This window comes from Crotalus tigris, unplaced genomic scaffold (genome assembly GCF_016545835.1).
Source record: "Crotalus tigris isolate CLP2741 ecotype Arizona unplaced genomic scaffold, ASM1654583v1 scf7180000021260.452406, whole genome shotgun sequence".
Lineage (NCBI taxonomy): Eukaryota > Metazoa > Chordata > Lepidosauria > Squamata > Viperidae > Crotalus > Crotalus tigris.
In genome coordinates this window covers 167505-452406 of record NW_024098422.1, presented here as the reverse complement: position 1 = coordinate 452406, position 284902 = coordinate 167505, and the positions used below count along the sequence as shown (strand labels likewise).

Genomic DNA, 284902 nt, shown 5'->3' with positions numbered 1-284902 from the left:
TTGTAACTCACAAGGGGGCCTCCACGGTCAGAAGACTGCAATTTGGGGTAAATGTAGCCTCTGGCATATTCCAAAATGTCATGGAGAGCACACTTTGAGGTATTCCTGGGGTCTGTCCTTACTTCAATGACGTCCTCATTGCTGGGGAGTCATCTCAAAATTTCACAGAAAGGCTAAGGGCTGTCTTGCTTCATTTTCAAAAAGCAGGCCTTAAATTAAAGCAGGATAAATGCAAGATAGGAGTCACTTCCACTGACTTCTTAGGATTCAGGATAGATGCTCAAGGCATTCACTCTGCTGAATCTAAATTGCAAGCTATTCAGCAGGCCCCAAGCCCCAAATCCAAAAGTGAGCTGCAAGCCTTTTTGGGACTCTTAAATTTTTACCATGCATTTCTCCCACATAAGGCTGCGGTGGCAGAGCTGTTACAAAGGCTCTTAGACAAGCAGGCTCCATGGCAGTGGACAAAAGTCCATGACAGGAGTTTCAATGAGGTTAAGGCCTTGCTCACTTCAAATGCTGTTTTAGCGCATTTCAATGAGCAATTGCCTGTTTGCATTGCATGTGATGCATCTCTTTATGGGGTGGGAGCAGTACTTAGCCATCTGAAGGCTGATGGGACACAAGTCCCTGTGGCCTATTACTCAAGGACTCTGTCATCTGCAGAGCGAAATTACGCACAGATTGACAGAGAAGCCTTGGCCATAGTGGTTGGCATAAAGAAATTCCATGATTTCTTATATGGCCACCACTTCACGGTCTATACAGACCATAAGCCTCTGCTGGATTTGTTTACCACTAACAAACAGACACCACATATCATTTCTCCTCATATGCTGAAATGGTCCATTTTTCTGTCAGCATATGACTACACTCTAGTTCACAAACCTGGAAAAGAGATGGGTCATGCAGATGGCCTAAGCAGATTACCTCTGAAACAGGTAGAGGCAGACCCTGCTCCTGCTATTAATATTCTTTCCATTCAGGAGTTGTCTGAATTTCCCATAAATGCTAGGGACGTGGCTGCAGAAATTGCCACTGATCACACACTTACACGCGTGCTGACTTGGGTGTTGTCAGAATGGCCTGACAAGTGCCCAGATACTGAGTTCCAAAGCTTCTGGCACAAGAAGCATGAGTTTTCCACTTTCAAGGGTTGCCTGTTATGGAATAGCAGGGTAGTAATCCCAGCCTCATTGTGGTCTAGAATCTTGCTCTCTCTGCATGAGGGACATCCTGGTATAGTAAGGATGAAAGCGCTTGCACACAGCCATCTTTGGTGGCCTGGGCTCGATAAACCTATCGAGGATCAGGTGCATGGGTGCCAACTGTGCCAACAGTCACGGCCTGAAATGCCTCAGGCCCCAATACATAGGTGGGAGGAAACTCAAACCTCATGGTCACGGGTGCATATAGATTATGCTGGGCCCTTTCAGGGGCAATCCCTCCTGGTTGTTGTTGATAGCCATTCTAAGTGGCTAGAGGTTGTTCCTGTTTCCTCCACTACTACTGCCACGACCATCCAGGTATTGAGAGGAATGTTTGCATCACACGGACTTCTAGACGTCCTGGTTTCAGATAATGGCCTTCAATTTACCTCTTTTGAGTTCCAGGCTTTTCTTCAGGCCAACTTGATCTGGCACGCGACTTGTGCTCCCTTCCATCCATCATCCAACGGACTGGCAGAAAGAATGGTGTGCATCACCAAAGATGCTCTCAAGAAACTGACTTACAGTAACTGGTATCACAGGTTAGCAGATTTTCTTCTTGCACACCACACCACACCTTGCACTGACACTGGGAAGAGCCCAGCGGAACTCCACTGGGGCCGCTGCCTCATCACGAAGTTAGACACACTGCACCCGACCGGGTGTCTTCTCAGGTGTCACAGCCACGGGCTCCTCGAAGACTTCAGGTGGGCGATCTGATCTGGGCTAGGAACTATGGTCCTTGACATCTCTGAGTTCCTGCTGTCATCTGTAAGATTTCTGGACCTCTATCATACGAATTGACCTTGGAAGAGGGCAGTGTCCTGCGGCGCCATATCGATCAACTGCACTGGCGGTGGTTCTCTGTAGATTCCGCCCCTGCCTCCGCTCTTGGGGGAAGGGGGCCTAGGAACTACGTCACACTTCAGGTCACCATTTTGAGACCCAGCTTCACTGTTCCTGGGAAGTACTGCAGGTCGCTAGGAATTTCCCAAGAGAGGTGCAAGGGCATCCTCACAGTTCAGCTATTGTGCCAAACAGGGAGTCATGCATATCTGCAAGAGCTCCAGACAGGAATTCTCCTGAGGAGAGGTTTGCCATAGAGACAGCTCCTGACTCTGGCACCTTGGCCACAGGGCACTATTGGGGCACTCTTGCAACGCAGGTCACGTCCGAGACTGGTCGCGGGCTTCAGGGACTAAGTTCCGTGGAGCCATCCAGGGTAGTTGGGGAATCCTCAGCCACTTCAAAGGGTTGGGGAATTTCAGCTGCTCTAACAGAGCCTGGGAAGAGCCCTGGCAACTTTGCCAGCATGCCTCACCAGGGGTCACCTGCAAAATCTATGCATAAAAGTCCTGGTCTAGCGAGCCCACCAGACATTCCGGTAGGCCAGGCACCCTTAAGTACAAGTCTTGGTCCCCCTAGCTGGGCGGGTGAGCTGACAGGCCAGGCACCCTCCCTGACCTTGCGTAGGTCATAAAGGGCTAAGGCCCCTCCTAAGCACCTAGGTGAATATGTGAGGTTCCTGTCAGCACAAGGAAACCTTACCAGTCTAGGTTAGGAGTTGGACCTATGTGGGGTAGAAGATAGACACAGGAAGTCCACATTAAAGGGTGGGTTGTTTAGAGAACCTTATTATTTTATAAGAATGTTGCCTGCGTGTGAGCACGAATATTTTATATATATATATAAAATAAAATGAGCATCAGGGTAGTTAAAACTATAAAAAGTTTAATTAAAAAACGCCAAGCTTTCACCGTCACCTGCCAGCATCATCAGGTCTTAAAATGCTAGGAAGTAAGGAAGTCCCTTATAAGCAAGCCAAGGTTTGCACTCGGCTCCTTGATCTTGTTATCGGACCTAATTGAGTGGATTGCACTCCGGTGATCCGTTTCTTCCTGCACCACTTATCTACGTGTATGTCATCACTTGTCTTCTTTTCCTTGGATTCCAGGACAGGTGGAACGCCCTCCCTATCTCCCTGGTTGTTCTCACCCCCTCTTCCACTTTCCTGCTCGGGCTTGTGTAATGATTTGCATTTCTCCTTTTTCTTTTTTCCCCAATCCACATCCATGCAGCTGTTCTCTCTACGAGTGTTTTTTCTTTTTTCTCCAATACCTCCCCCTTGTGCACAGTTGTTACTAGGGTAGTCTTGTGTGACATTCTGAGCTATCTGGGTTACAGCGGTGAATTGGGGTGATTCAGTAAGCCATTTGTCCGCATGATAAACCTCGTAAGTATGCCCATGCCCAGTCATCATGTCTCTCCCCCCTTCTACTGCTGTCTTCTGCATCCCTCCTCCACACGCTACCATCAATACCATCGGTGCGGGGGGAGGTGGGATTTTGGTCCCCTCAGGCGTCATCGCGCTCCTCTTCCACCCCCCTCCTCCCTCTGATGTTTCTTGTTCTTGCATGAGTATGGTGTGGATCGTTAAAGTCAATGGATGTTACCGGTGTGAGATGCAGCAGGCTGGTTTCACAACCCCCCCCCACATCCTCCCATTGGGGTTCGCTCTTCTGCCTTCTCTTCAGGCTATCCATCCACACGTCGTTACTCTGAACGTCATCCCACGTTCCATACTCTCCTAATTCGGTTGGCGTCGCTGGGCGGGGGAGCCGTCTTGTCCTCTTCGGATTGATCGCCTTCCTTCTCCCAAGCTGCAAGTGGGGTGTCAATCTTAATTGTCTCTTTGCCTCTCCGTCTGCGATGTTTTCCTGCATTCCAATTGGGATATCCCCAATGTTCATAACATGGAGATTCTGGGCTTCGATTTTTGCCGCCTCCCTAGTCTTTTGGAGGCGTGTCTGTACTATAGGGGTGGTGGGGGCTTTTGGATGTTGCTCCTTCCCCTCTAAATTGTCCACAATTTGTCGGGGGGTTGGCATATCCACCTTGATTTCTCTGCTGAATATGCCATCAAGCTGCCGTTAATGGGGTGGGTGATTGGTCGCACTCCATGATCTTAATTCCAAGTGTGCCGAGCAGAGGTCAATATGCCGGTTAATGGAGTCCCTATTGGAGAGCCATGCTTCTTTGAGCAGCCGGCCCCCCTTTGTATTGTCACTTACCAAGACGCATACCTCATTAAAGTTAAAGCGGTGGCCAAATTCCGCCATGTGTGCCCATATCTGGGAGTGCTGCTCGCCCCTTTTTACTGCCAGTTTGTGTTCATGGACCCTGGTCTTCACTCGTTTAGAGGTCTCCCCAACATAGTTACATGGGCAGTCCATACAATCAATCTTGTATATGACTGCCGATCTCTCCATGTTGGGGAGCGGGTCCTTGGGGTGCATAATAGCAGCATGTAGCATTTGGTTAGGTCTATGTGCTACTTTTATATTATATGGCACTAGAATTCTTGCTGTTGCCTCTGAAACGTTGCAGATATAGGGGAGGGCACTGGTGGGTTACCCTGGGATTCAGATGCTGTACTATAACAATTAATGAATCTTACTGGGTACCCATTGCACTTGCAATCTGGAAGAGATGGTTTCTTTCCTCTTTCTTTGCTCTAGCAATACTGCAGTGTGACTCCACTCGTTTAAATAAGGTTTTAACACAACTGACTTTATGGGCTATAGGATGGCTACTCTCGTAATGGAGAATCCTATCCGTACAAGTTGCTTTTCGGTATACCCTGGTGTTCAAAGAACCATCCAGTTGGCATTGAATTAGTACATCCAAAAATGCTAATGAGCCCTGATTTTCTTCTTCCATTGTGAACTGGATGTCTGGGTATACCGAATTCAAAATGCCCATAAAGTCAGTCTTGTGCTGCTTCTTGATGACTACAAATGTGTCGTCCACATAGCAGGCCCAAAACTTTGGTTGGTACTGGGCCATCGCTATGTGTTCTAACTGTTGGAGTACCACCTCTGCTATTATACTGGAGATCGGAGACCCCATGGGTGTTCCTTTGGTTTGTTCGAATATCATGCCCTGAAAGGTGAAGTAAGTCTTTAAACAGACTCCCACCAGTTTTATAAGATTTTCAGTCTGGAGGGAGTCCTGTTGTTGGTCCGGGTTTCTTTGATTCAATCGGTCCCTTAGGACCATGACCGCAAGGTCATGTGGGAGGGAAGTAAAAAGGGAAACCACATCAAAAGAAACCATGAGTTCATCTTCCTCCACCCTCAGGGCTCTAATTTTGTTTAAGAATTCGTCTGCCGATCTCACAGTGGTGTTGCTATTATTGGCCAAGTGGCTGATGCATATGCTCAGCCACTTGGCCAATTCAGAGGTAGGGGTGCCCCTAAACGCAACGATAGGATGGAGGGGGACGTTAGGCTTATGTATCTTGGGTAGTCCATAGAACCTGGCAAGAGCCGAGTCACTAGGACGCACCCTTCTCAACACATCATCATCCATTCTCCTATTCCGTTTTAAGCCATCAAGAAGCTTGTTGGTATAGTTTTTGATGTGTTGAGAAGGGTGCCAATCAAAGAAGCCTTGACAGCTATCCAAAACAAATATAACCCCCCAAAACATATCCTAGATCTGACCAACCATTGTCTATCCAACACATACTTCATCTAAAATACAAACAAATAGAAGGAGCACCCATGGGATCACCCCTCTCACCTGTCATTGCAAACCTCTACATGGAACACTTTGAAACCCAAGCTCTAGAAAAATCTGAACACAAACCCAAACTCTGGCTCAGATACGTAGACGACACCTTCATAATCTGGCCACATGGGAAAGAAAAACTGGACAACTTCCTCACACACCTCAACAGCCTACACCCCAAAATACAGTTCACCATGGAAACAGAAGCTAACAACCAACTTCCCTTCCTAGATGTCTTAGTCTACAAGAAATCCAATGGCTCCCTAGGACACACCATCTACCAGAAGAAAACACACACAAACCGCTATCTGCATGCTCTCTCACACCACCACCCAGCACAGATCAACTCCCTAGCCAAGACACTCATCTCTAGAACAAAACGCTTAGCTGATGAACAACACCTAAAAACCAAACTACATACTCTCACTAATGTACTTACATCCAATGGATTCCAACGAAATAAGATTACCAAACTAATCCAAAAAGAAACCCCCACTAAAACCCAAGACAGAGAACAAGAAAACGGCAAAGCCCTCCTCCCTTACATAAAAGGCACCACAGACAGAATCAGTAAGATCCTCCACAAACACAACATTAAGACAGCATTCTGCCCAAGTGCACGCATTGAAGAACATAAGAACTCAGTCAAAAAAGAGGAACCAACTTCTTCCCTGGTCCAACACCTTAAAATCACAGGACATGAAATTGACTTTAAAAAGACCAGAACTGTCGTCAAAACTGAACACTTTAATAACAGAATAATCAGAGAAGCCATCGAGATAGAAAAACGCCCACACAGCATGAACAAATGAGATGATACCTCCTGCCTACCAGCCATTTGGAAACCCACTCTGATTGACAAACGACTCCCTAACACAAAAAATGACACCAGACCCACACTCACAAAAACCACACAGGATGTCACCACCACACATCCACACAAAAAGCAAATCCAAAGCCACACCGATGATGAGACATGACCACAAACCAGAAGCCAGACTACAGCTGCATCATTAGCCACTCTAAACCCCTCCAATCCATATATGAAGCAAACTGACACCCACCATGAAGATGAGGCACGACCACGAACGCGAAGCCAAAAAATAGCAATGCAGCTCACCATTTTAAATCCCCCTGCAACTCAGACTAACCTGAGCACAACAAAGCCCCCACCCAAACAGAACACTCCCCCAGCCAATCAGAGGACAGCCAACCCCCCAGCCAATCAGAGGACAGCCAACTCCCCAGCCAATCAGAGCACAGCCAAGCTCCAAACCAATCAGAACACACCTCCATCCAATCAGAACACAGCCAAGCTCTCATCCAATCAGTTCATACCCCCACTAGCAGTTAAAACGAGGAAACAGCTACAACCACACATTGCTCCTAGAAGCACGAAGTCGAAAGCACCAGCCTGAAGATGACGAATGAGACTTCATTGAAACATTGCCAAGACACTTCCAATTTTACGTGGGAGAAAACCCGAATAACCAAAGACCTACATATATATATATATATATATATATATATATATATATATATATACACACACACACACACACACACATATATATACACATACACATACACATACACATACATACACATACATACATACATACATACATACATATATATATATATATATATATATATATATATATATATACATACATATATAATTTTATTATTCTGATTGTAAAAAGAATTGGAAGTGTGTGTGTTCTATCTAGGGGGGAGGGGTGTTTTGTCCTGGGCCTGATGAGGAAACTCAGCAGGCCCAGAAATTTTGCAATTGCTCCCGGGCATTCCAAAAGCTGCCCGGGACCAGACAGAGCAGTACCAGCCTTGTTTGCATGCACAAGGTGTGAACAGGCTAAATTCCTATTGGTTAACACTGTCTGGGTCTCTGGCCCTATAAAAGGCCTGGGTGACTTTTGTTCCTTTGCTTAGATTTGGAGAAAGAGAATAAAGTGTTTGTTACTTGTCACCATGTGTCTTCATCATTCGCACGCGAACCAAGAACACAACAGTTTCTATAGAATCATAGGGCTGGAAGAGACCTTGGAGGTTTTGTAGTCCAACCTCCAATTTTAAACTGGCTCAAGGTAATGAATTACACCACCCCACACATACACGCAATTGTCTACTACTGCGTTGGCAGTAAATCTGCAAAAGACATTTTTCATATTTTTCTTTAATATGTCCGTTTCTGAGGAAATCTTTAATGGTAAGAAACCAAGATGAGTGACATTCAGCAAAGTTTCCTGGCTAGCTAGTAAGATTGATATCCAAATGTGAATTTATACTGTATACCCTTTTCTGAGGTTCCATATGCTAAAACAGTGGTGGTGAACCTATGACACGGGTGCCAGAAGCGGTACTCAGAGCGCCGTCACCCCAGTCATAGGCCTTCAGCTGGGTTTTATAAAACCTTTTCACTTTAGGCCTCCACCTCCATGTGCAAAAAAAAAAGAAAAGAAAAAAAGGTTCAATCAGTCAATTTCAACTTCTTGCTGGGAAAAAAAGATCTTGCAAAGTTGGAATTGATTGATTGAACTTTTTAGTCCCACCCAGTCTGCCATTACCACTGCCATGCCCTCCCAATGGACCATGCCCACCCAGTTGGCCACACCCAGCCAATGGGCCACACCCACCTGGCACTCGACGATGCATAAGTGGGTTTTGGGTTGCAGTTTGGGCACTCAGTCTCTAAAAGGTTCGCCATCACTGCCCTATACCATCTCAGACAAATGGCTGTCCAGTCTCTTAAAAGCCTCCAGTGATGAAGCACCCACAACTTCTGAAGGCAAGCAGTTCCACTGGTTAATTGTTCTCACCATTAGGAAGTTTCTCCTTAGTTCTTGGTTGCTTCTCTCTTTGTTCAGTTTCCCTCAATTGTTTCTTGTCTTGCCTTCTGGTGCTTTGGAAAATAGGTTGACCTCCTCTTCTTTGTGGCAGCCCCTCAAATATTGGAACACTATCATGTCACCCCTAATCAGGGCTTTTTTTGTCATAGAACGCCCAGAACGGAGTTCCAGCACCTTTTTTGGATGGAACCTTGTAGGGTAGGCAAGGCGGGTTGTATAACGTGTGTGAGTTCCGGCACCTTTTTTTTCTTTTTTTTTTACAAAAAAAGCACCGCCCCTAATCATTTTTCACTAGATTAGACAAACCAATTCTTATTCTTCCAGCATTCTGGTTCCCAAATAATTAATCAGGTACCTTTGGAACCCTTCAGCAGAATATAAAGGCAAGAGCTTTCCCTTTTAGCTCCTGGCAATGCATTAAAAGGTTATATTAGCTCCGCTAGGTACATCAGACTGGGAAATCAACTCCACAGGAAGGCTGAAACCATTTTTGTTCTTTCGAAGGAGAAATGAGACTGTCCACAAGTACTGCAGATGGTTGCTTCTTGTTTATCGTATGGAGGTTTATTGTGTGCAGGTTTATTGCTCTGTGAGATGATGGAATAGCCTACTTTCTGCTCAAAATGCAGTCAGCACTTTTGAAAAGACATTTAAATTCACATACTTCACAATTTGCAATGGATTATAGATAGGGATTCATTTTGGACACACTTAACTAGATTCATCATATTCTTAGATTTAGGGATATGACAGTGTGGGCCTTGCTCGTATTCTCATTTCCTAACTATAAGTTATTTACATAAATTTCAATATCAGATTGCCCTCAGTTACCATACTCTCAAAGCTGCACGAACACCTTTGTGCATTTTTATATTGAGTTCTTATCACAAACAATTTTGTAGGTCTGTATCCTACTGTGCATATTTTAGCAAATGATGTGTGTTTTTGCTTTTACATTCCCAAAATTTATGCATCTTTTCTAGATTTCTTTATTGTATCTTTTTGTGCTCATGTTTGAAATTACATTGTAATTTGCTTTGCATGTGTGTTTTGCTTCTTATACAGAACATCCTTTTGAGCTTTAAAGCAGGGCTTTTCAACCTTTTCACCCATTGTACCACTTTTTGGATATGGCAATATCTGAGTACCACCCGTTGCCTAGCAAGGTGTCAAAAACTTGATGACCAAAAAAAAAAAAAAAGGAAAAAAGTGATAAAGTACAGGTAGTCCTTGACTTACAACAGTTCGCTTAGTGACTGTTCAAAGTTCAATGGCACTGAAAAAAGTGCCCCCAAGCCACAGCTGAGCAAGACACCTGCCTGCCCACCTGTCGGCGCTCTTCCTCCTGCCCGAGGTTTTCATTGTGAGCATTTCTGTTGAGGATTGGCAGCAGGGATGGAGGGTGTTTGGTTTTTATTCCCCCCATATGCTGGGTGGTTGCAGCAGGTTTTGGTCACTTTACATGACCCTGGGACACTGTGACCGTCATAAATATGAATCAGTTGTCAAGCATCTGAATGTAAATCACAAGACCCTGGAGATGCTGCAACATTCCAGCTGATCGGCGCTTCTTCTGGGCTCAGCAGAAGCACCAGGATCAGTGCCCAGCTCCAGCTGGAGCCTGGCGCTGATCCTGGCACTTCTGCTGAACCCTGACAGCCCTGCAGCTCCAGCCATCTCTCACTCAGGCTTGTGCGGTGCTGCCACCGGTTCAGCTCATTCCCGTCCCCCACTACCACTTTTGTAGGATGGTCGCGTACCACCTGCCAGGTGCCAATGTACCACAGGTGGTACCCGTACCACTGGTTGAAAAGCCCTGCTTTAAAGATATGTGTGAAATGTTGAATGTAGTTCAGCATTAGTTTTTCCCATTCCCCAGGGGAAAAACAAGTCAAAAGTCTCTTCTGATACTGTACTGAAAGGTGCTATGACTTCCTTCCTTCCTTCCTTCCTTCCTTCCTTCCTTCCTTCCTTCCTTCCTTCCTTCCTTCCTTCGTTTCATTTTTTTTTCAGCTTTGCTAACAAACACTCTCCTCTGTTTCCCTGGCTTTTATAAATCAAAGACTGTGCAAAGATCACCATCTAGTGGCAAAATAACAAGATTGCCTTATTTTCTGCTGGGTAAATTAAGTATTAAATCAGCTCAACCAATAATAAATGCCAACTCTTAAAAGCCAAGAATTGATTTTTGGATATTTCTCAAGTTGTAAACTGTATATGACTAACAAAATCTGGATGAGAATGCTTTGAAAAATTCTTTCTTTCATAGTCAAAGTCATCTCAAATGTTCCCACTGTACCCTTTGTGGGAATTACCATGGACATTTGTTTATTTTCTTGTTTTCTGAATAATTCATCAACTAAAATGAACAACAAAATACAATAATAAATAGCAGTTATGAAGAAAAGCACGTCAATGTAAAATGTGCCTGTTACCATTTTAAAACTTACTAAACTGACTCTTATTGTCAGATATAGAGGCAGTCTTCAACTTATAACAGTTTGTTTAGTGACTGTTCAAAGTTACAACGGCATTGAAAAAAAGTGACTTATACCACTGTTTTTCACACGATTGTTGCAGTATCCCCATAGTCATGTGATCAAAATTCAGACGCTTGGCAACTGACTCATATTTACACCAGTTTCAGTGTCCCTTTTGTGACTTTCTGACAAGCAAAGTCAACGGGGAAGCCACGGTTAAGTTAGTAACTGTGTTACTAACTTAACAGCTGTAATGATTCACTTAATAACTGGCAGGAAAACCTGTAAAATGGGGCAAAAATCACTTAACAACTGTCTTGCTTAGCAACATAAAATTTGAGCTCAATCATGTCCATAAGATGAGGACTACCTGTACTTGTGGAAAACTGAACATTTTCATCTAGTGCCAGAAGATAATGTTGCACCTTCAGGTGAGCTATCCTGCGTTTCTCCTAGTCTGTACCAAATGGGCACTTTAATTCATGTACCGGTTACTATTTGCAATTGTTATGTATTCTTTGACGAAAGATACATTTTTCTATAATAAGAACCAAATATTTTAAAGAATTGCTCCTTCAAATAAAACTCCTCCAAAAAGGTTTCACATCTGTTATTAAGATGCCATCAACAAGATGATGACATGTTCAAAGGTGGAAATCATTTTTTTGCCTGTTAAGGTTTTCCAAGCAATGTATAGTGTTAAACTGAGAATCAGTTGATCTAGTGCAGGGGTCAGCAACCTTAAAACACTCAAAGAGCCACTTGGACTAGTTTCCCAGAGAAAAGAAAACACTGGGAAGCACAAAACTTGTGCGTGCGTGCATGCGTGTGTGCGCACAAGAGGGGGAAGCTTGATTGAAGAGTTTAATTAAAAAGAAATAGAGGCTACTGTGCATGAGTTCTCTATTTCTCTCTCTCTCTCCCTTCCTCCCTCCCTCCCTCCCTCTCTCCCTCCCTCCCTCTCTCTCCCTCTCTTTGTCTCCCTCCCTCTCTCTCTCTGTCTCCCCCCTCTCTGTCCCTCTCTCCGATCTTCTGCTCACCTGGCAAGCTGCCTTCACACTGTTCTCTGACAAGCTGACACACATTCTTATTGGGCTGGCTCTCTCCTGCCCAAGAGAGAGAGGGGGGGGAAGCGCAAGTGCCTCTCTCTGTCTTTGTCTCTCTCTCTGCAAATGGCGGAGGAGGTTGGGAGCCACAGGAGAAGTCTCAAAGAGCCACATGCAGCTCTGGAACTGTGGGTTCCTGACCCGTGATCTAGTGTTTAAGGCACCAGGTACAAAACCGTGGGACCCTGAGTTATAGTCCCACCTTAACCATGAAAGCCAGCTGGGTGACTTTGGATCAATTGCTCTCTCTCAACCCAACCCACCTCACAAGATTGTTGTTGTTGGGAAAATAGGACAGACGAGGAAGTTGTATTAGGTAAGTTCGCCATCTTGAGTCATTTATAGAAATGATAAAGGCAGGATAAAAACAACAACAACAAATAATATGCTGTAAAATACAATAACATCATAACAGACTGTGATGTTGGCATCAGCATTAAGCAGATGAAAGAAACATTGACTCTAGCTATCTTGGCTTTTTAAAAAAAGTGGGTCCATTTTATTTATTAATTTATTTTTCCAATATTAAAGCATCTCTAATCCTAACAGAGACTGGCTAGAGTATACAGTAAAAAGATCAACTCCTGGCCTCTAAAAGCACTCAAAAGATATATACATAGACAAATAATAGAAGTCAACTATTGAACACAGTGTGACTTTTCTGGCTGTTATTTTACCATACATACTATACCATATATCTTCCTAGTCATTGATCTTTTATACCATTTACATATTGCATTTTATACTATTTACATATTTACATACACATTTACGTCTATTTATAACATAACTTATTTCATATTCTGATCTCTATCTTACGCTCACTTTGAGGTTGAAAATCTACACTTTCTCTCTTCTAGACGAGCTTTCTCTGTTCTGACCTTTTCTCCTCGAGTCTAACCAATAGTACATCTTATCCCAAACTTCGTAATACTCTGTTTCATCCTTGTCTTTAATTTCTAAGGATAATCTATCCATCTCTGCACATATCAAACCAGGGAATTTCCGTTTTTCCAGTTCTGGGCATACACCAATCTTGCTGCTGTTATGATATGCAACACTAGATATGTCTCTCCTTTGTTAAACTTCCCATCTATCATTCCCAGTAAAAACAATTCTGGTCTGGAATCTATCTGTTTTTAAATGTTTACTTAATAAAAATTAAAAAAAAAAGAAGCCAACTATTAAAAAAAAACCAAGCATGTCAAATATGCAATTCATGTAAACTAAGGGCCAAACACCTGCTGCAGCCATGGTTCTTAAAAATAGAAAAAGGCACTTCCTTTTTTAATACTGCAATTGTGATCAATTCACAACCTTTGTGAGTGCGAGAGAGATATTTATAGTCTCCGTTTACGCAGCCTGTTTAGGCTTTAACTAGATGGAACTCTGAGGTTCTATAATCCATATAATTGTCTGTGGAGCTGTGAGCAATTGCTTCCCTGTAGGAACTTGCTGAAGGAAACAGCCACGTGCCATCGATCAACAGGAAGACCCAATGTCATGATGATTCTGGGAACAGAAGCAATGAAGTCAGCATTCTTCTGGTAAAGTGCTAATGAAGTGAATGTGCAAGAATTTCTCTGGTGATGCATTTCTGGATTTGCTATGCAGGTAGTCCCAATTTAGGGGTCCTTGGTGCTCTCTGAGCTGGGTTGTTTTCTTGCAGATGTTTCATTATCCAAACTAGGTGACATCATGAGTGCTAGCACTAGCATTGATGATGTTACCTAGTTTGGGCAATGAAATGTCTGCAAGAAAATAACCCAGCTCAGAGAGCACCAAGGACCCCTCATTTCAACCCTGAACTACAAATATTCTCCTTTATTAGTCTTCATTTAGCGGCCACATTTGGGACTGTCAGCTTGGTCATTAAGCGAAGTGGACATTAAGTGAAACCACAACTGTGCTTGTGATCTTATTTCAGCTTTCCTTTGAAAGGAAAGATTGTGAAGGTCATAAATAGCAAGGATTGGTTGTAAAAATATTTTTTTATCATCCTTGTAACTCAGTGGTTGCTAAAAGGTGGTCACTAAACAAGCACTACCTGCGTGTGAAACAATGGACATGCTAAGAGATATTCCTAAACCTATATCAAGAATAGGTAACCTAGTACTCTCCAGATGTTTTGTACTACAATTTGTTGCTATTGGCTACGAAATCGGGCTGCTGGAGATTAAACGTCTATAGGGGACCAGGTTGCCAATCTCTGCTTCTAGTAGCACAGTGGTGCTGTGATGGGCAGAACAGACAAATTAAGGTTATAATCCTATAGATACATTTGGGAATAAATGTAGAGATAGAGTTTATTTCTGATTAAACATACATAGGATTGGCCTGAAGAAATGTGTGTACTCCATTCCTGAAAAACAATTATATTTAACAGCAACAATGAAAATCCTATGTTAAGTCTCTCTCCTATAGTGCCAACGCAGAAGACCGCTGTATTTCAAAGAGTTTAGTGACATATTGTGATTTCTCCTTTTTATTATAAAAATTCTAGAAGTTTAGAGTTCATGCTGAGCTATGTTTAACCTGCTTGTTTCCACTCTTTTTGATGAATAAGGGAAGGAGCGGGGGGGGGGGGAATCTTCACATGTAGATTGTTTAGGTTAGCACTGGCTTATCTGTAAAGTCTTCAGAACCTATCCCAGGCTCCTATCCCAGGATTATGTACTAGTGGTAGGTAGTCAAGATCAGGTCTTGCAGTCTTATAACCACAAAAGTAGGACAATGAAGTCTTGTGCCAGGTTTTAATAAAAGCCCTGAAACTGCCCATTAAGCTTTGAGTCTCTGCACAGGCTCAGCTGAAGGCAGAGCATCTTGCCTAGTATGTGATGCTTTTTTGTGTTTCTGTTGAATTTCCCTGCTATGATTTAACAATAGAGCTTGAAGTCTCCTTGTTCAGCGGTATGCTTATTGATTGTGAATCCAAAAGAACCAGTAGCCTGGGCACCTAATTGCTGCTCTGGTACTTGGCAAAACATCTTCTCATTCATTCATTCATTCATTCATTCATTCATTCATTCATCCATCCATTCATTCATTCAATTTCTATGTCACTAATCTCCCCTGCAAGGTGACTCTGGGTGGCTTACAAATGATAGAAACAAGTAAAAAACAGTTAAAAGATTAAAACAAACCAACATTAAACTATTATTAAAAACTGCGCTAAAACCATGCCTACAAGATGTCAACTCTACAATGAGCATGGCTGCAGCCATTTTTTCTTCTCATTCTAGGTTGCCACATAGAATGGAGGGGGGATTGCCAAGGTGCTTCGTTGGTCAAAATAATTTTTTGTCTTGTGGGAACCAAGATCATCTGCTGCTCCCAAGACTAGGGACTGGGCGTTGCATAAAAATGCCTGCCAAATGAGAATAATTGGGAAACATAGTTCCTTGCATAGTTTTGTGGGTGGGACATTAAACTTTGTAATTGGGCAATTGTTACTTGTGTATTCAGACTTGGTTTCACTTTTGACCATGCCAATACTTTGTAACTAATAAACATGTTCTTTGAGGAATTTTGAAGTCTTGGAGTTCTGCTTTATTCGTCTCTTGTCTGTCAGAACCATGACATTAAACTAAGTCTGAATACTGCCCTCTCTGTTTTGGCTTTTCAAATGGGGTATCAAAACTTGGCTTTCCCAATTGGCCTGAGGCCCTCATCCCCATCCCATCCGTCTCTTGGATCTTGTGTCAAGGTTCCGAAACAAGACCCAAGAGACTGATGGGATGTGGATGAGATCTTCTTAACCCATCAGCCATCTCCAGCAGCTAGCGCCACCCTTGAACCTGCCTGCTTTAATTCCTTAGCAAATGGTATCCGTAGCAGGCCTCTTCCACTGTCATGAGTGGGATGAGCTTGCCCTCTCAGGGGGAGATGGCTCCTTAGATACCCAGGTAGGACTTTAAAGTAGTGACCAATACCTTGAAATGGACCCAGAAGCGAACTGGGAACCAATGCAGCTAGTGCAGTAATGGGGTTATATGTGCAGCCCTAGGAACTCCTAGGAATATGCTGGCATTCCGTAACAGCTGCAGCTTCCGAATACTTTTCAAGGGTAGAGTGCATTGCAGTAATCCTGCAGAGAGATGACTAAGGCATGTGTGACCATGAGCAGGGCCTCAGGATCCAGGTAAGGGCACAACTGGTGCACAATGTGACTCAACGTTCTGTAGCATACTAAAGAGTAGTAGATGTGTTATGACATATAGGCTTTTATAAAACACTTTCTATTTAATCAGATGCTATGATGAGATGACTTGTGTAGTTTGTGAAAGCTTATGTGATAATACATTAATTTTTAAGGTGGCCTGAGATTTTATTGTTTTTTTTGGCTTCAGACTAACATGACTCCTTCTCAGAAAATATTAACATATGATTAACCTTAACCTCATGAAATGTTATTATTACCTGAGGAATGTCCTGCCTTCTGCATCAGTGGAAAAGGTCATAACTATTAAGTTAATTCAAAACAACCTGAGGCTGAGTATCTGTTTACACTGCCTGCTTCCCACAACCCCAATATTTCATTCTGGAAACAATTGATCTAGCTTGGCTATTCTAAATCCCAAAGTGCACGCTTAGCTCTTTGGATGGTTTAGTGAGCATTTATATTTGAACTACTCCTTTGCTTGGATTGATCTTGAGAGAAACAAGTTATCTGTAGGACCTCCTCTCCCTGAGGCTATCCGTCTGTCCCAATAGGTTAGGGTGGGTGTGTTCCAGATCCCCTCCTCTAAACACTGCCATTTGATAGAGCCTTGGAGCATGCCTTCTCAAAGTCCACCCCTAGCCCTTTGGAACAGTGTCCCACAGGGATCACTACCCTTTTAGCCATGACAACCTGGCTCTTCCCCAAAACATTGGGCTGGGGTGAGGGTTGAGCTAAGACACGAATGTCAAGCTCGATCATGTCACGTGATGTATTGTGATGTATCGTAATGTTTTTTTGCCTTTACGGAGCTGGGGTGGGTGTGGCCTGTGCATGATGCATCTGGCCTAAGGTCCACCAGTTTGACACCCCTGAGCTAGGAGAATCTGGGCTGGTGGGAGGGAGAGCACTTTTGTTTTTATCTATGTCAGTGTTTCTCAACATGGCTGCTTTAAGCTATGTAGACTTCAGTTCCCAGAATTCCTCAGCCAGCCATGCTAGTTGGGGAATTCTGGGAGTTGAAGTCCTCAGAGCTTAAAGCAGCCAAGGTTGAGAAACACCGATCTATCTTTCGATGGATTGTTATGAGCCACTTACTGTAGAGCCATATAAGTCCAGTAAACAAACAAAGAAATGTCCTCAACTACATGACCCCTTTAAGCTTATGATTTTAAAGATAGCCCTAGCCTCCCTAACACAGTTTGTAGGTTTCCACTTGATAGCAACATCAACCTCTTTCAATGGTAGATTGTCTCATGGGTATCATTTGCCAAGTGGAATGGCTTTCTCTTTACAGTAAAAAGAAAGACCCAACATTAATGTGTAAAATTTCTTACAGCTTTGCCTTTTAAATTTGGCCCTCTTTAACCATTTCCTTTCTTTAAGCTTTCTCTTAAACTGGTGATTTCTACCCTGCTTTTATTCTAAAACATTTTAGGATGAGAGGATTCTACTCAGCTGTTCTTCTACAGTTCAGTGTCTGACTGGCTCATTCTGAAGATAATATACTGTATATACACAATGACAAAAGCAGGCATTACAATTTGTGGAAATGTATCCTGTGCTCAGATTTGGAGGCAAAACATCCCAATCTCCCTTTGTTGATAGTTAGTAACTATAGAACTATTGCTCATGGGACTCTCCTAGGTGGTCCTAGGGCAGGGGTAGGCAACCTTGGCTCTTTTATGACTTCAACTCCCAGAATTCCTGAGGCATAAAAAAGCCAAGGTTACCTACCCCTGTCCTAGGGGATCCTCTAAGAGTTGCTAAACTAGTACATTTCATCATTAATCATGCAGGCTACAGTTATAATTTAGCCACTTTAGAGCAGAGGTCCCCAACCTTTTGAGCACCAGGGACCGGTTCCATGGAGAAAGGTTTTTCCGCGGACCGGAGGGGGCGTGGTTTTGTGTCCTGCCTGCATCTCGCAGATGGGGCTTTGCTTGTTTGTGCGGACCAGTTGCTGGCATTACGTGGTCCAGTACTGGTCCACGGACTGGGGGTTGGGGACCCCTGTTTTAGAGGATCATAGGTTCCTCACAATGGCCTTTCAACAACTTCACCATATTGTCAGTATTATTATGACTGTGTTAATTTTCTATCACCCCAGGGTAGACTTATGGATGAAAAATAATGTTTTCTTAGAAGTAAAATAATTTTTTTATCATGCCATTGATCATCTGGAAGCATTTCTAGTTTTGGGCAATTTGTTATATTATCTGCTTATGCCTAGATGCCAGGCTTAATCTCTCAAATCAGTTTGCTTGGTAATATAATGTCAGCTGGTTTAGACAGACCTTTGGTCTAATTCAATGACAGTGATTTAAGATGCAGCAGCCCTGAATTGTTTTGCATTTGTCCCAAAAGATTTGAGATATTGTTTTACATCAGCCCGGTATTCAAAATAGAGCATCTAGCATCATGCATATTATTAACCAGTAGCACAATTTAAAAACATCTTATGTATCTGAGAAGCATTGAAGTGTACAGGCCTTGGCTGTCTTGCTCTTAGGAACTATAGAATTGTGATGTGTTTCCACTGACATTAGTAAATATTCTATCTGCATGTCTTTAAGAAGACATTATGAAGCATTCCCATTCAAAGCAACATGTTGACTGAAACCTGGCTTTCTAAGTATTCTGGAAGAAGTCCATCCTTGAAAACTTTTTCACAGGCTGGTTCTGTGACAAAACATTTAGCATACTTCTGCCATGCAGAGAATTGGATAGTGTTAGGATGGTGGATCAGTGTCAGTTCCTTCTTCTATGGAATTCCGATTAAGCGATTATGGGATAAATGACAGGAGAGATTTGTCTTTATTGGAGAGCTGCCAATGTTGGATTAGATGTTATGATTTGGAATGAGTATGGGCAAATTATTTTACATGTAACATTGTTTCATGAAACTTAGGGTTTCCTGTGTTTTGTTTTTGCCCAGCATATGGTGACCCTGCCCATTAAGGCTTAGCATTAACTGAAGATTTGGCCATCATAGCTTGTTCATACAACCACTGTTCAAACAAATTCACTCTTACTGTAGAATTTAGGGAAATGACTTTTTCATTTGTGTTGAATGTTTTAAATTGGAACCCATAAGAATTTTTGATGAAGCTGTTTAAAGATGTCTTGCTGTGATTTGTCTGTCTCATTTTATTCTTCATGATTCAGCTGTATGGGGTGCATTTCCCCCCTTCCTGCCAGTGTATATTAGTTAAATTGTTGATAAACAGTTTTTGGCAGGTGTCTTGAAAATGCCTAGATGCTTGCACAACTGATAAAAAAACATATATAGGGGTTCTAAGAATTTTAAAGACAGATTTTATCTATCTGCATTACAATCTTGAATAAGATCTTTGCCTTGTATTATAAGGCACCTATTTTTTTAGTCAATGAATTTTATTTTCTCAGTTTCTTCTACCGGTCCTTCTGTTTCTTGAGTCACACTGCTGTCTAGTGGTGCTCACTGAATGTTAACAATACAATTCTGGGATAAGCTGGTCCTATGACTGGCTCTTGTTCCAGTCAAGGGAGTTTGCATCATAAATCTTACCCACTGATGCTGCAAAGGGCTGTCAAAAGGTATCTATCCTTTCCCAGAAAGAGAAGATAATATAGCAAATGAAATCAAATCAAATCTTCATTATGGTCCTAGAGCAGCATAAGGAGATAGTGGGATACTAGTCAATTTAAAATGGTAGAAGATACATCAATGCCTAAAAATTATGAAAAGCTAAAAGATGTAAGAGATATGTATTAAAGCAAAGCATATGTGAAAAACAAGTCTAAAGAATCTAACAAAAGGGAGGTAGGAGCATTTGATGGGCATAGGTGATCACAAAAGGTTAGTATGTGAAAGCTATATTAAATTATAGAGCATTCTAATATGGTGATTTGGGTGCTCATTAACTCTAGTTTAGGGCACAGGTTATCATCTGACAAATTGCAACACTGCTAGGGAGAACCTGGCAATATTATATGTTGTAGCAAGGTTGGGATCTGAAAGTAGCAGGGTGCTGTAAAATTGTCCTGTGCACTCTGGGTATTTATGCAGTAATGGTGAAATGAGGCTAGTATGAATGTTTCTGTATAGAGAAAAGCACATACTCTGTTTCTGTGTCTCCAGAGCCACAGGGCACTATCACTTCAGGTGAGGAATCTTCCTTTATCAGTTTTCAAGGACAGCTGAGGGGAGGGCATGACATGGTGCCTGTAATGGGATGTGTGGACGATCTTGGGGGAAGAAGGGAAGAAAAGCTGCCCAGGAAATAGTCAGACAAGAGAGGCAGAAGTCTACAGTCCCTTAATAGTCAGAGAAAGAAACTTAGAAAGGACTTGCTCTAATGAAATCAAACAGTTAAGATTGCAAGATTCTGTTAATGTAGCCTTACAATAAAGTAGAATTCATTCATTTAGTTGTGTTTTCTGTCTGGTTTACTTGGGAGGGCTGACAGTGACAGTGACAGAATAGAGCAGGGGTGTCAAACTTGCAACTTCACGTGACGTGTTGTGACATATCGTGATTTCGCCATGACACATTCGGTCTGCGGGCTGGCAGTTTAACACCCCTGGAATAGAGAGACAATACAGTTGAAAGAAAAGTTTGCTAAATTTGATTACTCCACATTTTTCCCTTGAATGGGAAATGCATATTCTTCTACTGAATCTCTTTCTCACTTGGTCCCCTGCTCTCCTCTCCCCCTTCACAAGACGGCTAAAGGCTGTTTTGAAAGTGACGCTATCTGTGTAACTTCATTGTTTAAAGGTTATATTCACATGTACTGGCTCTGCTTGAAATCAATTTTTCATTTCCATTTTACTTCTCAGTGCATAACATTTGACATACCAGATGCATATCAATGCAGATAGCAGAATAGCTACAAGATTTCTCAATAAAAGATTTAAAATAGACGGCAATACTTATTTGATTGATTGAATACCTTTCTATGCTGCTTCATATGCCAAAGTATCTCAAGATAGTTTTTAAAAAGTAATATAATGCATAATAAAACAATAGTTAAAAACAAAATCAATACAATAGTCAATAAAACATTAATTAAAAACTGAGGGAGAGATTGAAAAAAAAATCTTCTAATGTTTGTATTGCGTATGTATGAGTTGGCCAGCCTCTTGCTTAGGGTAAACATCCACTAAACCATAATAATCCTGAAAATATGTAGCAGGAGAGATGTTTATTATAAATTATATAATATGCATTATATAAATAATATAACTATATATATAATAATAATGAAGATATGTGTTTGTGTATGTCCTCAGTTTAGGAAAGAATAGGTCTCCCCAAACATACAATAGACTTGCAGATGCCTTTGTCATACCTTCTGCTTTATTGATTTGTTCCTTTTATTATTTTTTAAAAAAATATCTATTGAATTACTTCTTTCAACCTAATATTCTGTATTTCCCAGAATTCTCCAGTTAACCCAGGGAATTCTGGGAATATAAGAGAAGGATTTCAGGATTTAGAAAGGTGGATTGTTTACTCAAACTTGAGAAAACAATTGAAGGCATGTTAAAGTAAACAGAGAAGCTATTTTAGTGGACCCAAAGAAGCAGAATTTTTTTGGCAGGGGAGGGGGAAAATGCCTTCAAATCAGACTTGATTTTTGGTGACTGTCTGGAAATGTCTCTGTAGTTCTCTGGGCAACATTTTCAAAACTGATCTGCCATTATCTTCTTCTGCCCTAAATTACCCAGGTGGCTTTTGAATAAGGCAGTACCAGAAGTCATTCTCTCTCAATTGCTAAAAAGATGTCTTTGACCATTATATTAATCTGGCTCTCAAAACAAAATATAGTAGTCTATATACAAGTTGCCAAGAATGTTTAGGAATAGGCCTAGCGTTTACAGTCAACAAGCGCCTGCATTGGGCCAAATCTATATGGGATCTGCAAATAAGCAAGCAAGGTTGGACCTAGTTCTGATGGGACACCACTCAGAAATAACATAACTGTAGGCCAGAAGATGGCAATACATAATAAACCACTTCCATACTGTTGACATGGAATTGAATTCAGTTCCAGAGCATCTTTATCTCTTTAACTCAGGGATCTTCAAACTTGGTCCTTTTATGACTTGTGGACCTCAACTCCCAGAATTCCTCAGCCAGCATGCCTGGCTGTCAGCCAGATGTCAGATGTCAGCCAGATGTTCAGACTGGATTTGGCATTTTGTCTACCTATCGAGTCCTTACCCAGGACCTGGGATAGGCAGATGTAGATGTTTGATGATATTACAGATATCGTCGCAGGATGGAAGCAGTTCTTAGTAAGGCCGCCTTTGCAATTGACTAATAGCGAATTTGTCAATGCCAATGGTGTTCAAGTGGTGCTCCAGTTGTTTTGGGATTGCACCCAAGGAGCCTATGACTATTGGTACTACCCTTGCTTGCTTTTGCCACAGTCTTTCTATTTCTATTTGTAGGTCTTTGTATTTTGTTATCTTCTCCAGTTCTTTCTCGTCTATTCTGCTGTCTCCAGGCACTGCCACGTCCACTATCCAGACTTTTTTGTCTTTCTTATCGACAATTGTTAAGTCTGGGGTGTTATGTTGCAGGTGCTTGTCTGTTTGAATTCTGAAGTCCCAGAGCAGTTTAATTGTATCATTTTCTATGACTTTCTCTATTTTATGATCCCACCAGTTTTTGCTTACAGGCAAATGATATTTTTTGCAGATCTTCCAATGCACCATTGTTGCTACTTTGTCATGCCGCTGCTTGTAGTCAGTCTGTACAATCTTCTTGCAACAGCTTACCAGGTGGTCCACTGTTTCTTCAGCTTCTTTGCATAGGCGGCACTTACTGTCTGTTGCTGTCTTCTCAATTTTGACTTTATATGCATTTGTCCTTAAGGCTTGGTCTTGTGCAGCCAGAATTAGTCCCTCGGTCTCTTTCTTCAATTTTCCTGCTCTTAGCCATTGCCAGGTTTGTTATTATCTGCTTTCCCAGCTATTTTTTTCATGTATTGGCCATGTAGTGCTTTGTCTTCCCATGCCTCTATTCTGTTCTTCATTTGGTCTTTCTTGTAGGCCAGTTTGGTCTCTCCAGTAGTCAGTAAGCCTTCCTGATATACTAATTTCAGTGCATCTTCATCATTGTTCTTCAGATATTCTTCCAAAGCCATTTTTTCTTCTTCAACCATCTGATGTACTTGTAGCATTCCACTCCCACCTATTTGCCTTGATATATAAAGTCTGTCAATGTCACTACGTGGGTGAAGGGCATGATTCATTGTCATTATTTTTCTGGTCTTCCTATCCATTGCTTTTAGTTCTGCTTGAGTCCAGTCCACTATTCCAGCTGTGTATCTAATGACTGGGATTGCCCAGGTGTTGATTGCCTTTATGGTATTTCCTCCATTGAGTTTGGACTTTAAGATCTTCTTCACTCTCTTGATGTATTCACCTCTAATCTTTTTCTTGACTTCAGTGTGCTTGATATTGTCAGCTTGAAGGATACCCAAGTATTTGTAGTACTCTTCCTCATCCAGACTCTTAATGTTATTTTCGTGGGGCATCTTGATTCCTTCAGTTTTCACTACTTTTCCTTGTTTGATAGTAAGTGTGGCACATTTGTCCAAGCCAAACTCCATACAATATCTTGGCTATATATACGGACAGTGTTGAGCAGCGATTCTATTTCAGATGATGTTTTTCCATACAGCTTCAGATCATCCATGTAAAGGAGATGGGATAGTCTGGCAGATGTTTTTGATGTTTGATAGCCATGTCCTGAGTTATTCAGTATTGTTGACAGAGGAAACAGTGCAATAACAAATAGTAATGGTGATAATGAATCTCCTTGAAATATTCCTCTCTTGATATTAACCTCTCCCAGTCTCTCACCATTGATCTGCAACTGTGTCTTCCATTGTGCCATCGATCTTTGCACAAATTTTCTGATGTTTCTACTGACTCCTGTTATTTCTAGGCACTTGATTATCCAATCATGTGGCAGAGAGTCAAATGCCTTTTTGTAGTCAATCCATGCCACATTCAGGTTGGTCTTCCTTCTCTTGCAGTTTTCCAAGATCATTTTGTCTATTAGGAGTTGATCTTTTGTTCCTCTGCTATTGGGGCGGTTTCCTTTCTGCTCAGGTGGAAAGAGATTGTTTTCAACTAGATGCTGTTGTACTGCATCAGCTACCACACCAGTTAGTAATTTGAAAGTTGTTGGTAAGCAGGTAATTGGCCTGTAGTTACCTGGTGTTGCCCCTTTTGCTAGATTTTTCATTATTAGGTAGGTTTTCCCAGTTGTTAGCCACTTTTCAATTTCTCCTCCTTGTAGTATATTGTTGAACTGCTTGGCAATGAGTGGGTGTATAACAGTTAGATGTTTCAACCAAAACCCATGCAGTTCATCTTCACCTGGTGCTGACCAATTTTTGATTTTCTTTGCTCTTTTTTCTACCATTTTTGTTGTTATTACTAGTTCTTTCATTTCAACTTCTGTTGAGAGAGAGACACTCTTTGTCTGACTCCTCTGATGAGACCTGTCCAGTATGGTTGAACCTCTGGCATAGCTCTCATCTTCCTCAGAGTACACAAGCCCCACAACCACGTCAAGGTAGTGCCTCACTGGGGGTATTATTATTATTATTATTATTCAGGTCAGTATAATTTTGAAGGGCTGCTAAGTTACGGACCCTAAGTCAAGGGCTATCTGTAATATTCTGTTCATTCTTTTACCTTGTGTTTTATATCCATCCTTTTATTTCTAAACAGTTTGTTTTTTTCTGTATAAGTCTTTGACTGTAATAAATTTAAAAAATGAAAAAAGCACTAGGCTGAGGGCATATAAATCTATGATTTTGGAATTCTGGAATCTCCCAGGGGCCATCAACAGGGAAGATCCTCTGTGCTGCACCACTACTTTTCGTTAATTGGCCACAAAGTGAGTCCCTGCTGATCTGGGACCTTTTGTAAATGACAGATAAAAATGAGATGGGGTGGAGCTGAACAAATGAGCCAAATTATTTTCCAAAAATGTTTCTACAAACATGTAAATATCAGGTTAAAGTTTAACAACACATCTCTTCTCAGTCCCCACTTAAAGTGATTATTTATGGCTAGGCTTTTCCATGGATCAGTTACACAATTCACAATATACCCCAGAACCAGGGGATCCAATATTTGCATTTGCCCATACTCAGAAAAAGTCATGAGACAAGGTTCACCAGAGGGGAAAAAAAAACCCAAACCCTTTTTTATTGAAAATGAAAAGTATGATAAGTAAAACTAAGAAATAATACATAATTCAGCAGTTAGCAAGCTTTGATACAACATTATCAGTTTCTAAATGCTAAGCCTTAGCTTTCAGTCTAATTCCATGTCAATATATGCAGTTTTATCCACTCTATAAGTACAGGCAGTAAGAAGCTGAGAAAGGTAAGAGAGATCTTCAGGAATTATGTTAGTGTAACCTTCTACCCAGTGGTGGGATTCAAATATGTGAACAACCGCTTCACTGTGTGGATGCCACTTCCGGCAGTCCATTCTCGGCCTGGGCAACAAACAATTAACTACCTGTTCTGCTGAACTGGCTGAATCCCACCACTGCCTAAAGGCCATCAAAGCTTCTGCCTGAAGTACTATTTAAGCAAGAGTCTCTGCTCCACTTCTGCTTAAGTTAGAGCAGGGGTATCAAACTGCCAGCCCACGGGCCAGATGTGTCACATGGAAGCTGTGCCTACCCCAGCTCCAGCAAGGGGGAAAAAGTCGTTGCATGTCACGTGATGCAGCGAGTTTGACACCCCTGAGTGAGAGCTTTGGCCATTACCACTTTGTTATTAGAGAACTCCACACAGGTTGTGAGTAATATCCCAAAACAGACTCCTCTTGCTTCGCTTCCTGAGCAGCTGATATGGTGGACTGAGTGATGCCACAGCAATATGGTGTGGGCTTCCCCCCCCAAATAGTCTTTGGATTGATTTTTTCTTTTATATTAATTTTTATCTTTATTATTTGCCCTCCCTCCAAACCTGATCCAAGGTACCATTTAGGCTTAGTGCAGCCTGAACTTTTAGGAACCTTTCTCCATTCTGAATCATATAGAATAGAGGAAACCCTTTTCTTATAGCAGTATATGCATTGTGAGTGTTAATTCCTTAAACTCAGAAATCTGAAAGACGCTTTTCTCCAGATTGAACAATTACTTCACACCGTATCCATAAATATGGGGTCGAACCAAACTTATGAACAATGGGCCTATGATGTGTTGCAAGTTCAGTTTAGAAAACCCCGCGTTCTCCAAATCTTTCCAGGTCTCTCTCAACAAGGAGCACCCATCTCCCACATATTTCCAGGTAGGGTTACAGACTTGTTGCCAGAAGTAGGTCCAGGTTGATCTGTCAGCTGCTACATGTTCCATGAAATAGAATGCACCACCCTGGAAAAATTAAAATAATACAAAAAAGAAAGAATTTGAAGCAGAACACTTTGATATTACATAAATAATTCACACTGTAATCAAATTTGTTGTTATATAACTTCCTGGGGATCTGAAGCAATAATTAAGATACAAAATGAAATTGAAATATAATTTAGCCATTAATGATTTACAGGAAATTCAACTGCAGAATTGGCCTTTTTCATTTAAGGACAGTGACAAAGTAGCTGAACCAGTTCAATATATTTCCGCATATCAAACTCAAAATTTTAATAATTTATTCTTTTATTTATATCCTTTATTATATTTACAAATAACTCAAGGCGGAGAGCACATCCAGCACACTTTCCTCCTCCTATGTTCTCCACAACAATTGTGTGAGGTGAATTGGCTGAGGAGAATGACTGGCCCAAAGTCACCCAGGTGGCTTTCATGGCCAAGACAGGACTAGAACTCAATACATCAAGATACGATGAAGGAAGCTGATTTATCTATTGCTAAATGAATAAAGAGATACACTTGACCCAAAAGTCAAACAAGTCCTATTAAAGGACAAACAAGCTGTAATGTATGTACAGTAACAACTTATATTTGGATAACAGTCTCCTAACTCATTTGTTATCTCAAGTCTTTCCACTATAAAAGGGCTACTTTATCACAAATATCCAGTGAGGCTGCATTCGCTCTAGATACCATTATTATGAGAAAAGATAAATCCCTTTCTAATAACTACTTATACAGATTCACAAGTTTAATTGCTGAACTGTTTTCCTTTTCTTCTATACTAAAAAGTATCAAATGTTGGAGCTTCTCTTTTTAAGGGAGTGGTTCATTTTATTTGCCCTTCATTGCTTCTTCCTCATTTTATAATATCCTTTTAAGATGCAGTCACCAAAATTTCAAAGGAATGATGGGGAGAATAAAATAAGTCTCGTATCTTGACAAGCAGAAATGGTAGAAGGATAATTGTGAGGATCCAGGGCACAGCACAGAGGCAACATAGTCAGCTGACAGTTCCAACTGCCCCTTTATTGCTCCAATTGTTCCCCAAATGCTCTCACATTTGTGGCAAGTCCCAGAGCAAGTGACAACACAGAGACAAACACCCCTTCAGCAACCTCTGGCTGCAAGTAGTTTCAAAAGTTTTTCACTCTCTCAGGCAGGAAACGTTTGTATATGGAACAAGCAGTCCTCTTTCAGGTTTCAATTTACACACAGTTGCTAGATTAGAACTGTAATTTACTCAAGGCCAAGTGGATAACAAAGAAAGGAACATACATCAAAATCTAAATAGTCTGTGGAAGTACAAGCTTGTCTGACTAGTTTCATAAGAGAAGCCAAATTCAATCTGAGGTTTGGAGCACCAAACCTTACTGATTAGATTTGTTGTTACAGAAATGGATAGTTTATACTATTATGAAAAAGTAAAAAGTTGAGGTTTGATATTAATGCTTTATTCTGCTGCAATAGAGGAAGTCGGAAGTCAATTACTTTTTCCTCCCTTCCCTTTCCCTTTTCTCTCCCCATTGTGTCCTAGTATTTGCTTTATATTTTGTATTTTACTCTATAATTCAATAAAATGTAAAAAACAAAAGCCAGATGAACTATAGCTATAAACACAACAATAAAGTTTAATAAACACTATGTTTCTTTGGAGACAAACTAGCTAGTTGGACAAATGAAGAATAACATCTAAATTTTAGTTATGTTCCAGGGTGCTAGGAACAACCCTACATTTCCTATCTGGAAGATTACATTGGCTTTACTGGCGATTATTATTTGATTACAGAGGGCAGCACAGAGTAACTATTCCACCCATGGAAATGGCTGCTAATTTTCTCTGTACGGCACGTAGATCATTTCTCAAATTGCATACAATATCAATAAATATATACAGTATATAGTATCCAAAAGCCACTGAACTCTTTGTGCTTCTTAGTCACTACACGAACATAGCTTTGAAATTCTGCAGGGAAATGGCTGATTTGGGGCACCATTTTAAACTTTTATTTAAAGGTGAAGAGCAACCTTTAGTTTATTTACTTAAGAAACAGAGGCTTCCGCAGAATGAAAGACTAGCCAAAAAACTCCCAAAGTAGTTTGTGCCCCAGCAGACATAGCTGTGCTGTAACAACATAATGTTCTTTTCCCTATGTTTTCCTCATGTAAGCCTCTTTGTCCTCCTGCTACAATGTTAGCTTGATCTATTCGGGTTCCTACTCAAGTCTCCTCCAAATCAAACTTGATCCCTGGTGATTTCATGCAGACGTCCCCATTTGGGGGGGAATATTTTTGGAAACAATTCAAAAGTGGCTTGTCGTTGCTCAGAGAAGTTGTTTTAACTTTCCAGTTTAGCTTCAAGCTAGTATTTTCTGGAGATCTCTCACTGAAGTACCAAGCAGGCTCCTCTCTCAGGACAGAAGCTTGCTGCCATTTACTAACATTAAAGCTGTGCATATATTCATTAAAGTTGTACACCGTCTGAAAATGATCCAGAAACACAGGCAGGCGGGAAAAGTGCGGTTGCTTTAAGAAGGAATCCCATTTACGTTAAGCCTGAGAATAATCAGCGTAAAGCGCAACAGAGAGGTGCTGTTTTGGGGGATCTAAAGCTCCCCATTATTTTCAAAGCATGCACAGCATAGTGCTCATTATTCGGTGGTCTGGACAGACCAGACTGAATTCACCTCTTTGTCCTTTGACTTACCGGTCTGAGCACTCGCAGAACCTCCTTCAGGACAGCCTGGGTGTTCTTGACAGAGCAAAGGAGCAGCGTGCACACCACCACGTCCACAGAGCCGTCCGGTACCGAAGAGATGTTCTCGGCAGAGCCGACCACAAAATTCTCGAACTGCAGGTGCGTATTCTGAGCCATGCTCTCCAGGAGGACGTTTTGAAAGTTGGGATTGTAGTCCACGCAGGTAACGCGCGAGTTGGGTGGATAAAACTGAAAGTTGGTGCCGGTGCCGACGCCGATCTCTAGCAGGTGGAGCTTTCCCGAGTCGTCGGCGAAGTCCCGCAGGTTCTTGAACAGCGTCTCCTTTTCCTTGTGCATTCTTGCGTTGTAGTCTTTGCTCAACTTCTTCATGAAAAATGGGAAAGTTTTTTTACAAATAGGGTCCCATAATCCAAAATAGGCAAGCACGTGGATGGGCAGGGTGAGGATTTTCATGCATTGTTGGAAAATGAGAAGCAGCATAGTCGCCGGACTGGGAAGAGAAGCCCTCCCTGCAGCAAAAAAGGTTGATTCCCTCAGTGGTTTGCTTTAAATATAGGCCGCTCCTCCCCGTTCCCTTAATGAAGTTGCGCAAGCAAACCGGTCACATCCGTTCCCCCGTTTGGGATCTGTTCCAGTTTTTCCTTAGAGCGACAGCGACTCTTTCGGTCAGTTGTTGAAAAAAAATACCCAGTGGATATTGTAATTTACAACATTTGAAATTGATTTAAAATGCAGATTGTTTATATAGAATCGTAGGGCTGGAAGAGACCTTGGAGGTCTTGTAGTCCAACCTCCAATTTTAAACTGGTTCAAGGTAATGAATTACACCCCCCCCCACACACACTTTTCTACTGCTTTGGCAGGTGTTTAAAGACATTTTCATATTTTTCTTTAATATGTCTGTTCCTGAGAAAGTCTTTAATGACAAGAAACCAAGATGAGTGACATACAGCAAAGTTTCCTGGCTAGCTAGGAAGATTGATATCCAAATGTGAGTTTATACTGTATACCCTTTTCTGAGGTTCCAGTCTAACATATGCTAAATTTAAAACCTGTATAATCCTATGCCTATTGATGGGATATTTTTCCTCTTTGGCTTTATTTGGAGGAAAATGGGCTAATCCCTGTTCTTAAAAGAAGTGGGGTTGGCAAATCTGATTAGTTCCTGTATCTGTTTGTCTTGCTAATTGGTTTAACAAGTGTCTTGTTACATTTTGTTACATTCTTGTGCTAGACTGCATTCTTTCTGGTTTTGCAGTATTCTTAAGTATTTGCACTTTGCCTGAGGTTGTAAGCTCTGAGTCAGATAAGGTTTGTGTGCTATTTTTAAAAGGATTAAACTGTTGTGATTTAATTATTTTGTGATTTACACGAAAATATTGGAATGTGCAGAGATGGACAGACTATGAGGCTGAAAGACAAAGAAGATACGGACTATTATAAAATTTGGAATTTATTTTATTCTTGGTTAGAGAAAAGAATGAAGGATTAGGAAGTGAACATGTATTAGCTTAGCAAATGTGGGTTTTCACGCGCCCAGCGGGTCTCCCATGAGTGTAGAAGAACAGACACGAACACGTGGTTTCCTCGGGATGGGAGCCTCGAACAAAGCCGAAGCATCCCTTTTATTGTGTTACCAGAAGGCAGGTTTATATGCACCTGGTGACCACCTTACACCAACCACATTTGTTATAACACAGCATATTAGCATATTACACGTGCTACAGCTTTGTTTTGCTCACGCTCCTATACAGCTGTTACACCCGGCACCAACAAAGCACCAAACACCTTCCCTTGCACCGCACTGCACTTCTTCTTGGGTTTCTCCCAACCTTTTTTACTTCCGACTTCCTTATACCTTGGCCTACTGCAGCTGATGACTCAGCCTAGCAGGCCAGATAATCCAATAACTCCAACAAGCAAATACCAGACAACTTGTTGATTGGAAAAATTAACATATGTTGATGAAAAAAAAATTAATAAAAAAGATTGTTAATTATTTTGTGATTTAATTATTTTTTCTGCCTCAAGGTTTCTTCTTCTATCTGGGGAGGGGGGGGTCTTCCTTCAATCCCCCATTTTGTACTATTACTGGTGATTCAGTAATTAGTACAACAGGTGGAGTGTAAACTTAATAGTGGCTGTCAATTTGGTTTATCATTAGGGAAACCTTGTTGGCTGTTTGCTGATTTTTGTAATGCAGTTTCTTTGATATTTAAAACATGGCCATATGCACTGGCAAAAACAGCAAATAATGATTGTGACTGTGACTATAGTTCTAGTGAGGATTTTTAGCCAATGAAAGTCTGGGAGCCATGAAAAAAGCCATGATAAGTCCCAGGAAGGTTGGTTATCCCCAATGTCTTGTGTTAGTTCTTTTAGGTGTTTGATATCTGGCTCAATTAGGCCGGATTCGTCTGTCAAGTTGAAACAACAAAGTCCTTGGAACTCTTTGCAGCCATGATTATGTCTCAGCAAGAGGTAATCTATAGCTGTCCTGTTCTCAAGTATTGCTTCTCCTCCTTGCCTTAGTTCTTTATTTAAAGCATCCAGGACGTGGCAGGTGGTATTTAGATTTTTAGCTAGAGCAGGGCTTTTCAACCTTTTCACCCACTGTACCACTTTTAGGATATGGCACTATCCGAGTACCACCAGTCGCCTAACAAGGTGTCAAAAACTTGATGACAAAAAAAAGGGGGGGGGAAGTGATAAAGTACAGGTAGTCCTCGACTTACAACAGTTCGCTTAATGACTGTTTGAAGTACAATGGCACTGAAAAAAGTGCCCCCCAACCCACAGCCGAGCAAGACACCTGCCTGCCCTCCTGGTGGCGCTCTTCCTCCTGTCTGAGGTTTTCATTATTGTGAGCATTTCTGTTGAGGATTGGCAGTGGGGGTGGGGTGAAAGTGTGTTTGGTTTTTATTCCCCCCCCCCCCGTCTGCTGGATGGTTGCAGCAAGTTTTGGTAACTTTACATGACCCTGGGACACTGTGACCGTCATAAATATGAATCAGTTGCCAAGCATCTGAATGTAAATCACAAGACCCTGGAGATGCTGCAACATTCCAGCTGATTGGCACTTTGTCTGGCTGCACCAGGATCAGTGCTGCTTTCCAGCTGATTGGTGCTTCTTCAGGGCTCAGCAGAAGCACCAGGATCAGTGCCAAGCTCCAGCTGGAGCATGGTGCTGATCCTGGTGCTTCCACTGAGCCTGGCGTCGCAAAGAAGTGCTGATCCTGACACTTCCTCTGAGCCCTGACAGCCCTGCAGCTCCAGCCATCTCTCGTTCAGCCTTGTGCGCTGCTGCCGCCGGTTCAGCTCATTCCCCTCCCCCGCTACCACTTTTCTAGGATGGTTGCGTACCATCTGCCAGGTGCCAATGTACCACTGGTTGAAAAGCCCTGAGCTAGAGTACATGCCAGGCTGTTTATGTTCCTAGAATTTCATGCTGCAAGCCCTGGCACTCCCACTAGAGAAACAGCCAATGCAAGGTATTCAGCCTTGGTGAGGAGGGGGACTTTTGAGTCACAGTCAGGAGTCAATGTATGAAGCTCCTTTTTTGTCCCCTCTGCAAGGAGGGCATTAGCATGGTTAATTGTCCTAATGTACAAGGGCCACCTGTGGAGTTTGCCGTAGGTAGGAGTAAGCCTTCAAGCCATACAGCCAAAACCATCCTGAAAGAAGCTTCATATGGCTGTATGAAAAGGTGATGGCACCAGTGTTATTGCAGGCTAGTTCAGTGTTAGTGAGGTTGTGGCATTCTGAGACCTTAGGCACGTGACATCCTGTCAGTGTGAAGCAGCTGCTTGAGTTATAGCTGCCACTTGCAATATACTGTTGTCTTTCATGTCTACGCTGGTGTCTCAATTGAAAATATTGGAATATGAGGCTGTGAGTGGAAACTCTCTTAACTTAGTATCATTGGTGATGGCTTGTGGCGCTATTGCTACTCCCATTAAGCATGTAGTTAAAATATCCTTCACTGATCTACCCTTGCAAGGCAAAAATCTGTGGTATTCAATATCTCCCGCACTCAATATTCCCATACATTCCCTTTGTCTGGAAGCAATTTTGGTTCCATGAACCCCGAAGTACAATTTAAATAGAAAAATATACAACAAATGTTAAAAAAAATTAACAATGGTAAACTTATTTCCCATCTTCATTCCCTCCCCCATTTGATTCAGTTTCAAAAGGGTTTTCAGCGTCCACTCCTCAGTTTCTGGATCTTTCCTGAGTTTCAGGGGTGCAATCTTTGGTGTTGCTTCAGGTGTGATGCTGTGGTCCACAACTGCTGGTTTTGTGTGGGTCCAGTGGATCCAGGCGTTCCTTTCTGCTACCTTGATTGCTGTCTGAGTGGTTAGCAGAACTTGAAAGAGTCCGTTCCACTTTGGTTGTAATGGTGATTTGCAAATGTATGATTTTATCCAGATCCAGTCTCCTGGTTCAAAGGGATGTAGGTTCTCTTCTAATGATAAGGTTTGCATCAGGGCACTTTGCTTCCACAGTTTCTTGAGCTGTCATTGTAGAGCTATAAGATAGGATGATAAGACCCCCCCTCCCCTTTTTCTAAGCAAAGGGACTGAGGGTGTCAGGTGGGCGACCAAACAATAATTCAAAGGGGGAGAGACCTATGTCTCGCCTTGGCTGGGTTCTAAGGTGGAACAAGGCTATGGGTAATACTTGGGGCCAGGATAGGTGGGTGGTCCTGGTAGACTTTATCTAGGAGGGTCTTTAATTCCCTATTCTGTCTCTCTACCCCCCCCCCCCGAAGAACTAGGGTGTCCTGGCGTGTGTAGGTCTTGTTTAACACGCAATGCCTGGAGGACATGCGTGATAACCTGTGACACAAAGTGTGTGCCTCTGTCCATGTCTAAAATGTTTGGGACTCCAAACCTGGGCACAAGATCCTTTAATAGGTGTCTTGCTGTCTCTAAAGCAGTGGCATGGTGGCATCAGTATGCTTCCACCCAGTGGATGATTTGATCCCTACAGACTAATACATGCTGGTAACCATTGGCTCTGGGGAGTTGAATGTAGTCCAGTTGGACTTTTTCAAAGGGGCATTGGGTCCATGGTCTCCCCCCTGTGTGTGTTGCTTTTCTTGAGGAGGCATTGTTTGCTTGACATATTTGGCATGTCTTGGCTATGTGAGTGGCTTCACTCCTGGGGCATACCATACTCTCCTTATAGCATCCACGATTGCCTGGGTCTCACAATGCCCTTTGGAGTGTAACTGCTGACAGATTAGCCGTAGCAGGCATCTGGGAGCTATGGGCCTCCCATCTGAGACCCCAAATCCTTCTTTATAAACTGCCTCACATTTCTCTTCTCAAGTTTTTATTTTCCCAGGTTTCAGTAGATCTTGATATTGTACTGTTGGTCCTAATTGTAAGGTAGGGAGGGTGGTCGATGCCTTCAGGGGTTGAGTGGCAGCCCACTTGGCTGTGGCATCAACAAATTGATTTCCTTTTGTGAACCTTGAGTCATCCTTTTGGTGTGCTCTACAGTGGAGGACTGCTAGGGATGAAGGCAATTTCAGTAGGTCAGATATGAGGCCAGCGTGGGCAATCGGTTGGCCATTAGATGTTAAAAAGCCTCTCTGCTTCCACAGAGCACCGGTTGCATGACAGACTCCAAAGGCGTATCTGGAGTCAGTATATATATTGGTAGACCAGTTCTCAGCTATTTCACACGCTTTTCTCAATGTGATAAGCTCAGCCGCTTCAGTGCTGTAGCGCGACGGCAAAGGGGAAGCCCAGGCTGTTTTGGGCAGACAGGCAACTGCGGCTCCTGTTACATGGCAGATAGGAGGAACCATAGTGAATAATTCTAGATCTAGGTTTGAAAGGGGATCATCTATTAAGTCGGGATGCGGTAATTCAACGTCCTGGACTAGATGTAAGCAATCATGTAATACTTCGTCTGACAGATTAGTAGGCAGAAGTATTGTTGGGTTGAGTGTGTTACAGTGTTCAAAGGTGATGTTTTCTGAAGTGAATAGTTCTGCTTTGTATTGGGCTAGGCGCTGTTGGGTGAGTGCCTGAGTTTGTGACTTTAAGAGTATGGCAAACACGTCGTGGGGGACTCTTAAAATGAGAGGGTGTCCTAAAACCAGGTCCTTTGATCATTTAACTAATTCTATAGTGGCAGCCATGGCTCTTAAGCATGGAACAGTTCCTCTGGCTACTGGGTCCAGCTGAATAGAATAATAAGCCACAGGTCTAAGTGTGGGTCCAAAGTTCTGTGCTAATATTCCTGAGCCCACACCCTTATTTTTGTGAACGAATAGGAAAAAAGGTTTCTGATAATCAGGGAGACCTAGGGCTGGAGCAGAGGTTAGAGTTTGTTTTATTTTCTGAAATTGTCTGTCAAGGGCTTGGTCCATTCAATGGGGTCTGGCTGATCTTTGGCAGTTAATTGCAAGGGCGGCAAAACCCCAAGACCCCCAGTAAGGTTCAAACTTGGTGTTTTGTTTGTGGGTGTTTCATTCCTAAAATAGTTTTAATTCTTTCTGGTACTAATTTTCTAATCCCAGGAGCAATAATGTATTCTAAGTAAGTCACTTCCTATAGTTTTAAGGGCGAGGCTTTGTGTCCCCTTTCACTCAAACATTCCAGCAGGTGGTAGGTGTCAGCCCTGCAGCTTTCCTCTGATTCAGAAGCTAATAATATATCATACACATACTGGATTAGGGTGGAATTGTGTGGCAGGGAGATAGAGCAAGGATTTGGGAAAACAGGGTGGGTGACTCTTTGTGAGGTAGCTGAGTCCAGGTGTATTGCTGTTTGTCCCACATAAAAGTGAAGAGGTATTGTGATGCAGGGTCTATAGGGATACTAAAGAAGGCTGTACAAAGATCCGCTACTATAAAGTGAGTGGCTGACACTGGCACCTCTGTAATTATGGTGGCTGGGATAGGTATCACAGGTGCTCTTGGTACCGTGTGACTATTGATGGCTCTCATATCATGCACAAAATGGTAAATAGGTTTTCCTTCGCTATCTAGTTTGGATTTTTGGACCGGGAAGAATGGAGTGTTACACAGGGAGATGCATTTGAGCAATACCCCCTGTTCTAGGTATGCTTTTATTAACTTCTGAATGGGCTCTATTGCTTCTGGCTGTATTCTGTATTGGGGAATGCAGGGTGGTGGTCTTGCCTTTACTTGAATTGTAATTGGGGTGGCCCTTTTAACACTCCTACTTCGGTGGGATCCCACCCCCATAGAGAGGCCGCTAGACTTCTGAGATCTATGGGCAGCTGGGTTTCTCTCTCAATTGGACATATAATGGTAAAGTGTGTGTGTTTGACTGGGATGTCTAAATGGAGTCCTTCTGTAGTGCATTTAATGGTTGCCCCCGGCTTACAAAGCAAGTCCCTGCCCATGAGAGACAGGGGAGATTGGGACAGATGGTGAATGAGTGCTCTAGGGAAAAGGGGCCAACTTTTACCTTTAGGTCACTGGTGAATTTTCCCTCGCATTCCTACTATGTTATCCTTGGCCCCAGGCACTATTGACTCTTTAAATGTTGCCTTAGTGATGAGCGAGGAAGTGGCTCTGGTGTTAACGAGACATTCATATGCCTTTCCTCCTATAGTTACTGTTAAAAGGGGCTCTCCATTGGGGCTGTCCTTTAAGGGAATAGCCAGCCCATGAAATGTTGCTTTGAATTCATCATAATCATTTTCTAGTCAGGACATTTGAAATTTTTGCTGTCTCTACTGTGATCCTGTGAGGCTTTCCCTTCTGGCATATGGGGGAGATGATTCCCTGAGGAATGGGGCTCTTGATGGGTAGTGGGCTTTAGGCTGGAAGGAATTTGTCCTACAATCTTGCATTGGAGGCAGTGTCTGCAAAGAGCTCCCGGCTCTGGGTGGTTGAGGGGCCAGGTGACTCTTAACAGGGGCTACTTGTCCAGGTGTGATTATTATGTGTCACCAGTCTTATCTCCTGAGTCTTTTCGAAAAGCTTCATTAGCTCATCTTTCATTAAAAATACATGTAGTAGCTGGGTCATGTTTCCCCAGGACGGATTGTGGGTTTCCACAATCGATTTGATGGTAGTTATGACTGCTTGGGGGTCTGACCGGAAGGTGGGAGTATCCCTCTTCCAAGTAAGCAAGTCAGACGGGGAGAAGAGGGTATGGGTAGGACATATTCAGGCTGGCCCATCTGTCGCCCGGGTACAGACTTGCTCAGCAGAGGGGCCATGATTTTTGGTTCTGGGTCATTTGAGGATTTCTGGGTTTCAGGTTCCTTTTTGGTTTTATTTATATCTGGGTCCTTAGGCCTGGAAAGTTCAGCCCAGCAATACCAGTAGGGTATGTGGGTCGGCTTCAGTCTCATCCTAAGTGCCTTTAGAGTCTGATATTTAAAAGTACCCCTCTCTAGCCAAATCTGGTTCCTGTGCTCATCTCTAAGCAAAGCCCATCTCTTACACAAATTTTTCACATTTTTCTTTTTCATACCTGCCTGGACAGGCAATTGCCTCCTGTCCCAGGCGTCAAGTAAGTCTTCCAGTGGGGAGCCTACTATGACCCTCAAGCTAGAGCTTGCCATGCTTCCCTATTTCCGATGTAAGGATTCACTTTGTCTCCGCTGGGTCCTGGTGAATTTTGGGCTTCCTAGTGAAGCCCCTCACCCCATCTCAGTTTTCAGACCAAAAAGGGTCTGGGAGGACTCTGCTTCCCTTTACAGAGTACGGACCCCTCCTCCAAGGGAACTTAGCCATCAATTTTCAGACCAAAAAGGGGTCCAGGAGGACTCCAGCTGCTCCCTGCAGTGAGTATGGGCACCTCCTTCCCTGGTCTTTTCCTTTTCCTTTTCCTGCCTCAGTTTTCGGACTCACTAAAGTCCAGGAGCACCTCCGCTTGCTTCCCAGAGGTATAGACTCCTCCTTTTCAGGGCTTTGCTTATTAATTTCTGACGAGAGGTCCTAGTCTACCAGTAAAAAGAAACCTATTTTTTTTTTTTTAAAAAAAATTCCTTTGACACTTTCACTGCCCTCTGGGCTCCTTTCCCTATTCACAGGTCTGACACTCCAGTTCTCCCCCTCCTTGCTTTTCTGGGTCCTGTCGGTCACGGCTTTGATAAGCTAGCAGCAGACCGGGGGGGGGGGCAGCTAGAGAAAACACGGAGGGAGTGGGATCCAGCTGTTGCCAGAGATGGATCACACACACACACACACACACACACACACACACACTTGACAATTCTCATTTTCTAATCCCTAAAAACGTAATTTAGGTGGTACTTACCCTCTTTCCAGGCAGCCGTTGAGTGCAAGACTCAAAAATTCCCTTTAATACCCATTGCTTACCGGGCAGGGTCTGTGGAGTCCTTTCCTACAGACAAAAGCATCTATCGCCAGCTGTTCGGGCCCGGTCTGGTCACTGGGTTATCTGGGGGTCTCTTCATGGTCGCCAGATTGTGGAGAGGAAAATTGCCCCCCCCCGCGGTGAGGATTCTTCCAGCCGGGATGCAACGATCAGCGCTTTGAAGAATAATTGAATTGAAGCAGAGCTGCCGGAAAGAAGTCTTTAATGGCAAGAAACCAAGATGAGTGACATTCAGCAAAGTTTCCTGGCTAGTTAAGAAGATTGATATCCAAATGTGAGTTTATATAACCTTTTCCGAGGTTCCAGTCTAACATATGCTAAAACCTGTATTTAGTGACATATAATCCTATGCCTATTGATGGGATAATTTTCCTATTTGGCTTTATTTGGAAGGAAACGGTCTAATCCCTGTTCCTAAAAGAAGCGGGGTTGGCAAATCTGGTTAGTTCCTGTATCTGTTTGTCTTACTAATGGGTTTAACAAGTGTCAGCTACCATGTTACCTGTCTTGTTACATTTTGTTACATTCTTGTGCTAGACTGCATTCTTTGCAGTTTTGCGGTATTCTTAAGTGTTTGCACTTGGGCTCGCCTGAGGTTGTAAGCTCTGGAAATGAGTCAGATAAGGTTTGTGTGCTATTTTTAAAAGGATTAAACTGTTGTGTTTTAATTATTTTGTGATTTAATTATTTTTCTTGCCTCAAGGTTTCTTCTTCTATCTGGGGAGGGGGGGTCTTCCTTCAATGGAATCGGAGAAGCTGTTTGATAAAGCCAGAGAGGCTCTCTAGTTTCAGAACAGAACAGAATAATGGAGCTGGAAGGGGCCTTTGAGGTCTTCTAGTCCAACCCCCTGCTCAAGCAGGAAACCCTATACCATTTCAGACAAATGATTGTCCAATCTCTTCTTAAAAGAGATGCTCCATTGTTGGAGCATTCACAACCTTTGGAGGAAAGCCATTCCACTGATTTATTGTTCTAACTGTCAGGAAATTTCTCCTTAGTTTTAGGTTAGATCTTACATTGGTAAGTTTCCACTTGTTACTTCTTGTCCTGCCTTCTGGTGCTTTGGAAAATAGGTTGACCCCCCCCTCGTCTTTGTGGCAGCCCCTTGGACATTGGTTTCCTTGGTACCTCTTATCATCCTTCAGATGTTCCATGTTATCCTATAGACTGCTGATTAAAGGGGTTTCAAGGCCTGCAGAAGAAGATCTGGTACCACATATAGTCCCAACCTCAATACACAGATCAGACTGTCAATGTGTTCTTCAGCCAGTCACTATTTAATCAATGCCAATGGATGTTGGGTAAATAAAATAGGATAGAAGGGAACCCAATGATCATCTAGGCCAGGGGTGGGGAATTATGGCCCTTTTACAATCTGTGAACTTCAACTCCCAGAATTCCTGAGCATGGCTGGCTCAGAAATTCTAGGAGTTGAAGTTCATAGATTGTAAAAGGACGCCTGATTGGCAAGCTGCCACCCTAGGCAGGATTGCTATTCTATTCCTGCTATTCCATTCCTGACAGAGAGCCCTTTAGTCAGTTCAGTAAAGCAGAATCCTCCATGTCCCTAGACTGTTTCTTTCATTATTGAACAGCTTTTTAACAATAGGATGTTTTTCCTAATGTGAACCCCAAATCACCTGCCTTATAAATCAAACCTATAGTTTCCAATACCGTTTCTGTTCCTTCTGAGACAATTCTGAACATTTCTATCCTACTATGTGGCAGCTCTTTGGAGACTAGGGGACAGCATCAATATCCCTTTGACTATTTTAGGACATCCGTGACATAGCTGTATTTATTTATATATATTTTCTGATTAATCAATGGATGGTTCACAGGCCATAGCTTCCAAAATTACTTAAAACTGGATATTATTTTCCTGGATTAAAATTCACACACAAACACGCACATACACACATACACACACATATATGTCTATGTATGTATATTTTAGGAGAGTGGTTAAGATGCTGGACCAGGACTATGGAGTCTAATCCTCCATTGGGCAAAGAAGCTGGGGGGGTATCTTTGGGCCAATCATACTCTCAGAGTCCTAACAAATATCTGTCAACCTATTTTATCTATTAGATTTTTATCCTGCCTTTATTATTTTGTTATAAATAACTCAAGGTTGTGAACATAAATAAAGCTCCTTTCTTCTCCCATTTTCCCAAGAATAACAATCCTGTGAGGTGGGTTGGGCTGAGAAAGACTGGCAGGCCCCCTTTCATGGCTAAGGTGGGACTAAAAGTCACCATCTCCTGGCTTCTAGGCCAGCACCTTAATCACTTCACCAACTGGATAAGCATAGTAGATTATGGCTTAAAATTTTTAATAAAGAGGTGTTCATCCTGAAGTGGATTTACTTAACAGTATTTCATTTTGGCTGCTGCTGCTATTGCTGCTGGCATATGTCTAATATTAATGGACATAGCTTGGAAATCATTACCAGAAGAGAAAGGAAGCTCTATTTTCTTAATCACACAGACTAGTATTCTTCTTGTCATCAGGCCACCTTATTATAAAAAATGTTTTGGTTTTTTGAAATTAGCTCCAGTTGCCTTAAAGTAATAAAGTTTAGAGTAAATCTTAATTGAGTTAATTGTAACTAAAACCCACTGGAATAAATGTGAACACAATTTTTAAAAAAACTTAAACATTTTCTTTGATCTGGCTTATAAATCAGTTAGAGAACCACATAGGCAGTCTGGAACAATACCAAATATAGGGAAGGGAAGTGAGAATTTGCAGTGCAACTAGTGCTGTGTCTAGTGACTAGAATATAATTCTTTATTTTTTTGATCAATTATTTTCCTTTCAAGTTTCTCTTCTCATGGGAATCAATAGGAAGAAAAGGAATAAGGCACATTTTTTTAAAATTTAGGAGTTACGTATATGTTATCCTCAGATTCCCAAAGTGTGCTTTTAACATGCATGCAGAGGTCTAGTCAGAGAAGGTCTGTGGCTAGAGTGGGATCTGTTCAGACAGTGAGCTGCTTCAGATCAGAGACCCCCAGATCTGTTCCAGTCCTCTCTTTCAGACAAGTCCTCCCAGACTCATTTGCCTGTAAAGCTTTCTGGGAATGCATCAGCTTCCTTTCCCATAGAGCAGCTTAAGACTTGTGGACTTCAACTCCCATAATTCTTCAGCCAGCATGGCTGGCTGAAGAATTCTAGTAGTTGAAGTCCACAAGTTGTAAAGTTGTCAAGGTTGCAACCCCTGCTGTAGAAGAGCAATTTCCCCTGCTTTCTAAGTTGGCTAAGCTGCCCTTGGGCGGAGTTTAATTTTATTTGTTATCCTTCACTTCATTTCCATGGAAACCAGTGACCCGAAGTGGAAGTACTGAAATGAGACTCTGCAAATCTGCCCTGTTAACTTTTCAGCCTTCAGTCATGGAATAACATTTAATCCAAGAGAAGAGGGTAAAACAATATGGACATACCTTTTTATTGCAAATTCCAAAGTAAAAAGATGTACAGTACAAAGGAAATCGGAGAAGTCAGATGCTATTCTTTCAACCTGTTTTGTTACTTTTAAAATGCATGTTATTTTTTTCTCCCTTCCCCCAAAACACCTTTCTCCCATTTGCTGTTGTTACCTTAAACCAAGCAAACCTACTGGCTGGGGTTTAAAGATGTGGACAATAAACACATTCATGAGATGGCATAACAAGCAGAATGCAGGAGGAAAAAAAAGTATTTGCCCTGATATCTATGGGGAGGGGGGGAAGCTTTCATGGAGATTTTAGCAGCATTAACAACACCATCTTATTATATTTTTCCTTTAGTCCATGGTTCTATCACATACATGTCTAGAACACACTGTTCATGTGAACCTCAGAAAAGCATTTGAACAGATGTGAATTAAGTTGAGCCTCACAACACCCCTGTGAGGTAGGTAATTACCCATTATACAGATGGGTAAAACTGAGGCACGCACAGAGAGGTTAGATAATTTGCCCGAGGTCAATCTGCCATTCTGTCACTCATTCACACAAAACTGAAAACAGAAATCACTAGAGTTCTGTTAGAGAATTATCAAATTCTAATACCTGAAAAAGACATTTTCCCATTCTTTTACAAAATCAGTCTCTCATCATGCCCTCTAATTCTCTCATTTTCTCTTCCCTACACACTCCCACAAAAACATACACACAAGTATACCTCCCTATATAAATGCAACATGCAACAAATGAGAAATTTTTATATGGATGTATATTTAATATGACACAATTTAATGTGGCACAATTCTAGTAGACATTGAAATCTGTCTTGAATTTCTCTCCATCAAAATTTTCCAATTTAGTTTATCACTAGCCTTAAATTGAAAATCTCTCCTTTTCATTGATAAATAGAAACTTTAAAAATAATACTTTGCATTCTGGAGTGGCTGAGTGGACTGTTAATATTAACTGCCCTTTTAAAAAGATTCCACATGTGCTATTTATCCTAACTGGGATCACGATAGTCCTGCTGAATTTTAAAACAGTGAATGCTTAGTGCTTCTACTGTATGGTCCAAAATATACTGATTCTTTGTAAAGGGTATTGACAAAACATCTACTCAGATGTTTTCATAAACACAATACTTGTATTCTGTGGCCGTGAAATTCTAAAATGGTGAACTTTGGAAAGAAGACTACGATAGAAAAAAATAGAAAATAAATCATAGTATGAAAGGGAGATCTGCAGACAGTGTACCACACATTCATTCAAAACAGGCTTGTTTCAAAGCAAATGTCAGTTCTCAGCAATATCACAAACAGATGCACAAAAGTAATTATATGCGGAAAAAGTTATTGCATGGTTGTATTCCTCTCAGAAGGACAACTTGCATAAGTCTCATGCAATTGTTCCCAATCATAGTTTGATTCCCAATTAAAGTATTGATGACAAAATAGGCACCGCAGCAACACAGCATACATTTGTTTGTTGACACAGATGATCTCCACATAGGAGAAGTAGCACAGAACAATTTTCTTTTCTGGCCACGTATCACTGTACAAGTGTTCAAAGAGAGCAAGTGGACTGTGAACTGTCTCCCTTGAGAGACTTATTAAAAACATAACACCTGGTCTTCTTTTGCTCTTAACTCCTAGCAAAGCAAGTGCATAAAGCAAGGATGTCTCATCTCAGCCCTTCAAATAGAAAGCTTTAAAGAAAAAGCCTAGTGGAACAAAGAATTTAAGAATAAGACATTGGCACACTGCTGCTACAGTATTCACTGGACGGATACAGAACTGCACAAGCCGAGGTCTGGATGTCCATTGACAAACCACACAGCTAACGCCCTAGCACATAACTGTTTCTGGAGAGAGTGTCACTAGTACATAAATATTAGGGAAAGAGGAAAAAAGGCATGAAACAGAGTGCTGCAAAACTACCCATTTCCTGTGCCAAGGTAAATGCAGCCTCCACCTGAGAACCTATATGTGAAAGAGTGATTGTTATGCTGCAAAAGAATACTGGCTTTTCTCAAGAGCTTACCTGTCTTAGCAGATAAGGGTGTTTACACACTAGTGCATGAAGCTGAGGTTCTTAATGTCATAAGAGGACAGATAGTCCTTCAAGCTGATTTTCTTTTATCATTTTTGTCAACATAGTATTTAAGCCCTTTCTGTTTATAACCGTCTAAACAAAAATCAGCTTGATCCAATTCTCTTCATTCCCTCCCTCCACAAGAGGTGACTGTGAATTTTCAGATGTTTTAACAGTTTTTCCGTTACTGATTATGCGGAATGCTTCAAAGCCTCATAATCACCAAAGCATTTGAAGAGAAAATATACGCAAAACCAGGAACCATGTATATCACTTTTTCAAAAGGAGGTATGTACACATAGAAAACACCTTGTATCATGAAATATAACGTGACTTCCCTAGTTGCATGTAGGAGGCTGCATTTTCTTGATCTATCTATCTATCTATCTATCTATCTATCTATCTATCTATCTATCTATCTATCTATCTATCTATCTATATCTAATTACTCTGTTGCCAAATACTGGTTGCCAAGAGACAATATTATACACCCAAAACTCAGCCCAAGGAAATATTCTCATTGGACCAAGTCTGGCCCAGTTCATTATACCTGAATGTACCCTGTATGACAGGGAATGTTGTAGCTGAATAACAATGCTCAACATTTGCTTTCCAATTTGTCCCAGTCTTTCTGGTCCTTACTTTTTCCCTCTCTTGGATTTTGAAGCATCAAAACCATAAAGGTTTGTAAGATAAGAGTAATTTAGCAATATTAACTTAGCAATAGTTTCCAACAGTTTTTCAACAAAGCATTATAGTCAAAAACTACACTCAATCTGAAACTGGCCATTTCTATATGCCCATAATATCTATTGGGGGAAAAAAAAGATAACTCAGTACAGTATAAATTGTTAGTCTTACTGGCTTATTCCTAACATCTGTTCCTACATTGTTATTTATTATTTTTACAGTTAACATCAAATAACCTTTTTAAACCTTACAACGTGAACTATCCAAAAGATCAAACCGATACCTTGGTAAAATAAAACCAAGAATGTTTATTTTGGGCTCTTTGGTGCATGGGACTACATAGCTTTCCAAGTATGTGATTCTTTGTTGGTTAACAATTGGAATAACTTTCTAAACCAGGAAATAATTAGGAAGATCCTAATTTGTCCATCTAAACTATTATTGTTCAATTTGGTGGGCAGCGTCTTTCCCAAGGTCTCAGGCAGAAAAGGGTCGTTCCCATTATCTGCTATACATCCTCTTTAATTGAACCAAGACTGAACCAAGATCATCTGCATACATACAGCTCATTTGCATGATTATGGACCTTTCCCAAGAATAATAATATTCAGATATTCTCCAATGGTTGGTTACGTGCTCTTATACTACTTGAAACAAATTAAAAACCCAGACAGATTTGTGGAAACTCCAATAACTGTCTCCAGGATTAATTCAGTGTATGATTCTTTTTCTTTCTGATTACTCTTTATCAGAAGGTTTAAAAAGAAGACCAAGTGCAAAATGATACAGGCTGCATTATTTTATGAAACAAAATATAAAAAAGAGAGCAGTACTGTAAATTAAAAACATTTCAGTGTAATTTCTCATAGATAGAATATTGACCCCCCTCTTTTTTTGCTATCTAAGCTAAAGAAAATTGATTCATTGGGAAATTGCTATGTGACGAGTGGTACAATTATTTGCAATGGAGTAAGATTTTTTTACTGATGCCTAGTAACCAGAGAACTTGGCTAAGGGCTGTTCTGGCTGATTGTGTTGTGTTTTAACAATGTGCCCAATTCTTAACTACCAAAAATAGATGATTTGCCAGCTGTGCCACTTACCAAAGAAGCCTGCAAGCAAGAATAGGCACATTTTTCCTTTCATTGTCAACCTAGACAATTGTGAAATGTGGACTCAGTCTATTATTGCATCCTCCTCTTCAATACTCAAATATCAAAAATCCATTATTATTGAGCAAAATTGACTGATTACTATGGGAACACATTACACCATTGTTCAGCCCTCACCTGTCAGATATTTTATATTTGAGAATTCTCTTTTGTACAAAAATTTGCTTTAATTTTGCTTTGTTTGGTTTCATTGATAATTTATCCATACCAAAGTCAGCTGCAGATAATCCAGTTTTACTGAATTGTCGGTGTCATCACATAAACAATCCAAACATTCATCGCTCTTAAATGACTACGACTCTTATAAAATACTTTTTTGAATATTTTAGATATAGGATTCTTTATTTTAAAGAACATTATCAGAATGATAGATTTGGAAAAAAAATGTTTTCTCCTTAGATTTACACTAAGTGGGAAGCATATTGTATTTTTTTTTTAGCCATAGAGTGGAAAATCTCATTGTAAGATTTATGTCAAATGATAGTCCATTTCCTGCTCATGTTAGCCTTACCACTACCATCACTAAAGATGCTAGGTTTCTATCTACAATGATTTCCATAAGAAGACATAAATGGCCTAATCTTGGAGTCATGATGTTATGAAGGGTTTCCACCCCCCCACTTTTAATCTGTTATATTCCAGTTTCATTCCACGTCTATGTTATCTTATGTTTTATAGTATTTTACTGCATTTTATTCAAATTTTCCTTTCTCTAGTTTTGGCATTATGACTATTGTATTTGGCCTCTTATTGTGCTGGTCATTGACAATAATTAAAGAAATCAAAGGGATGACAAATTATTTAATTATGAATGCTTATTCATTTCAGTTTATATTGATTATTTCCCATAAATGTTGTTTTCAGCTCTTTTCTATACATCATTCATTCACTAGGAAGATATTAACTTTCACTTCCAAAGAGATTATTATTATTTCAATTTTTAAAAAGAAAAGGAATTTATAAACAAATGAACTAAATGTAATGTTATTTTTATTAAAATTAATTTTTAGCAAACTGTTTTGATCGGGGGAAGGTAGGTGGAGTGAAACAGTGGGATTTAAAAACAAATGGTATTAAAATTAAATTTACATTTTCAAATGTTTCTCAATAAGTTTGAAATTTCTTTGACTGATTCCTAGTTTAAACCATGTTTTTCTAAAAAGCACTGGTTGTTTTTGATGAAATAATAAATTCCTTTCTCTTTCATCTCTTTAAAACAAAGTTCATTATAATGGTTCAGACCATTATAAGATGATTCATTTTTAAAGAAGATTTCCAAAATATAATGCTGATATATAAAAATACCAGAGTGAGGCTCCTAATCTCAGTGGATTCTGGTTAATTGGGATAACTGGTTAAAGAAATTTAAAATGAAAGAAACTTGAAGAAACATTGTGCAGAAACTAGAAAAAATATTAATTTTAGTAGGACATAGTTCACAGTTTTGAAGCATTTTCTTAACAGTTTTTTTCTTAAGCGAAGCTAGAGTAATGTAAGAAAATTCAAGTATTCTTAAATAATAAGCAAATATAAATATAGATTGCAGGGTATTTTTTACTAAAATTTGCTTAATAAAATTTGACAGCACAAACACTATATGTGCCAAGCTTTTCATTTGGAACACTAGTCCTGCTGAAGAATAAGTATGACATTTAGCCAAATCTTGCATAGAGTGGTCAAAATGTATTGCACCACAGAACCAAAATACAATCTAAATAGTTTTGTTGTAAATATATATTTGCAATAAAACTTTTGAGAGGATATTTTTCCTCTGAAGGGATGTACTTAAATTGACATCATCTGAAAAGTGGAAAAGAAAAAAAATATCTTTAGAGAGATAGAAAATTAAATATGGACAGTGGCATTAAGCCAGAAGCCACTCTATTTAATTTTTTGTAGTCCTTTGTCATGTACAAAAAGGCATGCCAGTAAAATAAAATGATATATTACAGTATTTATATTATTGTCTTAAAAAGTTCAGTCACACTTTTCAGCTCTTGTTGTTGTTGTGCTGTTTACAATGTTGCCTGTACAAGTGCATGTAATTTTATCATACATATTTTATGATTAGTTGGAATAAAACCTAACAAGAAAGAAATGTTTTGCTCCTTGTGGTATCTGGAACAGCAGAATTATTCCACTGATGTCGTGGTAGCTTGATTATGCATTTTAAAAAGCTCAACTTGGCACAGATCTCTATCAAATGACTTACTTTCTGATTAACCTTGTAATTGGTATCTAAGTTGCAAAATTCTAAATGTCAAGTGTTTGCCTCTAAACTAAAAGGCATTGCTAACTTTCTTAGGTTTCTTTTGATTTTGGAATATTTTAAATCTTTTTTTAAAAAACATGTTTTGCCCTTTTATAGATAAAATGGTTTTGGTCCACATTCAAACAGCCTCTTTCATTATGTTGCAGAAATTCAACATATTTCTTTACAGCCTTTTGCAAAGTTTAATTTTTAAAGCTGTATGGTTGAACAATCTTGACTGTAGTGCAATGCTGACATTGACCCAAGAACGATTCCATAAATCTGTGCCCTTAGAAGATGAATTATTATGAGGATCGATTTATTAAAAGGGGTCATAATGGACAGTTTAAAAAAATGAAACATGCCAAAGAAGTACTTAGAAACATAAATGTTAGTTCCTCTCCCTTTAGAATGGTCATCAATTTAGAGTTAAGACTGGTTGAGAGGTAGCTCCTCATCCCTCCCTGAATATGCAGGACCATTAGAATTACCATCATACAACAATATGGGATGAAATGTGGAACTGGTGAAGGCACATGTCAAATATGACACTTTTCCTCTCAGTGCTGCATCCATGTCACACTGCTACTTTGCTCACCAAGAGTAGGATGTTGCATTCACAGATATTTAAACTATTTTCCTAATCATTAAAAAAGTTTTTGGTTTGCTTTCCTTAGGGGAAAATGCAGCTCAAAGAATTGGATAAAACCATGTAGCTGCAGAAAATTGTCAATGAAAAAACAAACCCACTTGTGCCGTGTACGTTTCTCACATCAACAACACTCCAAAAGAGTGCAATATTTTGCCAGTAAATATGGCACACAATGCTGTAAACTCTTCTATCATAAGCCTGCCTGCAATTAAGATTGCTTTATATAACTGCTAAAAATGTGTCTTTGAAAGACAATATGTTGTTTTCTACAGTGCTTATTTCCAATAGAAAAAAAAGTGCATATGGCAGAATGGATACTTAACTCTAACTATCGCAGGATACAGAACTACTTGGTGAGTTTTCTAAATACTGAGATTGTACTACAACCACTTCTTGAACTGGAAGGGTTTTAGAGCAGCGTTTTGGTGCTGATTTGGGAAGTTACTTTTAAAAAGTACAAAAGAAGTTGACTGCATGAAGCTTATTAAAAATACACATAAACTCCTTGATTGGTTTCACTTTTCTCCTCTTGTGGGAGGGTACATGGAAAGATTAACACTTGGGAATTAGGCGAAAAGCATAATCATAGCTAAGAGTAACTCTCCAAATACAGTGTGCCATAGTCAGTGGATTGCCTCAAACATATGGCTTAACACATGGCCTGGACAGCATATTGAGTGTCTTGTGGTTTTATGATTCCTCATGCATGATTCCTGATCACAGCATGCCATCATGCAAATCATTTCTATGCATTGAAACGAGCACAATTTTATTTAATTTATTTTTGGAATCAGCCTGAGCGAGTTTGGCAAACTGAAAATACCTGATTACCCCCAACTCTCACAAACCATGGTGGAGCCCATAGAATAAAAAGTATGCAGATCATAAGTACTAAAGAATGATGATGATTAAATGATATGGGCTAAATACGTGTCATTTCATTTCAGCTCTTTGTTGTTGCTCTACTTGTTTTTTTCCTTCTTTTTTGTTTTTTGCTGCTTAAACTAAATGTCAGGTATGAAAATCTAGTTTTGCATGAATTAATCAACCCTTTAAGTGATATTTTTCCAGATTTTCTTTCAATAAAATGAAAAAAAAATCAATTTTTGCTGCTTTGGAAAAAAATATGAATCCTCAAGCAGCAGTTTTTGTCCCCTTGTTTGTGTGTTTTATTTTGCTTTTTTGTCCTAAGTTGCATTGACTGATGTGGAACATGCAGTATCCACCTGCCCAGACTGTATAAAATCCTTTTTCTCCTTTGCATTGTTTCCTGGTTGTTGTTTTTTAATATATTGGTCTAGATGGGTCCATTAAACAGGTGGTAGATCACTGCTTTGAGATGCAACATGGTCACACAATAAGCAGACTATGTTTGGTATAAGATCTTTAAAGTTTCTCCACAGCTGTTTGCTATTGATATATATTTTATCAGGAAGTTTGTAAACAATCTTTTCTGCTCATGGGTTTTCTACAGTTAATATTATTATTATTATAGATCATCTCAGCATTTGGATTCCCTGACGTCTTTTTGCCTTTTTGCTCTTTCGCGTCTCCCTTCTTCGGCCCGCTGTTTCTCTTTTTCTGGCTTAGTTACGCTGTCGTACGATGGGAGGGAAGCCGTGGATGGAGTGCCTTCTTTTTTCTCCCTATTTGTCCCTCCATTTTCTATTCTGTTGGAGACGTTTTTTCGGTAGATAAATCCCCTCCTTGCTAAACGGACCCTGTAAGCCCTCTGGATCACCACTGCAGAGACTTCCTCCTGTTTGCGCCGTAATGTGGTTGTGATGGGCTCATAAGACACTTTGGAAGGGTTAGAAGCCACAAATCTTTCTTCCATCTGTTGCCTCAAGATGTCTAGTTCACCACTGTCACCCAATACACGCTTGGTAAAGGCAAAGAGGATGTCCAGGCAATGGATTCTGTCCCCACTGACCATTGGCAAATCCATGGCAATGAGTTCAATGGTGTTGGGCTTAGGAACACGAAGAGGGTGCTCCAAAGCATCTGCAAAGTCTGCCAACTTGCAGTATTCAATGAACTGGGTAGCATCAGGGTCAAACTTCTCCCAGATCTCATAGAAGGTTTCAAAGTCATCTTCACTCAGTGGATCAGCACTTTCCTCTGTAGCCACACTGAAGTTCTCTAGAATGATGGCAATGTACATATTTACCACAATCAGAAAGGAGATGATGATATAGCTAACAAAGAAAAAGATCCCTACGGAAGGATTCCCACAGTCACCTTTGAAGCCACTCCCAGGATGTTCCTTTTCCAAATCACAGTCTGGAGGACGGTTGAGGATGGGTAAGAGCAACCCATCCCATCCAGCTGAGGTAGTGACCTGGAATAAGCATATCATGCTGTTGCCAAAAGTCTCAAAGTTGAACATGTCATCAATACCTGCCTCATGCTTGACATAAGCGAAGTTTGACATTCCAAAGATGGAAAAGATGAACATCACTAAAAAGAGAAGGAGGCCAATGTTGAACAAGGCAGGCAAAGACATCATTAAGGCAAAAAGCAAGGTGCGGATCCCTTTAGCTCCTTTGATCAGGCGCAGGATTCGACCAATACGGGCCAGGCGGATGACTCTGAAGAGAGTTGGTGACACAAAATATTTCTCTATGATTTCTGCCAAAAACATACCTTTAAAAATATTGAGGGGAGAAAAGAGAGTTACAATCGTGTCAAGTCATCTCACATTCTTTCTTCAGAAGTATGGAAATAATGGGCAAATTTAAAAGACAATTCATAAGACTAAGAAAATCACAGCTTGCTTTAAAAGTGACCATCTCTTGACCATTAGGTCCTTTTAGTAATAACTACAGGTAGTCCTCAACTTACAACCGGTTGCTTGGTGACCATTCAGCCTGAAAAAATGGGACCCAGATCTTAAGTTCTCACAGTCATAAGTCATAGCTACCTGACTGTGCTTCAGGTGCTCAGCAACATGCCTGCAGTTACAGCTGGCACATGACTACATTTTAGGACAGTTTGCTGAAAACTGGTGCTTCCGGTTTTCTTCAAAATCATGCCCATAGCAAACAATGGATTTCACACTTATAACTACGGTGTTTCAAGTAGAAAGTAGAAAAGTAGAACTCCTTAAAAATGACCCATGGTTAGTTAAACTGTTAAGCCTGCATAAAAGAAAAGAGTAAGAGAGGAGGCCTGCACCACTTTGGCAACCACTGCTGAAATAGCCTCTCTGCGTGACCGCTTACTTTATTAGACACAGAAAGCAGATGCAGAGGGCTGCCAAGGAAAATCTCAGTGTATCAAGCTAGTTCATATAAAAAGTTGTCCTTTGAACTGAGATGAGATGAGTAACGAGATGAGAGTCAATGGAATTTAATATATTCCAGGAATATCTCCATTGCTCCTCAATTAATTTTAATAGAAAACATTCTATATAAGTATCAATTTTAAGAGGCAATCTCAAATTACGTTGTAAAGTAATATAATCCAAAACAGATTAGTGACTATAAATGTAAAGGTTTTCTCGTCCAATCGTGTCTGACTCCAGGAGGCAGTGCTTATCTCAGTTTCTTAGCTGAGGGAGCCAGCATTGCCCTAAGACAAGGGTAGGGAACCTTGGCTCTTTTATGACTTGTGGACTTCAATACCCAGAATTCCTGAAGCAGCCATGCTGACTCAGGAATTCTGGGAGTTGAAGTCCACAAGTCATAAAAGAGCCAAGGTTCCCTACCCCTGCCCTAAGACGTTTCTGTGGTTATGTGGCCAGCATGACTTTGTGCATGTAATGCTGTTACTTTCCCACTGAAGTGGTATTTATTTATCTACTTGTATTTTGCATGGTTTCGACCTGCTAGGTGGGCAGGAGCTGGGGTGAGTAACAAGAGCTCACCCTGTCACGCAGTGCTCGGGTCTTGAACTTTCTGGTTGACAAGCTTTAACCGCCCCCTTAGTGGCTATAAAAGAACTGATTAATGATAGAAAGATCCAAAATTCCAGCTCTTAATAAGTCTCAGTTTCAGTATTACAAGTTCACATTTTCATTTCGATGTTCGCAACTTTACATTAGAATTTTCCATTTCTCCAGGCACTTTGATTACTGTGCTAGATATATGCAGTATCATGAAAATATTTCTATATACTTACCCACAACGGAGAGTATCACAACCACAAAATCAAAAATATTCCATCCAATAGTGAAATAATAGTGACGTAAGGCAAACATTTTCAGCACACACTCGCAAGTGAAAAAGATAACAAAGACAAAATTGATCCAGTAGAGGATCTCCTCCATCTCTTTGCTCTGTGTGTCAGTTTCAACCATCATAGTCACCATGTTGAGACAGATGAGCAGCATTATTAGTATATCAAAGGCTTGCTGAGTGACAAAGTCGAAGACAGTGCCTTGGATTTTGTTCTGTTATACACAGAAAACATGCATATGAATATTGTGAAATAACTAGTGTACCTTTGGTACTATCCAATTAAAGAAGATTTTAATAAGACAGTAATAGAGATTTTTTTCTTCCATTTTGAAGGGGCGCTTAAAGGCAGATTGAAAAAATGTTCAGTTAGCATGGTATTTAATGAAGCTTCACTGCATGTAAGTACATATAAGATTATAGTATGATTAGCTTCATCTGGCATTAATTTTTCTCCTCAGGCATAAATTTTACTAGAACTCTGAAAGATAGTATAGTAGTCCCAGGAGTGGGAGGATGAAATGGAGGCTAAAGATTTGTGGCTTTCTCAAGGCTCTCTAATATGGAAATTTGAATCAGAAATCTCTCAATTGATATTTTTACACATTAGCAATTATAATAGTTTTCCTTTTCATTCCTGAATAATCTCAATATACTTGGGGGTGAGGGGAGGGATGAAAGAGTACACTTGAGTATATAATAATAACAATAACAATACTACTACTACTACTACTACTACTACTACTACTACTACTACTACTACAGTTGGAAGGGACCTTGGGGGTCTTCTAGTCCATCCCCTTGCTCAGGCAGGAAACCCTAAACCATTTCAGACAAATGGTTGTCCGGTCTCTTCTTAAAAATTTCCAGTGTTGGAGCATTTACCGCTTCTAGAGGCAGGTTGTTCCACTGATTAATTGTTCTCACTGTCAGGAAGTTTCTCCTTAATTCTAGGTTGCTTCTCTCCTTGATTAGTTTCCACCCGTTGCTTCTTGTCCTGCCTTCAGGCGCTTTGGAAAATAGCTTGACTTCCTCTTCTTTGTGGCAGCCCCTGAGATATTGGAATACTGCTATCATGTCCCCCCTCGTCCTTCTTTTCGTTAAACTAGACATATCCAATTCCAGCAACTGTTCTTTATATATTTCAGCCTTCAGTTCCCTAATCATCTTAGTTGCTCTTCTCTGTACTCTTTCAAGAGTGTCAACATCTTTTTTACATTGTGGTGACCAAAACTATATACCAAAGTGTTCCAAGTATGGCCTTATCAAGGCATTGTAAAGTGGTATTAATACTTCACGTGATCTTAATTCTATCCCTCTGTTAATGCAGCCTAGCACTGTGTTGGCTTTTTTGGCAGCTGCAGCACACTGCTGGCTTATATTTAAGTGGTTGTCCACTAGGACTCTGAGATCCCTCTCACAGTTGCTACTATTTAGCAAGGTACCACCTATACTATACCTGTGCATTTGGTTTTTCCTTGCCTAAATGTAGAACCTTACTTTTTTCACCATTGAATTTCATTTTGTTAGATAGCGCCCAATGTTCAACTCTGTTAAGATCCTTCTGTATCTTAAGCCTATCTTCTGGAGTGTTGGCTATTCTTGCCAGCTTGGTGTTGTCTGCAAATTTGATGAGTTCCCCATCTATCCCCTCATCCAAATCATTGATGAAGATGTTGAAGAGCACTGGGCCCAGAACAGAGCCCTGGGGCACCCCACTACACACTTCCCTCCATGCAGATGCAGTTCCATATAAGGAATGGCATGCTAGAAAAAAATTGAAAAACTTACTAGAGGCCTGGGAATTGGCTTTTGAGGTTTTTTGGAGCCTAATTTTTTCATGGCATTGTAGTATTTCTTCTGTTCTTCTGTCATAAAGATATCTTGACCTCCAAAGTAAAGGGGAAGAGGGGAAGAAAAGGAAGTTGGTTACAATCCATTCAACCATGCTTGAGGATTATGGTGCATATTCAATGAGCAGGCTTTTCTTATTACTTTGTGTGGCAAAGAAATTGTGCCATTTCTGGAAGTAATTGTCTCACAGAGTTGGGTTCTATTTAGTTCTTTATGGATTACTGCCTTGTCGTGGCGAAGGGGCTTGCGTAACTCAATGAAGCTATAAGCTATGCCGTGCAGGGCCACCCAAGACGGACAGGTTATAGCAGAGAGTTCTGACAAAATGTGATCCACTGGAGAAGGAAATGGCAAACCACTCCAGTATCTTTGCCATGAAAACCCCATGGACAGTACTAAAAGGAAAAAAGATATGACGCTGGAAGATGAGCCCCTCAGGTCGGAAGGTGTCCAATATGCTACTGGGGAAGAGCAGAGGGCTAGTACTAGTAGCGCCAGAAAGAATGAAGCGACTGGGCCAAAGCCGAAAGGACGCTCAGCTGTGGATATATCTGGTGGTGAAAGGAAAGTCCGATGCTGTAAAGATTTTTTCTCCATAGGAACCTGGAATGTAAGATCCATGAATCAAGGCAAGCTAGACATAGTCAAAAAAGAGATGACAAGACTGAACATCGACATCTTAGGAATCAGCGAACTAAAATGGATAGGAATGGGTGAATTTAACTCAGATGACCATCAGGTATACTACTGTGGGCAAGAATCCCTCAGAAGAAATGGAGTAGCCTTCATAGTCAATAAAAGAATAGGAAAAGCAATACTGGGATACAATCCCCAAAATGACAGAATGATCTCAATTCGAATCCAAGGCAAACCATTCAATATCACAGTAGTCCAAATCTATGCCCCAACCACTGGTGCTGAAGAGGATGAAATTGACCGGTTCTATGAAGCCCTACAGCACCTTATAGAATTAACACCAAAAAATGATTCCTTATCATCATGGGGGATTGGAATGCTAAGGTAGGAAGCCAAAAGATAACTGGAATAACAGGCAAGTTTGGCCTTGGAGTACAAAATGAAGCAGGGAACAGGCTGATAGAATTTTGTCAAGAGAATATGATGGTCATAACAAACACTCTTTTCCAACAACCCAAGAGACGGCTCTACACGTGGACATCACCAGACGGTCAACATAGAAATCAGATTGACTATGTGCTCTGCAGCCAAAGATGGAGAAGCTGTATACAGTCAGTAAAAACAAGACCAGGAGCTGACTGTGGCTCAGATCATGAGCTTCTTGTTGCAAAATTTAGGCTTAAATTAAAAAAAAGTAGGGAAAAGCACTAGGCCACTCAGGTATGAACTAAATCATATTCCTGATGAATATACAGTAGAGGTGACAAATAGATTTAAGGAACTGGATCTGATAGATAGAGTGCCTGAAGAACTATGGATGGAAGTTCGCAACATTGTACAAGAGGTAGCAACTAAAACCATCCCAAAGAAAAAGAAATGCAAGAAAGCAAAATGGTTGTCCGAGGAAGCTTTGCAAATAGCTGAGGAAAGAAGGGAAGCGAAAGGCAAAGGAGAAAGAGAAAGATACACCCAATTGAATACAGAATTCCAGAGAATAGCTAGAAGAGATAAGAATACCTTCTTAAATGAACAGTGCAAAGAAATGGAAGAAAACAACAGAATAGGGAGGACCAGAGATCTCTTCAAGAAAATTGGAGATATGAAGGGAACGTTTCATTCAAAGATGGGCATGATAAAGGACCAAAATGGCAGAGACCTAACAGAGGCAGAAGAGATTAAGAAGAGATGGCAAAACTACACAGAAGAACTGTACAAGAATGAGCTTAACGTCCCAGATAACCACAATGAGATGGTCACTGACCTCAAACCAGACATCCTAGAATGTGAAGTGAAATGGGCCTTAGAAAATCTGAGCAACAACAAAGCTAGTGGAGGTGACAGTATTCCAGCTGAGCTATTCAAAATCTTAAAAGATGATGCAGTAAAAGTGCTACACTCAATTTGCCAGCAAATTTGGAAAACTCAACATGGCCACAGGATTGGAAAAGGTCAGTTTACATTCCAATTCCAAAGAAAGGCAATGCCAAAGAATGTTCAAACTATCGCACCATTGCACTCATTTCACATGCTAGTAAAGTTATTCTTAAAATCCTACAAGCTAGACTCCAGCAGTATGTGGATCGAGAACTACCAGAAGTACAGGCAAGATTTCGAAGAGGCAGAGGAACTAGAGATCAAATTGCCAACATACGCTGGATCATGGAGAAAGCTAGGGAGTTCCAGAAAAACATCTACTTCTGCTTCCTTGACTATGCAAAAGCCTTTGATTGTGTGGATCACAACAAATTGTGGCAAGTTCTTAAAGAGATGGGAGTACCAGACCATCTCATTTGTCTCCTGAGAAACCTATATGCGGGTCAAGAAGCAACAGTGAGAACCGAACACGGAACCACTGATTGGTTCAAAATTGGAAAGGAGTCCGGCAAGGCTGTATACTGTCGCCCTGCCTATTTAACTTATATGCAGAGCACATCATGAGAAAGGCAGGGCTAGATGAATCAAAAGTTGTAATTAAGATTGCCGGGAGAAATATCAACAACCTAAGATATGCAGATGATACCACTCTAATGGCAGAAAGTGAAGAGTAACTAAAGAGCCTCTTGATGCGGGTGAAGAAGGAAGAGTGCAAAAGTTGGCTTGAAACTCAACATTAAGAAAACCAAAATCATGGCATCCGGCCCTCTCAATTCCTGGCAAATAGATGGGGAAGAAATGGGGGTAGTGACAGATTTTATTTTTCTGGGCTCCAAGATCACCTCAGATGGGGACTGCAGCCAAGAAATTAAAAGACGCTTGCTCCTGGGGAGGAAAGCTATGGCAAATCTAGACAGCATACTAAAAAGCAGAGACATCACCCTGCCAACAAAAGTGCGTATAGTCCAGGCCATGGTTTTCCCAGTTGCAATGTATGGCTGTGAAAGTTGGACCATAAGAAAGGCTGAGCGTCAAAGAATTGAGGCCTTTGAACTATGGTGCTGGAGAAGACTCCTGCGAGTCCATTGGACTGCAAGGCATTCAAACAGGTCAGTCCTAGAAGAGATCAATCCCGACTGCTCTTTAGAAGGCCAGATCCTGAAGTTGAAACTCAAATACTTTGGCCACCTAATGAGAAGGAAGGACTCACTGGAGAAGGGCCTAATGCTGGGAAAGATTGAGGGCAATAGAAGAAGGGGACTACAGAGAATGAGATGGCTGGATGGAGTCACTGAAGCAGTAGGTGTGAATTTAAATGGACTCCAGAAGATGGTAGAGGACAGGAAGACCTGGAGGAATATTGTCCATGGGGTCGCGACGGGTCGGACACGACTTCGCAAGTAACAACAACAAGTGTCCACCCGATCTCAGACTACAATGCCCATCAGCCACAGGCCTAATGGCTCTGACGCCTGGGAATGTATTATCCATTGCATCGGCTTAGGGAAGCCTGATGTAGAGCAAAGGTTCAATTTAGTATTAAAAATTGTAATGCTTTGTTTGAAATGGAAAGACACAAGAAACTTGTAAAAGAGGTAATTATTTATCTGAAATACAGCTGTTCTGCATTTACTAGTTAACTTTCTTTGGGTCATAGTTGAAGAGGTCAAAATGGAACCAATTATACAAAAGGATACTAAGCTTTTCCTTTATATTTGCTCCATACAGGTAGTCCTCAACTTACAACTACAATTGAGCCCAAAATTTCCATAGATAAGCAAGGCAGTTGTTAAGTGAGTCATGTCCCATTTTACAACCTTTTTGCCACGGTTCTTAAACAAATCACTGCAGTTAAGTAAATCATGTGGTCAATAAGTGAATCTGACTTTGCCCCATTGACTTTGCTAGCCAGGAGCTCCCTAGAAAGATTGCAGATGACAATCCCAGGAACCTGGGATGCTGCAACCCTCATAAATACATGCCATTTGCCGAATTTTGATCACGTGATGGTGGGGATACTGCAATGGTCATAAGTGTGAGAAGCATCGTAAATCATCTTTTTCAGAGCAAACAGTCGCTAAATGAAAGGTTGTAAGTCGAGAACCACCTGTAATGCCCCTTTCATCATTTAATCTCATCTTATGATAACTACAGTTGTAATAGCTGACTTGCAATAGCTCGGCTTTTAATTATTTACATTTTGGATCAACAGCAGCAAGATTTGAGAGAGTCCAAAGTTTATTAGTTGATAATTAAACAGGCATTCTAGGGGGTATCTTTCTCTCTTCTCTTCCTTCCACTTGTGTGCTAGAAAATATGAAAAGTTGACCTATCTTTTTCTTTTGCTGATTGAAGTTGTCAATAATAACACCAATGAAGAGATTCAAAGTGAAGAAGGATCCAAAGATGATGAAGATGACGAAGTAGATATACATGTAGATGTTGTCCTCATACTTGGGCTGCTCTTCTTGCTATAAGCAGAGAAAAAATAATTATACATTGGGGAGAGGGAAGGAGAGAGCGAGCAAGAGCGTGAAAGAAAGAAACCCCAATCTCTATTTAATCGATTAATCTAACAAATCACAGTGTATTCTGTTTTAAATAATACAACATTGTGCAGAAAAATAATAAAATACTGGTCAAAAGGTGCAGGCAAAGGTAAAAGAAAAAGGAAATCTAACTAAAACTTATTTATATCAATAGCATCTATTATACTACTGCAAACCTTCCTATTGTTGCAAACCACCCTCATTGGTACTATATCCTTTCTTCACTTTATACACTGACTTTTTTATTCTTTAAACATTACTTTTGAGGAACTCCTTATATCCGCCCCCCTACAAATTTTCTCATACCCTTATCTTTGCCCTTTGATATTTTTTCCCTTTGTTTGTTCTGAGTTTTGATCTTTATTCATTCTCTCTCTATAATCCATGTAGCTCTCATGTATTTATTTTGTACTATTCACTTTTGTACTTCATTTAGATTCCTTTGACATTTAATCTTGATTATATCTTGTGTTATGTCATACATATTTTTTGCATAACCATTCTCACTGCATTCAAATTATTTTTAAATTGTTGCTATTTTATCTCAAACTCACATGCATCTAATAAACAGGGTAGTTTAAATATTTTGCTTTTGGTTAAATTTACACATTTAATAAAGAATGAAATGATTAAATGATGTCCTCTTCTGGGAAATCATTGTAATTTATGCATTATGCAAAATCTAATGATTAGAAAAGTTGCCCTTTGATTCAGAGGCTCATAGCAATCCATTAGGTACATAAATCTCTTTTAATTTCACTCTGAAATTAATTCTGGCCATTGCTGAATATTCTGTGGACAAAAGAGATCAGGACCTGTACACAGAAGGTGCAACTAGCATCTGACAATTGGATATTTTTTTTTCCCTTGAGATGATAATTAGCATTCTTTCTTATATAAAATAATAAAGTCACTCTTGCTTCTAAATCCCAGCAAGTAGTAGCAGCTGACTTGCCTTGTTTGGGCTCAGAAGCTGAATCAAACCTGGTTAGCCATGGCTGAGAAAATTATCAGAGAAATCAGAGCTATGGATTTGACCAAGAAGCTGAGAAACATCCTAGACTAGGGCAATAGCAAATCACTTCTGTATTGTTGCCAAGCAAAGTAAATGGTTCTGTCTGTGCAAAAATCAAGGACAATCTACTCTTTGTTTTAAAAGCAGTGCTAGGATCATAGCAATATTACCTTTCTAGAATCTACTGCTGCATACATTATATCCATCCAGCCTTTGAAGGTAGCCTATGGAAAAAAAACACACTTCTTTTAAAGAGGAGGAAAAAAACAAAGCAAGATAACCATAGCACAGAGCAACATGAATAACCAACATTTATTTTTTTGCTTACTTACAAACAAGATCTGAAATACTGTATTCGCTTTTAATTAGGCCTAGGAATTTTCATTTGTTAACATTTTTATCTCATTCTAAATACCCAAGAGGTATATATCTACCTTTCCACTTTGTGATTTAATATCAGATGCCTGAGTTTCATCCCCCCAAACTTTTTTCCTTCTTGCCACATCTTTTAAATTATAAACTCAGAACATGAAATATTATAGTTTCCAACTTTTGTAAGCTGCTTGAAAGGGTTTTAAAGCAAAGTCCAATTACTTTGCATACATAATAGAATGCATAATATTATATATACACCATTAGCATACTAACTTCTGCAAATATTGGTCCTTATGTAGTCAAAATGATACAATCCCTCCGTAAGAAGGAGATGTCAGCTGCCCTGAGCAAACCTGAGGTTTTGCAGAAGTAAAGAAACCAATAAACAATCTTTTCCTCAGCCACTCTGAAAATATTTATTTCTATTTAGGGAATAGTTTAAAACATTTACATTGTGCGTACTGATTTTGTTAAAGGGATGGCTGTGCTGATTACATGTTATTAACTGCTTTTATTACCGTATTTTACAGTGTATAAGATGATTTTCTAAACCATGCAAATCTTCTCCGAAGTCGGGGGTCGTCTTATACGCCGGAAAATATCGTATTTTCCAGCGTATAAGACAACTTTCTAACCATGCAAATCTTCTCCGAAGTCGGGGGTTGTCTTATACGCTGAGTCGTCTTATACGGCAGAAAATACGGTATTTTCCAGTGCATAAGACGACTTTCTAATCATGCAAAACTTCTCCGAAGTCGGGGGTCATCTTATACGCCGAGTCATCTTATACGCCGGAAAATACGGTATATTATTTTCAAGAAAAATAACTTTGGTGGAATTTCTTACCCATCCTAAACATACAAGGGGTATACTGTAAGTGCATTTATTTTGGTAAATGGTACATCCATTTGTTCTCTGGCTTGTATATGGAATGTGCACTAGGATAGTCTGCAAATCCTTAACAAAACATTTGCATGTTGTTATTATGATTTGGGGCAAATTGTGAAATAATTTAATCCTAATATTCCTGTTTAGTTAAAAATATTTCACAAAATAATACATTATAACATCCAATGTAATAAAATGTAATTTTAGAGTCATTTGTTGAGCTGGGCGGCTACAGAAATCAAATAAATAAAATAACATTAAAATAATATCACTTTTTAAATTAAAATAATGAAAAGAATCTTCATCTAGTTTTTTTAAACTTCCAGATTAATGGATTTTTTTTTAGGATACAATCAGCCTTTTTTTTTATATAGCACCACAATTTCTGAAATCCTCAAATACATTTGCAGGAAAACTTGAAACTATAAAATGATAGACATACCATACCTTTTTGAATCTCAAAAAAAAAAAAAAAATCCTCAATGAAGTTGCTCTATAATTCATTTCCAAGTGATTTATTCTACTACCCCACCTCTGCTTCTCATGAATATACAAAGTCTAATTGCTTTTGGAAGAACAGATGGACTTATGAAATAAGATCGTTTGGATCACAGCCTATCTTCAAGATGACCACTATTAAACGTCAGTTGGTAAAATCCAAAAACAAAAGTGAAAAGAGACTATATTGCTTAGAATATATTCAAACTAGAAACACCCCCCCCCCACACACACATTTTCCAGCAGCAACATGGAATTAAGAATTCTTTAGAATTCTTCAGGAAGCTATATACCACTCCTCTTCTAGCTTCTAGCTTCTAGCTTCTGTTCTGTTCTGTTCTATTCTATTTCCATCTTCAGTGCTTAAAAAAAATACACTGCTCTTAAATCCTCACTAATAAAGGGGATGCAAGTGAAGATAATTAAGATTCTTTCCCATGTTCATTATTTCAAAAATGGAAATAACTTCTTGATTGGCCCCTGATAATTGCTGCAAAGCACAATTTAAAAAAAAAAGCCAAAAATGTTTGGCTGATCCATCTGAATACGGGAAAAGATACATGGGATTACACAAAAGGAAAACATTTTTAAGATCTCAACATTTTGGCAGTTACACACTAGCCGTCAAGGAACAAAAAATAAAATAAAATAAAACTTACGATTTGTAAAAGGGCCAGGTACCCTGCACCGACATTGTCAAAATTAATCTTTACATTCTTCCACCGGATATCGGTTTCATTGGGATTCATCAGCTTCTCACACTCTGTCTTGTTGTTGACTTCTTCTGTGTTAAATTGATACTCAGACGTCTCATTAAAGCAGTAATGATACTTCCCAGCAAAGAGATTAACCCCCATAATGCTGAAAATCAACCAGAAGATAAGGCAGACCAACAGCACGTTCATAATGGAGGGTATGGCACCCACTAAGGCATTCACAACCACCTGTGTTGGGAGGAGAGGGACGGGAGAGAGAGCTTCAGTACAGAAAATAGGATGGCTTGAATTTTTTTTTTACAAGCAAAACGTCCATCTGTCTAGTTTTAGCAAGGGGAACAGAAGCAAGTCTAGTCCCACAATACTCATCTTAATTCAAAAATAATCATGTGTCTTCAAGCGTTTTGTTTTTCAAAAACCTTTTATTAAATAACTCATCCAAACAAATATTAGGAATTTGTTTTATTTCTTTTGCTATTCAATAGGTGGTTGATTTAAAAAATAAAAAGAAAAATTAAGATTGTGGATAGGAGGGGGTACCTTGCCTTGATAATGTTATGAGTCCAGGGGAGTCTAATATCTAAGTCTTAATCATATTTTTGGAATTCAGACACATGTAAATTAACTTAGCCAACAATCTTTCCCCGTTTTAAAACCAGATTCATAAACCTGTTGGCCCTGTTACTCCTACTCCCATGAAGCCACATATTTCAAATGGGAGTAGGAAAGGGTGCCAAACTTGTTCTAAGACTTAGTGGTAGCTTAGTATAAAATTAATCAGGACTATATATTCTTTAGTAAGCAAGACCAGAAATGTCCTAAGAGCTGAGCATGCATACTTGCAAGCTCAAAAACAAAAGCCATATTCCCTGCTCTGCTTCACAACAAATGAAACTCATGTTTTATAGTTTCCTTCCTTCCTTCCTTCCTTCCTTCCTTCCTTCCTTCCTTCCTTCCTTCCTTCCTTCCTTCCTTCCTTCCTTCCTCCCTCCCTCCCTCCCTCCCTCCCTCCCTTCCTCTTAGAGCCTTTCCCATTGACTTGACATCAGGAAAGTATTTCTAGTGCAAGGTCAAAATGTATGTCTAGAATAGAATAGAATAGAATAGAATAGAATAGAATAGAATAGAATAGAACAGAGCTGGAAGGACCTTGGAGGTCTTCTAGTTCAGTCCCCTGCTCAAGCAGGAGATCCTATATCAGTGATGGCGAATCTTTTAGAGACTGAATGCCCAAACTGCAACCCCAAACCCACTTATGCATCGTCGAATGCCGGGTGGGTGTGGCCCATTGGGTGGGTGTGGCTGCGGTGGTAACAGCAGACTGGGTGGGACTAAAAAGTTCAATCAATCAATTCCAACTTTGCAAAATCTTTTTTTTCCCGTGAGAAGTTGAAATTGACTGATTGAAACTTATTTTTTTTTTTGCACCTGGCGGCGGAAGCCTAAAGCGAAAAGGTTTTATAAAACCCAGCTAAAGGCCTAGGACTGGGGCAACAGCGTGCGTGCCCACAGAGAGGACTCTGAGTGCCACCTCTGGCACCCATGCCATAAGTTCGCCACCACTGTCCTACATCATCTCAGACATGTGACTATCCAGTCTCTGCTTAAAAACCTCCAGTGATGGAGTACCCACAATTTCTGAATGCAAGCTGTTCCATTGGTTAATTGTCCTCACTGTTGGGAAGTGTCTCCTTAATTCCAGGTTGCTTCTCTCTTTTATCAGTTTCCAACCATTGTTTCTTGTCCTGCCCTCTAGTGCTTTGGAGAATAATTTGACCCCCTCTTCTGTGTGGCAGCCCCTCAAATACTGGAATACTGCAATCATGTCGCCCCTATTTCTTCTTGTCTTTAGACTAGCCAGTAGGAATTAGCTCTCAGAACTCTGTAATCTCCCTGACTTCTGTTAGCTCTACCCCCTGTGGTGGAGGCAAATATCACATGAAGTTCCTCCAGTCAAAAACCCTCATCTACTTTCTGCTGATTACTGTATTTTTTTAAGTGTCAACAGATGGCACTATTATTTTACATTAAGTTTCACAATGATGACATAGCATAATTTGTGTTTAGATGCATAATCTGCAAAAGTTAGGCACTATATGAAGCAGAAAAATCATTGCAATCAACAGCCCATTGACTTCCGAATAGAGGCCTATCAAAAATAACAGAAACTATTAAACTCAACATTATCAGCCTATATTTCAGATACCCACTGAAAACTCAAAGATCTCATTCTTTATTTTTGACATGAAATAATGAGGGAAATAAAAACCAAGTAAATTTATTGGTCATATTATTGTAACTTGACACAATGTTTCATTTTTATTTGCTCTTTATTTGTCTTGCATAACAGGACCAAATGTATCTTTTACTTTTCTATTCTTTCACTTATAAAGTAATCATTATGCACATAGATTAAACAAATTATCAAAACCATTGCATTGCATGAGAAAGGGAACATGGCTTTTGTGTGACAACTATATATTAGAAATAGTAAAGGTCATGCATATTTCATAACAATATTTTAATTCCCTTCCCCCAAATATAAAGAGCGGAAGATATTTTTTAAATATTAAGTTGTTAGGCCACAGAGGAAAAACAAAGAACAATATTTAATGGTCTTTAGAAAAAATACTTTGGTTTTTGTTTCATTCTCATGAAGTCAGTTTATACTGATGGCAAAAAGATAAGGCTTGAATTATATATGGATTTAAATAACTTCTAACTGGGTTTAAAATTCCTACTAGAAAGAGCCATTCTCTATTAGAAAGATGCTGGGAAACAACTTTTCAAATCAAGTTAGCTAAAATGCCTGATAATTTATGTTACATTGCTTTCATTAGAAACTCTAGTTTCTTTTGAAAGTAACTATAATAAAAGCAGCTGTCGAGATTTTTTTTTTTTTTTGTAAAAGTAACATTTGTACAGGTCAGAACAAATGTCAATCCACATTCATATCTGAAGTACATTCCATTGAATTTGGGTCAAGGTCTAACACTATACTGCAGTCCTAAACATATTTATTATTAACCAGAGTAAGCGCACTAAAACTAGTGGTGCTGATTTCAGTATAAACATGAATAAAACTGTCCTGTTAATTTAGTTCTACTTGGTGTCTAGAACTAATGAACTCAAATCTGAAATGATAACTGAACACGATCATTTTGAAATCCCATTGAAAAGAATGGTTGTTCTATAACCATCATTTTCTTAGAATTGGCCACAATTTATTATACAATTATATACCCAGGGCTCAAAATGTTGCATATTGTTTCTCCATGTGAATAATTCCCCCATCCCTGCACATTTGTCCTTAGTATGTGGAGAAAGTTAAATAAGGATTATCTTTTTACCATTATACAGCACAGGAAGATATTAATATAAGAGATAACATCCAATCTCCGTGTAAAACCAAACTGATGGAACAGGAAACGGAAAAGAGGGAGAAAAGCTATCAGTCAAGGCTGCCAGTCACGAGTGGACTGGACTGAGAACAACGAGGTGCAAATGAGAGGAATTAAACCAGAAATCTTTTCTCGAGGGGAGCACTAGATTCCCTCCAATATCCAGCCCTTTTCTGCAATCCTGAATATTTCCCCAAACAAGGCAGGAACAACTTGAAAACCAACCATTGTATTTTGATCTCATTTTTGATCCATCTTGGGTCATAACTTTGGGGGAGGGGGAGAAGAAAAACTTGGGGTGGTTCAAATTCTGATTCTTTGCACCTGGTGATTCTCCCTATCCCAGATTTACAGCCAGAAATGCCCCCTTGAATACTACAGGTATTAAAAGCCAGGCCAAAAAAGAACAGCCAAGTGCCAACAGAGAATCTACAAATGACATGTAGTTTGGGCCAATAATGAGGCAGCTTAATATATCTCCCTTTTTTCTATTAGTATGTTGTTGTTGTTGTTGTTATGGCAATCACCAAATAAAAAAAGGGAGAACTGTGCAGCAGGGTGATGGAGAATCATAAACAGAGGGAAGTGATCACGTCAGCAGCTGCATCATGATTCTGTTTGTTACGTCTTTCTACCAATTTGATCGGTTCTAGCATGCTTTAAAAAAAAAAAACCATAATCCACAGGCATGCAGAAGGATCAGCTCACTAATGGCATCTTACCCTCATCCCCTCAAATCGGGACAACGCTCTTAAAGGCCTCAAGGCTCTGAGTGTCCTAAGGGATTTAATGGCACCTAGTTCCGAGTAGCCCAGGGCATTAGCTATAAGGCTGACTAAAGAGACCTACACAGAAAACAGGAAAAGAAAGGAAAAAGAAAAAGAAAAAAGAAGAGGTTCCAGACTGTTAGCATAAATCCCCTAGCACTGGCAGTATATTCATTCCCCAAATTGGACTGCAGGCCCAAGCCACCCCCATTTACAGTGACACCGAAGAAGGCATGGCCATCAGCTGCTGCCTACAGCACTTCACTGAAAGGACCTGGAAGGAAATAATGCAGTTGAGAGAGGCATAAATATAAAACACAAGGGGACAAATAAGTGAGAGAGAGAAAGAGAGGCACAGACACACACAGACGGAAACAGGGTCTGTTGGAGATTAGGAGCCCAAACGGATGACAAGAACCTTACCCTCGCCCTCTTAACAGTCTGCAGGATCCCAGCAGCTCCCATTAAATTAAGCCAGACAAATTTTTAAAGGACCTATGAAAAAGAATACAGATAAATACACACACTGCACAAAGCTCCTTAATTCTCTCATTTGGGTGGGGATGGGGAAATGGGGATGACCCACCGACATAGCATCACAAAATTAAGAGAAAAACAAATATCTAGCTTTCCATGTTTCTCTTCTGAAAAAGCAGTTCATCTCTTAAGAGTTTACAACCTTTGTGTCAGAGCAAAGCCTTTCTGAAGGTTTCGTATCACCAGCTTTCTGTTTCCTGGTGTAGGGAATGGGTGGCATGGAATAGCTGTTGCAATCCAAAGAATCTGGAAGCCATTTAGTGGAGAAGGTTATTGTTTTCTCTTATTCTAAGTAATAACAGGACTGTATTGTACTACTGGTGAGGACTAAGATCCTTTCCTCACATTAGGATGTTAATAAGATATAGTGGATGCATCACATATGAATTCTTTATCTCAGGCTTCCAAATTCTGGTACCATCTATATGTGCTCAGCTACAAGCCTATTACCCCTGCCAGAATAATAGATAATTGGGCCCAGATGGAGGATGTTGAACTCTTTATTAAATAAAGGTGCTCTTTCAATAGGCAACTGGAGTGTTTTTCAAAAAGCAACTGGACTCGGAAAAAACAGCACCTTTGAGACAACTATAACCTGGATGACTGAGAATCTCCACAGATATTCTTTATTGCAAAGTGTGCATCATGTTGGAATGCAATATGTTAGCTTCCTGTCAGTGTTCATACATGATAGGACTAATGAGAATTGGGGTTCTACAACATTTGAAGTTGGAGTTCAGGATATGAAGCCCATTCCTGTTCTAATGTCAGAATGCATTCTGGGAGCCAGTTCACAAATTACCATTAGCAGTATCGCTGCTGCTTCCAGGATTGGCTCCCATTTTGCACTGGTAGCTCTGGAATAAAGACAAATGATGTAACCAGGCTCAACATATGTCTGCTTCTGATTTTAGACTATACAGGTAGTCCTTGACTTACAACAGTTCATTTAGTGATCATTCAAAGTTACAACAGTACTGAAAAAAATGACTTATTGCCATTTTTCACACTTATGAACGTTGCAGCATCCGCATGGTTACGTGATCACAATCCAGATGCTTGGCAACTGACTCATATTTATGATGGTTGCAGTGTCCCAGGATCATGTGATCCCCTTTTGCAACCTTCTGACAAGCAAAGTCAATGGAGAAGCCATGTTTACTTAACAACCCTGTCACTAAATTTACATCTGAAGTGATTCATTTAACAAATGTGGCAAGAAAGGTTGTAAAATGGAGCAAAATTCACTTAACAAATGTCTCGCTTTGCAACATAAATTTTGGGCTTAATTGTGGCCATAGGTCAAGGACTACCCTGTATATTCTATCCACTGACCTGCACTGGAGCAACAGAATTACAGGTCCATAATCTTCAGTGTAGAGCCATTCAGTCTGCACTGGATTTGGGAAAATAATAAAAATAACATCTGCCTATCCAAAGTCCTTGGGAGAGACTCAGTATGTGGTTCAAAATGCCAAATCCAGTCTAAACATCTGGCTAACTGTAATAATAACAATGTGGTGTCCTGATAGCATTTAAGATTTACAGTAATATAAAGAGGAAGTATGGAGAAACTAGAACTCTCTATCTCTCTTTCATTCTCTCTTTTGATATATGTTATGGGATGTACTGTAGATATGTACATATGAAGGTACTATATTTATGTCTCCTTAAAACATCTTGTTTATCATTCTGAAACTTAACCTTCTATAAGTAAGAGTGTTATTAGAGAGTGTTTTAAAATATTAATTTTAGTTAACACTTATGTTAATTAAATGAAATATAATAGTACTGTCTGGAATGCTCCAAAAAAGAGGGCAATACTTTTAAGCAACTGCCAAAGAACTAAAGTTAAGGACACTGTTTTTTTCAGGGATGACAGCCAGATTGGAGAATAATATGCTGAAGTTTTGAAATATAGTAATATATATTTGATCTGGCTGGGAGAAGCAACTGATTGTCTCAAAGGTGCTCTTCAAAAGACAACCAAACTTTCTTGGTTGGTCAACCAAAAAAATCCAGTTGCCTTTTGAAAAGCACTTTTGGGACAATGATGATCTGGATTACTGAGAATCTCCATAGACAACTGATCTCTCATTTGGGGAGATCAGCTCCAGAGACAGTTTGTCCATTGTAGGGTTGGCCTTCTGGAATGGCTTCCACAAGGTGTGTTTGGCCCCAATCTTGGTCCCCTTCCAGAAGCATTTCAGTTCCAGAGTGCATTGGGGGACTGACACCAAATGTTCTTCAGAGTTTAGGTTTGTCTGTTTTGACTTCTGGTTTTATGTTATGACATTTTCAATGTTATTGCTATTTTTCTTTTATTCTATGAGCCTCAGAGAGTCTGTGTAGGATAGTGGCAGAGCATAAATGTGAAAAAATAAATAATTATGAGGTGGGCAGCATGGATCTGTCTTCAGATCATTTCATTGTTGTTCACCTTAATCTTCTCCAAGTGGATTTCCAATTGCCGTGTCCAATATGAAACTATTTTTGAATAAGCAAAACTCCTATGACAATTATTTTGTCATTATTGCCATTGCATGTTTTCAAAATACCAAATGTTTCCCTGGCCCAATAGGTTATCTATTCTGTGTTGGTTAAAAACATGATAGATGGACTCTATAAGTTGATCAAGGAGCACTAGAATACCTGGACTAAAGGGAAGGTGGATAAAAGAAAGTTTGAGGATCTAGTAATTGAAAAGTGGAAATAAGTCAATAAATAAAAAACGAGATTGTAAACTTACAAAGACATAAGCTTACAATCAATGAAACCAGAAATGTATTTGAAAATGTATCAGTGTTGGGATAAAAATTGTAAAATATCTAATTTTAAAAATGTAATTCTATTTTTGGGAGCTTCCGGTGGTCAGCGACGATGATGGCGGCTACTTTGTAGCCGTCCTCCTGGGACGGCGTTAGATCTGCGGAGCACAGCGCGCATCAGCTGGCCCGCGGCTCAAAATCCCCTTCCCGGGCGAAGGGAAGGGGTAGAGACCACACGAATAGAGGTAGAGCCTCTTAACCCCCCCTGGATCTTTTTTTTGGGGGGGGTTAGAAAGAGTGTTCCCTCAGAGTTCGTGCTTTCTCTGCCTCCCAGCTGTCTTTGTTTCTTTGGAAACAAAGTGAAACGCCGCTACCATCTCCGCACTTAAAGTTTCTGGGTGAGTGATTTTTAAAGCGGACAGAATTGTTTAAAGGATTTTATTTAGAGTTAGAGTTTTATTTCTTTTTATTTTTCTGTGGTGGAGAGTGAGAGTGAAAGTAAGATGGCGTTTTGAAAGTGCTTTTTTTTTTCCTTTCCGGAAAGAAAGAACGGATTTAAATGAAACGCATGGATAGCACAGTTCCTTTTTCTTTCAAGTTTTTTTTTCTTTTTTAAAGTGTTTTGGAGGTTCTGAAGTTTCTTTTTTTTGCACTCTCCCTGTTCTTTTTTTTAACTTTAAGGATTTTAGTATTTTTCTTTTTTTAAGAAGAAAGAGAGAATAAGATTTTTAAAAAATGGCTTCAAAGAGACAACCAGCTTCTATAGTTTCTAAGGTGATTTCTTCTCCTGCAATTGCAACTGTACAACAACAACTTAAAGTTACACCACCAGTGCTGCAACCTAAGGTTACACCTCCATCTTCTCCTCCTTTGCCAGGCTTGTCTGCACAAGACATTAAAGATATAATGGAAGATGCTGTATCTCAAATCAGGGAGGAAATGAAGCAACTTCTTGAACAGAGCAAGTCTGAAAGTAAAGAGGAAATGAAGGACCTTTTTAAACAGAATAAAGATCTTCTTGAACAGAATAAATCTGAAACTAAAGAGGAAATGAAGGAGCTTTTAGTGGAGAATAATATTATTTTGAGGCAAGACATAGTTACAGCTTTATCAGGATTGGCTTCTGTGGTTGTGAAGTTGGATTCCAGACTGGAAGAAGTTGCAGAGAAAGTAGATTTCCTTGAGGACAAATTTCAAGATATGGAAAAAAAGATGGAAACTTCACAAGAGGATATTCTTATGTCTCAGTATAGGCAAATGGAATATGCTTTGAGAATTAGGGGTCTTAAAGAAGACATGAATCAAGACCTGATGGAGATGGTGATTAATGACCTAGCTGTTGTTCTGAATAGGGATAAAGATGGATTACGTAGAGAAGTGGAAAAAATCTACAGAGTTAACTCCTGGATTGCGAAACAAAAGAATTTGCCAAGAGATGTGGTGATTTACTTCGCAAAAAGATCTCTGCGTAACGAGATCATACAAGCTTTTTACAATAAGAGGTTCCAGATTGCTGCCCAAGATGTTATCATTTTAAAGGAAATCCCATCTAAAATTCTAAGAAATAGAAAAGACTTTGCTTTTTTAGCTAATGAGCTTAAAACAAGATTGATGCCATTCAGATGGGAGATTCCGATGGGTATTGCTTTGAGCCATGCGGGGACACGTTACAGACTTAATACGGTTGCCAAAGCCAAAGAGTTTTACAACACGGTCCTGGGAGCAGGCTCATCTCCATCTATGATTCAGAAAGCTCTGGGCGGCAAAGAGGCGGAACAGCAGTCAGAAGGATTAGGTTTGATGGCTGCTGGAAAATCACAAGTGGAATGGCTGCGCCAAACAGAGGTCAAAGAGCAGAGAATGACCCGTGCAGCACACAGACGTAAGGAAAAGGAACAACAGAAGAAAGAAGTTAAAGAATCTTCTCATGAAAGTGTTTCAATGCCGGTGGGAGGAGCAAGACCCAAGAGTTCTGCAACACATTCCTCAGTGGCAGATCTTCAGGCAGTTTTCTCCAGGCTCCTGGTCAAGGGAGATGGCAAAGTTCCTGACCTGGAATGTTAACAGCCTTAATTCCCCGCAGAAAAGAAAGAAAATTTTTTACTATCTAAAGCAACATAATAATGATATTATCTGCTTGCAGGAAACTCATATCTTACTTAAAGATCAAAAATATTTAGCTAATGCTCGCTTGGGATCTCATTTTGTATCTCCTGCTCCTGGGAAAAAAGGGGGTGTGGTTATTTATGTTAAGCAAAGTCTACCAGCTTGTCTGGTAGAATCAGATCCTCAAGGAAGATATGTTATGATTGAACTTGGTCTATATGGTAAGAAAATACTTATAGTGGGACTGTATGCACCAAACCAGCAACAAGAACAATTTTATAGATTGCTACATCAGAAAATAACCTCGCTGGACTATAGGTCTGTGATATTAATGGGTGATTGGAATGGTGTTTTTGATACACAAAAGGACAAAAAAGGTTCTTCTATTTTCTTTAAACAGGCTAAATTACCTAAAGCCTTCTTTGATCTGAAAGAGGACTGGGAGCTGAGGGATTATTGGCGTGAACGTAATCAAGAGGAGAGAGATTTTACTTTCTTCTCAGATAGACATCAATCTTTCTCAAGAATTGACTTTTTCTTGATTACAACTGACTTATATAATAGGGTAAAGAATGTAAAAATTTTTCCTAGGTCACTGACGGATCACAGTCCAGTTTGGATGGAATTGGCTGTTGAAAAAGAAGAGAGGAGATCCTGGAGGGTGAATGAGAACTTATTTAAACAAGAAAAGAATGTTCAAAAATTAAAGGAGTGCTTAAAGGACTATTTTGCTTTAAATATGTATAAGGGAACATCAATGTCAATGGTATGGGATGCAGGTAAAGCCTTCATGCGTGGGATTTTGATAAAAATCAATAATGTTTATAGACAAAAGCAGACTCAGAAACGTAAGGAATTGGAAGATGAGATTAAACTAAAAGAGAAGTCTTTGATTTTAAATCCTTCAGATGAAAAGGTTAAAGAAGCTATAAAGGTGCTAAAAACACAATTTAATATGTTGATGGCTGATCAAGCTGCAACTAATTTAATGTTTATGAAACAAAATACATTTTGTAATGCTAATAAACCAGGGAGATGGTTGGCCTATCAACTAAGAAAGAAACAGAGACAGAGAGTTATAGATAAAATAAATTATAATGGTAAATTAGTCTACCAGAAGGAGCTGATCAAGAAATCTTTTTTAGATTACTATCAGAAATTATATAAGAGTACTAATGTACAAACTTTAGATATAAATAATTATTTAAGTGAGGCTAACTTTCCTAAATTAACAGAAGATCAGAAACAAGAAATTAATGGTTTAATTACCAATGAGGAAATTGTGACAGCTATTAAGCAATTAAAATTAGGTAAAGCGCCAGGTACGGATGGTTTGACATCTATTTATTATAAAACCTTAGCAGAAGAGATGACTCAATCTTTATGTGAGCTTTTTAATAATATATTACAGGGTTCAGAGATTCCTCCATCATGGCGCAGTGCTTTCATATCCTTGATTCCAAAAGAGGACCAAGATTTTACCTTACCAAAGAATTATAGGCCTATATCTCTCTTAAATGTAGATTATAAGATTTTTGCAAAAATTTTAGTTAATAGGTTTATGAGGGTTTTGCATCAGCTTATACATAAGGACCAATCGGGTTTCATAACCGGAAGGTATATGAAAAATAATGTTAGACAAATTACTAACTTATTAGAATACTTAGATAAGAACAACCAAATTTCTGCAGGGCTGATATTTTTAGATGCTGAAAAAGCTTTTGACCAAGTGAATTGGCAGTTTATGTTAAGATTAATTGAGGAGATGAATTTTGGTGAAAAAATACCACAAGCTCTAGGTGCTATATATCAAAAACAAACGGCACAACTTATTGTTAACGGGGGTTTGTCAGAGGTTTTTACAATAGAAAAAGGTACAAGACAGGGATGTCCATTGTCACCGTTACTGTTTGTTTTAACCTTGGAAATTTTGTTGATTAAAATTCGAGAGTCGCAGGAAATAAAAGGAATAGAAGTTAACAAAAAAGAATACAAGTTAAGAGCTTTTGCAGATGATTTGGTGGTTACTCTGTCTCAACCTATCTATTCTGTAGTAAAGTTACTACAACTGATTCATCAATACGGATGTATTTCGGGTTTTAAAATCAATAATAATAAGACCAAAATATTACCTAAAACATGACTAATCGGGATAAGCAGATTTTGGTTAATCTAACTGATTTTGAAGTTGTTGATAAGGTAAAATATCTGGGGGTTATTTTATCTGTTTCTAATGCAAAATTGTATAAGAATAATTATGAAAGGTTGTGGATCAGGGTACAGAAAGACTTGAAGAATTGGGATAAGTTACAGTTATCTCTTATGGGTAGAATTGCAGTGATTAAAATGAATGTCCTACCAAAATTTCTCTTTTTGTTTCAAATGCTACCTATTTTAAAGAATGAGGTTAGCTTAAATGAATGGCAGAAAGGCATTAACAAATTTATTTGGGCAGGGAAAAAACCAAGGGTGAAGTTTAAAATTATGCAAGACTTCCGGGAGAGAGGGGGACTCAAGGTACCAAATTTGAAATTATATTATGATGCTGTGGTTTTAACATTGATTAGTGATTGGGTGAATTTAACAAATGTAGAAATACTCCATCTGGAGGGTTGGGATTTACTTTTTGGATGGCATGCCTACTTAATTTTTAACAAAAAAGTGGATCGAGTTTTTAAATCACATATTATAAGGATTTCTTTACTTCGGGTTTGGAGGAAATATTACAAGAGTGATTTTAAAATACCTCTATGGGCCATACCTTGGCATGCGATAGAGGGGATAAGGAGAGGAGTTAAAATGGATAGGGTTTCTTATACACAATTACTTAGATGGGATGGTCAAAATTGGCAGTTAAAATCGATGGAAGATTTAGCACATGAAAATATTACCTATTCATGGTTTCAATATAGACAATTAGTGGATAGATGGAAGATGGATTGTAACATGGGCTGGCTTAGAGAAGATGAAAATCTCTTTAAACAAGTAAAGGATCAAAGACAAACTCACATTAAGAGGGTTTACGGGGCTCTAGTGGAATTGGATTCAGAATCTGAATTAATTAAAGATTGTATGATTAAATGGGCACAAAATTTTGGTGAGCCAATCCCACTGGACACCTGGGAAATTATTTGGGTGAGGAATGTTAAATTTACACAAGCCCAGAACTTAAGGGAGAACTTTTACAAAATGTTTTATAGATGGCACCTTGATCCACAAAAAATGTCTCTTATGTACCCTGATTTACAGCCTAAATGTTGGAGATGTGGTTGTTTGGATGCCACTTATTATCACATTTGGTGGTCGTGCAAAAACATAAAAGCTTTTTGGATTAAGATATGGTGGAATATTCAAAGAATTTTTAGAAAGAGGGTAAAATTTACTCCGCAATTATTTTTGTTAGGTATTGTTATTGATTGTGATGCTAAGGAGGTTATATTGATGCTAAATTTGATTACAGCCGCAAGGCTGTTAGTAGGGCAATATTGGAAGAAGGAATCTTTGCCTACCATGCAAGAGTGGTTTTTTAAAGTTTCATACCTGGCGGAAATGGCAAAGATTTCGGCTTTTTTAAAGGAGCAATCGCAAGAGAAATTTTTTGTTGTATGGGAAAAATGGATAAATTTTATACAACATAAATTGGATATAAAAAATATCATTTAGCTTTTTTATAATTTGTATATAACTTTTGATATTTTGTGGATTGTACTTTTTCCTTTTTTTCCTTTTTCTTCTTTTTTTCTCTATTTCTTTTCTTTTTTCTCCTTTCTTTTTTCTTTTTTCCTTTTTAAGTATTTTTTTTAATGTTTACGTCATATATATTTTATTATTAACTATTTTATAAGTTGTTAAAATTTGTTTAGGTTTTTAAAATTTTAATTAAGCCTATATTCAGTTCTAGGAAGCTCGGGGGGGGGATGGGGGGTTGGTTTGGGAGGGGTTGGGTGAGGGTTGTTTTGGTTTTTTTTTGTTGTTGTTCTTTTTTGTTATTTGTAAAAACTTTTAAAAACTTTCAATAAAAAAAAATGTAATTCTATTTTTAAAATGCCAGACAATTCACAATTGTACTTCAACAACATTTTGTCCATCCATGCAAAAGCACTGAAAGATAAAATATCTTAATAGACAATTGTAAGTATGGAAATATTCCTTTAATATGATACAATTACCCCCAAAATATGAGCCAGTAAACACAAGCTTACTTCTTAGCAGACATGAATATGATTGTATTTTAAATTTCATTGATTTCAATGAAAGAATAATAGATGTGCCTAATCACTTCCACTGGAATCTGTCAGATGGAACTGACTTTCAGACTTTGAAAACTTGTCTTTTAGCCAATCTTGCATCAATGCTAGGGATTTGGAACAGAACTGCTCTCTTAAGCAAGGAAAAATTGATGGAAAAATATTATTTTCTAGGATAGTCTCTTCTATAGGGTCCTATAAGTGACAATGTTTCCTATCTCAGCGATTATAGATCTCATCAGGAAGAAGCTTCTCCTATTTTTTGAAGGAGGCTAACTGGGCAATGCTGTTTTAGAAGAAGCTCTTTCCATCTCAGTTGCTCTCTGAAATTCATTAAAGTGACTGGATGTTTTTCACACATCTCCAACACACTGAAACAAAATGATGTGGATGTTTTATGAGTTGCAGGAACTTAAATAAGTGAAGTAATGCCTTTTTTTCCCCAGGATGATGGCCCTGATTGCATGCTCAAAGCCCCAGTGCTTTGTTTGCGCGTGAGAGACACTGACACATGTGCAAGAGGGTGAGGTTTCAATCATGTGGTCATGACCATATCTCGACTTCTTTGCCTCCTCTACAGAAATCGCTCTGAATATTAGCAGTTATCGGTAAATAACTGTTAACGAAGAACAAGTATTGGGGTGAATGTAGATAGATTGTACTTTGAAAATACTATTCATTCAAAATTAGGGGTAAACATCAACATCTTGTCTAAAAGAACAAACCCATGTATGTTTACTCAACAGAAAGTCCCACTGTGTCCAATGTGCCTGATTCTCTAGCAAAAGTGCTGAGGACCACTATTTTAGAACAATACTGATTGACAGGAATTTGCATGATTTTTCATTGCATTTATGGTTTGCATTTATAGATAAGTAATATAGGAATGAAAAGGAAAATTTTTATAAAAATCTAAATTTTGGAGCTTAAAGGTCCCCTTAGAGAAAAAAAATACACTAGGGGAATGACAGTTAAGGAGATGATTCTTTCTCAACACAAACAGACATTGAACATTAATTTTTTAAAAAAAGATCTAGAATATATTTCTCTGAACCTTGAAATGCAACTCTAGACTAATTAGAAACATATTGATTATTTATACAGGGATAAAATGTTATTTTTCAGATGAAAAATTCAAATATATATTTGATATTTTGATACTGGACTAACAGTAATCACATTTTTCCAAAGAATGAAACAAAAAGTAAAACAGTACAGGGCAGTACAGCAGTAACAAGCTATATTGAAGATGTATGTGGGGAAACAAACACACAAAGATACTTAATGTCTTTCGAAATCTGAAGAGAACAAGAACAGAAAATTGTTCCCAAATCTCAGAAATATCATTGATCACAGTATTTCCCATTAATAATGCAGTGTCAAATCATGCACACCTCTAATGCCTTTTTATCTAAGAGTAGGGTGGAGTTTTGTTTTAAAAGATCCAGGTCAACTTCATTTTGCTTCTGTTCAAAATTTAAAAACATTTAATGCACTCTTTTGTAAATTCCATTTAAACAGCAGCAATAACAATAATACTATATACCAAGAAGGCCCAGAAAATAAAGGCGCTATCAAAAATATTACATCACTTTCAGGTCTTCTATTCCACAAAAATAGCATGCTAATAAATAACACAGGCAGTCAGTGGAAAGTCCCATTGCTTCAAGAAAACAAGTACTTTGAGACCCAAAATATATCAAATTAGCATGTAAAAATTAGGTATATAAATGTAAGATACATGCATGAGTGCAAGTATGTGTTCGGTTTGCTTTTTTGATCTCAGTCTTTTGAAGAGTAAATTGTGACAAAAAAAGACAACAGTTCTCTAAAGTGCCTTTTGGAATATTATTTATCTAATGTTTATAATTATTCAAAATTTGCTCCCCCCCATCATATCTTGTGCTTTATGACTGGTGAAGATTTTGAAGGAAAGGCCAAATTGTTCAAGAGAAGCTGAAAGAAACATGGGGGGAGAAGAACTGAACAGGCAATTATTTAAACCTTCTCTAGTGGAATTGAAAGAGATTGCATTTTTCACCAAACATCTTATCTCTTAAGGAGAAGCAAACATTATACTCTTGCAGTGGTGCAAGCCTGTCTTTCACTCTTGACCAAGATTGATCAAGATTAATTTTGAATTTGAATTTTCCCAATTTGTTTTCTTGTATTTTATTTTAGGAGTAAGATAGCCCTATTGCGTTCTCATTATTTCAGTCCATTTGTACAACTCACTGATTCATTTCTTTGTTTGAGATTTTTAACACAAGGAGAATTTGTGCATCTTAACAGAGTAATAGAAATAAGTTTGCTTTGCACTTCTATTTGTTTCTATGTGTTTTGTACTATCTCTGTGGCATTTTCTGAAGTTCATTCACCATTCAAATCTCAGTGAAAAAGTGGACCTGAAAGTGAAATATGGGAAACGGGAAACCTCCTCAACCAATTAACATTTTGGGTTGTGGCAAACAAGAATGAAAACAACAGAATGTTTTGCCTTAGAAAAGAAACGAGTAACAATGCTAGGTCTTATTTATTTAGATAAAGGTACAATCTCAGATTTTCAGGAAAACAGTGCACTGAAAAAAGCAAAAAGATACCTACTGCTACAATGAGGAAATCCAACCAACACCAGGCATTCGTGAAGAATTTCACAAATCCATAGGCACACCACTTCAACAACATTTCAAGGATAAAGATGTAGGTGAAGACTTTGTCAGCATACTCCAAGACAGTGCGTATTGTCTTTCTCTGTTCTATATAAATATCCTCAAAGGCCTAAGTAACAGAAGAACAGTAATTTTTGTCATATCTTAATCTTGGCATTACTGAGCTACAAAGGTGTTTTGTTTTGATGCAGGTACTTCTGGAGGAAGCTGTAGTAGCTGAACTCAGTTTACACATGTATTTTGAACCGTGGCGGCGCAGTGGTTAGAATGCAGTATTGCAGACTAACTCACTGCTCATTGCCAGGAGTTTGATCCTGACAGGCTCAAGGTTGACTCAGCTTTCCACCTTTCTGAGGTTGGTAAAATGAGGACCCAGATTGTTGTGGGGGGCAATAAGTTGACTCTGTAAACTGCTTAGAGAGGGCTATAAAGCACTATGAAGCAGTATATAAGTCTAAGTGTTATTGCTATTGCTACTTATTTGTGATCTCTCAGCATTTAACTGCAGGTTGTCCTCAACTTACAACTAGTTGCTTAATGACCATTTAAAATCATGATGAGCCTGAATGAGATGCCTTATCACCCATAAAACATTTCTGACCTTGTGTCACCCCTCCCCGTGACTGCACTTTGGGTGCTTGGCAATGAATTGGCCTTTATGACTGGTTGTGGTGTCCTATGGTCACATGACAGTAATTTGTGACATTTTTTTTGCTGGTTTAAGGCAACACCCTCCCATTTAGAAAATGACTGTTGCAAAAAAAAGTTGTAAAATTGGGGTCACTTATGTGGTTGACTTGACTTATGACCATAAATCTGGTCCTAATTGTCACAAGTTGAGGACTACTGTATTAACTCAAAGGCTGCATAAAGAGGCAAAGGAGCTAAGTTCACACCTTTGCAGCCCAATTACCAACCCCTTTTCCCTTCCTAAAATCAAACATTACCATATTCTTCCGTTTGACCTGTGTGAGCAGCTCTTTTCTTTGTTTTCACACTGCCTAGACTTAAGGAGAGACCAGCACTAGCAGAGGAAAGAACACTGTGTTGTTTTCAGATAGGGATTTAGAGTGTGTAATTCTCACGCTTTGCTGGCTATGCACAAATGGCCATTTACTATTTATTACACTTACACAATGCATCTGAGACAAACCTTGTCATGAATATGAAATACTGCTGCAAGGGGAGAACAAGTCTAAAGGCCCCCTCAATGTCAGTGTAAGGTCCTGCTGAAATATCTGGGATATCCTAAAAATCCATCAAATGTACTAGTACAAAATCCTTCTGCAGTAGCTTTAGTAAAGGATGGTGTTTCATTGTGAATATGCCAAGGAGGAATAATTTCCTATCGTACATCTATGGCACCTCTGGCTGCTGCTACCTAATATTTTTTTCCAAAAAGGAGAAGGCATTTGCACCTGATTCATGAATTTCAAATATTGTTCAGTTTGACTAGCAAACTAAAATGTTGCTCACCAAAGCTCCACTGCTGAGCAAGATCATGAAGATAATGAAGGTTTCAAACCAGTTATGTTCCACAATGAGAAAACATGTCTTTCTTAAATTCCACCAAGACTTGCCCAGTCCTTCTTCTATGCTGACTTGACAGCATTTGAACCGTTGAACACAGCCTGCAAAGGTAGAATTAACTTCGTAATTAATTTTGTTACAGAAAACCACTCCAAGAGTCATATGTTATCCAGCTGTAAGGTATTTTCCCATTATCCATTCATTCCAAAATGCTGTCAATTAAAATGAACACGGAGTACAAATCTTATAGCTAAATCTCACGCCTCTAACGCTATGCCATCAAAAGGAAACAAGTTAGTGATTCAATAAAATAATATGGTAAAATATTGCTATAAACATAAGAGGCATCATGAGTTTCAGATCACTTGGCTAAAAGGCGTCCTTGCACCTTCTTCATAATGGCATTTTAGAGATTGGTGAAAATTTACATTAGTATAATTTCAGGTTCCATTCCATTTATTGCAAGAGTCTCCAATTTGCAGCCATGGGCTACATATGGCCCTGGACAGCTAGTAATGTGGCCTCACAAGATCGTAAACTTTTAACATTATTATGTGACTTTATATTATAAAAGTACATGTTTTATATGAGGCCCAAGAAAATTCTTCTTCACGGAATGCAGCCCAGGCAAGCATAAAGGTTGGATTTATTACATTCATTCTTCCCTCCAAATGGGATTAATCAGGCCTCCAGCCATTGAACAACTGAAAGTAGAAGGAATACATAAGCCAAATTGAAAGGCCAAGAATAGAAATGTAAATCTGATTCTCTGTTGTGGTTTCTGTGCATCACCCATATGAGTGATGCATCTATGCAAAACCCTTGTCCTGTTCTTTCAGAGCTGAAGTACATTGTGAGAAACACACTGTCAGATGTGCATGATCTTTATTCCAGAAGGACTCACAGCTCAGTCATTTTGTGCAGTTCCTCTGCTCCAACAATTACCACAAACTCCAATTTTTGAGGTTCTCTAAGCATGCTACGTGACCCCAGCCTTTGACCTTTACTCATCAGAACTGTCATGATACAATATTCAGTCTTGAGCAAATAAATCTTTCAGTCAGGCATTTTGGGAAGCCATTCTTCACCAAGTCTGTCATAGAAGGTGTACCTTCCCCCCACCATGTGATAAACTTGCCACCTAGCTCTATGTTCCATATATAGAAGCCATAGAGAAAAAAAAAGTTCCTTGCTCATAACTGTTACCCTTTGAACAGTTTTCTGTACATTTCCACCTTCCCCTTTTTAGTTGTTTGCCTTGGTAAGTTTGTCTTGAAATTCCTATACTACCTTGAGAAAATTAGAGCAAAAAGCAGAAACTGCACCTAAGAGAATTGTTGTATGAGCTGCCATGTAAATGTCCATCAACAACCCCAAACTGTATTATATTATGTTGTGGGCTTTGTAGGAAATGAAAAATGATGGATGAATTCTTCCCATTGTCTTGAGGATTTTTACATATATCCCGTATTTAGTATCACCTTCAGTGAAACATGCGTCAGGATCCAAGTATTCTTCTGGTGCTTCCACAGGTACCTCTTCTACCTCTGGTTTTATATCTATAGTGCTCCCCTCTGATGAGCTTGTATCATCCAGCTTCTGGAATAAAAATGATAGATTCTTTATAGAAACAAAACAAAACAAGGATGTTCTGGCAACTTAAAACGAAATTCTAAAAGAAGAACTGAGGGAACAAGAATGATTAGCCTTCAGAAAATTGAGAGGAAAAGCCAAGAGAGGGATGGTAAAATAAGCCCTAGCTGAACCTGTATTAAACAAATTAATAAAACATTCATTTTTCTGGAGCAGTATGCCACTTAATATTAACTGCAGTTGATCGACAATATTTTCTTGTCCTACAAAACAAGTGGTTTGCAGATTGAGGAAACTGATTCTGACGTGAACAGATAGGTAGGAAAAGATGCAAACAGGAACTTAATTATCTACGAGTTTCTGCATTTCCCAAATGTATCTTTGATTTGCTCCAGCTGGCCTTTCCTTTTGTTCTTATGAGTGACATATCAATACTATACAAAATACTTCATTATTTTAAGATGCATTTTTCCAAATACGGCTAACAGCACCAAATCTATGGGCATCTATGCTATAGCTATCAACCCCCATATGCTTCACAACAACCTAGTGCTCTGATCAAAACATCACTCTGCTTCATTGTAAAGCTTTGTTCTTTAGTCACAAGTCTTCCTTTGTTACCCCTGTAATACAAATGGCTATCCAAAACGATGGCATGACAACATGGTTTGAGTGAGCATCGGGTCATACCTCTTTGCTGCCGTCAGTATCACTGCTGAAATCTTCTGTGTTGAGGTTCTCAAAGTCAGACTCACCCACAGCAATGGGAACACGAACAGTGAGGTGAGGGTTGTTGATGAATGACATGTGGTCTTCATCAATGATGTACTTCTCTACGCTGCTGCCAATGCCACTGGTGGTGCCGTTCCCATTCTTCTGATAATCAATCTCCCGATTGATATCTACCCCTGTATGGTTAGCAATGCAGTTCATCTTCTTATCGTACAGCTCATCCAGTGGCTTAACTTCATCTGCCTCTCTCTGCTTGAAGTGCGTCTGCACAAATTCATGCACTTTAATCTTTGTCCAAGCAATGCCCTTCTTGATCCGGATGACAGAGATCTGCAAGTTGTTCATCTCACCATCATCATCACTGGCTGCAAGGTTGTCTGCACTAAAAGAGCTCAGCAACAAGGCCAAGAACAGATTCAGCACCTGAATGAGCAGAAAAGGCAGATCAGGGCGATGCTTCTTAACCAGCAATTGGTGCATTTCCCCCACAAAGGCACTATTTCACCTGGCAGTAGTAGGAGACGTAAGACAGTTTTGCTGGGACCAAATTGCCAGTAGGATCCTCCAATAACAACAGTCATTCTCTGATAACAAGTAAAAATGAATTTGCTTATTGATTCTTCTCTCCCTTTTTCTTTTTGTAATTCTGTGCCACACATACGTATGGTATGTGTGAACATGTGTATGTGTGTATATAAGCACTCCTATAGTACAATACATTTTTAATTACATATTCACACACACACACACACACACACACACACACACACACACATTATATACATAATACATCTCTCTATGTATTTAATTCACTCACTCATTCATTTATATATTCATTCATTCTTATAATTAGAAAGCAGTAGTAAAAAATCCCTTTATGGATTACTGCCTTGTCATGGCGAAGGGGCTTGCGTAACTCAATGAAGCTATAAGCTATGCCGTGCAGGGCCACCCAAGACGGACAGGTTATAGCAGAGAGTTCTGACAAAATGTGATCCACTGGAGAAGGAAATGGCAAACCACTCCAGTATCTTTGCCATGAAAACCCCATGGACAGTACTAAAAGGAAAAAAGATATGACGCTGGAAGATGAGCCCCTCAGGTCGGAAGGTGTCCAATATGCTACTGGGGAAGAGCAGAGGGCTAGTACTAGTAGCGCCAGAAAGAATGAAGCGACTGGGCCAAAGCCGAAAGGACGCTCAGCTGTGGATATATCTGGTGGTGAAAGGAAAGTCCGATGCTGTAAAGATTTTTTCTCCATAGGAACCTGGAATGTAAGATCCATGAATCAAGGCAAGCTAGACGTAGTCAAAAAAGAGATGACAAGACTGAACATCGACATCTTAGGAATCAGCGAACTAAAATGGACAGGAATGGGTGAATTTAACTCAGATGACCATCAGGTATACTACTGTGGGCAAGAATCCCTCAGAAGAAATGGAGTAGCCTTCATAGTCAATAAAAGAATAGGAAAAGCAATACTGGGATACAATCCCCAAAATGACAGAATGATCTCAATTCGAATCCAAGGCAAACCATTCAATATCACAGTAGTCCAAATCTATGCCCCAACCACTGGTGCTGAAGAGGATGAAATTGACCGGTTCTATGAAGCCCTACAGCACCTTATAGAATTAACACCAAAAAATGATGTCCTTATCATCATGGGGGATTGGAATGCTAAGGTAGGAAGCCAAAAGATAACCGGAATAACAGGCAAGTTTGGCCTTGGAGAACAAAATGAAGCAGGGCACAGGCTAATAGAATTTTGTCAAGAGAATACGATGGTCATAACAAACACTCTTTTCCAACAACCCAAGAGACTGCTCTACACATGGACATCACCAGACAGTCAACATAGAAATCAGATTGACTATGTACTCTGCAGCCAAAGATGGAGAAGCTCTATACAGTCAGTAAAAACAAGACCAGGAGCTGACTGTGGCTCAGATCATGAGCTTCTCGTTGCAAAATTTAGGCTTAAATTGAAAAAAGTAGGGAAAAGCACTAGGCCACTCAGGTATGAACTAAATCATATTCCTGATGAATATACAGTAGAGGTGACAAATAGATTTAAGGAACTGGATCTGATAGACAGAGTGCCTGAAGAACTATGGATGGAAGTTCGCAACATTGTACAAGAGGTAGCAACTAAAACCATCCCAAAGAAAAAGAAATGCAAGAAAGCAAAATGGCTGTCTGAGGAAGCTTTGCAAATAGCTGAGGAAAGAAGGGAAGCGAAAGGCAAAGGAGAAAGAGAAAGATACACCCAATTGAATGCAGAATTCCAGAGAGTAGCTAGAAGAGATAAGAATGCCTTCTTAAATGAACAGTGCAAAGAAATAGAAGAAAACAACAGAACAGGGAGGACCAGAGATCTCTTCAAGAAAATTGGAGATATGAAGGGAACGTTTCATGCAAAGATGGGCATGATAAAGGACCAAAATGGCAGAGACCTAACAGAGGCAGAAGAGATTAAGAAGAGATGGCAAAACTACACAGAAGAACTATACAAGAATGAGCTTAACATCCCAGATAACCACAATGAGATGGTCACTGACCTCGAACCAGACATCCTAGAATGTGAAGTGAAATGGGCCTTAGAAAATCTGAGCAACAACAAAGCTAGTGGAGGTGACAGTATTCCAGCTGAGCTATTCAAAATCTTAAAAGACGATGCAGTAAAAGTGCTACACTCAATTTGCCAGCAAATTTGGAAAACTCAACAGTGGCCACAGGATTGGAAAAGGTCAGTTTACATTCCAATTCCAAAGAAAGGCAATGCCAAAGAATGTTCAAACTATCGCACCATTGCACTCATTTCACATGCTAGTAAAGTTATGCTTAAAATCCTACAAGCTAGACTCCAGCAGTATGTGGATCGAGAACTACCAGAAGTACAGGCAGGATTTCGAAGAGGCAGAGGAACTAGAGATCAAATTGCCAACATACGCTGGATCATGGAGAAAGCTAGGGAGTTCCAGAAAAACATCTACTTCTGCTTCATTGACTATGCAAAAGCCTTTGATTGTGTGGATCACAACAAATTGTGGCAAGTTCTTAAAGAGATGGGAGTACCAGACCATCTCATTTGTCTCTTGAGAAACCTATATGCGGGTCAAGAAGCAACAGTGAGAACTGGACACGGAACCACTGATTGGTTCAAAATTGGAAAAGGAGTCCGGCAAGGCTGTATACTGTCGCCCTGCCTATTTAACTTATATGCAGAGCACATCATGAGAAAGGCAGGGCTAGATAAATCAAAAGTTGGAATTAAGATTGCCGGGAGAAATATCAACAACCTAAGATATGCAGATGATACCACTCTAATGGCAGAAAGTGAAGAGGAACTAAAGAGCCTCTTGATGCGGGTGAAGAAGGAGAGTGCAAAAGCTGGCTTGAAACTCAACATTAAGAAAACCAAAATCATGGCATCCGGCCCTCTCAATTCCTGGCAAATAGATGGGGAAGAAATGGAGGTAGTGACAGATTTTATTTTTCTGGGCTCCAAGATCACCTCAGATGGGGACTGCAGCCAAGAAATTAAAAGACGCTTGCTCCTGGGGAGGAAAGCTATGGCAAATCTAGACAACATTCTAAAAAGCAGAGACATCACCCTGCCAACAAAAGTGCGTATAGTCCAGGCCATGGTTTTCCCAGTTGCAATGTATGGCTGTGAAAGTTGGACCATAAGAAAGGCTGAGCGCAAAAGAATTGAGGCCTTTGAACTATGGTGCTGGAGAAGACTCCTGCGAGTCCCTTGGACTGCAAGGCGTTCAAACCGGTCAGTCCTAGAAGAGATCAACCCCGACTGCTCTTTAGAAGGCCAGATCCTGAAGTTGAAACTCAAGTACTTTGGCCACCTAATGAGAAGGAAGGATTCACTGGAGAAGAGCCTAATGCTGGGAAAGATTGAGGGCAATAGAAGAAGGGGACGACAGAGAATGAGATGGCTGGATGGAGTCACTGAAGCAGTAGGTGTGAATTTAAATGGACTCCAGAAGATGGTAGAGGACAGGAAGACCTGGAGGAATGTTGTCCATGGGGTCGTGATGGGTCGGACACGACTTCGCAATTAACAACAACAACAACAAGTAAAAAATACCCCTGTCGGGTTAATAGAAGCTGTATGGGTGCCACATACAATCTTATGAATTACAGACAGCAACTGCATCACAAACCCCAACATTTGGAAGTATATATTTTCTCTGTTTTTTTCTGCCTCCCTTGCAAGACTGCCATACTGAATTTCCATTTTGATTACAGGATGAATGTGACTAAATTTTTTAATTAATTTGCTCTCCCCACCACCACACTTTTGCATGCACATGTAGAAAATTGTGAAACATTTTGAATTCAAGGGCAAAAAGATGCTTCTGATTATGCAGGATACAAACATGGCATCTATCTGCAACTCCTTGAAACAACTGACTCTTTCCTAGAATAGGAAAGTCTTCCCTTTGAATCTGAAGAATGGCACAGCTATAATTCGTACATATTGCTTTTTTCTATTTTCAATTCTGGAAGATAATGATGCTAGTAAAAGCATCTCAAGAAGCCATGCAGAAAGAAAGCAAATTTTGGGATGATTGAAGAGAGGGCGATTATCACAGATATTCAATGCAGTTTGCAGAAGGATCTCCAAATGTATTCTATTCAACATTTGAGCTGTTGGGCGATCCAGCTTGTTTCTCCTAATAATACTGAAAAATTAGCACTGGAACTATTCTTAAATGTAACATATTTAACATGGAATTAAGCAGGCTATTTCATTTCCCATTTTAAACTGTAGTACATAATCATTTCTCCTCAAGTGAAGAGATCTGCCTCATCACAGTTGTGTGTGTGTTCCTAGGAAGGTTGAGTAAGAAACATTGGGTGTGTACTCCAAAAGTACATAATCCAGCAGGGTAATCTAAGGCTGAATATCATCGTAGCTGCTAGCTAAAACAAACATGACTCTATATTGAATAGCAGTGAGGTAGGAGGATGTGAGGCAGATGATCAGTTTTGTGACAACAGCAAAGACATAAATTCATACTGCATAAAAGAAGGCAATGGTAAACCACTCCTCTATTTTTACCACGAAAACATATGGATAGACAATATCCCAAAGGTGCACCTTTTTCAAGCACCTTTGGAACAACCATGACCTGGATGACTGAGAATCTCCATAGACATGGACAGACAATATAAAATTATTGAAAATATAGTGTTGGGGCATAGGCTCTTCAGTTCAGATGGCAGTCAATCTGCTACTGAGGAAAAAATTGAGGATCTTTCAGAGATTAATTATGTTTATAATGGGACCACATAATGTAAGCTTGAACATGTAAACTCAACATAATGAATGATAGAATCAATGGACTACACATTGAAATATAGGCATCAGTCAATTGAAGTGAACTAGAATTGGAGTCTTTTCAGTCAGAAAATAATATGGTTTATTATTAAGGACACAAAAAATTTAAAAGGAACAACTTTGATTTCATACCCAGGATGGGTAGTATTTGGCTATGCAGTCAATAGCTGAATAATACCACATAGACTTCGTAGACAACCCATTAATATGATGATTATCCAAGTTCATGCTCCAACCACTTATGCATAAGATGGCTAATGTGTTTTATGATCAAATTTAATCTGAAATCAACAGATCAGGCAAACAAGAGACTGGACTACCAAAGTTGGAAATGTTAAGAAAGAAAATATAATTGGATTGTAAGACTTAGGAAACAGAAATGAAGCAGGAGAATGTCAACATTCAAACAACCAAAATAATGCTTATGAATATGGTCATCACCAGATATCACATAAACACAAATTTATATTATTGGTACAAGGAGGTGGAAAAGCTCAGCTGTAACAGTAAAAACATGGCTAGGATCTGATTGTGGAACAAGTTATCATGTGCAAGTTCAAAGTCAAGCTACAGTGGGAGAAGAAAGTCAACCAGTATCCACAAAATAATCTTGAACATCTATTCACAATTTTCAAGCAGAATATCAGCAATCACATCAGAATCTTGAACCTCATTAATACAGAATAAGGAGAACTATGAATGAAAGGATGACTGTGAACACAGATTGCCAAAGATGAAACAGAAGAAAGAAAACTGGATGTCAGAACAAACAGTGGAAAATATCAAGAAGAGAAGCCAAAGTAAACAAATACAAGATCTCAAAGGAAGAATTTAACACATATAGAAAAATAAGGAAAGTCTTCCAAATGATATCCAAATTTAGAAGGAGGTCCCTACTTTGAGGTAGTATGCTATGGGATACTAGTGGATAAATAGTCAACTTCCAAGATACCTTCCAAGATATTCTCTATTTACAAAACCTCTAATAGTAGATAAAGTTAGACCAGTACTTCAATCATACTGGGTTAATATTGTATCCACAAAAATATGGCAAGCAACAGATGAACAATCAATAAAGATTTTAATCACACTATACCAGCAAATCTGGAGAATGACATATTGGCCAACAGACTGGAAGAGGTCAGGCTCAGGGCTTTTCAACCTTTTCACCAATTGTACCACTTTTAGAATATGGCAACATTTGAGTACCACCAGTCACCTAGCAAGGTGTCAAAAACTTGATGACAGGTAGTCCTTGACTTACAACAGTTTGCTTAGTGACTGTTCAAAGTTACAATGGCACTGAAAAAAGTGACTTATGACCATTTTTCATACTTGTCCGTTGTAGCATTCTCCAGGGTCAGGTGATTTACATTTGGATGCTTGGCAACCGATTCATATTTATGATGGTCACATTGTTCCAGGGTCATGTGATTGCTTTTTGCAACCTTCTGACAAGCAAAGTTAGTGGGGAAACCAGATTCACTTAACAACCATGTTACTAATTTAACAACTGCAGGGATTCACTTAACAACTGTGGAAAGAAAAGTCATAAAATGGAGCAAAGCTCATTTAACAAATTTCTCTCCCCCCCTTTTATATCCAAGTTCCCTCCCTTCCTCTTTCCTTCCTTCCTTCCTTCCTTCCTTCCTTCCTTCCTTCCTTCCTTCCTTCCTTCCTTCCTTCCTTCCTTCCTCCCTCCCTCCCATTCTCCCTCCCATTCTCCTTCCTTCCTTCCTTCCTTCCTTCCTTCCTTCCTTCCTCCCTCCCTCCCTCTCTCCCTCCCTCCCTCCCTCCCTCCCTCCCCTGCTTTTTTTTAAACTGCCAGAGGCTCCGGGAAGAGGTGGCAACAGGCAGGCAGTAGTGGGCAAAGGCTTCCCCTCCCCCGTCATTGCCTCTGCTTGGCTTGGCTCAGCTCAGCTCACCTCTCCCAGACCTGTGCACGTGTTTGTGTGTGTGCGAGTGTGCATACCAGGATCAGTGCTGCTTTCCAGGTGATCGGCACTTCTTCTGGGCTCAGCTGATGCACTGGGATCAGCGCCGAGCTCCAGCTGGAGCCTGGCACTGATCCTGGCGCTTCCACTGAGCTCTGACAGCCCCGAAGAAGCGCCAATTAGCTGGAAAGCAGCGCTGATCCTGGCGCTTCCGCTGAGCCCTGACAGCCCTGCAGCTCCAGCTGTCTCTCTCTCAGGCTTGTGTGGTGCTGCGCCGGTTCAGCTCATTCCCCTCCTCCACTACCACTTTTCGAGGATGGTCGTGTACCACGTGGCAGGTGCTAATGTACCACAGGTGGTACCCCTACCACCGGTTGAAAAGCCCTGGTCTAGATAACCTGTACCCAAGAAAGGAGTCTTAATAGAGTGTGCAAAAATAGGATTAAGACTAAATATAAAGAAGAAAAGAAGTCAAGAGGCACAGCATCCAGCCTTATATTTAATAATGAAGATACTAAGGTGGTAAATATCTTCTGCTGTTTAAGATCATTTACCACAGTCAAGGAATCAGTCAAGAAATATGCCACATGGGTGGAATAACAAGGAAGGCCTTGAAAAAAGATAGTTAGGTGCTCTGATGTCTTTAGCCACAAAAATCAGAATTGTGCAGGGAATGTTTTTTACTAACATTCGATAGAAAATTTGAAATTAGAAGCAGTGCAGAAATAATTTTAACATTATGAAACTTTACTGTTGGAAAAGACTCCTGATAACAGCATGGATAGCTAATAAAATACACAAATGAATCATAGAACAAATAAATCCAGAATTCTCTCTGAGAATGACCAGACTTGAATTATATTTTGGATACATTACACAAAGACCTAGCTGTCTTGTGAAATCTAAAATGCCAAGAAAGGTGGAAGGGAAAAGAAAAAGAGAACAACCAGCAGCAAGGTAAAAGGACTGGATTACAGTGGCAATGGATGCAGCATAAGAAGATCTGAAGAACCAGATTGGGGACAGATTGTCCTGCAGAAAATCTATTTATATGGTTGCTAAGAATCAACACCTACTTGATAGAACATAATCAGTTAATCAGTCAGTCAATCTAAACTTATTAGTTTATTCTCAATGGTACCCATTTCTGTCGTTTTAGGTATGGCTCATCTTGAAGAGTAAAAAAATTAAAAAAGGCAAAAACAAATTCAAGAGAAAAGATAAAACAAGTAATTGAAAGACAGCCAGATAAAATGAATTTTTATGTGAAAGTTAGATTTCAAGCACCAAATACTTTATTTGTCATCTTTCCTGAAAAATAGTTCTGGAGAATGTGAAAGTTTACACATTGTTTGTGAATGGGCCGGCTTAATTAAAATATTTAATATAGGAACAAATTTGTACAACTTGGAGGGGAAGAACAAAACAGATAGAATAGTAAAATGCTCATTTTTTTAAAAAGACATGAACATTTAAAAAGTTGTATGCAGTTTGAAAAGATGGAACTCTTTTCAACATTCATATTTTTAAAATATGAATCACACTGTGGGACCAATGTTATGGCAGAAGCATTCTGCTTGACATAAATAATACAAGTTTTTTTCCTGCCCTTATGTTCTGCATTCCATACCATTTTATTAAGTAATATCACACACACACACACACACACACACACACACACACACACATATTTGGGCAACATTGCTAAGTCCATTATTACCCAAAACATCTTGTTAGTACAGATTCAGCATTGGATTTAGCATTCATGTGCAGTAAGGACTCCAGTATCATAATAGTTTTTCTCTTCTGATGCCTTCTTTAGAAGCTTTTTTAAAAGTGGTTTAATCTGGGAGCTGTAATTTAAATTTCTCACAATATCCCAGAATAATGCTATTTTTGAGAAATGAATACCTACGTGAGTAGCTCAGTATCATTATATAGGACCCCCAGACATCTATCTTTAACAACAAATTGGATTATTACAAGATAGCCATTCACTTCCCACTTAAAAAGAACCATAGATATTTACTGACCACCAGATTTCCAATGACCATCACCATCATGAAGACAATAAGGCACATTGCCTGTCCTGCCACTTCCATACAGTCCCACATAGTTTCAATCCATTCTCCACATAGTACACGGAAGACGATAAGAAAAGAGTGGAAGAAGTCATGCATATGCCATCGTGGAAGATCACACTCAGGGTTGATTTTGCAGACACATTCCTTGTAGTTCTTGCCAAAAAGCTGCATCCCCACTACAGCAAATATGAAAACAATGATGGCCAGCACCAAGGTCAGGTTCCCCAAGGCACCCACTGAATTACCAATGATTTTTATCAGCATGTTCAGAGTTGGCCAGGATTTTGCCAGCTTGAAGACTCTCAGCTGCAAGATGAAGGAGAAAACACACATACTTAATGAAAGTGGGGGGAGGGGGGGAAACGACACGATAAAACAATACTTATAGAAACAGGATCAGTTTCAAGAGACGTTAACTGATCGTCATTAATTAAACACTGGACAGGAATCTCTAGAGATAAAGAATTATAACGATGAATTTTTATCTGGAAAGGCTCATCATGAAGCCTTTCGATCAGCCATTATCACTGTACATCGTGCCAAACATGAAAACATAATTTTGCAGGTTGGGAATATTTAATCCAGTCTTGAGATCCATTTGACTTTAAGGCCTGGGAATATTTTTACTCTTCCGGGAATATACTTCTATATATTACATATTACCGTATAATACTATAAAAGCAATTTTAACAGGCTGTAAAATTATTTTTTCTGTCAATTAATTCATCTCATTTTGATAAACAATATGGTTCTTTTTAATTATCCTTCTGAAATGTACACAATGCTGATAAATATAACAATAACACTCAAGAGACAATCTGTTTTTTCACCACATTGTTTCTTTCCACTTCACTTTACTTTTCTGCTCCTATTCTCTGCATAATAGATAGAATTTTCTCCGATGGACACTCCTTTTCTATTAGTTTCAATTGCATGAATATTTATAGTGGCCCTCAGTTCATCCTCATAGGTGCTACTTGAGAAAGATCAGATACACTGATGTAAATGATGAAGACACATAATTTGGGGAATCTTCAGTATCATAGCTGTACTATCTAAAGGCCTGAACTGGTTAGGGAGAATCATAACTGTTGAGTCCTCAAGTCAACGGCGAATGAATAGAGCACATTCTGTAATTCTAACAGCCTTTTATTTCAGTAGTTCTTTCTCCGTCACAGCTCTGAGGCTCGCAGGCCTCTCTGACTCCTTTAATAGAATCCCTGGGCAAAAAGGTAACATTCTGGTGCGCTTCTGCGCCTTGCGCATGCGCCCGAAGCCGGCGCCACTCAATCTGGTCCCGGGCAGCTTGCAACTGCCCGGGACCATTGCAATGTCTCGAGCCTGCCTTTGCAGGCTCAGGACACAACACCCCTTCCCCCCCGGATGAGACTTATTAACTATATAGGTAGATATACGCGACCTCAACACGAGTGTGGTGTGCCAACCCAAGAACCTGCACATCTGTTGCAGCTGTTCACTAGCCACACCACAGAATGGTACCAGGCTATTGTTTTGTAATTAATTGCCCAATACTCACACTCCCAGTTTTCCAACAACAGCAGGCACCCTCTCACTTTCCCTGCTTTGACAGCAGGGTTACAAAGTCCTCAAGGTACTTGGGAGATCTTTTTACTCTCTGTGACCTCCTCAGGTTCTGAGAACCCTCTGCTTCCTCTTGTGCAGAGGATAGAGTGGAGTTTCCCCCTCTTTTAAATCCTGGTGGTCCCCGTGAACTGTGTCCTGTTGCCTGGTCTGCTTGCTTGCCCACCGGGCTTGTCAGACCAGTACTTTGCTCCCCACTGAACCTGGTTGACCTGCCTAACTGTAGGCTCTCGGGCCCCTCTATATGCCCGCCAATGTTTGGCATTTCTGTAGAACTCTCCAAGTCCACAATGGACCTATCAAGGAAACGCATCCCTTCACTCCCAAGCCCCATAACGGGATTGTCTGGGGTTTCTGCAGTGCCCCAATACTCAGTTGCCCCCCATTCTATGCTGGAGGTGCCAGAATCAGGATTTGCCTCTCTGACTACCTCCCTGTGTGAAGACTTCTTTTTGGAAGCAGTAGCAGTGCTGGGCCAGCTTGACTGTTTGTGTGCCAGTTCTCTTGCAATGTTTGGGTTATTTGGATGCTCCCGGTTATTCTCCCTGACTGGAGTGCTGAATGGTAGTTGTTAATGATGAGTATGCCCCCTGGGTGACTCCCTGGCTGGAGTAGGCACTGGTGCCTGTATTATTTCTTGTTCCCCTGAATTCCTGTTTGGAACACTTGCGGAACCCTGGAACAGACCTTCTTCGGCCTCTCCGTTTGGCCCTGGCTGCTGCCAACACCCTTCCCTTTGCCCATAGTGGTCCCCCTCCCCCCCTGGAGAAAACCCAGGAGTTGCAGAGGGTAAGTCCAGTCTTGTACGCAGCTGATCGATATGCCACCGAAGAACACGACCGTCATCCAAGGAGACCTCGTAGGACAATGGACCAGTGACCTTGCATACTATGGCAGGAACCCACAAGTGACCGGGCTCATAGTTCCAGGTCCATACTGGGGCACCCACTTGCAGACACCGCGGTGCCCTGGGTTGAGTGACCTTAGGAGGCAGTCTGTCCGGGTGCAACCTGTCAAGTTTGGTGATCAGTTTGCGCCCCCAACGAAGTTCAACTGGGCTCTTCCCAGTGGAAGTTGAAGGTGTGGTGCGGTAAGTAAGAAGAAAGTCTGCCAACCTGTGGTGCCAGTCTCCGTAGGTCAGTTTCTTTAAAGCATCCTTGGTGATGCAGACCATCCGCTCAGCCATACCGTTGGTGGAATGGTGCAGAGGTGGCATGACAAATCATGTTGGCCTGCAAGAAAGCCTGAAACTTGAAAGAAGTGAATTGAGGACCATTGTCAGAAACCAGGACATCTGGGAGCCCATGTGCAGCAAAAATCCCTCTCAGTACTTGAATGGTCTTGGCAGCAGTGGTGGAAGAGACACGTACAACCTCAAGCCACTTTGAATGGCTGTCAACCAAGAAGAATTGACCCTGAAAGGGCCCAGCGTAATCTACATGCACCCTAGACCAAGGTGACTGTGTCTCCTCCCATCTATGCACAGGAGCCTGAGGCATTTCAGGGCGTGAGCGTTGACACAACTGGTATCCATGCACTTGAGCCTCTATTTCCCTGTCTAACCCTGGCCACCATAAATGGCTACGCGCAAGCGCCTTCATCCTGACAATGCCAGGATGACCCTCATGAAGGGAAGCCAAGACCCTAGGCCTCATTGAGGAAGGAATAATAACTCTGCTGCCCCCCAACAGACAACCCTGAAAAGTGGATAACTCATGCTTCTTGAGCCTGAAACTCTGAAATTTGGTACCTGGACAATTCTCAGGCCATCCAGACAAAACCCAGGACAATACACGAGTGAGTGTGAGATCCGTGGCTGATTCAGCAGCCACATCCCTGGCATTTAAGGGAGACTCAGGCAATGTCTGAATGGAAAGAATGTTGATGGCAGGGACAGGGTCAGCCTCTACCATTTGTAAAGGTAATCTACTAAGGCCATCAGCGTGGCCCATTTCCTTGGCAGGTTTGTGAACCAATGAAAAGTCATAGGCTGACAGAAAGATGGACCAAATCAGCATTCTAGGGGAAATGATATGGGGAGTTTGTTTGTTTGTAGTAAACAACCCTAACAGAGGCTTATGGTCAGTATAGACCGTGAAGTGTCTGCCATATAGAAAATCATGGAATTTTTTAATTCCAGCAACAATGGCCAAGGCTTCTCTGTCTATCTGACCATAGTTTCACTCAGCAGAGGAGAAAGTTCTGGAGTAATATGCAACAGGAACCTGAGTTCCATTGGTTCTTAAATGGCTAAGTACAGCTCCCACCCCATAAGGGGAAGCATCACAAGCAATACACACAGGAAGAGTTTCATTAAAATGTGCAAGCACATCATTTGATGTAAGTAAGGCCTAGACCTCATTGAAGCTTTCTTCATGTGCTTGTGACCACTGCCAAACTGCCTGTTTGTCTAAAAGTCTATGAAGTGGCTCTGCTACATTAGCTTTGTTAGGTATGAATGCATTGTAAAAATTCAAGAGGCCCAGAAAAGCTTGTAACTCAGCTTTAGACTTAGGCCTAGGGGCTTGCAGTATAGCTTTTAATTTAGACTCAGCAAGGTGAATACCCCTGGCATCTATTCTGAATCCCAGGAAATCTGTAGAAGACACTCCAATTTTGCATTTGTCTTTTTTAAGCTTGAGACCTGTTTTCCTGAAATGCAGCAGAACAGCCCTCAATCTCTCAGCTAAATTTTGAGTGGATTCTCCTGCTATTAGGACATCATCAAAATAGGGGCAAACCCCTGGTATACCTCTCAGGGTGTTTTCCATTACACTTTGGAAAATTCCAGGAGCTACATTCACTCTAAATTGTAGTCTTTTGACTTTGAATGCCCCCCTATGAGTTACAATAGTCTGTGCTTCAGCAGCAGCTTCATCAACAGGTAACTGTTGATAAGCCTGTGCTAAATCCAGCTTTGCAAAAACACGCCCCCCTTTGAAGGAGGCCAAAATGTGGCTGACTACAGGTACGGGATATGCATGCTGTTGCAATGCCTTGTTTAGTGTGCATTTGTAATCTGCACAGATGCAACTGTTCCCATTAGCCTAAATTGTGACTGTCCCCATTAGCCTAGTTCTAAAACACCTTACTGAATCAATTTGTCCAATTCAGCATCAATTTTTCCTTTCAAAGCAAAGGGTACTCTCCTTGCTTTCACCCTAATGGAAGTGACAGTGGGGTCCAGTTTCAAGGGGCCTTTGTATGCTCCCAGCTGGGGGCTGAAGACATCTGCAAATTCTTTGCAGACTTCTTGTAAACCTAATGTTTGCAAATTGTGTAGCCCTGCAACTTGTATTCCCAAGGCCTCAAACCAATCGAGTCCAATGAGACTCGTTCGTTCACCCCCAACTACCAATACATCTAATGGACCTTCAAAATCCTTGTATTGTACTTTAAGGGTGGCCTCCCCCTTAACACACAACTTGGAATTTTGGAAGTCTGTCAAGACTATATTGGATGGCCTAAGCTTGGCCTGGAACCCACTGCTAGAGCAAATCTTTCTGAAAGTGTGAATAGAAATGATTGAAAGGGCAGACCCAGTGTCCAGTTCCATAACCAATGGAACTCCTTGCAACTTCACCTTAAGTGACAATTTCTTTTTAAGTGGCCTCTGTGTGCCTGTCCTATAAATGCTTCTACATGATGCACAGAAACCCATCCTGTTTTAGCTGGGGACCCTGGTACCTTTCAGGCATAATTCTTCTCGGGGTTGTACTTTCTGACGGCCCAGACACACAGCTGCTATGTGGCCTTGCTTTCCACATGCTCTACAGATTGCAGAACGGAACCTGCAGTCGGTCCTCTTGTGGCGACTTCCACACCCGAAGCACTTGGGTACAGCTGAAGACTTTTCTTTGCCTTCCTTCTGCTTCCTTTCTCTGGCTGGGTAGAGATGATCCACCTCATCTTCAGGATCTTCTTCCGAGCTCTCCTGGATTCCCTCATGGTGCACAGAGATGGCTTCTGGGCTGTTCCTGATAGGCCTCATATTCTTGACTGCCCCCCCCCCTGCGGTGACCTCTCTCAAGGCATCTTGGAATGAAATTTCCTCTTTTGCAAAGAGTCTCTGTTGCAAGTCTCTGTTCCTACGCCCACATACAAATCAGTCTCTCAACCTTTCTTCTAAATCTTTAAAATCACAAGGCTTAGCTGCTCTTCTCAAGGCTGCAATGTATTCTTTAGCTGATTCACCAGCTCTTTGATCCCTCTGTTCAAAAGTGTGTCTCCATGCAATAACAGACAACTTGGGCTGAAAATGTTCCTTTAATAACTTTTTTAAATCTGTGTATGTGACAGATTCAAGAGGAGCAGGGGCTGCCAAATTTTCTGCAATTTCAAATGCATCTTGACCACAGACACACAGCAAAGTAGCGGCCTTCAAGCCATCTTCTCTTACTTGATTTACTCTAAAGTAATTTTCTACTCTGGCAACATAAGACTCCCATCTTTCTGGGTGAGTAACATCGAATTCAGACAGTCTCCCTATCTTCGCCATTCTTGCTTCTTACACTAGGAAGGGGTCTATCAGCCAGCTTACCTCCAGTGACGCTGTACTGGCAGGCCAGGTGCTGAGTTTAACGCCGTCTTCCTCTCTCCAGGACTCTTGGGGTAAGCTTACAATTCTTCCTTTTTGTTTTTGTAAGCTATCCCATCCTCGTCGCCAGTGTTGAGTTCTCGAGTCAACGGCGAATGAATAGAGCACATTCTGTAATTCCAACAGCCTTTTATTTCAGTAGTTCTTTCTCCGTCACAGCTCTGAGGCTCGCAGGCCTCTCTGACTCCTTTAATAGAATCCCCGGGCAAAAAGGTAACATTCTGGCGCGCTTGCGTGCCAAGCTGGCACCACTCAGTCTGGTCCCGGGCAGCTTGCAACTGCCCGGGACCATTGCAATGTCCCGAGCCTGCCTTTGCAGGCTCAGGACACAACAATAACATTTATGTATTTCTTCATTATTCCACTGGATGAAAAAGACTTTCATCAGTTGGAAAGAGGACACCGCTGAAAGGAACCATGTTTATTTCATTCAACTATGAAAGATTTGAAATGGAGCAATATAGTTACAGAAACCATAGACAGAAATCACAGAGACCCCAAGGAACTTTTTCTTGTTGCTGGATTAAAGCATTTCACAAATTTCAAACTCTCAAGCATCATTAGCACATGGTAATTTGTTTGCATGGAACCCAACAGCATTTTCTTATATTTATATCCAGATAAACATACATTTATAGCCAATGTTCAATGTGTAAAATAAATAAGGAATACCAATCGGAAAGATCGCAGCACTGAAAGCCCCTCCACATCTGCTAGCATCAGTTCTAGTAAACTGAGTGAGACAATAAATCCATCAAAAATGTTCCACCCTTCTTGAAAATAGTAGTAGGGATCCATCGCTATGAGCTTCAGGAACATTTCAGCTGTAAAAATTCCAGTAAAAACCTGAAAAGAAAGAGAACATTTAAACTGAATTAATGTAGGTTTGTGAACTGCGAAGGGAAGAGTAAAAAAAATTCTAGCTGCAGTTTGATAACAATTATTTTTTTTCTAGAATTTGAATGCTTGTTTCACCGCAAGAAATGTAGAAGAAATCTTCCAACTTTTCTCCTGGGAGCCGACTTGAGGTTTTAGGGATGAAGAAGAGAAGCACAGCTGATATTCAACCATCTCTCAGAAGTAAAATAAAATAATAAAAATAAAAGTAAAATAAACAGCAATACTGGGGACATTGATTTTTTTTTTTTAAAAAAATCATGTAGGGTTATTCCAGGAGCAGGATGGACCCTCTCCACCAAAAAAGCTGTAAATGATTTTGCTATAAATGTGCTTCTTAACGGCAAAACAAACTGGAAGAAATCCCTTGGTCATCTCGTATATTAAAAAAATAAAATAAGTACAATCCTGGCCTACCTCTATCTGATTTGATGAGTATTTAAAAATCACACAATGCTCTCATTTAAAGCTGTGATGGTCCCAAAATAGCCCTGTGGGCAATAGTATGAAATGATTTTTGTGGAGCCACACATATCTTAATTTTCTGAATTTGTCTAACAAAATTCAACAGCTCTCTTCAGTCTGATGAAAAGGTTGTGAATAATTCAATCACTCTTCTACAATTACAAAATACTAATCAGATATCCTGGATTTGTGGTGGTAGTGGTGAAGGCGTTGGCCTAGAAACTAGAAGACCAATCCTATCTTAGGCATGAAAGCCAGATTGGACCAGTTACTCTCTCTCAGTCCACAACCCACCTCACATGGTTGTTGTTGTGGGGAAAATAGGGGTTGGAAGGAGTATTAGTATATTTGCCGCCTTTAATTACTTATAAAGTAATAAATGTAATAAAATCTAGTAAAGAAATACTGTTCTTTAATAATTCCACCTGCCATTGGGAAACTTTTAATGCAAAAACTGCTTACCAGATTTCCTACAGCCAAGACATGCTCAAATTGTGGGGTCATGGGATGATGTTCCATTGCCATGAAAAGAGTATTTAGAACAATACAGATAGTAATGGCTAAATCCACAAAAGGATCCATGACAATCAAGTTGACAATCTCTTTTAACTTCACCCAGTGTGGGTGGCACTCCCAAATGAGGAAGGTGTTAGCAAATCTGTACCAGCAAGGGGGACATTTTCTTTGGGATTCTTCCAGTTCTGTATCATTACAACAAAATGAGGAAGAAGTTAACATGAATGAACACATAGTTTATTCACAAATTCAAATTACTCAAAGAAACTTAATGCCAGAACTGAGTCATTCTTAATTTGTTGGCTCTGCTACCCCTAATTCAGATCTGTAGATTTATTCTTTTTGGATATTGAAAAAAAGCCAAAACATCATGTTAAAAATGGGGCACAAAATACATATGCCTGATAAATAAAAAAAATGTATATAAACTGAGACTTGGATGTCATTTAAACTTTGTAACTTCGTAAGGCCTGCATACTTTTAACGTTCATGTATTTATCATGATGTTTTGCTCTGGTTGATTAAATAACAGAAAAGGAAATAAACTTTGGAAATGTAGTGACCTTATGAACTTGTTGAAATGGATACATTCCTATTACACATACCTTCTACAAGAGTATTTGTTATGACTGTCATTATACTATTGGTTCTATCCTTTCTTCCATATGAAGCATTCAGTTGGTCCATTGACACCAGAAGTGATCCAGTGGCTTTCTTCTTAATCTCTACTTCTGTGGTTGCCTGCAAAATCCATTAATGTTCTTTAAAATGTTTTTCTTTAAATAGGCTTTTGACTGAAAAGAGAGAATTTGTTTTCTACTCCTCTATCAGATCTGGATTATATAGCAGATGTGACTTCCACTGTCAAAATTATCCTCCTGCTTCTTTTCTTGCTGCAGGGAAATCTTTTCCCCTGCAAGAATAAAAGCAATTAATGGGAAAACTTGGTTCATAAAAAATTATCCATGAGGAAAGGTTAAAAAATCTTCCTCTTTAGTTTTAGTCAAATTCAGACTCAGCAGTAACAAAAAAAAATTAGAAGAATTTTTCAAATTGTACATACCTAGCTTAATCCTAAACATCACTAGATCATCATTTAGAGTACAGTTTTGTATCTATGAAATTAAAGAAAATTAAATGGGCATAAACAGAAACATAGAGTGATTGTATTGTTTGTGTTTGTCTACGGTTGATTCTAGTAGCAACTTAATTTCGACTGTTCCTTTCATGTTTCTCTGTAATTAGAGACAAACACAACTATATTATATTACAAATAATTTGATTCACTATAGCTTTAGGACAAACAAATTCATTATCTGTTGCTTATGATCTACATATGTTGCTATTGGGAAGCCACTATTTATCTGGTGAGTAGTCAATATTCCCTAAATGGTTTCGCATATGTAGTGACTGGTTGAACAAAAGCACTGCTTGGGAAATCCCTGTGCAAGGAAAATATCAGGAAACTGGTATGTAACATAGCAATATATCTCATAATGTTTTTCCATGCATCATGCTGTTGTTAGCAACTTATAATTTTTGCATGCTGTTAGAGAAATAAATTCTAGAACAACACAGTATAGTAACATGCTAACTAGGGGAAAGGGTGGGGACTAAACTGAAATTAATTAGGAAAGGCTTCAAACATTCTCAGGGAGAAATGATTTAATTTTGCTTGCAGGAATTAAAGTTGTTTGGGATTTCATTTTTTGTGTTTTGGAAAAAAAGAGCTTGGAGTTCACAGACGAGAAGCAAGACTGAAGTTATGTACCTCATCCAAAGACAAAAGAAAGTTTTCTTAGTGTTTCAAAATAAATCCCCTTCTTTCACTTTTCTAGTCCAAGTTGGGATTCCTGACTCATGTGCCTTTTGTCAGCCTAAATTGCATCTGGATATTAATAACGGTATTTATACCATTGATATAGGGATAATAACCCTATAAATTTGTATTAAAAGTTTATACCATTAAGGTTTACTTTGTGACGGTGATGGATACAGTATATCTGATCTTTTACCTCTCCTTTACTCTTTTTTATTTTTAAACATATATGTCAATAGGTTATAATTTCATGACTGTAGCAGAAACATACATTAAATAAATCTCCTAATATTTTCCCTATTCCACCGTTGTTAATATTAATATGTTTTGAATTCTTATTCTTTCTATTCACGAAGGAATGTGGTTTTTTAAATTAAGAATGAATAAATAATAAATAAGAGGGTTTTTTTTAAAAATGGAGAATTCTGCCATTTTTTCCTCTTTAAACCAGCTATCTTAGGCAAAGCTTTCTTTCTTTTTAATAGCCAACATAATTTTGTGCCCTAGAAAAAACTATATTGATCATCTTTTAGAGGAAATTCTACAGTGTTCCAAATTACAAGAGCTACTATTATGTGGTGGAATGTGCACCTGTGCAGCAGCAGAGGAGGAATATTTTGCAAACTCAGAGAGCTGTCCCAAAAAGTGGCCCAGATTAAGAGACTGCATAGTTCCGAGCTGGAAGGGGGAAGAGGTTCAGGGTAGCCCCACCCTAGAACCTCTCAAGTTATAGCTAGTAGGAGAGAAGGTTATAATTTTAGCTTGGAAAGATTCTGTCCACTAGGTCAGTGATGGCAAACCTTTTAGAGACCGAGTGCCCAAACTGCAACCCAAAACCCATTTATGCATCGTCGGGTGCCTGGTGGGTGTGGCCCATTGGGTGGGCGTGGCTGCAGTGGTAATGGCAGACTGGGTAGGACTAAAAAGTTCAGTCAATCAATTCCCACTTTGCAAGATCTTTTTTTTCCCCGCAAGAAGTTGAAATTGACTGATTGATTGAACCTTTTTTTTTTTGCACACGGCGGCAGAGGCCTAAAGCGAAAAGGTTTTAGGACTGGGGGGACGGTGAAGGCCTGAAGGCCTAGGACTGGGGCGATGGTGCGCGTGCCCACAGAGAGGGCTCTGTGTGCCGCTTCTGGTCCCTGTGCCATAGGTTCGCCACCACTGCACTAGGTGAAAACCAGTAAAGAATTAAACTGGATTGGATCTTACTGGGATTCAGCCTGACATATTATGAGTGAAGAGCAACCTGCAGTCTCTTTATTTTCACTATGAGAAAATCATCTTTTTTTCTCGATAACCTGAAAATTCTGAAATAATGCTGTTATTGATGGATTACAGAGCAGTGAAGGGAAGTTTTATTACATTTTATTTCAACCATCTTGCTTTTTAAAACTATAAACTAAAGTTTCTTGAAAAAGGAAAGAAATAATTTGTGAGAAAAATATTACACAGAATTAATTCTATTTATACATGTGGGATTTAAAAATATCTCCTCTACCTCATTCATACCCAGATCTTTTTCTAGGTAATTTTCAGATAATTTCACATTTTTGATGTAACAAATAGCACATTTATCAGTATTATATTCTTTTTTTTTTTAAAAAAAAAATCTTCCAAGCCATCATTTTCTTAGTGGTCCAAAGGAATAGGAAGAAGAAAATGGGAATAGGTAGAAGGAAAAATAAGAATTAAAAGCAGAATAATTTGGAAAGAGGGTTCAGACGATCATATGTCAAACCAATTTCTAGTCATTCCATCAGGGATCCATTTGGCGGCATACAGGAATGCAGAAAGAAGGGCAGACCGCCATGCCTAGACTGTCTACTCACTGACTTCCTTACATTGTCATCAGTAGCTGCCTTATCTATTTTCACCTCAGGCAGAAGACGCCCGCTGGGGATGTTGGAAGTTGGGCCACCGATCAGGGAGACCACACCATTACAGTCCACAGTGCTATTCCGCTTCACGTTCCGACGAATGCTGGGAAAAATGCGTGATGACCGGCTTCCTTGGCTATAACCACTGTAACCACTGTAGCTGCTTTTCCTGTCATAGCCTCGGATTGGGATGAAGAGTGAATCCCTCCTGCCCTCGCTCTCTTCCACTGTGCTGTGCTCATCATCGGCAAATTCATTCTCTGATCCAGGATCCCGGAACCCTCTCTTGAAGCTGAAAAGGCTGCTTTTACTGTTGTGTCGAGAGAGATATGGGGATCCTGGAATGCTAAGCAGTGACTGAAAGGGAAAACAAAGAAGAAGACAAAATTGGAATTGGGCAACAGAGGCAAGAATCCATAGAGTACCACTACTGAAGGAACTGACATCCTGGATTTAAAAAAAAAAACTGGAAAGGAAATAAATCCTTCATGAAAATACTTCACAAATATACTAGAGGTCTGTCATCAAGCAATTGGGCAATTATTTCAAATCAAATACATAATTTACATTTCACTTCTCTTGTCGTAGCTTGGTAGTCCCATTTACTCCTTGGACTTGGCAGATTACAGGTAGTCCTCAATTTATGATCACAATTGAGCCCAAATTTCTTGTTGTTAAGTGAGAGTTGTCAAGTGAATTTTGCCCAATTTTACAACCTTTCTTGCCACAGTTGTTAAGTGAATAACTGCAGTTGTTAAGTTAGTAAAGTGATTGTTAAGTGAATCTGGCTTCCTCATTGACTTTGCTTGTCAGAAGATCACAAAAGGTAATCACATGACTCCAGGACACTGCAACTGTCATAAATATGAGTCAGTTGGCAAGCAGTTGTCTGAATTTTGATCACATGACCATGGGGATGCTGCAATGGTCATAAGTGTGAAAATGGTCTTTTGTTCAAAGCCACTGTAACTTTGAACAGTCACTAAATGTAAGTCGAGGACTACCTGTAGTAGCCGCGAAGCTTAAGCAAGGTGGTGAAGGAACAGAAGCAAGGCCTTCATTGTATCAAAGACTGCTGCATATACAGAATCAAATTAAAATACTGATTATAAAAGGGGAACATGTTGCACAGCTATCTGAAAAGGTGGATAAAGACTCCAGTCCATCCTTCTTTCACACAGCTCTGGCACAATATAAAGTTTAGATTTGGAAGTTTTGTTTATGGAACTGAGATTTTACCTGGTTCATAATGGAGAGTTTCCGACCAAGTCTGTTGTCCGGCAAGCGGAAGATCTTCCTCCTCATTCCATCTTCTGATTCTGACTTAAACACTTTCTCAAGATCTCCCTTCTCCTCTCCTTCAGAGAGCTCCTTTTGCTTCCGCTTTTTCCTTCTGTTTCGTCTCTCCTTGGCACTCTTAGAGCTGAGCTTGGAGAATTCGGAAGAGGTGTGGGACATCCTTCCCCCACCATCTTCTTCTACACCATCTTCAGACACGGTCCCTGCTGAGGTAGCCATAGCTGCAGCCTTCGGAAAAAGAGAAATGTGAAGATTTTAAAATATATATCTGTTTCACTTTGAGAGTGGGCAACTAAATTTCATTTTTGATGTGTGCCGTTGTGCCCACAGTAAAAAAATGATAATAAAGGTTATCTTATCTTATCTTATCTTATCTTATCTTATCTTATCTTATCTTATCTTATCTTATCATCTATATGAATTTCTAAAGGTCAGGAAAGTGATCAACTAACACAGGATCAAGCAAGGAGTAGCATTCAGGAGAATGAATCTGTTGGTAGATACATGGTATATTCAGCAGATCAGCAAAAATCATGTCTCTTTCCAGTTTTTTAACCATAGTAATACAACACCCAAATAATGCTCCTATCACCATACATTATAATGCTGACATTAAAACAATGAGGTCACCAGGCATGGAGTATGTGTGAAAAAGAGGGGAAAAAAAGAGAATTTTTTTTCCCTGCAAGGTAGAAGCCACCCTCCATATTTTTTTCTCAGGGATAGGCCTACCCAGTCTAGCCACAAGGAGGCCATTTGAGATAATCTCACAGCTGACAAAGTTCACAGTGATTTACCTAATGTAAATAGGCCTATCTGAACTTGGGAGAAAACACTTTCCAGTCTTCAGACTTTGAGTGTGTCCACATATAATACTAACTTCTATATAGGACACATCACAGATTATTTAGTTGACGGCAATTTTACATCACCTCCCCTTCTAACTAATATGCCAACCAACTATGTGATCTGTGGATAACCATTCCTTCACAACAAGAATACAGGAGTATGGTGGCTTGATAAGAGTCAGGCTTTTCAGATAAAGTCTAGATCTTCTATAAGCACTGTAGTATTGGCCCAGCCCAAAGTTGGATGGTTTGTTTCATTGGTGTGAGTTAGCTAATAATCACACAAATGTGAGTGGGAACATATTCAAACTTTATTTCTATTCTGTGGAGCTCACACCTGGGACCAGAGCAGTAATGGCAAACTTTGGGTTCTGTGTATCAAAAATTTAGAAAACCCCTAACTTGATTCCGCTGGCCTGTCGCACACAAACACAAGGGGAAAATATATATTCATTTATTTTAAACCATACAGTCCAGTCATGCGTGCTAATGTATAAAAAAATGTCAAATAATTACAAAAATAAAACACGAGTAAACAAATTCCTTTCTAAAGAGTCTGGAGGCTGCACAAAAAGTACACCTTATTCTTTTTAAGAATAGTTGTTGTCGGATGTTGACGAACACTGCTATGTCACTCAAAATGTTAAGGTATGTCGCCTTTGACACATGTGTCATAGATTTGCCATCGTTGGACTAGAGCAGTGTTTCTCAACCTTGACAATTTTAAGGCATGTGGAATTCTGGGAGTTGAAGTCCACATGCCTTAAAATTGTCAAGGTTGAGAAACACTGGACTAGAGTGACAAAGCAAATGACCCCTACATACCCTCACAACAGGTGTATATGCCTTACAGATTACATCAGTGGTTTTGATTGGTTGAAGACATTTACCTCATAATGTATCTTAACTTTTGGTGGGCTCTTCTGTGTCTCTGGGCAGATTTCCTAAAATCCTCGTGGAGGTGCCTAGTAACTATTCTAACTTTTCCCTAGGAATTTCCAGCAGTTCTTTAGTGTGGTGTCATCAGTAGGATGGAGCTTGTGAAAAGCAGAGCAATAGCTATGTTACCACAGAAATTGTCTACTTTTGCAGGCCATAATTCAAATGGCGGTTAAGACTTTTTGTCTTAATTTCAGTTACAGACACAGTCTAGGTTCAGGCCATATTCCTAACCAAATTTTGCACAGCATGTCATGTGAACAACATCACTGTGTTTTATCAGAGTCCGACTATGAACTGAATACTCTTCAACTTCCAATTCTGCATTGGTAAGGATAATGCTTCAGCATCATTTTTCTGTATTATTAGGATTACAGGTAGTCCTCAACTTACAACAGTTTGTTTAGTGACTGTTCAAAGTAACAACAGCACTGAAAAAAGTGATTTATGACCATTTTTCACACTTATGACTGTTGCAGCATCCATATGGTCACATGATAAACATTCAGATGTTTGGCAACTGACTCGTATTTATAACGGTCGTAGTGTCCCAGAGTCATGTGATCACCTTTTGTGACTTTCTGACAAGCAAAGTCAATGGGAAAGCCAGATTCACTTAACAACCGTGTTACTAACTTAACAACTGCAGTTGGCAAGAAAGATTGTAAAATGGAGCAAAACTCACTTAACAAATGTCTCAATTAGCAACAGAAATTTTGGGCTCAGTCATGGTCATAAGCTGAGGACTACCTGTTGAGGAAACTTTCTGTATTAATGGGATTAGGGGCAAGAAATAACAAGTAACATCATTATGAAATAATGGGTGGAATTAAATGGTTCAGAATATTTGCATAGGTTTTAGATGGAAGCAAAATTTTGGTATTCATAGTTAACACCATTTTTTATATAATGGGGTAAAAGAAAGAAAGAAACAAACCTGGGCTTCCTCCTGTTGTTTTTTCAGTTGTTCCAACATGGCCTTGAATTCTGCTTCCTTCTGCTCTGCCTCTTCCAATGTAGCCTGGTTTTGTTCTTCATAGGCCATAGCCACTACAGCCAAAATCAAGTTCACCAGGTAGAATGACCCAACAAAAATAACGAGGACAAAAAAGATCATGTAGGTTTTTCCTGCTGCTCGCAATGTCTGTAAAGAAGGGAGAGCAATTGTAAGTAAAAAAGAATTTATAGTGCACTGCTTCTTCCTCATTGCATAGATATCCCTAGTATTCCTGGTACATGGAATTAATGTTTTGCTTTGTCTACAAGTGACTTATAAGATGTTGCATTTCAGTTTTACATATATCCTGCTTCTCCTCTAATGCATTCTGCTGCCCTGCCTCCATAAGTTTTATTTCTCACCGACCTTTCTGTTGGAAAAACCATTCATGATCTCTACCCACCAGAACTGATAATCTTTTCAAGAATGAAGCAGTCATACTGTATATGACTCTATACCTCTCTCTACCAGAGCTGAAGTTTTGCAGCAGCTAGTTCAAGTCACCATCATCACATCGATCTAATACGAACATTATTTTGTTGCCAATAACAGCAAGTGTCCTCTTCACTAACACCTGGCTAATACCATTTAATGTTAATATTTCCAACATTAGAAGTTCCTTTTGTCAAGCATCCATAAGCATTACATACAATTGCTTTACATTCTTCAAATTGTAAGTGATACATAGGGCAGCGCAGGGCAGGGCAAAGCAGGGCAGAGGTGTATAAAACTTAAAACCCTGATTGTGAACCAAGGAGCTCTTCTTGCTGGAAAAATGGCCAGTTTCTTGCGATTTTGAGAGAAGAATCTCTGAACTTAAACTGCAAGCCTTGGATTTATATCTAGCCAAATCCCAAAACAGGGCCAAGAAAAATTCTGAAACTTCCCTCCTGCAATAGAGAAAAAACAGTTCTGGCTCCCACCTTCTTTACATTGTAAATCTAACTTTTGCAGACTCTGGACACTCAGTTCTAGCCATTAAATCATTGCCCATCCCCTGTTTTAAGGCAAGAAATCATGGATAGACATACTTACTAACTGATACAAGTTTTCCCAAAAGTCCTGAGTCATGAGGCGAAATAAGGCCAGGAAGGCCCAACTAAAAGTATCAAAACTGGTATAGCCATAGTTTGGATTCCTCCCTGCTTTCATACACGTGAATCCCTCTGGGCATTGGCTGCAGACAAGATGGAAGGAGATGTTTCAGATTTGGGAGAGTAGAAAATATCCAGTTCCAAAGGCAAAGAGTAACCATAGTCATTTTCACAGTTTCTCTTTTGACTATCAGTTTTGTGCTAAACTGATTGATATTACCAAATATCATTGGTAATATCAACATTATTTTTACTGACTCAACATTATTAGAATGATTTTTTTCATCTAGGACAACCTCTCCCACTTGGGTTGTTTTTAATAAGTCCCAGATGTTGGGGTTCAACCCAACTGCAATTAATCAAATAAGAAAAGATAGTATATCTTGTATAGGCGAATATGCAAAAGTCATATTGTAGGGAACCACAGAGATGACCTTGGGGAAATTATTCATAGAAGATTATAGTGGCATGTCCAAATTGGAAACAGGGAAAATATTAAGAGACTCATTTCTCCTGACTTCCTGGAGCAGGCATGTCAGACTCACGATGTCACGTGATGTATCGTGACATTTTCCCCATTGCTGGCAATGGGATAGGTGCGGTTTCGGCGTGATGTATCTGACCCATGGGCCAGCAGTTTGACATGCCTGCCCTGAAGTATAAGAGCAAATGAAGGGAAAACGCAACCAGACTTACAACAGGGAGCCACTTTGGCCTAATGATTAAGACACCAGGTTAGAAACTAGGAGACTGAATTCTAGCCCTGCCTTAGGGATGGAAATAATCTGGGTGATTTGGACCATTCACATTCTCTCACCTCACAGGATTGTTGTTGCGGGGAAAATAGGAGGAGGAAGGAATATTAAGTATACTTGCTGCCTTGAGTTTTGTATAAAAATAATAAAGGTGGGATTAAAAAAATCTACAATAAATTCTGTTTATTTTAGCCTAACGCAAAAAACTATAGCTTTAATAATCTTGTGAATTCTGATCTGGTCAACGTCAAAAGGCTGACACGTACAGTATATACTCATTGGTCATGACAATCTTAATTCCTTCTGTACCAAGCCAATATGCCACCTCAGAGAAACAAGTAAATGCAACTTTAGAACAAAAAACAAAATATAATACCAATTGGACGGTGCTCATCTCTGCATCAATATTTCACAAATATTCAAGAAAGAGCTAATTTGCAAAGCACCCCATTTAAGCAAAGTCTGGCAATTGGGAAGATTGCAACATAAGATGACAGTGTAATTACCAACAGTTATAGTACTCCATTTCTTTTGACTTGAGGCAATGAGTAATTAAGATTGAGTGAGCTTCCTATTCACATATGAGGTCACAAATAAATGTAGGTGAAGAGAACAAGTGCAATTCCAATCCCAATCCTCTACTTTAGCAAGGTGGAGTTCATGCCTTACAAAGCTAATGGTGACAGATAGCAATAGCCATAGCACATAGACTTATATACCACTTCACAGTGCTTTACAGCCCTCTCTAAGCGGTTTACAGAGTCAGCGTATCATCCCCAACAATCGGGTCCTCATTTTACCGACCTGGGAAGGATGGAAGGCTGAGTCAACCTTGACTCAGTAAGACTGCATTCTAACCACTGTGCCACCACGGGTCTCAGATAGTTTATTATTAATAAGCTTCCTATTAAAAAAGAGGTTATTTTTTCAAACAGCCTAAGGTCTCTTAGCACTGGGTAGACAGATTGCTTTATAAATAAATCCATGTAAGTCTATATATGGATTAATCTATGTATGCTGACTTTTATTTTCCCATTAGTGAAGAAAGACTGGCTATGGGGAAGAGCAAATAAAGCTCAATTGAGCTGAAAACTTACCCAGCATCAGAACTATTACCACATAACAATGGATCAAGAAACCCAGGTATTGTGTAAAAATTTGCTGGAGGAGATAAAGAAAAGCACATAAGAATAAGCATATTGAGGAAGAACACAGACATTTAGACCAAGTATACTTTTGATCTAAAGCTTCTTTAATTGGAATATTAGAAAGGATGCTACCTGATGCTTGTACTGTTATCTTTTAGCACCTGGCAAAGATCATTTTTTTTCTTGTACATTTTAGGAATTAAACCCTAGAGATTAGATACAATCCGCAAATTTAATTGGATGGAACTGGAGAATGGAGGGACAGAATCCTCCGAGCATTGCTTGCAGTTGGCTGTATATTTTATCCTTGATTTTTCTTAGCATTTTATTTTCACATAATTTCCCTGGAAAACATTTACTATTAAAAGGATTTAAATCACACCAAATAAATTTTAAAAAGTGCTAGCTTTTCAGATACCACAGTGTCAAGAATTATTTGGAGTCTATGCCATTTCATAAAGCAAGTGTGATTAGGAAGGGCACATGTCCACGATCATCTATGGCTGGCTGAATTATCCCGTTACCACCCTGTAAATACAAAGCACTATTCTGACAGGAGATTTGTAATTTTATTTTCTAATGCCAGTTAAAATGTGTTCTGCCATTTTTTAAACCAGTCTAGAAATCCCAAGTATAAAGCCATTCCCAAAATCATTTATAAAGGCATTATTTGGTTTAAATCATTTTTAATAAACACATACACTTTGCCAAACCAAGGGAACAATGATTATAAAAGTAATACCCATAGTCAGTATGTTTAAAGGGATTAAGACTAATGGAACATCAAAGGAATTTTAACAATGGTAAGAAGACAATATGCAAATATAGCTTGTTAAGGAAAAGATATGCAAGTAGAGATCAAGATGTGTACTTGCCATTCAAAGTACAGTAATTGTTGGCCTTAATCAAAGTGTGCATGGGGTAGTCCAGTAAATATTACAGTTAATAAAGACAGAGAAAATGATGGCAGCAAAAGGTTGCACCTACACACATTGTTGATGTATTCTTCCCAATTAAATCCCTTGGTGCCATTTTCTAGGTAGGTCTCATTGAGATCGATGGGCCAGACGACACATTTGTTTCTTAGATTCCCCATGAACAGCTGTAGCCCAATTAAAGCAAATACACTGAGGCAAAACACAGTCAAAATCATCACATCAGAGAGTTTCTTCACAGACTGGACCAGGGCTCCCACAATAGTCTTCAGACCTGAAAATAGGAAACAAACCAGTAATGATATTTATGTGGAAACATAGACCTAAGCACAAAACAACCTTATAGGATGCTCGGATTAGAAGTAAAGACAAACAGAATGATCTGTAAGGACTGGCAAGATAAAAAGCAATCAATAAAAACAAATGAATGGCATGGAAAAGAAAACGTAAGTTTGCCTAACTTTTAATAAGTGGTGATGGATATACCTATCAGCACAATGGAATAATACACCAAAATTTCCTGATTCTTTGGAAAGTTGTTTTATTGTCCAAAGAAATCTATATTAATAGGGAGCAGGATGTTAAACAGGGAAGATGGATGGATTTATTAGAAGCTGCTACCAGATAAAAGATTCCCATCTTAATAAGTTGGTCAGATCAATGGTTAAAAAGGAAGCTAGGAAAGGAAGTTTCCCCCACCAAAAGGATTTCTCTGGATAATAAAGCAGCATTGCCAGGAGTGAGAACTTTCTTACACAGTACGGTATTCAATTGTGCTGGTATGTACTTCCCCAGTCATTCACAGAAAATTATATGAATATCACCTTCACTTTCTTTTTTTCCAAGAAATCAGTGTCATGAATGCCAAGCATAGTGTTAATTTGCTTAAACAATGAAAAATAAGGGTGAAAGAAGTTAACAAAGCATTCAGAGCTTACCTGCCCCCCCAATCAATTTTCAGATGTCATAGTCTTTTACTCGTAAGCATGTATTCAGGATTCCAAATGAGGCAAATTTCATCTCATTTTGAACTGAGATACTGTGTAATGGCTCAGAGAGCAAATTTTGGACAGATAAATAAGAACTGAAAATACCCTGCGTAAGAAGCCATCCTTTCACATTTATCTTTCTTAAACTATATGCAGAAGTTAAAGTCTCTGCATATAAACAGAAGCTAGTTATGTTATTTAGGAGAATTTGGCTTAAAAGCTCTTGGAGGAGTTTTTATTAGAACCACTATGAAGAAAGAAAGATTTCCAAAAAAAAAAAAAAAGCCTTTGTTATCCTTTAATCACAGCAAATCAATGAATCAAAAAGACTTTTGATACAGCTGATGCTCTTTTGGAAACCAGATCTTAAGTTGAGGCGGGGGTGGGGAGGTGGGGTTGGAAAAGGGTTTTTAGAGTTTTAAGCATCTACAGTACAAGGCTTCAGGCATACATGCTCCTTACCCACTCAACCCCACTGCACAAAAATAATCTAAGAATAGGCCCAATGTTTGGTTCTAGGGTTGCCTTAAGAATGTACATCAAAAAAAATGATGCTATGCTACACTTTTGGCATGCCCAATGTGATGAAACATCTGATTTTAACTGAATGAACAGCATCATCTTGCAGAATGACAAAATTAATTGAGAGCTTATACAGATTTTTTTTTTGACATGCTCCCAGCTACTGCTCCTCTTTCTGAAAGTTTAAGCAAGATTTGCAAGATACAGGAAAGTATATTGAAAATGTCAGAACAAATAAATTTCACATGCATGGAATAGCTAAGGTGATATATAATTTAAATAGGGAAGAGGCGGAGGGGGGAAAAAAGAAGGGAAAACTAGGGCAGTTAGATAGGTGTGAGATAGATTACAAGAACCTAATCAATTAACAACTGTAATCTGTTAAAAACTGGGAGTAGGTTATATGCTTTATCAGCACTCCTACTGCACTGTATTTTCAATTACTGTCTTGCAATCTTCTGCCCTCCAAATCTGTTGGGTTATAACAGATAACCTACCATATAGATTATTGTGGTTATAGCCATGTGTCTTCCACAAGTGCATATTGCAAAGATGAAGGGGTTGTGCCTGGCTTTGAAGCTTACTGTGCCCTTTAACATGATTACAATATAAGACATGACTATCAAGATCTCTACCTGTAAACATATTCAGGAGAAATGATGATCTCACAGTAACAACCATATACTCAAGCACTGCTTGGGGTACTCCAGAACTGCATTTGTGGACCAGCACACTGCTATGCACTTTCTGGATTATTTGGTAATAGTTTTAGACACATTTATTTTTAAAAGGCTGCACCGATTTTTGCATTTCTATATTTAATAATGGATAATTTACTTGACTAAGTAAATCAGGCATGTTACTACTAAATTTATTGTCCAAAATGCACTTTTTTTGCATTTTTAGTTGTGTTTTTATGTTTTTATATTTGGTGAGGATAGGATTTAAAAGCAAATCACCCATCTTGAGGGTTTATTAAGGTTCTTTGACAATTCCAAGTGTTCCAGGATGAATTCAGATTCTCTCTCTCTCTCTCTCTCTCTGTGTGTGTGTGTGTATGTGTGTTTGAGTGTTCACGCACATGCTTGTACATGTATCTATGCAGGCACAAACAGGGAGGCTAGCACGGAGCTGGTTTCTGCAGCTGTTTGTGCATGTTCCGCTAGCCCAGGTGGTTTGTGTGGCCTGTTTGCGCATGCACATGGGACCAGCACATGCAGCATGCACGAACGGGGCTGCTAGTGCTGCGCCAGTGTGCATGGCCCTGTGCGCGCGCACACGCACACCAATTTTGAAGCTGTTCTCCTTCCTTCTGGTCCACGAGCCTGGAAAGGTTGGAGACCTCTGCTATAAGCCATGTCTTTTAATTTATTTGATTTAATTTATTTGCACATTTAATTCATATACACATTTATTTTAATTTATGGACATTAACATTTATTCTAACTTATAATTTACTATGCATGAATTATGCACAGTAATGAGCCTAATTTATTAACTTCTCACTTTATTTCAAGCATTTTTGGACATGTTTATTATTCCCAGTTCTTCATTTCATTCATTTCCTGAGTCAAAGTCTATTTTCACAATTTCCCTCAGCTGTAATTGATATTAATATTTCCAGACTGTTGCTTTCAACAATTCCCAAAGCTCTCCACTTTAGAAGGATTTGGGAGGGTGCTGCTCATTCTGATGTATTCTGTTTTAAGCTTGTAATTACTTTTTTTGCAAGTGTTCCTTTGATAAGTAACAACAAACAACCCTTCCAGAGCCCAATGCTGCTTTGACATAGGGAGCTGCATTCTGCATGCATTCCTTTCATAACTGTTGAGACCAACAGTATCCCACTATGCCTGTTGTTGGAATTTTTAAAATCACATATTCCTTATTATATCTTGTTTGGGCTACAGTGACAAACCCAAAGTAAATGTAAGGGATGCCTTTGAAACTGCAGCTGCAAGCATATGGACTACTGCCACTTTTTTTTACATTTGTTGGGAAGGCAATCATTTGTACTCACCGTTTTGCTTTTCTTAAGTTAGTTTTGTTCCAGTAGATGTTCTTCTCCCTGCTTTACTGATGCAATTTTAATTATTGTGCTTTTACTATGCACCTTTATAATTTAATTAAAATATGTATTTTACACATATTTACACCGTTACCTGCTTTGGGAACTTTATTTTCACTAGGAAAATTGGAGTAGATAATTTTAACAAAATGAATAACGAATAGCCATATGTGACTGCACCATCATTCGTGAAATGGATCTAAGAACTTAATTGCAAAAATGGCTTTACTATTACGAATATATATGTGAGATAAGATGCAGTGGAGCCATTTAAATGTTGTAGTATCAGACTAGAAACCCAGAAACTGTGAGTTTTAGCACCTTCTTCATCACAAAGCCAGCTGGACAGTGGTGGGATTCAGCCGGTTTGCACCACTTCGGCAGACCCGGTAGCTAATTTTTTGTTGCCCAGGCCCAGAATGGACTTCTGGAAGCAGCATCCACATAGAGAACAGTTGTTCACATATTTGAATCCCACCACTGCAGCTGGGTGACTTCAGGCCTGTCACTTGTGCAAGCAAGACAGGGATAAGCAATTCACTTATCCCTCTCTTGAGTTATCCTGTGTTGAATTATCCCATGGCCCATTTCAGCCCCCAGAAAGCAGGCACTTCCAAAATCTTGCCAAGAAAACTGCAGGGACTTGTCCAGGCAGTCACCAGCAGTCAAAAACTGACTTGTGACTTGAAGGCACAATTTTAAAAAAATTGCAGGGGAGAACTCTCTCTTGTGCTTCCTTTCTCAGAGATGTTTCTCCAGATACTGTATCAGATATCAGTTTCTCCAGCTGTGATAACATTATATTTCCTGCTATTTGCTTGAAGTTAATCAACTGCATAATGGGTAAAAGTGGGTGGGGTGAAGTAAGCTTAGTACATTGGCCACTGATTTTGAACCTTGGGCTTGTGTCAAAACTTCAGAAAATACCTAGTTGGTCTCTACTGGTGTATCACCACTTCCACTGAACAAAAGAGAAGCAATTCTCTATCTCCCCCTTATCTAGCCCTTGCCCCTAAACACGGCTGCGGCCACACAAAGTTTGGGCCTGAAGTAGAGACTTCAGCATCAGGCCTAGCACTACCACCATCATCAAAAAGGCCAAACACCACTTATCTTCAGGAGGTGTTCTCTCGACAGACCTCTACCCAGGGATGCTGTGGGTAACACGAGGCCTTCATTTTTGAAGTGGCTTTGGAGAAAGTTCTTTCACAACCTCTGCAGCTTTTGAAAATTGCACAAAAGTACACTCCATTGTCATGTGATTTTTTTGGAGGTTCTGGATGTCCCATGAGAGCATGGCTCTTGCATGGAACTTCTGGTGGGTCCAGAGACCGCACAAGAGCACGCCCCACTTTCATGCAGTCTCCGCAGCCTCCAAAAATTGCATGAAAAAAGTCCATACTGCTGAGAATTGTGATCAGGTGTTGATGAATGCTAATGTATCACCCAAAACATCATAGTGTGTCACTTTTGACACATAAGTCATAGGTTTGCCATCAATGAGCTTGGCCAGTGGTGGCGAACCTATGGCACACGTGCCAGAGGTGGCATTCGGAGCTCTTTCTGTGGGCACACCCATCATGTCACAACTTTCTCATGGCCCCCTCCTCACCAGCAGCCCCCCCAGAGGAGAGTCGCCCCCAGGCATGGCCTGTACGGAGCAGCGCAGCCAAGCACATGGAAGCAGGGACAAGACTCCAACCTCGTGCCCCGTCGCGCGTAGATAATGCTGTGAGGTGTGGGCAGAGGGCATGGCCGCCATGATGCTGCTGGGCCGCCTGGGCGATCTGCTACGGTGGGCCGTGTAGATGGGTGGTCCTGCAGGCAGGTGGGTGGGAGCATAGCGGGGCAGGGCGGGGGGATAGAACAGGGGCAGGAACAGAGTGGGCAGAGATGCAGGGCGATTTTTGGGCACTCGGTCTCTAAAAGGTTCGTCATCACTGAGCTAGGCAATGTTTCAATTATTCTGCTACCCATCAGATCATTTAAAAAGATGGGCAGGCAAAATAGAATATGTGGCTCAATTTTAAGTGACAAGCGTAAGAGATACTTACTTATTTGGGCTCACATTTCATTTTCAATCATTTATGATTTTGAATAGCAATACACAGTCTCCGCATTAGATCTAAAATCTGAAATTATAAGCTCATTCAAATCGACAGCCTATGTATTGTATCACTGCCTTCCTTGAGGATTGCTTCACCCATTAGAGGTGAAGGCATCCTAAGAAAATGTCTTGTTTATCATGAATAAAGTTGTGACATGATGGGTTTTAATACCTAATGGAAATTTTAATTAAGAAGCCAATTTATGTATTTATGGAGTAATAAATACTCATGCCAAAGTTTCACTGTATATGTATATGTATATGTAATAATAATAATAAAGTTGGAAGGGACCTTGGAGGTCATTGAGTCCAACCCCCTGCTCAGGCAGGAAACCCTATACCAATTTGGACAAATGACTATCCAGTCTCTTCTTAAAAACTTCCAGTGTTGGAGCATTCACCGCTTTTGGAGGCAGGTTGTTTCATTGGTTAATTGTTCTAACTGTCAAGAAGTTTCTCCTTAGTTCCAGGTTGCTTCTCTCCTTGATTAGTTTCTACCCGTTGCTTCTTGTCCTGCCTTCAGGCGCTTTGGAGAACAGCTTGACTCCCTCTTCTTTGTGGCAGCCCCTGAGATATTGGAACACTGCTATCATGTCCCCCCTCATCCTTCTCTTCATTAAACTAGACATTCCAATTCCATCAACCTTTCCTTATATGTTTTAGCCTCCAGTATATGTATATGTATATGTATATGTATATGTTTATGTATATGTCACGGCCCTGTTGGAGCCCAAGTGTGAGAAGGAGGAGATGGAGCAGGGGCTGGTGCAGGGGAATGGAGCAGTCTCTATGGCTCAGGAGGAATGACCTGAAAATGAGGACGAAGCAGTCCTTGGTCCATTGGGCCTTGGAAGAGTAGGCAGGGAGGAAGAGAGGGCTCAGGCTGAGCAAGGAAGGGGGGAGGAGACAGAAAGGGCAGGCAGCAGAGCAGAGGAACTCAGGAACTCTGGAGACAAGCAAAAGCCTCCCCTGCCCGATCCCTGAGTGTGAAGATTGGAAAGAAGGCAGAGTCAGTGAAGGGCGATGTGACTACTTGGGAGGAAGGCGCCTCTCCCCTCCCCACACGTTCACCTGGGAAATAATATTTAAGGAGACACCATGTTTGTTTTAGGATTACACTCCCTCAGCTTTGCCTGCTTTTGCCTTGCTTTAAGAACTGCTTTTGCCCTGTGTATCAAAGACTGCTTTTGCCTTGCTGTGAGGACTGCTCGTGGCTTGCTTTAGCCCTGAAGATTCTCCCTTCAGACCTGCCTCGCCTTGGACCCCTTCTTGTTTTGAGAAATGCTCTTTGCCTTTTGGTTTGAACTGTGCCCTTGTTTGTGAACTGCATTTGTCTTTTGTTTCACTGGGCCCCTTTCGGAAAACTGCTCCTTGTCGTGGACCTTTGCCTCGCTCTGAGAACTGCCCTGGCTTTCTGTCCGGACTTTTGCCTTGTGGACTTGCTAAGTAATTAAGGGCTGTTGTTTGGGGGACTGAGGGTGGAGCCTGACTGGTCAGTGGAGGGTCATTCGTTAACCCTTTCCAGGAGCAATAAAGAACTCTCTGGAGGCCTGCCCAGTGTGGCGTATCAGGGTGATAACGGTATATTTATATATGTATATGTATGGGCTGTTGGTTTGATGTCCGGGCTTGGTAATTAGGCTGCAAACATTTCATCTCCGTTCGGGGGGACATCTTCAATGCGAAATACCAGACGCAACATTCGAAACAAACCAAACACAATTCAAACCGTACTGAAGATGTTCCCCCGAACTAGACAAAACATTTGCAGCCTAATTACCCAGCCCAGAGATCAAACAAATAGCCTGAACTACTAATATTCAAACACATCTCATGTGTGTGTGTGTGTGTGTCTGTGTGTGTGTATATGTTTGTGTGTGTGTTCATTTATTTGCTCATTTATATTATTTGCTTTTAACCTACCCTACTACATTGTCATTGCATTTTATTTGTCTTATCTTTGAATTAACCTTGTGAACTCTCAAGCTTCCTCCTTCCATTATATATTCAAGATGGACAGTATTTAATATTTATTTGTTATGTATAGGTAGGGGTGTGGGTCTATACATATGTTGTATATAGTATGTTTAGGTGTGTATCATGTATGTGTTTCACTTTGAGAGCGGGCAACTAAATTTCATTTTTGATGTGTGCCATTGTGCCCACAGTAAAAAAATGACAATAAAGGTTATCTTATGTTATCTTTTATGTTATCTTATGTTATCTTTTATGTTATCTTATGTTATCTTACGTTACCTTATGTTACCTTACCTAATTGTAATAAAAAGATAATAGGAAAGCATAACTGTTAAGATGAATGCGTCCAAACCCTTGAAACTATAAAGTTATTCTATTAGTGGAATTATAATCCTTTGTTTTGCAGCAGTGCTTTGAGTGGATTGGTTGAGGATCAATCATACTATATTTTATGCTCATGCAAACCACAAGGCCTATCAGAAATGTGCCACAGCCATTTTTGAAATGTGACAAGGAAGGCAAAGGGAAGCGAAGGCAAGTGTAAGACACGGTCATTCTTAGAGCATTTCTCACCTGGAATGACAGAGATAGTTTTCAAAGCTCGGAGAACTCTGAAAGTTCTCAAGGCTGACACATTCCCAAGGTCCACAAACTCTGTGACATATCTGCAATGAGGGAGGTCACACACAAAAAAAGACACAGTGACAATAACACACACCAAAAGGGGAACGAGGAATAAAACAACAACTACAAACAGCGGTACATCACTCACAGGGAGCTGCAACCCAACACCTAACACCAAACTGCCTTACCTGGAATTACAGAAATAGTTTTCAAAGCTCTCAGTACCCTGAAGGTGCGCAGAGCTGAAACATTGCCTAGGTTTACAAACTCTGTTATATACCTGCAGAATTAAACCAGAGTTAATGGCACCATTGGGGTCACCTGCCTTGAAAAGAAGAGCGTAATCTTCAGTTGCAGAGAAACAACTTTCAAATGTAAAATGCTTTGAAGTGTTTAAAAAAAAGAGAGGAAACAAAGATGTAAATAAGACAATTTTCAGTGTTTCAGTTATCACAGGTCAGCTAATTTAATAAGGATAATTTGACAAGGACATCTCTAATATGGGCTCAAATATGAACAGCTGACTATCTTCATCAGCTGTAAGAATCTGGCTGTGGGGAGAAATAGAAGATAGAAAAAGAGGTGATCTAGCATCACAAAAATAATGAGGGAAACTAACCAGGATAATAGCAATTAGAACATGAATTAAAAAAAAAAACCCACCCATTTTCAATGAGCAGTGTGGAAAAAACAAAGTTCTAAACAGATTAGGGTGAGCACAATGTAACGAACATTGCTTCCAACTCTAGAGAAAATTGAGGTGAGGTAAGGACCAATTATCCAGGACACGTGGACCCCAAAAGCAGCCATAGTCATCTGTTGTATAAAAAAAATGACGAAGTATCTAACTATTTCTTTTTGTGGGATAAAAGAAATGGCATAAAAATGCGTTAGTCTTTCAGATGATATGAGGTTATTATTATTATTTATTTGAAATCATATGGTTGTCCTTTATTTCTTGAAAGAGAACTGTAATGCAATAGATCAGCTTTACTAACAGCCTGTTCCTGTAACAACACTTGCTCAGCACACCAGCAATATGTGCCATATAGAAACTGAAGTACAATGTAATAGTCTGCAAAGTTCTTGTTTGGTTGTGCTGGCCCTCTCATTATAGAGGGTGGGGGTTACAGGCAAATTTTGGAATACGTTAAGTGGCTAAGGGATGTCAGCTGCAGACATGACATTTCTCTGATTCAGGGTTTTTTTTTAGGTCATCTTTCTAAAGTGGGAAAAGTGCCACTGTGGCATTCCATAGGAGTTATGATTTACCTTCTCTGACTGCTTTTCTCCATTCTCTTTCCTCACCTACGAGCATCACCTCAGCTCCACAGGAAAAAAGTAACAAGACTGTCTCATGTTTTAAAGTCAAAGTCACCGTATACAGCTGCGAGGGCTAGGCTGATATTTGCTATCTCAGACTCCTCCTCCCCTGGTCCAAGAATTGGTAGAAAATTTAAGAGATGCCTGAATCTGAGCATTAGAACAGTTGACTATATAGGAGTCCTTGCTTAGTGACTGTCTCATTTAATTCACAGTTACAGCAGTGGTGGAAAAAGTAACTTTGTGTCCTATCCTCCCATTTACAACCTACCCAGATCTGTAACACAAAGGAAAGCCGAAATCAGATAGGCACTGTTGTGATTTCATTTAGCAACCATTTCACTTCACTACTGAGTTGCCAGTCCCAATTGTGGTTGCTAAACTAGGTGTATCTGTATACATCTGAGAAAATATTGGACTTTAAAGGGACATCACAAATTCCTGTACTGTGGGGAACGGGGGAGTGCCACTGAACCAAGGAGACTTATTTCTGATCAACCCTATAGTGGATTTTACTGTACAAGCTAAAATTAAGGCATCTATTCTTAAACATGATGTAAAGCATTAATTTCAGAAAAACCACAAATTAGTAGATTTAAAAAAAAAAAACATTTCCACTACTGGCTAAATACTGGGGTTCTCTAACATTAAAAAAGACTTTTACTTTAAAAAAATCCTGAAAGTTTGAATTTTCTCTTTGTGAATGCTGTATATACTTCAGTTAGAGTTAGTTCACCTAACCAAAAGTTAGCAATCTCATGGTCTGCATATATTTTGGAGTACAACTCCCACACAAACCTGCTTAAGTATCGAAGATTATTGGAGTTGCTGACCAGAATATCTGGACAACATAGATTTTGATTCCTCATTTAATTAAGAGATACCCATATACAGTAAGTTGATCAAAATGAATCAACTAAATTATATTTATACATTATATAACATTTTAGCTATAACAGAATTCTTTCCTTTTTGCTTACTTCTTATATACTACAAAATTATATATATTCACTTATAGTTATATATGACTTCTGACAAGAATAACCCTAATTGTGGCACTTACGCCATCATGATGACACTGAAGTCTAGCCAGTTCCATGCGTCACGAAGAAAAGTGAAACTATCTATGCAGAAGCCTCTTGCAATAATTTTCACAAGGGATTCAAATGTGTATATACCAGTGAATGTGTACCTGTTGAAAGTAAAGAATAATGATGAATAGTATTTATAATGAAGGAAGGTGAAATATATTTTACATCTTAAAAGGCAAGATTCTGAATACTTATTGACTTAATGATTTCATAATTCTTTTTCAGATTTCTAGATGGCACTGCAAAATGTTGTTGATTGAAGTGGATATGTTAAGGAACATTTTAACAGAATAGGCTTGCACTAGACTGCTACACAGCTGTCATGTGTTACACAAGCAGTGAAGGGGAGGAGAGAATGTTCTGCTGACTTAACTTAATAAAAGTATATAGATCTGGGCTGGTATAATATTAGGACTGCAATCTTGTTTGCCGCATTCAGGAAGTGATGCTATTTAAAATCTAATTAAAATCTGCAAGAAGTCATGCAAAACTGTATGCATATGTGTGTGTGTGTGTGTGTGTATGTATGTATGTATGTATGTATGTATGTATGTATGTATGTAAATAGTTGTGTGTAAATATATGCACACAAATCACATGCATTGGAATGGCATTAGTACCAACAATAAACTACATTTTTTTTAGAATTCTGACTTTAGGCATCTTGTTGAAAATATTTGTTTGTGCTTTCTGGCAACAGAAATGGGTAAAAAAAATTTAAAAATCCTGGATCGCTTCATCAGTATCTTCTTTAGCATTACAGTGCAACCCAAGATCCTGGTTCCTCTCTCCACCACCTCCAAAAAGTTATAAGTCAAGATTTACAACACTGGCAATCCACCCAGAGATGGGCAGGTATATAGATCAATAAATACAATAAAATATATTTTTGCCTTAAGATTGAGGCTTAAGACAGAAATACATGATATATCCTGTTCATACAAAAGCTAAACAAATCACAGATGGAACCACTCAGGTTGTTTTTTTAGCTGTTCCCACTGTCAGGAAGAATTAAGACAGAGTGATCACACTGCATAATGAACATGGTTGCTCATTCATAATAAATAGAAATTTAAAGAATGTTTTCCTTGTTGATGCATGCAAACATAAGTCATTAATTATTTTGTTTAAACATATATAGGCTACCAATTAACAAGGATAAAGCATGCAAATAATACTATTCAACTTATCTTAATCCCTAGTTAAAAATCCTTTGAGTTTTTAAAGGATTAAAAACAATCCTTTACAGATTTCAAAAATGAATGCATTCCAGTGCATTCCAGACCTCAGAAAATCAGTGAAGAAGGCATTGCTAGGTGGACACAATCTATTACAGTGTTTCTCAACTTTGGCAACTTTAAGATGAATGAACTTCAACGGCCAGAATTCTTCAGCCAGCATACCAGCTGGAGAATTCTGAGAGTTGGAGTCTACACATCTTGAAGTTGCCAAGGTTGATCTAGAACAGTGTTTCTCAACCTTGACAATTTTAAGGCATGTGGACTTCAACTCCCAGAATTCCACAGCCAGCAATGCTGGCTGTGGAATTTTGGGAGTTGAAGTCCACATGCCTTAAAATTGTCAAGGTTGAGAAACACTGATCTAGAAGTTAGCATTCCCTTAGGTCACAGGTCGGCAACCTGCGGCTCCAGAGCCGCATGCAGCTCTTTGAGCCTTCCCCTGTGGCTCCCAGCCTCCTCTGCCATTTGCAGAGAGAGCCAGAGACAGACAGAGGCAATAGCGCTTCCCTAGAGCCGAGGTTGCCTACCCCTGAGCTTGTTGAGAACAGATTGAAGCCAGCTTGCCAGGTGAGCAGCAGATAGGAGAGAGGGAGAGAGGGGGGAGAGAAAGAGAGAGAAAGAGAGAGAGAGAGGGAGGGGGAGAGAGAGACACACAGAGAGAGAGACCCTTTTGACATCTAAAATGAAGATAACACTGCATATATCCTTTTTTATCTTTGTGTGTATGTATACCATAAATGCCGGCATATAAGGCGACTTCTGCAAGTGTTAAAATCGGCACCAAAGACGGGGGTCGTCTTATACGCCGAGTTGTCTTATATGTTGGAAATACTGGTAGTTTCCGGCATATAAGATGACATTCTAGGAATGTGACTTGGTGACAAAGACGGGGGTCGTCTTATATGCCGGGTCGCCTTGTACGCCGGCATATACGGTATATACATACATACACACACACACACACACACACACACACACACACACACACCTATAATAAAAGTAAAAAAGGATATATGCAGTGTTATCTTCATTTTAGATATCAAAAGGGTTTTGCGGCTCCCGGTGTTTTGTTTTCGGTGGGAAACGGGTCCAAGTGGCTCTTTGAGTGTTTTGGGTTGCCTACCCCTGCCTTAGGTAATCCAGGCCTAAGACATTTGAGATAAGGTCTCAGTTTTAATTTATTATCTCTCCTTCAATCAATGAATGCCTGAAGGTAGGCATTTGGAGAGGTTTTGTCATTTCCCAATCAGGTGGTAAAAAAAAATGCATATCAACACCATCATGGATCAGCTTTCCTGGTGATCTTCTATAAAGTGGAAAATCTTTGGAGGGTGGATGCATTGTAAGAACTCCATATCCCCAGCAAACTCCAGGCACCATAATCTAAGATTCAAATAACAATACCTATTATGATCTGCTTGGCACCATTGTTACTGAAAGCCATTTCTGACCCCCAAAAAATAAACAGCCCCATTATCAGATTCTAATCTAGACAAAAAGCCATCAAGCCTATTCATGTCATCTCAACCTATTAATCTTGTTTGAAAGGAGATCTAGTTAATATATTTGTACAAGAGGTATCTGAAGCTGAGCAGTCAAAACCCTCTCAATTATGTTGCCTAACCAAGCAACATTAAAGACTTTCTAAAATTATCCATCCTGGAGAGATTCAATGCAGACTAAAAAAAAAAGTAAATCTAATAATTATCTATTTTAAACAGAAGGCATCCTGTCTTTCTTTTGAGAGACATTTATGACAAGAGTGAGAACATGTTCAATTAATTCCCAGCTTGATATTATAAACCATATTGGGCCAGGAGTTTATATATGGCACATTTTTCCGTCAAAAATTGGCAACTATTACTTTAAAGAATTGTTAGACATTGTAAACAATCAAAGTGAAACAAACAAAAATATTATTACTTACTCCACCTGTTTCGACCATTCTGGTGGGTTACTAAAAGTCATGAACACACAGTTCGTCAAAATAGTGCACATAATGATCATGCTAAATACTGTAAAACAAAGTCAAGGAAGCAGAAAAGATAAGAAATTTCTTACTGACATTAACAAACAAACATCAAGCTGATGGTACATCTCACTTGTTTAAATCTGGGTAGAAAAATCAAACATTTTTCCAAATAATAGTTAGCAAAAATAAAGTGTAGATTTGAAACTTTCCTGATTACAAATATGGCAATAGGTCTAGTTTTGACTTTGGCTTGAGAAGGATTTACACCTTTTTGCAGTTTAGATTATATTGGACCCATCCACATGAGAACAGAGGAGTGCTTTGGGAACCTTCATTGGAATTCAATTCATTTGTACTGCAATTGCATTGAATTATGCTCAGTTTACTGAGGACACATAGGTTTCTCATAATTAGATGCAGAATATGGACATCCAGAAATGACCAATCATAATGGTTTTCAGTCCATGGAGGGCCATAACATTACTTCATTAATTATTTAGGCTCCATTAAATTCCATTAATTCATTTATCAGTTAATTTATCAATTCATTAATTCGTTCATTTATCAAGAACCTCCAACTTTTTTGAAAATGATCCAGTGTAAGCCTTTAGAAAAAACTTGTCATTCCTGTCACTGCTTAGCTATAACTCCAACCATTCCTAGAAATCTCTGCCAATGGGTCCAATATTTTAGCAACATCAGGAGTGCAACTGTTGCCTACCCTGGTTGCATACATACATGTGTATACATACACATTTAGGACATTTCCTTGCTTAAGGAATAAATAAAAAAGAATCCCTTTCACATATGAATGTTAAAAAAGAAGCCTATCTGATCTGGACTACTGCATATGCTACCCAGTGATGGTTTCATATTCATATTTCAAACTGATACCACCTCAAATGAGAAAATGTTCTGGTCTTCTGTTGAGGATTTATTGTAGACTAGATGTCCCTGAAGGAACAGGGATAGCATTGCAGTGGTGATTGGTGGCAGGTTGCTGAATTCTACCTGGTGCAGTCTTTCTGGATAAAGGAGAGATTGTGAGATCACCCACTTGCATTTTGGACAGCTACTCCTCATGAGAAAACTGCAGGAACTGAGGTTTTTATAGTTGGCTTGTAAATTGAGCTGCTGGAAGTCAAGGAGTTGCAACCTAACTCACAACTGTAATGCAGCCTGTATAGACACAAGATTTGACAAACCTCATTTCTTCAACACTTTTAAATGTAATCATTTATAGCTAAACAAAGACTTTCTGAGTAGAAGGATAAGAAATTTCTACTTAGTGAGTCAACCTTTTTTTCTGGATTAAAAAGGGGAAAAAAAGAGTTTCAACCATTTAAAAAACTTTTGGCAAAAAGCTTAACAAGAAGTGGAGGTAAGAAAGTTTCAAACGGATAAAGGGGATAGAAAATGTCCTGAAAAACCCCCCACCACCATTTTCAACACATTATTTAGCATTTAATGTTAAAATGCTCAAACTATAACATATAAAGATCTGGATCTATAAGTAAAAATGATTCCAAACAAATCACTAATAATTTTGCAAACAACCAAAATAATCCTGGTTTTATTTGACCAATTCCTGTTTTGTTTTCCCTCATGCTTTTTAAAAATGCTTTTGCTTTGCACCTTTTTGGGTTGGACAGAGGCTTGGCTGGAACCCAAAACAAATCAGGAAACTCCAAATCATGTGATTATAGAACCACATTTTATTTAGTAGCCTCATTCATGCCTCATGCTAAGCTAGAAACAAATCAATCACATTGTGATTTAGTATAAAGGGTGAAACCTATTCCATGTGCTTTAAATTGAATTGGTTTGGGGTTTCTTATATGGTTGCAAAAGTGAAAATAAGGACAATTGAGCATCCAGGTCTATTTAGGGCAGGGGTGTCAAAACTGCCGGCCTGTGGGCCGGATGCGTCATGGCGAAACTGTGCTCACCCCATTGCCGGCAATGGAAAAAAAAGTCACGACATGACGTTGCGAGTTTGACACCCCTGATTTAGGGCAATTGTATGCTCCTATTAATTTCTCAGGCAGTTGCTGCAGGCAGATGAGAAGATCTAAAAAGAGGTCTGCCAGTTCACTGGGAAGAAAAAGAGGAAGTGATAAAAACTGAATTAGACCCAGAAAAACTATCACAATCAAGGCCCAGTCAGTAAAATAGGCAAAATGAATGACTTTGAATAAATGACATCATATGCATAATCAGACAACATCCCAAATCTTAAGGGTGCATTTCTCTACATACGTAGAAACAGTACAGTTGGAAAAGATGAACTCTAACTAGTCAGCTTTTAGATTTGAGATATATACCTTAATTGCAAGATTGTTGTATGGACTGTTTATGGACTCACACAGAAAGGCAATATCACTCATTTAGAATTAATATGCATCTATCTTTTGAAATTAATAATTTGATTCATTTTATATTTAGATTCCATGTTCCCCATCTCTCTCTCTCTCTCTCTCTCCCTCCCTCCCTCCCTCCCTCCCTCCCTCTCTCTCTCTCTCTCTCTCTTTCCCAGCCTCCCTCTCTAGTTCCTGTGGCATCTGAATATGGAGATATATAGAATGCACTGGGATGTATTTAATCCATGGGCTGAGCAGATACACTGGCTGACATAGAGAACAGGAGAAAACAGTAGCATTTTTATGTTTTCTCTAGTGTGAATTCTGCTTGATTTTATGACCTTTTTTGTCCCAGTCATTAAGTGAATCACAACCATAATTAAGTAAACCTGGGTTCTTCTATTGCTTGTCAGAAATTCTCTGGGAAGGTGGCAAATGGCAATCATGTGACCCCGGGATGCTGCAACTATCATAAACCATGTTGATTGCCAAATGTACAAATTTTGATCAATGACCATGATGACGTTGTGACAGTTGTAAGTATAAGGACCGATGGTAAGTCACCTTTTTCAGTACTCCAAACAGTTGTTAAATGAATGGTCATAAGTCAAAGACTGCCTGTATTCAAATCTATCTTGTACATACATTCTCTAACATCATCCCTAATAAATACACTTTCGTTCACCTACTCTTACAGTTGCTTAGGGAAACTTAATCTCTCCAAGTCCAGGCTATTTCTATAAAATTTGTTTTAAAACACAAATAATGCTTTTTTAAGGCAGCACATCAATCCTGCAAAACAGGAAGTAATGATTTCAGAATAAATGGTATGCATTACAATGAAAAGGATATGAATGTATCAAAATTTTAATAGCTATTCTCCTAAGCAGGTTCGTAGGACTTAAAATGTACAAGGCAGGCGTGGCACTAAATCGGAAGAGTGTTTTGCCTCTGTTTAGTACTACAAAGGTCTGCAGAGAAAGAGAAAAAGAAGGAAAAGTTACACATTCGTACACCTAGGCAGAAAACATAGATATTCAATCCAAAGACCATGAATATACATTTTTTATAAAGAATCTTGTTAACTGGGTGATTCTCTGTATATTCCACAATATACTTTTACTTTAATTGATCTGACAGCTTTTTTAAAATATATATACAGCACACAAAAACAGCAGCAACAGCAACAATAATATTATCCTCAACAGTAGCTTACATCCTTAAAGCAAATGTATACATTAGGCTTCATTTGCCTGAGAATAGGTCCCACTGTGAAATGTGTATAAATGTTATTACAAGATATTTCATAGCCTTTACTCTACAAAAGGAGGAATGAAGTAGCACATGGAGAGTGAAAGAATAGAGTAGATGTAATGGGCTGTGGGAATAACTTTGAGGAAGAAGAGACACAGCCAAGGCAACAGTCAGATAAGAGAAATCTCAATCCAAAGCAGGAATGGAGTTAGACAAAACCTCTCAGATTGGACCCCATCCCACTTCTCTTAAGGATAAAGGGAGGGAGGGGAGAGACACATTCAGGGTTGCAAAGTTATATTACTACAACTCTGTAATAAAAGTAGCTTTGTCATTCATGACTTTGGTGTTAAAGCCTGATCTGTCTCTGAGGGCTGACATTATAGCACTTCAGACTGCAAGACAAGCTGCCATCTTGTTTTGAGAGTTACTCTCTGCACATAAAACTTACATGTTGTACACTATGAAACATTTTTCTTCTATCTGGAGGGGAGATTCCAAGATTGGTCCAAACACTTTCCCTGGGGTTTAATTGGAACAGACTAGAATTCTGCAAATACTGCTCCTGTTTCTTTCTATACTGTGTATAGAATGGCTTTCAAAAACAGGATCACGTTTGTTATTTAACTATTTAAAACATTTCAGTATGTAGCTCAGTGAAAGAGATATGACAGCAACAACAGCAAAGCCCTAGAAAGACAATCAGTCAAGTAACATGGTTTTTCTTAATAAATATAACGAGAACATTTTAGTTTCTTCTCCAGCCAGTGAGTCATATTGCTTTGAATGCGTTTTTACTGAGTTTGTACTCCTCCTCTATTTCTGTAGCATATGGGCTTGTATTAGATGCCATTTTATAAATTATAATAAAGAATGTACTGTACCTGCCCAATCACAGAAAAGAAGCAACCTTGGTTCTCTGCAAAGCCCTTTCTGCTCTGCTTTGGAAAACAATGCAAATACAAAACTTCTACTCCTGGAGCCAAGACACATGGATAGTCTATACTTCCCATCCCTAAACACTCCTTCACCCATACATACCCACACACCCCATACTACATTATGGATGACTTCCCTTATTACCAATCTCCTTTCCTTACTGTACAGTAGTAAAGAAAACGAAAAAGAAAGAAAAAAGAAGAAGGAAGCAATAGGAAAAACACTGAAAGGTTACAAATGGAAAAAAACCCCACTGCATTTAGGATCACTAGATAAAATTCTGCAAGTTACTCAGGGCTATTGCACAACCAAAGCCTAGTACGTAAGGTTGCACACTTGAGATCTTCCTTTGGTGTATCCCTGACTGTAGACCAAAGAACTGCTCAGTTTTGATCCCAAACAGGACTAACGTGCGCAATAAATGTACCACTTGGTCCGAAGTTAGTAACGGATGCTTCAAGTGCATCTACAAGGTTTATCGCCATATGGAGAAGAAAAGACAACTGAAAGAAGTGGAACAACCACTGCTTTTGTGAAGTTCTGGAAGAACATTGCAACCAATGAATTAGAAAATATTTATCTAATGTGTAATGTGTAAACAGGCAACTAACTAACTAAATATTTAAAAAATACTCCAATTTATCCAATTTATAAATGGTGCAACAGGTATGATAAATTTGAGTTGAATGAAGATAGAGTATATTTTCACTCTCCAGAGTCTTAGAAATTATTTCAAATTGACCTGTGGTCATCTTCACCACCATTTTCAAAATGCTAAGAAAACCACATCAACCACTTTGCCTTTCAGCTGATAAATAAGAGAGTGCAAAAAGTGAAACTCAACCGCACCCTTATGCGTTTTTATTATGGCAGTGATGGTGAATCTTTTCAGCTTGGTGTAGGGTTTCCTGCCTGAGCAGGGGGTTGGACTCAATGACCTCCAAGGTCCCTTCCAACTTTTATTATTATTATTATGGATCATTGCACAGTCAGCCAGATGTTCAGACTGGATTTGGCATTTTGTCTACCTATCGAGTCCTTACCCAGGACCTGGGATAGGCAGATGTGGATGTTTGCTGGTGTTGTGTCCTTAGCCTACAAAGGCAGGCTCAGGACGTTGCAATGGTCCCGGGCAGTTGCAAGCTGCCCGGGACCAGACTGGCTGGCACCAGCGCTCGCGCGCATGCGGGAGGCGCGCCGCGCGCCTAAATGTTGCTTTTTGGCCCGGGGATCATCTTTAAGAGAGGCTGAGAGGTTTGTTCTGCTCAGAGTTGTAACGGAGGCTACTGAAGACCAATAAAGAGTTCCTGAAACCACAGAATGTCTCGCGCCGTCATTGCCATTAACCGAGGACTCAACACTGGCAACGAAGGTGGGATAGCCTTACAATTACACAAAGAATTGTAAGCTTACCCTGGAGGCCTGAGACAGCGAGGAAATGGCGTTAAATTCAGCAACTGCCTGCCAATACAGCTTCGTTGTAGCTAAGCTGGCTGATAGACCCTTCCTGCTTTACTGAAGATGGTAAAGATAGGGAAACTTTCTGAGTTTGATGTTACACATCCAGAAAGATGGGAATCTTATGTGGCCCGAACAGAAAATTATTTCAGAGTTAATCAAGTAAGAGAAGATGGCTTAAAGGCCGCCACCCTACTGTGTGTTTGTGGTCAAGATGCATTTGAAATTGCTGAAAATTTAGTAGCCCCTGCACCTCTTGAATCTGTTACCTACACAGATTTAAAGAAATTATTAAAAGAGCATTTTCAGCCCAAGTTATCTGTTACTGCTTGGAGACATACTTTTGAACAGAGGGACCAACGGGATGGCTGAACGGATGGTCCACATCACCAAGGATGCTTTAAAGAAACTGACCTATTGGGACTGGCATCACAGGTTGGCTGACTTCTTCCTTGCTTACGGCACTACACCTTCCACTTCTACGGGGAGAAGCCCAGCTGAACTTCACTGGGGGCGCAAGCTGACTACTAAACTTGACCGGTTTCACCCGAACAGACTGCCTCCTAGGGGTACACAACCCAGGGCACCGAGGCAATTGCAAGTGGGTGCCCCAGTATGGACCCGCAACTATGGGCCAGGTCACTTGTGGGTTCCTGCTCTAGTTTGCAAGGTTACAGGTCCTTTGTCCTACGAGGTCTCCTTGGATGACGGTCGTATCCTGCGACAGCATATCGACCAGCTGCGTACAAGACTGGACTTACCTTCAGAGACTCCTGGTTCTTTTCCAGGGAGGGAGGGGGACCCCTACGGGCAAAGGGAGGGGTGTTGGCAGCAACCAAGCCCCAACAGAGAGGCCACAGACAGCCTATCATAAGATTCCGTGAGTGTTCCGAACAGGAATTCAGGGGAACCAGCTAGCGCACAGGCTACAGTGCATACTCCAGCCAGGGAGTCACCCCGGGGGCATAATCATTACACACTTACACCTTTCAGCACTCCAGTCAGGGAGAAGAACCGGGAGCATCCTAATAACTCAAACATTGCAAGAGAGTTGGCACACAATCAACGCAATTGGCCCAACATCGCCACCGTCCCCAGAAAAGGACACTTCCACAGGGAAGTGATAGAAGGGCCAAATCCAGATCCTGAACCCTCTGGTTCAACGGAGGGGACAACTGAGTCTTGGAACAGTACTGAAATTACAGACAGTCCTACTATGGAACTGGGGAGTGGAGAAAGGCAGCCTCATGCTAGGTCCAGTGTGGGCTCGAGAGGCTCTTCAGAGTTGCCCAACAGTGGCAGCCTTCTAGAGGGGACAGAATGCCTGCAACTAGGCAGGTCAACCAGGTTAGAGAGAGAGCAAAGTCCTGGTCTGACGAGCCCGTTGGGCAAGCAAGCAGGCCAGGCAACGGGGCATGGTCCACGGGGGCCACCAGGGTCTGAGAAAGGGGGTGAACCTATAGCCTCCTCTGGACAAGGTGTACCTGGGAATTATCAGGGTCTACGCAGATCACAGAGAGATAAGAGGTCTCCCAAATATCTTGAAGATTTTATAACTCTGTTGGCCAAGCAGAAACAGTAAGAGGGTGTTTCTGTGGAAGCCGGAAAAGGGGACACTGGGGAATTAATCCCCAGAACAATAGCATGGTACCATTGAGCAAGGTGGACACACCACGCTTGTATTGAGGTCGCGTGTAATTATTCATGTAGTCTTAGCTGGGGGGGAAGGGGTGTTGTGTCCTGAGCCTGCAAAGGCAGGCTCGGGACATTGCAATGGTCCCGGGCAGTTGCAAGCTGCCCGGGACCAGACTGGCTGGCGCCAGCGCTCACACGCATGCGCGAGGCGCGCACCGCGCCTAAATGTTGCTTTTTGGCCCGGGGATCGTCTTTAAGAGAGGCTGAGAGGTTTGTTCTGCTCAGAGTTGTAACGGGGGCTACTGAAGACCAATAAAGAGTTCCTGAAACCACAGAATGTCTCGCGCCGTCATTGCCATTAACCGAGGACTCAACAGATGGTATTACAGATATCGTCGCAGGATGGAAGCAGTTCCTAGTAAGGCCGCCTTTTGCAATTGACTAATAGTGAATTTGTCAATGCCAATGGTGTTCAAATGGTGCTCCAGTTGTTTTGGGATTGCACCCAAGGAGCCTATTACTATTGGTACTACTCTTGCTTGCTTTTGCCACAGTCTTTCTATTTCTATTTATAGGTCTTTGTATTTTGTTATCTTCTCCAGTTCTTTCTTGTCTATTCTGCTGTCTCCAGGCACTGCTACGTTCACTATCCAGACTTTTTTGTCCTTCTTATCGACAATTGTTAAGTCTGGGGTGTTATGTTGCAGCTGCTTGTCTGTTTGAATTCTGAAGTCCCAGAGCAGTTTAATTGTATCATTTTCTATGACTTTCTCTATTTTATGATCCCACCAGTTTTTGCTTACAGGCAAATGATATTTTTTGCAGATCTTCCAATGCCCCATTGTTGCTACTTTGTCATGCCGCTGCTTGTAGTCAGTCTGTGCAATCTTCTTGCAACAGCTTACCAGGTGGTCCACTTTTTCTTCAGCTTCTTTGCATAGGCGGCACTTACTGTCTGTTGCTGTCTTCTCAATTTTGACTTTATATGCATTTGTCCTTAAGGCTTGGTCTTGTGCAGCCAGAATTAGTCCCTCGGTCTCTTTCTTCAATTTTCCTGCTCTTAGCCATTGCCAGGTCTTGTTATTATCTGCTTTCCCAGCTATTTTTTTTTATGTATTGGCCATGTAGTGCTTTGTCTTCCCATGCCTCTATTCTGTTCTTCATTTGGTCTTTCTTGTAGGCCAGTTTGGTCTCTCCAGTAGTCAGTAAGCCTTCCTGATATACTAATTTCAGTGCATCTTCATCAGTGTTCTTCAGATATTCTTCCAAAGCCATTTTTTCTTCTTCAACCATCTGATGTACTTGTAGCATTCCACGCCACCTATTTGCCTTGGTAGATAAAGTCTATCAATGTCACTGCGTGGATGAAGGGCATGATTCATTGTCATTATTTTTCTGGTCTGCCTATCCATTGCTTTTAGTTCTGCTTGAGTCCATTCCACTATTCCAGCTGTGTACCTAATGACTGGGATTGCCCAGGTGTTGATTGCCTTTATGGTATTTCTTCCATTGAGTTTGGATTTTAAGATCTTCTTCACTCTCTTGATGTATTCACCTCTAATCTTTTTCTTGACTTCAGTGTGCTTGATGTTGTCAGCTTGAAGGATACCCAAGTATTTGTAGTAATCTTTCTCATCCAGACTCTTAATGTTATTGTCGTGGGGCATCTTGATTCCTTCAGTTTTCACTATTTTTCCTTGTTTGATAGTAAGTGTGGCACATTTGTCCAAGCCAAACTCCATTACAATATCTTGGCTATATATACGGACAGGGTTGAGCAGCGATTCTATTTCAGATGATGTTTTTCCATACAGCTTCAGATCATCCATGTAAAGGAGATGGGATAGTCTGGTAGATGTTTTTGATGTTTGATAGCCATGTCCTGAGTTATTCAGTATTGTTGACAGAGGAAACAGTGCAATAACAAATAGTAATGGTGACAATGAATCTCCTTGAAATATTCCTCTCTTGATATTAACCTCTCCCAGTCTCTCACCATTGATCTGCACCTGTGTCTTCCACTGTGCCATCGATCTTTGCACAAATTTTCTGATGTTTCTACTGACTCCTGTTATTTCTAGGCACTTGATTATCCAGTTATGTGGCAGAGAGTCAAATGCCTTTTTATAGTCAATCCATGCCACATTCAGGGTGGTCTTCCTTTTCTTGCAGTTTTCCAAGATCATTTTGTCTAGTAGGAGTTGATCTTTTGTTCCTCTGCTATTGGGGCGGTTTCCTTTCTGCTCAGGTGGAAAGAGATTGTTTTCAACTAGATGCTGTTGCACTGCATCAGCTACTACACCAGTTAGTAATTTGAAAGTTGTTGGTAATCAGGTAATTGGCCTGTAGTTGCCTGGTGTTGCCCCTTTTGCTGGATTTTTCATTATTAGGTAGGTTTTCCCAGTTGTTAGCCACTTTTCAATTTCTCCTCCTTGTAATATATTGTTGAACTGCTTGGAAATGAGTGGATGTATAACAGTTAGATGTTTCAACCAAAACCCATGCAGTTCATCTTCACCTGGTGCTGACCAATTTTTGATTTTCCTTGCTCTTTTTTCTACCATTTTTGTTGTTATTACTAGTTCTTTCATTTCAACAACTTCTTCTTCTTCTTCTTCTTCTTCTTCTTCTTCTTCTTCTTCTTCTTCTTCTTCTTCTTCTTCTTCTTCTTCTTCTTCTTCTTCTTCTTCTTCTTCTTCTTCTTCTTCCCTTCTTCTTCTTCTTCTATTATTATTATTATTATTATTATTATTATTATTATTATTATTATTATTATTATTATTATCATCATAGTCAGCCAGATGTTCAGACTGGATTTGGCATTTTGTCTACCTATCGAGTCCTTACCCAGGACCTGGGATAGGCAGATGTAATGTTTGATGGTATTACAGTATCGTCGCAGGATGGAAGCAGTTCCTAATAAGGCCGCCTTTTGCAATTGACTAATAGCGAATTTGTCAATGCCAATGGTGTTCAAGTGGTGCTCCAGTTGTTTTGGGATTGCACCCAAGGAGCCTATGACTATTGGTACTACCCTTGCTTGCTTTTGCCACAGTCTTTCTATTTCTATTTGTAGGTCTTTGTATTTTGTTATCTTCTCCAGTTCTTTCTCATCTATTCTGCTGTCTCCAGGCACTGCCACGTCCACTATCCAGACTTTTTTGTCTTTCTATCGACAATTGTTAAGTCTGGGGTGTTATGTTGCAGGTGCTTGTCTGTTTGAATTCTGAAGTCCCAGAGCAGTTTAATTTTATCATTTTCTATGACTTTCTCTATTTTATGATCCCACCAGTTTTTGCTTACAGGCAAATGATATTTTTTGCAGATCTTCCAATGCACCATTGTTGCTACTTTGTCATGCCGCTGCTTGTAATCAGTTTGTGCAATCTTCTTGCAACAGCTTACCAAGTGGTCCACTGTTTCTTCAGCTTCTTTGCATAGCGGCACTTACTGTCTGTTGCTGTCTTCTCAATTTTGACTTTTATGCATTTGTCCTTAAGGCTTGGTCTTGTGCAGCCAGAATTAGTCCCTCGGTCTCTTTCTTCAATTTTCCTGCTCTTAGCCATTGCCAGGTTTATTATATCTGCTTTCCAGCTATTTTTTAATGTATTGGCCATGTAGTGCTTTGTCTTCCCATGCCTCTATTCTGTTCTTCATTTGGTCTTTCTTGTAGGCCAGTTTGGTCTCTCCAGTAGTTAGTAAGCCTTCCTGATATACTAATTCAGTGCATCTTCATCATTGTTCTTCAGATATTCTTCCAAAGCCATTTTTTCTTCTTCAACCATCTGATGTACTTGTAGCATTCCACGCCCACCTATTTGCCTTGGTAGATAAAGTCTATCAATGTCACTGCGTGGATGAAGGGCATGATTCATTGTCATTATTTTTCTGGTCTGCCTATCCATTGCTTTTAGTTCTGCTTGAGTCCAGTCCACTATTCCAGCTGTGTACCTAATGACTGGGATTGCCCAGGTGTTGATTGCCTTTATGGTATTTCCTCCATTGAGTTTGGACTTTAAGATCTTCTTCACTCTCTTGATGTATTCACCTCTAATCTTTTTCTTGACTTCAGTGTGCTTGATGTTGTCAGCTTGAAGGATACCCAAGTATTTGTAGTACTCTTCCTCATCCAGACTCTTAATGTTATTTTCGTGGGCATCTTGATTCCTTCAGTTTTCACTATTTTTCCTTGTTTGATAGTAAGTGTGGCACATTTGTCCAAGCCAAACTCCATTACAATATCTTGGCTATATATACGGACAGTGTTGAGCAGCGATTCTATTTCAGATGATGTTTTTCCATACAGCTTCAGATCATCCATGTAAAGGAGGTGGGATAGTCTGGCAGATGTTTTTGATGTTTGATAGCCATGTCCTGAGTTATTCAGTATTGTTGACAGAGGAAATAGTGCAATAACAAATAGTAATGGTGATAATGAATCTCCTTGAAATATTCCTCTCTTGATATTAACCTCTCCCAGCTTCTCACCATTGATCTGCAACTGTGTCTTCCATTGTGCCATCGATTTTTGCACAAATTTTCTGATGTTTCTACTTACTCCTGTTATTTCTAGGCACTTGATTATCCAATCATGTGGCAGAGAGTCAAATGCCTTTTTGTAGTCAATCCATGCCACATTCAGGTTGGTCTTCCTTCTCTTGCAGTTTTCCAAGATCATTTTGTTTATTAGGAGTTGATCTTTTGTTCCTCTGCTATTGGGGCGGTTTCCTTTCTGCTCAGGTGGAAAGAGATTGTTTTCAACTAGATGCTGTTGTACTGCATCAGCTACCACACCAGTTAGTAATTTGAATGTTGTTGGTAAGCAGGTAATTGGCCTGTAGTTACCTGGTGTTGCCCCTTTTGCTGGATTTTTCATTATTAGGTAGGTTTTCCCTGTTGTTAGCCACTTTTCAATTTCTCCTCCTTGTAATATATTTCTGATTCTGGATGTTGTTCTTTCCAGAATTGGTGCATTCGTTTTAGATATCCTCTTCTTGTTAGACTTGATCTGTAGTAACAGATCATTATTTCTTTGTTTTCCATCACTGTGTATCTGCGACGGGTAAACACCTTTTCTTCCAGTAGTTCTGCAGCTGCTGGCCCTGGTTGCTCAGCCAACAGTCCTGAGTCCTGTAACCCATTTTTCACCAGATATCCAGGAACTCCAATATCTAGTGTGGACCTTGTTAACCCGGGCGATGTCCGAGCCGGTATGGCATTCTGAAATTTACGTCTCACCATATTTTTTATGGGAGAGACACTCTTTGTCTGACTCCTCTGATGAGACCTGTCCAGTATGGTTGAACTTCTGGCATAGCTCTCATCTTCCTCAGAGTACACAAGCCCCACAACCACGTCAAGGTAGTGCCTCACTGGGGGATTATTATTATTATTATTTCAGAAAATGTCTAACTTGATTCCACTGGAGCCCCTCCACCCAACATAAAAAAAACAATTTATCTCCCCAACACTATCTAGGCCACCCTGAACAGTTGCAATCGAGGGTAGCATCAAGACCTGAAAAAAAGCTGGGTCTTGGGTTCAGCCCTAGCATCACTGCTGCCACTTAAAAGGCTGCCTCATGTCATTCTCCAAGAAGCACAACTTTGGGAATGGTGTGACTGCATCCATGGCCTGCTACTCCCTAGGGTCTGCCATGCACCACCTACCCTTAGGCAATGTTTTCTTTCTGTTGACAGACCTATCCCAGGTTGCTCTGGGACACAGAAGGCCTTTGATCATGACGCAGATTTGGAGAATGCTCTTCCACAGCCTCTGCAGCCTCCAAAAAACACATAAAAGCATGTCCTGTTCCCATCCAATTTTGGGAGGCTCCAAAGACATGGCTATCTCACGTGATTTTCAGAGGGTCTGAAGGCCATGGACGAGCACGTCCTGTTCTTGCGCAGCCTCTGCAGTCTCCAAAAATTGTGCAAGAATGGAGTATGCTTTTGAGAATATTTGCTGTTATATGTTAGTGAATGCTGGCATATCAACCAAAATGTCATGATGTGTCACCTTTGACACACATGTCATGGGGTTTGTCATCACTGTACCATGGAGACAAGTCTGAGCATCAATAACAAGGGAGAGCTATAAGCTATCAGAGTCCTATTTATTTGATCAATGAAAAATCATGGTATGGCTAACAGAAAGCTACTATAGATTTGCTTCCACAGAAAATAATAATAATAATAATAATAATAATAATAATAATAATAATAATAATACCTAATAATAACTAATCAAGAAATACCACTTAGAAACAAGGAAGATCAAGGAAGCACTGGAAATAATAAAGCAACAAATAACAGCTATAGCCAGGAAAATCAGTAGATATGAAGCTCGAATTGCAAACTATAGGCAGAACCTCCAATTTCAATCCAATCAGAAACGTTTCTACCAATCCATCAATGGAGAAACTGCAATGAATCAGTCAGTACCTGACAAGGAAGAAACAGTGCAGTTCTGGAAGCAGATATGGGATAACCCAAAGAAATACAACAAGGATGCGGCTTGGTTAAAAAAGGTGGATGCAAATAAAACAGAAGTTGAAATGAAAGAACCAGTAATAACAACAAAAATGGTAGAAAAAAGAGCAAGGAAAATCAAAAATTGGTCAGCACCAGGTGAAGATGAACTGCATGGGTTTTGATTGAAACATCTAACTCAGTGGTTCTCAACCTTTTTAATGCTGCGACCCCAACCGGTCGTAAGTCGAGGACTACCCAACCGGTCGTAAGTTGAGAACTACCCAACTGGTCGTAAGTCGAGGACTTTCCCTGCCCAGGAGCGCCGCACATGCGTGGTGCCGCCCCCTGCGCGCGGCCGAGGCTTTGCTGGCAAGCGGCAGAGATGGCACAGGCTGACCACCGGCTGGGCCACCAGCTGGCCCAGCCCAAGGGAGGTAAGGCACCCGCCGGGCCCCACGCACGCCAGCAACCTTCCCTGCGCCCGCCGGCCTCGCACCTCCCACTCCTGGCCCTCTTTTACTTACATTTTTAGTAGTTGCTCAGCAGGGAGGGGTGGAAACTTCCAGACAGCTCGCCTTCGCTGCAGACAACTTGCAGAACCGTTTGCAGAATGGGACTTTTGGCGGGCTCAGCAGGGCAGAGACAGCCTGGACAATTCCTATTGGCTTCTGAAAGCCAATAGAATTACACTCTATTCAAGAGAGTCTATTCTATTGGATTTCAAAAGCCAATAGAATAAAAGGGAGTAGCACAGCTAAGGAAAAGGGGGGAAAAATGGCGGACTGCATTGTTTGGCGACCCCCGTGAAATGGTCATTCGACCCAAAATGGGGTCCTGACCCACAGGTTGAGAACCACTGATCTAACTGTTATACACCCACTCATTGCCAAGCAGTTCAACAATATACTACAAGGAGGAGAAATTGAAAAGAGGCTAACAACTGGGAAAACCTACCTAATAATGAAAAATCCAGCAAAAGGGGCAAAACCAGGCAACTACAGGCCAATTACCTGCTTACCAACAACTTTCAAATTACTAACTGGTGTGGTAGCTGATGCAGTACAACAGCATCTAGTTGAAAACAATCTCTTTCCACCTGAGCAGAAAGGAAACCGCCCCAATAGCAGAGGAACAAAAGATCAACTCCTAATAGACAAAATGATCTTGGAGAACTGCAAGAAAAGGAAGACCAACCTGAATGTGGCATGGATTGACTACAAAAAGGCATCTGACTCTCTGCCACATGACTGGATAATCAAGTGCCTAGAAATAACAGGAGTCAGTAGAAACATCAGAAAATTTGTGCAAAGATCGATGGCACAATGGAAGACACAGTTGCAGATCAATGGTGAGAGACTGGGAGAGGTTAATATCAAGAGAGGAATATTTCAAGGAGATTCATTGTCACCATTACTATTTGTTATTGCACTGTTTCCTCTGTCAACAATACTCAATAACTCAGGACATGGCTATCAAACATCAAAAACATCTGCCAGACTATCCCACCTCCTTTACATGGATGATCTGAAGCTGTATGGAAAAACATCATCTGAAATAGAATCGCTGCTCAACACTGTCCGTATATATAGCCAAGATATTGTAATGGAGTTTGGCTTGGACAAATGTGCCACACTTGCTATCAAACAAGGAAAATAGTGAAAACTGAAGGAATCAAGATGCCCCACGACAATAACATTAAGAGTCTGGATGAGAAAGATTACTACAAATACTTGGGTATCCTTCAAGCTGACAACATCAAGCACACTGAAGTCAAGAAAAAGATTAGAGGTGAATACATCAAGAGAGTGAAGAAGATCTTAAAGTCCAAACTCAATGGAGGAAATACCATAAAGGCAATCAACACCTGGGCAATCCCAGTCATTAGGTACACAGCTGGATAGTGGACTGGACTCAAGCAGAACTAAAAGCAATGGATAGGCAGACCAGAAAAATAATGACAATGAATCATGCCCTTCATCCACGCAGTGACATTGATAGACTTTATCTACCAAGGCAAATAGGTGGGCGTGGAATGCTACAAGTACATCAGATGGTTGAAGAAGAAAAAATGGCTTTGGAAGAATATCCGAAGAACAATGATGAAGATGCACTGAAATTAGTATATTAGGAAGGCTTACTGACTACTGGAGAGACCAAACTGGCCTACAAGAAAGACCAAATGAAGAACAGAATAGAGGCATGGGAAGACAAAGCACTACATGGCCAATACATTAAAAAAAATAGCTGGGAAAGCAGATAATAACAAGACCTGGCAATGGCTAAGAGCAGGAAAATTGAAGAAAGAGACTGAGGGACTAATTCTGGCTGCACAAGACCAAGCCTTAAGGACAAATGCATATAAAGTCAAAATTGAGAAGACAGCAACAGACAGTAAGTGCCGCCTATGCAAAGAAGCTGAAGAAACAGTGGACCACCTGGTAAGCTGTTGCAAGAAGATTGCACAGACTGACTACAAGCAGCGGCATGACAAAGTAGCAACAATGGTGCATTGGAAGATCTGCAAAAAATATCATTTGCCTGTAAGCAAAAACTGGTGGGATCATAAAATAGAGAAAGTCATAGAAAATGATAAAATTAAACTGCTCTGGGACTTCAGAATTCAAACAGACAAGCACCTGCAACATAACACCCCAGACTTAACAATTGTCGATAAGAAAGACAAAAAAGTCTGGATAGTGGACGTGGCAGTGCCTGGAGACAGCAGAATAGACGAGAAAGAACTGGAGAAGATCATAAAATACAAAGACCTACAAATAGAAATAGAAAGACTGTGGCAAAAGCAAGCAAGGGTAGTACCAATAGTAATAGGCGCTATTACTATTGGTACAATCCCAAAACAACTGGAGCACCACTTGAACACCATTGGCATTGACAAATTCGCTATTAGTCAATTGCAAAAGGCGGCCTTACTAGGAACTGCTTCCATCCTGCGACGATATCTGTAATACCATCAAACATCCACATTTGCCTATCCCAGGTCCTGGGTAAGGACTCGATAGGTAGACAAAATGCCAAATCCAGTCTGAACATCTGGCTGACTGTGCGATGATCAATAATAATAATAATAATAATAATAATAATAATAATAATAATAATAATAATAATAATAATAGTAAAGTTGGAAGGGACCTTGGAGGTCATCTAGTCCAACCCCCTGCTTAGGCAGGAAACCCTATACCATTTCGGAAAAATGGCTGTCCAGTCTCTTCTTGAAAACCTCCAGTGTTGGAGCATTCACCGTTTCTGGAGGCAGATTGTTCCACTGGTTAATTGTTCTAACTGTCAAGAAGTTTCTCCTTAGTTCTAGGTTGTTTCTCTCCTTGCTTAGTTTCCACCCATTGCTTCTCATCCTGCCTTCAGGCACCTTGGAAAATAGCTTGACTCCCTCTTCTTTGTGGCACACTGGAACACTGCTATCATGTCCCCCTTCGTCCTTGTCTTCGTTAAACTAGATATATCCAATTCTAGCAGCCGTTCCTTATATACTTTAGCCTCCAGTCCCCTAATCATCTTTGTTGCTCTTCTCTATACTCTTTCTAGAGTCTCAGCATCTTTTTTGCATCACAGTGACCAAAACTGGATGCAGTATTCCAAGTGTGGCCTCTGGAAATTGTTCTGCACAGAGAGTACATCTTTTTGGGACAGATCGTTAGTGCCAAGATGTACGATAGCCTCCACATCACAGTCCTTGCTGCCATTCTTGATTATTTTAGAAATACGCTTCTTGTCCCTACTGGCAGTAGCACCTGGAAGACACCTGACCTCTTTCGAAGCCTGTGTCCTTTCCTAAATTTACATCCTTTATAATTGAATCACCTACCAGAAGGTAGCTTCTCTTTTTGGATGCCTTTCTGTTCTTGCATGACTGATGTCTAATACCTGATTCACACTTCTCCCTGTCAAAATCTAGTTCTTCGTCTTGGACTACAATCCCCTGCTTATTTGAGTTATCTTCACAAATACCTTTACCTGTCTCCTTAATGTCCCTATTCAGATCAGGGCACTGTAACTGTTGTGCAGGGACACTGCGAAAGTTTTGTGTTTATGGTTCACAGCTCTCACCCTGCCAGATCCCACAGTTGTCCACACTGCCCTTCTCCTGCAGGATCTTTGTGGTATAGGGGGGCTGATAGCATGGAGGCTTACTAGAGTAGAGGGGCTGAACTGGACACCTAATTTCTGCCTGAAGAGCAGAGATTACAGACCCTAGATAAATAATCTGTCCTTGTAGACTAGTGATTTGTTTACAGATGGGACAGTTTACAAGTTTGAAAAGGGTACTGCGAAAGACAGCTGCAAAGCAAGTGTTGCACTGAACTAAGCCAGACATTCTTAGATACAGGGAATCTGAATGTACTGCTGCTGTTTTTGATTTTTAGTTATAGAATTATATAATTTGCACACCGTTAGGCGCTGGCTTCTACTTTCCTGATGGAGTCTCCCAAGACTTACAACTCTGGAGCAGCTGAATGCAGTATGAAGGGAGAAGTTTAGTCACCAGCCAGGAGTCAAACTGAGCAGTTTTTCTGGGCCAATAGAAAAACAATCTGCCTCCCTCTGCAAAGCTTCTGCTGAGAAATTTGGTTTCCCCCTCGTAGTTTTTTCCTACGATAAGTGTGAGAAGAACAATATGGCTGCCAATCATCTGTCACTTAAAAACATACTGCTATTTTAATATTTATACACATATTTGAATTGGCTGCAGTTGATTGTTCTATATCAAGGGTGTCAAATTGCCAGCCCCTGGGCCAGTTCCATCATACGGAGGCCACGCCCACCCCAGCTCCGGCAATGCAAAAAAAGTCACGACATATCATGACATGTTAAGTGACGTGGGAGTTTGACACCCGTGTTCTATATGAATAGAAGCACTCATGTTACTATGAGCAAGTTGCTCTTGCTTACCGAATGTGTTTATTGCAGACAACCCTGAAGGTCCAAACACAGTAAATTTCAAATGTACTATTAATATTATGGGCTGCCAGGTAAATATAATTTCTGTCAATTCACTTTCCATAAATGTAGAGTGGCTATTCAGGCATATAAAAACATTCAGGTTCTTCCTGGTGATCCTAAGTCTAAATTGCAGAGCAGATTTTGTTAATATTTGGATCTGTTGCAAGTTATTGTTGATTGTGCTAGAGAACCAGAGAGAGCCCAGTAGCTTCAGCCAAACTTCATTGGTCATGCAAAAGTATGATTAAGTTTTATCATCAGTGTCTGTGTTGTTTCTGAAATGAGCAAATATAAAATGAAAGCATCAGTTGCCATGGAAATTTAAAATCCCATAAATGCCAGTTGCCACAAATATACATGGCACTCTTTTCTTTTTCTTACTGCTCCTTTTATATAATTTTTGCATCATATTTCAAGAATCTTCCAATTGGCAGTCATTTCTTCTTATTTTACCTTACAATGGACACGGATTATTTTAGGAAGAAAGAAAAAGAATTTCTTTTTTGTTTATGGGGATCAAAGGGCCAAAGAAATCTTGCTTTGTTTCAGGAAAGTGAAACATTGCATTTTCCTGATGAATTTTATATGCTTTTTACTTGAATTTGCAAATATCTTCTTGTTTAGAGAATGGATGGATTAAAAAAAACCCAAATAATTATAGTAGCAAAGATTGTATGGTCTTCAAAAACATGATTAAAAACAAAGAAGAAAAGTAATTAATGATAACTTTTCAGCCATGCTCTGCCCATTCCATAATGTTTCTGCATTAATCTGGTACAAAAAAAAATATGAAATAGAGATTATGGTTCAACTAAAAATTGAAGTTATTTTTCTAAGAAAGGCCTAATATAGAAACAAAAAGAAAATATTTTTCATATCCGTCAAAACCCTCTGCAGAGAATAAATAAATGGCATGACTATCAAAATCTCAAAAGTGATGGAACAGTGGCATGTAATGCGTACAATGATTTTTTTATTTAATGTGTGTGGGTGTGCATTCACATTGCTTGGTTTATCACAGTTTGTCTTCAGTTTTCATAAAAGCCACTGGGCACTATTAATTGGTTCAAGGCTTTTATGGCCTTGCTTTGAACCTTTTGGAAGCATTTGCCCAAAGTCTATTCACTGATATCTTCTATTTATTCAATACTTACCATATTTATTTATTGCTCTAGTCTCTCGCCTTCCTTTTGGTTCACCAATTCTAGAGTGCAGCTTTCAGCACGCTGTAAATAACTGCCAGTGGCCTCTTAGCTCACTTCTAAGCCAAGACTACTCCATACTCAACACAGAATGTGCATTATGTATATATTTTATAGGAAGATTTTGAGGCAAAGCCTTCTCAAGATCTTTTCACTGTCAGCTCCCTTTTGGTCTGCTTAGGTCCTAGGATGTTTTGAAGAGCTTTAGTTGGCTTGTGTGTTATGCTGATTCGATGTGGTTGTCGTGGTGAGTTGGCGGTTTCTGAGATATTCTTGATGAATGGCAGTGTAATTCTTTTTAGGGCTTGTGTTGTTTGTGTTGTGTGAATGGTCAGGGACTTTTTGATAAAGTTCTGTGCCTATCCATTTTGTTGGAATATGTTGTATAGATGCTCTGTTTTCTTTTTCTGCTGTTCCAGGTTGCTGCAGTGTGTTTGGGCTTGTCTAAATATAGTCTTTACACAGCTTTTCTTGTGGCAGGTTGGCTGTTTCTCTAAAAAGAAAAGTCCTAAGCAGACCAAATGACCCAACAACCCCAGAAGAAAAAAATAGGAGTCATTTACAATATACAGTGTAGGGACTGCAACAACCACTATGTAGGACAAACAGGCAGAAGACTGACAGAACGCATCCACAAACACCAACTAGCAGTCAGAAGACATGATGAAAACTCTTTAATTTCACAACATATGGATAGACTCAACCATAGTTTCAATTGGGAAAATGTGACCTTCCTAGACCAAGCCAAACCCCCAAACGCCAGGGAATTTCTAGAAGCCTGGCTCTCTGACAAATCAGCCCTCAATAGACACATGAACATTAACAACATCTATAGATTATACAAAAGAGATTATCACCCAGCCCAAAAATGACAAAAAGACCCAAGCACCTCTCCACCAGCAATCAGCACCCAGATCGGCTTAGATTAACACCAAGGTTAATATCAGACCAAGAATCAAGAAAACCAAACCCCAATCAAGAAACTGCCAAAGAAGCCAGCAGCAAACAGCACAACCAAAGAATTACCAAGACCACCTCCACCAACATTGACAGGACAAGACACCAGAATATAAACCGACAGCAAACCACACTCCTTACTAGCACTGATGATGTTATCTAGTTTGGGTAATGAAATATCTGCAAGAAAACAAGCAAGCTCAGAGAGCACCAAGGACCCCTCACTAACCATATATACTCTGGAACTCAGCCTTCAGATCTCCAATAATAAAAATCCAAAATACGCCCAAGGGCATCAACTGAGGAAGTGGGAGCAGAGTGAAAGAGGCTCCTATTCATGATATTGTAAGATACAAACTTGTGAGAAATTGGCAAACATATGTAAGAAAGCATCCTTTACGATGCAATTCTTAGTTCTCACATAGATGCACTGCAAATGATCACAAAACACAAATAGACAGGTCAGATAAAAAGTTAGAAGATATTTTACTCAGGCTGAACCTGACTTAGGGTTAATCTTGGTTAGGTTTTTTTTTCTGTGCACACTGTGTAAATCCAGCCTGTAGGGATAGTTTGTAATTCAATGTACAAAACCAGAAAATGTGTTATTCAGTCTCCAAGTTAGGCATGAGAGGTAAACATAGCCAAGTATCTGGAACAAACAAAAAATAAAGGAATGAGATGGGCATTGTCTAGTAGAAGTGTAAGATGCTAGAATCAAGAGCCTGGAAGCCATGTGAAGAGAGATAAGCACTCAAGATTCCTACATCTTAAACTGATTATTTGTATTGCCCCCTGATAATCATAGATATTACCTAAGATTTAAATGACCTTTGAAATAAGAAACAGGACTGACTCATGTAGAAATCTGAGCAGTGCATGGGCAATGGTATTAATCCTAATCCTAGTAGTAATTTCCTCGGTCTGCTTAGCAGTCTCTAGAAAGGCTGGAGCATCTGCAGTTGCCACCAGACAAATAAGCCCTGTCTGTCATTATTCATATAACGATATCATTTATATGCTGACAAAAATCTGGTTTTCCGCTTAGAATCCCTAATGCTGGAACTTGGTTTCATTTGTATGCATCCAGTGGAAAAAAAAGAAAAGAAATTCCACTCATGTCATTCTTTTTAGCCAATTTATACTCTAGCCTGACATTATATGGATTATATACTTCCATATAGGTGAGAGGCTGAATCTTTGTTTCCATATTGCTATCCGATTCACCTCTGTTCCGCATATTTTCCTAAGAAAGGAAAGAAGTTAGACTGTAATATTTAACAGCTGCAATTCCTATTTCCAAAAAAAGGAGTCAATATCATTGTTTTTCCCAGAAAATTTTGGGGTGTCTCCTGGTACTTCTGTACCTATTTGCATATTTGCAAATATAACTGAACTACTAGCTACATCCTATTTTCCTCTGGGAATATAAGCACTGGTATGAAGTGGTTATCTTGATTTAGATGGACCATTTGCTAATAAAAGTCAATCTTCTTCTCACTCTCATTTGCCATCTTTCTTGGAGGTTTTACTGCCTCCCCACTAAATCTTCCGACTCACACAATGACATAAACTATGTGGTAGTTTTGAAAAACTCAGTTGCCCAGCAATTGCTCCTTTAACTTTCCCCCTCTTTCTTTTTCCTCCGATCCCTCAACAACCCAAAGACAAGGTACATTTTTGCAAAGGCCATACAGATGTCGTTTTTCTGCCCCCCCCCCCCCGCCTTTCATGTGAAGACTCCGTCCACCCAAACCTGTAACTCCTTTGACCATTTGAAGGCTGATTTTAACATAGCTGGTTGTTTGCTGACTCACTTTCTGCGTCATATAGTAAGGGTCAAAGTCCTCCAATGGCACAGCAACCAAGCCTTTGGGGATATCCCCGTAGATGAAAGGCAAACTCTTCCCAGCCTCCAGGTCACTGTTTGGTTTTGGTTTGTTCTCTTCATCGTCATCTCTGTGACTGCTGTCTTGCTTAGGACGCTTCTTTTTCTTGTCTTCTTCAATGCGCTTCTCAATGTTAGCCAGAGATTCCGCAGTGAAAGGCCTAAAACTGTCAGGGCCTGGTGGTGCAAGCAACCGCCCTGCCATCTTTTCATCCTGCAGAAGCTTGTTCAGTTATGTTGCACCCAGGGTAGGTCAACTCTGAATGGGAGAGCACAAAAGAAAAAGAAAAAAAAACCATAAATCAGTTATCAACATCAGGGTTGGCGGGATAGTTGGGAACTTCCCTAGGAAATAATTAATCCGGTTGAGCCTTTTCCCCACTGAAGTAGTAGACTGAGAGTCCTTTGAGGTTACAAACAAACAAACATCACTTCTTACATTCCCCAGTGGAGTAATCAGTTTTGTCTATTGTAGCATAAACAATAAAAAAGCATTAAGGCATGCCAAAAATTAGCATCAACTTTCAAGGTCTATGCTTTCCTATGTCATTTGCCTCACTTAACTTTGGGTTCTTCTGGGGACATTTGAGACATTGACCTTACCACAAGTTCCGAGTTCTTCAGACAAAGAATAAATTATTGGGATTACTCCGTTTAATAGTCCATGATCAAAACAGTAAGAAACAGCAGCTTTTATTGCCAGAATTTACTGAGTTTTGTAATGCTCTGATGGCTCTGCCTCTCCTGAAGATTCAGCTCCTCAACCACATATTAATCTGATATTTCTCTTTTTATCCTGTTTCCATTCTGGGCAATTTCATCTCAGTTTGTATTATATGTTCCAACATTTTTCTTTCAATTTCAGATGCTCATACTAAGAAACATAGAAAGTTTTACAAGATTTGAAATGCTAAATCAATGATTTCAAAACAGCATTTTGTCATCTCTTGACTGGACTATTGCAACACATTATAATACAGCGATGTCTTTGAAGAGCATCAATTAAAGCTGGTTGAGAATGCAATGAACCAACTAAGTGCATCCCTGGTTTGCTCAAGTGACACCACTACTGGGAGGGGAGTATTAGTTGCCAGGTTGCTTCTAGGTGCAATTCAAGGTCCTGGTTGTCCTCTTTAAGGCCCTTTGTGGCTCAGAATTTTGCTATCCATGAGACCACTTTCTCTCAATGGGAACTGCCTCTGAATCCCTTCTGAACCCCCTTCGGGGACTATGATGGCATGCCTTTTCCATTACTGCCCGTCCCCTTTGAAATAATGCTCCACCTGAGGTCACATCATTACCAACTCTGTTGGCATTTAAGAAAATCCCTAAAACGTAGCATTTCCAGAAGGACTTGGGGTATAAATAGAATGGTGCATTTCTGTGCTGATTATTACTCAGACTGCCATTTCTTGGCATGATTTTGAATGGAAATATTATTATTACAGGTAGTCCTCAATTTACAACCAATTGTTTAGTGACTGTTCGAAGTTACAAATGGAAAAAAGTAACTTGCAATCGGTACTCACGCTTAGAACCATCGTAGCATCTGCACTATCAAATCCAGGTGCTTAGCAATTGGCATGTACTTACAATGGTTGTTGCATCCCGGGGTCATGTGATCACCATTCATGATTTACCCAGCCAGCTTTCCACAAGCAAAGTTAATGGGGGAAGCTGGATTTGATTAAGGACCACATGATTCACTTAACTGAGTGGTTCACTTAACAACCATGGCAAAAAAGGTCAAAAGTTGGAAACAACTCACTTAACCACTTTGCTTAACAATGGAAATTCTGGTCCCAACTGTGATCGTAAATCGAAGACTTCCTGTATTTGATTTGGCTTATGTTATAACATTGTTTCTATTTTTTTTTTTTTTGTTACAGTATAGTAGGGAACTGCTGTCCCTTTACATAATAAACCAGCCTGATGTGTTCAGGAGTACTTATCTAATCCCTGAGAGGAAAAGAAGGCATTCTCTTAGGTTTTGGGCAAGAAACACTTTTTAGAGTTGGTTTTAGTCCTGGACTGATGGTGAGGGGGTTACCTGAGGCAATGCTGAACATTGAGGAATTATTTTGTTCTAGCGTAGAATTCTGTGATGGTTTGTGTGTGTGAGTGTGCACATGTTATTTTATCTGTTTATAATTCTGTGTGGATCTTTTATCTTTTTCGGCACCTTTAATAAAGTTGATTTTTGTTTAAATGCTGAAGCTGACCAATGGCCTTCTGGCATCCACCTCAGACTGGCTGAGCTACAGATTCCCAAAAGTTTTTAAAGCTTCCCTTCCTGTAGTTTGACCAGATGCAGCCTGAACTAAGCATGACCCATCAAGTGTGCCCCAGAATTTTCATGCCAGATGTCCCAAGATGCTTTCCCCAAAATAATTTAAATGCTTCTATTCCCCACTATTGAGTCAGAACTGAAGGAGCTTCTTGGATTTCAAGGAAAAAATCCAAGAAAGTCCAGTTGCTTTTTGGAAGAGCATCTTTGGGACAACCATGACCTGGATGGCTGAGAATCTCCATAAAGACTTTCATGCCAGATGCTCCGTGGTCCCATTTCAAAGGATTCCCTGAAGGGAAAAAAAAAGATGGAATCCCATTGCTCCATCTGAAAACCAAAGCTCTTCATAAGAATGTGGTTCTTCTCCAAGTCTGCTAAGACAGGCCCCTTTGGCTTTGTATGGAAGAACCCAACCAGCAACAAAAGTGAAGAATTTTCCAAAAAGCTATATCAAAGCAGCATTTTTCCTCAAGCTACTCTGGGAATCAACTCTCTGAAATGTAGCACTAAATGCAAAGATTATCCAAGAGGTATTTGTCCCCAAGTGCACAAAGATTAGCAAGTTCTGAGGGTTTTATTTAAATAAAAAAACATTAATTTTTCTATACCACAAAATGAAATCAAACCAAACAAAAAAAGAAACTGATTATTATTATTACTTTTTAAAAAGCAAGTTTGAATAAAACACCTGGGAGCTGTTTAAAATACAGGTTGTCCTTGACTTACAACAGTTCATTTACTGACCATTCAAAGTTACAACAGCATTGAAAAAGATGACTTATGACCATTTTTCACACCTATGGCCATTGCAGCATTCCCATGGCCATGTGATCCAAATTCAGACGCTTGGCAACTGACTCATATTTATGACGGTCGCAGTATGTGATCCTCTTTTGAGACCTTCTGACAAGCAACGACAATGGGGAAGCCAGGTTCACTTAACAATTTTGTCACTAAATTTACATCTGAAGTGATTCACTTAACAACAGTTAAGTGCAAGAAAGGTCATAAAATGGGCCAAAACTCACTTAACAAATGTTTCATTTAGCAACAGAAATTTTGGGCTCAATTGTCATCATAAGTTGAGGACTACCTGTAAAGGTATAATCCCATTGTATCTAAAATGTCGCTAGGAGTTGAAAACCTTCTTTCCCCGTTGAACCGTCTGTCTGAAATCACATATGGCAATAAGCAAGGCATGAATCTTATTTGCTCTCATTCTCACTTGGCATTTGAACTGACAGATCACACTGACTCTGACTCATACAACTCTAGCATACACCTGCTCTGTACTTGCCTGTGAACACTTTGCAGGTATGAAAGAACCATGAATTGTGAGTATGTTTAGGCTGAAAGCATAGAGTTTTTTTTATTTTAAAACATTAGATATCCACGTGTGCCCTAGGTTGGGGCACATATCATTCTGGGATATATAATTTGCAAAGCCATAGGCTGTCCTAACATGACAGGAATAACTCTTCTCCATTCAAGGAAGAACTAATTTCTCCTCTACCGGTAGCAAATGGCAAAGATGGCAGGGTTTGTCACGTGGTTACTATATTTTTAGTCCTCTCAGCTTCTGTGAAAAAGACTATCGTTTCTCAACTCTTGTCTTTTTTCCCTGTATGATTGTGTATGTTGTGTGCAAGGACTCTGCAGTTATGCAACGGGATCGAATTACACAGCAGATGGACTGAGAGAGAACTTACCCTCTGCTACATAACAGATAACAGAATAAAAGAGTTGGAAGGGACCTTGAAGTTCTTCTAGTCCAGTGGTTCTCACCTTTTTAATGCCACGACCCTCAACCGGTCGTAAGTCGAGGACTACTCAGCTGGTCGTAAGTTGAGGACTACTCAACTGGTGCAGCACTGTTTGCAGACTGGGACTTTTGGCGGGCTCAGCAGGGCAGAGACAGCCTGGACAATTCCTATTGGCTTTTGAAAGCCAATAGAATTAGACTCTATTCAAGAGAGTCTATTCTATTGGCTTTCAAAAGCCAATAGAATAAAAAGGAGTAGCACAGCTAAGGAAAAGGGGGAAAAAATGGCGGACTGCGTTGTTTGGCGACCCCCGTGAAATGGTCATTTGACCCCAAATGGGGTCCCGACCCACAGGTTGAGAACCACTGTTCTAGTCCAACCCCCTGCTTGAGCAGGAGACCATATACCATTTCATTGCCTGGGCTGGTGTGAAAAGGAAAGGAAAAAGATAGTGGCAAAAGTGCCACCCCCCCCCACACCCCACCCATTTCAGACAGTTCTCTCCAGGCTATTGTCTCAGTCTCGTGAGTGAAAAACATCAACTAATCACCTAGAAAGTAATCCACATAAAATAGGTAGATGGGTGTAGTTTAGTTAGTGTAGGTTAACTGTTAAAGTGTTTGCACAACAGTTTTACCCTTTTGGTTTCTTTGAGGAGGACCTTGCTGTGGTTGTTTGCAGCACAGCACAATCTGCCAGTTCAGCCACAGTGGCTTGGCAGTATGAGTGAAGATGGCCATTTGTTCAACAAATTGTGGTTTTGTTGTTTAAAAAATCATACAGAACTTGTTGCAGTGCGCAAACATAGGGTTTAGTTGAAAGAGATCTAGATTTCTATTTCCAAGCAAAAAGATGAAAGTTCTTTGTTCTCCCTTTCAGTAAATAAAAATGATTGATAAAAGGAACCCATTTTCCAGAATCCAGAATCTGTTGACATGCTTGAGAAATATGAATGGCTAGCTGACTTTTTCAGTATTATAGGAGAAATGGCTCCAGAATGAATATCTGGTTGTATTAGCTACATAAGGGAAGGTTCACAGTAGGACTGCTCTTTCAAAAATGCAGCAAAACCTTAATTTGACTCTTTCTGAATAGTAAGTTGCTGCTCTTGGTAAAGTATATTTGACACTTTGATCAGGAAAAAGTGTCAAATATACTTTTACCAAGAGCAGCAACTTACTATTCAGAAAGACTCAAATGAAGGTTTTGGCAATCCTTTTTAATAAGTCCGTCTGGCTAGCAAGGCCAAACCTATCTTCCTTACACCAAATTGAGCAAGTAGCAGTCCTCCAGATATTTTATATATGTGTGTGTGTGTGTGTGCGTGCATGCGCATGCGCATGTATATGTATGTATGTATGTGTATATGTATATGTATGTGTGTGTGTGTGTATGTATGTATGTATGTATGTATGTATGTATGTATGTATATATAAAATAAAATGTGATTATAAAAGATGCTGATTAAATCCAAGGAAAGAAACTTCAAAGGAAAGCAAAGAAACACATATGGTTGAAAGACTATGTCTGGAGAAGTAAGTTTGCATGCAGCAGGGACTGCACTGTGTCCCAACAAAGAGGGCACCGTCCAGGTATGATGTGCTCTCAGACAAAATAAATGCATGAGTCAGAAACAACCCTCCCCCCAAAGTTTATCTGCATCAAATGCCTCTGTCAAGCATGCATGCAGAGACACACTCTTTCTTTGCAGATTGACCCCTTTTCAGGGGAAGCAGGAAGCCTTGGGCTCTGCTCTGTGGCTCCCTTCATGACAGCCAGCAGGCCGAGCATTTTACACTGAAGGAAGAAGGGGAGTGGAGTTCTAGAAGCGGAGCACTGATGCAATGGCACTGCAGCACTGCAGACTGAAATACAACAGAGCACATTGGCTCTGGCACTGAAGGGAGGAATCCAGCTGTTGAGTGGGCAGAAGGTCTGAAGTACAGAAATCTTGATCTTGCTACACACCTTACACAGACAGGGTGATTTCTAAAAACAAATGCAGAGGCGTAGGATATTTTATCCATCCTCTCTTTCAGTCCAAACACGCAGGCATCTTCCCATAAATGAGTGATTCGCAAGGACTTCTTGAATAAAGAAGGATGACTCAATACATTGTTTGAAGTCAATGAACCCCTACAAGGCCAAATCATTATGATGTGGCTATTCCAGCAAGAAGTCAGTCATCATTCCCACTGAGAAATCCAACTTGCTTCCCTGCCTCTCTTATCTATTCTTTACCAGACATACATATTTTTTATTATGGTCACTATCCAGAATCATTCTTCATTAAAATCACCTAAAAAAAAAACATTTAAAAGGAGCTGAGTGTTTTGCTATGTTGATTGGATCAGAGAGATCACCCTCAACCATGAAACAGCTGAAGAGATCTTGGACCTGGCATTTGGCTTAACCCAGTGGTGGCGAACCTATGTACATGTGCCAGAGGTGGCACTCAGAGCCCTTTCTGTGGGCATGTGCACAGTCACCTCCCGCCTCCCCCTGCAGCCCCCTCCTCACCAGCAGCCCCCCAGAGGAGAGTCGCCCCTGGGTGCAGCCCATGCAGAGCAGCGCAGCCAAGGACATGGCAGCCAGGCAGCAAGGACAAGACTCCACCCTCATGCCCCGTCGCGTGGAGATGATGCTGTGGGGTGCAGGCGGAGGGTGTGTCCGCCATGGTGCTGCATGGCCACCTGGGCAATCTGTGGAGGCGGGCCATGGAGGCAGTGGATGGCCCTGTGGGCAGGCAGGGTGGGGGCGAAGCAGGGGTCAGAGCGGTGGCGGGCGGGGGGATGGGGCGGTTTTTGGGCACCCAGTCTCTAAAAGGTTCACCATCACTGGCTTAATCTTTCACAATATTGTCAAATTAAAATCAGAAGAGGAGATAATCTATGCTATCTTGATCTCGTTGGAGAAAATACTGTGCAGTTAAAAATGCAACCATACAGTATACATAAAAATGAGAGAGCCAATTTGGTGTACTAGGTAAGGCACCAGGCTGAAAGCTGGAAGACTAGTTCCACTTTAGGCACAGAGCTATCTGTATGCAATGAAATTTCATTTTAATGTACGCCGATTAGTGTACATGCAAAGTGACAATAAAGTTTCTATTCTATTCTATTCTATTCTATTCTATTCTATTCTATTCTATTCTATTCTATCTGGATAGCCTTGGGCCAATCTCTTTCTTAAAGCCCAAGGTAGCAGGCAATGGCAAACCACTTCTGAAAACCTTGCCAAGAAAACTGTAAGGACTTGTCCAGGAAATCACCAGGTGTCAACACCGACTCAAAGATACAGACAGTTAAAAACATTTAAACATTCCAAAGTCTGAGAGAAAGTTTATTCTGCTGATAGGGAGCTCTGTGATTTCCCCAAATGTACTTGGACATTCAAGTATGAGTGTAACCAAAGCTTTACTTCATTAAATGTTTGCTATTGCTGCAAAAAAGCCAATTTGGTCATTTCTGAAGCGATTTTGACTTTGGTACATTTCTGCTGTAGTTAACAGACAAAAATTGCTAGACCCTTTAACCAATTAATGGTAGTTTGCACTGTTCACATTTAAGTTACTTCCAAATGCTCTCACATATAGAGGAGCTTTCTGTATGGAGATATTGGTCAGTCTTAAAGCTGATTAATTAGTAATGTATTTAATTTTTGAAGTTAAATTTAAACAGATGCTTAATCTACCCCAAGAAAATTTAATCAACCCTACTAAGCATGAAATATGTATTCTGTAAATGATTTGGAGCTTATCCAACTAAACAATGGAGAAAAGCATCTATAGCTCCTGCTATAATGGTTTTGATAGCATCTCACCTTCAGTCTTATAAAACCAGCAGAGTAAGCAGTCCTCATTCCTAGAGAAGGAAGACAGCAAAAGTTTAATAAAGTTAACCAAGTTCTGTTAGACTGTTCTACTACCAAGGATGCATCTGGCTATTATTGTTTTAGCCTTATAATCAGTTCACAAACCCATAAGATACAGAAATCAATAGGGACAAGATAAAATGCATCTATATAACTATAGAGCTTACAGTCTCTAGCCATCAAATTTACTTTAGATTCCTTCCCAACTTAGGACGTGATGTTCCTATTTTCTTTCAGGAGCTGGCTTTCCGAGATGATCTTCAGAACCATAGTTTTCTAGCTTTCAATTTTTCAGAGAAATTAGGATTAGGTTCTAACATGTAGATGGAGGGAAAGTTACAAAATGGCTGGGGAAAAAAACCAACAAGTTGTACAACAACAACAACAACAACAACAAAAAGTTGGAAGGTACCTTAGAGGTCATCTAGTCTAACCCCCTGCTCAGGCAGGAAACCCTATACCCTTTCCAGTGTTGGAGCATTCACAACTTCTGGAGGCAGGTTGTTCCTCTGATTAATTGTTCTAACTGTCAGGAAATTTCTCCTTAGTTCTAAGTTGCTTCTCTCTTTGATTAATTTCCATCCATTGCTGATTGTCCTGCCTTCAGGCGCTTTGGAGAATAGCTTGACTCCTTCTTCTTTGTGGCAGCCCCTGAGATATTGGAACACTGCTATTATGTCACCCCTCGTCCTTCTCTTCGTCAAACTAGACATACCCAATTCCAGCAACCGTTCCTTATATGTTTTAGCCTGATCATCTTTGTTGCTCTTCTTTGTACTCTTTCCTTGTAATGACCAAAACCGGATGTAGTATTCCAGGTTTGGCCTTACCAAGTCATTGTAAAGTGGTATTAACACTTAACATGATCTTGATTCTATCACTCTGTTAATGCAGCCTAGCACTGTGCTGGCTTTTTTGGCAGCTGCAGCACACTGCTGGCTCATATCTAAGTGATTGTCCACTAGGACTCCAAGATCCCTCTCACAGTTACTACTATTCAGCAAGGTACCACCTATAATATACTTATGCATTTGGTTTTTCTTGCCTAAATGTAGAACCTTACTTTTTTCACCATTGAATTTCATTTTGTTAGATAGCACCCAGTGTTCAAGTCTGTCAAGATCCTCCTGTATCTTAAACCTATCTTCTAGAGTGTTAGCTATTCCTGCTAGCTTGTTGTTGTCTGCAAATTTGATGAGTTCCCCATCTATCCCCTCATCCAAATCATTGATGAAGATGCTGAAGAGCACTGGGCCCAGAACAGAGCCCTGGGGCACCCCACTGCACACTTCCCTCCATGTAGATACAGTTCCATTGAGGACCACACACTGAATACGGCCAGCTACAAATCCATCTGGTGGTGATGCTGTCTAACCCACATTTTTCTATCTTATCAAGTAGTAGGTTGTGGTCTAGTTTATTAATGCCATATTTGGATATGTGCAGCCTGAAATACCAAAGGAATTACAAGGCCCTTGAATCCAAAATTCTTTGAGAGAAAACAAAAAATAATTTCTGATCCTCTAATAACATCATTTGGCAGAATGATACTAATCATATTTTAATTAATAAGTTCTCATTTACCTAATAATGAGTCAGACATTATTGAGTCCTTTTCTCCCCACTTCATATAACTGTTGTAATTATCTGATATATTACATCAAATAATTCTACACTACTTTGTTTTGAGAATTATGACTAAAACCAAAGAAAGCTAAAATTATTATTTATTTAAAAAACCCCTCAATAACATTGAACTGAAATATTTGATTTGATGAGGGACAGCATTATATTTTTTCACACATTTGCTTCATTTCTGGGGTCACTTCAGTTGCTTATGGGTGGGAAAAATATTTCAGGTACAATTCTGAGAAAAATAAAATGAGGTTATTTTCTGATATAAAGATTTGCCCAACATGTTTGAATTTTAATTAAGCATGGATATTTCATATTTCATGAACATTGGGTTGGTTTTAACTTTAGGTGATATCCAGAGCTCTGGAAGTCTATTGCTCTATATATTTTTTTTATTATTGAAAAATTTTTAAAGATTTTTACAAAGAACAAAAAGACAACAATAAAAAACAAAACAACCCTCACCCAACCCCTCCCAAACCACCCCCTCCATCCCCCCCCCGAGCTTCCCAGAGCTGAATATAGGCTTAATTAAAATTTTAAAAATCCTAAAAAAATTAAACAACTTATAAAATGATTAACAATAAAATATATATAACAAAAAAAGCATAAGCATAAAAAAAATGCTTAAAAAAGAAGAAAGAAGAAAGAAGAAAAGAGATAAAAAAAAGAAAAAAGAGAAAAAGTGCAATCTATAAAATATCAAAATTTATATACAAGTTATAAAAAAGCTAAATGATATTTTTTTATATCCAATTTGTATTGTGTGAAATTTATCCATTTTTCCCATACGGCAAAAAATTTCTCTTGCGATTGCTCCTTTAAGAAAGCCAAAATCTTTGCCATTTCCACCAGATAAGAAACTTTAAAAAACCACTCTTGCAAGGTAGGCAAAGATTCCTTCTTCCAGTATTGCCCTACTAACAGCCTTGCGGCTGTAATCAAATTTAACATCAATATAACCTCCTTGGCATCACAATCAGTAACAATACCAAGCAAAAACAATTGTGGAGTAAATTTTACCCTCTTTCTAAAATTTCTTTGAATATTCCACCATATCTTAATCCAAAAAGCTTTTATATTTTTACACGACCACCAAATATGATAATAAGTGGTCTATTGCTCTATTTTTATAAAGCCTAAATGGACTGTGTCTAAGTTCATACATAATGCTAAGCTATACTTCATTTAACTGTTTTCTATTGTATAAGCTATAAATTGCTATACAATAACTGGTTGCACACATCATTTTAAGACAAAAATGACCAAACCTTATTCTGGTTTAGTTCTGCATCTAGACCGCCTATTATGTATGTAAGCAACATGCTACTGCAAAAATTATTTCTACCTGCTGTGTATTTTCACCTGGATGATGATTAGTAAAGAAGGAAAACAAAATCCTGAGTTTCCCAAGGTAGCTGTATCAGTAAATCCAGTAACAGAAAAATGATGTCTCCTGAATGTAAGGATATTTTATTAATAGCTCAAACCTAGAAATTAGCCCTTCTGCCCGAGTCTTCTTCGTGAAATGCAGCTAATTTTTCCTATGAACTAAGACACAAAACATGTTTACTCTTCGTCCTCCCTACCCTGATTATATAGTTTGAAGAATCCCAGATTTGTGATGTACCTTAACTTCTATTTTCCATTATGCTGTTTTTCTGAGTCATGTGCAGGAGTTAGCACTGAAACAATATAAAGAAAGATTTCCATCTAACTCTGGACAAACAAAAGTTAAAGAGGTCTCTGCTGCAATGCAATGCAATGTAATGCAATGCAATGCAATGCAATCCTGAGCCCTATTAAAAATGAATAGTTAACCAGGCCTATCTTGTATCTGTCAACCATTCCATTCATTCACCCAACCATTGTTTTGCCAAGAGTATACTTTACTGGAGTTTAAATGGTTACAGAAGTTTAGCGAAGCTGGTTCTGGCATTTTCAAGCGTAGACAATGCAATTAACTTTCCCTTTTCCCTGGCCATCCACCTCCTGTTATCAGCAGATGTCCAATTAAGTGCTGGTATATTGTTTGGGTAACAGGCCTTCAGTTTTGCGGGCTTTTCTACTTTGCAGTCCGATGGGTGATCTTGGCTAACAGGTGCTCCTCATTCCTCAGCTGGCATGCTTAGGTTTCCCTTCCCCTCCATCTCCTCCCTGCATGCCAATCCTCTTCCCTCCCTCATTGCTAATGTCAGGCTGTTGGCTTTGTAAAGCTTGGCTTGGGGGGATGGCAGCCATGACAGTATATTTTGGTATCTCCCAGAACCACCTTATCAACTACAGTATGTAGCAGCATGAATTTTGTCTCTACTCCTATATCTTGAACTATTTAGGATTTTTCAGAGAAAATAGAAAATAAAGAGGCAAGCTAAACGGAAAAACAGAATAACAGAATAACAAAGTTCGAAGGGACTTTGGAGGTCTTCAATCCCCTGCTCAGGGGAGACCCTATATCATTTCAGATAAACCTTAGTGAAAAATGTCAAAATTCCAGCTTCCCAGACTTATACATGGTTTGCCCCAATAGAGAGGTGCTTAAGGACCTCTTAACAATCTCAAATAGATCAACATTCATACTAGAAACTTCTCAGGGGTGGAATCCACTGTGTAACAGCAGCTTCACATGTATGAAGACCAGCTGTTTGCTAATGACATTTCTTAATAAGTCCTTACTGATGGCATCTCCTGGGCTTGAACTACATGTTTCTCTTGGGAGCTGTGAAGTGTCAGGGAAAAAAATCTCTTTCAAATTGTCCTCTTTCGTGCAGTGAAGAGGAAAAAGAATGGAAGCTAAACTAGTGCTGATGGGAACCCACTTCATGCAGCCTGAATGTGATAGCTGATTCCCACAAATGGACCATCTGATTGGTTTGTTATAAAGTGAATTTGCTCTTTTGCACTGCAGTTCAATGCACAATGAAGATTTCTAGGGTCATATCCAATGAACTTTGGCTTAAATGAAAGAAGTCACCCATTTGATGTGAGAAAGAAACAAACACCACAGTATGCCTTAAACAAGCTCTTATCACTAGTGAATCACAGCCTAATTGAGAGATAACTAATTAGGTGGTAACTAATACTGTGCAAGTAAAACAGGAGTGAGGAACAGGAATTAGTAACTAATTTGGTGGTAATTAATAACATGAAAATAAGGTGCAAAGGAGTGAGGAATCTATGCCTTCACTACAAAGTAGTTAAAAAGCAAATAGACAGAAGGAAGGAAACTATGATCAGATTGCAAAATTCATCTAAACCCTGGCCATTCATGAAAGAAAACTATGGGGAAATAGTTGTACAAAGAAAGAAATCATGAGATAAGGTCTAGAATTCAGGTCATGTGATGGAATGTTTAAAGGAATTTTAAATAAAAAAAAATATTTTAAACAAACAAACAGCGTGCGTTTGTGAGATTTATAACCTCCTTTTCTCCAACAGCTCATTCATTTTCTTCATTTTCTCCCCACAACAACCCGTGTGATAAGTCAGGCCGAGAGGGAGCAACTGGCGCAAAGTCATCTAGCACATTTCCATAATTGAGGATTTCTCCCATGATAATAGTTAAGTCCATTATTTTAACCACTACACTGGTGCTAAATATAGTGGAAATGGTGTGCATATTTCAAACAATGCCAAAAGGAAAAGGAAATAAAATTGCTCACTGTTCAGCAAAAGAACATATCAGCTAAAGTGTAAGAACATGTGGAATTTCACAAGGGCAGTTCATCTGAGCTGAAGGTCACAAATTTTAGTGACAAACTTTTTTTCTAGTGACTTTGTACTCTGCCATGTGTACAGCTCCCAGAATGGATAGGAAAGCTATACAGAGTGTAAAGACTATTTTTGGCCATATATATACATTTGTCAAATATGTCTGCATAAATATACATTATAAAGTTTCAAGAAGAGATGTACATTATTCAAGCAATAGGAAAAATGCCACAAAACCAAAATTTGCCAGGGCTACCTGGTGCGCTTTCCACTGAGATTTTACAAATAAATCTAGTGGTTAGGGCACCAAGCTAGAAATTAAGAGACTGTGAGTTCTAGTCCCACCTGAGGCATGAAGGCAACTGGGTGACCTTGGACCAGTCCCTCTCTCTCCGCTCTGGGAAAGAGGCAAGCCTTGCCAGAAAACTACAGGGATTAGTTCAGGCAATAGCCAGGAATAAAAAAAACTGGCTTGAATACACAAAAAAGGTGGGGGAGAAATAATGGTGCAACCCAAAATCTGTATTTGGAGCCTCTTATCTATTGTTGATTGTAGATAATTTCCCCAAGTTTGCATATCTGTAAGTGGAATGCAAATATTACTGTCCCTTTTTGTCTTTGTGATGCTTTGAACACTGACTGCATCAAGAACTTTTACATGAAGAACTTTTACTGTTAGAGAGGCAGTCTTCTATTGTTATTTGTTATCTAGTTTCATGCCATACCATATCTTCTTTAGAAACATCATCCCACACTTTTGTTTCTACTTCTACTACCCTGTTTCTAGCTGGGTGTATAGTGCAGTGATATGGTACTACAGGATGTGTGTCAGTCAAATCTCTTGCATCATTGGAGGATGGAAGGACTTTCCTGCTATTTGGCTTTTCCTGTTGGGTTTTGATTACAATATGATTATGACTATGATACATTATGCAAAGTACAAGTATTCAATACTTTCCCCTGGTAATATAGTCTGTATCTATTCATCACAGAAAACAAAGAGATTGACAAAAGTTATAATGACTAGAAATAGTCATTTCTAGATAACTAAGTTTCTTATTTTTCTTTTCTTATTTTTAGAAATAAAAAAATAGAGTAAACACATTATCTTTTAAAAGGCTTTATGACTTAGTTCTCCCCTTACAATCTGCTTACATGGACAGACCAACTTACCCTGAGGACACAACCACTGGATGGACACCTTCAGGAACATTTAAAAAAATAAAAAATAAAAACTGTACATATGCTTCCCAACCACAACAAATGCCTACCCATATATATGGCCAATGTATTGGTTAAGACTGGGCATAACTCTTAAGTGTTGCACGTATGTCCAGTATGTATTTACTGAAAATTGGTTTTCAGCTAAACAATAGACAGATGCCTTAAAGCATTAAGCAAGTCCAGGTGCAATTAAAATCAATGAAATATGAACGATAGCCATGGGATGTGCTTGCTGCAATATTTCCTGAAAATAACAATTTGCCATTGTCACCTTTGGTTCTGGATTTCTCCATTTATTTATTCCCTTGAAGGTAGAAAGTCAGTTGAAATTGCAGCCAAAGACACCAGTTCCTATATTTTCAAAGGAATACAGTAGAGAGGCATTCTGCTATTCTATTATTTATATATTCTATTATTTATAACATTATTTTATGACTCAGGAAGGATTTCTAAGGACACTTAAAATAAATAAAACAATACATTCCCACATGTTAAAGAACAACAATCAATATATTTATACTATATTTCTTGACTACAGTACACTGTCTAAAACTGTATTGGAAGAAAAATAAACAATGAAAATCATAATAATTCATTATTACCATACTTCATTATTTGAAGATTCTGTAATCATTACTCCATATTAATTCAGTCTCAATATTTGGGATATCAGTCCTAATAAAACTTTATTTTTGTACAATATAATAATCATAATAGGAATCATCTCTGTGAATAAAAATGACTACATTGCAACTAAGAAATATTTCTGCCAAGCATCACTATCCCCCCAAAAGGTGAAAGTGCCCCTTTACATTTACTTTTTCCCATCAAGATGTAAGGAGTTGAAAGGTTGATATTTTATTCTGTTTAGATTTTAGGAGACTTTATTTCAAAGACTAAAAAGACACTTTGTCTATATTGGAAAGGTTATTGATTTAGATTTCTTATTATGTACTATTATGGCTTCATTTGCCTTGATGGAGCCAATTGGAATGGATGTAGCAGAAAGATAAAGTCAATGACGCATCATTTCTATCTGCATGCAGAATGGGGTTAAGTATTCTCATGAGATGGGCTTTTCTTAAACCCAGATAAAGGTGATAATGTTCACCTCATAGCAATTTTTCCAAGGTATAGTCCATTCAAATGTTGAGAACCACAATTTCATCAGGTTTTAAACTGTGATCTATTAAATTTCCTTTGTACAGTAAGATGTTTCCTTCCCCAGTCAGATAACCTCTACATAGGTTGAAATATCAACTCCCAGAATTCTCAGCCAGCGTGCCCCGCCATGAGAAAAATGGGAGTTGCAGTCTTAGTACATTGGATAGCAATATAATCAGCAATAACCTCTTCATCAATTTGCGCGTGGATTATAGATGAAGAGCAGGGTGGAGAAGAGGAGTGGGTGTTCAACTTCTACAATCAAGATGAAGATGGGAATAACTTTCCTCAGTTTTGCCTGTGCAATAGCAATAGCACTTATATACCGCTTCACAGGGCTTTTCAGCCCTCTCTAAGTGGTTTACAGAGTCAGCCTATTGCTCCCAACAATCTGGGTCCTCATTTTACTGACCTCGGAAGGATGGAGTCAACTTTAAGCTGGATCAGGATCAAACCCCTGGCTGTAGGCAGTTAGCCTGCAATGCTGCACTCTAACCACTGTGTCATCCTGTTTTGACCATTACCACAGGTAGTCCTTGACTTACAACCATTCATTTTTGACTGTTTGAAATTACAATGGCACTGAAAAGTTGACTTGTGCTGGTTTTCCCACTTATGATCCTTGCCGCATCCCCGTGGTCATATGATTAAAATTCGGATGCTTGGCAACTGGTTCATATTTATGATGGTTGCAGTGTCCCAGTATTATATGATCACTTTTTGTGACCTTCTTACAATCAAAGTCAAGGGGGAAGCCAGAGTCACTTAACAATTGTGTTACTAGCTTAACAACTGTGGTGATTCATTTAACAACTGAGGCAAGAAAGAGTGTAAAATGGGGCAAAACTCAACAACTGTCTTGCTTAGCAACAGAAATTTTGGGCTCTATTGTGATCATAAGTCGAGAACTATCTGTAGGTCCAGAAGCTTCTAGTGGAGTTATTGGGGGCTTCCATCTTAGATATTTTATCCTGCCAGGGAGCTTTTCTTTAGAGGCTGAGCAGCATTGCCACAGCACCAAACAGCCTCTTGGCTGACCTTCATTCACTCACAGTGATGCCACATGTAAACAGATGAAGTTGTATGTAAACTTCAAATGTGCGACTGTGAGCAAAACAGTACCGCCAAGCCTTCCATTACTAACATGACATTCTTTTATCAAGTGTTCCCTATAGTCCATTTACTTGAGCATTAGGAAGTTATGACTATCAATAATTAAAAGCTATTGTTCAAAATAAATGAACAGCGACATTTTTTGAAGTCAGATTCCTACTTCCTCAACAGCACATGCAATTTTCCTTGATATGCCACGTTTAGCTCTGATCAGATATGTTTGCACTTTGTTTCACATTTCTCCTTTGGAAAAACTTCATATATTGGCAATTAATGTGATTTTTATCATTAAAAAATCTTAAAAGTTTGCTGCCTTTAAGCCTATACCATATTAATTGAATAAAAGCAATAATATTATGTCACTTTTGAGTAGATCAAACAGCTATTATTTTATTATATCATGTTCATCTTTATTAACTAGGCTGCTCAATTTCAGCATATTTATGTATGGTAAAGATGAAAAAAAATCATATACAGGTAGTCCTCGACTTACCGCGGTACATTTAGTGACCGTTCAAAGTTTCAAAGGCACTGAAAAAAGTGATCTATGACTGTTTTTCACAGTTACGACTGTTGTGGTGTCAGAATTCGGACTGCGGTGATTCATTTAACAAATGGGGCAAGAAAATGGGACAAAATTCACTTAACAAATGTCTTGCTTAGCAACAGAAATTTTGGGCTCAATTGTGGTCATAAGTTGAGGACTACCTGTACTAGAATGTATTCATATTATTTTCTCCTCGTTAGAATTGTGTATCTGATGCCTCTTCCTCCTATTATCTCTGACATTCTCTTACATTCTATTCTTTCCCCTCTTAAAAACATTTGCTATGGCACTCCCAATATATTCCTTCTGTCTACAACTGCATTGTTTTCTGCAGTCTCTCTCAAATAAGACCAGCTTCTGCTGAGCCCACTGTTCTCCCCTAGCGACGTCCTTAATCATAGTAAGTGATTCTATGATTTGCCTTACTTCCATATACTCAGAGACTCCGCTGAGGAAAATTAGGTAATACATGCTGGAGAGAAGTGGGAAATAATAGAAAAGACGAAGGAGCTCATATTGTAGAGTTTAAGAGAAGGAGGAAGAGGAGCCATCAGAATGTCCTCCCGATGTTGAGGTTACAGAATAAAAGTCAAAAGGAACAAAATGGTCACTTATTTTTCCTTTGCACATTGGAGAAGTGACTACTTTTCGTTTTTGCTCCATTCTTATCCAAAAGCAACCTGCCCAGATATGACTACTGGCACTCTTTGGGCTAGCTAGCAAGGCGACAAGAATGATGTGTATGGAATGTTAAAACAGGTGCCCATGGTTTTCTGATTTGGTTCTCAGCATTCTCAACATAATAGGTGCAAAAGTATCTAAACCTGAATAGAAGATGCTTCATGACTTTAAAGTTGGAAGTCTTCTAAAAGCAAAGTCTCTATTTGCAGCGAGTTCTTTATTTACGTAAGACAAGTGTGGTCTGAGAGACTGATTTTGCACTTTGGGTGTGAAAGCTTTCGGTTTTTAGACTTCCCTGGGGAAGAGAGGTCAGATCTTAGACAGTGTCTATCTCTCAGTAAGAGAACAGCTGATTCATATGCATATGGTCCTATATTCAGGATCTTATGTCTCCAGTTAAAGGGCTTTTTCGAGGTAGCTCCTGAATAGCTAGTTAGCTTAGGGGTTATTTGGGATCTCTGAATGAAGCCCCCCTTTTTCTCTCAAGTGACCAGAAAAATAATGAATTACGCAATTGCACTTATTAACTAAAATATGTAAAGAGCTTGGAAAGAAGTGACAATTTCTGCTGGGTTTGAAGCAACTTCCTCTGACTTAAAAGGAAAGAGACCAGGCTAGAAACCAGGAGATGGTGAATTCTAGTCCCAATTTAGGTATGAAAACAACTGGCTGACTTTGAGCCAGTCACCCTCTCAGCTATACAATTTGCAAGGTTGTTGTTGGAAAGAAAATAGAAGGAGGAAGAAGTATTGTGTACGTTTGCCACTTTGAGTTATTTATAAAAACAATAAAGGTGGGATAAAAATAATGAACTTTTTAAAAAACAAAAACAAAACAAGTATTATATTGTACTTGTGTGTATCCACATATACACAGTAGAATATATGTCTTCTAAGACCCATTCAAAGGAAAAGAAGTGATTGGCCATGGCTTTCCTGGATGAGAAGGGTGAGAGGACAAAGCAGCAGGGGGAATTATCCAATTGGAAGATGTGGTAGCTTGCAAGCTGTTGCCAAAGTGTTTACCTCTAGGCAGGATTGTTTTAAAATGGCATAGAATGGAGCTGGTATGAGCACAGGACAAAAACAGTTTAAACAATAAGTGTGGATATGCTCAATGGTGGAACAACCTGCCTCCAGAAGCTGTGAGTGCTCCAACACTGGAAATTTTTAAGAAGAGACTGGACAGCCATTTGTCTGAAATGGTATAGGGTTTCCTGCCTGAGCAGGGGGTTGGACTAGATGATCTCCAAGGTCCCTTCCATCATCATCATCATCATCATTATTTTTATTATCATTATTATTATTTTTAAAAAAACCAAAAGTATGATAAAATCATAATGCCTTTATAAAAAAACCCCGAATAAGAAATATCTTCAAAGAAAGCCAGCAATAATTAGAAATGTATATTATTAGCATATTGTCTGGGAAACCTTAAATTTCAACCCATATTTTTTAAAAATAAAATTCTTTTCTCCTTCCCATCTCCTTTCATTGTCTCTTATTTCCTATAGGCTGATGCAAGGAAGGAAAGGGGAAATCCCACAATATTAACATATAATTCTGACAAAATGCTTCTGTTTGTTTTTTTAACACTGTACCTTTTTGGAAAAGCCAATTACTGTTATAGTAATAGTAGTAAAGTTGGAAGGGACCTTGGAGGTCATCTAGTCTAACCCCCTGCTCAGGCAGGAAACCCTACACCATTTCGGACAAGTGGCTGTCCAGTCTCTTCTTAAAAACTTCCAGTGTTGGAGCATTTACTGCTTCTGGAGGCAGGTTGTTCCACTGAATAATTGTTCTCACTGTCAGGAAGTTTCTCCGTAGTTCTAGGTTGCTTCTCTCCTTGATTAGTTTCCACCCGTTGCTTCTTGTCCTGCCCTCAGGTGCTTTGGAGAATAGCTTGACTCCCTCTTCTTTATGGCAGCCCCTGAGATATTGGAACACTGCTATCATACTGTTATTGGGAAACCCCCCCTACAAGTATTAAAATTGTTTTAAATTCTTAATAATCTTGTGGGAAATACAATCAAATTTGCAGAACATGCTCACCACAAATATATTAAGAATGGGTTCATTACAAATGACTTTTCTCACAAATTGCCATAATCTCAACCCAGCATATTTTAAATATATTAAACTAAAATCAGCCCCAACACAGAAATAAAAGAATCAGTTTGTTCTCATTTTCAGAGGGAATATTGGGGGGAAAAAGTGCTCTTGAGTTGGAAAAATTCTACTGAAAAATCATAGCAAGTTCTTAGGGAACTGTTTAACAATAGTTTGTATAGCAGATAGGTATTATGATGTCTACTCATAATAATCTCATAATATTATGAAAAACCAATTTGGTGTAGTGGTTGAAGAATCAGGCTTGAAACTTGAAGATCCTGAGTTCTAGTCCTACCCTTAGACATGAAGCCAGCTAGGTGATCCCTCTCTTTCAGCCCTAGGAAGTAGGGCAATGACAAACACTTCTGAAATCTTGCTAAGAAAACTGCAGGGACTTGTCCAGGCAGTTATTAGGTATCAACATTGACTCGAAAGTACAGAAACTTATATTTTTAGTTCAACAATGAAATAAAAATTAAGAATCAAACTGCTCTATAGCTTTGATCTTCCAATATCAAACAAAATTTGTTAATCCGGAACAAGAATACCGTGAAGAAAATAAAAATTGACAGTGGAAGCAACTCTCCATAAAGAAGAGCAAAGGAGCAAGGCTGGTATTCATGAAACAAGAAAGCAGAAGATAACTCTTCACCATTGGAGCTCAGAAGTAGCTTTGATGCCTTCATAGAACAAACAGTTTTTAAGAATTCAGAAAGAAGAAAATACTGTGAAATAGGAGATAGGACAGTAAGATCCCGGGGGGGGGGGAGAGAAGGTAGAGGAGATACAATTGTATCCTACAAGAAGACAAAGAGAAGGATTATAATAGTGACCCGCTAATAAAAGGAAATGAATCAAATATATGTTGACAAGATCCATTGGATGAAGGAATGTGCTATTTCTCAGAAGGAAGGATTAGGAATATGATTAAATAATTTCCAAGAATTATCAAATCCACTGATAAAATCTCCTTTTCTGCTGTTTTGTGTTGGGATTACAAAAGAATGGCTACAGCTATCTCACTATAGATTTTTGAAGTTCTAGGAAGGAAATTCAAAATCAGGTGATCTTTCCGTGGAAAAGGACTAGAAAGGGTTGAAAAAGAATATTGCAAGTAAATGACTATGCAAATCTTGTTAACACAAGAGATTTACTTATTGACAGTAACAATCTGAGTGATCTAGATAGGACTTTTGGGTGAGATGAGTTGCACCGCATAGGATTGGTGAAAATGTATATATCTGAAGCATGGTGATTTTGACTAATGTGATTTAAACTTAGACTAATGTGAATTTTGTAGGAGTTAAAGATGAAAATTCTGAAGTTAAAAACCTTGAGCAAAAATATAAGAAGAGGGAATTTTACTATAATGATGACTTTTAAGCCTTTTAAAAATCATTGAAAAAGAACATTGGCTCCTAAAATTCATCACTCTTTTGCCCATATTCTAATACTTAGAATATGGGAAATGAACAAAATAAATCTGGACCCTTAGCACAAGAGGCCATATATGATTGCATATGCATAATGTGAGAAGCTTTTAATTAGAATACAGCTGTTGAATATATTCAAAAGCTAGAAAAACAACAGAAAGAAAAGTTGCGTAGCTTGCATACCTGGCTTGGTAATAATATATGTGAAAACATTTTTTGAATACTAGTGGACTGATTTTGAGTCAGCAGGGCGGTACAGCTGCAATAAAGGCAAATGTAGTCCATTTTCAAACGATGAAAAGTAAGTGCTTCATTTGACTCTGCTGCAGTCAGAACCCATCTTAAGTTCTAGGTCTAGTTCAGGGGCATCACAATTTAGTCAGAGAAGTTAGCTGTGAGGATGATTAATGTACTGGAAACAAAATGCTATGAAGAGAGATTGAAAAGGTGAGCATTTTACCTCTGGATCAAAAATAATAGATATACGAACTAAAGAGAGTCACACAAAAGGTCAAAATTGTTCTCTGTTTCCCCAGAATGTAACAAAGTGAACTGATTTGCCAGAAAGCAAATTCCAATAGAATGTTAGGGAAAAATATACCTAGCCAAAACAGATGCATAGCAGACCCGTTTACCCAGAGAGGTGCAGATTCTCCTTCCCTGGAGATGGAGATAATCTTCTATAAAAGATGCTTCAACTGAATCCCTGCAATTGGATGGCCTAAATAGCCCTCCTCAACTCCATGAACACAGTAATACAGGTAGTCCTCAACTTATGACTGAGCCCAAAATTTATGTTGCTAAGTGAGAAATTTGTTAAAGTAAGTTTTGCCCCATTTTACGACTTTTCTGACCATATTTCTTAAGTGAATCTCTGCAGTTGGATAAGATAAGATAACCTCATTTTTTTTACTGTGGGCACAACAGCACACATCAAAAATGAAATTTAGTTGCCCGCTCTCAAAGTGAACACATACATGACACACACCTAAACATACAATATACAACATATGTATAGACCCACACTCCTACATATACATAACAAATAAATATTAAACATTGTCCATCTTGAATATATAACGGAAGGAGGAAGCTTGAGAGTTCACAAGGTTAATGCTCTATGGAATGAAACTGTGGCTGAATCTGGATGTTCTGCTTCGGATACCACGAAACCTCGTCCCAGAAGGTAACAAGGAAAACAGGTCATGAAGAGGATGTGTGGTGTCCCAGATAATCTTATGGACCCTGCTCAAGCAGCGCTTCTATGCTATGTCCTGGATGGGAGGGAGGGAACTGCCAATGATCTTTTCGGCCATCCTCACCACTCTCTGCACCGCCTTCCTATTTGAAGCAGTGATGCTTCCAAACCAGACTGTGTTGTTGTATGACAGGATGCTCTCAATTGTCCCCCTGTAGAAAGTGGTAAGGATAGGAGAAGGAAGATGTGCTTTTCTCATGCGATACAGAAAATGCAGGCGCTGCTGTGCCCACTTCACCAGTGTCTCACCGTTGAGTGACCAAGCCAGCCTACTTGTTAACTGCACACCCAGTTGTTAAATTAGTAGCCCAGTTGTTAAGGGAATCTGGTTTTCCCATTGACTTAGCTTGTCGGAAGTTTGCAAAAGGTGATCCCATGAGCCAGAGACACTGCAACCGTCATAAATGTGAGTTAGCCGTCAAGCATCCAAATGTGAATCACATGACCATAGGGATGCTGCAATGGTCATAAGTCTGAAAAATGGTCACAAGTTCTTTTTTTCAGTGCCGTTGTAACTTTGAACAGTCACTAAGTGAACTGTGATATCCTAGGGCAACGCTCCCCCCCCAAACCTTTTTGGCACCAGAGACCAATTCGGTGGAGAGAGGTTCTTCCACGGACTGGAGGGCGCATGGTTTCATGTGTTGCTTGCATCCCACGGACTTGTGGGGGTGTGATTTCATGTGCTGCCTGCATCCCGCGGATGGGGCTTTGCTTGTTTGTGTGGAACAGTTTCTGGCATGCTGCAGACTGGTGCTGGTCCACGGACTGGGGTTTCAGGACCCTTGTTCTGGGGAGCTCAGGAAATGGCACAGCTTGTTTGGGTGGGGCTTATTGGGAAGTGAAATTTCAGCTATTGATTTTTACTTTTTGTAAATTGATGTGCAATATGCTTTTGCTTGCCATTTTCTTTAGACATTGATTTTTTTAAAAAACGAAAAGTACTAGGGCTGTGCAAAGCACGTAAAGAGAGTCCAAATGAATACATTTTTAGTCAAATCAGCCCCTCTAAACCAAACTGTGAACTGAAGCGCAGTCCTGCATCAAAGAGGGAAACTGAATCAGGTATCTTTGAAGTGCCTCATGCTTATTTGTGATTTTTCTGCAGCTTCTGGTTTTGTGAAAGGCAATGTGATCTTTCACATGTGATCTTTCATTCCCATATAGGGGGATAGCGGAGGAGAGTTGAATAGAGAGAGGGTTCCCTGACAGTAAAATGAATAGTCAGCAGATGTCAGTTTTAACATCTCATTGAACTTGACTACCATCAGGGGTGGGGAAGGTTGTGTGCTGACACTTAAAAGCAACTCTCTTCATCCCAATACAAAGCAAGCAATACTATTTCTTTAACAATCAAACACCATAATACTGTGATCATAGAAAAAGAACACTATTCTCGCAACAGTTCCTGCTGCCACTGTTTGCACAGGAAGCAACTGACACGCTGGCAAAACAGAACAGCCATCTTCTCAGCCAAATAAATAATCTACCCAAAACCAAGCATCAAATACTTGCAAAACAACATCCCTCCACAGGACCATCCAAACAAGCACAAAGGAGACACACAAAAAAGATATATAATCCTTGCCAGCCAATAAACCTTTCTCCAAAATTCCTGTATTGATGATGTTTAGGCCAATTAACCCTGGAGAAGGCCAAATCAATAGCAATAGAAAGAATCAATATGACATCTCCAGTGCCCCTGAATTCTATCACCAAATGTTAGATAGCTGCAAGCCCTCTACTGCGGGGTATCCATACAATCTCACCTTCAGCAAATATAGATGGGCTTTTTCTGAAGCCCGATCTGATGTCCTCCCATTTAGCTTTACTTCCAGAAAGATTTCAAGGGACTCCTTATTTGTTTAGACTTTGCCCTTCTGGATCCAGAGAATAGAAACTCTTATTCAAGTCCAAATATGGTGTCTTATTCATTCCCAAGATGTACTCTGATCTTCCTAATCATTTCCAAATATGAGGGCAAAAATAATAAGTCTTATGTTTATTATTTTAAAGAGATGCTAACCCTATGCTCACATATCAGATGGCCAAGCATCTTCACCAAGTTATATAACTGCCCAAAGCTTTGATATGTTGTTTCATTGTTTTGTTCTATTTTTCCCTTTCTCAGTAAATGGATTGTTACATCAAATTTTCCTTTTTTAACTGTAAAGGCTGGTCAAAGACCATAATAAAGATATTTGATTTGATATTCCATGGTAGGTTCTTAAATGTCTGCAGCCCATTACTACTTTTAAAGTTTGTATGAGTGGGGCAGGTTATTATCTTTTGGTGAAAAGTGAAATGGGGTCAAGTTAACACAAATGCTGGCCTAAATGTTTACTACTCTTAAAAATAAGGATAGGCAAAATGGCAACTGACACTTATTCTATAGCAGTCTCTTTCTCTGTGATCTGTTCCATTTCTGTTGCATTGTATTTCACTGGCTACGTTCACTTCTGTTACATCTAAAAATTAACTAAATAAAGCATTGCTAGAAAGCCCTTATTCCAACACCACTAAGTCCTGTTAAAGATGAGAAGTTTATCTTAGGGACCAGCAACCGATGCTAAATCTCCTGGCACCCCACAAAACCAGGTGATCAGAGCAGCAAGGCTTACCACCCCCAGGGATAAATTGATAGGGCATTCTTCAAGACCTTGCCAAGTCTGGGACTTCAGAAAAGCAAGTAGAGAGCAGCTTATTTTTAAAAACTTGAAAGCTATTTCTAAATTGAAGTAAGGCAATTTCTGCGTATTAGTTCAGCACAACCTGCTTAAACACAGCTTAGGCTGCCTTTTCTCATCTCTTTGGTATCTCCCTTAAAGGGGAAAAATCTCAAAAATATACTGCAGTGAAAGAAAAGTGGCAAAAGTGCACTGATCCTCACCCACTGTAACCTATTAAATCCTTTCTGAAATGAATCTTTAACTACTTCTTGCACTGAGATATGAAGCTACATAGTATGGCTATGCAAACCATCTAGAAGGCTTTGCAAACCAACAGCTGTTAAAGTGCTGCTCCAACTTACTCACTCAAAATGTTGGTCATTACACCTCTCAAGGGCATGCTATAGCTGTTTTGGGCATCTTCCCATGACATTAGAACATGAGTGAGTATGCCTAGAAGATACTATATTGTCAGTAGGATTACTGGTGAGCAATTTCTAATCCCCATTCCAACTGAAGAGTCCATGCTTTTTCAAATGGTACCCATGGTACTTGAAAGAGCTCCACTTACTTGGCAAAGCACTATTTCAGCTGTTTTACTAAGCCCTAGTAGGGCAAAGCTTAGAATTATATGGTCACTTTGAGGTTGGGTTATTCTTAATACTGCTCCAAATTGTGAGTATTCTTAATTAGATTGTTTGAAATGTTGGTTATTGTGAATTATATGAATATAAATCTGCATCCTTCTTAATTGTATAAGTACTGTGTGGGATTTCTAACCTTAGTACTAGTAAACATTAAATGAAGTATTTGAAAGGTTTGACACGTGTTTGGGGGGGCCTTGAAAACGATTGTTGCACATTTTTTCAGTTGTGTAATGTTAAAGTAATTTGGACTATCCAATTTATAGTGCTTTGGGATTCTGCTCTGGAAGTTGGATAAGATATTTTGAACCTTGTATGATCAGTGAACTACTTATGAATAGCCATTTATCATATAAATGCTGCCATGGGGGTTGGGTATTTTTAATGGGTTTTATTATAAGATGAATTTTTAAAAATTTTCTAAGCCAGAATTACCTATGTATAAGTTGGATGGATATATAAATTTGTAAATAAATAAATATTGTTTGCAAAGCATTGACTGGTTTTAATTCAGGTTGTTTAAATTATTTTGATATAAAAGGAAGGTACTCAAGAATGAATGGAAATCATCTGATTTGCATACATTATGTACAATTAAAATGAAGATGGAGATTTTACATCTTTAACATAACAGAGAAAAAGCAATAAACATCAGTGAGAATATTATAGAAAGAATCCTATGAATATAAATCAAACCATAGCATAGGGACTTAAGAAGAAAGAAGGGGCTCCTATATTCCCTAAAGGTTGGCCTCTTTTGCAAAATAGTTTCAAGAGTTACTTCTGCATGATACAGTGTTAGCATTAAGTCATACTAAGAGAACATCTTGCTTTTAAATAGGAATGAAAAGAGAGATAGTTTGAAAGCCAAATTCTCAGCCACTCCATATCATGCAACCTATTTCTAAGCATTTGAGACTCAGTTCTAATTTCAGTGATTAATAACTACTGGCAGCTCCTATCCTAAAGGGGAAACAATTCATTATAATTTCTACTTATAATTAAATTGTTTCTGAAATGGTCATGTTAATGAATCTTAATCCAAGGCAGTGGATTTTATATAACTATAGAAATACATCATTGGAGTTATCAGTGACTTTGCTAGCTGCCATGACACTTCCCACCCACCCCAAAACCCCACAACAATTACTGCCTATGTTCATTCAGTCTCTGATAAAGTATTGGCTTGGCAAAATAATTTTGAATGTAATGTGCAACAAAACAAGGGTGTCAGTATGGTATACTTTGGTCAGTATGAGATTTGGCTTAATCTGTTATAGTGTATGTATACACATATCTGTCTAGAGACTATTAACTTCATCCACAACATCTGTTAACATTACTAATAGTTTCTCACTATGTTAACCCATTTAATAGTCTTGAAAATATGAAAACCTTGCAAATATTTTGAAATATCTCAAAACTTTCAGAAGCAGCCCAAAAGATAAAATTAATATCTAGTCATTATAGCCTGTTTTGAGCTACATTTCACCTCAATGCCCATTAAGCTTACTTATGAGCTGAAAACTTCATTTTCAAATAATATGAAGAATTGATAGTTTTAGTGTTAGTTAGATGAAATGTGCTGAATCAAGCAGAAATCTAGCTTAGGTAACATAAGTATCAGTTAAAATATAGCTAAGATACCATTTACAGACCTTGCTCAATCAGTTATTGCACTATATATCATATTATTCCTAATCACATATAATGCCACATGGAGGTAGATAGTAGCAGAAGAACATCAATATTTATCATAACCTGGTATTGTCTCCTAAACCTAGTTTGTGGTAAAATCACATAGTTATGGCAGCTGTGATTTCCAAGTGTGTGAATCAGATGTCCAGATGCCTATTTACTAAGGATGACAATGTTAGGTATGACAGCAGAGTATTTATATTTCTTTGTATTTCTAAGGCTATTCTACAACATGTATTCTGTTGTAGAAAAGATTTCAAAGTGGAAGTTGCAAAATTAACTCCAGTGAGGATTGATTTGTGTGATGGAACTTTAATACTGAGACTATTTGGATACACCATCTATTGTAGCCCCGTATGCAGGTTCTTCAGACAGTTTGATTTTGACCATGTTGTTATGTCTTTGTCTTAAATATAAATAGACAGTTTTTAATGACAAAAAGTGATCTTGAAGGAGACTGAACCATGTGGTAAGATAATAAAATATGACTCAACACCCAGAATAGATGCTGTCTATAGTTTACATGCCATTCATATTACATGTTTAGGAATACCACATATTTGTAATAAAAATTCCTGCCATTTACATTATGATTAGCATTTGATATAATAAAGACGTTATATGAAACTTCCAATTTTCAGGGTGCTTCAATTCATTTCTTATATTATTGGCTCAAAATAACTATGTAAGTTCATGAGATCTTTCCTTTTCTGCCAGAGACTTGAGGTGCAGCAGAGTGAATCAAGAAACCTACTGGGCCTAGAGGTGAAGTGGACTTTCAATCCACTTCCCAAGTCATACACTTTGCCTCAGGTAACATTGACCAGTTTCTTTGTATTTTTTGACGTAATACAATCTTCTAGAAAGTCCCATTGTTAATTTCGTTAGAAATCTCCACCATAGAATTAAACAGCATTGCAAATTCTTCTATTTGATAATGATACTAGAATAATTTCAGAGCTGCTTAACACATTTGGCCACATAAAAACATCTGGGAGTTACTTCTGACATTCTCCACAACAAAACTGAAAGCTTATACAATTGTGCGTTCGATACTAAAGGAAAGATCAAAGCAATACTACAGCGGAAAATCGCAAGCCACTTAGGCATTTGCAAGCCACTTATTTCGAGGTCAAGGAGCTGTCCATTTCAGCACCACATGTCTTGAAAAGCGCTCCAGAGACCACGGGCACCAGGCGCCAAGAAAATTACAGCCGAGCAAGTTACAAGCAAAGCAGAACCGGAAATAAAGCTGTTATAATCAATCTTTCTCTCGGTATAGGAGTGGGAGTGCAAAACTGCTGAGAAACGGCAAGAGACTCATTGAATAGCATTACTTGTTTTAAATTACTTTTCTCCCTAGCTTTTTCTCATACAGTTCATATGATACCCAGTGGCTGCTTCCGCAATCGTGTGAGGAGAACGGAAGACGGCGGTGAGAGAAAGCAAAAGTGAATGATTCCCTTCTACCCTCAAAAGGAGAGACCTTGGGGAAGCCTCTGTAACTCCTCCCCTTGTCTCGTCTCCCCTCCCCACATCCATACGGCGTCTCATTTTTCAGAAAAAAGTCCAGGACATAGGGGTCACGCGTTTCCCCGGAAAAGAACGCTGCAGTATTCACAGAACCTGGCCCACCACAAAAACCACTTTGCCAGGAGGAAAAAGGGAAACATTCTTAGTCTGCCTTCCACATCCACGCACCTGAGAAAGTCTGCTCGGCACAGGCCAGGCCAGGCCAGACCTTTGCAAAACGCTCAGCAAATATGGAGATCCGGCTAGGCGCAAATCTATTAAGCCCGCAGTCTTTGCCTGCCTGCCTGTCCCCCTCCCCTAACTCCAGAAGACTTATAGCGGACAAGACTCCCCCTCTCCCGGTCGATCTTTCATTCAGATGTTTTGATTAATGTACCTTTGGACTTCTCAGCCGCGGATTCTCAGCCCCTCTTTTGCTGGGTCTTTCTGGCTGGTTCCTCCAACTTCCTCCCGTCCTTCACGCTCCCATGTCCTCCCCACTTGAGCTGAGCAGACCGGAGGAGGGGAGTAGCTTCAGTCGGCACCCACCAAGGATCTTTGCAACAGCCCAGCCCTGTTCCTTCTCCTTGACTCAAACTTGCAGTCCGCATGTACGCGGAGATATAAAGGAGAATTCGTCAATTCTCCGATCTGAGAGAGAATCTTCCCCCACTCTTCATTCTCTCCTCATCCCCCTCCAAGAAGGAATAGGGAGAACCAAGACAGGAAGGTGGCAGGGTTTTGGCAACAGCTCCAGACCAGGACGTTGCGGCGGATCTTGGAGGGAGGGACGGGCTGGGTTGTGACGTGGCGCAAAGTGAGCCCTTAATGCTGAAACTACCAATGCAGACAGAGGGCTTGGATTCAAGGATGGGCACCCTAGCCGAAAAGGCGGCCTGTTAATAATGGGGGTGAGACGAAAAAAAAAAAAATGATGTACCTGCTACTACGTCTGTCCTGATCCCCACCGGAGCCACTTTTAACTCCCCACCACCACCCTCCAGCAACGTGGCTTCTAGTCTGCCCACAAGAGCGAAGAGCAGGCGCTCTTTTTCCCTCAATGCAGAGAAGACTCTCTCTGCTGGAGCGGCGGGGGTGGGCGAAGAAAGATCGGTTTCCCCAGCTAGGAAAAGGAGGGAGTTGCTTAGAGAACTGAACCAAAAGATCTTCAAAGGACCCAAGTGCCCCATGCACTGAGGGCTCTCCGAAGTAGAAAAAGATTAGTTCCTCTCTGTATTTTTTTAAAGTGTGGGTGTGGGGGGAAGGGAAGCCAAAAAATAATCAATCTTATATGGGAAGTTAAATATTAGCTAGCCTTAGTAGCCCCCTCCGCCCCCACCCCCCAGTCTGATAAATGGTTTCGAAGACCTGAGTGCAAGAGTGGAAGTTATTTTGGGGGATTATTAAGACACGGCCCGTGCCTCCCCCCCCCCCCAAAAGCACTGGAAGTGGAGAAAAGGGTATTTCTCACTCCCGAGAAAGAAAGCAGTCCAGCTTTTGGGGCTGCAAAAAATTCGCTCTGCGACAAAACCCACCTAAAAGTAGAAGAGAAAAAAAGAGGGGGTTGTAAAAAGAAACCCAAACAAGGGACCTGACATCCGAGGGCTCCCCGTGCACCCCCTCTTCCTACAGATACAGTTAAGACCCCGCGGGACAGTGGTGCAACTTACTGAGGTTGCGGCGCTAGCGCGACTCCTACAAGGCGTTGCTGGACTGCAGAGGTGGGGAGGCTGCAGGAGAAACTGCGGTTGTCGCCATCTTGGTGCGCTGCCTCCCCTGCCTTTCCCCCAGTGCAGCGCGCCGTTCCCTTGCATAATTGATGACTCTCAGCAGAACGCGTTAAGCAGCGGGACGGAGATCTGGGCGCTCGCGCGCTCGCCCGCTCGCCATCCTCGCGTCCAGCCCCGGCCCAGCCCAGGGACCGGGCAGGCAGGTAGCACCGGGCCTTCCCAAACCCCGCAAAGTTGGCGCGGCTGCAGCGGCGGCGGCGGCAGCAGAAAAAGAGGAGGAAGCAAGAAAAGTTGGGAGACCTCCAGGAGGGAAAGGCGGAAGGGTCTCGCGTGAGAACGGAAACCCACTCACTTTGGAGAAGTTCCTGGGCCGTGCAGAAGAAGCAGCTGGGTTGCGGGCGATCCGATGTTCAGGACCGGCTCCTTTAGCGAACTGTACACGGGAGACGAAGTCCCGGGATTCCCCTCTCTGCCGCCGTCGGGCAATGCCCTAGAAGGCGGAGGCGGAGTGGGGCAGGCAGGCTCCCCCATGCGCGCCACTGTAAAGAGTGCGGCGGCGGCGGGGGAGGGCTCTGTTTGCCAAGCGGTTCCTCCTCGCAGAAGGAATCAAGCGGCGCCCAGAGGTGTAGGAGGATCTGGCATTTCGACACAGCGTTGGATCTATTCTGGGCTTTGCCCCGAAAGCTGAACTCCAGGATGGGGCTCCGAGGAGAACTGCAAATAGGCATCTTGCAGAAGTGGAGAGGAGAGCAGAATGTGGGAGTCAAAGTCAAGATCTGACCGGTCAAGATGCTGAGAAAGTTTGCTTGTAAATTGAAACATAATGAAATCACCTTTTCCTTTCTTTTCCTTTCCTTTCCCATTCCACCACCACTTGTCAAAGTGTGCTGGAAACCAAGGGAATTGGAATGGAGGAGAAAGTGGAGCTGGGTAGAAAGAAGTTCAAGGGTTGATGAACAAAATAGTGGAGAAGCAAACAGTAGAATGCCAATATAAGTCATATTTCTTCTCCACCATGAGCATTGAAATACCTCTCTTTCTGCCATGGTTTGTGAAATGATTTTGGGAGAGCCTTGTATTTTTAAAATAGTTTTGGACACCTGAAGCTCATCAGAGGGGAGATACTTGTTTTCTTGGGGCTGCAGTTGAAGTAACTGATCTCAACTGGACCAGTTGGTCAAAGGTTCACTGTGATCTTTGACTATCAGTTAACAAACTGCGTACTTGCTAACACAATTAATTATCCTGACAAAATGCAGTTATTCTTTCATTAAAGGTTGATGTGTTGTTCTCAAAGAAAGGCAGAAAAAATACCAAAAAAGAAGAACAGGAAAGGAAAAGAAAAAAAAGTAGGCATCTGTCTGACATTTCCCTTGAACTTTATATTCTTAAAAATTAACATTGTAGAAGGACAGTGTCCATGGTGACAAAAAGTCAGGAGTCTGGTAACATCTTTTTTGTCCAACTAGATTTATTAAAAGGCTTTCTGAACCGCAGCTTATGAAATTAATGAATTAATTAATAAAATTTGTTACTTAGAAAAGGGTTACCACACTCCTGATTTTTAAATAGACTGAGAATTAATTCTCTTCTCTAGAAAACAGGACTGGAAAGCAGTAGAGATAGTAACAAAAACATTGCTACATTTAGGCAATTGAATAATTTAATTGATTAAACCTATTTGATAACTAAAAAAATAAAATATACAGATACAGTGTAAAGATTTTTATAAAACTCCAAATGGACCAAGCCTCTGTAAGGAGGATGGATGCATCTAAGAAGAAAAAGTTGGTAATTATAAATATAATATTCTTTTTTTAGAAAAGGAACTTATGGTTTCAAAAATTCACATGGATGCACATTTTACTTATTGATCAAGCAATGTGTTTAGTGGAATAAAATTTAATTAATCACAGAATAAGCCAAAGCAAAGAAGATGTACAGTCATGACATGTTATTCTACTTGCGTTAATTATTTGGCCCTTTAACCACACCTTAAAAAGAAAATACATACAATTGTATTTAGATTGAGCCCGAATATACACATTAAAACCTGTGGGATTAAAACTATTCTTAAATCTGTCAACAAAATATTTTTATATCTATTATCCCATTTATTTTAATATTTCCATCCTGAGTATAACTAAATCTGGAAAGAACCTCTCTTGTTCAGTATTTTGAAGGAAAGCTTGGAAGACAAAAATTGAGATCCACATTCTTCCTGTGCTATGGAACCTAGTGATGTAGATTCAGCCAAATCATTATTTCATTCTCTTCTGAACCAGCCTATCTCACATACTATTTTACAACATCAGAATAAAGCTCTGCGATTTCTGGCAATTGGTTCCAAGAAGGTGGCAAACAGTTACAAAATTCCAACCACATTTCCAGTCCAAAGTCGCAAGGGCGAGTCATAGCCACACCTCACCTGCGTGTTTTGAAGGACAGTTCAAGAGCTACAGTTTCCCCAAGTTCATTTTCTGGATTGAGGAGGTTAGAGTGGGAGCTGATAAAGCTCCAGAAGCCTCTCTGGAGATCAAAGCAACTAGAATCTTCACATGATTATCTAAGAGGGAAGAGTCCAGGGATCTCTGGATCAGAGGGAAATCTGTTCCAAGCATCAAGTATGTTGAAAGGGAAAAATATCTGCTAAGTTAAAACTGTTCCTAGACTCTAATATAAGTTTGTAAATTACACGACACAGGTAGTCCTTGACTTACAACCACAACTGAACCCCAAATTGATGTTGCTAAGTAAGGCAATTGTCCAGTGAGTTTTGCTCCATTTTACAATCTTTCTTGCCATGGTTGTTAATGAATCACTGCAGTTGTGAAGTTAGTAACACGGTTGTTAAGTGAATCTGGCTTCCCCATTGACTTTGCTTGTCAGAAGGTTGCAAGAGGGGATCAAATGACCCCGGGACACTGCAAGCGTCATAAATATGAGCTGGTTTCCAAGTATCTGAACATTGATCATGTGACCATGAGGATGCTGCAATGGTCATAAGTATGAAAATCGGTCGTAAGTAACTTTTTTCAGGGCCATTGTAACTTCGAACTGTCACTAAACGGATCATTGTAAGCCGAGGACTACCTGTATAGGGAATCTCCAGGAAACAAACAAGAAACTGCTAATGGGCATGATCCTTGTCTTTAAGGCGTATACAAGGATTTGGTTAATGATCTGTGATTAGTTATTTGATTCACTTTAACATGCATTCCGTGTCTGCTGATTGTCCCTGATAATTTCTCTGATGTTTTACATAAACTATTATACTTTGTACAAACTCAGATTTTAATGGCAGCCTTCTGCTATTTGTCACTTTATCCGTGCTGTGTTTCACTATTTCATGACTGGTTTTGCATGAAACTACTTAAAAAAAAAGTTTTTATAAAGTTGATGGTTTTTTTTTTAAATTAGAACTTGTGCCAACTGTTCAGAAAGGAGGGTACTGTCCCTGAAGCAACTATAAAGAAAAGGAGGATGTAGAACATAGTTGCCTTCATCAACATCAGGTTCCTGGTAAGAAAGGATGTAAGGTATGAGACAGACTGGAATTTGTTGGATGTGCTGGAATTAAAGGGGGAGAATGCAAAGCAAAGACTTCCCCTGTAGAGATATGTGATGGCAGCAGTACTATCAAACACTTGTGTCAGGGCAGAAAAATAGGGCTACGGGGGCCTTCTCATATTATTTATCTTTGCTGTATGATGGGTAATTTTTGAAAGAGAAATTTGTATTTGAACTACTAGAATTAATTCAAACAATACCATGATTTTACTGTGGATATCATCTTTTGATATGAAATAGCATGCATTTATGAAATAATAATAGGAGAATAGGATTGGAAAAGGCCATTTAGACTGTCCAAGCCCTTGTGGTTTGCTTTAAATTGCTTTAAGTATGACACATATCAGTTTAGGGAAAGATATGAAAGTCAGGACTGTTAGAATTTGAAAATGCAATGACTAACAACAACAAACTCCAAAATCAAAACTATTCACGAGAAGTCAATAAGATGAATCTCTTTCTCCCTCTCCGTCTCAAGGGGGATGATTTATGTATCTGACAAAAATGTTAAAATAATTAAAAGTTTGTGGTATTTTAAGGAGTATATACAGTACTTATTATAAATTTCATCAGCAGATGAAGTGATAAAGCAATTTTCCCTATTTGCACATAATAACACCAAACCCATGCGCTGGCAACTGCTTTTTTTCCTGTCCTACTGCCATCTTGTCCCCAACTTATCCCTGAGAGTTTACCTGAAATCATCTTTAGCAGTTGCAGTGTTAAAATAATGTTTTCCTTCTTTAAGAAATCCACATAGAAAATTGCAAAAAGTGATCACATGGCCCTGGGACACTGCAACCATCATAAATATGAGTCAGTTGCCAAGCATCCAAATTTTGTTCATGTGACTCTGGGAAAGCTACAATGGTTGTAGGTGTGGAAAACATTCATAAGTTACTTTTTTCAGTGCTGTTGTAACTTTGAACAGTCACTAAACAAACTGTTGTAAATTGAGGACTACTTGTATATGCTAGATCACCAAGATGCTTCCTGACTCTGAAAACTAATTTAGCCTAAACAGCAATTGGCCGCTGGCAGTGGGGAGCTGCATGATGAAACCCGAAAAGCCCTTAATGGTGCACTCCTCCCATAGCACCTGTCAGCTGTTGTTTAGGATGCTTTTAAACACAAAAGAAGTCCAAGTTTAAAAGTAATTGGAACAATGCTGGCAGGAATGGTAGAGTAGTGTCATGAAGGCATAGAGAAAAAGTTGGCTCTGGTAACCCCTCTCTTCTATGTCTGTCAGCTACTTTTTTAGGGATGTCAGTTGTTTGGGTGGATCCTTATCCATCCATCTGTCAAATAATAATAATAATAATAATAATAATAATAATAATAATAATAATAATAATAATAATAATAAAAATCACCAATCACAGAGGTACTGATGAAGTTGAGAAGATGGGAGAGATAGACTTTTCTGCTTGGGAAATCCATACTGTAGACCAGTGGTGGCGAACCTATGGCACGGGTGCCAGAGGCGGCACTCAGAGCCCTCTTTGTGGGCACATGTGCCATTGCCCCAGTCCCAGGCCTTCAGCTCGGTTTTATGAAACCTTTTTGCTTCAGGCCTCCGCTGCCGTGTGCAAAAAAAAAAAAAAAAAGGTTCAATCAATCAGTCAATTTCAACTTCTTGTGGGAAAAAAAAAAGATCTTGCAAAGTTGGAATTGATTGATTGAACTTTTTAGTCCCACCCAGTCTGCTGTTACCACCGAAGCCACCCAATGGGCCACACCCACCCAGCACCCGACGATACATAAGTGGGTTTTGGGTTGCAGTTTGGGCACTCAGTCTCTGAAAGATTCGCCATCACTGCTGTAGACCATCCTCCAGAACCAAGCCAGAATAGAGGCAAAATCTCAGAGTGGGAAAACAGCCCTTGAACTGAATCCGAAGGCGAGGAACTCTTGCAAGCCAGAATCCCTCCTTTTCCAGATGTTTCTTTAGCACCTGTCCATCTGATTGGACAACATATTTCAAATGTAACTGTCTCTGATGATTCAAATAGTGATGCTGGTAGGATGTCTGTAAATGTAAGCTGCAGGAAAGTGGGGGTCCATTCTTACTTCATTCATTCTTATTGCAGTATTAAAAATGGCATTACTGTATAAAATCTATAATATATATTTATCCAGTTTTCTTTTAAAACTTAGCAAGGCTCTTAATTCCCATTCTTAAGGAACTTCCTGGGGAGATTGGAAAGCAATACTCATATGAGGCTGCCTTGTTCTTGCCCTTCCAGTCAGAAATGTATTAGCAGAGGTTCTTCTACAGCTCAGGAAAGGGGTCTCCTCAGCCATGCTGACTCTTTAAACAAGAGATGCTACCAACTAATTCTGGAAGGGGGCCATGTGCTCAACCCCTGGGATATGATTCCAACAGTCTCATGGCCCTTGTTTCAACACTCCTGGAGCGATTGCCCAATAAAGATACCCACGTGAAACATATTTAGAACTGTGACAAATGTGAGAATGTAGGTACTGATGTTATAAGTGGTTATCATGTGCCAGTACTTCTTCCATGGAGATTTAATTGTGGCTCCTGTTGGGTATATTTGTCACATGTAAATGCACACATATGTATGAGGGACAATCCTTGGAGTAATTCTGCCACATGGATACTCAAAGAAAATATAGCCCTCAGTGGAAGCAATATTTTTCTGGGAACTATCAGATAGCTTGCTTTGCAAAGAGGTATTGTGACAAAAGTATCTTGGATTTGTTTCTTTATAAATCACTTGTAAGGAAGGATTTTTTTTCCCTCACTCAGGAATGAAGGATTTCCTCTTCTGTATTACAAACTGATTAGGCAGAACAGCCATACCCTTGGAATAATAGAATGTACCTCACAATTAAATCCATACGGAAATAGAAAGCTGGATGATACCCATACATTTTAATTCAGCTGATCCTCAAGCACCAATAAAACAATGTGCCTACTTGCCTTTGCAATAGACAAAGATCATTGTCACAAACTCAACTGTCATTGACCAGAAACAAAGGGCATGGAATGTCATACAGCAACAAAGCAAGGAAAATCTTTATAGGAATAGAGTGCAGGGTGGCTCCCATGGGTTACTGTAATCACTGAAAAAATCAACTATATTTTTTATGAAATTATATTAAAATTCCCTCCTTTGTGTATTATTTGCAATTGTAGAGGCATGCATATTTTTGTCCCACCAATTCATGGGGAAAGGAAACACATCTTAAGAATACAGTTTTCCAAGAGTCAGTTCTGTATATCCCAAGGGATTAAGTTTTGGATTGCAATTTCAGTATTTGTCCCACTTCCTCATAGTCTCCACAGTCTAATATGTCTCTCGCCCCAACCTGCTCATTCCTTTGGCCTCTGTTCTTTTGTATTTTTAATTATAAAATTCTCAGGGCAGGAAGCTCTCTCCCTATACTTTTGGCTAAAGTTTGCAAACCTCACGTGCATGAATGAAGTCATAAAGGAAGCAATAGGATTCATATGAATGACATATCTTATTTCTTTATTCAGTTTTTATTTTAAGGTTGCCTACTTGCCATGTGACTCGGTGGCTAACAAATAATTAAAAATCAACAGGCCAAATCACATCTCAATAAAAACATATCATGCTGGCACAGGATAATGTAATCTCCTGGCCCAGTGTCTTTAAGGTTGGCAAGGTTAGGGTTATCTGGATCACAGGCATAATTTTGTTTCACAGAACAGAATTAGGAAGAGAGGGCACATCTGGGTGGCATTGTTTAATTGATGGGACTCAGAACATGCCAGCCCTGACTGAGCTTGTAGGCTGAGTAGAGACAAATGGAGAGTCATGGTCCTGAAGATATGTAATCTCTATACCATGTAGGGTTTTATAGGTAACCGCCAGGATTTTGAATTGTACCTAGAACCTCAGTGATAGCCAGGACAGCTTCTATAATAGCAATGACACAGGGACATATTGTGATGACTCCATATCTTCTTTTCAGCTAAACATAATTTAGGAACTATGATACCTTCTTCACCTATGGATTATACACACCATTAAATCGTTATCTCATGTGATGCCATCCTCATATTAGCTCTTAGCCATTCTATGCACAAAGGCATTTCCAAGAGGAAAGATTTTCATCAGAATGGTAAAAACTGTATCCCTTTCTCATGTTTTGTGGTCTCATGAGGCACGCACTAAAGGGACAGAGTTTGTACTGAATGGTGTGATTCTTTTTTTGTCATTCGCCTCACTATCCCCTCCTGAAGACGCTTCCTATTTTCTGACTACAACAAACTTGTCAGGTGAGCTGGACTGAGAGAGAAGAGCGGGCCCCAAATCCCCCAGATGGCTTTCATGTTTAAAAGGCAAAAGGAAAGCTTTCCCCTGACCAGTCACATCCAATTCTAGGTGCTCATCTTTGTTTCGTAGCTGAGGGAGCTAGCATTGTCCGAAGACTGTTCTGTGGTCATATGGCCAGTATGACTACACACTAAGGCACACTAAATGCCGTTATCTTCCCACCAAAGTGATATCTATTTACCTACTCACATGTGCATGCTTTCAAACTGCTAGGTTGACAGAAGCTGGGGCAAGAATAGGGGCTCACCTCATCATACAGTACTTGAGTCCCGAACTGCCAACCTTCAGGTCAACAAGCCCAGCATCTTAACCACCAGGCCACTACACCCTCCTTAAGGCAGGCCTAAAATTCACGGTCTTCTAGTTTCTAAGCCAGCACTTTTACTATTGCACCAAACAGGCTCCATAGTTCATGTATGTACATCACATTCCCCAGACTTAGCCACATATAAACCAACCTACAACAATTGTAGTTTAGTTGCAGTTTTATAATTTCAATACATTTCTATTTAGTCCCGTGTTTGTTTAGTTATTTCTTAAATGCCAGGCACTTGGACACACTCTTCTTATCAACAACAAGGCATCACAGAAAGCTTCGGGAATAATTATGCAGAGGTTGTCTGCTGTCAAATTGATTGTAGAAATAGAAATCTCTTTTGCTTGTACCAAACTCACTATTGCCATAGGAAAAAGCCAAGTCATGTGCAATGGAAAAAGCCCACCAATGCTTTTGACTAACTGGCAGAGGCAGAGTTTGCTACTGGACTAGATCCAAAGTTACAGGTAACAGCCAAAGGACTACTTATGAAATCATCTACAGGGAAATTACATGAACAACACCATCAATTGGATATAATCTCTGGAATCTCTAGATTGGTTTAGAGTTATTCTGAATTAAGATTTTACTAAAATGTAGGTCAATGTTAAACTCTGATTGGTTTATATGACCTGAAGTGAGGTAATAAGGTAAAACTACATGGAACACATAATCTTCAAATTCACTTTGATCATGCTTCACCAAGCAGAAAATAACATTACCCAAAGAGTATTTATTTTTCCACTTGAATGTTAGTATGAGATGAGCAAACCAGATGATCTCTCTCTCTCCATCTATCATCTCTTTATCTATCTTCATCCATCCATCCATCCATTCTTTTTACTTGGAAGTAAGTCCAGAATATCTAATCATGCTGCTGGAATGAGCAGTTTACCCCCTCCCTGATTTGCCATTGGGTTTGTTCCTTTAACACTGCAATTTAGGTTGCAAGAAGAAATTTGAATTGTTTTATCCAGTCTTCAGTCTATCCCAAAGAGCTTCCTGCTGTGATGGGGGAAGGGAGAAGCAGTCTGTCATCGAGGAAAGATGAGAAATTAGAATCATACCTTGCACAACAGATGGAGAAGCTGTGGGATTGTGTTCCTGTGTGGGATGCAAACCAAACTCAGTAATAAATGTCTTAGAGATTGGGAAGATGGAATGGAAATCATAGAACTAGGAAAGATTGATCCCACAATGCCTATATTCCCAGTTTCTGTCAAATACATGGAAACTGTTGTATAACCTGTAAGAGAACTTTAATATAGAATTAGAAACAGTTGGGGAAATAGAACTTTGTGACCAGCAGCAGTCTTTGACACAGGGGGCAGTGCTCCCTACCCTGAAAGATGCAGTGGAACCCTCCTCCCCATCTTAGATACAACATGTTCAATAATTATCAACCAGTCTTGAACCTTCTCTTTCTGGGGAAGGTTGTTGAGAAAGTGACCAGTTTGCATCTGATGAGGACTCTGGAGGCAATGGACTGTCTAAAGCAGGGGTGTCAAACTGCCGGCCCCTGGGCTGGATGTGTCATAGCAAAACCACACCCACTCATTGCCGGCAATGGAAAAAAAGTCACAATAAGTCACGATACATGACATTGCGAGTTTGACACCCCTGGTCTAGAGTCTAGACCCATTTCAGTTGGGTTTCAGGCTGAGATTTAGTACTGAGATAGTTTTGGTCATGCTTGTAGATGACCAGTGGTGGAGCTGAGATGGTGGTGATACATCCATCTTTGTGTTCCTTTATCTCTCAGTGGCTTTGAACACTATCCACCACGGTATCCTTCTGAGTTGTCTCTTTGGGGATTATTTTATGCTGATTTTCTTTCCTTTCTCTAGGGCCTGTTCTAGTTGGTTGAGCAGGAGAGATCACTGCTTTGTGCCTTCTGTGTGGAATCCTACAGGGTTCTAGCTTTCTCTCTCTCTCTTTTTTTTTTTTTACTTTTAAATGAAACCGTGAGTCATCGACTGGTTTGGGGTTTGGTATCATCAATACACTGATGTTATCCAATTATATCTTTCAACTCTGCATCAGCCAACTGAGCCTGTTGAAATTCTGTCTCAACGCTGGGTTTGGATGGGGAAGAACTATCTCTGACTCAATCCTACCAAGACAGAGAGGTTGTGGGTGCTTTGGCTACCCAGATCGATGGATAGTTCATGTGTGACCTTGGATGGGGCAGCACTTCCTCATTCAAAGGTGGTGTACTGCTTGTGGGTCTTCCTGGATTCACAGCTCTGGCTCAATGAGCAAATGGCAGCTGTGGACAGAAAGGTCTTTGCACTGCTCCATCTGATGAATCATCCGTATCTTTTCCTAGATCAGGGGGGCCATCAGACAGTCACTAATGCCCTGGACAACTCACAGCTTGATTACTGCAATGTATCTTGAAGACCACCTGGAATCTTCAGTTGGTCAAGAATGCAATAGTGCAAACAGTGATGAACACTGGAAGTTTTTAAGAAGAGACTGGACAACCATTTGTCTGAAATGGTATAGGATTTCCTGACTGAGCAGGGGGTTGGACTAGAAGACTTCCAAGGTCCCTTCCAACTCTTCTATTATGATGATGATGATGATGCCTTGGAATGGCCATGTAGTACCTCATGAGCTGCAGTTGTGGCCAGTTTGCTTCTGGATGCAATTCAAGGTACCTGGTTGTTACCTATAAAGCCCTCCATGGCCCAGAACCTAGTTACTTGAAACTGCTTGTCTACCATACTATCTACTTTCTGCAGGGGTGGCATGTTCCAGGTTCCTTCAGTTAAGCCAGAGGTGGGGAACTATGCTCTTTTTAAGACTTATGGACTTCATCTCCCAGAATTCCTGAGCCAGCCATGCTAGCCCAAGATTTCTGGGAGTTGAAGTCCACAGTCATAAAAGGACCATAGCTCACCACCACTGAATTAAGCAATGCCAACTACCAGAACGGGCATCATTTCTATCATAGCACCTCCTCTCTCCTCCTCATGTTCCTCCAAAATCTGACTGGTCCCATCCTGCTAGTGTTTTGAAGGGGCCTAAAGACAAGACTTTTTGCCCAGGCTTTTGGCGAGTGTGACTGAAACGTCCTTTTAACCTAGGTTGCTTTCTTTGGTTTTCAGCTGGTTTGTTATTGTTCCATATCTACCCACTTTTGTTTCTTGTCATGCTTCTCATGGTTTCAATCATTTGTAAACTGCCTGGAATTGTATTTTGTTAATAATAATCGGTTGCAGCATGACAAATGAAGCAAATGTACATAGTATTATTTGCCAATTTCCCATAGAAATTGGGAATATAAAAATAAATTAAATAAATACACCTGATGGCATTATCAGGGACTGCCTGATATCGACTAACCTTATTTTTTTCCCCCCTAAGCATGAAAAGGTGGCTTTCCACTTCTATAGCAAGAGTTGGAGAGAATTTAATGACAAAGGAGATTTATTGGAGACACCATTCTCCCTCACTTTCTTTTATCTGCATTATTTGTCAATGCAATTTCTTTTCCCTAATTTTTTTTTTTTGGCCAAAGGAATGGAATATCCTGGCAAATGGGAAAATTTAGGGTATATGTGTCAAAATACTAAATTAATTACAAGTAATCCTCGACTTACAACTATTTGTTTAGTGACAGAAGTTACAAAGGAACAGAAAAAAGTGACTTATGATCATTTTTCACACTTGCGATGGCTGCAGCATCCCCATGGTCACGTGAACAAAATTTGACGCTTGGCAACTGGCATGTATTTATGATGGGTCATGGGATCATCTTTTGAGGCCTTCTGACAAGCAAAATCAATGCAGAAGCCAGATTCACTTAACAAGCATGTTAGTAACTTAAACAACTACAGTGGTTCACTTAACAACTGTGGCAAGAAAGGTCATAAAATGAGATAAAATTCTGTCTTGCTTAGTAACAGAAATTCTGGGCTCCATTGTGGTCGTAAGTCGAGGACTGCCTATACTGGGCTTATATTTTAACTGAGGTATTTATTAAGTTGATCCAACCGTCCATTTCAAATATTGAATTCTGCTTTGGATTAGACTTCCTCCATGTGTAGAGCCTGAGGCAGCTTCTCCAACTCCACCCAGCCAAAATCATCCCAAACAGACAGATGGTTCTCAGCTTAATGAGCAATTACTGCTTAATACGATTCAGAATTGTTGGTTTTAGCAAAAAGGGTGATTTGAAATTTCCTGGGACAAGTGCAGCTGCGTTTTATAGAAACCTTTTTCAAATATATAAAGCAACTGAGGCTATTGCCTCTAAAAATGTGTGAGTGTAAAAAAGCACCATCAGATCTGTGACAACCCTTTCGGATTTATGAGGTTCTTGGGCTGAAATGCTGAGTTAATAAGGTAAGGGGCAGGTGGAAGAAGCTTTTGAGGTTAGAAAACTAGGTCACTGCAAGATTTATAAGGGACAAGGAGAGGTGGGCTAGGCAAACAAGGTGTACTACTAATTCCTGCAGATATGCACTGAAAAAAGGCAATCAAAATACTGAAGGGAACACAGTACTTTTTCAGTTCTAAGATTAACATGTTAACTTATTGTCAGGCTTATCAGAATTTTATGGCTCGAGTTGATATATGATTAGCCATCCATATCTAGTGAGCAGGACAAAGAGACTACCATGTTTCCCCGAAAATAAGACCAGGTCTTAAGTTATTATTTGCCTCCAAAAGAGGCACCAGGTCTTATTTTTGGGGTAGGCCTTACCTCACCTCTGGCAGCGACAGCTCCACCCAGTTGGTTCACTTCTTCGGGAGCCAAAGTTCTGCAGCTGCATTCAGGCCTGCATTTTGCACTCAGGCCTTTCCAGAAGGCCTAAGTAGCCAAGTACTGAGCTATGGATTCAATACAGGCCTGGCTGCAGAAGAGGTCTCAGAAGAAGTGGGCTGGCAAGGAGAGGCCTGGCTGCAAGGTAAGTAGGTGCAGTGCAGGTGGGGCAGCTCCCCCCCCCAACCCTGCCCTAGCTTGATTTTTAAGTCTGTGCCTCACTCCAAAACTAGGGCTTATTTTTGGGGCAGGGCTTATATTAGGCCCACCCCCAAAATCAAGATAGGGCTTATTTTTGAGGAAGCACAGTATTACTGAAGGATAGAAAGGGAGCTTGGAAGTTGGCCTGGAGGAACTGTAAAGCAGATCCCATCTTTCAATAGTCTGTAATTAACCATTTTTTAAATCCTGGATGAAGAATGATCTGTGAGCCGAGGTGGCGCAGCAGTTAGGGTGCAGTACTGCAGGCCACTTTAGCTGACTGTGTTCAGCAGGTCAGCGGTTCAAATCTCACTGGCTCAAGGTTGACTCAGCCTTCCATCCTTCCGGGGTAGGTAAAATTAGGACCCAGATTGTTGGGGGCAATGTAAATATATATATATACATTGCTTACTGGTGTACACCGCTTAGAGAGTGCTTGCACTTAAAGCGGTATATAAGTCTCACAAATAAATAAATAAATAAACTATGCATATGTTAAGACAATGAAACAACTTGATGGAACTATAGGGAGTCCTCAACTTACCACAACTGAGCCCAAATTTTCAGTTGTTAAGTGAGCTTTGCTCCATTTTACACCTGTCTTGCTCCAGTTAAGGGAATCATGGCACTTAAGTAAATACGGTTGTTAAATGAATCTGGCTTCCCCATTGACTTTGCTTGTCAGAAGGTTATAAAAAGTAATCACATGACTCCAGGACACTGCAACCATTTTAAATCCATGCCAGTTGCCAAGCATCTAACTTTTGGTCATGTGACCATGGGAAGCTGGAATGGTTGTGTGAAAATTTCAAAATTAGTCTGCCATTTTCTCCATGTCCACAAGCCTCACAATGATGTTTCTTCTTCCTCCAACTGATCTCTAGGAGAAAGCCCAACCTCTCCTGAGTCCCCTGATCCTGAGCCATAACAGAGCTACAAAAATTCTCTCCTGCCCTTCCAATCATAAAGAGAAAGAAGTTGTGGTTTGCCCTTTAGCTTCAGAATAAAGGGCATCTAGCCACTAAATAAATGACCCAGTCAATTTTTTTTGTTCATATAGAATAACAGCAATGGAGGATGTGCTTTGAAATATAGTTTTCACACAGCCAAACTATATCAGGTCTTTACCAAAACCCAAAGGAAATGGCAACAGCATTTACCACTAAAAATAAAATCACTTCTACCCCTTTACACAGAGTGGGCAGGAGAAAAAGACCCAGATTATATTTGTACATCTTGTATTTGATACACAACAGTTGCTAGAGTTCTCTTTTTCCAGAATGGCTTCTTAGTTTGTGTACAATGATTTCTCAAAAGTTCCTGCGTTTTATGAGCTAGTCTAATTAGTTTCAGCCCACCAACTGAGCCTTAATTTTTCAAAGGAAAGATCACTGTTGGTGAGAAGTCAGATACTCCGTAGCTGAGCTGGAAATAATTGGCTTAACTTTTGAGTACAGACATCAGGTGAAATCACACAAGTGTGAAGCTGGTTCTGGAACAGCATGATGATCTCTACATGGAAGTATTATCAGAAATGACCTTAAAGGTATTTTAGGACAGATTTTTAAGAAGACAGCCACTTGTCTGAAATGGTATAGAGTAGTGATGGCGAACCTTTTAGAGACCAAGTGCCCAAACTGCAACCCAAAACCCACTTATGTATTGTCGGGTGCCGGGTGGGCATGGCCCATTGGGTGGGCGTGGCCCATTGGGTGGGTGTGGCCCATTGGGTGGGTACGGCTGTGGTGGTATGGCTGTGGTGGTAATGGTGGGTAGGACTAAAAAGTTCAATCAATCAATTCCAACTTTGTGAGATCTTTTTTTCCTCCACGAGCTAGAATTTTTATAGGATTTTGCATGGACAAGAAAAGAAAATAATTTAACTTATTTATGTTTTCATTATTATTATGTTTATTTTCAATTAGTTTATATTTATGTTAAAGGGGAGTTAAAGTGCATTATGGACTTGGTTATTTATATAGTTGGTTAATGTTAGTTAGATTATGATTATCATATTTGTAACCCTGTACTCAGCTCTGGGAAGTTGGGGAGGGAGAGGGGGGTTTGGGTGGGTTATATTGTAATTTTTATAAAACTTTTTAATAAAAAAGAAAAGAAAATAATTTCTCCTCTCTCCCTGAAACTTATCAAGCCCCATGACAAAGAAAACAAGAATGACATCAATATTTACATTTATTGCTAACTGGAAGCCTCTTATGGACTTTTTGCCTAAAAAAATAAAAAAAATGAACTTTGACTTGTGGTTTTGATAATCAGATGGATTAGATTAGAAAAAGAAGAGCAATATGATGTAACTTTAGAGAGATAGGTTAAAATATATTTGTACTTATAATTGCCGTGAAGAATATTAGAAGCCACTTCTACTTTTTTTCTATTTTTCTTAACTTTTTTCTTTTCTTACACTTTTTGCTTTTTGTTTGATTTATTTCTGCTTATTACTTACTAGTTTTGTTAGTTTTTTATCGACTTGTTTCAAAGTTTTAATAAAAATATTTTTTTAAAAAATAGGCATGTTCCCTTCTGAATTTAAATTCTTTTGAAACAACCTAGGCTGGCTGGAGAATTCTGGGAGTTGAAGTCTACACATCTTAAAGTGGTTGTGGATGAGAAACACTATGTTAAACTAATGATAAACTATTTGATTTATAGTCTGCCTGATATGAGTGCTCTGGATTATTTATTAATTATGCTCTGTTCTTTCTACAGATTGTGCAATCATGCATTGAAAATAAGTGACTTATAATTGGTCCTCACGCTTAAGACTGTTGCAACATCCACGTGGTCAGCTGATCAAAAGTCTGATATTTGGCAACCAATGTTTATAATGGTTGCAGCATCCTGGGCTCACATGATCACCCTTTGTGACTTTCCCAGGGGGCTTCTGATGAGCAAAGTCAGTAGGGGAAGCCGCGTTTTTCTTAAGGTCCATGTGATTCCCTCAGCAACTGCTTAATAATCATGGCAAAAAGGTTGTAAAATCAGGCACAACACACTTAACAATCACTTGCTTAGTAATGGAAAGTCTGGTTCCAATTGTGGTTGTTCTGTTTTAACAATCTGAACAAACACCCTCACCCCTTGATTTGTCTATTTTGTTATCTTCTCCAGTTCTTTCTCTTCTATTCTACTATCTCCAGGCACTGCCACGTCCACTATCCAGACTTTTATGTCTTTCTTATCAACAATTGTTAAGTCTGGGGTGTTATGTTGCAGGTGCTTGTCTGTTTGAATTCTGAAGTCCCAGGGGAGTTTAATTTTATAATTTTCTATGACTTTCTCTATTTTATGATCCCACCAGTTTTTGCTTACAGGCAAATGATATTTAATGCAGATCTTCCAATGCACCATTGTTGCTACTTTGTCATGCCGCTGCTTGTAATCAGTTTGTGCAATCTTCTTGCAACAGCTTACCAAGTGGTCCACTGTTTCTTCAGCTTCTTTGCATAGGCGGCACTTACTGTCTGTTGCTGTCTTCTCAATTTTGACTTTGTATGCATTTGTCCTTAAGGCTTGGTCTTGTGCAGCCAGAATTAGTCCCTCGGTCTCTTTCTTCAATTTTCCTGCTCTTAGCCATTGCCAGGTTTTATTATTATCTGCTTTCCCAGCTATTTTTTTCATGTATTGGCCATGTAGTGCTTTGTCTTCCCATGCCTCTATTCTGTTCTTCATTTGGTCTTTCTTGTAGGCCAGTTTTGTCTCTCCAGTAGTTAGTAAGCCTTCCTGATATACTAATTTCAGCGCATCTTCATCATTGTTCTTCAGATATTCTTCCAAAGCCATTTTTTCTTCTTCAACCATCTGATGTACTTGTAGCATTCCACGCCCACCTATTTGCCTTGGTAGATAAAGTCTATCAATGTCACTGCGTGGATGAAGGGCATGATTCATTGTCATTATTTTTCTGGTCTGCCTATCCATTGCTTTTAGTTCTGCTTGAGTCCAGTCCACTATTCCAGCTGTGTACCTAATGACTGGGATTGCCCAGGTGTTGATTGCCTTTATGGTATTTCCTCCATTGAGTTTGGATTTTAAGATCTTCTTCACTCTCTTGATGTATTCACCTCTAATCTTTTTCTTGACTTCAGTGTGCTTGATGTTGTCAGCTTGAAGGATACCCAAGTATTTGTAGTACTCTTCCTCATCCAGACTCTTAATGTTATTTTCGTGGGGCATCTTGATTCCTTCAGTTTTCATTATTATTATTATTATTATTGTTATTATTATTATTATGGATCATCGCACAGACAGCAAGATGTTCACACTGGATTTGGCATTTTGTCTACCTATCGAGTCCTTATCCAGGACCTGGGATAGGCAGATATGGATGTTTGATGGTATTACAGATATCGTCGCAGGATGGAAGCAGTTCCTAGTAAGGCCGCCTTTTGCAATTGACTAATAGCGAATTTGTCAATGCCAATGGTGTTCAAGTGGTGCTCCAGTTGTTTTGGGATTGCACCCAAGGAGCCTATTACTATTGGTACTACCCTTGCTTGCTTTTGCCACAGTCTTTCTATTTCTATTTGTAGGTCTTTGTATTTTATATCTTCTCCATTTCTTTCTCATCTATTCTGCTGTCTCCAGGCACTGCCACGTCCACTATCCAGACTTTTTTGTCTTTCTTATCGACAATTGTTAAGTCTGGGGTGTTATGTTGCAGGTGCTTGTCTGTTTGAATTCTGAAGTCCCAGAGCAGTTTAATTTTATCATTTTCTATGACTTTCTCTATTTTATGATCCCACCAGTTTTTGCTTACAGGCAAATGATATTTTTTGCAGATCTTCCAATGCACCATTGTTGCTACTTTGTCATGCTGCTGCTTGTAGTCAGCCAGAATTAGTCCCTCGGTCTCTTTCTTCAATTTTCCTGCTCTTAGCCATTGCCAGGTCTTGTTATTATCTGCTTTCCCAGTTATTTTTTTAAGGTATTGGCCATGTAGTGTTTTGTCTTCCCATGCCTCTATTCTGTTCTTCATTTGGTCTTTCTTGTAGGCCAGTTTGGTCTCTCCAGTAGTCAGTAAGCCTTCCTGATATACTAATTTCAGTGCATCTTCATCATTGTTCTTCAGATATTCTTCCAAAGCCATTTCTTCTTCTTCAACTATCTGATGTACTTGTAGCATTCCACGCCCATCTATTTGCCTTAGTAGATAAAATCTGTCAATGTCACTGCGTGGATGAAGGGCATGATTCATTGACATTATTTTTCTGGTCTTCCTATCCATTGCTTTTAGTTCTGCTTGAGTCCAGTCCACTATTCCAGCTGTGTACCTAATGACTGGAATTGCCCAAGTGTTGATTGCTTTTATGGTATTTCCTCCATTGAGTTTGGACTTTAAGATCTTCTTCACTTTCTTGATGTATTCACCTCTAATCTTTTTCTTGACTTCAGTGTGCTTGATGTTGTCAGCTTGAAGGATACCCAAGTATTTGTAGTACTCTTCCTCATCCAGACTCTTAATGTTATTTTCGTGGGGCATCTTGATTCCTTCAGTTTTCACTATTTTTCCTTGTTTGATAGTAAGTGTGGCACATTTGTCCAAGCCAAACTCCATAACAATATCTTGGCTATATATATGGAAAGTGTTGAGCAGCGATTCTATTTCAGATGATGTTTTTCCATACAGCTTCAGATCATCCATGTAAAGGAGTGGGATAGTCTAGTAGATGTTTTTGATGTTTGATAGCCATGTCCTGAGTTATTCAGTATTGTTGACAGAGGAAACAGTGCAATAACAAATAGTAATGGTGATAATGAATCTCCTTGAAATATTCCTCTCTTGATATTAACCTCTCCCAGTCTCTCACCATTGATCTGCAACTGTGTCTTCATTGTGCCATCGATCTTTGCACAAATTTTCTGATGTTTCTACTGATTCCTGTTATTTCTAGACACTTGATTATCCAGTCATGTGGCAGAGAGTCAAATGCCTTTTTATAGTCAATCCATGCCACATTCAGGTTGGTCTTCCTTTTCTTGCAGTTCTCCAAGATCATTTTGTCTATTAGGAGTTGATCTTTTGTTCCTCTGCTATTGGGGCTGTTTCCTTTCTGCTCAGGTGGAAAGAGATTATTTTCAACTAGATGCTGTTGTACTGCATCAGCTACCACACCAGTTAGTAATTTGAAAGTTATTGGTAAGCAGGTAATTAGCCTGTAGTTGCCTGGTGTTGCCCCTTTTGCTGGATTTTTCATTATTAGGTAGGTTTTCCCAGTTGTTAGCCACTTTTCAATTTCTCCTCCTTGTAGTATATTGTTGAACTAATAATAATAATAGTAGTAAAATTGGAAGGGACCTTGGAGGTCATCTAGTCCAACCCCCTGCTCAGGCAAGAAACCCTACACCATTTCGGACAAATGGCTGTCCAATCCCTTCTTAAATGTTGGAGCATTTACTGCTTCTAGAGGCAGGTTGTTCCACTGATTAATTGTTCTCACTGTCAGGAAGTTTCTCCGTAGTTCTAGGTTGCTTCTCTCCTTGATTAGTTTCCACCCATTGCTTCTTGTCCTGCCTTTAGGTGCTTTGGAAAATAGCTTGATTCCCTCTTCTTTATGGCAGCCCCTGAGATATTGGAATATTGCTATCATGTCCCCCCTTGTCCTTCTCTTCGTTAAACTAGACATACCCAATTCTAGCAACCGTTCCTTATATATTTTAGCCTCCAGTCCCCTAATCATCTTTGTTGCTCTTCTCTGTACTATTTCTAGAGTCTCAACATCTTTTTTACATCGTGGTGACCGAAACTGGATGCAGGATTCCAAGTGTGGCCTTACCAAGGCATTGTAGAGTGGTATTATTACTTCATGTGATCTTGATTCTATCCCTCTGTTAATGCAGCCTAGCACTGTGTTGGCCTTTTTGGCAGCTGCAGCATACTGCTGGCTCATGTTTAGGTGATTGTCTACTAGGACTCCGAGGTCCCTCTCACAGTTACTACTATTGAGCATGGTGCCACCTATGCTGTACTTGTGCATTTGGTTTTTCTTGCCTAAATGTAGAACCTTACTTTTTTCACCATTGAATTTCATTTTGTTAGTTAGTGCCCAGTGTTCAAGTCTGTTCAGATCCTTCTGTATCTTAAGCCTGTCTTCTGGAGTGTTGGCTATTCCTGCCAGCTTGGTTCATCTGCAAATTTGATGAGTTCCCCATCTATCCCTTTGTCCAAATCATTGATGAAGATGTTGAAGAGCACTGGGCCAAGAACAGAGCCCTGGGGCACTCCACTACACACTTCCCTCCATATAGATGCAGTTCCATTGAGGACCACTCGCTGAGTACAGCCGGTCAGCCAGCTACGGATCCATCTGGTGGTGATTCTGTCTACCCCACATTTTTCTATGTTATCAAGTAGTAGGTTGTGATCTACTTTATCAAATGCCTTACTGAAGTCCAAGTAAATTATGTCTACAGCATTCCTCTGATCCACTAATTTTGTCACTTGGTCAAAGAATGCAATAAGATTTGCTTGGCATGATCTATTTTTGACAAACCCATGTTGGCTTTTAGTAATGACTTTGTTTGCCTGTAGGTGTTTGTTGATTCGTTGTTTGATTATCTTTTCCAGGATCTTCCCAGGTATTGAGGTCAGGCTGATAGGTCTGTAATTTCCTGGATCCATTTTTTTTCCTTTTTTGAGGATGGGAACTACATCAGCTCTTTTCCAGTCCTCTGGTAGTTCCCCTGTGTTCCAGGATCTTTGAAAAATATAGTTCAGTGGTTCCGATATCACATCTGCCAGTTCCTTGAGAACCTTGGGGTGTAATCCATCTGGTCCTGGTGATTTGAACTCATCTAGGCTGACAGGTGCTCACTTACCATTTTCTTGCCTATCTTAACTTGTGTTTCTATTTTGTTTTTTATGGCACTATTTTTGATAGGTTGGTCTGTTTTTTCCCTTTGTTTAAAGACAGATGCAAAAAACGAGTTAAATATTTCTGCTTTCTCCCTGTTGCTTGTCACCTTCTTGCCACTTCCACCCACTAATGGACCAATCATTTCCTTCACTTTTTTCTTGTTTTTTACATGTTGAAAGAAGCTTTTTTTGTTATTTTTGACTTTGGTCGCAAGCCTTAGTTCATTTTGAGCCTTGGCTTTCTTCACTTCATCTTTGCAGGCTCGGGCTATTTGCTGATATTCTGACTTAGTTATGTTCCCCTCTTTCCACTTTCTATACTTGTCCTTTTTATCTTTCAATTTGTCAGAGAGTTCTTTATGCAGCCATGCTGGTTTCCCTTGAGAGCTGTTGTTTTTCCTCTTTGTTGGTATTGTGCTAGACTTTGCTTTTATTATCTCATTTTTCAAAATTTCCCAAGCTTCTTGAGTTGTTTTCCCCTTGAGGATTCTCATCCATGGAATCCTTCCCAAGCCCTCTCTAAGTTTATTGAAATTAGCTCTCTTGAAGTCCAATTCTAGTTTGACTGTGTTCTATTGCTTGTGTTTCTATAATGTTGAATTCTAATATTGCATGATCACTTCCTCTCAGGGTTCCTATGGCTTCAACACCTTCTATCATTTAATCTCTGTTAGTGAGAATTAGATCCAAAATGGCTAACCCCCTAGTTCCCTTCTCTACTTTTTGGGAGACAAAGTTGTCTGCTAGGTTTGCCAGGAATCTGTTTGATCTTCCACTTGGTGCAGAGTTTGTCTCCCAGTTGATGTCAGGGTAGTTAAAGTCCCCCATTACTATTATTATGTGCTTCCTACATACCTTAGTTAGCTGACTAGCAAAAAGTTCATCTATTTCCTCTGTTTGGTTGGGTGGTCTGTACTATACACCTATGGCAATGTCATTCCCCCCCCTTTTATATTGACCCAAATGCATTCAAGACAGTTTTTATGATTGTTGTGCTCTATTTCTGTAGAGATGTAGTTATTTCTTATATAGAGAGCAACTCCACCTCCTCTTTTATTTGGTCTGTTTCTTTTAAATAATTTAAATCCCTCTAGCTGTGTGTTCCATGTGTGGGTTTCATCCCACCATGTTTCTGTAATGGCAACAATATCATATCTGCCCTCATTAACCTGAATTTCTAGTTCATCCTGTTTGCTGTTCATACTCTGTGCATTGGTGTATAAACATTTGAGTCCTTTGTGAGTGGCCCTGTGTTTCCTTTCTACATAATCTGTTTGGTGCCTGAGTTCCCCTATTGTCTTACCACCTATTTGGTTAGTGCACTTTGTGTGGCACTCGCTATTAGAGGCTTCATTTTGCTTGATAGCAAGGTTGGTATTCTTGTCCACACACACATCTATACTACATGCACTGATAGCCCTATAATTTTTAGATTGCCGGGGACAGGGTTGTTCTGTATCAATTAACTCCCTGTCCCTGCTGTTTAGTTTAAATTTCCTTCCAGAAAATCTGTGAATTTATAGCCGAGTAACTCAGTCCCTTTTTTTGATAGAAGCAAACCATCTCTTTTGTACATCTTTTGATTGGACCAGCTACTGACATCGTGACTAATATATCCAAAGCCTTCCCCTTTACACCACTCCTTTAGCCACATATTGAATTGTGCTATGCACTGGCCTTTTCCGTTTTGCTCCTTATACACTGGTAAAACCTCTGAGAAAGTAAGCCTACAGCCTATTCTGCTAAGTTCCTTCCCCAAGCTCTGGAAATAGTTCTGCACAGAGAACTGCTTGGCAATGAGTGGGTGTATAACAGTTAGATGTTTCAACAAAAACCCATGCAGTTCATCTTCACCTGGTGCTGACCAATTTTTGATTTTTCTTGCTCTTTTTTCTACCATTTTTGTTGTTATTACTAGTTCTTTCATTTCAACTTATGTTTTATTTGCATCCACCTCTTTTAACCAAGCCACATCCTTGTTGTATTTCTTTGGGTTATCCCATATCTGCTTCCAGAACTGCACTGTTTCTTCCTTGTCAGGTACTGACTGATTCTTGCAGTTTCTCCATTGATGGATTGGTAGAAACGTTTCTGATTGGATTGAAATTGGAGGTTCTGCCTATAGTTTGCAATTCGAGCTTCATATCTACTGATTTTCCTGGCTACAGCTGTTATTTGTTGCTTAATTATTTCAGTGCTTCCTTGATTTTCCTTGTTTCTAAGTGGTATTTCTTGATTAGGTATTCTTTAGTCTTCTTGTTCTTCAGCTTCTTTTCTTTTATCTGTTCTAGCTTGCTTGCATTTGACCTTAACTTGCTTATCTTATTTTCTAGTCTAACCTTCCATTTTTCTGGTTCACTGTTTGTTTGTTTTTCTTCTTTGTTGATTTTGCATCCCAGGTATTCAGTTATAACTGCAGCTGTGCTGTACATTAGTTGGTTTGTTTCTTGCAGTGAATTGGTGCTTATACTTGATATTGCAGTATTTGCATCTTTTAATGCTTGTGCTAGCTGTTTCTTTGGAACAAGCTTCAATGCAGGCAGCCTTATTCTGTTTTTGTGCTATTCTTGTGTTATTCTCTGTTTCAATTCTTTTATTTCTTTAGTTAGAGGGTTTTGTTCTTCCTGAGGAAGAGGTACCTGGTTTCCAAATGAGAACAGTTGTATATCTCTGCTGGATTCCTTCACTGCCAACTCCCCCTGGTTTGCCTCTACATTCTGAATTACTTCTGGGTAAACCTTTGCAGTTTGTCCAATTCTGTTTCTGTGAATACTTTATTTCATATTATAAATTTGCGTTGATCTAATGATATTATCTGTTTGCAAGAAACTCATATTACATCTAAAGACCAAAAATATTTAAACAATCCTCGTTTGGGATCTCATTTTGTATCTCCCGCCCCTGGGAAAAAAGGGGGTGTGGTAATCTATGTTAAGAAGAATTTATCTGCTATCCTGTTAGAATCAGATCCTCATGGAAGATATGTTATGCTTGAACTTGGTTTATATGGCAAGAAAATTCTTATCGTGGGGCTGTATGCACCAAACCAGCAACAGGAGCAATTCTACAGGTTGCTACATCAGAAAATAACCTTGTTGGACTATAGATCTGTGATTTTAATGGGAGACTGGAATGGTGTCTTAGATATACAAAAGGATAAAAAAGGCTTCTTCTACTTTTTTTAAACAGGCTAAGCTACCTAAAGCCTTCTTTGACATGAAAGAAGATTGGGAATTGAGAGACTATTGGCGTGAACGTAACCAGGAAGAAAGGGACTTTACCTTCTTCTCAGATAGACACCAATCTTTCTCAAGAATTGATTTTTTTTTTATTACAACAGATTTATACAACAGGGTGAAGAATGTAAAAATTTTTCCTAGGACATTGTCTGATCATAGTCCAGTTTGGATGGAACTGTTTGCTGAGAAAGAAGACAGGAGATCCTGGAGGGTGAATGAGAATTTATTTAAACAAGAAAAAAATGTCCATAAACTAAAGGAATGTTTAAAGGAATATTTTGCTTTAAATATGAATAAGGGAACATCAATGTCAATGGTGTGGGATGCAAGTAAAGCTTTTATGCGTGGTATTTTGATAAAAATGAATAACTTGCATAGACAGAAACAGATTCAGAAACGTAAAGATTTAGAAGAGGAGATTAAATTAAAAGAGAAACTCCTAATTTCAAATCCTTTAGATGAAAAGGTGAAAGGAGCTATAAAACTGTTAAAAACACAATTTAACATGTTGATGGCTGATCAAGCTGCAACCAATTTACTATTTATGAAACAAATACATTTTGTAATGCTAATAAACCAGGGAGATGGTTGGCTTATCAGTTAAGAAAGAAACAGAAACAGAGGAATATAGATAAAATAAATTATAATGGTAAATTGGTTTATCAGAAAGAATTGATTAAGAAATCTTTTTTAGAATACTACCAAAAATTATACAAGAGTACTAATATTCAAACTACAGATATAAACAATTATTTAGGTAAAGTTAATTTTCCTAAATTAACAGAAGATCAGGAAAAAGAGATTAATGGTTTAATTACTAAGGAAGAAATTGTTACAGCTATTAAACAATTGAAATTGGGCAAAGCGCCGGGTACGGATGGGTTGACATCTATTTATTATAAAACTCTAGTAGAAGAGATGACTCAACCGTTGTGTGAATTGTTTAATAACTTATTACAGGGGTTAGAGATCCCTCCATCTTGGCGTAATGCATTTATATCACTGATTCCAAAAGACAATCAAGATCTTACATTGCCTAAAAATTATAGGCCTATATCTCTTTTAAATGTGGATTATAAAATTTTTGCAAAAATTTTAGCTAATAGGTTTATGGGGATTTTGCAGCAGATTATACATAAGGATCAATCGGGTTTTATAACTGGAAGGTATATGAAAAATAATGTTAGACAAATTATTAACTTATTAGAGTATTTAGAAAAGAATAACCAAGTCTCTGCAGGCTTGATATTTTTGGATGCTGAAAAAGCCTTTGACCAAGTGAACTGGCAGTTTATGTTATGTTTAATTAAGGAGATGAATTTTGGACAAAATATATTACAAGTACTATCTAATATATATCAAAAACAGACTGCTCAACTTATTGTAAATGGGGGTTTGTCAGAGGCTTTTGTAATAGAAAAAGGTACAAGACAGGGATGCCCGTTATCCCCGTTATTGTTTGTTTTAACATTGGAAATATTGTTGATTAAAATTCGGGAGTCTCAAGAAATAAAAGGAATAGAAATTAATAAAAAAGAATATAAATTAAGAGCCTTTGCAGATGACTTGGTTGTTACTTTGTCTCAACCTATTTGTTCGGTGGTAAAATTATTACAATTGATCCAACAATATGGACGTGTTTCTGGTTTTAAAATTAATAATAATAAGACCAAAATATTAGCTAAAAATATGACTAATGGTGATAAACAGGTTTTAGTTAAGTTAACAGACTTTGAAATTGTTGATAAGGTAAAATATTTGGGGGTTACATTATCTGCTTCCAATGCAAAACTGTATAAAAATAATTATGAAAAGTTGTGGACGGAGATACAGAAGGATTTAAAAAATTGGAACAATTTACAGTTATCCCTTATGGGTAGAATTGCAGTTATTAAAATGAATGTCCTGCCAAAGTTTATTTTTCTGTTTCAAATGTTACCTATTTTAAAGAGTGATCGTAATTTAGATGAATGGCAAAAAGGTATTAATAAATTTGTTTGGGCAGGGAAAAAACCAAGGGTGAAACTTAAAATAATGCAAGATTTTCGTGAGAGAGGTGGACTCAAGGTACCAAATATGAAATTGTATTATGATGCTGTAGTACTAACATTGATCAGCGATTGGGTGAATTTAACAAATATAGAAATACTTCATTTGGAAGGTTGGGATTTACTTTTTGGATGGCATGCCTATTTAATATTTAATAAAAAAGTGGATTGGGTTTTTAAGTCTCATATTATAAGAATCTCTTTGCTTAGAGTGTGGAGGAAGTATTATAAATTTGATTTTAAAATACCATTATGGGCTATACCTCGGCATGCCATAGAAGGTATAAGGAAAGGGGTTAATATGGATATGGTTTCTTATGCACAGTTACTTAGATGGGATGGCCAAGACTGGCAGTTAAAATCTTTGGAAGAGCTAATACATGAAAATCTAACTTATTCATGGTTCCAATATAGACAAATAGTGGACAGATGGAAGATGGATCGTAAAATGGGCTGGCTTAGAGAAGATGAAACTTTCCTAAAACAAGTAAGAGATCAAAGGCCAACCCATATTAAGAGAGTTTATGGGGTTTTAGTGGAATTGGATTCAGAATCTGAATTAGTTAAAGATTGTATGATTAAATGGGCACAGAATATTGGTGAATCGATTTCAATGGATACTTGGGAACTTATTTGGACAAGAAATGTTAAATTCACACAAGCGCAAAATTTAAGAGAGAATTTTTATAAGATGTTTTATAGATGGCACCTTGATCCAAAGAAAATGTCCATTATGTACTCTAATTTACAGCCGAAATGCTGGAGATGTGGACACTTGGATGCTACTTATTATCATATCTGGTGGACGTGTAAGCATATAAAAGCTTTTTGGATTAAGATATGGTGGAATATTCAGAGAATTTTTAGAAGGAGGGTAAAATTTACTCCGCAATTATTTTTATTAGGTATTGTTACTGATTGTGATGCTAGGGAGGTTATATTGATGCTAAATTTGATTACAGCCGCTAGGCTGTTAATAGGACAATATTGGAAGAAGGAATCCTTGCCTATTTTACAAGAGTGGTTTTATAAAGTTTCGTATTTGGCAGAAATGGCAAAGATTTCGGCTTTTTTAAAGGAGCAATCTCAAGAGAAATTTTTTGCGGTATGGGAAAAATGGATAAATTTTATACAACATAATTTAGATATGGAAAAATATTATTTAGCCTTTTTATAACTTGTAATGATTGTTTTTTTTTCTTCCTTTCTTTTTTCTTCTGTATTATTAGTTATATACTTTTCTATATATGTTTTATTTTTCGCCTACCTCTTTCTTTTTTCTTTCTCTCTCTCTTTTCTTTTTCCCTTTTTTCTTTTTCCCTTTTTTTTACGTATATTATTATTATATATATTATTATTATGATTTTTATTATTATTATTAATTATCTTATAAATTGTATACGTTATTTTTTAAAATTTGTTAAATAATCCTATATTCAGTTCTGGGAAGTCGGGGGGGGAGGGTGGGGTGGTTTGGGAGGGGGGTGTGGATGTTTATTTGTAAAATTTTTGAAAAAAATTCAATAAAAAAAAAAAATTGCGTTGATCTGCTAGTCTCTGTTCTGTTATTTCTGATTCTGGATGTTGTTCTTTCCAGAACTGGTGCATCCGTTTTAGATATCCTATTCTTATTGGACTTGATCTGTAGTAACAGATCATTATTTCTTTGTTTTCCATCACTGTGTATCTGCAATGGGTAAACACCTTTTCTTCCAGTAGTTCTGCAGCTGCTGGCCCTGATTGCTCAGCCAACAGTCCTGAGTCCTGTAACCCATTTTTCACCAGATATCCAGAAACTCCAATATCTAGCATGGACCTTGTTAATCCAGGCAACATCCAAGCTGGTATGGCATTTTGTAATTTACGTCTCACCATATTTTTTATGGGAGAGACACTCTTTGTCTGACTCCTCTGATGAGACGTGTCCAGTACGGTTGAACCTCTGGCATAGCTCTCATCTTCCTCAGAGTACACAAGCCCCACAACCACGTCAAGGTAGTGCCTCACTGGGGGATTATTATTATTATTATTATTATTATTATTATTATTCAGGTCAGTCATAATTTTGAAGGGTTGCTAAGTTACGGACCCTAAGTCAAGGGCTATCTGTAATATTCTGTTCATTCTTTTACCTTGTGTTTTATGTCCATCCTTTTATTTCTAAGCAGTTTGTTTTTTTCTGTATAAGTCTTTGACTGTAATTAATTTAAAAAATAAAAAAAGCACTAGGCTGAGGGCATATAAATCTGTGATTTTGGAATTCTGGAATCTCCCAGGGGCCATCAACAGGGAAGATTCTCTGTGCTGCACTACTACTTTTCGTTAATTGGCCACAAAGTGAGTCCCTGCTGATCTGGGACCTTTTGTAAATGACAGATAGAAATGCGATGGGGTGGAGCTGAACAAATGAGCCAAATTATTTTCCAAAAATGTTTCTACAAACATGTAAATATCAGGTTAAAGTTTAACAACACATCTCTTCTCAGTCCCCACTTAAAATGATTATTTATGGCTAGGCTTTTCCATGGATCAGTTACACAATTCACAATATACCCCAGAACCAGGGGATCCAATATTTGCATTTGCCCATACTCAGAAAAAGTCATGAGACAAGGTTCACCAGAGGGGAAAAAAAACCCCAAACCCTTTTTTATTGAAAATGAAAAGTATGATAAGTAAAACTAAGAAATAATACATAATTCAGCAGTTAGCAAGCTTTGATACAACATTATCAGTTTCTAAATGCTAAGCCTTAGCTTTCAGTCTAATTCCATGTCAATATATGCAGTTTTATCTACTCTACAAGTACAGGCAGTAAGAAGCTGAGAAAGGTAAGAGAGATCTTCAGGAATGATGTTAGTGTAACCTTCTACCCAGTGGTGGGATTCAAATACGTGAACAACCTCTTCACTGTGTGGATGCCACTTCCGGAAGTCCATTCTTGGCCTGGGCAACAAACAATTAGCTACCTGTTCTGCTGAACTGGCTGAATCCCACCACTGCCTAAAGGCCATCAAAGCTTCTGTCTGAAGTACTATTTAAGCAAGAGTCTCTGCTCCACTTCTGCTTAAGTTAGAGCAGAGGTATCAAACTGCCAGCCCACGGGCCGGATGTGTCACATGGAAGCTGTGCCTACCCCAGCTCCGGCAAGGGGGAAAAAGTTGTTGCATGTCACGTGACGCGGCGAGTTTGACACCCCTGAGTGAGAGCTTTGTCCATTACCACTTTGTTATTAGAGAACTCCACACAGGTTGTAAGTAATATCCGAAAACAGACTCCTCTTGCTTTCCTTCCTGGGCAGCTGATATGGTGGACTGAGTGATGCCACAGCAATATGGTGTGGGCTTCCCCCCCCCAATAGTCTTTGGATTGATTTTTTCTTTTATATTAATTTTTATCTTTATTATTTGCCCTCCCTCCAAACCTGATCCAAGGTACCATTTAGGCTTAGTGCAGCCTGAACTTTTAGGAACCTTTCTCCATTCTGAATCATATAGAATAGAGGAAACCCTTTTCTTATAGCAGTATATGCATTGTGAGTGTTAATTCCTTAAACTCAGAAATCTGAAAGACGCTTTTCTCCAGATTGAACAATTACTTCACACCGTATCCATAAATATGGGGCCAAATCAAATGTATGAACATTGGGGCTATGATGTGTTGCAAGTTCAGTTTAGAAAATCCCGCGTTCTCCAAATCTTTCCAGGGCTCTCTTAACAAGGAGCACCCATCTCCCACATATTTCCAGGTAGAGTTACAGACTTGTTGCCAGAAGTAGGTCCAGGTTGATCTGTCAGCTGCTACATGTTCCATGAAACAGTATACACCACCCTGGAGAAAGTAAAATAATACAAAAAAGAAAGAATTTGAAGCAGAACACTTTGATATTACATAAAAAAAATCACACTGTAATCAAAATTGTTGTTATATAACTTCCTGGGGATCCGAAGCAGTAATTAAGTAAAGAGACAAAACAACCAGTTCAATATATTTCCGCATATCAAACTCAAAATTTTAATAATTTATTCTTTTATTTATATCCTTGCTTTATTATATTTACAAATAACTCAAGGTGGAGAGCACATCCAGCACACTTTCCTCCTATGTTCTCCACAACAACAATTGTGTGAGGTGAATTGGCCGAGGAGAATGACTGGCCCAAAGTCACCCAGGTGGCTTTCATGGCCAAGACGGGACTAGAACTCAATACATCAAGATACGATGAAGGAAGCTGATTTATCTATTGCTAAATGAATAAAGAGATACACCTGACCCGAAAGTCAAACAAGTCCTATTAAAGGACAAACAAGCTGTAATGTATGTACAGTAACAACTTATATTTGGATAACAGTCTCCTAACTCACTTGTTATCTCAACTCTTTCCACTATAAAAGGGCTACTTCATCACAAATATCCAGTGAGGCTGCATTCACTCTATATACCATTATTATGAGAAAAAATAAATCCCTTTCTAATAACTACTTATACAGATTCACAAGTTTAATTGCTGAACTGTTTTTCTTTTCTTCTATACTAAAAAGTATCAAATGTTGGAGCTTCTCTTTTTAAGGGAGTGATTCATTTTATTTGCCCTTCATTGCTTCTTCCTCATTTTATAATATCCTTTTAAGATGCAGTCACCAAAATTTCAAAGGAATGATGGGGAGAATAAAATAAGTCTCGTATCTTGACAAGCAGAAATGGTAGAAGGATAATTGTGAGGATCCAGGGCACAGCACAGAGGCAACATAGTCAGCTGACAGTTCCAACTGCCCCTTTATTGCTCCAATTGTTCCCCAAATGCTCTCACGTTTGTGGCAAGTCCCAGAGCAAGTGACAACACAGAGACAAACACCCCTTCAGCAGCCTCTGGCTGCAAGTAGTTTCAAAAGTTTTTCACTCTCTCAGGCAGGAACCGTTTGTATATGGAACAAGCAGTCCTCTTTCAGGTTTCAACTGTGTGTACAGTTGCTAGATTAGAACTGTAATTTACTCAAGGCCAAGTGGATAACAAAGAAAGGAAGATACATCAAAATCTAAATAGTCTGTGGAAGTACAAGCTTGTCTGAGTAGTTTCATAAGAGAAGCCAAATTCAATCTGAGGTTTGGAGCACCAAACCTTACTGATTAGATTTGTTGTTACAGAAATGGATAGTTTATACTATTATGAAAAAGTAAAAAAAATCGAGGTTTGATATTAATGCTTTATTCTACTGCAATAGAGGAAGTCGGAAGTCAATTACTTTTTCCTCCCTTCCCTTTCCCCTTTCTCTCCCCATTGTGTCCTACTATTTGCTTTATATTTTGTATTTATAATTCAATAAAATGTAAAAAACAAAAGCTAGATGAACATAGCTATAAACACAACTATAAAGTTTAATAAACACTATGTTTCTTTGGAGACAAACTAGCTAGTTGGACAAATGAAGAATAACATCTAAATTTTAGTCATGTTCCAGGGTGCTAGGAACAACCCTACATTTCCTATTTGGAAGATTACATTGGCTTTACTGGCGATTATTATTTGATTACAGAGGACAGCACAGAGTAACTATTCCACCCATGGAAATGGCTGCTAATTTTCTCTGTACAGCAAACACGTAGATCATTTCTCAAATTGCATACAATATCAATATATATATATACCGTATATAGTATCCAAAAGCCACTGGACTGCATGCTATTCCCAGACTCTCTTTGTGCTTCTTATCACTACACGAACATAGCTTTGAAATTCTGCAGGGAAATGGCTGATTTTGGGCAGCATTTTAAACTTTTATTTAAAGGTGAAGAGCAACCTTTAGTTTATTTACTTAAGATACAGAGGCTTCCGCAGAATGAAAGATTAGCCAAAAACCTCCCAACGTAGTGTTGTGCCCCAGCAGACATACCTATGCTGTAACAACATAATGCTCTTTTTCCTATGTTTTCCTCATGTAAGCCTCTTTGTCCTCCTGCTACAATGTTAGCTTGATCTATTTAGGTTCCTACTCAAGTTTCCTCCAAATCAAACTTGATCCCTGGTGATTTCATGCAGACTTCCCCATTGGGGGGGGGGTATTTTTGGAAACAATTCAAAAGTGGCTTGTCATTGCTCAAAGAAGTTGTTTTAACTTTCTAGTTTAGCTTCAACCTATTTTTTTCTGGAGATCTCTCACTGAAGTACCAAGCAGGCTCCTCTCTCAGGCAAGAGGCTTGCTGCCATTTACTAACATTAAAGTTGTGCATATATTCATTAAAGTTGAAAATGATCCAGAAACACAGGCAGGCGGGAAAGGTGCAGTTGCTTTAAGAAGGAATCCCATTTACGTTAAGCCAGGGTATCAGCGTAAAGCGTAGCAGAGAGGTGCTGTTTTGGGGGATCTAAATCTCCTACTCCCCATCATTTTCAAAGCATGCACAGCCTAGTGCTCATTATTCGATGGTCTGGAAAGACCAGACTGAATTTCCCTCCTTGCCCTTCGACTTACCGGTCTGAGCACTCGCAGAACCTCCTTCAGGACAGCCTGGGTGTTCTTGACAGAGCAAAGCACCAGCGTGCTAACCACCACGTCCACAGAGCCATCTGGTACCGAAGAGATGTTCTCGGTGGAGCCGACCACAAAATTTTTGAACTGCAGGTGCGTATTCTGAGCCATGCTCTTCAGGAGGAAGTTTCTAAAGTTGGGATTGTAGTCCATGCAGGTAATCTGTGAGTTGGGTGGATAAAACTGAAAATTGGTGCCGGAGCCCACACCGATCTCCAGCAGGTGGAGCTTTCCCGAGTCGTCAGCGAAGTCCCGCAGGTTTTTGAACAGCGTCTCCTTTTTCTTATGCATTCTTATATTGTAGATTTTGCTCGATGCCAGCATGAAAAATGGGAATATTTTTTTACAAATAGGGTCCCATAATCCAAAATAGGCAAGCACATGGATGGGCAGGGTGAGGAATTTTATGCATTGTTGGAAGATGAGAAGCAGCATCGTTGCCGGAGTAAGAAGAGAAGCCCTCCCTACAGCAAAGCAGCTTGACTCCCTCAATGTTTTGCTTTAAATATAGTTCTCCCAATTGGGATCTGTTCCAGTTCTTCCTTAAAGCGACAGTGACTCTTTCGGTCAGTTGTTGAAAAAAAATACCCATGGATATTGAAATTTACAACATTTGAATTTGATTTAAAATGCAGATTGTTTCTGTTGTGTCCTGGGTCTGATGAAGAAACTCAGCAGGCCCAGAAATGTTGCATCTAGTCCCGGGCATTCCAAAAGCTACCCAGGACCAGACAGAGCGGCGCCAGGCTAAATTTTTATTGGTTAATACTGTCTGGGTCTCTGGCCCTATGCCTTTTGTTCCTTTGCTTGGAGTTGGAGAAAGAGAATAAAATGTTTGTTACTTGTCACCATGTGTCTTCATCATTCGCACACAAACCAAGAACACAACACTGGTGATGAAGGTGGGATCTTCTGCAAACTTAAGAAAAAGATTTAAGGGCTCATCCAGGAAGCCTGACGAGGGGGAAGACTGCGTCTGCATCAGCATCTCAGCCTGCCAGTACAGCGTTGCTGGGGGTGAGCTCAGCTAAAGGACCCTTTCCCAAACATCAGCTTGCAGAAGAGGCAATTGGTGAAGGTCGTAAATGTTACGATGTCGAAGATTGGCCGCTTGACTTATTTTAATGTCTCCCACCCAGAGAGATGGAATTTCTACATAGCACGGGTGGAGAACTACTTTAGAGTAAATCAGATAAGAGAAGACGGCCTGAAGGCAGCAACTCTTTTGTATTCCTGTGGACAAGAAGCTTTTGACATAGCAGAAAATCTGGTGGCCACTGCACCTCTGGAGTTGGTAACATATGCTGACTTGAAAAAGATGTTGAAGGAACACTTCTAGCTGAAGTTATCCATCATTGCTTGGAGGCACGCGTTCGAGCAGAGAGACCAGAGACCAGGTGAATCTGTTGCGGACTTTACTGCTGCCTTAAGACAAGTGGCCAAACCTTGTGAATTCAAGGATCTGGAAGAGAGGCTGCGAGATCGCTTCGTATGTGGCTTAAGAAGCAGAGACTTACAACAGAAGATTTTTGCAAAAGATGTCTCCTTTCAAGATGCGTTACGAGAGGTGGCAGCTGAGGAAGCAGCAGGCGGGGCTGTGAAGGCTTTGCGGCTTGCCAGAAACCCTCCAGCCACAGCTACCATCCGTCAAGAGGACGCTCGAGAAGAATCAGAAGCGGATCCTTGAGAGGAGGTGGACAGACTTCACCAGCCAGCTGAGAGGAGGCCAAAGGTAACAGAACGTCCTAACCACGCTTCGCGAAAGCCAGGAAACAGGAACGTTGCAGTATTCAACAAGCTTTATTCACTATGTTGAAACTAAGTTAGCACTGGAACGAAGCTCCATTCATTGCCCTAAATACATTCCTCCACCACACCCAGAGTACACACCCCAATTGACGGTTAATTGGTCATCTGGAATCCACCTGTCCCCCTCCCCATACCTGCCTCGTGATAGTCCTCCACCCTACCTACGCCCCGATCCAGCTAGTACTTATGTTCAAACCTTGCATTGAGTCCATGCGTTCCGTTCACGCCATTCTCATCCCTAATGTCCCACTCAACCTCTTCCTATAATACCCCCTCCCGGTATCCAAGTGTTGTCAGACCCAGCGTCTCAGTTCCCATCATTCACAGAGTCACGGTTCCAGCAACATAAGCCATAACAGTTTTAACAGCAGTCGGCTTCTCCATATCCCATTTCTATGTAGCCTCCGTCCGGTTATGTGCTGGCAACATAGGATGTCCATGTGACCCGTTCAGCCGCCGCTGTTGGCGATGTAGCTCACGAAGCTACCGGACTCGGCTGGAACACAGGGTTAACTGGAACATTCTGGACTTTGAAAGGTAAGTATCACGCTGGGTCTGACATTCGGCCCCCCTCACCACAGGGTCCCCTGAAGGTGAGAAATGGGAAATTGATTAATCATGCCAATGTTCACATACAATAACCTTTCTAGTCACCCCCTGGTTTGTGTGGTAGTGCTCTGTGATACCGACGGATTAGATCAGGGGCGGATATATTGTGTTTTTCTACCCAAGAGGCTTCGGACAGAGGGTATCCCTTCCACAATATCAGATAATAGAGTCTACCCCCCCTACTCGCGAATCAATTATGTCCTGTATTTCATATCGTCCTGGCGTAACAGGTCCTGGGGGTGTCTCAAGGGACGGTCCTCCCATGGGTTTCAACAAACTTACATGAAAAACCGGGCATATCTTACCAAGTAGTTTCGGTAAGTGGAGCTTCACTGTCACAGGATTGAGGATCTGGAGTATATGAAATGGTCCGATGTATTTTGATGCTAATTTTCTGCATGGCACCTGCAACTTAATATACTTGGTTGACAAATATACCAAGTCGCCTACCCGTAATTGAAATGGCATTCTGCGACCTTTATCTGCCTGATACTTTGATGTCTGAGCTGCCCGCTGCAGAGCGTGTCGTACTATACTCCAAACCTTACCTGTCCCCCTCCCCATACCTGCCTCGTGATAGTCCTCCACCCTACCTACACCCGATCCAGCTAGTACTTATGTTCAAACCTTGCATTGAGTCCATGCGTTCCGTTCACGCCATTCTCATCCCTAATGTCCCACTCAACCTCTTCCTATAATACCCCCTCCCGGTATCCAAGTGTTGTCAGACCCAGCGTCTCAGTTCCCATCATTCACAGAGTCACGGTTCCAGCAACATAAGCCATAACAGTTTTAACAGCAGTCGGCTTCTCCATATTCCATTTCTATGTAGCCTCCGTCCGGTTATGTGCTGGCAACATAGGATGTCCATGTGACCCATTCGGCCGCCGTTGTTGGCGATGTAGCTCACGAAGCTACCGGACTCGGCTGGAACACAGGGTTAACTGGAACATTCTGGACTTTGGAAGGTAAGTATCACGCTGGGTCTGACAAAAGGGGCATCCAGACAAGGCCCCAGCATCTCTTCAGTCCTTTGGATGCAGAGGATGCCACAAGCGAGCTGACTGCAGGTTCCGCTCCCCCATTTTCAGGGCATGTGGCAGGCAAGGCCACATTGCCTCTGTCTGTTTGGGTTGCCAGAAGGTCCAACCTCGTGAAGAATTGCGTCTGAAAGATACCAGGGTCCCCAGCCAAAATAGGGTGGGCTTCTGCGCATCGTGCAGGAGTATTCTAAAGACAGGGACACACAAGCCCTTTAAAAAGAAACTTCACATTAACGTGAGGTTGCAAGGAGTTCCCTTATGGATGGAGTTGGACACAGGGTCTGCTCTTTCAATTATTTCAATTAACACCTTCAAAAGAATTTGCAGCAGTAGTGGCTTTCGAGTTAAACTCAGGCCATCAAACCTAACACTCACTGATTTTCAAAATTCTAAGGTTTGTGTGAAGGGGGAAGTCACACTCAAGGTACAACATAAGGATTTTGAAGGTTTCCTGGATGTGGTGGTCGTTGGGGGTGAACGTACGAGTCTTATTGGACTCGATTGGTTCAAGGCCCTGGGAATCCAAGTAACTGGGCTGCTCAACTTGCAAACGCTGGGACTTGCAGAGGTTTGCAAGGAGTTTGCAGATGTGTTTCGTTCAGAGCTAGGATCCTACAAGGGGCCTCCCATTGCGCTATGGTTAGACCCAACCATCACGCCCATTCGGGTCAAGCCTAGGAGGGTACCTTTTGCCCTCAAGGGTAAGATAGATGCTGAGCTGGACAAATTGCTCCAGCAGGGCATTTTAGAACCCGTGGATTCTAGTCCATGGGAAACCCCCATAGTAACGCCTCTAAAAGCTAATGGGGAAATCTGTATATGTGCATACTATAAGTGCACACTGAATAAAGCATTGCAACAGCACAGTTATCCAGTGCCTGTTGTAAGCCACATTCTGGCCTCCCTCAAGTTTTTGTGAAACTTGACCTGGCACAGGCCTATCAACAGTCTTTTGACCTTGGAGGCCCAGACTATTGTAACTCACACGGGGGCCTCCAAGGTCAAAAGACTGCAATTTGGGGTAAATGTAGCCCCTGGCATATTCCAAAGTGTCATGGAGAACACACTTTGAGGTATTCCTGAGGTCTGTCCCTACTTTGATGATGTCCTCATTGCTGGGGAGTCATCTCAAAATTTAGCAGAAAGACTAAGGGCTGTCTTGCTTCATTTTCGAAAAGCAGGCTTAAATTAAAGCAGGATAAATGCAAGATAGGAGTCACTTCCACTGACTTCTTAGGATTCAGGATAGATGCTCAAGGCATTCACCCTGCTGAATCTAAATTAGAAGCTATTCAGCAGGCCCCAAGCCTGGCCTGTCAGCTTACCTGCCCAGCTAGGCAGACCAGGACTTGTACTTAAGGGTGCCTGGCCTAGTGTGCACACTGAATAAAGCATTGCAACAGCACCTTATCCTTAACCTGGCATCACAGGTTAGCAGATTTTCTTCTTGCACACCACACCACACCTTGCATTGACACTGGGAAGAGCCCAGCAGAACTCCGCTGGGGCCTCCGCCTCATCACAAAGTTAGACAGACTGCACCCGACCGGGTGTCTTCTCAAGTGTCACAGCCACGGGCTCCTTGAAGACTTCAGGTGGGCGATCTGATCTGGGCTAGGAACTATGGTCCTGGACATCTCTGAGTTCCTGCTGTCATCTGTAAGATTTCTGGACCTCTATCATATGAAGTGACCTTGGAAGAGGGCCGTGTCCTGCGGCGCCACATCGATCAACTGCACTGACGGTGGTTCTCTGTAGATTCCGTCCCTGCCTCCGCTCTTGGGGGAAGGGGGCCTAGGAACTACATCACACTTCAGGTCAACATTTTGAGAGCCAGCCTCACTGTTTCTGGGAAGTACCGCAGGTCTCTAGGAATTTCCCAGGTGAGGTGCAAGGGCATCCTCACGGTTCAGCTATTGTGCCAAACAGGGAATCATGCATATCTGTAAGAGCTCCAGACAGGAATTCTCCTGAGGAGAGGTTTGCCATAGAGGCAGCTCCTGATTCTGGCACCTTGGCCACGGGGGACAATTGGGGCACTCCTGCAACGCAGGTCACATCCGAGACTGGTCGCGGGCTTCAGGGACTAAGTTCCCTGGAGCCATCCAGGGTAGTTGGGGAATCCTCAGCCACTTCAGAGGGTTGAGGAATTTCAGCTGCTGTAACGGAGCCTGGGAAGAGCCCTGGCAACTTTGCCAGCAGGCCTCACCAGGGATCACCTGCAAAATCTGTGCATAAAAGTCCTGGTCTAGCGAGCCCACCAGACGGTCCGGTAGGCCAGGCACCCTTAAGTACAAGTCCTGGTCTGCCTAGCTGGGCAGGTGAGCTGACAGGCCAGGCACCCTCCCTGACCTTGTATAGGTCACAAAGGGCTAAGGCCCCTCCTAAGCACTTAGGTGAATATGTGAGGTTCCTGTCAGCACAAGGAAACCTTACCAGTCTAGGTTAGGAGTTGGACCTATGTGAGGTAGAAGATAGACACAGGAAGTCCACATTAAAGGGTGGGTTGTTTAGAGAACCTTATTATTTTATAAGAATGTTGCCTGTGTGTGATTAATATTATTATGTGATTAATAATAGTTTTATTATTATGATTGTAAAAAGAATTGGATGTGTGTGTGTTCTATCTAGGGGGGAGGGGTGTTGTGTCCTGGGCCTGATGAGGAAATTCAGCAGGCCCAGAAATGTTGCAATTGATCCCGGTCATTCCAAAAGCTGCCCGGGACCAGACAGAGCAGTGCCAGCCTTGTGCGCATGCACAAGGCGTGAACAAGCTAAATTCCTATTGGTTAACACTGTCTGGGTCTCTGGCCCTATAAAAGGCCTGTGTGCCTTTTGTTCCTTTGCTTAGAGTTGGAGAAAGAGAATAAAATGTTTGTTACTTGTCACCATGTGTTTTCATCATTCGCATGCGAACCAAGAACACAACAGTTTCTATAGAATCGTAGGGCTGGAAGAGACCTTGGAGGGTTTGTAGTCCAACCTCCAATTTTAAACTGGCTCAAGGTAATTAATTACACCCCCCCACACACACACACGCAATTGTCTACTACTGCATTGGCAGGTGTTTAAAGTAAATCTGCAAAATACATTTTTCATATTTTTCTTTAATATGTCCGTTTCTGAGGAAATCTTTAATGGTAAGAAACCAAGATGAGTGACATTCAGCAAAGTTTCCTGACTAGCTAGGAAGATTGATATCCAAATGTGAATTTATACTGTATACCCTTTTCTGAGGTTCCAGTCTAACATATGCTAAAACAGTGGTGGTGAACCTATGGCATGGGTGCCAGAAGCGGCACTCAGAGCCCTCTCTGTGGGCATGTGCACCGTCACCCCAGTCCTAGGCCTTCAGCTGGGTTTTATAAAACCTTTTCACTTTAGGCCTCCACCGCCATGTGCAAAAAAAAAAAAAAAAAAAAGGTTCAATCAGTCAATTTCAACTTCTTGCAGGGAAAAAAAATATCTTGCAAAGTTGGAATTGATTGATTGAACTTTTTAGTCCCACCCAGCCATGCCCGCCCAATGGGCCACACCCACCCAGTTGGCCACACCCAGCCAATGGGCCACACCCACCTGGCACTCGACGATGCATAAGTGGGTTTTGGGTTGCAGTTTGGGCACTCAGTCTCTAAAAGGTTCGCCATCACTGCCCTATACCATCTCAGACAAATGGCTGTCCAGTCTCTTAAAAGCCTCCAGTGATGAAGCACCCACAACTTCTGAAGGCAAGCAGTTCCACTGGTTAATTGTTCTCACCATTAGGAAGTTTCTTCACCTTTTTTGGATGGAACCTTGTAGGGTAGGCAAGGCGGGTTGTATAACGTGTGTGAGTTCCGGCACCTTTTTTTTTCTCTTTTTTTACAAAAAAAGCACTGCCCCTAATCATTTTTTCACTAGACTAGACAAACCCAATTCTTATTCTTCCAGCATTCTGGTTCCCAAATAATTAATCAGGTACTTTTGGAACCCTTCAGCAGAATATAAAGACAAGAGCTTTCCCTTTTAGCTCCTGGCAATGCATTAAAAGGTTGCACAAGTCATTTATATTAGCTCCACTAGGTACATCAGACTGGGAAATCAACTCCACAGGAAGGCTGAAACCATTTTTGTTCTTCCAAAGGAGAAATGAGACTGTCCACAAGTACCGCAGATGGTTGCTTCTTGTTTATTGTGTGCAGGTTTATTGCTCTGTAAGATGATGGAATAGCCAACTTTCTGCTCAAAATGCAGTCAGCGCTTTTGAAAGGACATTTAAATTCACATACTTCACAACTTGCAATGGATTATAGATAGGGATTCATTTTGGACACACTTAACTAGATTCATCATATTCTTAGATTTAGGGATATGACAGTGTGGGCCTTGCTCGTATTCTCATTTCCTAACTATAAGTTATTTACATAAATTTCAGTATTAGATTGCCCTCAGTTACCATACTCTCAAAGCTGCACAAACACCTTTGTGCATTTTAATATTGAGTTCTTATAGCAAACAATTTTGTAGGTCTGTATCCTACTGTGCATATTTTAGCAAATGAAGTGTGTTTTTGCTTTTACATTCCCAAAATTTATGCATCTTTTCTAGATTTCTTTATTGTATCTTTTTGTGCTCATGAAATTACATTGTAATTTGCTTTGCATGTGTGTTTTGCTTCTTATACAGAACATCCTGTTGAGCTTTAAAGCAGGGCTTTTCAACCTTTTCACCCATTGTACCACTTTTAGGATATGACAATATCTGAGTACCACCCATCGCCTAGCAAGGTGTCAAAAACTTGATGACCAAAAAAAAAAAAGGAAAAAAGTGATAAAGTACAGGTAGTCCTTGACTTACAACAGTTCACTTAGTGACTGTTCAAAGTTACAATGGCACTGAAAAAAGTGCCCCCAAGCCACAGCTGAGCAAGACACCTGCCTGCCCACCTGTTGGCGCTCTTCTTCCTGCCCGAGGTTTTCATTGTGAGCATTTCTGTTGAGGATTGGCAGCGGGGATGGGGGATGGTTGGTTTTTATTCCCCCCATCTGCTGGGTGGTTGCAGCAGGTTTTGGTCATTTTACATGACCGTGGGGCACTGTGACCATCATAAATATGAATCAGTTGCCAAGCATCTGAATGTAAATCACAAGACCCTGGAGATGCTGAAACATTCCAGCTGATCGGCGCTTCTTCTGGGCTCAGCAGAAGCACCAGGATCAGTGCCCAGCTCCGGCTGGAGCCTAGCGCTGATCCTGGCACTTCTGCTGAGCCCTGACAGCCCTGCAGCTCCAGCCATCTCTCACTCAGGCTTGTGCGGTGCTGCCACTGGTTCAGCTCATTCCCCTCCCCCACTACCACTTTTGTAGGATGGTCGCGTACCACCTGCCAGGTGCCAATGTACCACAGGTAGTACCCGTACCACTGGTTGAAAAGCCCTGCTTTAAAGATATGTGTGAAATGTTGAATGTAGTTCAGCATTAGTTTTTCCCATTTCCCAGGGGATAAAACAGCCTGATGAAGTCCCCTCAGAACAAGTCAGAGGTCTCTTCTGATACTGTACTGAAAGGTGCTATGACTTCCTTCCTTCCTTCCTTCCTTCCTTCCTTCCTTCCTTCCTTCCTTCCTTCCTTCCTTCCTTCCTTCCTTCCTTCCTTCCTTCCTTCCTTCCTTTCATTTGTTTTCACCTTTGCTAACAAGAATGTGCACTCTCCTCTGTTTCCCTGGCTTTTATAAATCAAAGACTGTGCAAAGATCACCATCTAGTGGCAAAACAAGATTGCCTTGTTTTCTGCTGGGTAAATTAAGTATTAAATCAGCTCAACCAATAATAAATGCCAACTCTTAAAAGCCAAGAATTGATTTTTGGATATTTCTCAGGATGTAAACTGTATATGACTAACAAAATCTGGATGAGAATGCTTTGAAAAATTCTTTCTTTCATAGTCAAAGTCATCCCAAATGTTCCCACTGTATCCTTTGTGGGAACATGGACATTTGTTTATTTTCTTGTTTTCTGAATAATTCATCAACTAAAATGAACAACAAAATACAATAATAAATAGCAGTTATGAAGAAAAGCACGTCAATGTAAAATGTGCCTGTTACCATTACAAAACTTACTAAACTGACTCTTATTGTCAGATATAGAGGCAGTACTCAACTTATAACAGTTTGTTTAGTGACTGTTCAAAGTTACAACAGCATTGAAAAAAGTGACTTATACAACTGTTTTTCACACGATCGTTGCAGTATCCCCACAGTCATGTGATCAAAATTCAGACGCTTGGCAACTGACTCATATTTACGACAGTTGCAGTGTCCCTTTTGTGACTTTCTGACAAGCAAAGTCAACGGGAAAGCCACGGTTAAGTTAGTAACCGTGTTACTAACTTAACAGCTGTAGTGATTCACTTATTAACTGGCAAGAAAACCTGTAAAATGGAGCAAAAATCACTTAACAACTGTCTTGCTTAGCAACATAAAATGTAGGCTCAATCATGGCCATAAGATGAGGACTACCTGTACTTGCGGGAAACTGAACATTTTCATCTAGTGCCAGAAGATAATGTTGCACCTTCAGGTGAGCTATCCTGCATTTCTCCTAGTCTGTACCAAATGGGCACTTTAATTCATGTACTGGTTACTATTTGCAATTGTTATGTATTCTTTGACGAGAGATACATTTTTCTATAATAAGAACCAAATATTTTAAAGAATTGCTCCTTCAAATAAAACTCCTCCAAAAAGGTTTCACACCTGTTATTAAGATGCCATCAACAAGATGATGACATGTACAAAGGTGGAGATCATTTTTCTACCTGTTAAGGTTTTCCAAGCAATGTATAATGTTAAACTGAGAATCAGTTGGTCTAGTGCACCGGTCGGCAACCTGCGGCTCCGGAGCCGCATGCGGCTCTTTGAGCCTTCCCCGGTGGCTCCCAGCCTCCTCTGCCTTTGCAGAGAGAGACAGAAACAGAGAGAGGCAATTGCGCTTCCCTGCTTTTCTCTCTCTCTCTCTCTCTCTCTGTGTGTCTGTGTGTGTGTTTGTGTTTTTTTTGTGTGTGTGTGTGCGTGTGTGTGCGTGTGTATGAGTAAAAGAGAGGGCACTCACAGTATTCTCCGAGGAGTTGAAAAGCTTACTGGGCGGAGCTCCTCCCTTTGCTGCGTCTCTGCAGGAAGCAGGAAGAGCAGGAGAGAACTAGCTAGCCCAGCTGAAGTCCATGAGTTGAAGTCCATGAGTCATGAAAGAGACCAGGTTGCCTACCCCTGAGCTTGTTGGACAACAGCTTGAAGCTTGCCAGGTGAGCAGCAGATAGGAAAGGGGGGGAGAGAAAGAGAGAGAGAGAAAGAGAGGGAGGGAGAGAGAGAGAGAGAGAGGAAAGAGAGAGAAAGAAAGAGTGGGGGACCAAGGGCAGATAGAGAGGGAGGGAGAGAGAGAGACAGAGAGAGAGAGACCCTTTTGACATCTAAAATGAAGATAACACTGCATATATCTTTTTTTTACACACACACACACACACACACACACACACACACACCTATAATAAAGGTAAAAAAGGATATATACAGTGTTATCTTCATTTTAGATATCAAAAGGGTTTTGCGGCTCCCAGTGTTTTGTTTTTGGTGGGAAATGGGTCTAAGTGGCTCTTTGAGTGTTTTGGGTTGCCTACTCCTGGTCTAGTGCAGGGGTCGGCAACCTTAAAACACTCAAAGAGCCACTTGGACCAGTTTCCCAGAGAAAAGAAAACACTGGGAGCCGCAAAACTTGTGCGTGTGTGTGTGTGCTCGAGAGGGGGAAGCTTGATTGAAGAGTTTAATTAAAAAGAAATAGAGGCTACTGTGCATGAGTAGTCTCTCTCTCTCTCTCTCTCTCTCTCTCTCCCTTCCTTCCTCCCTCCCTCCCTCTCTCTCCCTCTCTTTGTCTCCCTCCTTCTCTCTCTCTCTCTCCCCTCTCTCTCTCCCTCTCTCCGATCTTCTGCTTCACGCTGTTCTCTGACAAGCTGACACACATTCTTATTGGGCTGGCTCTCTCCTGCCCAAGAGAGAGAGGGGGGGGGAAGCGCAAGTGCCTCTCTCTGTCTCTGTCTCTCTCTCTGCAAATGGTGGAGGAGGTTGGGAGCCACAGGAGAAGTCTCAAAGAGCCACATGCAGCTCCGGAGCTGTGGGTTCCTGACCCGTGATCTAGTGCTTAAGGCACCAGGTACAAAACTGTGGGACCCTGAGTTATAGCCCCACCTTAACCATGAAAGCCAGCTGGGTGACTTTGGACCAATTGCTCTGTTTCAACCCAACCCACCTCACAAGATTGTTGTTGTTGGGAAAATAGGACAGACGAGGAAGTCGTATTAGGTAAGTTCTCCATCTTGAGTCATTTATAAAAATGATAAAGGCAGGATAAAAACAACAACAACAAATAATATGCTGTAAAATACAATAACATCATAACAGACTGTGATGTTGGCATTAAGCAGATGAAAGAAACATTGACTCTAGCTATCTTGGCTTTAAAAAAAAAGTGGGTCCATTTTATTTATTAATTTATTTTTCCAATATTAAAGCATCTCTAATCCTAACAGAGACTGGCTAGAGTATACAGTAAAAAGATCAACTCCTGGCCTCTAAAAGCACTCAAAAGATATATACATAGACAAATAATAGAAGTCAACTATTAAACACAGTGTAACTTTTCTGGCTTTGATTTTACCATACATACTATACCATATATCTTCCTAGTCATTGATCTTTTATACCATTTACATATTGCATTTTGTACTATTTACATATTTATATATTTACATATGTCCTTAATAGTTATAAAAATACGAATCCCGGGCATATTTGTTCAATGATGCAATCTTCGATCTCCGGGAAGAGTATACTCCAGTTATTTATTGTTAAAACCACATTTAAAACAATAAAAACAGTTATATACAAAAATTAAAACAACTTAGCTTTCGCTGGTCCTCTGCCAGCGTCCTCAGAGTGGGGCTTAGGGGGTGGGAAGTTCTTTTTATCCCCTTGCTGATCCAATTGCCTACTCATTGCCCTCGTGACAGGGCCACTCTTCCTGATTGCTCGTGACTGCCTCAACTGTTCTGCCCTCTCTTTTTTGCACTCTAACCTGGTATTTTCTTGCTTTGTCATCCTTGTGCTGTCTCCCCCTCCCTGTGCTGTTATCAGTAGCACGTTCCTGGGCTGCTGATCTGCCTCCCGTTTTTGCATACCATTGCCAGTTCCTATTACGACTCCTTCCTCCAACCCTCCTCCTCTCCCAGCCTGCCGATTCATACACCCTTTGTTGTCCATTCCTGTCATCCTTCCCCCCCCTTCCTTCAACCCTCCCACCTGTTGATTAACATGTTGCTCCTGCCTTTCATCAACCATCCTTATTGATGTTCTCTTCCTCAATATCTTTTCCTTCCTGATCCACTGCTCTACCTGCTGTTCCTGTTTACCCTCCTCCCCCACTGTCCATCTTCCCCTCTCCAATATCCTCCCCATCATCTGCTGACTTACCTGTTGTTCATCCATTTCTGTACATCCTCTTTTTTCTAGCATTCCTCCTCCTCTAACCTGCCATCCTACATGCTGTTCCCACATACCAACATCCATTCCTGTTAAACCCTCCTTCTTAAGCTTTCCTTCCCCCCAATCTGCCATCCTGCCTTCTATTCTTATCTGCCCTTCTCCTTTCCTGTCAGTCCCCTCCTCTCCTGTTTCCTCCCCCCCTCTCCAATCCACTGCTCTGTTTGCTGTTTCTTCCAGCATTCTTCCTTCCCTTACCTGCTGTCCTACATACTGTTCCCATTTACCGACCTGCGTTCCTATTGGACTCTCCTTCCCAAACTCCCCCCCCCAAAACTGCTGTCCTGCCTGTTATTCTTGCCTGCCCTTTTCCATCAACTCCACTCTCTCCTGTTTCCTCCCCCCCTCTAATCTGCAGCTCTACCTGCTGTTCCTGACTATTCTCCTCCATTCTTACTCCCTTCTCAAATATCCCCTCTCCACCCGTGAAGCGTGCCTCATCTTTTCTGTTCTTTTCTCTCTCCCCCTCTCTTTTGATCAGTCCCCTGTGGTTGGGCATGCCCCTCCCCCGTGTTCTGGGCCGTACGATCAATTCCGATGTTCCCAAGAGTCTTCCCTGGTCCCCTTCTCCTTGCAACTCTCCATCATATCCGCCTCCTCTTCCTTTACTACCCTTACCTATCTGTGACCCTAATGTTCCCTCATCTGTCCCCACCTGTGATGTGTCTATGGGATCCTCCCTATGTCCAGTCATGTAGTGAATACCCCCCCCCCCACCAGTCCTGGTTTCGCCTCTGACAATCGGCATCCGTCTCTTGGCATGCTCTTCTTGCACTCTAAGTGCCTGGTACGCCGGGGGCAGTTCTATACATCGGTTGATGGAGTCTGTGTTGGAGAGCCAGGCCTCCTTTAATAAGCGTCCTCCTTTGGAGGCGTCCTGGGCAATGGCTTCTGCCTCCTTGAAATCAAAAGAATGTCCGGTATTGATCATGTGCGTCCATATTTGAGAGTACTGCTCCTGCCTTCTGACAGCCAATTTATGTTCATGTATCCTCGTTTTTATTCGTTTGGCTGTCTCCCCTGTATAATTACATTGGCAGTCTTTGCAATGCACTCTGTATACGACCGCTGATCTTTCTTCCTTCGGCAACGGCTCTTTGGGGCACATGACTTACATATATATTTACATCTATTTATAACATAACTTATTTCATATTCTGATCTCTATCTTACGCTCACTTTGAGGTTGGAAATCTACACTTTCTCTCTTCTAAATGAGCTTTCTCTGTTCTGACTTTTTCTCCTCGAGTCTAACCAATAGTACATCTTATCCCAAACTTCATAATACTCTGTTTCATCCTTGTCTTTAATTTCTAAGGATAATCTATTCATCTCTGCACATATAATTTTTTTTTAATTAGTTCACTCTCCACCAGGGAATTTCCATTTTTCCAGTTCTGGGCATACACCAACCTTGCTGCTGTTATGATATGCAACACTAGATATGTCTCTCCTTTGTTAAACTTCCCATCTATCATTCCCAGTAAAAACAATTCTGGTCTGGAATCTATCTGTTTTTAAATGTTTACTTAATAAAAATTAAAAAAAAAAGAAGTCAACTATTAAAAAAAACGCAAACATGTCAAATATGCAATTCATGTAAACTAAGGGCCAAACACCTGCTGCAGCCATGGTTCTTAAAAATAGAAAAAGGCATACACTTCCTTTTTTAATACTGCAATTGTGATCAATTCACAACCTTTGTGAGTGCAGGAGAGATATTTATAGTCTCAGTTTATGCAGCCTGTTTAGGCTTTAACTAGATGGAACTCTGAGGTTCTATAATCCATATAATTGTCTGTGGAGTTGTGAGCAATTGCTTCCCTGTAGGAACTTGCTGAAGGAAACAGCCACGTGCCATCGATCAACAGGAAGACCCAATGTCATGATGATTCTGGGAACAGAAGCAATGAAGTCAGCATTCTTCTGGTAAAGTGCTAATGAAGCGAATGTGCAAGAATTTCTCTGGTGATGCATTTCTGGATTTGCTATGCAGGTAGTCCCAATTTAGGGGTTCTTGGTGCTCTCTGAGCTGGGTTGTTTTCTTGCAGATGTTTCATTATCCAAACTAGGTGACATCATGAGTGCTAGCACTAGCATTGATGATGTTACCTAGTTTGGGCAATGAAATGTCTGCAAGAAAATAACCCAGCTCAGAGAGCACCAAGGACCCCTCATTTCAACCCTGAACTACAAATATTCTCCTTTATTAGTCTTCATTTAGCGGCCACATTTGGGACTGTCAGCTTGGTCATTAAGCGAAGTGGACATTAAGTGAAACCACAACTGTGCTCATGATCTTATTTCAGCTTTCCTTTGAAAGGAAAGATTGTGAAGGTCATAAATAGCAAGGATTGGTTGTAAAATTATTTTTTTATCATCCTTGTAACTCAGTGGTTGCTAAAAGGTGATCACTAAACAAAGACTACCTGCATGTGAAACAATGGACATGCTAAGAGATATTCCTAAACCTATATCAAGAATAGGTTACTAGTACTCTCCAGATGTTTTGTACTACATTTCCCACAATTTGTTGCTATTGGCTACGAAATCGGGCTGCTGGAGATTAAATGTCTATTGGGGACCAGGTTGCCAATCTCTGCTTCTAGTAGCACACTGGTGCTGTGATGGGCAGAACAGACAAATTAAAGTTATAATCCTATAGAGACATTTGGGAATAAATGTAGAGATAGAGTTTATTTCTAATTAAACATACATAGGATTGGCCTGAAGAAATGTGTGTACTCCATTCCTGAAAAACAATTATATTTAACAGCAACAGTGAAAATCCTATTTTAAGTCTCTCTCCTATAGTGCCAATGCAGAAGACCACTGTATTTCAAAGAGTTTAGTGACATATTCTGATTTCTCCTTTTTATTATGAAAATTCTAGAAGTTTAGAGTTCACGCTGAGCTATGTTTAACCTGCTTGTTTTCACTGTTCTTGATGAATAAGGGAAGGAGGGGGGGAATCTTCACATGTAGATTGTTTAGGTTAGCATTGGCTTATCTGTAAAGTCTTCAGAACCTATCCCAGGATTATGTACTAGTGGTAGGTAGTCAAGATCAGGTCTTGCAGTCTTATGACCACAAAAGTAGGACAATGAAGTCTTGTGCCAGGTTTTAATAAAAGCCCTGAAACTGCCCATTAAGCTTTGAATCTCTGCAAAGGCTCAGCTGAAGGCAGAGTATCTTGCCTAGTATGTGATGCTTTTTTGTGTTTGTGTTGAATTTCTCTGCTATGATTTAACAATAGAGCTTGAAGTCTCCTTGTTCAGCGGTATGCTTATTGACTCTGAATCCAAAAGAACCAGTAGTCTGGCCACCTGATTGCTGCTCTGGTACTTGGCAAAACATCTCCTCATTCATTCATTCATTCATTCATTCATTCATTCATTCATTCAATTTCTATGTCACTAATCTCCCCTGCAAGGTGACTTTAGGTGGCTTTCAAATGATAGAAACAAGTAAAAAACAGTTAAAAGATTAAAACAAACCAACATTAAACTATTATTAAAAACTGCGCTAAAACCATGCCTACAAAATGTCAACTCTACAATAAGCATGGCTGCAGCCATTTTTTCTTCTCATTCTAGGTTGCCACATAGAATGGAGGGCGGGTTGCCAAGATGCTTCATTGGTCAAAATAATTTTTTGTCCTGTGGGAACCAAGATCATCTGCTGCTCCTGAGACTAGGGACTGGGCATTGCATAAAAAAGCCTGCCAATGAGAATAATTGGGAAACATAGTTGCTTGCATAGTTTTGTGGGTGGGACATTAAACTTTGTAATTGGGCAATTGTTACTTGTGTATTCAGAGTTGGTTTCACTTTTGTCCATGCCAATACTTTGTAACTAATAAACATGTTCTTTGAGGAATTTTCAAGTCTTGGAGTTCTGCTTTATTCGTCTCTTGTCTGTCGGAACCATGACATTAAACTAAGTCCGAATACTGCCCCCTCTGTTTTGGCTTTCCAAATGGGGTATCAAAACTTGGCTTTCCCGATTGGCCTGAGGCCCTCATCCCCATCCCATCCGTCCCTTGGATCTTCTGTCAAGGTTCCGACACAAGACCCAAGAGACTGATGGGATGTGGATGAGATCTTCTTAACCCATCAGCCACCTCCAGCAGCTAGCACCACCTTTGATCCTGCCTGCTTTAATTCCTTAGCAAATGGTATCCGTAGCAGGCCTCTTCCACTGTCATGAGTAGGGTGAGCCTGCCCTATCAGGGGGAGATGGCTCCTTAGATAACCAGGTAGGGCTTTAAAGTAGTGACCAATACCTTGAAATGGACCAAGAAGCGAACTGGGAACCAATGCAGCTAGTGCAGTAATGGGGTTATATGTGCAGCCCTAGGAACTCCTAGGAATATGCAGGCATTCCATAACAGTTGCAGCTTCTGAATACTTTTCAAGGATAGAGTGCATTGCAGTAATCCAGCAGAGAGATGACTAAGGCATGTGTGACCATGAGCAGGGCCTGGGGATCCAGGTAAGGGCACAACTGGTGCACAATGTGACTCAACGTTCTGTAGCATACTAAAGAGTAGTAGATGTGTTATGACATATAGGCTTTTATAAAACACTTTCTATTTAATCAGATGTTATGATGAGATGACTTGTGTAGTTTGTGAAAGCTTGTGTGATAATACATTAATTTTTGAGGTGGCCTGAGATTTTATTGTTTTTTTTTGGCTTCAGACTAATATTTCCTTCTCAGAAAATATTAACATATGATTAACCTTAACCTCTGAAATGTTATTATTACCTGAGGAATGTCCTGCCTTCTGCATCAGTGGAAAGGTCATAACTATTAAGTTAATTCAAAACAACCTGAGGCTGAGTATCTGTTTACACTGCCTGCTTCCCACAACCCCAATATTTCATTCTGGAAATAATTGATCTAGCTTGGCTATTCTAAATTCCAAAGTGCATGCTTAGCTCTTTGGATGGTTTAGTGAGCATTTGTATTTGAACCATTCCTTTGCTTGGATTGGATCTTGAGAGAACCAAGTTATCTGCAGGACCTCCTCTCCCTGAAGCTATCCGTCTATCCCAATAGGTTAGGGTGTGTGTGTTCCAGATCCCCTCCTCTAAAGACTGCCATCTGATAGAGCCTTGGAGCATGCCTTCTCAAAGTCCACCCCTAGCCCTCTGGAGCAGCGTCCCACAGAGATCACTACTCTTTTAGCCATGACAACCTGCCTCTTCCCCAAAACTGGGCTGGGGTGAGGGTTGAGCTAAGACACGAATGTCAAGCTCGATCATGTCACGTGATATATTGTGATGTATCATAATGTTTTTTTTGCCTTTACAGAGGTGGGTGTGGCCTGCGCATGATGCATCTGGCCTAAGGTCCACCAATTTGATACCCCTGAGCTAGGAGGATCTGGGCTGGTGGGAGGGAGAGCACTTTTGTTTTTATCTATGTCAGTATTTATCAACATGGCTGCTTTAAGCTATGTAGACTTCAGTTCCCAGAATTCCTCAGCCAGCCATGCTAGTTGGGGAATTCTGGGAGTTGAAGTCCTCAGAGCTTAAAGCAGCCAAGGTTGAGAAACACTGATCTATCTTTCGATGGATTGTTATGAGCCACCTACTGTAGAGCCATATAAGTCCAGTAAACAAACGAAGAAATGTCCTCAGCTACATGACCCCTTTAAGCCTATGATTTTAAAGATAGCCCTAGCCTCCCTAACACAGTTTGTAGGTTTCCACTTGATAGCAACACCAACCTCTTTCAATGGTGGGTTGTCTCATGGGTATCATTTGCCAAGTGGAATGGCTTTCTCTTTACAGTAAAAAGAAAGATCCAACATTAATGTGTAAAATTTCTTACAGCTTTACCTTTTAAATTTGGCCCTCTTTAACCATTTCCTTTCTTTAAGCTTTCTCTTAAACTGGTGATTTCTACCCTGCTTTTATTCTAAAACATTTTAGGATGATAGGATTCTACTCAGCTGTTCTTCTACAATTCAGTGTGTGACTGGCTCATTCTGAAGATAATATACTGTATATGCACAATGACAAAAGCAGGCATTACAATTTGTGGAAATGTATCCTGTGCTCAGATTTGGAGGCAAAACATCCCAATCTCCCTTTGTTGATAGTTAGTAGCTATAGAACTATTGCTAATGGGACTCTCCTAGGTGGTCCTAGGGCAGGGGTAGGCAACCTTGGCTCTTTTATGACTTGTGGACTTCAACTCCCAGAATTCCTGAGGCATAAAAAAGGCAAGGTTGCCTACCCCTGTCCTAGGACCACCTAGGAGAGTCCCATGAGCAATAGTTGCTAAGAGTTGCTAAACTAGTATTTTTCATCATTAATCATGCAGGCTACAGTTATAATTTAGCTACTTTAGAGCAGAGGTCCCCAACCTTTTGATCACCAGGGACCGGTTCCATGGAGAAAGATTTTTCCGCGGACCGGAGGGGGCGTGGTTTTGTGTCCTGCCTGCATCTCACAGATGGGGCTTTGCTTGTTTGTGTGGACCAGTTGCTGGCATTACATGGTCCAGTACTGGTCCACGGACTGGGGGTTGGGGACCCCTGTTTTAGAGGATCATAGGTTCCTCACAATGGCCTTTCAACAACTTCACCATATTGTCAGTATTATTATGATTGTGTTAATTTTTTATCACCCCAGGGTAGACTTATGGATGAAGAATAATGTTTTCTTAGAAGTAAAATAATTTTTTTATCATGCCATTGATCATCTGGAAGCATTTCTAGTTTTGGGCAATTTATTATATTATCTGCTTATGCCTAGATGCCAGGCTTAATCTCTCAAATCAGTTTGCTTGGTAATATAATGTCAGCTGGTTTAGATAGACCTTTGGTCTAATTCAACAAAGTACAGTGATTAAAGATGCAGCAGCCCTGAATTGTTTTGCATTTGTCCCAAAAGATTTGAGATGTTGTTTTACATCAACCCGGGTATTCAAAATAGAGCATCTAGCATCATGCATATTATTAACCAGTAGCACAATTTAAAAACATCTTATGTATCTGAGAAGCATTGAACTGTACAGGCCTTGGCTGTCTTGTTCTTAGGAACTATAGAATTGTGATGTGTTGCCACTGACATTAGTAAACTTTAGACTTTAGTGTATACAAATATTCTATCTGCATGTCTTTAAGAAGACATTATGAAGCATTCCCATTCAAAGCAACATGTTGACTTCGAAACCTGGCTTTCTAAGTATTCTGGAAGAAGTCCATCCTTGAAAACTTTTTCACAGGCTGGTTCTGTGACAAAACATTTTGCATACCTCTGCCATGCAACAATTGGATATTGTTAGGATGGTGGATCAGTGTCAGTTCCTTCTTCTATGGAATTCCGATTAAGCGATTATGGGATAAATGACAGGAGAGATTTGTCTTTATTGGAGAGCTGCCAATGTTGGATTAGATGTTATGATTTGGAATGAGTATGGGCAAATTGTTTTACATGTAACATTGTGGATTTTGTACTTACCACTTTCATGAAACTTAGGGTTTCCTGTGTTTTGTTTTTGCCCAGCATATGGTGACTCTGCCCATTAAGGCTTAGCATTAACTGCAGATTTGGCCATCATAGCTTGTTCATATAACCACTGTTCAAACAAATTCACTCTTACTGTAGAATTTAGGGAAATAACTTTTTCATTTGTGTTGAATGTTTTAAATTGGAACCCATAAGAATTTTTGATGAAGCTGTTTAAAGATGTCTTGCTGTGATTTGTCTGTCTCATTTTATTCTTCATGATTCAGCTGTATGGGGTGCATTTCCCCACTTCCTGCCAGTGTATATTAGTTAAATTGTTGATAAACAGTTTTTGGCAGGTGTCTTAAAAATGCCTAGATGCTTGCACAACTGATACATAAACATATATGGGGGTTCTAAGAATTTTAAAGACAGATTTTATCTATCTGCATTACAATCTTGAATAAGATCTTTGCCTTGTATTATAAGGCACCTATTTTTTTAGTCAATGAATTTTATTTTCTCAGTTTCTTCTACCGGTCCTTCTGTTTCTTGAGTCACACTGCTGTCTAGTGGTGCCCACTGAATGTTAAAAATACAATTCTGGGATAAGCTGGTCCTATGACTGGCTCTTGTTCCATTCATAAATCTTACCCACTGATGCTGCAAAAGGCTGTCAAAAGGTATCTATCCTTTCCCAGAAAGAGAAGATAATATAGCAAATGAAATCAAATCAAATCTTTATTATGGTCCTAGAGCAGCATAAGGAGATAGTGGGATACTAGTCAATTTAAAATGGTAGAAGATACATCAATGCCTAAAAATTATGAAAAGCTAAAAGATGTAAGAGATATGTATTAAAGCAAAGTATATGTGAAAAACAAGTCTAAAGAATCTAACAAAAGGGAGGTTGGAGCATTTGATGGGCATAGGTCAGTGGTTCTCAACCTTTTTTTTCTGGCGACCCCGGTCATAAGGACGCGCCACGCATGCGCGGCGGTGTCCCCATGCGCGGTGCGCATGCACGGCAGTGTCCCCATGCGTGGTGCGCATGCGCGGCTGCGTCCCCATGCACGGTGCCGTCAGCTGACAAAAAAATGGCGGATCGCGTTGTTTGGCGACCCCCGTGAAATGGTCGTTCGACCCCAAATGGGGTCGCGACCCACAGGTTGAGAACCGCTGGCATAGGTGATCACAAAAGGTTAGTATGTGAAAGCTATATTAAATTATAGAACATTCTAATATGGTGATTTGGGTGCTCATTAACTCTAGTTTAGGGCACAGGTTATCATCTGACAAATTTGCAACACTGCTAGGGAGAACCTGGCAATATTATATGTTGTAGCAAAGTTGGGATCTGAAAGTAGCAGGGTGTTGTAAAATTGTCCTGTGCACTCTGGGTATTTATGGTGAAATGAGGCTAGTAGGAATGTCTCTGCCTATAGAAAAGCACACACTCTGTTTCTGTGTCTCCAGAGTCACAGGGCACTATCACTTCAGGTGAGGAATCTTCCTGTATCAGTTTTCAAGGACAGCTGAGGGGAGGGCATGACATGGTGCCTGTAATGGGATGTGTGGACGATCTTGGGGGAAGAAGGGAAGAAAAGCTGCCCAGGAAATAGTCAGACAAGAGAGGCAGAAGTCTACAGTCCCTTAATAGTCAGAGAAAGAAACTTAGGAAGGACTTGCTCTAATGAAATCAAACAGTTAAGATTGCAAGATTCTGTTAATGTAGCCTTACAATAAAGTAGAATTCATTCATTTAGTTATGTTTTCTGTCTGGTTTACTTGGGAGGGCTGACAGTGACAGTGACAGAATAGAGCAGGGGTGTCAAACTTGCAACTTCACGTGACGTGTCGTGACGTATCGTGATTTCGCCATGACACATTCGGTCTGCGGGCTGGCAGTTTGACACCCCTGGAATAGAGAGACAATACAGTTGAAAGAAAAGTTTGCTAAATTTGATTACTCCACATTTTTCCCTTGAATGGGAAATGCATATTCTTCTACTGAATCTCTTTCTCACTTGGTCCCCTTCTCTCCTCTCCCCCTTCACAAGACGGCTAAAGGCTGTTTTGAAAGTGACGCTATCTGTGTAACTTCATTGTTTAAAAGTTATATTCACATGTACTGGCTCTGCTTGAAATCAATTTTTTATTTCCATTTTACTTCTCAGTGCATAACATTTGACATACCAGATGCATATCAATGCAGATAGCAGAATGGCTACAAGATTTCTCAATAAAAGATTTAAAATAGATGGCAATACTTATTTGATTGATTGAATACCTTTCTATGCTGCTTCATATGCCAAAGTATCTCAAGATAGTTTTTAAAAAGTAATATAATGCATAGTAAAACAATAGTTAAAAACAAAATCAATACAATAGTCAATAAAATATTAATTAAAAACTGAGGGAGAGATTGAAAAAAAAATCTTCTAATGTTTGTATTGAGTATGTATGAGTTGGTCAGCCTCTTGCTTAGGGTAAACATCCACTAAACCATAATAACCCTGAAAATTTCTAGCAGGAGAGATGTTTATTATAAATTATATAATATGCATTATATAAATAATATAACTATATATATATAATAATAATAAAGATGTGTGTGTGTGTGTGTGTGTGTGTGTGTCCTCAGTTTAGGAATGAATAGGTCTCCCCAAACATACAATAGATTTGCAGACACCTTTGTCATACCTTCTGCTTTATTGATTTGTTCCTTTTATTATTATTTTTTAAAAAAATATCTATTGAATTACTTCTTTCAACCTAATATTCTGTATTTCTCAGAATTCTCCAGTTAACCCAGGGAATTCTGGGAATATAAGAGAAGGATTTCAGGATTTAGAAAGGTGGATTGTTTACTCAAACTTGAGAAAACAATTGAAGGCATGTTAAAGTAAACAGAGAAGCTATTTTAGTGGACACAAAGAAGCAGAATTTTTTTGGCAGGGGAGGGGGGAAATGCCTTCAAATCAGACTTGATTTTTGGTGACTGTCTGGAAATGTCTCTGTAGTTCTCTGGGCAACATTTTCAAAACTCATCTGCCGTTATCTTCTTTTGCCCCAAATTACCCAGATGGCTTTTGAATAAGGCAGTACCAGAAGTCATTCTCTCTCAATTTCTAAAAAGATGTCTTTGACCATTATATTAATCTGGCTCTCAAAACAAAATATAGTAGTCTATATACAAGTTGCCAAGAATGTTTAGGAATAGGCCTAGCGTTTACAGTCAACAAGCGCCTGCACTGGGCCAAATCTATATGGGATCTGCAAGTAAGCAAGCAAGGTTGGACCTAGTTCTTATGGGACACCACTCAGAAATACCATAACTGTAGGCCAGAAGATGGCAATACATAGTAAACCACTTCCATACTGTTGACATGGAATTGAATTCAGTTCCAGACCATCTTTATCTCTAACTCAGGGGTCTTCAAACCTGGTCCTTTTATGACTTGTGGACCTCAACTCCCAGAATTCCTCAGCCAGCATGCCTGGCTGAGAAATTCTGGGAGTTGAAGTCCACAAGTCATAAAAGGACCAAGTTTGAAGACCTCTACTTTAACTCTTAAGAAAGAATTAAATTGTTCCCAGTGGATGGTCTTGGAATGATGTTGATGCTCTTAAGTACACTGTCTGATATAACTGAAAGTTAAGAAGCAGCCTTTTTTTTCTGTCAGTGCTAACCAGGAAGTGGGAGTTCTTCAGCATTTAAAGCAGCCTTTCCAGCCTTTCTTGGAGATTCTAGAGGTTGACTCTGGGAATGTCTGAATGCAAAGAAGGCCATATGTTTGAGGTCAGTCTGTATCACTGGAATGGGAGACAAATTGTGCGTGTGTGCACACAATATTTATTTTGTGGGTTATAAATTTCAGCTCTTTATTGAATCTACTGGAATGTTTCTGTGATGAATAAAGAACCAAAAACCAAAAACCAAATATCTACCTCCAGTAAGCTTCCATTTGGGTAATTGTAGATGTGATGTTTTGTCTAAAAATCTGGATCTGAGAAGAGGAAACAGTTGAAGCAAACAATATACATGTTGAGAAAGGGTATCACTAGCAATTCTGACATTTATTTGGTACAAATATGAAGGGATCCAAAAGAACCAGGGAACCAGTTTGGTGTAATGGTTGAGAAACCAGGAGATTGTGAATTCTAGTCCTACCATAGACATGAAAGCCAGTTGGGTGATTTTGAGCCAGTTACTATCTGTCATCCCAATCCAACTCACAAAGAAAAATAGGAAGAGGAAGGAGTATTCGGTAAGTTTACCACCTTGAGTTATTTATAAAAAAATAATAAAGGTGGAATAAAGGATATCTAACATCCCCCCCCTCCAAATCTAGGGAAAACCAGAGAGTCTGAATAATCAAGGAAAAATCAAGCACTAACAGGAAGAGTCAAATTAAAGGCAGCCTTGTAGATGTGCGCACTTGATGGAAATATATAGCAAGAAATTACAGATCCCTTTGGCTTAGCTAGCTAATAATTATGTTACTATTGACAAACCGGGATTAGCTTCTCTCCATAGATCTAATTAATGAAGAAACTGGCTTTAACATTTGCAGTTAAATGGTACTGTAAAACAGGACCTTCCACTGGTTTATTTAACTGAATTAGTTTTTGTGTGCCAATTAATTGCTGTAATTCTTTATATCTGCCTGTAGTAAGATTGTTAGGGATTAGTAAGAATGTATCTGTAAACTTCTTTGGAGTTCACTCCTGTTTTAGCCTTGTCTCTAAAAACATCCTTTTGCACATATGCTGATGACTTTTCTTTATGCTGATATGCATCCTGTTGGGTGAGGTCTTGATTTAGCTCTGTCTGTACTTTTTGAGGTGAAAATTGTGTGGTGTCTGACTCAGCTGCTCCTTTTCTCTTGGATTTCACTAGTCTTTGTTCAGATATTTTCAAGCACTTTTTCTGCAGGCAGGAAGGGAAGATCCCACTTTTCAGTTTTGCTCCCAATATCTCTGTGCTAGTGGCAGCCCTTGGAAAGTTAGTTCTGTGCACAGTGATGTTGTTTCTGTTACGTGCAACACATAGCAAAAGATTGCACTTCAGAGAGGCTGCCATAGGCTAGAGCTCATGAATTTCCTTCAGTTCCCAGGGTGTATAGGGACCACTGTAGGTTAAAAGCAGGCTTGTGTATAGAGCATTGTTAACTGTAATAGAAATTTCCCCAGGATTGTGGATGCATGATTGGGGGAGGGAATTGCAAGATTGCACACTTTTCTCCTTGTTCAGTTGAAAGAAAACTATTAAGCTGTTTGCCAGAGTAGCCCAGAGAAGCAAAACTGAATAAGACATCAGAAGGAGATAAGAGGCCACTTTGCATTTAGTTCTGGGGAAAAGACTTGGCACATTCCTAGCTTCCATATATTTGAAGTATTAGGAAATACTTACAGTATTTATATTTATATAGTATTATAGTATTGGAACAACCTGCCTCCAGAAGCTGTAAGTGCTCCAACACTGGACGTTTTTAAGAAGAGACTGGACAGCCATTTGTCCAAAATGGAGTAAAGTGTCCTGCCTGAGCAGGGGGTTGGACTCGATGACCTCCAAGGTCCCTTCTAACTTTATTATTATTATTATTATGGATCATCGCACAGTCAGCCAGATGTTCAGACTGGATTTGGCATTTTGTCTACCTATCGAGTCCTTACCCAGGACCTGGGATAGGCAGATGTGGATGTTTAATGGTATTACAGATATCGTCGCAGGATGGAAGCAGTTCCTAGTAAGGCCGCCTTTTGCAACTGACTAATAGCTAATTTGTCAATGCCGATGGTGTTCAAGTGGTGCTCCAGTTGTTTTGGGATTACACCCAAGGAGCCTCCTCTTCTAGTTGGACTTGATCTGTAGTAACAGATCATTATTTCTTTGTTTTCAATCACTGTGTATCTGTGACGGGTAAACAGCTTTTCTTCCAGTAGTTCTGCAGTTGCTGGCCTTGGTTGCTCAGCCAACAGTCCTGAGTCCTGTAACCCATTTTTCACCAGATATCCAGGAACTCCAATATCTAGCACGGACCTTGTTAACCCGGGTGACATCCGAGCCTGTATGGCATTCTGAAATTTACGTCTCACCATATTTTTTATGGGAGAGACACTCTTTGTCTGACTCCTCTGATGAGACCTGTCCAGTATGGTTGAACCTCTGGCATAGCTCTCATCTTCCTCAGAGTATACAAGCCCCACAACCTCGTCAAGGTATTATTATTATTATTATATTAGGAAATTTGATTCTGTCATTATATTACCTGCTGAAACGCAGTGAGGCAGCTAGATCAGTTTAAGCCATAGAATTACAGATCTGCATAGCCATCTGCAACACTTAGCTGACCTTGTCTAATCCCTGGTTAATAGTTGGACTAGTAAGAATTTGAAAGACACATTTTCAAAGAAGGCAATAGCAGACGACTTCAATATGGCTGCATTGAAAACTACACAGATATTTTGTGAACAGGGGCGTCCTTGGGAAGGAAGGGAGTGAGGAAGAGGAAAAAAGCAAAAATGATGGATGTGACCATATGATCAAAGCCCCTCCCCTTTTAGCTGAAAGGGATGGGGCATCAATCACATGATCATGGTTACTATCTTGATTTGTCTGAGCATTTCCCAGGATACCTCTGGTTGTGAAATCACCAAATGCTTCGTTTAAAGGGATTTTCTCTCTTTCCAGGTAACTTACTATTTAATAATCCCTTACAATGGAAGAGGGAAATCAGAGGAGAAAATACTCTACTTCAAGTTATCCACAGCAGCCACCAGAGTGTTTAAAGGTGGAGGGCAAGAGGCCAATTTCAGTGTGAAAAAGTTAGGATGGAAGAAGGGGTTGTGAAAGTAAATATACATATCTTAATATATAGTGACATTTCAAGAAATATAATGAAAAAAACCCTGGCTTTTTATAGATGTCTAGGATGATTTATTTCAGTTGTGAAACACATAGCTCACACACAACCACCGTCATTATCTATTTTCCAGATATAGCTCCTGAGATGTTAAAGGAAAAACAAAACATAGCAACACTGGATAGAGGACTTTTTTTAAAAAAAAATACTGGATGGCCATCCAATATTTTTTTTTTTAAAAAAACCCTATCTAGTGTTGTTCTTTAAATGAATGAGAGCCTATTTATAATTTCTTGTTAAAAAACAACAACGCTACAGGTAGTCCTCAACTTATGACCACAACTGAGCCCCAAATTTCTTTTGCTAAGTGAGACATTTGTTAAGTGGATTTTGCCCCTTTTTACGACCTTTCTTGCCACAGTTGTTAAGTGAATCATTGCAGTTGTTGAGTTAGTAACAAGGTTGTTAAGTAAATCTGGCTTCCCCATTGACTTTGTTTATCAGAAGGTTGCAAAAAGTGATCACATGACCCTGGGGCACTGCAACCCTCATAAATATGAGCCAGTGGTCAAGCATTTGAATTATGATTACATGACTCTGGGGAATGCTGCAATGGTCGTATGAAAAATGGTCATAAATCATTTTTTTCAGTGCTGTTGTAACTTTGGTCACTACATAAACTGTTGTAAGTCAAGGACTAGCTGTATTTTGTTGCAGAAAAAGGATGCCTACTGAAATTAAAAGTAATAAAAGAACACTTTGAATTACAGGCATGGCTGGTTGGCTATCCCTAAATATTATACATGGTTGAAAAAGATGTTCCTGAAAGCATTATTGGCTTTCACTGAACTGTATCCTGATGCTGGGCTGTTGGCTGTTGGCAGTTGGAAGGTGAGATGCTCCAGTTTCACCTGGGGCAGTGGTGACAAACCTATGGCACGCGTGCTGGAGGCGGCACTCAGAGCCCTCTCTGTGGGGATGCGCACCGCCACCTGAGCCCCACCTCCCCCGCAGCCTCCCCAGAGGAGAGTTGCCCCCCAGGCGCAGCTCACACGGAGCAATACAGCCAAGGACATGGCAGCCAGGCAGCAAGGACAAGACTCTGCCCTCACACCCCATCGTGTGGAGAGGATGCTGCGGGGTGCAGGTGGAGGGCGTGGTGCCATGGCACTGCAGGGCCACCTGGGCAATCTGTTGTGGCGGGCCATGGAGATGGTGGGTGGTCATTGCCTCTAAGCAATGATGGACATCTTGGGCTGGAAATGCTCCTTCAGAAGTTTCTTGAGATCCGTGTACATTACTGTTTCCAGGGAGGCAGGGGCCACTAGATTTTTGGCAATCTCGAAAGCTTCTTGTCCACAGATGCACAACAAGGTAGCAGCCTTCAATCCATCCTTTTGAATCTGGTTGACTCTAAAGTAGTTCTCCACCCTCGCAACGTATGATTCCCATCTTTCTGGGTGTGAGACGTCAAACTCAGATAAGCGACCGACCTTTGCCATTGAAACTTGCTCTTCACCACTCGCTTCTTTCAGAGAAAGGGTCTTTCAGCCAAACTCACCCTCCAGCGATGCTGTACTGGCAGGATGGATGCTGACTTTGACGCCGTTTTCCTCTGCAGAACTTCCTTGGGTGAGTTTTAAATTTTCCTTCTATTTCCTTTGCGAAGGATCCCACCTTCGTCGCCAATGTTAAGTCCTCGAAGCAATGGCGAATGAGGAAGATGCATTTCTGGAGAACAGCTCTTTATTGTGCATTTAGTCAAAATTCCAACAACAAGCAAAGGCACGCAGGCCTCCTTTTATACGTCCAAAATCCCCGGACATAATGGCAACATCTTCAGGCACTTTTCGCGCCTTGCGCATGCACGCTAGGCTGGCACCACTCAGTCTGGTCCCGGGCAGCTTCTGCAAAGCCCGGGAACCCTTGCAATGTCCCCAGCCTGCATTTGCAGGCTCAGGACACAACACAAACTATATCGGGTCTTTACCAAAACCCAAAGGAAATGGCAACAGCATTTTCCACTCAAAATAAAATCACTTCTACCCGTTTACACAGAGTGGGCAGGAGAAAAAGACTCAGATTATATTTGTATATCTTGTATTTGATACACAACAGTTGCTAGAGTTCTCTTTTTCCAGAATGGCTTCTTAGTTTGTGTACAATGATTTCTCAAAAGTTCCTCCGTTTTATGAGCTAGTCTAATTAGTTTCAGCCCACCAACTGAGCCTTAATTTTTCAAAGGAAAGATCACTGTTGGTGAGAAGTCAGATACTCCGTAGCTGAGCTGGAAATAATTGGCTTAACTTTTGAGTACAGACATCAGGTGAAATCACACAAGTGTGAAGCTGGTTCTGGAATAGCATGATGACCTCTACATGGAAGTATTATCAGAAATGACAAAGGTATTTTAGGACAGATTTTTAAGAAGACAGCCACATGTCTGAAATGGTATAGGGTAGTGATGGCGAACCTTTTAGAGACCGAGTGCCCAAACTGCAACCCAAAACCCACTTATGTATTGTCGGGTGCCGGATGGTGATGGCCCATTGGGTGGGTGTGGCCCATTGGGTGGGTATGGCTGTGGTGGTAATGGCAGACTGGGTGGGACTAAAAAGTTCAATTAATCAATTCCAACTTTGTGAGATCTTTTTTTCCTCCATGAGCTAGAATTTTTATAGGATTTTGCATGGACAAGAAAAGAAAATAATTTAACTTGTTTATGTTTTCATTATTATTATGTTTATTTTCAATTAGTTTATATTTATGCTAAAGGGGAGTTAAAGTGCATTATGGACTTGGTTATTTATATAGTTGGTTAATGTTAGTTAGATTATGATTATCATATTTGTAACCCTGTACTCAGCTCTGGGAAGTTGGGGAGGGAGAGGGAGGGTTTGGGTGGGTTATATTGTAATTTTTATAAAACTTTTTAATAAAAAAAAGAAAAGAAAATAATTTCTCCTCTCTCCCTGAAACTTATCAAGCCCCATGACAAAGAAAACAAGAATGACATCAATATTTACATTTTTGTTGTTCGTCCATTGATTTCGATGAAGACCTTGACATCTTGTGGGTTATGGGCCATGAACGATATGTCCGTAGGTGGCTGATAAGACCGATGTTAGCACAGAATGTTCTGCCACATACTGAACAAAGAAGTGTCGACACTGTTAATTCAGCATTTGCAGCTCTGGCTTTGCGGTGTGCTCGCTTTTCTTGTGCCAAGATTGTCCTTCTGTGTTCATATGTCTGGCAACCCTGGTACACCAAGGTGCGTCATGTCGGTCGATCATGCGCCAGAAGTTCCCAAGAGATGGTGTTAATATCCAGGGACTTAAGAGAAGCTTTTAACATGTCTTTGTATTGCTTCTTTTGTCCCCCGTGTGATCGCTTTCCTTGAGACAGCTCACCATAGAAGAGCTGTTTAGGGATGCGATGATCTGGCATCCTTACAACATGGCCCGCCCAGCGCATCTGGGCTTTCATCAACAGAGTGTAAACTGATGATAGACCTGCTCTGGAGAGGACATCTGTGTCTGGTATCTTATCCTGCCACTGGATCCTCAGAATTCTACGAAGGCAAGTCATGTGGAAGTAGTTCAGTTGCCTAACATGCCTCCTGTACACTGTCCAGGTCTCACTAGCATACAATAGGGTAGTTAGCACTGCTGCCTGGTAAACTTTAAGCTTGGTAGCAAGACTTATTCCACAGCGGTCCCACACATTAGTCCACAATCTGCCAAATGCAGAACTTGCCTTGGCAATTCTACAGTTGACCTCGATGTCAATTGTCACTGCACGGGAGAGGATACTACCAAGATACGTAAATTGGTCCACTGCTTGCAGCTTTTGTCCCTTTACTGTGATGGTAGGCTCTTGATATTGGGCTTTTGGAGCTGGCTGGTACATCACTTCAGTTTTCTTCGTGTTGATGAAGAGGCCAAAGTTGTCACAAGCGGCTGTGAATTTGTCCATGCTGGCTTGCATTTCCTGCTCCGATCCTGCATTAAGGGCACAGTCATCAGCAAAGAGGAGATCTCGTAGCACAGTCTCCTTTACCTTGGTGACAGCCTGAAGTCTTCGCAGGTTGAACAGTTTCCCATCGGTTCTGTACCTCAGATTAACTCCCACTGAGCTATTCTGAAAGGCGTCTGACAGCATGGCTGAGAACATCATGCTGAACAGGGTTGGTGCCAGCACGCAGCCTTGCTTAATGCCATTAGTAACAGGGAAGGCCTCTGAGGCTCCACCGTTACTCAGAACACGAGCCGCCATGCCATCATGGAACTGTCGTACCATCAGAATAAACCTGTCAGGGCACCCAAACTTCGACATAATGCGCCATAGTCCTTCATGACTAACTGTGTCAAAAGCCTTGGTGAGATCCACGAAGGTGGTGTATAGTTCACGATTCTGCTCCTGACATTTCTCCTGGAGCTGTCGAGCTGCAAATATCATGTCCACTGTGCCACGCTCTTTGTGGAAGCCACACTGTGTCTCAGGTAGTATACCCTGTTCCAGATGGTCAATCAGGCGATTTAGCAACACTCGTGCAAAGATCTTGCCTGCAACAGAGAGAAGTGATATTCCTCTATAGTTATCGCAGACTTGTCGATTAGCTTTCCTCTTGTAGAGGTGCACAATGGACGCATCTTTCAGTTCCTGAGGAATGGAACCTTGTTTCCAGAAGGATTGAAACAACTGGGTAAGTTTTTCAACAAGCACAGCACCGCCAGCCTTATAGACTTCCGCTGGGATTGCGTCAGATCCTGGCGCCTTACCACTGGAACATTGATTGATGGCCTGTGAGATTTCAGCCTCTGATGGTAGGGCATCCAGGCTATAGTTCATATCTACCTGGGGTATCCTGTCAATTGCCTCATTATTGATGGCAGTTCAGCACAGAGTGGAAATGCTCGGCCCAACGCTGTAAAATCAGGGTCTTCCAATGATAAGAGTTGCACCACTCGAATCCAGTAGAGGAGAGCTTCCTAAGGGCTGGGGTCCATACAGGGATCTAAAGGCTTCATAGAATCGTTTGACATCATTTCTATCAGCAAACTTCTGGATTTCATCTGCTTTGGCACTCAGCCAGGAGTCCTGCATTTTGCGGAGCTTGCTATGTACAATACTGCAAGTGTTTATAAAAGCATTTTTCTTTGCAGTTGACAACGGGTCGTTCTGATGAGCGCAGTAGAGTGGTGTTTTTCGGGAAGCAAGGCCTTAATATCTTCATCATTTTCATCAAACCAGTCCTGCTGCTTCCTATATGAGGGTCCAAGAACCTTAAGTGCAGAAGAGTGCAAGATGTCCAGGAAACATTCCCAGTCCTTCTCAGCATTTTCCTGTATTTGCAGCTCCAGGAATTGATTGTCAAGATCTTTTACTAATGAAGCTACTATGTCGGGGGTTTCCAGTGAACTGACGTTGATCTTTTTCATCGCAACTCTGTTTCCCTGTGGACGATTCTTTGGCTTGATGTGAATATTTAACTTGGAAATGATGAGTCTGTGGTCAGTCCAGCAGTCAGCACTCGGCATAGCCTTAGTTACTCTTACATCTTGCATGTCTTTCCTCCGCACAAAGACATAATAAATGAGATGCCAGTGTCTGGAGCATGGATGCATCCAGGACGTCTTTTTACGAGTGGGTAGGCGAAAGATGGTATTAGTAATGACCAGATAATGAGCAGCACATGTCTTCAATAGCAGCAGGCCATTGCTATTACACGTGCCAATTCCATTTTTACCAATAACGCCATCCCAGGTAGAGTGATTGGACCCCACTCTTGCGTTGAAATCACCAAGTAAAATCAGCCTATCGGTGCGCTTCACAGATGAAAGTAGGGCATCAAGATCTTCATAAAACTTGTCCTTTACTTCATCTGGATTTGTCATTGTGGGTGCGTAGGCACTGATCAGTGTGGCTTGTTTTCCACTTAGTAATGGGAGATGCAGTGTCATGAGTCGATCTTCACACCCTTAGGAAGACTGGCAAGTTGGCAAACAAGATGGTTCTTAACTGCTAAGCCAACTCCAGACTCATGACGTTGGTCACTGCTACGTCCACACCAAAAGAATGTGTAGCCGCCTCCTGTTTCTGTGAGCTGACCTTCATTGGCTAGACGAGTTTCACACAGGGCTGCAATGTCAATGTTAAATCTTGCAAGCTCTCTGGCTACCAGGGCTGTTCTTCTTTCTGGGCGATCTGCTAATGGATTGTCTTGAAGCGTATGTACATTCCATGTACCAATAATAAGTGGTAACACCTTGTGTTTTGTTTTAAATTTTGTATTTTGACTGCATGAGATGGGATCCCCTCCAACCGTGGTAGGCTGGACAGGGTTTGAAAGAAGCAACAATGTTTAGGGCACATTTTCTAGCCCCTTCCTCATACTATGGAGGTGAGCAGTGTGATCCTAAAGAGGGCTGCTCAGTCGCTCAGATAGACGCCGAATCCAGCTGTTGCTTCATCAGCAAGAAGCGACCATTAGACCTGAGCCGCCTGTGTGCAGGTCCGCGTCCACAGCTCCCAGTGATTCCACACCTGCTGCTTCTTCACTCGGCTATCGCCACAGGACTTTGAGATTTATCAGAGTTAGGGAAAGTCAAGATATCAAGACTTGCGCGTGGGAAGAGAGAATGAGGCTGACTATGCGCACCTCTCCCTCATTTACATTTATTGCTAACTGGAAGCCTCTTATGGATTTTTTGCCTAAAAAAATAAAAAAATGAACTTTGACTTGTGGTTTTGATAATCAGATAGATTAGATTAGAAAAAGAAGAGCAATACGATGTAACTTTAGAGAGATAGGGTAAAGTATATTTGTACTTATAACTGCTGTGAAGAATATTGGAAGCCACTTCTATTTTTTTCTATTTTTCTTAATTTTTTTCTTTTCTTACAGTTTTTACTTCTTGTTTGATTTGTTTCTGCTTACTACATACTAGTTTTGTTAATTTTTTATCGACTTGTTTCAAAGTTTTAATAAAAATATTTTTTTAAAAAAATAGGCATGTGCCCTTCTGAATCTAAATTCTTTTGAAACAACCTAGCCTGGCTGGAGAATTCTGGGAGTTGAAGTCTACACATCTTAAAGTGGTTGTGGATGAGAAACACTATGTTAAACTAATGATAAACTATTTGATTTATAGTCTGCCTGATTTGAGTGCTCTGGGTTATTTATTAATTATGTTCTGTTCTTTCTACAGATTGTGCAATCATGCATTGAAAAGAAGTGACTTATAATTGGTCCTCACGCTTAAGACTGTTGCAACATCCACGTGGTCAGTTGATCAAAAGTCTGATATTTGGCAACCAATATTTATAATGGTTGCAGCATCCTGGGCTCACGTGATCACCCTTTGTGACTTTCCCAGGGGGCTTCTGATGAGCAAAGTCAGTAGGGGAAGCCGCGTTTTTCTTAAGGTCCATGTGATTCCCTCAGCAACTGCTTAATAATCGTTGCAAAAAGGTAAAATCAGGCACAACACACTTAACAATCACTTGCTTAGTAATGGAAAGTCTGGTTCCAATTGTGGTTGTCCTGTTTTAAAAATCTGAACAAACACCCTCACCCCTTGATTTGTCTAAGGAAAGGTCACCCAGTGCTATTTGGGACTACAACTTCCAGTCATTGTAACTGGCCATTAGGTCTGGGACTGATGGCATTTACATAAAGAAAACCCGGAGAGCTCCTATCCCTTAGACCAGCAGCGGGGAATCTTGTACCCTTTATGACTTGTGGACTTCAATTCCCAGAATTCCTGAGCCAGCAAGTCATAAAAGGGACAAGATTCCCATCCCCTGCCTTAGACTGATCCACTGAAACGTATCCAAAGCATTTTTTTTTTCTTTAAGCAATCTTCTTTATGAGGCCCATCTCCTGCACTAAAAGGCTTGGGTCTCTCAGCAGAAGCCTGAAAATGCTAGGTCATGGTATTATATAAAAATAATAGGACACCTTGTAGGTTAGGCAGTATCTCATGGGATTTTCAAACTTCATTTTCTCAACTCAGCTTTAGGGAACTCTGGCTGACAAATGCTGAGCAGGCAGACACATGGTAGATGCGATGCAACACCCAAATCCTCATTTATCATTGTGCAGAGAAGCTGCTGGGCTTCAATCTGACCTTAGGATGCAACCCTCTTAATCAGGGCTGTCATGGTTTGAGATTTGAACCCTTTATAAACCGAGTCCTCACAAGGAAATACTTCTACTATTTCAGCCATTTTACAGATGGGAGAACTGAGGGCGAAACTAATGAACTAAGTATAGAACAACTGCAATACTGCCCTAGAATTTAGACCTGCTGCATAGTGTCACTGGGTTATATGTTTTTCATTGCACAGTTCTTTGGCATTCAGGCAGCTGCAACTACAGCACGTGATGCCTTTTTAGAAAACTACCCACTTGGTACAGAATACGACAGCTTAATTGCTAACTAGACCTGGGTGATAATATGTGTGCTGGTATTTATCTTTGTGTAAGTTCTCATCCCATTTGGGGGCCCAGCGTTTTGATCTTTAAAGATTGCCACCATTTGGAGCCTGGTTCACCTGGTTAACCACTTCCTGTGATCATCACTAAGTGATGCATTTTCATCTATCCTGCCTTTCATTGCCTCGTGTAACTGCTATTTTTATTCTGCAATATACTATAATATAGCTGGAGGCTTTTGCTATTAGGTAGCTTAAAGAAGGTGATCTACTGAATCCAGAATTCTGCAGGTCATTCCTAACATGTGAATGACCTCTCAGCATCAGAGAGAACCAGTTGAGGAGAAGTAGAAGAGGTTTTCATGGGTAGAGTTCCTCTCTAACTCAGAGGAAAGATTAGCCCCCAAATCCTATGGTATCTGCAGTTCAAGTACTGTATTGAGCAAAGACTCAGAATCAACCTTTGCAGTACTCCTTATTTACAAACAGTCTCTTTGGTGATCCATTTTCCATGTTTCAGTGATAACTCAAATATTTCTCTTTTTGAAAGTGACAATTTTATACAAGCATTTCAATTTTAAACAAGCAGAAATTAGCAATTAATTTTTTTTAATGTAAAATAGAATGTGGGGTCCAGGGTTGAACTGAGGGATCCTTGGTGCTCTCTGAGCTTGGTTGTTTTCTTGCAGATGTTTCATTACCCAAACTAGGTGGCATCATCAGTGCCTACCTAGCACTGATGATATTAGTGATGTTAGCACTAATTTGGGTAATGAAACGTCTGCAAGAAAACAACCAAGCTCAGAGAGCACCAAGGATTCCCTCAATTCAACCCTGAGCTACAAGTATTCCCCTTTAAAACACAAATTAAAGCCTAGAAAGGAACAAAATATTAATAAGTGATTTAATAAAATAATAGTTGGAAGGGACTTTGGAGGTCTTCTACTCAAACCCTCTGCTCAAGCAGGAGACCCTTTACCCGTGGTGGCGAACCTATGGCACGCATGTCACTGGCGGCACTCAGAGCCCTCTCTGGGCACGTGTGCCGTCGCCCCAGGTCTAGGCCTTCAGCTGGGTTTTATAAAACCTTTTCGCATTAGGCCTCCGCTGCCGTGTGCAAAAAAAAAAAAAAAAAGTTCAATCAATCAATTTCAACTTCTCGCAGGAAAAAAAAAGATCTCGCAAAGTTGGAATTGATTGATTGAACTTTTTAGTTCCACCAAGTCTGCTGTTACCACCGCAGCCACGCCCACCCAATGGGTCACACCCACCCAATGGGCCACACCCACCCAATGGGCCATGCCCACCCAGCACACAACAATACATAAGTGGGTTTTGGGGTTCAGTTTGGGCACTTGGTCTCTAAAAGATTCGCCATCACTGGTATAGAGTTTCCTGCCTGAGCAGGGGGTTGGACTAGATGACCTCCAAGGTTCCTTCCAATTTTTTATTACTATTACTATTATTATTTTTCAGGTCAGTCATAATTTTGAAGGGTTGCTAAGTTACGGGTCCTAAGTCAAGGGCTATCTGTAATATTCTGTTCATTCTTTTACCTTGTGTTTATTTCTAAACAGTTTGTTTTTTTCTGTATAAGTCTTTGACTGTAATTAATTTAAAAAATGAAAAAAAGCACTAGGCTGAGGGCATATAAATCTGTGATTTTGGAATTCTGGAATCTCCCAGGGGGCATCAACAGGGAAGATTCTCTGTGCTGCACCACTACTTTTCGTTAATTGGCCACAAAGTGAGTCCCTGCTGATCTGGGACCTTTTGTAAATGACAGATAGAAATGCGATGGGGTGGAGCTGAACAAATGAGCCAAATTATTTTCCAAAAATGTTTCTACAAACATGTAAATATCAGGTTAAAGTTTAACAACACATCTCTTCTCAGTCCCCACTTAAAGTGATTATTTATGGCTAGGCTTTTCCATGGATCAGTTACACAATTCACAATATACCCCAGAACCAGGGGATCCAATATTTGCATTTGCCCATACTCAGAAAAAGTCGTGAGACAAGGTTCACCAGAGGGAAAAAAAAACCCAAACCCTGTTTTTATTGAAAATGAAAAGCATGATAAGTAAAACTAGGAAATAATACATAATTCAGCAGTTAGCAAGCTTTGATACAACATTATCAGTTTCTAAATGCTAAGCCTTAGCTTTCAGTCTAATTCCATGTCAATATATGCAGTTTTATCCACTCTACAAGTATAGGCAGTAAGAAGCTGAGAAAGGTAAGAGAGATCTTCAGGAATGATGTTATTGTAACCTTCTACCCAGTGGTGGGATTCAAATATGTGAACAACCGCTTCACTGTGTGGATGCCACTTCCGGCAGTCCATTCTCGGCCTGGGCAACAAACAATTAACTACCTGTTCTGCTGAACTGGCTGAATCCCACCACTGCCTAAAGGCCATCAAAGCTTCTGCCTGAAGTACTATTTAAGCAAGAGTCTCTCCTCCACTTCTGCTTAAGTTAGAGCAGAGGTATCAAACTGCCAGCCCACGGGCCGGATGTGTCACATGGAAGCTGTGCCTACCCCAGCTCCGGCAAGGGGGAAAATGTCGTTGCATGTCACGTGACGCGGCGAGTTTGACCCCCCCCAAATAGTCTTTGGATTGATTTTTTCTTTTATATTAATTTTTATCTTTATTATTTGCCCTCCCTCCAAACCTGATCCAAGGTACCATTTAGGCTTAGTGCAGCCTGAACTTTTAGGAACCTTTCTCCATTCTGAATCATATAAATAGAGGAAACCCTTTTCTTATAGCAGTATATGTATTGTTAGTGTTAATTCCTTAAACTCAGAAATCTGAAAGACGCTTTTTTCCAGATTGAACAATTACTTCACACCGTATCCATAAATATGGGGACAAATCACACTTAGGAATATTGGGGCTATGAAGTGTTGCAAGTTCAGTTTAGAAAACTCCGCATTCTCCAAATCTTTCCAGGGCTCTCTTAACAAGGAGCACCCATCTCCCCCATATTTCCAGGTAGGGTTACAGACTTGTTGCCAGAAGTAGGTCCAGGTTGATCTGTCAGCTGCTATATGTTCCATGAAACAGTATACACCACCCTGGAAAAAGTAAAATAATACAAAAAAGAAAGAATTTGAAGCAGAACACTTTGATATTACATAAAAAAAAATCACACTGTAATCAAAATTGTTGTTATATAACTTCCTGGGGATCTGAAGCAATAATTAAGTAAAGAGACAAAATGAAATTGGAATACAATTTAGCCATTAATGATTTACAGGAAATTCAAGTTCTAAGAAAACTGCAGAATTGACCTTTTTTATTTAAGGACGGTGACAAAGTAGGTGAACCAGTTCAATATATTTCCGCATATCAAACTCAAAATTTTAATAATTTATTCTTTTATTTATATCCTTGCTTTATTATATTTACAAATAACTCAAGGCGGAGAGCACATCCAGCACACTTTCCTCCTCCTATGTTCACCACAACAACAATTGTGTGAGGGGAATTGGCCGAGGAGAATGACTGGCCCAAAGTCACCCAGGTGGCTTTCATGGCCAAGACGGGACTAGAACTCAATACATCAAGATACGATGAAGGAAGCTGATTTATCTATTGCTAAATGAATAAAGAGATACACTTGACCCGAAATTCAAACAAGTCCTATTAAAGGACAAACAAGCTGTAATGTATGTACAGTAACAACTTATATTTGGATAACAGTCTCCTAACTCATTTGTTATCTCAATTCTTTCCAATATAAAAGGGCTATTTTATCACAAATATCCAGTGAGGCTGCATTTGCTCTAGATACCATTATTATGAGAAAAGATAAATCCCTTTCTAATAACTACAGATTCACAAGTTTAATTGCTGAACTGTTTTCCTTTTCTTCTATACTAAAAAGTATCAAATGTTGGAGCTTGTCTTTTTAAGGGAGTGGTTCATTTTATTTGCCCTTCACTGCTTCTTCCTCACTTTATAATATCCTTTTAAGATGCAGTCACCAAAATTTCAAAGGAATGATGGGGAGAATAAAATAAGTCTCGTATCTTGACAAGCAGAAATGGTAGAAGGATAATTGTGAGGATCCAGGGCACAGCACAGAGGCAACATAGTCAGCTGACAGTTCCAACTGCCCCTTTATTGCTCCAATTGTTCCCCAAATGCTCTGACGTTTGTGGCAAGTCCCAGAGCAAGTGACAACACAGAGACAGACACTCCTTGAGCAGCCTCTGGCTGCAAGTAGTTTCAAAAGTTTTTCACTCTCTCTGGAAGGAAACGTTTGTGTATGGAACAAGCAGTCCTCTTTCAGGTTTCAACTTACACACAGTTGCTAGATTAGAACTGTAATTTACTCAAGGCCAAGTGGATAACAAAGAAAGGAACATACTTCAAAATCTAAATAGTCTGTGGAAATACAAGCTTGCCTGAGTAGTTTCATAAGAGAAGCCAAATTCAATCTGAGGTTTGGAGCACCAAACCTTACTGTCTGTTGTTACAGAAATGGGTAGTTTATACTATTATGAAAAAGTAAAAAGGTGAGGTTTGATATTAATGCTTTATTCTACTGCAATAGAGGAAGTCGGAAGTCAATTACTTTTTTCCTCCCTTCTCTCCCTCCCTTCCCTTTCCTCTTTCTCTCCCCATGGTGTCCTACTATTTGCTTTATATTTTGTATTTTATTCTATAATTCAATAAAATGTAAAAAACAAAAATTAGATGAACATAGCTATAAACACAACAATAAAGTTTAATAAACACTATGTTTCTTTGGAGACAAACTAGCTAGTTGGACAAATAGCCTGTGAAGAATAACATCTAAATGTTAGTCACGTTCCAGGAACAACCCTACATTTCCTATATGGAAGATTACATTGGCTTTACTGGTGATTTTTATTTGATTACAGAGGGCAGCACAGAGTAACTATTCCACCCATGGAAATGGCTGCTAATTTTCTCTGTACGGCAAACACGTAGATTATTTCTCAAATTGCATACAATATCAATATATCAATATATATATATATATATATATATATATATATATATATATATATATATATATATATATGTAGGTCTTTGGTTGTTCGGGTTTTCTCCCGCGTAAAATTGGAAGTGTCTTGGCAACGCACTTCCAATTTTACGCGGGAGAAAACCCGAACAACCAAAGACCTACATACAAATACCCGCGAAAACCTCAGAAAACAAATATGTATATATATATATACAGTATATAGTATCCAAAAGCCACTGGACTCTCTTTGTGCTTCTTATCACTACACGAACATAGCTTTGAAATTCTGCAGGGAAATGGCTGATTTGGGGCACCATTTTAAACTTTTATTTAAAGGTGAAGAGCAACCTTTAGTTTATTTACTTAAGAAACAGAGGCTTCCGCAGAATGAAACACTAGCCAAAAAACTCCCAAAGTAGTTTGTGCCCCAGCAGACATAGCTGTGCTGTAACAACATAATGTTCTTTTCCCTATGTTTTCCTCATGTAAGCCTCTTTGTCCTCCTGCTACCATGTTAGCTTGATCTATTCGGGTTCCTACTCAAGTCTCCTCCAAATCAAACTTGATGCCTGGTGATTTCATGCAGACTTCCCCGTTGGGGGGGGGGTATTTTTGGAAACAATTCAAAAGTGGCTTGTCATTGCTCAGAAAGTTGTTTTAACTTTCCAGTTTAGCTTCAACCTAGTATTTTCTGGAGATCTGCCACTGAAGTACCAAGCAGGCTCCTCTCTCAGGCAAGAGGCTTGCTGCCATTTACTAACATTAAAGTTGTGCATATATTCATTAAAGTTGTACACCGTCTGAAAATGATTCAGAAACACAGGCAGGCGGGAAAGGTGCAGTTGCTTTAAGAAGGAATCCCATTTACGTTAAGCCTGAGAATCAGCACAAAGCGCAACGGAGAGGTGCTGTTTTGGGGGATCTAAAGCTCCCCATTATTTTCAAAGCATGCACAGCCTAGTGCTCATTATTCGGTGGTCTGGAAAGACCAGACTGAATTTCTCTCCTTGCCCTTCGACTTACCGGTCTGAGCACTCGCAGAACCTCCTTCAGCACAGCCTGGGTATTCTTGACAGAGCAAAGCACCAGCGTGCTAACCACCACGTCCACAGAGCCGTCTGGTACTGAAGACATGTTCTCGGCAGAGCCGACCACAAAATTCTCGAACTGCAGGTGCGTATTCTGAGCCATGCTCTTCAGGAGGAAGTTTCTAAAGTTGGGATTGTAGTCCACGCAGGTAACGCGTGAGTTTGGTGGATAAAACCGAAAATTGGTGCCGGGGCCCACGCCGATCTCCAGCAGGTGGAGCTTTCCCGAGTCGTCAGCGAAGTCCCGCAGGTTTTTGAACAGCGTCTCCTTTTTCTTATGCATTCTTATATTGTAGATTTTGCTCAATGCCAGCATGAAAAATGGGAATATTTTTTTACAAATAGGGTCCCATAATCCAAAATAGGCAAGCACATGGATGGGCAGGGTGAGGAATTTTATGCATTGTTGGAAGATGAGAAGCAGCATCGTTGCTGGAGTAAGAAGAGAAGCCCTCCCTACAGCAAAGCAGCTTGACTCCCTCAATGTTTTGCTTTAAATATAGTCCGCTCCTCCCCGTTCCCTTAATCAAGTTGCGCAAGCAAACCGGTCACATCTGTTTCCCTGATTGGGATCTGTTCCAGTTCTTCCTTAAAGTGACAGCGACTCTTTCGGTCAGTTGTTGAAAAAAAAAAACCCAGTGGATATTGAAATTTACAACATTTGAATTTGATTTAAAATGCAGATTGTTTCTGTTGTGTCCTGGGCCTGATGAGGAAACTCAGTAGGCCCAGAAATGTTGCATCTGGTCCCGGGCATTCCAAAAGCTGCCTAGGACCAGACAGAGCGGCACCAGCCTTGTGCACATGCACAAAGCACAAACAGGCTAAATTCTTATTGGTTAACACTGTCTGGGTCTCTGACCCTATGCCTTTTGTTCCTTTGCTTGGAGTTGGAGAAAGAGAATAAAGTGTTTGTTACTTGTCCCCATGTGTCTTCATCACTTGCACGTGAACCAAGAACACAACACTGGTGACGAAGGTGGGATCTTCTGCAAACTTAAGAAAAAGATTTAAGGACTCATCCAGGAAGCCTGACGAGGGGGAAGACGGCATCTGCATCAGCGTCTCAGCCTGCCAGTACAGCGTCGCTGGGGGTGAGCTCAGCTAAAGGACTCTTTCCCAAACATCAGCTTGCAGAAGAGGCAATTGGTGAAGGTCGTAAATGTTATGATGTCGAAGATTGGCCGCTTGACTGATTTTGATGTCTCCCACCCAGAGAGATGGAATTTTTACATAGCACGGGTGGAGAACTACTTTAGAGTAAATCAGATAAGAGAAGATGGCCTGAAGGCAGCAACTCTTTTGTGTGCCTGTGGACAAGAAGCTTTTGACATAGCAGAAAATCTGGTGGCCACTGCACCTCTGGAGTCGGTAACATATGCTGACTTGAAAAAGATGTTGAAGGAACACTTCCAGCCGAAGTTATCCATCATTGCTTGGAGGCACGCATTCGAGCAGAGAGACCAGAGACCAGGTGAATCTGTTGCAGACTTTACTGCTGCCGTAAGACAAGTAGCCAAGCCTTGTGAATTCAAGGATCTGGAAGAGAAGCTGCGAGATCGCTTCGTATGTGGCTTAAGAAGCAGAGACTTACAACAGAAGATTTTTTGCAAAAGATGTCTCCTTTCAAGATGCATTATGAGAGGTGGCAGCTGAGGAAGCAGCAGGCGGGGCTGTGAAGGCTTTGCGGCTTGCCAGGAACCCTCCAGCCACAGCTACCATCGATCAAGAGGACGCTCAACAAGAATCAGAAGTGGATCCTGAAGAGGAGGTGGACAGACTTCACCAGCCAGCTGACAGGAGGCCAAAGGGGCATCCAAACAAGGCCCCAGCATCTCTTCAGTGCTTTGGGTGCAGAGGACACCACAGGCGAGCTGACTGCAGGTTCCGCTCCCCCATTTGCAGGGCATGTGGCAGGCAAAGCCACATTGCCTCCATCTGTTTGGGTCACCAGAAGGTCCAGCCTCATGAAGAATTGCGTCTGAAAGGTACTAGGGTCCCCAGCCAAAACAGGGTGGGCTTCTGTGCATCGCGCAGGAGTATTCTAAGGACAGGGACACACAAGCCCTTTAAAAAGAAACTTCACATTAACGTGAGGTTGCAAGGAGTTCCCTTATGGATGGAGTTGGACACAGGGTCCGCTCTTTCAATTATTTCAATTAACACCTTCAAAAGAATTTGCAGCAGTAGTGGCCTTCGAGTTAAACTCAGGCCATCAAACCTAACACTCACTGATTTTCAAAATTCTAAGGTCTGTGTGAAGGGGGAGGTCACACTCAAGGTACAACGTAAGGATTTTGAATGTTTCCTGGATGTGGTGGTCGTTGGGGGTGAATGTACGAGTCTTATTGGACTCGATTGGTTCGAGGCCCTGGGAATCCAAGTAACTGGGCTGCTCAACTTGCAAACGCTGGGACTTGCAGAGGTTTGCAAGGAGTTTGCAGATGTGTTTAGTTCAGAACTAGGATCCTACAAGGGGCCTCCCATTGCACTACGATTAGACCCAACCATCACGCCCATTCGGGTCAAGCCTAGGAGGGTACCTTTTGCCCTGAAGGGAAAGATAGATGCTGAGCTGGACAAATTGCTCCAGCAGGGCATTTTAGAACCTGTGGATTCTAGTCCATGGTAAACCCCCATAGTGACACCTCTAAAGTCTAATGGGGAAATCTGTATATGTGCATACTATAAGTGCACACTGAATAAAGCGTTGCAACAGCACACTTATCCAGTGCCTGTTGTAAGCCACATTCTGGCCTCCCTCAAGGGGGGGTGCATTTTTGCGAAACTTGACCTGGCACAGGCCTATCAACAGCTACCTGTTGATGAGGCATCTGTAGAGGCCCAGACTATTGTAACTCACAAGGGGGCCTCCAAGGTCAAAAGACTGCAATTTGGGGTAAATGTAGCCCCTGCATATTCCAAAGTGTCATGGAGAGCACACTTTGAGGTATTTCTGTGGTCTGTCCCTACTTCGATGACGTCCTCATTGCTGGGGAGTCATCTTAAAATTTAGCAGAAAGATTAAGGGCTGTCTTGCTTCATTTTCGAAAAGCAGGCCTTAAATTAAAGCAGGATAAATGCAAGATAGGAGTCACTTCCACTGACTTCTTTGAATTCAGGATAGATGCTCAAGGCATTCACCCTGCTGAATCTAAAATGCAAGCTATTCAGCAGGCCCCAAGCCCCAAATCCAAAAGTGAGCTGCAAGCACCTTCTTGGGGCTCTTAAATTTTTACCATGCATTTCTCCCACATAAGGCTGCAGTGGCAGAGCTGTTACGAAGGCTCTTACACAAGCAGGCTCCATGGCAGTGGACCAAAGTCCATGACAGGAGTTTCAATGAGGTTAAGGCCTTGCTCACTTCAAATGCTGTTTTAGCGCATTTCAATGAGCAATTGCCTGTTTGCATTGCATGCGATGCATCTCCTTATGGGGTGGGAGCAGTACTTAGCCATCCGAAGGCTGATGGGACACAAGTCCCTGTGGCCTATTACTCAAGGACTCTGTCATCTGCAGAGCGAAATTACGCACAGATTGACAGAGAAGCCTTGGCCATAGTGGCTGGCATGAAGAAATTCCATGATTTCTTATATGGCTGCCACTTCACGGTGTATACAGACCATAAGCCTCTGTTGGGTTTGTTTACCACTAACAAACAGACACCACATATCATTTCTCCTCATATGCTGAAATGGCCCATTTTCCTGTCAGCATATGACTACACTCTAGTTCACAAACCTGGAAAAGAGATGGGTCATGCAGATGGTCTAAGAAGATTACCTCTGAAACAGGTAGAGGCAGACCCTGCTCCTGCCATTAATATTCTTTCCATTCAGGAGTTGCCTGAATCTCCCATAAATGCTAGGGACGTGACTGCAGAAACTGCCACTGATCACACACTTACACACGTGCTGACTTGGGTGTTGTCAGGATGGCCTGACAAGTGCCCAGATACTGAGTTCCAAAGCTTCTGGCACAAGAAGCATGAGTTTTCCACTTGCAAGGGTTGCCTGTTATGGAGTAGCAGGATAGTAATCCCAGCCTCATTGAGGTCTAGAGTCTTGCTCTCTCTTCATGAGGGACATCCTGGTATAGTAAGGATGAAAGCGCTTGCGCACAGCCATCTTTGGTGGCCTGGGCTCAATAAACCTATCGAGGCTCAGGTGCATGGGTGCCATCTGTGCCAACAGTCATGGCCTGAAATGCCTCAGGCCCCAGTACATAGGTGAGAGGAAACTCAAACCCCATGGTCACGGGTGCATATATAGATTATGCTGGGCCCTTTCAGGGGCCATTCCTCCTAGTTGTTGTTGATAGCCATTCTAAGTGGCTAGAGGTTGTTCCTGTTTCCTCCACTACTACTGCCAGGACCATCCAGGTATTGAGAAGAATTTTTGCATCGCATGGACTTCCAGATGTCCTGGTTTCAGATAATGGCCTTCAATTTACCTCTTTTGTGTTCCAGGCTTTTCTTCAGGCCAACTTGATCTGGCATGCGACTTCTGCTCCCTTCCATCCATCCTCCAACGCACTGGCAGATTTTCTTCTTGCACACCACACCACACCTTGCACTGACACTGGGAAGAGCCCAGCAGAACTCCGCTGGGGCCGCCGCCTCATCACGAAGTTAGACAGACTGCACCCGACCAGGTGTCTTCTCAGGTGTCACAGCCACGGGCTCCTCGAAGACTTTAGGTGGGTGATCTGATCTGGGCTAGGAACTATGATCCTGGACATCTCTGAGTTCCTGCTGTCATCTGTAAGATTTCTGGACCTCTATCATATGAAGTGACCTTGGAAGAGGGCCGTGTCTTGTGGCGCCACATCGATCAACTGCGCTGGTGGTAGTTCTCTGTAGATTCTGCTCTTGGGGAAAGTGGGCCTAGGAACTACGTCACACTTCAGGTCAACATTTTGAGACCCAGCCTCACTGTTCCTGGGAAGTACGCAGGTCACTAGGAATTTCCCAGGGGAGGTGCAAGGGCATCCTCATGGTTCAGCTATTGTACCAAACAGGGAGTCATGCATATCTGCAAGAGCTCCAGACAGGAATTCTCCTGAGGAGAGGTTTGCCATAGAGGCAACTCCTAACTTTGGCACCTTGGCCACAGGGGACTATTGGGGCACTCCTGCAACGCAGGTCACATCCAAGACTGGTCGCGGGCTTCAGGGACTAAGTTCCCTGGAGCCATCCAGGGTAGTTGAGGAATCCTCAGCCACTTCAGAGGGTTGGGGAATTTTAGCTACTGTAACGGAGCCTGGGAAGAGTCCTGGCAAGTTTGCCAGCATGCCTCACCAGGGGTCACCTGCAAAATCTGTGCATAAAAGTCCTGGTCTAGCGAGCCCACCAGACGTCCGGTAGGCCAGGCACCCTTAAGTACAAGTCCTGGTCTGCCTAGCCAGGCAGGTGAGGTGACAGGCCAGGCACCCTCCCTGACCTTGCATAGGGCACAAAGGGCTAAGGCCCCTCCTAAGCATCTAGGTGAATATGTGAGGTTCCTGTCAGCACAAGGAAACCTTACCAGTCTAGGTTAGGAGTTGGATCTATGTGGGGTAGAAGATAGACACAGGAAGTCCACATTAAAGGGTGGGTTGTTTAGAGAACCTTATTATTTTATAAGAATGTTGCCTGTGTATGAGCAGGAATATTATACATATTTGTATGTGTGTATATATTTTAGGTTGCTAACAAAGAATAAAGAGAGAACTGGTATAGCTATTTCGAGTTCCTTTAACTCTCTTCAGCCAGACTTACTCTTCTGAGATTCGAACCTGGGCTTATCTGCATGTTAGGCAGTTGTTATAACCTCTAAGCCACAGGCTCTCTCCCACTCTGTTAGCTATCAGGAGAGAGACAGGGGGAGGAGATTTTACCTTGAATGTGCACCCTGTCAGCCCAAATATGGGAGAAAGAAATCTTTCTTTTTCTTTTCTTTTGCCTGTATCAGCTCAATCTAGAGTCATCCACAAGCAGCAGTTTCCAACTGCGACATCATTTTACATGTAAAATGATGTCGCAGTTGGCGACTGCTGCTTATATATATATATATATATATATATATATATATATATATATATATATATAAAAGAATAAAACACGATCACCGGGAGAGTTGAAGTAAAAATACTTTACTACTAAAAGTATACTAATACTAAAAATTTGCCAAGCTTTCGCTGGGGGAACTCCCCAGCATCGTCAGGGCTAAAAGGCCATTGCAGTAAAGGTGGTTTAAGTAGGTTCAAGTAACGTTTGCGCACGGCTCTTAGACCGTGTTACTGGCCCTGATTGGCCAGCTGATAACCAAGATGTGTCTATAACGTTATGTTCTTTTCTTCGGATGCCCTTCCCTATCCCTCCACTATTGGTCTTTAGAGGCGTTAGTAACCTTACATCCCCTCCTCTTCCGATAATACCAATGTCTCCCGTGTCGAGGGGAGGACTTGATCTGATGTTTTCTTGTGTTTTACAATGGGGATAGGGCTCCACTAATTGTGGGTTAATATCCCTTCCCAATTGTGTATCTCTCTCCTCCTTTGTCATGTTAACAGCTCCTATCCGGGTATGGTATGCCTCAACAATCAAGTCTTTATTCCCCACCTCAGTCTTCCTTACATACGTTCCCTCCTGTTGTTTGGCACTCAAACCGCTCTCATTACTCCTCCCCTTGCTGATCGAGCGGGTTGTCATTCTATGCTTTCTTTCCCCTCTCCACATGGAGAGGGGAAACATTACTTGAACCTACTTAAACCACCTTTTAGCCCTGACGATGCTGGGGAGTTCCCCCAGCGAAACTTGGCAACTTTTTAGTATTAGTATACTTTTAGTAGTAAAATATTTTTACTTCAACTCTCCCGGTGATCGTGTTTTATTCTTTTATTTATAATTATGCCCGGGAGTCGTATTTTTACCAATATTCTTGAATATATATATATATATATATATATATATATATATATATATATATATATATTTTCTGAGGTTTTTGCGGGTGTTTGTATGTAGGTCTTTGGTTGTTCGGGTTTTCTCCCGCGTAAAATTGGAAGTGTCTTGGTGACGTTTTGACAAAGTCCCATTCGTCATCTTCAGGCTGGTGTTTTCAGCTTCGTGCTTCGAAGTGCCTATAGTGCATAGGTCGGCAACCTGCGGCTCTGGAGCCGCATGCGGCTCTTTGAGCCTTCCCCTGTGGCTCCCAGCCTCCTCTGCCATTTGCATAAAAAAGCCAAGGTTGCCTACCCCTGTCCTAGGGGATCCTCTAAGAGTTGCTAAACTAGTATTTTTCATCATTGATCATGCAGGCTACAGTTATAGTTTAGCCACTTTAGAGCAGAGGTCCCTAACCTTTTGAGCACCAGGGACCGGTACCGTGGAGAAAGGTTTTTCTGAAGACCAGAGGAGGCATGGTTTTGTGTCCTGCCTGCATCTCGCAGATGGGGCTTTGCTTGTTTGTGCAGACCGGTTGCTGGCATTACGTGATCCAGTTAGAAGGACTTGCTCTAATGAAATCAAACAGTTAAGATTGCAAGATTCTGTTAATGTAGCCTTACAATAAAGTAGAATTCATTCATTTAGTTATGTTTTCTGTCTGGTTTACTTGGGAGGGCTGACAGTGACAGTGACAGAATAGAGCAGGGGTGTCAAACTTGCAACTTCACGTGACGTGTCGTGATGTATCGTGATTTCGCCATGACACATTCGGTCTGCGGGCTGGCAGTTTGACACCCCTGGAATAGAGAGACAATACAGTTGAAAGAAAAGTTTGCTAAATTTGATTACTCCACATTTTTCCCTTGAATGAGAAATGCATATTCTTCTACTGAATCTCTTTCTCACTTGGTCCCCTGCTCTCCTCTGCCCCTTCACAAGACGGCTAAAGGCTGTTTTGAAAGTGACGCTATCTGTGTAACTTCATTGTTTAAAGGTTATATTCACATGTACTGGCTCTGCTTGAAATCAATTTTTCATTTCCATTTTACTTCTCAGTGCATAACATTTGACATACCAGATGCATATCAATGCAGATAGCAGAATAGCTACAAGATTTCTCAATAAAAGATTTAAAATAGATGGCAATACTTATTTGATTGATTTAATACCTTTCTATGCTGCTTCATATGCCAAAGTATCTCAAGATAGTTTTTAAAAAGTAATATAATGCATAATAAAACAATAGTTAAAAACAAAATCAATACAATAGTCAATAAAACATTAATTAAAAACTGAGGGAGAGATTGAAAAAAAAATCTTCTAATGTTTGTATTGCGTATGTATGCGTTGGTCAGCCTCTTGCTTAGGGTAAACATCCACTAAACCATAATAACCCTGAAAATTTCTAGCAGGAGAGATGTTTATTATAAATTATATAATATGTATTATATAAATAATATAACTATATATATAATAATAATAAAGATATATGTGTGTGTGTGTGTGTCCTCAGTTTAGGAACGAATAGGTCTCCCCAAACATACAATAGACTTGCAGACGCCTTTGTCATACCTTCTGCTTTATTGATTTGTTCCTTTTATTATTATTTTTTAAAAAATATCTATTGAATTACTTCTTTCAACCTAATATTCTATATTTCCCAGAATTCTCCAGTTAACCCAGGGAATTCTGGGAATATATGAGAAGGATTTCAGGATTTAGAAAGGTGGATTGTTTACTCAAACTTGAGAAAACAATTGAAGGCATGTTAAAGTAAACAGAGAAGCTATTTTAGTGGACCCAAAGAAGCAGAATTTTTTTTGGCAGGGGAGGGGGGAAATGCCTTCAAATCAGACTTGATTTTTGGTGACTGTCTGGAAATGTCTCTGTAGTTCTCTGGGCAACATTTTCAAAACTCATCTGCCGTTATCTTCTTTTGCCCCAAATTACCCAGATGGCTTTTGAATAAGGCAGTACCAGAAGTCATTCTCTCTCAATTGCTAAAAAGATGTCTTTGACCATTATATTAATCTGGCTCTCAAAACAAAATATAGTAGTCTATATACAAGTTGCCAAGAATGTTTAGGAATAGGCCTAGCGTTTACAGTCAACAAGCGCCTGCATTGGGCCAAATCTATATGGGATCTGCAAATAAGCAAGCAAGGTTGGACCTAGTTCTGATGGGACACCACTCAGAAATACCATAACTGTAGGCCAGAAGATGGCAATACATAGTAAACCACTTCCATACTGTTGACATGGAATTGAATTCAGTTCCAGAGCATCTTTATCTCTTTAACTCAGGGGTCTTCAAACTTGGTCCTTTTATGACTTGTGGACCTCAACTCCCAGAATTCCTCAGCCAGCATGCCTGGCTGTCAGCCAGATGTCAGATGTCAGATGTCAGCCAGATGTCAGCCAGATGTTCAGACTGGATTTGGCATTTTGTCTACCTATCGAGTCCTTACCCAGGACCTGGGATAGGCAGATGTGGATGTTTGATGGTATTACAGATATCATCACAGGATGGAAGCAGTTCCTAGTAAGGCCGCCTTTTGCAATTGACTAATAGCGAATTTGTCAATGCCAATTGTGTTCAAGTGGTGCTCCAGTTGTTTTGGGATTGCACCCAAGGAGCCTATGACTATTGGTACTACCCTTGCTTGCTTTTGCCACAGTCTTTCTATTTCTATTTGTAGGTCTTTGTATTTTGTTATCTTCTCCAGTTCTTTCTCGTCTATTCTGCTGTCTCCAGGCACTGCCACGTCCACTATCCAGACTTTTTTGTCTTTCTTATCGACAATTGTTAAGTCTGGGTGTTATGTTGCAGGTGCTTGTCTGTTTGAATTCTGAAGTCCCAGAGCAGTTTAATTTTATCATTTTCTCTGACTTTCTCTATTTTATGATCCCACCAGTTTTTGCTTACAGGCAAATGATATTTTTTGCAGATCTTCCAATGCACCATTGTTGCTACTTTGTCATGCCGCTGCTTGTAGTCAGTCTGTGCAATCTTCTTGCAACAGCTTACCAGGTGGTCCACTGTTTCTTCAGCTTCTTTGCATAGGCGGCACTTACTGTCTGTTGCTGTCTTCTCAATTTTGACTTTATATGCATTTGTCCTTAAGGCTTGGTCTTGTGCAGCCAGAATTAGTCCCTCGGTCTCTTTCTTCAATTTTCCTGCTCTTAGCCATTGCCAGATCTTGTTATTATCTGCTTTCCCAGCTATTTTTTAAATGTATTGGCCATGTAGTGCTTTGTCTTCCCATGCCTCTATTCTGTTCTTCATTTGGTCTTTCTTGTAGGCCAGTTTGGTCTCTCCAGTAGTCAGTAAGCCTTCCTGATATACTAATTTCAGTGCATCTTCATTATTGTTCTTCAGATATTCTTCCAAAGCCATTTTTTCTTCTTCAACCATCTGATGTACTTGTAGCATTCCACGCCCATCTATTTGCCTTAGTAGATAAAATCTGTCAATGTCAATTTTTCTGGTCTTCCTATCCATTGCTTTTAGTTCTGCTTGAGTCCAGTCCACTATTCCAGCTGTGTACCTAATGACTGGGATTGCCCAGGTGTTGATTGCCTTTATGGTATTTCCTCCATTGAGTTTGGACTTTAAGATCTTCTTCACTCTCTTGATGTATTCACCTCTAATCTTTTTCTTGACTTCAGTGTGCTTGATGTTGTCAGCTTGAAGGATACCCAAGTATTTGTAGTACTCTTCCTCATCCAGACTCTTAATGTTATTTTCGTGGGGCATCTTGATTCCTTCAGTTTTCACTATTTTTCCTTGTTTGATAGTAAGTGTGGCACATTTGTCCAAGCCAAACTCCATTACAATATCTTGGCTATATATACGGACAGTGTTGAGCAGCGATTCTATTTCAGATGATGTTTTTCCATACAGCTTCAGATCATCCATGTAAAGGAGATGGGATAGTCTGGCAGATGTTTTTGATGTTTGATAGCCATGTCCTGAGTTATTCAGTATTGTTGACAGAGGAAACAGTGCAATAACAAATAGTAATGGTGATAATGAATCTCCTTGAAATATTCCTCTCTTGATATTAACCTCTCCCAGCCTCTCACCATTGATCTGCAACTGTGTCTTCCATTGTGCCATCGATCTTTGCACAAATTTTCTGATGTTTCTACTGACTCCTGTTATTTCTAGGCACTTTATTATCCAATCATGTGGCAGAGAGTCAAATGCCTTTTTGTAGTCAATCCATGCCACATTCAGGTTGGTCTTCCTTCTCTTGCAGTTTTCCAAGATCATTTTGTCTATTAGGAGTTGATCTTTTGTTCCTCTGCTATTGGGGCGGTTTCCTTTCTGCTCAGGTGGAAAGAGATTGTTTTCAACTAGATGCTGTTGTACTGCATCAGCTACCACACCAGTTAGTAATTTGAAAGTTGTTGGTAAGCAGGTAATTGGCCTGTAGTTGCCTGGTGTTGCCCCTTTTGCTGGATTTTTCATTATTAGGTAGGTTTTCCCAGTTGTTAGCCACTTTTCAATTTCTCCTCCTTGTAGTATATTGTTGAACTGCTTGGCAATGAGTGGGTGTATAACAGTTAGATGTTTCAACCAAAACCCATGCAGTTCATCTTCACCTGGTGCTGACCAATTTTTGATTTTCCTTGCTCTTTTTTCTACCATTTTTGTTGTTATTACTAGTTCTTTCATTTCAACTTCTGTTTTATTTGCATCCACCTCTTTTAACCAAGCCGCATCCTTGTTGTATTTCTTTGGGTTATCCCATATCTGCTTCCAGAACTGCACTGTTTCTTCCTTGTCAGGTACTGACTGATTCCTTGCAGTTTCTCCATTGATGGATTGGTAGAAACGTTTCTGATTGGATTGAAATTGGAGGTTCTGCCTATAGTTTGCAATTCGAGCTTTATATCTACTGATTTTCCTGGCTATAGCTGTTATTTGTTGCTTTATTATTTCCAATGCTTCCTTGATCTTCCTTGTTTCTAAGTGGTATTTCTTGATTAGGTATTCTTTGGTCTTCTTGTTCTTCAGCTTCTTTTCTTTCATCTGTTCTAGCTTGCTTGCATGTGATCTTAACTTGCTGATCTTATTTTCTAGTCTAACCTTCCATTTTTCTGGTGCACTGTTTGTTTTTCTTCTTTGTTGATTTTGCATCCCAGGTATTCAGTTATAACTGCAGCTGTGCTGTACATTAGTTGGTTTGTTTCTTGCAGTGAATTGGTGCTTATACTTGATATTGCAGTATTTGCATCTTTTAATGCTTGTGCTAGCTGTTTCTTTGGAACAAGCTTCAATGCAGGCAGCCTTATTCTGTTGTTTTTGTGCTGTTCTAGATGCTCAGTTATTCTTTGTTTCAATTCTTTTATTTCTTTAGTTAGAGGGTTTTGTTCTTCCTGAGGAAGAGGTGCCTGGTTTCCAAATGAGAACAGTTGTATATCTCTGCTGGATTCCTTCACTGCCAACTCCCCCTGGTTTGCCTCTACATTCTGAATTACTTCTGGTAAGGCTTTGATTTCTTTGCCATGGGTAAACCTTTGCAGTTCATCCAATTCTGTTTCTGTGAATACTTTATTTCGTATTATAAATCAGCATTGATCTGCTAGTCTCTGTTCTGTTATTTCTGATTCTGGATGTTGTTCTTTCCAGAACTGGTGCATTCATTTTGATATCCTCTTCTTATTGGACTTGATCTGTAGTAACAAATCATTATTTCTTTGTTTTCAATCACTGTGTATCTGCAACGGGTAAACACCTTTTCTTCCAGTAGTTCTGCAGCTGCTGGCCCTGGTTGCTCAGCCAACAGTCCTGAGTCCTGTAACCCATTTTTCACCAGATATCCAGAAACTCCAATATCTAGCGCGGACCTTGTTAACCCAGGCAACATCCAAGCTGGTATGGCATTCAGAAATTTACGTCTCACCATATTTTTTATGGGAAAGACACTCTTTGTCTGACTCCTCTGATGAGACCTGTCCAGTATGGTTGAACCTCTGGCATAGCTCTTATCTTCCTCAGAGTACACAAGCCCCACAATCACTGGGGGTTATTATTATTATTAATAATAATAATCATCGCACAGTCAGCCAGATGTTCAGACCGGCATTATTATTATTATTATTATAATATTAGGAAATTTGATTCTGTCATTATATTACCTGCTGAAACGCAGTGAGGCAGCTAGATCAGTTTAAGCCATAGAATTACAGATTTGCATAGCCATCTGCAACACTTAGCTGACCTTGTCTAATCCTGGTTAATAGTTGGACTAGTAAGAATTTGAAAGACACATTTTCAAAGAAGGCAATAGCAGACGACTTCAATATGGCTGCATTGAAAACTACACAGATATTTTGTGAACAGGGGCGTCCTTGGGAAGGAAGGGAGTGAGGAAGAGGAAAAAAGCAAAAATGATGGATGTGACCATATGATCAAAGCCCCTCCCTTTTTAGCTGAAAGGGGTGGGGAATCAATCACATGATCATGGTTACTATCTTGATTTGTTTGAGCATTTCCCAGGATAACACTGATTGTGAAATCACCAAATGCTTGGTTTAAAGGGATTTTCTCTGTTTCCAGGTAGCTTACTATTTAATAATCCCCTACAATGGAAGAGGGAAATCAGAGGAGAAAATACTCTACTTCAAGTTATCCACAGCAGCCAGCAGAGTGTTTAAAGGTGGAGGGCAAGAGGCCAATTTCAGTGTGAAAAAGTTAGGATGGAAGAAGGGGTTGTGAAAGTAAATATACATATCTTAATGTATAGTGACATTTCAAGAAATATAATGAAAAAAACCCTGGGTTTTTATAGATGTCTAGGATGATCGGGCTGTGGGTCGCCGCCGCCGCCGCCTCGTCCCCGCTGCCCGGCATGTCCCACGTCCCGCATGGCGGTGACCCACAGCCCGACTTTCTGCCACTGGAGAGTGCCAGCCTGCCCCACCAGCAGCCACAGCCTCCCCCGCGGCGGCAGGCCTTGCCGCAGCCGCCCGCCTGGGCAATCCGGCCCGGCGCTCAGCCAACCCTCGATGCCCCGTGTGTGGCTTCCTTTTCCTTCTTTTCTGCTATCATTGCCGCCGCCGCCTCGTTGTTTTCCTCGGGCTCCACAGCGGGGCCTTCTCCGGTGACCTGGGCTCCCCGCGTGACTTCGCCCGCTGCCCCGGCGGCAACTGCCGCCGCTGCAGTGACGGCCAGCAACACGAGGAAACGCGACAACAAGGCCAGCACTTTCAGCTTCAATTATATGCTGTTGCTGGGTCCCGCCGCGTTGGGGAATGGGCCCTTGGGGAGGCTGTCAAGCAGGCTGGAGGAGCCGGCCTACACTGGTACCCCATGGAAGAAGACGAATTACAGTCCCGCCGTGGCTGGGTTGACTTTACACAATTGTTGGATATCCGGAGAAGCCATTGATGAGCTGCATGAGAGAAGTTGGAGAAGTTGACCCAGCTCTTTGAGGAGCATAAGGCCAAGTACGGGCTGCCCCAAGACAAGTACCTAATGATCACCTAACCGGCCACATTGGACCAGCCTGGGACACAGAGGGGCAATATTTTTTAGAGAATGTTTGTTGTGGGTATGTGTATGTATGTAGATGAATGGTGGCCCTGTTATGTATAAATTTGATTATTGTATTTGGGGTATATGAATGTGAATATTTTTATGTATATAAATTGAGTGTGAATGTGTATTGAGTGTTTGGGGTATGAGAATGGTGGAGTCAGGGGTGGAGCCTGGTACCCCCTCTGCTGAGTGCAATAGCAAAAGTAGGGGGGGCTGGGCTTACCCTTGGGCTTGGTCTGTATGGAAAGCTAGTCCGGTCAGGAAGGGAGAAGGCTGGTGAGGGTGGGGGTACTCCGGGGAGAGGAGAAGGTTGGAGCATCCCGGTTATGACTGGGATGGGCAGATATGGTGGGAGCCGAGGGGCAGGCCATCTTTGGGGAATGAGGACTCGCTATATTAGAGCGATTCCTTGTTCCGGCCCCTCAAAAGGCTCATCCTGTAGTACTGGTGACAGGGAAGTACAGGGCCCTAGTTGTAGGCTGCTGTTGCTTAATGCCAGGTCCGTTGTCAACAAAGCCCCCCTTGTCCGTGATTTAATATTGGACAGCGGGGCGGACCTGGCATGTATAACCAAAACCTGGCTGGGCCCTGAGGGGGGTGTTTCCCTCTCGGAGATGTGCCCGGACGGGTTTGCGGTGCTTCATCAGCCTCGACATCAAGGCAGGGATCGGGGAGTGGCAGTCATCGCTTGGAAGTCCTTGAGTCCTCGTGGGATTCCTGCCCCGGAGGTTGTTGGGTGTGAGTCCCTCCTATTGAAGTTGGGTTCACGGGTTCAGTTGGGCTTGCTGCTGATGTACCTACCAGCTGCGTTGCAACAGCCCTGCCTGCGTTGCTGGAGTCAGTAGCCAGGTTGGCGGTGGAGTTCCCCAGACTTATGGTACTGGGGGACTTTAACCTACCATCACTCGGCGATTGCTCAGAGGCGGTGCAGGAGTTCATGGCTTCCATGGCAACCATGGACCTGACCCGGGTAATTCAGGATCCGACTCATAGGGGTGGTCACACACTCGACCTTGTGTTTCTCTCGGGGCAATGGAGACATGATCTGGAATTAAGGGGAATAGAGATCTCGCCCTTGTCATGGACAGATCATTTCCTATTGAGGCTGGACTTCAGAGCATCACTCCTCCATCGCAGGGAGAGGGAGCCGACTAGGTGGTTCCGCCCCAGGTGCCTAATGGACCCAGATCGGTTCCAGGAGGAGCTTGGGGAAATACCTGACTCCCTTGTCCACAACTTGTCCAGGTCCCTGGTTGTGGCCTGGAATGAGGCAGCGTCCGGGGCCTTGGATCGAATTGCGCCTTTGCGACCTCTCTGTGGTGGTGGTCCCCGGAGGGCGCCTTGGTTTACTGAGGAGCTCCAGGAGATGAAGCGCCACAAGAGACATCTAGAGCGACATTGGAGGGCCAGTAACTCTGAATCTGACTGATCACTATTAAGAGCCTATCTTAGGACTTATATAGTGGTGATAAGGGCGGCAAAGCATGTTCACTTTTCCGCACTTATTGCGTCCGCAGAATCTTGCCTGGCCGCCTTGTTTAGGGTGACCCGCTCCCTTCTTAAAGTGGAGGAGGCGGAGGAACCCTTGCAGGGGAGAGCTGAGGAGTTTGTTCAGTTTCTTTCGGACAAAATCGCTCAGATTCAGAGAGACCTGGACTCCAACTGGGCAGTGCCAGCCGAGTTGCCGGGGGCTGGTCTTAGTCATGTTATCTGGAGCGAGTTTGAGCCTGTGACCCCTGATGAAGTGGACAAGGCCGTGAGGGCAATGAATGCCGCCACCTGTTTATTGGACCCATGCCCCTCCTGGCTGGTTTCTGCCAGTAGGGAGGTGACACGAGGCTGGCTCCAGGCGATAATCAATGCCTCCTTGATGGAGGGGTCTTTCCCGCAACCTTTAAAGGAAGCGGTGGTGAGGCCCCTCCTCAAGAAGCCTTCCCTGGACCCAGCTGTTTTGAAGAACTTTCGTCCTGTCTCCAACCTCCCCTTTGTGGGGAAGGTTGTAGAGAAGGTGGTGGCGTCCCAACTCTTGCGATCCTTGGATGAAACTAATTATCTGGACCCTTTTCAATCTGGTTTCAGGCCCGGCTACAGCACTGAGACTGCTTTGGTCGCACTGACCGATGACCTCTGGCGAGCCCGGGATAGGGGTCATTCCTCTATCCTGGTGCTTCTTGACCTTTCAGCAGTTTTCGATACCATCGACCATGGTATCCTTCTGCGCCGTCTCGGAGAGGTGGGGGTGGGTGGCACCGTATTGCGGTGGTTCTCCTCCTACCTCTCTGACAGGTCGCAGTTGGTGTTGGCGGGCGGACAGAGGTCGACCCCTAGGCGCCTCGATCATGGGGTGCCTCAGGGCTCGGTCCTGTCCCCCCTCCTTTTTAACATCTACATGAAACCACTGGGTGAGATCATTCAGCGACACGGGGTGAGGTATCATCAGTACGCGGATGATACCCAATTATATATCTCCACCCCGTGTCCTTTCAGTGAAGCAGTCGACGTGATGTGCCGGTGCCTGGAAGATGTGAGGGTCTGGATGGGGGTGAACAGGCTTAGACTCAACCCTGACAAGACCGAGTGGCTCTGGGTCTTGCCTCCCAAAGGTCAACTGGATGGTCTATCATTGGTCCTGGGGGGGGGGTAAATTTACCTCCCTCAGTGCAGGCACGCAACTTGGGTGTCCTCCTGGACTCACAGCTAAATTTGGAACAACATCTATCGGCTGTGGCCAGGGGGACCTTTGCCCAGGTTCGCCTGGTGCACCAGTTGCAGCCTTATTTGGACCGAGAGGCTTTACTCACAGTCACTCATGCCCTTGTCACCTCAAGACTGGATTACTGTAACGCGGTCTACATGGGGCTACCCTTGAAGAGCATTCGGAGGCTGCAGTTGGTTCAGAATGCAGCCGCAAGAGCGATTGTGGGCGCGCCAAGGTATGCCCACGTGTCACCTATCCTCCGCGAGCTGCACTGGCTTCCTGTGGGTCTCCGGACGCAATTCAAGGTGTTGGTTATCACCTTTAAAGCCCTTCATGGCATAGGGCAGGTTACTTACAGGACCGCATACTGCCGCACAGTTCCCAGAGACCGGTGAGGTCCCATAGATTGGGCCTCCTTCAGGTCCTGTCGGCCAGACAATGTCGGCTGGCGGGCCCTCGGGGAAGGGCCTTTTCTGTGGTGGCTCCGACTTGGTGGAATCAACTTCACCCCGAGGTTCGAACTACTCCCACCCTGCCGGCCTTTAAGAAAGCCGTTAAAACTCTCCTGTTCCAGCAGGCCTGGGGCTGATGTCCCCGGGGGGGGGGATATGACCGGACTCGCGGTATGATTGTATTATTTTATTGTTTTATTGTTGATAATTGTTTTAATTTTGTACGCCGCCCTGAGTCCTTTGGGATTGGGCGGCATATAAATAAAAATAAATAAATAAATAAATAAATAAATGATTTATTTCAGTTGTGAAACACATAGCTCACACACAACCACCGTCATTATCTATTTTCCAGATATAGCTCCTGAGATGTTAAAGGAAAAACAAAACATAGCAACACTGGATAGAGGATTTTTTTTAAAAAAAAAATACTGGATGGCCATCCAATATTTTTTTTTTTTAAAAAAACCCTATCTAGTGTTGTTCTTTAAATTAATGAGAGCCTATTTATAATTTGTTGTTAAAAAACAACAACTCTACAGGTAGTCCTCAACTTACGACCACAACTGAGCCCCAAATTTCTTTTGCTAAGTGAGACATTTAAGTGAATTTTTCCCCCTTTTACGACCTTTCTTGCCACAGTTGTTAAGTGAATCATTGCAGTTGTTGAGTTAGTAACAAGGTTGTTAAGTAAATCTGGCTTCCCCATTGACTTTGTTTATCAGAAGGTTGCAAAAAGTGATCACATGACCCTGGGGCACTGCAACCATCATAAATATGAGTTGGTGGTCAAGCATCTGAATTATGATTACGTGACTCTGGGGAATGCTGCAATGGTCGTATGAAAAATGGTCATAAATCATTTTTTTCAGTGCTGTTGTAACTTTGGTCACTACATAAACTGTTGTAAGTCAAGGACTAGCTGTATTTTGTTGCAGAAAAAGGATGCCTACTGAAATTAAAAGTAATAAAAGAACACTTTGAATTACAGGCATGGCTGGTTGGCTATCCCTAAATATTATACATGGTTGAAAAAGATGTTCCTGAAAGCATTATTGGCTTTCAGTGGACTGTATCCTGATGCTGGGCTGTTGGCTGTTGGCAGTTGGTAGGTGAGATGCTCCAGGTTTCACCTGGGGCAGTGGTGGCGAACCTATGGCACACTCAGAGCCCTCTCTGTGGGGACGCGCACTGTCACCTGAGTCCCGCCTCCCCCGCAGCCCCCTCCTCTCCAGCAGCCCCCCCAGAGGAGAGTTGCCCCCCAGGTGCAGCCCACACGGAGCAATATAGCCAAGGACATGGCAGCCAGGCAGCAAGGACAAGACTGCCCTCACACCCCATCATGTGGAGATGATGCTGCGGGGTGCAGGTGGAGGGCATGGCCGCCATGGCACTGCAGGGCCACCTGGGCAATCTGTTGTGGCGGGCCATGGAGATGGTGGGTGGTCCTGTGGGCAGGCAGGGTTGGGCTGGAGCAGGAGGCAGAGCGGTGGTAGGCAGGGGGGTGGGGTGGTTTTTAGGTACTCAGTCTCTAAAAGTTTCGCCATCACTGATGTGGGGGATCCATTGAAGGAACAGGTTGGTCTCTGAATCAAGAATAGCAAGAGAGCCTTTTTCTGATCCACTTGATCATGGGTGTCAAATTCGTCACGTCACGTGATGCGTTGTGACATATCACAACTCTTTTTGCATTGCTGGCAATGGGCGGGTGTGGCTTTGGTATGATGAAACCAGCCCGTGGGCCAGTGGTTTGACACTCCTGCTTAAATAGTGGCATTACAGTTCTAAGTCTTTCATCAGTTCTTCTTCTTGCAATTTGGCAAAGATTGCCTTGTAAATGATGTGTGAAACATTGTCAAAAATGGAATGGAAGTGGCAGAGACTAAATGTTAATTTCACAGACGATGTGTGCAATAGCAAAGAATTTGAACTGTAAACCAAGCCGGTAGTTGAGGCAAATGATTCTATTCAGGGTTTTATTTTTCCTTGTTTCTCCTTTCTTCCACAGTTGCACTGACATTTTTAATTGCACTCTTTTGCTGTTAACTTGTCTAATATATCTTATATGCTTTAATGATTTTACACCCCAAATTGTTAATTCTTGTAGAATAATATGCCAATATTTTATTCTGAGTACATTACCCACTGTTGCTCAGTCACTTGTGAAAATTTTGCATTTTAACAGGATCAAGTCTCCTGGGGCATTAAGCACATTAATTTAAGTTCTATTATTCTATGATATTCAAAATGTTCTTGTGATCAGATAGTCTTAAAAATTGTCTGTTTTCTCTTCCCTTCCTATCTATGATAAAATCCACCTTCTTGCCATTTGGGGATTCTCAAACCAGGCAAATCCCAACATTTGCATGGGTTGGATGGGTTGAGTGAATGAACAGGGGGGAGGATCCCCAAATGAAGAACAACCCAAACCTAGTTTTTAGAAGGAAAAAGAAAAAGAGAAGAGAGAAGAGGAGAAAAGAAGATATAATGGGGAAGGACAAGCTGGACTAGAGTTCTTGTGTCACTGCTATCTTCCTTCCAATAATACCTTTCAGGCAATTGAATCATTAAGCTAATAAAAAAGGGAGAGGAGGGAATATAAAAAGTTTTTAGTTGGTTTGCATCCTGGAAATTTGGGAATGTATTTCTTTATTATACTTGCCTACTGATGAAACTTACAACTTAGTATCTCTAATTTTCTCTCTTAGTTACTTCATTATTATCATTTAGTTGATCACTGCTACTTTAAATAGCAATAGCACTTAGACTTATATACTGCTCCATAGTGCTTTACAGCACTACTCTGAGTAGTTTACAAATGTCAGCATATTGCCCCAACAATCTGGGTCCTCATGCAATCTTTAACCAAAGACTTGGGTTGACTAATTTTTTTTTTACTCCTCCAGAACAATAGAAAATTTAGTCCGTCTGCTTGTTGCCTTTTCACTCAGACTGAAAGGGGTGGGGTATGTAGATTTTAAGGGTCTTTGTCTTCCTGATCTCTTCACTTTCTAGCTGGAGGGCTCCAACCTTCCTGAATGGATTATTACATCTGCATTTCTAAAAACTGGTTTCTGCTGAGTTGTCTGGCTGGGATATATGTGTGTGTAGAAAAGTTTCTGCCTTTTTAAAGATCTTCTCCATTATTTCTTTGGGGAAATATATTCTGCCTTTTTAATATCCCCCAAAATATTTCTTTCTCTGGATTCTTCCCACAGGACTGATTTTTTAATTAGTTCTCCTGTAGCTATTATTGTCCCCCCAGCTGAATAGAGTTGAAGAGAGACCCTCTCTCTTTACCATGATTGAGAAAACTGTGTAAGGACAATTTTGAATGGGGGAATGACAGAAAGGAATAGTTCAGCAGACCCTCCCCTCCCCTTCCCACTCAGAGATGCAGCCTTTCCTAACTTCTTTGCAGACAGAAGCATCCAGAAAGAGGGTAAAAAAATCAGGATGGTGATTGTGGAAATGTGACCAAAATCCTGCATCTTTTGCAGGTGCATCAATGTCCCAAGCATAGACAATGGAATAGGACTTTGATCAGTTTCTTGTGACTTTCATATGAATTTGTCTTTTTGACTCCTTCAGGATGTTGCTGTTTGCAGGAAGGGCAGACATGCACAGAAATGGGTCAGTTTCTAGATGGAGGGATGATCAGAATTGATGTCAATATTGCCCTCTCCTACAATGACTCTTGCCGTGTAACACAAAAAGAACAATGCTGTTCTCTTACTGGGAAGACAGTTTATCAGAGGGATCGGAGGTCCCTCCAATTCTATGGAATAATTCTACTGTAGCTGTGTAAATAGCAGCTCAGCCAGGCCAAGCATTTCTTCAGTATTGTTATGAAACATTCTCATTCAATTTGATGGAAAATAAATATTTTTTTCTCTCCCAAAAAAAAAGGGAAAAATGTTATAAAATTATTCTGAGTGAATTGTAGTATTTGGGCACTTACAAGGGGGAATAAGGGTAAATGAACATCTTCCATGATAGTCACTTTCCCCATGCTTCTTTTCAATGCTATGGGTAGATGTCACAGGGAAATTTCTCGCATCAGAGGGGTGTTTTAAAAAAATTAAAAGTAGAAGATGCAAGTTGTCAATGTGCAGCCAGAAAGCTTACAAAAATCATCAAAAGAAATTTGAGAGAAATTGAAAAGCATCATGAGAATGAGGAAGAAAAAGAAATTGGACGAGAGATGTTTTACATCAGATGAGCTCAAAACCCATTCAACTTTCCCTGGGAGAGGAGAATGGCTCTTGCTGAGCTTTGGGCATTGGCCTAGGACAGGGGTGGGGAACTATGGCCCTTTTATGACTTGTGGACTTCAGCTCCCAGAATTCCTGAGCCAGCCATGCTGGCTTCCCCACCTCTGGCCTAGGAAGCCAGACGCTAAAGCCATTTCTGGTTGGGAGGCTGTTCAGGTACTCCTCTGCTCTTCTCTCTTTTCCAAACTTATTATCAAGAGTTCCTTTTAATTGGAATGTCCAAGGAACTGAAACATAAACTTTTGAGCCATGACTCCTTTGTGAGCAGAGTAGCAATTTTAATTGTGACCATTTTACACAACTGGGAAAAGCGTATCGCCATGTTCAAATTCTTTGAGGTATAGAAGCTGCTTTCCATTGTAGAAGCTGCCTTGTTCCAGTTTCATGGAGAGAGTAATCTGCTATGTATATTTTGTAAGTACTCCTGTGTGTATTCCCAGACTTCCCAGTATGATGCTTTTCAGTTATGTTGCTCCAAATCTTGTAAGATCAGCTGGCTGAGGATCAAGGGAGCTGAAGGAGAAAGGGCAACATGCCAGAAATCTAATGCATCTCCCATATAGCAATATTGTGAGGATCAGAGGTTTGAAACAAGAAAAACTGAAGCAGCTCTCTTGGTTTCTAAACAATTCCCGTCCATGAAGAGATCTTCCTTCCTTCCTTCCTTCCTTCCTTCCTTCCTTCCTTCCTTCCTTCCTTCCTTCCTTCCTTCCTTCCTTCCTTCCTTCCTTCCTTCCTTCCTCCCTCCCTCCCTCCCTCCCTTGATAACTGAAATATTTAATTTTCAGTGATCTTGCAAATGACAACTTGTAATTTCTATGGTGGCCTAAAGGAAAACTTCACTTTTATCTTGTGGAGCCAGATCTGATTGATTGCTGTTGCCTGAGAATGTTCTGGTTGCTATTCTACTTCAGGGTCAACTCAATCACCATAAATGTTGAATATCTGTAGGCAAATATATACTGGGCTGGAATTTTAAAAAAGTGGCACCATTTCCTACATTGAGGTTCCTCACCTTAGGTCCCCAAACGCAGCAAGACTATGTCCTCCATCATTTCAGGCTAGCCGTGGTAGAGATGACTGAATTTACATTTCTCTAGAATGTAGAAACCCTGGCCTGTCTCAATTTTTTTAATCCAAATATTTTTTTAAAAGGGCAAAGTTTGTCAGAGTTTCCTTGATTATTTCTGTTGGTATCATGGCCACCATCTTGACTTTTTTGACCAAACCCTCTGGACATCCCTTCCCTTTTTCTTGAGCAGTGAAGGCAGGACAAGTGAGGTCAGCTTTCCTTTGGAAGAGAAAACACAGGCAATTTTGACATCTTCCTGATATTGAAGAGTCATTTCCATTTAATCTGGGATAATCTGAGCTCTACACTGAAGTGTGTAGATTCTGAAACCCCTTATTGTTTGTCATCTTTTCAACTCTCCCTCCCTCCCTCCCTCTCTCCCTGCTTCCTTCCTTCCTTCCTTCCTTCCTTCCTTCCTTCCTTCCTTCCTTCCTTCCTTCCTTCCTTCCTTCCTTCCTTCCTTCCTTTCTTTCTTGGTGTATAGGATAAAATGGTCATAGTCCAGAAAACATTCAGGTTTTTGTAGCCTTTCCAGCTTTTGAGATGACAAAAGTTTGTTTTGATTTTGCTTTGGCTTTCTCACAATTGGATTGTTTTAATGCCGACCAACCTCCTTCATTGTCATTGTGTTAAAACCATTAGTGCTCTAGGAAGGATACCATATTGTTATGCAGATTGTGCTAATTGGACTTATTGTAGCTCCACCACAGCATAAGGTGATAGGGTAGCATTGAACAATGGTAAAAAAAAGTTGATGAAAGACCGATGGATGCCAAGTTTGGCTACTTGATATCTATTATGCTAAATTTAATTTTTTAAAAAATGTCTCAGAATTTCTAAGCATCCAAATACAAACATCTTTGTGAAAGTGCTATATCTTTGACCCACTTTTATTTCTCACCATCTTCTCTAACATGACACTCCCAAATGTGTTGGACTTAAGCTTCCATCAGAGGAAGCAGCATTGTGTTATCACAATGCCAATTCCACTCCTTTTTTTTATTCATGTGATGACATGTACAAAAGGGATGGAACTTGTGTGGGCTAAATCAGTATGACACTGGATTTGTCACTTGCCCCCCCCTCCTCCCCCCCAGCTGATGTTGGCTAGCTTCTGCAGTCAGCAGTCAGCAAGTACATGCTAACTAGGAATTATAGGACTGAGGTCCCACATATCAGGAGACAGGAGATTGGTTGGTTGTAACAATATTTGTCAGCTATTCTTAGAAAGAGACATAAAAACAATATCTAGTTTATTTTCTTTCTTTCTCTCTCTCTCTCTCTTTCCCTCTCTCCCTCCCTCCCCACCAGGTCTTTGACTCCTGGTGACTATCTGGATTAGTCCCTGCAATTTTCTTGGGAAGGTTTTCAAAACTGATTTGGCATTGCCTCTTTCCTAGGGCTGAGAGAGAGGGACTGGCCCAAGGTCACCCAGCTGGCTACAGGTAATGCCTGTGTAATAATGTAAATAATGTAACACCAGAATGATCCAATTCTATCAAAAGTAGACGCCAAGAAACTTTCCCCCCCTGTTCCCAGTCTTCCATTAAAAGAATAGTATAATAATTGAGCTACCATTGAAAATCCCATAATGCAAGGATTGGAAGAGGTCTTAGAGATCACCTATTCCAACCCCCTGTTCAATGTAGGAATCCAATTACCACCCTGCAGTTGTCCTCACAATGGAAGTTGAAGAAATGGACTTCTTCTATGTCAGTAATAAAAGGATGAAAAAGGAAAGATGGGCCTGCTGTTAGGAGAAGATGGTAGATAGTAACAGGTGATGGCAAGAGGACTCAACCCATCCTTGTCTTCCTTCTTCTCCACAAAGGGGATCTGTGTTCCAAGGGAACCAAGATATTGACAAAGGGGAAAGTGGCAACAAGGCAAATAAAGAGAAAGTTAACGAATGCTTGACTACCGTGAATAAGTTTAAATTTTCTGAAAATCCTACAAGAACTTCCATATGTCAACTTAAAGCTCCTTTTTTTATTTTGACAGGCATAGTGCTGGAGAATTTGGGGAAGAGCAAGTATCTTCAGAACAGAAAAGAGTGTCCTGACAACTATAGATAGGTCAGCCTAATGCTGCTATTCTAGAGCAATTATTAAGCAACCATTTTATGATTATTTAGAAAAGAATGAATTGCTGGGAAGGAGCCAGCATTATTAGTGTCAAGATTCAGGAGGCTGTGAACCAGCTTGAACAATGAGCAGAAACTAGAGAAAAGAGTCTCAATAGGAACAAATACAAAGCCCTACACTCCAATAGGAAAAATAACTCACTTGGGGGTTCCATACTGAGCAGCAAGCTGTGGAAGGGGTGTGGGTGTCTTGATAGATCTCAAGTGGAACCTAAGCAGCTGCACAAATTAGATTCACATGTACATCTGAATGGGGACCCATGCTGGTGGGTCCCCAGCAGGGGTACATGCTTCAATTTGTTTTCAAGTATCTCCTCCATATCTTGTGCCATCACAATTAAGCTGCCCATGATCTCAGTAGATGATTTTGGCTCAGCTTTTATTTTTTTAGCATGACATCTTCATATTAGAAAAGAAGTCATATTAATCAAGCTGAATTCTTGGACAGAAAGCAAGATGTATATGCAATAAATCTGTAGTTCAGAATTTTTTTTTTTAGGATCATAGTCTGCACTTCTCCAGAGGTCAAATTCTAAAGAAAGAAAGAAAGAAAGAAAGAAAGAAAGAAAGAAAGAAAGAAAGAAAGAAAGAAAGAAAGAAAGAAAGAAAGAAAGAGAGGGGGGAGGGAGAAAGAGAGAGGGAGAGGGATGGAGAGAGAGAGAGAGAGAGAGAGAGAGAGAGAGAGAGAGAGAGAGAGAGAGAGAGAGAGAGAGAGAAACTAGGGCAGGACAAAGGTATAGGATCCCAGGTAATTGTTGTACTAGCCAGTCTTGAGTGATAGTAAAAGCTAAGTAGAGTTGGAACTGCTTTGATGAAATGCTACCAGGAAGTTCTAGGTATGTCAACTTTATCTTGGAAGAAGAAAGTGGGACACTAGTTCTGTACTGCTACTAAGAAATCTGTACAGAAGACTGTCGAATCACAACTCAAATAATCCATTATTTTACAGATAATATGATTGCTCCCATGTATTTAGTCACTTCCCTGTTTTGGTATGTGTTAATAATTTCATTTAGTTGGCAACATTCGGAGGAATTCTGTAGGCTAGTAAATATTTGCTGCATGCATTCGGGGGAAAGATGGGGTTGGTGTAAATCAATAAGCTGAAATCTGAATGGGAAGTCTGATGCTGCTGAAGTGGGTTTTTTTTTTTTTGTAACTCTTGGAACTACACAGCTTTTTATATTAATCCTTCTTAGCCTTCATCAGTGAAATTTAAATTTTGCAAGTTTAAATGAACCCCATCAAATCTGCTGTTTCTTATCTTCTTCATTTTTTAACTGGGAACGATTCCAAACTCCTACCTCTGTGCTTTGTGGTTGTTGGAAGAAAGAACATATTCATGTTTCATGCTCGAGATGCACTGAACTACACAATGAGCCTGCAAGCAGCTCAGTGGGAGAGAGGGATGCATTTATGCATGTTGTAATAAATTTTATATCCACTGCAGAAAAAAAACCTAATCTAGTTTCAAATTAGCACTGAGTTACCATTGAAAAGACTCCATGCTGTTGAAGTAACCTACTAAGGCAGATATTTTGCTGAAAAAGCATCTCTATTCTTTAACTGTTTCTTTAACACCATGTTTGACCTCGAGTGCCGTCTCTAGATGAAGGGCTGTAGCTGAGTGATCATGTACAGGTACTCCTCGATTTGCATCCACCACTGAGTCCAAACTTTCTGCTGCTAAGTGAAACATTTGTTAAGTGAATATTGCTCCTTTTTACAACCTGTTTGCCTCACGTATTTAAGTGAATCATTTCAGTTGTTAAATTAGTAACATGGTTGTTAAGTGAATCTGGCTTCCCCCTTGACTTTGTTTGTCTGAAGGTTGCAAAAGATGGTCACATGACCCAGAGAAACTGCGACCGTCATAAACATGAGTCAGTTGCCAAGCATCCGAATTTTGATCACTCTGGGGAATGCTGCAACAGTTGTAATTGTGAAAAACAGTCGTAAGTCACTTTTTTCAGTGCTGTTGTACCTCTGAATGGTCACTAAATGAACTGGTGTAAGTCCAAGCCTATCTATATCTGCTTATGTGTGGATAAATACTCAGAATTGTCTTATATCTGCTGGAAAATTTGGGTAAGGCCCTTAAGAGCTGTGGCACATTAGTGAGGTAAATAATACTAAGCAAGAAGGATCAAAGAATTCATTTGCTGTAAGATTTTTCACAGTAGCTCGTCTCTATTAAATAGCAGGGTCATAAGGTGTAGTTTTATTTCTTATTTATTCCACATTCCTGCAAAGAATACTCCTTCCTTAATTAGATATACATTCCAACATTTCACATTTTAATAAAATGTACTACTGGAATGAAGACACAAGGTAAAATTGTTGGGAGACAGGATCCCCGCTTAATAATTAACAATCACAAACTATTTTCAAAAGGGCAAATCCTGTAGATGTGCATTGAAGCTATTTTATACTTGAGACTTCAGGAAACAGTTCTGGATTCCCCTGAGAGAAGCTCCAAATCAATCAAGATACCAATCTGAATTTTTAATCTCCTGCCCACAATGGCTGTCGGCCAAATAGGTCCTGGACCGTCTTCTTTCATCTCTGAGTGGCTTGGCTTTCCCTTTCCAAGGCAATGTGTCTTATATCTACCTAGGTCAGGGGTAGGCAACCTTGGCTCTTTTATGACTCGTGGACTTCAACTCCCAGAATTCCTGAGCCAGCCATGCTGGCTCAGGAATTCTAGGAGTTGAAGTCCACAAGTCATAAAAGAGCCAAGGTTGCCTACCCCTGACCTAGGTCAACGGTTTGTGATGGATCAGTGACTCTTCACTTTCTTGATGGTTCTGGATGCATACTTTGAAAGTTTATGGGATGCATGTGCTAGTTCTCAGAAAAGGGATCATTTTATTTTACATTATTTAATTTATTAGATGGAACAGGACCTGCTTAAGAAATGAATAGTACCCCACTGAAAGCAGATGGGTATTAATGACTCTCTGTTGATATAGCATGCTGGGCTTATTTGTGGAAGATAGAAATACAGAAAAGAGGGCATGCGAAAAAGCTCCTCCTTTTTGGCAATTCTGGCCAAGCCAATTGTTGAAGAAAAGTCTTCATCATGGTTCAGTCCAAGCCGGGAATAAACAACATGGCAACCGCTTTAGAAAGAGGGTTGCAGTCTATTGAAGAGGAGAGCCAGACAGAAAGATGGCTCTGGAAGAAAAGAGAGAGGGTACATGTAAGGAGTGAGTTTTTATACCCTCTAGAGCCTTTTGTTTGGAGTTGTTCCTGTGGCATGAACTTTGACCTGAGTCTGAGTGTGCCCTTTGGCATCTGTGGGTTAATCCTATTATGTCCTATCTTAGAGTTTGGGTGTGGCATGTAGATTTTAGGTGTCTTTGTCTTTCTAAGCTTCTAGCTAGGGGCCTCCAACCTTCCTGGATTATTTACATCTGCATTTCTACAGAGCTGGTTTGTGCTTGGAGGAGGCAGACTTGGGACTTTTAAGAAAAAACTGGTCATTTTTCAGTTCATTTGTGTTCATTTTTTTGGACAAAAAAACCCCTCATTGATATGTTGGAAATGTAGAAAATCACCAGGGACCTACTATCACATGTGGTGGAAATGCCCAAAAGCTCAAGAATTTTGGCATCTGATAAAAAATTGGTTGGAAGAGATATTATCACAAAAAATTGAATTAAAACCAGAAATTTTTTTATTAGTGATTACCAAGGAGAAATCCAGCAAAGGATCTTTATATTTAGTACTGCATATTCTAACTGCAGCAAGACTAGCCTATGCTACTTCTTCCTACTGAAGAAGAAGTAATAAATAAAATCCTATCCTGCATGGAAATGGATAGATTAACATTAGAGCTTAAAAATAAAACCGAAACAGACTGTTTCAAAATTTGGAATGGAGTGTATAAATGGTTAGATTTAAAGAGGCATGCTGGGATGAATGTTGATTGATAAATTGATAGTTTAGAAATCTTTATACTAGTATTCCTTACAAGATAGAATTGAAAGTTATTTAACCACAATGTATACAATTGAAAGAACGTTTACTAGAAAGATCACAGATCCTATATGCATATTTTGTTATAACGTAAATAATTTTTTTTCATAAGTTAATACTAATAGTATTGTTTAAACCAGGAAAG

At 40.4% G+C, this 284902-nt stretch overlaps 4 protein-coding genes across 14 annotated transcripts; all 4 read right to left on the bottom strand.

The window, feature by feature from the left end:
- Positions 1-25581: 25581 nt before the first annotated feature.
- Positions 25582-30057, bottom strand: LOC120320250 (methyltransferase-like protein 7A). The gene is made up of 2 exons (XM_039369824.1): positions 29505-30057; positions 25582-26797 (listed from the first exon to the last, which is right to left on the bottom strand). The coding sequence occupies exons 1-2, from the start codon at positions 29994-29996 to the stop codon at positions 26561-26563; spliced, it is 729 nt and encodes a 242-aa protein (XP_039225758.1). The 5' UTR covers positions 29997-30057; the 3' UTR covers positions 25582-26560.
- Positions 30058-42295: 12238 nt separating this feature from the next.
- SCN8A (sodium voltage-gated channel alpha subunit 8) lies at positions 42296-181575 on the bottom strand. 11 transcript variants are annotated; one of them, XM_039369817.1, is made up of 27 exons: positions 181233-181575; positions 149754-150083; positions 129894-130012; positions 126637-126726; positions 123441-123569; positions 121243-121334; positions 112820-113041; positions 111782-111845; positions 109871-110012; positions 108776-108982; positions 105992-106279; positions 104717-105109; positions 101659-101794; positions 101000-101238; positions 99848-100021; positions 92926-93282; positions 83555-84019; positions 82753-82870; positions 81218-81372; positions 79677-79850; positions 67370-67492; positions 63190-63474; positions 60940-60993; positions 59539-59676; positions 55133-55237; positions 53286-53556; positions 42296-51809 (listed from the first exon to the last, which is right to left on the bottom strand). In XM_039369817.1, the coding sequence occupies exons 2-27, from the start codon at positions 150027-150029 to the stop codon at positions 50665-50667; spliced, it is 5961 nt and encodes a 1986-aa protein (XP_039225751.1). In that variant the 5' UTR covers positions 150030-150083; positions 181233-181575; the 3' UTR covers positions 42296-50664. The 11 variants fall into 11 exon arrangements, with proteins under 11 accessions (XP_039225751.1, XP_039225747.1, XP_039225752.1 ...); XM_039369813.1 differs by lacking the exon at positions 121243-121334 and adding an exon at positions 121004-121095; XM_039369818.1 differs by lacking the exon at positions 121243-121334 and adding an exon at positions 121004-121095 and having other exon boundaries at positions 104750-105109.
- A 28272-nt stretch (positions 181576-209847) lies between these two features.
- LOC120320251 (methyltransferase-like protein 7A) lies at positions 209848-214927 on the bottom strand. The gene is made up of 2 exons (XM_039369825.1): positions 213703-214927; positions 209848-211063 (listed from the first exon to the last, which is right to left on the bottom strand). The coding sequence occupies exons 1-2, from the start codon at positions 214192-214194 to the stop codon at positions 210827-210829; spliced, it is 729 nt and encodes a 242-aa protein (XP_039225759.1). The 5' UTR covers positions 214195-214927; the 3' UTR covers positions 209848-210826.
- A 36662-nt stretch (positions 214928-251589) lies between these two features.
- On the bottom strand, positions 251590-256121 carry LOC120320253 (methyltransferase-like protein 7A). The gene is made up of 2 exons (XM_039369826.1): positions 255596-256121; positions 251590-252650 (listed from the first exon to the last, which is right to left on the bottom strand). Exons 1-2 carry the CDS (start codon positions 256085-256087, stop codon positions 252414-252416), a joined length of 729 nt encoding a protein of 242 aa, XP_039225760.1. The 5' UTR covers positions 256088-256121; the 3' UTR covers positions 251590-252413.
- Between the last annotated feature and the right edge of the window lie 28781 nt (positions 256122-284902).

Coding starts and splice junctions, on each gene's coding strand:
- LOC120320251 (XM_039369825.1), bottom strand. CDS start 214,194: ATGCTGCTTCTCATCTTCCAACAATGCATAAAATTCCTCACCCTGCCC. Junction 211,064..213,702: donor TTCTGCGAGTGCTCAGACCG/GTAAGTCGAAGG, acceptor TACTTTCTCCAG/GGTGGTGTATACTGTTTCAT.
- LOC120320253 (XM_039369826.1), bottom strand. CDS start 256,087: ATGCTGCTTCTCATCTTCCAACAATGCATAAAATTCCTCACCCTGCCC. Junction 252,651..255,595: donor TTCTGCGAGTGCTCAGACCG/GTAAGTCGAAGG, acceptor TACTTTTTCCAG/GGTGGTGTATACTGTTTCAT.
- SCN8A (XM_039369817.1), bottom strand. CDS start 150,029: ATGGCAGGGCGGTTGCTTGCACCACCAGGCCCTGACAGTTTTAGGCCT. Junction 108,983..109,870: donor GGGAAAACTTGTATCAGTTA/GTAAGTATGTCT, acceptor CCTTCTTTACAG/ACATTGCGAGCAGCAGGAAA. Junction 82,871..83,554: donor ATACTGACGGCAGCAAAGAG/GTATGACCCGAT, acceptor TTTTTATTCCAG/AAGCTGGATGATACAAGCTC.
- LOC120320250 (XM_039369824.1), bottom strand. CDS start 29,996: ATGCTGCTTCTCATTTTCCAACAATGCATGAAAATCCTCACCCTGCCC. Junction 26,798..29,504: donor TTCTGCGAGTGCTCAGACCG/GTAAGTCAAAGG, acceptor TAATTTTTCCAG/GGTGGTGCATTCTATTTCAT.